The sequence below is a fragment of the Diorhabda sublineata genome, chromosome 2 (assembly GCF_026230105.1).
Source record: "Diorhabda sublineata isolate icDioSubl1.1 chromosome 2, icDioSubl1.1, whole genome shotgun sequence".
Lineage (NCBI taxonomy): Eukaryota > Metazoa > Arthropoda > Insecta > Coleoptera > Chrysomelidae > Diorhabda > Diorhabda sublineata.
In genome coordinates this window covers 19,250,362-19,496,981 of record NC_079475.1, presented here as the reverse complement: position 1 = coordinate 19,496,981, position 246,620 = coordinate 19,250,362, and the positions used below count along the sequence as shown (strand labels likewise).

Sequence of the window (246,620 nt, the reverse complement as noted above, 5' to 3'; positions counted from 1 at the left end):
TGCAAATAGCTATGTATAAAAACACCAACCCTAGACATAAATATATACAGTAGAGATAAGATAAAGGAATTTATCTTATAAAGGCTAAGATGTCACAGCTCTCACCAATGGCCTAGTAGAGAATATAATAATTTATTTAATTAGATTCATCAAAGTAAAAGAATATTTGTTAATGAATGATATCAAAATTATTCGTACAAGCAGATTTGAAATGAATCGTGTAACATTTATAATCATTAGGCTTTAAGGAAGTTTTCCAAAAACCATCTTCTAACAGGACAAGGTTTTTCCACTTAAATATGCAATGAAACCAATGTAACTGAAATCTAATCGCCTCGAGGAAATAAACATTAAACGAAGTTTTTTTTTGTTTGAAATTCGGACATTTAAAAAATAGTTATTTGACTCCAATGTTGATGCGGTGCGAAAACAAATTAATTTCTTAACTGGTGACTTCGCGACAGGAATAACTACTTATCCACAATAATTAACAAAATAAAATAGATTCTTGTTTACTTTTGCCTAAATTTTTGCCAACTACTAGATTTCTTTTTACGTTGACAGAGACATCTAGGGTATTTAACGAAATATAAAAATAATTACATCTTTATAAACCGTCTATATAAATATATTTTTTTGTGAATTCCATAATTAACGCGGGTAAATGTATTTTTATCATGGAAGTATGAAAGAAAGAAACATTTGAACCATAGAGAGTATGATTTCAACTGCCAAAGAAAATTATAAAATTTAAAAATGCTAAAAAATAAACACTTTCCTTGTATTATGTTTTGATTCATGCAATTTTTTTGTAAGTAATATATTTTCTTGAATCTATAAGTTCTATTATTTGAGTACCTAAACCATGAATAAAGTTTATTAGATGCCTCCTAACTTTTTTGGTGTTTTTTTAACATTTATCATCTCTTTTTTATTTGAAATCTTACTGCGCTACAGGCTTCACTTGCACGCGCCCATTAGCTCACTTATGCTCGTTCCCCATTTCTTCTATTTTTATGATTTTCATTTAATTTTATACATTTAGAAGAGATGGTTGGGTCAGTATGTGTTGCCAGATTAGGTTAAGACTAGAAATTTTTTATCTATATTAACCCGATTTACGGAATGAAACTCGGTTTTTGAAACAAACGATATATATTTAAGAATATAGGTATAACAAAATTATTTTAAAAATGTATAACTAGTCAAATATTTGAAACAATTTAAGGTTTTCAGTCAGATTGTAACATTTTCAATTTAGCTTTATAACAAAGTTTTAAAAAATGTGATTAGATCTATTCAACTTTTAGCATAAACTATATTAGCTACTTTCCATTTACATTAACACTCAGATTATTCTCACTTTTGACATCATAACTTGGTTCAATGCACGTTCCTTTTCAGTATTACCTAAGACTAAGACCAAACTGAGTTTTTACCACTTTACTGCATAAGCGTGAGACCATGTGCTTTAGTGAGTTTTGTGAACTCAGATTGAAATTGATGTTGTCAGATCTGGTCATCCAAACAGTCATTGTAATACAGTCAGTGAAGCTGAAAATCAGGTGTAACTTCTGAATTTTTTAAACTGAATGGATTTGCATGAAAATTTATAAAAAGTTTCGTCTTAGGCTATCTAATATCAAAAGTGACATAAGTCCGATTGACGGTTTTAATGTTTTGGCGGTAAAAACTACCCCTTAGTGAAAAAAATTAAGTTTCAATCATTTTAGTGACAAAAATCTTGTTTAAGCACAAAAATTAAATAGCGATTCATGTTTTCGAACGTATTTTATCGTATATTTGATGTTTACAACGCCCTATGTAACCGTTAAAAACAACCGTAATGCAAAAAATGATTTACTAAATTATTTTCTAAAGATATGATATAATTAAATCGTGGAATTATTCAAAATTAAAGGGACTTTGAAGGTAATAAAAAAATTTTTTCATTCAACATCTAAAAACCACCCCTGTAGTATTGAGAAAAATGAAAAAAGAACGCTTTCTAAAAGATTGCAATGCTTCAACAGTGTTATTTGAAATACACATACAATTTTAAAGCTGTATTATCCTTTAAAAAAGCATTTTGAAGGAAATTTCAAAAGCTCTAAGCATGTTCATGTATATGAAAAATCTTCTAAGCCCTTCATTTTTCAACGAGAAAGGATTGAAGGGCTCGAGACAGGTCATTTTTCTCCTAAAGTGGATACTTTAAACGACAATATCTTCATTTTCCAAGTTACAAAAATAAAAAAAACGTAGAAAAAAAATGATTTTTTTCTACGTTAGTTCATAATATTCACGTTTTTTTCATTCATTTGCATTCATAAAGAATGTAATTTCTGAATCGGTCAAAAAGTGTGAAAAATAAACAACTAGCTCCACTTTGACCTCAAGCAACATTCTAAATGTTCACGATCCTACCAACAATCCAATAAGTACTAATACAACTATAGACGATGTTAATTCTTTGAACTCGTTAAATGCTGCAATTCAAGTACCAATAGTAATGTAACTTCTTTTTCACTTCAAATTAATAATGCTCACAGTTTACTTTTAATATTACTATTACAAAATAAAAATTGATAAAAGTATTGTCGAAATTTTTTAAGTCTACGAACGTTGAAATAATTTTGTATGAAACTCGTGATTAAAGTAATTTACACTCGTAGAAATCCGTTCTACTCATGAAAAAAAGTAATACTTCACTCACTTGTTGCATAAATAACTATTCTTTGTTTTTTCCTAAGCTATAACTTTATTTATTACCCTTTTTTAAATAAAATGCGTAGTTTTGGAGTTATTCGCGAAAAAAAAACTTTGAAAAGTTATGGAGAGAAAATTCTAGAAGGTCATTTTATTAAAACGTAGTAGTATCAAATATTGTAAACACATTGTCAGCAATAATTTTATTATATAAACGAAAGATTGTAAACACCTTGGTAATGTATTATAGTTAGTTCGCTTAAGATATTAATTGTAATCATTCAATAACATAAAATTAATTGTAATTTTGTGTTAAGTAAATTCTTAAAAATAATTTCCGAGCACCGAAAATTATATTTGGCGCAGTCATTCGGATTAGTGCGGTCGCGATTTTTCACGTATAGTGCGGTAGTTTCGACTACGTATTTTAATACAGAAGTACTAAACCCACGTTCTACGAGGGACAGGACTTCAAATAATTGTAAGTGCCAAGTTCCCTTATTTTTACTCCCTTTTTTATCTATCCTTATCAACTTCTGAGTAAGGAAGAGATAATTTATAAATTTTTTTTAATCAATCATATAAACGATTTTGATACGTTGTTAAATATATTTGATAATTTAAACTTGATAGATAGTTCCGATTACGATAAAATGGCAACGGCTTATCGAAAAACACTTAATTGGGAATTATTTAAACTAAAACTGGAAAATATAAAACTATACGACAGTAACAGAAATATTTTAAACAAATTTATCAATAGATGTGAAAAATTAATAGAGACGTACTCGATTTAACACCGAAAATTATATTTGAAAACGTGTTTTTGTTTCACTCAATCGTAACTAAACAACTATTGATTTCTCGAAAAAATTCTTTAAATATTTTTTATTCAGAATTTAATTGTCTATCGATTTCGTTATTTTTTAAAAATGATTTTTCGTCCCCGAGAAAGGGGAAACGTCAATCGGCGCTATGTCACTAATTATTATTGACCTCTAACTATGTACCAAATTTCAAGTACATCGATTCTGTTACAAAATATTCGGAGGTGAAAAGCTTCACTGACTGCACTATTGATGTAAATGATCTTATAAATAATATTATTTTAGTAATATTGTTGCGAGTAACAGACGGTTGAATCACCATTGATAATGGCGAATTTTATGTGGTTATTAAGAATATTAACTCACATTACGTGTTTCTTTTATCCACAGACCACTGACCATGAGTATCTTGGTTCAGTTGAATGTAAATGGAAAACAGCTATTATGTATAACAAGTGATGTGAAAGAAACGATTTCAAATAACAAACACAAAATACTTGATAGCTCCACGAACTAGCGCGATTTCCACCAGTTCGGAATGAAATTTTGCTCCTTGATAAGCTCTAATCAGGGAAAAGGACTTCGTTTGGACCTAGCACAGAATGCAAATTATACTCCAGTGAGTATTTGTTGAGAATTGATCAAATTAACAGTTGACCCGACCTATCCCAACCTTGACCCTATCCTTACCTCACACTATTTTGTTTTATATAGAGTCAACGTTGGTAACCATGTTCATGTTAAGTTTTAATTTAGTTAAGTTGGCAGGCGATGAGCACTTTTGATTTGTTCACGCAACAGCGAAATATATATATATATATATATATATATATATATAAAATGGCGACAGGCAAACGTCCTCCAATTTGTAATTTCAAGAATTGTTAAGTATTGAGCAACAATCCGACGATTGTTTAGTAAGAGTTTTGTTAATCAAAACAAGTATTGTCAAACGATTCAAAAGGTGTGTTCATTTCGAATCAAATTAAGCTTTATTTTTGAATTCAAATCTTGTCGCCACATGCCAAAACTTTGTTCATTAATTTTCTTTCACAGAATTGTAAACCATCAAATAGACCTGAATATTTTTCTTATTAAAATTGTAAAAGTTAGATTTTTGTGTACATTGACAGGTACCTTTTGAAACTGTTCAATAAACTGAACATTTTGTCAACTTTGGACTTCATCATTTCTCAACAAAGAACCCAAACCCACTGAAAATAACAACAGTATTTCGAGTGAATTGTCAGAAAAGTCTAGTGTGAAAATCTGGCGTTTCGACACTTCTTGATCAATATAATATTTGTGTGTACAGGCCACTTTACAATATTGGCATAAAGATTCTTTAGCACGTCATAGTAGGAAAGACCGAGGTGAGTTGTGACATGACGATTTGTTGGAACCTATGTACGTTAGCGAGTTGACACCATCGCACAATTGTTTCTTTAGTGACGCGCTAGTTGACGCAGTACGCGCCAGAGACGTACGGCAAGCGGTTGTGACAGTACGACGTCTACATGAAAAAAAAAAACGAAAAGCAAGTTTTTTATCGAAATTTTGATCCTTTCTATATTCTAACGTATCGAATTAATATGATTAGACTTTTTTTTCTTATATTGAATGGTTTTTAAAATTCCCAAGTGTGGCATTGTCTTCCTGTTTGCATCTTGTTTTGAATTTACGAATTATTATTCTGACCAAGTCGCGATTTTTAGCACCTATGAGAGTTGTGCAACGCTCTTACAACTCTATCTATTTAAGTTTATTTTAATTTGGTTTTTTCTATTTATATAATATGTACGTTCGTTTTTATCTTACAACCTAAGAGATAAATGTTTTCGGCATTAAAATTAATCTTAAAAATTTAATGTTTGTCATCAACTTATTTGGGTATGTGGTTTTATAATGCTAATACTAATAACTACAAACGAAAGACTGATAGAGGCATGGCTAGTGACGCCATTTAAGAAACTGGCCTTAAAGAAGTTACGTTAAGAGGTGTAAGTCTACGAAATGAAGCTTCCTTTTACAAACTCGACTACATTTCTTTGTCTAGATACCTATATCAAGAAGAAACAAAAATTTCAAGACAATTCAACTGATGTAGCTCCATCTATGGGTTATGCTAGTCAAACGGTATTTACCAAAGAGGAAGAAAATATATTATACGAGTATTTGTTGATGTGTGCAGCATCTAATTACGAACTGACAACAAAAGAAACAAAAAGTTTTGCCTATAAAAAATTCCGGCGTCATGGGAAAAAAATGAGGAAGCAGTGTGGTTTAAGCTGTTTATGCCACGACATCCCAATTTATCTTTAAGATTACCACAACCCACGAGCATAGATCGCGTAACGAGCTTCAATAAAACAAATGTGACTGCTTCTTTGAGAACTACACAGGCGTTTTAAGAAAATCTAATCTTAAGGCAAAAAATATTTGGAACGTCGATGAGACTCCGTTCAAAAGCCTGACTAAGTAAAAGCACTGCATGAAGATAAAAAAGTCAGTGCGATGACATCGGTGGAAAGAGGAACCTTGGTTACTCCGGCTTTCGCTGGAAATATACCACATATGTTTATATTTCCACGAAAGAGATTCCAAGAAAATTTCATTCGTGATGGCCCAGATGGTGAAGACAAATCAAACGGATCGGAAGATGATTTCCATTTTTTCCTTGAACATTTAATAAAATTACGTCAGGCCATTAAAAGATCCAAGAGCACTGTTGCTTCTAGATAATCACGCTTTACATATAACCTAGAAAAATATTGAATTCTGCAGAGATAATGGAATTTTGTTGTCGACATTCCCTTCACATTGCACACATAAGCTACAACCGTTAGATATTGCTATATTTGGGATTGTAAAGAAAGCAATCAAAACAGCTTACGATGATTGGATGAGATATAATGCTGGGAAAATCATTAGTATCTATGATATTCCATCTGTAACATAATCAACAGTTTATGAGGTGGTCATTGCCCGGAATATAAGTGCTAGTTTTGCTGCAACTGGAACTTGGCCTATTAATACAGATCTCTTTGAAGGATGCGATTTTCTGTCTAGTGACATCACTGATTATTATTTGACCAATTCTGAACTAGAGCAATCGTCAAGTGTTGAAGAAACTACGGTCAATGTAGAAAATAAATCCCTTACTCCAAATCGTAATATTGCGTTTGCGTTTAAAATAATGAAGCAACAGCCCTTACTTCAGTTAAGCCCACAGATCAAGCCACGATATCTACCAATCGAAATTTCCCAACCCCTTGCCTTCATTTCTCCAGTTCTTTCTCCTCTTGTCACTACTAATGTGTTCTCGCCAGAATCAGTAAAGCCGTTGCCAAAAGATCCACCAAGATCCAACCTAATATACGTAAGATCTAAACAGCTATTCTTACCGACACACGTACAAATAACGAAATAGCTGCCTTAGGAGCCAGTAGAAAGTTAAAAAATATGTTTTAAATGAAGAGAAGAAGAAATCGAAAAAAGTTATAAAGAAGACTTACAAGAAAAGTACAGAATATGCTGAAGAAGGTGCAGAAAATGGTTATTATTGCTTGTTCTGCCTTGCATTCTACAGCAGACATATCCCATAACTGTTTGTCAGATTAGATTATGATTTTTGATTGATCTCGTTATGACCTAACCCAACCATAAATACTGATAAAAGAATTAATACTTGTTATTTTGATATTTAATATTATTTTAAATGATAATTAAAGTATTTTTATGCAAAAAACTTGTTTTGTTTATAATAAATTACAAAAATATATTTATCTGTCAAATAAAGTCACAGAACACAACTGTCACAACTAATCTTGGTACCTGTCACAACTTGACTCGGTGACAATGGGAGTAGCTTTAGTTTTGGTGGATTTTCACAGCCAGGATATAATTTTAAATTACTTTGATGACTATTTTCAAAAGATAATAATAATTAAGCTACATTACGACATAACGTTTGTAATTGTGGTATGTTTCTTAATTGAGATATGTTGCTCTAAATAAAAACTGTCACGACCCACCTCAATCTCCCCTATTCTTCTTCAACATAGTAACATAAAATATTCAAAACTTAACTCACATTAACATCAATATCAAAAATAGTAACAATTATTGTGTAAATATATTCACACAGAAGTTAAAAAAGACTAATTTTAGGAATGTATTAACAATTTAAAAAAATGAATCAGTTTGATTCCACATGATAATCAGTATTTACAAAAATTGGCTTCTTCGAAGCAAAGGCACTGTCATTCGATAAAATTTATATCTAAATAGATTCAAACTTCAATAATTATCTTGTTATATGGTGGATATAAACTCGGAATTCGGCGAATGGGTCGACATATATATGCTGATTCTAATTCAGGTGGAAAAAATCAGGAAGAAATTACGTATTAATGATGTGTGTTTCTGTTAACACAAAAGCTCCGCGGGTTATTTTAGTATCGACTAATCAATAAAATGAATTTGATCTTTCATCTAAAAAATTATGGAAATAAAATTATTGTTCAAGCCCATTCAGACCTCCGGTAACGCACAGTGAATACGCTTGTGTTATTACAAGCTATAGTTAAAAAAATTGTGATGATGATTTTCATTCTTTATTAAATTAGGATGAAAGTGTGGCGAAAAAAATTGAAAATACAATGACCACAAATTGGGAAAAGAATCAAACATGGGAGGATAATCGAGATGGAGTGGACAGAGATTGAGAAAACAATGAAGGATGTGACACAGTAATAACTAGGAAGAGTAGGGCAAAAGATAAAGGAATAATGGTTTGATGAAAACTGCAAACAGGTATTAGAAGGAAGAAACCAAGCAACAAGACAGAGAATGTTGGAAGACACAAAGGACAAATTAAAACAGAATTACGCACAGGAAAGAAAGAAAGCAAAGAAACGAAAGCATATTACAAATACAAGGGCATTAGAAATTTTTATCAAGAGACAAAAAGAAGATACCAAACAAGACCGGCTTATAGGGGCAGAAAAAAGAAAAATTGGGCAGGTGGAGGGAATATTTCAATGAACTGCTTAACGATGAAAAAAGAGGGAACAAGGAAAACGAGTTTGAAGAAGTGGAAACAGTGAATGAACCAGTTTTGGTGGAGGATTCCAATAATATATTATTATAAAGTATGGTGGTGAACACTTAAGGGAGCGAATATATGAATTGATTAAAAACATATGGGAACAAGAGCAGATGCCAAGTCAATGGGATAAGGCAATTATTTACCCAGTACATAAGAAGGGGGATCTGACAGACTGCGCGAATTATAGGGGTATCACTCTGTTGGATGTCGTATACAAAGTCCTAGCCAGAATTATAAGAAATAGATTAGGCAATCCGGAACAATAGCTATGACCAAGGATTAAACCTGAAGTTCCTCTTTGTGGATTTTGAGGCGTATGTTAAAATAAGTAGTAAACATTTATTCCAGGCGCTAGCAGCACTCAGAATACCTAAGAAAATATTAAATATGGTAAAAATGTACCAACAGTGCTGTTTAACCTTGTATTAGAAATGATTCTGAGAAGTAGTGGAATCCGAACCCAGGGGACGATTTACAATAACAAAACACAAATTCTTGCCTACGCAGATAATGTGGTTTTATAAGTAGAACGAAAAAGGATCTAGAAAAAATGTTAATATTTGAAAAAAAGCAAAAGAATGTGGACTATTAATGAACATAAATGAACAAAAGACCAAATATATGGAGATGGGAAGGGATTTGAATAACTGGAAGCAATTGAAAGTGACGACAGAACAAAACAAGGAGTATAAATTTGATAAATTCCAGGAGTTCGAATACCTGGAAGTGACATTGACTAACGAAGGAGGTGAAACCAGGGAAATCGACAAAAAACTTACGAGAGGGAACAAAACGTTTGGAGCCCTAGGAGGACTACTAAGATCAAAAAATATTTCAAGAGCCGCCAGGTTACTAAGGTACCAAGGACGATTTTCTGAGGAGTACGAGAGCAAAACGAGTGGAGGAGAAGAACGAACGCAGAGCGCTGTATGGTCCAGCTGAGATGGGATATGCGATCAGAGCAAAAAGACTCCGTTGGATGGGGCATATAACAAGAATGGACGAAGACAGTTGGATGAAAATATCCTTGTTAAGGGGAGAAGGACCGAAAAGAAAAAGAAGGCGTCCACGTAGAAATAAAGAACTGGCGTGAAGCAGCCATGAACAAAAATATAACGCCTGTTGAGCTTTTTGTTCCAGGAGAGGAACTTTGAGAATGAGAAATGTTTTAAAATTTACAGGGATTCAAAGATACATGTTTATTTCTAAAATTGAATAATATTTAGTATTAAATGTGGTAGGGGATGCTAATTTTGGGATTACTTTGTCCTTTACAAGTACAAAAGTTTTCACTTTTAGGCACATAAATTAAAACTTACTTTTTAACATCACTCTTCAGAGGTGGGCAAAGGAAAGTTTGTTATAGGAAATATCCACAACAACAAGTTGGAATTTTTGGAACCGTTAGTGTTATTCATATTGAACACACTGTTTACACTAATACTACTCCAACACTCACAATTACACTGTCTGACGCGAAGGTAAACTTACCTTATCGGGGGTCACAATAGATCCTTTGGGTCGCAGTATATACGAGACCCCAAATCTATGTATACATGTACATACCTTATCGTCTCTGAAGACGATAACTTGGTTATCGAAACGAGAGTCAGTGCAATTGTGAGTTTAGGTGTAAACAGTGTGCTCAGTATAGGAAAGATCTATTATAATTTCAAACTGGCAATCACCTCCGGAATTTATTCACCTGTTTTTAGAAACTGCATATACTATGTTTTCAGTCTAAGAGCCAGCAACGTTTTTGAGAGAGAATTTCATGTAGGCCAGTTTTTAGCCGGCAGTAGTGGTTGCGTTTTGCAAATCATTTTAAGAAGTTTCTTTTCTTTTTTATTATTATCCACGAACTTTTTGCTACATGAATCTATTTTTGCCAGATATTTTTATTATTGTTTAAAATGTGTCAGACGTTTATTTAAGTATATAAAAACCTAAAGTTAATTTTTCAAACAATAATTCGTTTGTTAATCCTGTTTGTTAAAAGTCATCCAGACCGATCTAAAAGTGAATGGGCATGTTGGAAGAATACGGGGTCTGGCTATTAAATAACGAGACTACGTTGGGTATCTTGATATCTTGTCTATGCACGTCCCAAAACACATTTCCGTCACTATTATAGGATTTGTGCAGTAGCGGTTTGAAACGAACGTGTTTTTTTTTTCTAGTGCCGAAAACTATGTGTGACGGAACACAGGAGTAACGTCTCAATTTCAAATTTCTCGTTAAATTGAAAAAAACCTCGACTGAGTGCTATAAATTGTTACAAGAGGCCTATGGGGATAATTCTTTATCACGTGCGCGTGTTTTTGAATGGTGTAAACGATTTAGTGAGGGCCTAGAAAGCAAATAAAAATTGGCGGTATCGAGATGACTGAATGGGTTCCACAGGGTCAGATTGTTAACCAGACTAACTATTTGTCAGGTTTGGCAACACTACGAGAACGAGTTCGTAAAAAACGGTCCGATTTTATCAGGACAACGCACCTGCCCATAACGCGCTATCTGTGAAGCAGTAATTGGCCATTAAGCGCAATCTAGTGCTCGAACACCCGCCGTACTCACCAGATTTGGCACCGTGGGACTTTTTTTGTTTCCGAAGATACACTCTGCTTTGGAAGGGATCCGATTTGAGTCGATGGAAGCTGTAAAGCAAAAAACGGCAGAGCTCCTAAATGCCGTAACCAAAGAAGACTTCCAGCACTGCTCGATCAATGGACAAAACGTATGGAAAGGTGGGTGGCGAGGAGAGTATATTGAAGGGGAGCATTCGAATGTAGAATGATTTTTATAATAAAACCCTTTTTCGTAACCAGTCTCGTTATTTAATAGCCAGACTTCGTACAGACAATCACGTGGTAGTGATGCAAGCGAGATAGACGACAGCAGCAGTTTATAGTCAGGATGGCGTTAGTTTTTTATTGTTTTTGAAAAAATTGTGTTAGAATGGCTAGTGAAAAGTTGAAATGTTTTTCGTAAATACAGAAATGGAAAAATAATTTTGTAGAGTATAAATTAAAAAATTGCAAGTTAATGACACTGTTGGATATTACAGAAATTGTTATAGCAGATTTACAGCTCTAATGAAAAAATATCGTCATTTATGTGAAATTAATTTGTCGTAAAGATGTTAGCAAAACCCTGCCAGTTAATACGTCTCAACATTCACATTCAGAAGTTAATATCCAAAAAATTGACACTTTTAATACAATTTTTCGGTCTGGCTAAAGATTTAATAATTGATTTATTGTTTGGCAAGTTAATTTTAGGTTTTTTGATACTTATATAACATAATTTCAACCATACTAAAATATCTATTTTGGAAAAAAATTTTTTTAATCAAAATTAGCGTCTGACAGAGTTTAAGCAACAAAAAAAATATCTGGCAGTGATAGATTTATGTTGCAAAAAGTTCAATAAAAATAATAAAAAAACAAAAAGGAAGATAGCTTGTATGACATCCGGGAGAGTGAGAGAAATAGCATATGTAAAAACTGGCCTAACTGAAATTCTTGTTACTAGTCGTTTAGAAGGAAAATTATATTATTTTCAGTTATACAAGTCAATCACAATGTCAATTTGAGCATTTTAAATCGAAATCAAGTAATAAATGTAAATAAAAAATTAACTCATTACGTCACTTTTCAAATTTTAACCTACAGGTAACTTCCACATTTGAACAAGTTAAATTTAAGGTAAGCAATATTTTTTTATCTCTATGTATATAAAATAACAAAAATAACGACTTTCATGAAATTATATGTCAATGGCATGGTGCGTGTACTGTTATTCCATCGTCGTCAGTATGAATTTTGTGTGAATATTCTAAACAGTCGTTTGAAGTTGATGGTGTCGTTGCCGCCGGTGTAGATTCTCCTTCTTTTGGTATAATTGCATCTAGAAAAGTTTTCGATTTGCTAATAAAATCTAAAAATATCTAAAAATTTTAATTTGTGTTAGTAATATTTATAACGATATTACTACTTTCAAACTGTTCCAGAGAACACCTACATAATAATAAGTCAAGAATGACCAGTTATGTCCGGTAAACCATATACCCTTAAACAGACCATTTATATCCGGCAAACCGTATGCCACTAGACAGACCAGTCGTATACGACAAACCTTATACCACTAGCCCCTAGATATACCAGTTGTATACGTCAAACCAGTTACATCCGGCAAACCATATGCTCTTAGACATACCAGTTGTATACGACAAACCAGTTATATCCGGTAAACCATATGTCCCTAAACAGACCGTTATATCCGGCACACTATATGTCCTTATTCCGACCAGTTATATCAGGCAAACCATAAGTCACTAGACAGACCAGACGTATAGGAAAAACCTTATGCCCCTAGCCGCCTCTAGACATACCAGTTTTATATGACAAACCAGTTATATTCGGCAAACCATATGCTCTTAGACATACCAGTTGTATACGACAAACCAGTTATATCCGGCAAACCATATGACCCTAAACAGACCATTTATATCCGGCAAACCATATGCCACTAGACAGACCAGTCGTATACGATACAAACCTGATGCCCCTAGAGGGACCACTTATATCCGGCAAACCATATGCTCTTAGACAAACTAGTTATATCCGGCAAACCATATGTCCCTAGACAAACCAGTGTACACGACAAACCGTATGTTCTTATACAGACCAATTATATCTTATAACAATATCCTGCTTCAAAATGACCCAATTTGTTATTTACAAGATACAATAGTATTTTTCAGATTAATTAAAGTTAATACGAAATATTGGTGTTCAGTATGGTTTTATGCAAATATCATTATTAGAAATTACTAATTCATTCTCTACCCCCATCTACCCCCGATGTTTTAAGTCGTCCATAAGTCTCAAATTCAATTCTTTTACAAATTTCTTGATGTGGGTATCAGGCATATAGAAAAGAATTCGCTAAATGTATATTTGTTAAAGGCTAAGATCACCTACATTTAGATGGATCACTGGCAAATTTGAATTTGGCACGTGATTCAAATTATCTTAAAAATAGCACAAAAGTTCGCATAATACTCTTCGTTGAGAATTTTGCTTTTTTCAAGATAGTCAATGGAAAGTCTTTGCGTTTTTTGGAGCCGATTTTCCTTTTTCAATCCATTGTTTTTATTGTTTTTTTTTTCGGGTGTAAAGCGATGAACCCACGTTTCATCCATGGTTATGAAACAATGCCAAACACTCGATGGAAACATCTTCACGACGCTGTTTTTGTTCAATTGTGAGCAAACGCGACATCCATCTTACGAACAGCTTTCTCATCTCAAAATTTTCAGTTAATATGCGATATATCACATTTTTTGAAATGCCTACTATGTCTGTTAGATCGACCACTTTCAGTCAACGAGCATCCAGTACCGCTTTGTGGATTTTCTTCAATATTTCTGGAGTCGTCACCTCATTTGGTCGACCACTACGATGCTGGTCTTCGTAGGTCGTACGACCTCATTTAAACTCTGCTACCAAATACTTCACTGTTGATAACGAAGGAGCAGTCTCGCCAAGATAGAGATTGGTTGAGCTAATGCCTTTCAGGTAAAAGTATTGTATCACAACGATGACCAATTTTTTCAATGTCTATGTTTATTATTGATGGCTGCCAAACAAATACTAAGCAACATGGCGGCTTCAAACTTGAAACATATACTGTAAAGATTGTATATTTTTTAGTACAGTGATAATTCTCTAGGTCAGTCCAGGTATTTCCTCGAAATCGTTTAAAAAATAACAGAAGAGTTTTTCGAAATACCCTAATATACTTCAAGTCCAAGAAAGCGGAAAATAAATAAAAGTTAGTTGAAAAAGAAGATTGTCACGAAAAACCGGTACAAGTGTACGTCAAGGAAAGAACCACGTGTATTTTTTCTCACATGATGGTAAAGTATGTAAAGCAACACAATCAATAGCTGCTAATACACGTGCTTTCCATGATAATTTCTGAAAACATGATACTGTAAAAAAAAAACTTCATAAGTGCGTACATCACATTAGAAACACCGAAAAGGCTCAGGTATCAAGGTAAATCTGAAGGACGTGCAAAATCTATAATCGTGCAATATTCGGTTCAATCATCATTAATTTTGATAAATTTTGAATATTGGTCACAGAATTTGGAACATATATATCTAAAATAATCCCCATCTTTTTGCAATGACTTTAAACGTGGCAATAAATCTTTTTCTGGCGGAACCAAAATGGTATTGATAACGTTTTTCTCACTAGGAGTTAAATCGTGTCGTGTCGTTGTTACCCAGTATAATTCTCTGGCTCTACTATCCCACAAACATAGGGAACAAGGGAATTTTGTATAACTTGACTATTGACCCAACAACACTAGTATTTCAAACTCTCCATATGAAATGAGTGTCCAATTGGAAGAGATGCACAAACATTTCCATTATGCAGCAAGACTGCTTTGAGGCTAGTTTTGGATAAATCAATGAATAAACGCCATTCTGATGAATCATATTATATTTTAAAGCATTTCGTGAGCTCACGAACATCATTACAATAAGCCATATTGCACTCTTTAGTGAAATACTGAGTACATTCTCTCTCTTGACATCTGTACAGGAAAATGAGATACCAGATGATAAAAAGTTTTTCTTTTTAAGCCTTGATCCTAACAATTCGGCTGTATCTTTTGAAAGATCCAGGTCATTGAGTTCAATCTAAGAAAAAAAATGAGGTTCCTCGTCAACTGAAAAAGCTAAACTAGATTCGTTCTTGGGAGCGCAAACGTTTCTGAGTCCTATGCATCACTCACGATGTCATCTAAAATAGGAGGTGGGTGTGGAACTAGTATTTCAGGGCTATGGGACACTGGCCGAATAGCCGAATCAAGGTTAGGATCGATTGTGTGATTTTTCTATTCACGCCATATCATTGGAATTCCAAAATGAAATGCAGTTTCCTTACCCTTAAATCTCCAGCACAGATATTCCTTACATGTTCTGAACCGTAACACATATATAAAAACAAGAGCACAGTAGAAAACATGAAATCGTATCAAGGCGACACGCTACAGGGCCCCCTGGAAAGGTATTGAAGAGAAAGACGTTTATTTGCCGATCAGTATTCTCAATGAGCTCTGGAGCAATGGGGAACTGTTTTATTCCTAGATGAGTCTCGATTAGGTCTAAACCACTTAGACGATAGAGATAGAGTGTGGACACGACCAGGTAGAGATTTGCTAAATGTGAATCACGGCCTTCTGACAAGAGATCAGTTATAGTTTGGGGCGGAATTAATTTCCACACCGTACTGAACTGATTTTCATAAATAATGGGGCTGTGACTGCTCGGTGGTACATCTAGGAAGAGCTCCTAGAGGTTATGATCCCATTTGCTCCATTTATTGGTGAACAATTTATTTTAATGCAAGATCATGCTCGTCCACATACCGCCAGAATTGCTACTGAATACTTGGAGCAAGTGGGAAAACAAATTGTTCTTCGATGCTTGACAGGGTTAGAGCCCCTCACCGTAGCAGAGGGAGTAATACCGGCCATTAGAATCACATAAATTGTTAGAAAACCTATAAATTAACCAATTCTTACCAAAAATTAAAAAGATTGATATATTTAACAAAATTATAAGACCAAATCTAAGTTTTCGGTTTTTTTGCTGTTGCGTTTATGTCCCTTAATAATTCTCAAAAGATCTAGAAAAGTTAAGAAACGAAGCAAATAAATAAATAGACCTTACTAGAAATTATTAAAAAAAATGTAAATAAACCACTTGCTATAAAAAATTTGTTAAAAACAAATTCCGGGTAATTCATCGCCGCCTTCGCCGAATTTTAGAATTCTACTATATCCAATCAGGACCGGTTCCAAAATCAGTGGATATCAAATCAAGTACAGTAGAAAAAATGAACAAATAGAAAATTTATTTTCAACATTGTTATACTTAATTTAAATAATCACACTTAACTAAAAATTGGTTTGCATTTCCAACAAATCAAAATATATACTTACCACTAAAGGACGGGAATAGGGGAGGGTTAAACTAGGATTTATTTATTCTCATGTCTAAAATGCTGGGCTGCAAATAATTAGTTATTTATGAGTGAATTGTATCTCGTTTTAAAATTCAGAAATTATATCAATTGTATATTTGTGTCATTAAAATCCGTCCTAACCCAAATTTAAATATCCATTTTAAAATAAATCCTTTATTAGTTGAATTGGGTAACTATTAAAAAATGATTTATAACAATAATATGAAAATGATTGTCATTCATAGAGGTAAAGTTGTTGATACCCGAATTTATCATACTAAGGGGTAAGGTCAGTGGCCGCGCCAGGCATGTGCGAACTATGGGACACCTCAGGGCCCCGGACTATTAATATGTCAGTATTTTTAAAAAAACTGTGGAGGTTTAATGTAATGTTGCCCCAAGTATGAGGGTATTGTAATGTTATACTTAAAGATAAATTATATAAATAAAAAAATATGTATAAAAATATTGTCTACACAGGTTATAATGAGCTCCGTCTTACCACCAAAGCAAAGTTGGGAAATTGTATTTAGAAAATGACAAAATTATTTGCTTTTTAGGTGCCAAGTTCAAAAATTAGATGCTATGTAATTTTCACAGCAACAGAATACTCAAAGTTGCGGTGTTAGGAAAACGTGATGCTAGCAACGCAAAGAAAATAATTATAAAACATTAATTGTTGAGGTATTGAATTGAGAAGTGGTGTTATGAAAGTAGAAGTCGTACGAGAAATAACATTAACGAAAAAGTGGTAGGTTAGGTTAGGTTACGTTAGGTGTTATAAAAGTAGAAACCGTCAGGGGTGTAACATACAAGATATATATTACATATATTAAAAATAAAAAAAAATCAGCTCGTTTATTAAGTATTTGGGCACGAAATTGACTCTTCAGCACCTAATAAACACCTTATTTTATTACCTCAACAATCAATGTATTGTAATTATTTTCATTGCGTTGATAGCATCATGTTTTCCAAGCACCGCAACTTTGAGTTTCCCTTAATGTGAAAATTACAGAGCACCTAATTTTTGAAGTTGGCATCTGATTTTGGCATTTTCTAAATACAATTTCTCAACTTTGCATTGCTGGCGAGACGGAACTGTTGTAACGACTTAAGAATTGTCCGGGACCCAGCAAGTTTTGAAGAATAAAATCAAACTTTTAAAATCGCGAAACTGCTATGCTATTGCTATTCATCAGACAACAAATCCAGAAATAATTTAGGGCCTCTCAAGAAATATCTACGAGTCCACATTTTAAGCATTTGTATTATTAGTTAAGTATTTGATAATTACACCAGTATACAGTGCATACATGCCACAAAAGGGAATTTTTGAAGACTGGTCATGGAAGGTACACCGCTCATCTTGCCAAGCTGGGTATTATACAATCATCAGCCTGTACCTGCGATGATAATTCATATACTGATCTCAATCAAATTATTTTCGGATGCAGCAATCACATTCATAAAACAAAAAATTTGTTACAGTCACTTGTTAAAAAAATCTACTCTCTACCTCCAAACCTTTTTGAGCACTGTACACTCATTTCAAACAGCAGCCATTATAGCCCAAATTGACCTATCGGAACTAATTTTTTTTAAAATGTGCGTTATGTACTTTACTTTCAGCTGGTGTTCTCATAATTAACATTGAATCAAAAATTTTCCGGAAAATCCTGAAAAACGAAAAAATGACTTTTTTGCAAAAATCAATTTTTCAAAAACCCCACCCTTAATTTGCGCAAATTATGGATATGTTTTTCTGACCTACCTTTATGCCAAACAGCAGTTAACCAAAATGCCCCGTTCGGTAAATACGGCTCTGCAACGAAAATGTCGGTTTTCACCTATCCAAGCCTCACATATGTTATGTACTTCACTCCTATAATGTAGGTTTTATCGTAAAACTAACAACTCAATCATATTCTACGTGAAAAAATACATGGAAAACATATAACACTATTTAGAAACATTTTTAGTGGCACCCAGCTTATTCGTCAAATAAAAATCGTCAGACGGTACTCATTTACAAATCCTTGGAAAAATCCAACATTATTTCCAAAGCTTATAATAATATATATTTTAGATCATTTATTTTGTAAAGAATTAATAGAAAGAAATAAATAATATTAATGGAGTTGTTAGTTTTATGATAAAACCTACTTTATAAGCGCTGGGTGTAAAATACATAACATATGTGAGGCTTGGATAGGTCAAAACCGACATTTTCGTTGCAAGGCTGAATTTTCTGAACGTGCAATTTTGGTAAACTGCCTTTTGCCAAAATGGTAGGTCAGGAGTTCCTGAAAAACATATCCAAAATTCGCGCAAATTAAGGCTGGGGTTTTTGAGCAATCCTTGCAAAAAGTAATTTTTTAGTTTTCCTGATCTCCCGGAAAATTTTTAATTTAATGTTAATTCTGTGAGCACCAGCTGAAATTAGAGTAAATAATGCATACTTGAAACGTTTAAATAGCGTATTCACAACGTAGACTTCAACATGGCGCTACAGTGCTAAAAAAACATTTTTCGGAAATATGAAAGTGGCTATATTTCTTCAAATTGAATATAGAATGATATCCCAAAGTTTGCTGCTATTTAGAATATTTAGAATTTAGTCTTTTAATTTAATAATAATAATAAATCGGCTTTATTGATCTGATATGTGAAAACAATACAATTAACAAAGTATACAATATACACACATCCTGCAACAGGAGTGGTAAGATTTAACATATATGTTATTATTCCACCTAACCTCTTCCAGCTGCTTAACTATACAAAAGAACTTTATACAGTCTCAACTATAAGGTTATTAAATGATAACAAAAAGCAAAAAAAAAAATTAGTTACATATTTGCTTACTAAACAAAATATCTCTGTACTTAGATTTAAAAGAATTTATGCCACAAAATTTAAGTTCCTCATGGAGAGCATTATAACCTTTAACAGCTAAATATGTGAAACTTCTTTGAAGAAGCGCATATTTCTGCTGAGGCATAGTTAACATATATAGTTAAAAACAAGTTTTGCCCTCAAATAAACAGGTTTCGAACTTTCTTAACAAGAAACATAAAATGAAATCTCCTGACACACACAGGCCTTGAATACATTCAACAATGCCCCTGTAGAAAATAAATTTCCATTCTATTAAATAAATATCATTTAAAAGGAATTCAAATAGCAAATGTATTAATTTTATTTGTAAGCTTCTCTTCCTCTTATCTCCAAAAGGAATTTCAGGCGACCAAAACATAAACACACACATAAACACAAGAATAAGTGCTTTCAAGCATGAGCAGAACTTATGAGAGTTGGTATGTTATGCTCTGATAAATCATATAGAAATATAACACTAATAAAAAGTACTCTAGGGAGACTTAGAATGCATAATTTTAACACCCAAATTTTCCCTCTAATATCACATCACATAAAGCTCAGCGGTTAGCGCGGCCACTGGGTATGATAAGTAACATTTGTACATAAAGATATTCATTAGTCATCTATAAGCTCATTGTTATCTACTTCAAATTCATACCAAACACATTTCAAGGTTAGTGATTTGTTTACATGTAAAGAATTTAATTTCAATTTGTTTTTGATGGAATGGATAGATAAAACCAAGAAAAGTTATTGAATAAGGATAGGAGGGATCGATTCACATTTAACACTTGCCAGTAAATTTATGTTGATGCTATTTGCTAACTTTTCTGAGGAAAATTTTTAAAACTGATTTGATATCTGAAGTAATATTTGCAACATTATAAAGTTCCATAATAAATATTATTTTTTTTATCATGTTTTTACCTGGCAGATCTCCACATATCTGACTGCAATAAGTAGTTCTCATTAATTGACAATTCTGGAGATTTATTTTCATAAACATTTGTCCAAAAATAAAATATCCCAATGCTCCGCCGATAACAGCAGATACAAGAAACCAAGCATTATAAACCATCACAGCCAGCATTATGAAATATCCCAAATTTTGTAATAACAACCATAGAGAGATTTCTGTTCCAAATAACAAGGCTCTGAAATAAGATGAGAATAAGTGACATTCATATTATTATATATATATATACAACTTGACAAACTTGCAAAAAACATTGTAATGCTTTTACTAAATATATTTAACATAATTTTCATTAGGGTATGGAGTAACATTTTTGTGATGAAATACCTGTCAAATAAAGTTATATTTAGAGGATTCTCTGGGTTCGTCACTGTTTGAGCTATTAATGCCGCACTTTCAGTGGTACATACTAATTTTAGCTGTTTTACTCTCAATATCAATTCTTTTTGTTTTTGTTTGGTTTGGAGGTATCTCAAATACTCAAAGAGGAACGCTAGCGAACCTACAAAAAAGCACTGGCCTATGAGTCCACCAACTGTCTTGGATGAGAATCCTTTAAAGAGAAGATTCTCAACTGTTACACCCCAATAAAAACAATCCTTCATTTTTATTCCTCTACTCTTTTAACCAAGTTTTTCACTTTCTTTTCTTTGCACAACTGATAGTACAACTTTTGACATTTCAAAATTTGTTGCTAAATAAATCTGGACTTATAACAGGTTTATATACATCCACTTTCATACTTCAAACAATATAATTTATGAAATGAAAACGAAGAGTGACAATCCGGTGTTTGCGATTGTCTACTTGTCAATTACGTGGTTTTTACACCGAGGGTATATTTGAACATGCAGTGTTTGTATTTCTAAGATTTTAATTAATATTTGAATTACGAAATCAACATGGTATATTACTATATTTTACTAACATTTTATAGTATTTTTCTGCTCTCTGTTAGTGCTCAAGTGGCTCCTGGAGTACCACCTCAACGATATCAGGTATTTATTCCATATGTATTCAATTATATCTTAACCAATATTGGACACTGTGTTTTTATTTTCTATTACAAGTATTATTTTCAATGTAATTAATAATACGAACTATTTTTTAAGGACTGTAGAATCTACATATAATTATTTGTTTACTTTTCACCACTTGAATCAGTTTATTCAAATTGTAAGTTTTTCAAAAAACGATGTAGATTATTTGAATTATTTTTATTTTAAATTTGTTTTTTCAAGCAACCACCTCAACAGTATCAACAAGTACCACAACAACAGTATCAACAGCAAATACCACAGCAACAGTATCAACAAGTACCCCAACAACAGTATCAACAGCAAGTACCACAGCAACAATACCAACAAGTACATCAACAAGAAAATCGTCAAATACCCCAACAACAGTTTCAACAAGTACCTCAACAACATCAGGTTCCTGCTCACCAGGGAGGCACTGACAATCAAAGAGGTCATCATCATAATTCGGGTCCCAAAAAAGTGCTAAATGCAGCTAATGTTGCCCAAGAAGCTCAGTAAGTATCAGTATTGATTGAAATGAAACAAAAACCAATATAATACTCTATTTGACAGAAGCGATCATAGGAGTAAGTATGAAAAACATTCTGTGGGGATATCAAACATAGATAATTTTAAAAAAAAATGACATACAAGGGTTACTACTCAAATCTTGAGAGAGACAAATAAAAACAAATATTTATAATTGTATATGACTTTTGTATTTTTCAAAATATTTTCCATTAAAATGAATACACAATGGTCAAAGCATTTTTACCACTCCGATTGATGTACCTCCTAAAAATTGATTTGAATGCATCAACTGCTTCTTCAGGTGTAAAAAAACGTTGACCTTGCAATTTATTATTGATTTGCGGGAATAAGAAGACAATTGGGTCCCAAATAAGGACTTTATGGCAAATGACACATCAATTTGATGTTTTGACTGTTCAAAAACGTTTTTGTTTAACTGATGTGTGAAAGCTCGCATAGACGTGGTGGAGACTGATTCGTCTTCTGGATTGGTTTCGCTGGCTTTTTGCAAACACTTCTGGAATCAAAATACTCTTGTATCATTCATACTTGACGTTTTACATTGCTCTAATGGAACAGTGGTGACATGTCCAGTTATTCTGAAAAAACAGGCAACTATATGCTTCTAAGTGCTTCGTTTGTTAACAAATTACAAATTTTTTCATCAGTTGTTTGCACCAATCGACACGAGCTTCTTTTGACTAATAATGAAATTATGCAATATCTAATGTGAAAAAAATTTTTTACAGTCAAATGTTTATGCAATATTGAATCTATGCAAGTGTAGCTAATGTCCAAGTATGCCTCAATCTTACGGTATGTCACAGGACGATCTTGCAATTTCAGTTTACGCACAGCATCGATGTTTTTGGCATAACAGTCTATTTTTAAATTAATTCTGTATAGATATATGTTAGCTCTATATAGAATAATTGGAAACGTTTCTAAAAATCTAACAAAAGTGATCTGTTTCTCATGAATTTTCCCTCTCTTATTATTATACATACATCACTAGTTACAACCTTTTGTTCTCTTAATAATCACATTTGATTAAAAACTTTTAAATATTCATTCAATTGTGAAATCTATACTTAATATGATGTAAAACTTTTCTTATCAGGCATATACAAGAACATATGGATGTGCCAATTGATACGAGTAAAATGACTGAACAAGAATTACAATTTCACTATTTCAAAATGCACGACGCTGATAACAATAACAAGTTGGATGGTTGTGAACTGATCAAATCACTGATACATTGGCACGGTAAGTCATATTTTAAGTAATATTCAATTGTTGCTTCTTGGTAATTTGTTTATAATTTGGAGTTCATTTTGGGTCAATATCTAAAAAATTGAAATTATGAAGCAAATGTGCTACAATTATTGTCATGTATCATGTAATATCAATTATTTCATTTCATGAAAAAAAAATCAGTTACTTCTGATAATGTATAAAATTTTCATTGCTCGAGTTGATAAAGATGGAAGTTAAAAATGGAACTGAAGAAACTATTCACAATTGAAAAACATTGAGAACTCATATGGATGTATGTACATATGTATATAAATATTAATAGTTCAGACCCCATAAAAAACTTATGATTTGCAATATAGTAGTAAAAGTGAAATTGAACTAGATAATATCAAGTAATAAATAAAATGTAATATATGTATCTCTGGATTGATATATTTTGTTCCACTTAGTAGATTTATGAACAACATTTAACAGTCCCATCATATTAAAATTTCAAACCCAATAATGATACAACAATGTAAACCAAATATACTGATATTCATACTGAACACACTGCTCCGATAACAAAAATCTAATGACTTGACTTACCTGTTTTATACTAAATTTTCCCACCTTTAAACCTTCTCTGAAAATTAATTTCAGCGGGAAAACCTCCTTGGCGGGAATCTTCACATTTATTCCTTAACTACCAAACTATAGAGTGAGCTGTAAGAACAGTTTAACTCTATAGTTTAGTACAAAGAACATACCCGATGTATACCCCTTGGGATGGTTTAGTAGTTAAGGAATATATTCGAAGAATCCCACGAAAATTAATTCCAGCGGGAAAACCTCCTTGGTAGGAATCTTCACGTTTATTCTTTGACTATAAACTATAGAATGGATACATTAATAATAATAAATTGTTGGATGCATTTGAAAATATTGAAATTGCTAACTGTAATAAAAGTTTAAATAGGGACAAAGGGTCAATTCCTTACAGCCCACTATAGTTTAGTAGTCGAGGAATAAATGTGAAGATTACCGCCAAGCAGGTTTCCCTTATGGAATTAATTTTCATGGGAAAAGGTTTATTGCTGGTATAAAACAGGTAAGTCAAGTCATTAGGTTTTAGTTTACCCTCAGTCTCTGAGGTTGTTGAGATTATTGGTGTAGTGGTGGTGTAAACAGTGTGCTCACTATAAATACCTGGATTAAAATCAAATAATTTCATAAAATCCAAATTTCTCTTTGAACTATAAGAAAAATGCCAGGTATTACAAATATTAGTGCGGCTTTGCATAATGAATAGCCATAAATTTACAACTTTTGGGTCTTATCCAATTTTATATAGTTTTCTGTAATAAAGGCACTTCAATAAATTTTTCATTTTATATCTTATTATTCCAATATTAATACTTTTCAGCCTAAATCAATGTTTTTTCAAATATTTAAAATTTAGAAAACACTTCATTGTAACATGTATATTTAAATATTTTTAGATTCAAAATGTGCTCCAATTGAAAACTCTTATCGTTTTTTTTTATTTAATGCAGTAATAGATATTTAGTGGCATTTTTGTTATAATAAAAATTAAAAAGCAGTTGCTTTGAAAAATTAATTATGTTCTGATAAACCATAATAATGTAGACTTAATAGAATTGTTTCAATTTTCCAGAAATAGAAAATAGTTTTCACACTCATATAATTTTTACAATATTCTAACGATAACCAAAATTTTGGTGATCAACTAGTGCTACTTATCAATTTTTTGTAAAAAAAGCAACATATTCTTAAAACATTAAATTAGAAATCTGGCTTGACATTTAAAATGTTGCATATTGAATATATTTCGTAACATCATGTTGAATTGTCATCTATCCCGGGGGTACTTGTTGTTTTTCAGCTTTATGATGTCGCCAAAGATTTCCTCTCTTGTCGGAGGGTCCATTTGATCACTGCTCTGGTTGTCCCAATTGAAATGGGGGTGTTCTGATTCAGCAGCTGGTCCATCTTTCAGTTATCTTTTGAGAGTCAGTTATCAGATTCAATAGTATATCAAATATTCAAGTGTGAAAACGTTCTAATTCATTTTACACAAAATCTATTTGGTTGTGAAATTGGAGATCAAGATAATTGCTGAGTAGTAGCTATAAGTTGTTCATCATTCAGTAGAAATGATTCTTAATCAATAAAATTAGGAAGCAGATGAAGATGTCTGTGTACAATAAGGCAAGAAGATTTAATACATTGAGAATTAACTTGCCTTTTGAATTGAGTATACAGACTGTTTAATAGATGCTCATAATTGAGTTTAAAATATGTACTGCCTCAGAATGGTAATTATCTTGTCTTCTTCTGGTACGATAAAATTGTATGGTATGCTTTTAAATGAGGACATAGAATTAGAGTCATTCCATACAAAATCGTCTGAAAATAAAAAAATTGTTGCTGACTCATTTTAGATTTCGGTGTAACTTTGAAAAAGTCGTCTTTAGGGTCCCAAAAAATTAAATTTACACGAATTTGATTGTTTCAGGCTATTTAAATGAAGACTTAAAAATCAATCGATATTTTCAAGCTATTTCATCTTTTGCTGTAAAATTTTTCAGCTAGAAGATATATGTAATGATGAAGACATAATTCACAGTAGTTTAAGTACAAATGAAGATAATTGGCTCGGAGATCCCTTTTGAATAATAGCAGCGTGCTGAAAATGAGGGTTTTTAAGTCATTTTTCGTGAATTTCAATCGACTCTAGCGTCTTAAGTGTTGAGAATTAAAAACTCAATTAAGTATACATATCACAGAGAAAATCCAGCCACAAGTTGACTTAAAACAGCCCACGTTTCATAGCAAAAAAATCTCAAATTTCAGGTTATGAAACGAACGTGTTGACTGTGAGATAAAAATCTGATACTCACAGAATCTACTGTTCTTACCTTCAACTAAATGACTATATCACTTGTTTTGTTATTTTCCTGTTTAGTACATGTACGAGCCTTTTTCTACAGCAAAGTTTTTACAAATTCTATCGATAAGATGGAATTTTCATAGACAAAAATTGAGATAAAAACTACTAGTTATTTAGGGAAAAAAATGAGTTGATGTTTGCTGTTTGTTTGTTTCATAACCTGAAATTTGAGATTTTTTTTAATTTCAAAACTTCAAGCAAAGTTTTCTTCTTTGAAGCTTGAATCGTCCCCATTGTGAATTCCGTCTTGATCATACAGATATCTTCTAATAGACAAATTTTACAGCAAAAGTTGATAAATCTTGAAAATATCGATTTTTAAATGTTTTCATTTAAATAGGTGGAAACAAGCGCTTGTAAAAATAAACTCCTGTAAATTTTGTTCTTTGAGACTCTAGAGAAAAATTTCTCAGAGTTACACCAAATTATAAATGGGTCGGCTTTGCTAATTACACATTTTAGTTGAAATGACTCATTTTGGTTTCTGCAGATTGAGACAAAAGTGCATCTATTAGTGTTTTATCATTATAATCTTTTTAAGGTACCTTTCTCGTTAAAGGTCATTAATATTGAATTATGGAAAAGTAATTAGTCCCAAGTGTTATCAATTTCGATAGAAACAATTATTTTCTCATTTATTAACTATGAAAACATTTTTAACGTCATTAAGTTTCCCAAAACATCAATATCCATAATAAAATGTTCAAGCCATATTCTATATATATATATATATATATATATATATATATATATATATATATATTTATATATGATCACTTATATTTTGATGAGAGTACTATATAAATTCGCTATTCAGAACAAGGCAACAAAGACCACGATGATCACGAGGCGAAAATATTCCAAGACGACGAACTGGTCAATTTAATAGACCCAATATTAAACGTTGATGACGCCAACAAAGATGGTTACATCGATTATCCGGAATTCATTAGAGCCCAACAAAAAGCTGCCGGTGGTCAGGCTAAGCCGCAAGCTTAATGTATGTCATTTGTTTGCTTAAATTTTTATTTAATGGCAAGCTCAGCATTACATTTTTAAGTAGTTTATACAGTGGAATCAATTTATTTTGATATCGCATTCATTAGATATTATTAGCAATTAAAAAGATTGATAACAATATCTTAAAATAACAGTTGATTATATTGTTTGCGATAATATATAATACTATTAGAATTCTACTGTATTGGGGTTTTTCATGGAATTTTTACCTTTAATAATAACCAGTTTTATTTATTCAATTGATAATATTTACTAGTTATTTATGCAACAAATGAGTAGAGTACTCTTAGAAATTGCTATCAAACTGTCCTTCTCGTAAAAAAAGTTACTTTACTCACCAGTTTCATACAAAAATTTTTCTACGTCCGTAGACTTGAAAAATATTGACAAAACTTTTATCAATTTTCATTTTTTAATAGTAATATTAAAAGTACAACTTTGATCATTATTAATTTGAAGTGAAGAAGAAACATTACTATTGGTACTTGAATTGGCAACATTTGACGAGTTCAAAGAAATAACATTTCTATTGAGTTGTCTACGTAACCCTCCGCAACTGTGTTGGATTCCACCCACCATGTTTCTTTAGTTGAATCCACTAATAGAGGCGCTGAAGAGCGTCGAAATGTATGGCCAGTGTAGTTTTTTGGATTAGGTATATTCAAATATATTTGAAATGCTATGTATACAGCACCTTATTATACGGAACGGAGGTTTGGACTCAAGGCGCTTAGAGAGTTTCGAAATGTGGATCTTTCGGAGGATGATAAGAATTCCCCGGACCGCTCATATCAGTAACGAAGAAGTAACGCAAAGAATAGGCAACATCAGGGACTTATAGAAATAATAAAAACTCGAAAAAACTCGTATCTGGGACACATATACATATAGAAATGACAAATAAAAACTTTTGCAACTTCTGATCGAAGGGAAAATCAAGGGAAAACGTGGTCCTGGCAGTCGACAGGCTTCATGGCTAAAGAATAATCGCGAGTAAACCGGCTTAGACTCTCAGACACTGATAAGAAGGGCTAGAGAAAGAAATTACTTTGCTGGGGTTATCGCCAATCCTCGTTAGAAGAGAGCACCCAAAGAAGATTTCTATACAGCTAGAAGAAATGATCCGTTTTGACATTTGTGGGTCATTAGTCTTTACATTTTTTTATAAATCTTTTTACCTTTTGTCAGATATTTCACCAATAACAGTAAATCGACGTTGAACATGAGTTTTTGTATCAGGTACTGTGATAATTAAAACATTTCCGGTATTATTAATATCGTTATATTGAAGCAACCTGAAAGATGTTACAAATAATATCTAAGCTTACATTAAAATTTTTTGCTGTACTAACTTATGCATGAGATAATGATTGTCTGGAGCTTGCAACAACAGAAAGTTATTAATTTCTTCACGGGCAAATATTTTAGATTTTTTCGATCTATAGCCAACCGATTTATTTTTCAAATCTGCAATGAGTTTCGAGTATTTACTGATGTCTACGTCGTTATTTATTATTAGGGTGCCTTTCAGTTTTGAATAAGTCAACTAAAGTGTTGAAAACTTCCACATTTTGGATTTAGTTTCAAAGTAAGCTAGTAACGCTCTTTCTGTGAAGGTGTTTATGCCTTTTTTTAGTACGCCACTCAATAAAAGAAATATATTTCTGATGTGCAGTTTAACCTTTCTTCACTATTACTCTCTATCGCTAATAATAACACTACACTCCTTTTAATTAGACACATAACAGATTTTCTTGAATGAATATAAACAATTTTATAATTGCGTTAAAAAATGACACGTTACGGCACTTTTTTAACGCAAAAGCGTGAAAAAATGAACTGCTACGGTTCTTTTTATCACGCTTTTTGACCGATTCATAAATTACATATTTTTTATTGCAAATGAATGAAAAAAAAACGTGATTATAACGGACGTAGAAAAATGTTATTTATCCCCATTACTACTACTACTAATGTAATGAGATATTGCTGTTCTATTTCAATTGATATACAGTGTCATTACCAACTTGGTGTTAGCTCTTAAAAACTGTTATATTATTTCCACATTGTTTTGATTGAAAAATTGTCATTAGTAATAAAATTTGATTTTCAGTGGGCTGATTGAAGACTTTTCATTAACCACTTTTGGTGATGACACTTAATAGTAATATAGGCAAGGAACCAACGTTAAAACTGTGGAATTTTGTTAATCAACGTCGATTTTAGCTCTACTTACAACCTTATTCATAATAAACCCTATGCCAAAGGGTGCCTTTTATTTTTAAGTGGTGAAAACTTATCGTAAAAAACTTATCTTATATATCTTATATCTTATCTTCGAGCTTAGCATGTATTTGAGTAAAATACAGTTTAAATGAATTATTCGTAGAACTATTGATATTCTCAAACAAGACACTTATTATAATCTCGATTTTCAGGAAAATTTGAATTTAAGCTCTACTTATCCATACAAAATATTCCCTGTGTCGAACCGGGCTTTTTATATTTTGGAGGGTGTAAACTACTTCTTATTGCAATTTAAAATCTCAGATTTTAGGCGTGTTTGAGTAAAATGAAGTTTAAATATATTATTCGTAAAACTGTTGACATTCTATGATCAATCAGATTCATGCAACAACTCAAAATCATCCCCTAATCATATGAAAAGTTGAAAAATAACCTCAACGATTCTTTTATCGTTAAAAATTAGTAAAAAGTGTATTTATATTGAATTCAAAATATTCCGTCAGTATTTTTCAATATATCAACCCTTATGAATTTTTCTGAATATTTTTAAAATCAATAAAAAAAATTTATTTAGTAAATAATATAAAAAACAATTTTGAATAATTATATTTCATCATCACGAGTATCTTCTTCCCCTTCTCTTCTCTTTTTCCAATGCTCCAAAATTTTAAAAAGAGCAGTTGGTTTTTCCAAAATAACTCGTTCAATTTTCAAGCTAGAATTTTTTTTAATAAACATTTTGTAGGGGATTTCAAGTAATTCAACTTCATATCAATTAAAACTTTTTTCAAACCCCGGCTTCGAAAAAGATGCAGCTCAAAGGGGTTACATAAGCCACATTTAGTACGCGAATGCAAACTAATGTATCTCCTTCAATTTTTATGATACATAGATTTTCAAAAGCTCAAAATTTTGGGCAAGAAAAACCCTACAATTAATATTTGAAACATTTTCTCATGACTTGAATAGTTTATACAAGAAATATTCATTTTTTCTTTCAAGATTACGGAAATGCAGTGTTCAATTTAATCTATTCTTTTTTCTAAAATAAACATCTAAAACCGGTCAAAGCACATGATTCATATCAATAATACATAAATAAAGTTGATTGCAAGTGGAATACGATTAATTACAACTAGGGTGGTAAAGCGAGAGTATAGTTACTAAATTTTTCCAAAAAAGAAAAAATAAGAAAACTTTTTTGTTATAATTCAGTCAACTCTTATGCAAAAGACTTTTGAGTAATTTTAAAGATTTTTCTATGTACTTTGAAAAAGATCTCTAGAGCTTTTTCCAAAAATTGCATCAATTTCAAGTTATTTGAGGTTAAAGGTTTTCAATTTCGGGGTTCCCCAAAAATAGCCATCCTTCAAGAGTAATAACAATATTGAATTTACAGAAGACCTAGAAAAAGGAATTTCTTTGTTTTTTTATTAGCTATATTTTGGTTCTCAATGATTTTGCTGAGAAAATGAAAACTTTTTAAGGTTATTCATGATAAACGGTAAAAAATATGAACAGTTTTAATCGTTAATAACTCTAAAAGTACCAACTTTAGAAAAAAGCTTTGTAGAGTAAGAATTAGTCAATCTATCTACCTACAAGATCATTTTGATAAAATAAATTTTTATCTCCAAGGGCAAAAGAACCCTTTGGCGCAGGGTAGATTTTGAAGAAGGTTATAAATACTACCTCCATATCAGTTTTCAAGAACATCGACCTTGGTTATCAAAATTCCACGGGAAATCGGCTGGTATCTGGCCTAATAAGTTTCGTCTGTATACAGATTGCAAAAATATTTTAACTTCTTATGTAAATCAATAAATTTCATTATTCTTACAATGAAATAATAGGTCGTGTATCGCCAGATAGTGTTAGCATCCTTAAATTACGTGCAGTTTTATTTTCCCCAATACAAGCATCATAAAAAGTGCAAGTTCAAATTTGGTTTTTAATTTTGTAATAACCTTTTATTCAACTGTAGTATCTACTTCAAAATAAGAGTTTCATGTTTTATGAAATTAAAGCTTGGATCTTATAAAATCGCCCAAGAGCAAATTGCAGGAAACGGAGATGAAATATTTAAAGTAAAAGGATACAATGAGAAATGTAATCATAAGCATGGAGTTGAAAGTAGAACTGATAGTAAAGAATATACAGAGGGAACAGTTTGAGTAGTTCGTATACGTCACAAGAATGGAAAATGATATGCCCATTTAGAAGATCTGATATTCCTGGACAACCAAGAGAAGACAGAAGAGGTTAACGAATGCAAACTAGTTATAATACAGTTGCAGAACTAGTAAAGAGAAGTATTACGTGGAATGAAGTATGTGCAAAGGTTCAAATAAAGAGGAAAGTTTCAAATGTATTCATAAAAATTAAAAAACCACCCTTGATACCCATAGGATGAACAGCAATAAAAAAAATTGTCACTATTCCAAAACCGAGCTAATTACACGAATTTTCCACATTTTTGAAATTTTAATCATACTCCAATGGAAAAAATAGACACCCTAAATGAGCAATGCTAAATTAGAACTGGAACATGAAAAATATTTTACAAACCAAAACGAAACTATAATTATCCATATCTGAGAACGTGCATACAGGCATATTGGGCTGAATTATTATGTGTTGGTGACTAAAATCTGAAGTTATGAGATGAGACATGCTCAATGTATCACTGTATAGACGAGGATGATCCCAGAAGTATCTGGCCTGACGTAGAGATAGCGGGAGTTGCTTGAAAAATACCACTGTATTAGAAAGTATACAATTGATACAGCATATGTTCCAAGTTTGAAAACACCACTTTGTTAAGTATTAAATTATTATATAAAATCCACAAAGCGGTACTGGATGATCATCGACTGAAAGTCATATTAGGCATTTAAAAAAGTGAGCTACATCCCATATTAACTGAAAATTTGGACATGAGAAAGCTGTGCTCACAATGGAAAAAAAACAGCGCGGTGAAGATGTTTCCATGGAGTGTTTGGCAAAGCCGAATTTTTACGCCGTTTCATAACCATGGATGAAATGTAGGTCCATCCCTTCACATCCGAAACAATCAAAAGAATGGAGGGAAAAGGGAGAATCGGCTTCAAAGAAGACAAACACCGTTCCATCTCCAGGCCTTGGCGTCGGTTTTATGAGGATAAGCGTGGGATAAGTTTCATTGTCTATCTTGAAATAGAAAAAAACTATCAACGGCGAGTATTATTGCAACGTTTGAGCGAAGAAATCAAGCGAAAACGGCCACATTTGGCTAAGAAGAAAGTGTAATTTCATCAAGACAATACACCAGCTCACACATCCGTTGTTGCATTGGCCAAAATCAATGAATTAAAGTTTGAATTGCTACCTCATGCACCCTTTCACCAGATTTAGTCCCCTTGAATTATTTCCTGTTCCCAGACTTGAAAAAATGGCTCGGTGGTCAAATATTTTCCCCGTGCTTTTAAAAAACATTAGATTCATCAACTTGAAAATTCAATATTCAAATTGACGCTCGATAGAGAGAGAATCAATACGTTTAATATTTGTACCAAGCGTCCTTTTGAATATTGAAGTTGATGAATCTAATGTTTTTAAAAGATTTACAAAATTTAACGCACCGCAATTTTTAACTAATTAATTCGCTGAGGATGAATACATACATAAGTATTCGAAAGCTCGGAAATATATTAGAGTTAGTACACTTTAGTGTTTAATTTTGCCACAGTAACACTACGAAAGCGCTCATAAATTAGCTGGCAAAGACTTGGTTCCAATTCATGTATAGATTCTCTGGTTAACTAATGTCTTCTTTGGTTTATTCTAAATAATTGTAGAATTTCTTGCAATCTGTATACGCTTTACACTATGTGCCGTTAATAGAAACAAAGAAATAATTCATAGAAATCATAACATGCTGTTATCTAATTTGATAGGTATATTTATAATTTTTTTACTATATATGTAACAATAATTGAGAAAAAGACGAATGTTTGCTATTCATAAATTGGAGGAAAACTATTGAAACTAATTCATGTATAAGAAAATTACTTCTTTGTTTTATTGGTGGATAGAATAAATTTCCATGTGTATTTATTATGTTGAAATGGGGAACGTGAATGTTTTGAAAAAACAGGTTTGCTTTTTGGGGGTTAAACAGTGCGCAATTCTGCAATCTGCTTTATTTTCTTAGTTTCCATATTTATGACAGATCCTTTAATTTGTTGTTTATCGTTTTTTAGGTATTTCTGATATTTCTCTTTAAAAAAAATCTATGTTTTTATGGTTACCCTGTAATTATAATAGTTATGATATTGAAAGAATTTTCAACTTTCAACATCAAAAATAAACAGTTTAAAATTTTACTCGACCCAAATATTTAAAAAATTTTTCTAGTGCTATAAATCTAGAAATTAGGAATTTTATCAAAATTCTTGGAGGTTGAGGCTTTGGTTAGTGTTAGCTATCAAGTGGCTCTTTTCTATTGAATGTACAATCTACCATTTGGGAGGGGTACAACAACTTTGTTCCTCATATACAATATTACTACCAAAAACTTCGGCTATCTCCGAAGATCATTGTTTCAAAAATGAGACAGGCTAGGAGACTACAACGCATTAATTTGTCATTATTCATCTCAAAAAATGTTTTTAGTAGATATAAACAAACTAAAAACCACGCTTTTAAAGCACATGAAACCATAAAATTGAAAATAAATTGTAAAATAAGCTTAAAACTATAATGAATGGAAAAGTCTAATGAAAAAAGCGTTCAGCGCTTGATTTACTAGAAATTTGGAACAAACCGCCCCACCCTATTTTCCCAATAATACTAGAATTTTTCATTCATTATTGTTTTGAGCTTATCTTGAAAATTATTCGAATGCTTTTCAGTTTCATGTGCTTCGAAAGTATGCTTTTTTGGTTTATTTAACTATATTTTTTTAAATGAAACCACCCTCGTATAATGGCTGCGTTGTATATATACCTACATCTCGTTGAAACTTGTATCGAGCCATAACGGTTTAGTTGGTAAGGTTGTCAAAGTGCTAAATTTCCAACATACTTTTAATGGTTTTTTTAGCAAAACCGTCAACAGTTTCATTTGCTACTAAAATATTAAGTGACTGATACATCTTTACTTGGTATTGAATATCATTTGAATGTTCTATCTGCTGATTCAAAATATTTTCTTATTTGAAAATATATTGACTTTCCATTATGAGACAGCTAATGTTCGTGAATTTTGTTTGATATATCAAATATGCAGTATCAAGAAAAACTCTTGCAAAATGAAGAGTTCGTTAGAACTTTATTTAATATAAAATCACTCAATAAGTCGTGTGACTGACACACTGATGGCGCTGTATTGTCAAATCCATATGACGTTTATGAAGTACCAACTTTCAAAATATAAAAAGTGACAGTTATTAAGTGAAGCTACTTATGTTATTTTCAAAACAATTTCATGTGTTAATTTATCGTTGCTTCTTGATGAAAAAAAATACTGTACAAGCTCAGCAATGTGTGTTATCCGGACTTGGTTCTATCTATTCAGAGCAGTGTTGGTCCATGTTTACACGTAATAAATAAAAATTTTTGCGTCCATATGTGACAAAGAATAAAACATAAAACATCATATTAGTGGACTACGGCTGGTGAACCACATCTGAACCGTACAAAGGTACAAAAGTCAGCTGGGAAGGTTATATCTTCAGTATATTGGGATGGAAGATTGTTTATCGACTAACTTCAAAAGGGAGAGACGATTAAGAGCGAATACTACATAGATTTGTTGGATCGTTTGAATACAAAAATCAACGAAAAACGGCTTCATATGTCGAAGAAAAAACCACTGGTCCACCAATACAGTGCGCTGATGCACAAATCAATGGCAACGATGGTTAAATTGAACGAATTACATTTCGAATTGCTTCCTCATCCACCATATAGTCCAGATCTGGCCCGACAAATCCTTCAACAACCACGATATCGAGAGGTTAGAGAAGCATTGGAATGAATTTTTTGCTCCTAAAGAAGATTACACTGATGAATAAAATGGATTTTTGGCAAAAAAATACGTTCTTCTTAGTAAAGTCACATGACTTATTGAGTTATTGATTATAAAAGGAGTATGGCTTTGTGAAGAAATACAAATCACATACCCAAATTGTATGTGCATATCCAAATGTGTAAGAAAATTGTTGCCACTTATCATTTAAGTTTCATGAGTGAACAAAGCAATTCTTTTATATTAAAAATTGTGTATGATACATAAGAAAGGCATAAGAATTTTAGAAGGGCTAAGGTTGGAAAACACTGGTCTATAGTTATTGTAATGATGTTAGATAAGTTGTTCAGTTAGTTAGGTTATTACTTTTCCCCTATAACTTGCTTTTTGCTTATACTTCTAACTACGTTTGAATAAAATACGAAAATATTCGGGAAAATTCGTTTGATTATTGAAGAAGAAAGTTTGCAGAGTTGTTTGAAAATCAGAATTTAAGAGTAAAGTTTTTAACTGAACCGAAATCTAAAATTTAATATATACTTTTTAATAATATATTCTAATGGCCTTAATAAAATGTACTATTTATATTTTTAGCTGGTGATGATAAGGTGAAATCCCTGACTGATAAAGAAATTTCCAATTTCGTCGATGACGTTTTAACAGATATGGATAAAAATAAAGACGGTTTCATAAGTTATGTGGAATATCGGCGCCATGAATCTAAGCCGTTAAATCCAAAGTAAATTCAACAATAGGGGAAAATTATTTTATATTTTGTAGTGGTTTTTCGTTCAATTTATATTTCATATAACTGGAATTTCTTTCAACAGATATCTAAGTTGAACTTATTTATGTGGTTTAGTCTCACACGTCTTTTAGTAATATCAACTATTGAAACTTTCTTGCAGTAGAAAACGAAATTTCTTCCAATTTGCATTGGATGAATAATCACTATTTTTTTATAAAAAAAAACAATTAATCATATGACAGTCTAGTATTAAATATTTTAAAACCCGCTCTTCTATAAATATGACATTTTTTGTGCAATAAGACATTTTTTTTTTCTAATATTTGATTGTTTTAGGTCGACCGCCCATGATGCAACTGATTTGAAACAAAGGTTGCAAACAAGTTGATCTTGCAACAGTTTGGCAACGTATAACAGCACGGAGCTGGTGACTCTAATGAAACTAGTTTGCAATCGGCTGTACGTAACCATGATTCCGCGGTCGTAGTTGCATTGCAGTTGTTGTTTGATTGTATGTTTATTTTTAATTTTTTTCAATATGAGTAATCAAGAACTGAACCTCAAAATTGTGGAAAAAGTGGACAAACAGCTTTTTATCGACAATCCATATAAACCTATAAATGTTCTATCTGTCTGAGACAGTTTTTGTGCTGCTATGAACAGTCTAGAGTTCTAAATGGATCCAATATTCTCTGTATCCTGCGGTATTGATAATAATTGATGACGTCTTCCTTATCTGAGTCTCAATACATTGAGAAATTACCTTTCACTGCTGCACCAACTGATTACTGAATACTGATTACAAGTCGTATCCGTGTACGCTCAAAAGTTTTATTTTGATTGGAAAACTTTTGCAAGATTAACTGGTTTGCAACCTCTGTTTCACAACAGTTGCATCGTAGACGGTAAATTAAATGAAAATGTGCATTATAACTTACAAAAATTATACAATTACCAACCACAAACCATCTGATTAATTTTATTGAATCATTATTTCCATCACCATTCAATCTAACAAGTTTTGTAAGATATAATGCATCTTTATAAAGGCTGTAAAAATCCGGCCATTTTAAGTGAATTTAAAAATTTATTATTTAAGTTGAAAATGTTGTTAATTTTATTTTAGATTTCATTTTTAGTTATTTCAAAAAGGGGCAAAGTATTTTGTATATATTTGATCTGGGTTTTTGTATACTTTTAAAAGAAAAAAAAACGTATTTTTTCCATTACTTGTTTTTTTGTATAATACCTCGAAACCTTCAAGTTATTTTCCAGTGATTACTCAATAATCTTTATCAATCTCAAGTCAACACGAAAATAATATGTTATCTATTTTTTTTTCTCTTGTCAATTTTTAAAGAACACTAACTTACCTATATTTTTCTCACATTTTAATCATATCTAAAATGACATTGGTCGTATTCAGCGGACGAAACTGTTGTAAAACCCTAGCGAAATAGTTAGCTGGCGTATACACTACAAACCATAGAAGAACCACATTCTATAGATACCCAACTGGAGCTCTCGTTCAGCGCCATCTCTTAGCTCATCAAACAACAGTTTCCTTTCTGCTTTTGGTGGCATACTTAAAATTCAAATCTTTCATCCAGTTATTTTTCGAAATAGTTCCATGGAATTGTATTAACAAAAATGATCACAATCATTTTGGTTTATAAAACTCCATTGAATTGTTTCGATAAAGAACTGGACGAAAGAAATATACTCCCATTTTTAATTATGGGGAGGATGGGGCTTCAGAAATGGAATAAAAAAAATTAGACAAACGACAGTTTTTTATTACATTTTAAAAAGTGCAAAATTTACATATAGATAAATACATGTACGTACGTATATATAAGAGCATTTCATATAGTCACACTTCTAGAGAATGTGGATAGAGGTTTCGTTCTCTGCGCAACAGAATCTACAGGCTGTATTATCTGCTAAGTCTATCATCTTCAGGTGCCCATTGAGGCGACAGCGCCCTAAATAAATACATAATCATTTTAAAACTACTACTATATCTTTTTTCTTGAGTTTTTGTATGCCATTATAAACAAGAAAGCGCCATCTTTTGTTGAAGACAAAGACAAATGCAGTTTCTGTAACACAAAGAAAAATTCAGTATGCTTCTCACACAACAGTTACATGTGTAGAAATTTAAAGGTTAAAGTGTTTGAAGAAATGTCTTCTTAGCAAGTATGTCTACAAATATTATTAAAGATAGTTATTTTGACACTTATTACGAACATCTTGTAAGTACACCTATTAAACCCACCTTCAATGTTTTCTGGTGTTTGAATGTATTGTTGAAGGGGTGCTTGTGGTGGAAACAAAAAATTTTCAGAGGAGTCTCCAGCAACTGCGAAGTCTATAAATCGTGGTTTTGTATTTTTGAACATGAAAAAAAAATACCTACTAGGAAAATTTAAGGATGAGACCGAACCATTTACCAATCCAAAACCTTTGCCACCTTGTTTTAAACACAAAGAGCTGACATTTTTTAGATATACTTTCAAATTTCCTATAATGTTGCCCTTAAATCGAACCGGGTTAGACAGACAGTCTTTAACTGGGCATCAGAAAGAAGTGCAAACCTAAAATAAGAACAACTTTAATATAATTATCCAACACTTTCCTGGTATATACAAGGATATATTGAAAAAATTCTTAGCCTACTATAGAACCAAACAAAATTTCAATGTCAAAATATTTTATTACTCAACATATTCTCCTCTTAATTGGATAATTTATTACATCGAACCTGCAACGTCTCTAGACCTTTAAAAAAAATGTTTCTTCTTGTTCTGCAAACCAGACCTCCACAGCTTTTATTACCTCCTCGTTGGAAGAAAATTTACGACCTTTTGAACTTTTTTTCAGTTGAGGAAACATAATGTCAGACGGAGCCAGATCTGGTGAATAAGGGGGGCGTTCTAGTAATTCAAACCCTAAATCACAAATTTTTTGCATGGCAACACGACAATTGTGTGCAGAGGCGTTGTCCTGCAAAAACAAAACACCTTTGGATAGCTTTCCGCGTCTTTTCTCTTTAATGTTTTTTCCGTAGAGTGGTCAGTAATGTCGAATAGTAATCTCCAGTTATTGTTCTACCTTTATCCAAAAAATCAATCATGATTACTCCATGGCAATCCGAAAAAACTGAAGCAAGAACTTTTCCAGTAAATTTTTGCACACGAAACTTCTTAGGTCTTGGAGAACCAGAGTGTCGCCATTCCATCAATTGTTGCTTTGTTTCTCATCAAGTCTCATCCATAGTAACAATTCGGTTTAAAAAGCCTACAACGTTCAAACATTTGGGGATACATTTTGCAGCAATTTTTCTCATGTCCAAATTGACGTGAACTAATATAATAAACGCGTTCGTATGAAATATTCAGTGCTTCAGATATCCGTTTAGCCCAATTCGACGGTCTGATAAAATAATGTCATGAACTGCATCGATATTTTAGGTGACTGATACAGAAACTGGCCTACCCAATAGGTCATCATCTTTAATGGAAAATTTACCTCTGTTGAACCTTGCAGTCCAATTTTTCAAGGTCGCATACGAAGGATATTGATCACCAAGGGTATTAAGCATATCTTCGTAAATCCGCTTACCTCTTAACTCTTTTAAATACAGGTACTTGATGATGGCTCGATACTCCAATTTTTCGATTTTCACAATTTCGGTGGACATCTTTTTTCTTTTAATTTATTGCGTAACTCTAGTTTACTTTTTTGACGTCAAACTTTACACTGACACTTCTAATAAGTTATTGTTCGTTGATATGGTAACGCAATATTTTGTTTATGCATGGAACTGGTCTAGGTTTACTAGATATCAATACATCCTCGTATAACATAGAAATATGGTTTAGTAAAAATTTATATCCTTACTTTTTAGTTGTGTGACCACAATTTGAGATTTAAAACTTTTACACACCCATTTCAGGTATCAACTACGCGAATAGAACAAAAATGCTTCTTTTCGACTGAACACGTGCTATAATTAAATTAACAAGCTGTTGTTAGTAGACATCCACCCTAGATCAACAACGCATGTGATTGGCTCGACATTATAGCCCCTATTGTTACCTATAGTCAAATCTATAAACATATTAGCTATGCTCATGAACTCAGAGAGGACGCTACGTTTCATTTACCCCTCCCGCACCACTAAGTAACTGTAACAGTAACCTTATAGTGATAGAGGTGGTCTAGCATTTATCCAGTGGCACAGAGCATGACCATAGTAGAATTTAATGTAGAAAGTAGTAGATATTTCAAGTATATATAAAGTATAAGTGAAGTGGGGAATTAATAATTCAACTTTTTATTTTTGGGATTATAAGACAGACTAAATCACAATACGTTTATTTTCTAAAATATAACAAATCTATACAAAAATTATTAATATTTGGGTATTTTTCATATAATAAGATTGCATAAATATAAGTATTAATACTGTTCTTTGTTATAAAAACTACATATACATAATAACAATCACTTAACAATATGAAAACTTTTCTTTTTTTGTAACTTTTTTCCTTTATTTGCTAAATATTCTTCTCTTATATAACTAGACTTTAATTCTAGAATCAAATTTATTTTTTGTACCAAATCCATTGCGGTTGAAGTATTACCTTCAAAATCGTAATTTTTGTAAGTCATATTTGAAGAAAGCGAATAACTTGAAACTAAAACAAAATTAATTATGTTTCTTTAAGAGTAATTCAGAATCAGAAGTGCCTGTAAAATATAATATGGTTTTACCAATGCAACATGGCAAATATGAGAATATAACATATACACAACTGCTCAAAGCTATTTGGCCCTCCAGTAGAAGTTTCAATGAAGTAATGTCAACTATAAAGTTTGCTTTATTAATATGAATTGTATTGGAAATGAGTTCCAAATCTAGGAAGCAATCTTGTTACTTTTATTAACAACATTACATCAACAGATTTATTGGAGAACTTCTGTAATATAAACTTTTTCGCACGTCTAACCTTGTTAGTTCAGGATTGTCTTGCTGTAATTTATTTACATTGCTATTAATTTTTGAGTGGTAGCACTTTAAAAACCACATGTAAGCGTTGGTTTTGGTTAATGGCAGCGATGATTCTGTAACAAGTTCCTTGCATTGTGTGAAACAGTATGCAAGATTCATCGTATGTACTGTTTTGACATTGTAAAAAATTACATGCAATTTCGATTTGCACCAGATTCCCTCAACCTAACAATATTGGGTTTGTATTCTTTCCATTAATGAAACCTCTTGTTTTGTGAAGCCTATAAATATACTTGATGATAATCTCTCAAATATTCCCCATAATCTATAAATTTCATTAAAAGGCAAAAAAACTGGAATTCAGATACTGAATCACACAGAACATACCAAAAATAAGGTCAATCGTGACGGTAATGTAATAAAAATGTGTCATTACTGTCAATATGTCATTCGTCATCAATTTCTGAATTCCCACGCAATGTTCTTCAGATTTCGGTACACAGGTAGGTGATACTATCAGAATTTATAATTATGATTTCTTGTTGAAATCGGTTAAATGGACAATATATATTTCTCAACATACAAATAGATTGTAATTTTATAATTTATATATATAATAAATTAACAGCTAAGTATTATTTTCTGTAATTTTCCATGAATATTTCAGGATGTACTTGATGGTATGTGACAGAGTAAAGTATAGATATAAATCTTCAGAATGCGTAAATATGTGGAAGGAAACAAAAATAAATATTTTTTTCGATTTCTCAAACCCTCTCCTGGTCTGTTTTCTAAATGGAAAAAATTTTGTAAAATTCAATGCTCAACATCAAATTATCGCTTGTGTGAAAATCATTATCTGGAAAGTGATTTTACAAATAGCAATAGAAAATATTTGAAGTATAAAACTATCCCACCTATTCCTACCTTTCATCTGCCCTGACTTGTCTTCTTACATTTATGAAGATCAAAGTTAATGACCATATTGTAAACCAAGGGCATTCATATGCTGTAAGTACAGGTATAGTAGATACTAATATGATTGTCTAGGAGCATCAAGTTGATAGTTCAAATGTTCATACCATAATATTTGAAAATTTACCTATAGAAGAGCTATTGAAGTTTTCAAGTGAATTTTCAGATTCTTTTGTTACAGAGGAAATTAGTAGTTTTGACAAAAAAATCGGGTTTTTTATTGGAGCTGGAAGTAGCAAGAAAATTTAATGAATAGGGAAATGGTTATGTGTTCATCGGAATGCAATAGCCAAAATATCAAAATTGAAAAATAGTCTAAAGAATACCAAAGAGCAGTTAAAGACATTGGAAAAGTGATTTTATATTCATCGTCACTATTGAATCTAGGTAGAAAAAAAGAGACAAGACAGATTAATATAGGTACACAGAAAGTGGAAGAAGATGAGAAGTTAAACATTGACGAGGGAAAAACTAAGGATCGAACAAGATAGAAAATTATTGTTGAAAGCAAAATCTTATTAACCAAGACTGATACATCCAAAAATATAGAATCTGTAGAGCTTGAAGAGGCTTAGTGTTCTACTTTAGGTATAAATCCATTATGTACAAGGTGACAAATGGAATCTTGCCCTTACTCTACCCTATAAGGCTGGGCCCACGTAGGTATATTCTAGAATGTTGTCAGTTTCTATTGAGACGACATGAAGAGCAGTAAGTGTACTTTACAACGAATAACCTCACAACCGAAGAAACGGTGTATATCTCATTGTGTGCTTTTATTCTAGAGGTAAAAACTGTAATCATATAGAGGTTTTCGGATCAAGTTTGAAAGTAAAAGAGTAGTCAGTAAAAATACACTTAGAACGTAAGAATAAAAAAAATTATATTTGAATTTGTTAACAGGAAGTTTATGGTAAACGCGTCATCGGTTTAGGATATCAAAGTTTGCACACGCAGGTATAGAATGGCCCCCATAATCACCGAACTTAGACCTATATGATTTCTTCTTATGGGGCTCCTGAAAGATTACTGTTATGCAGAAATACCCAAGTCCAAAGATGATTTGAGAGAAGCTTTTAGAAAAGGAATATCTAATATTTCTTCATCTACAATTGAACAAATTTTTCATAGTTTTCAAAAACAACTTAATAATCGATCCTTAGCCAGGTTTTGTCATTTTTTTAAAAAAACTTGAAAATTAACCCTTTTAGACCTATAGTACACTATGGTGTACATACTATTAATTGATTATCATTATTATTTTGTTCGCAATTTACATTTTGGGACCATGTGGCATTTCTCATGTACATGTGTTTTAAAATACTGAGACTAGTGGCGACATCTAGTAGGTAAGAACACAACTAATTAGTCACTTGTTAAACATGGTCGACGAGACATTGTATTTGCCTGGTGAGTGATCATTTATTGTATTTTTTTGCTAAAATTTAAAGCAATTTCATTAGAGTTTTTGTATAAGTTACTGATTGATGAATATGTACTCTCAGATAAGTCTACAAAGCATGAAATACTATATTTGATGCTCAAATCGACGTTTTGAATTAATGTACATTATACTGCACATTAGGTCTTAAACGAACGCTATGTTGACTTTGGAATTTTATATATTCAAGGTGTATCAAGTGATACAGATATTCAAGATCTTTTAGAATTTATTCAAGATGACACTTCAGATATAGATATTTGGTGGGATTATAGCAGCGATGATGACTATGTTCCACAACAAACCAAGAGAATTGGAAAAAAAGAAATCGCTAAATTCTTCTGATCAGAATCTTCCAGCGAGTCTGAATCTGAAGAAAATCAACCAGAACTTGAAGAAACCATGAATAAGTCATAACTCAAGTATTATGAAGAAAAAAAACCAAAGTCAACAATTTTTTAGATGCGAGAGGCGATTTTTTGGGAGATTCAAATAATTGCAGCCCACCACAAAGTTTAGATTCATCGTTGCAATATTTTTTTGTGTGATGTATTTAATAAATGGCTCAGTATACCAATATTTATGCGCTGCAAAGAGGAATACCTAAGCTAACTAATCAACATAAAATTAAAACTGTTTAGCACAAGTTTCCGTCCAAAACTTTTATTATATTGGGATATGACTCTTGGTATCAGTTTATTTCTAGAATATTGTCAGGGGACAGGTTTTTTCAGCTTCGAACATGTTTACATTTTGTTGATCTCTTTCGCCATCCTGAAAATTGCAAAGACAAGTTTAATAGACTTTGTCCTTTTTTAAATAGTGTTAGGAAAAGATGTTCCCAACTGATTTTAGAGGAAAACCTCTGCATCGAGGAGCAAATGGTTCCTTTTACTGGTAATCTTGATATCAAACCATATACTTGGGGCATAAAAAATTGTTGTTTGTATGGAAAAATTGGAATCACCTATGATTTCCTATTCTACAAAGGAAAAGAAATGAGATGAGCAAAATTTGAACCAATATGGACTAGGAGGCTTCTTACATTTTGCAAACAGAATTTCTCCAAATAATCATAAACTACAATTACTTTTCATCCTATGATGTTCTGAAGGCTCTGTGCCTGTGCTGTATGACAAAAAGGAGTTTTTCAGACGGAAATAGGAGTGCAGATAATATTTCACTGGTAAAATGGTTACACAATTAAACTGTTTGCATGACTTCCAACTTCATTGGAAAAGGACAGTAAGATATTGCTAGAAGATGAGAGAAGAAATCTAATAAATATTTGAATATACTGAGGTCTGAAGTAATTCCAAAATCTAATCACTCAATGGGAGATGTTGACTTATTAGATCAAATGATTAACACCTATAGAATTATCATAAAATCACGAAATTGGATTTTGTGATTGGTAATTAATAATGCAATGTTTGTTCCAGCTAATTCATGGCTGGAATATAAGGGAGAATATAAGAGACTGTCCCAAAAATAATTTCACTTTGATGTAACTAATGGTCTTATAATGGCAGGTAGGCCTATTGAGAATGCAAGAAAAGCTCAGCTTGTGATTATTCACCAACATCATCAAAAACTGTCAGAAGAGGTGAGAAAAGACACATTGCCGATGTACAGTTTGATAATGTTGACCATATGCTCTCTATGACAATAACAAGGAACCCGCTAGATACAAAATGGCACTTTGCAAACAGTGTAGTCATATTTATTGTCAATAATGTAAAGTCCACTTTTGTCTTGTAAAAATCGCAACAGTTTCGTAAATTTGCATAGAAAATAAAGTCTTATTATAACTCGTAAAAAATTGTTTGCTGACCTTTTGTACATATAGAAATCTACAACGCAATTGTCGAGTCCGAATGGACTGTATAATTTACACACTATAATATTTTGATTGATAAAAAAATGTTTTGTCACAGTGGGGTTAAAAAACACTTTGTAACAAGGAGAACATTTCTAAAAAAATTAAAATCTGGAGAGTTAAGCTGAAGCCTATTTCAAATAAAAATGACTACTTCAGTGACTCAATGTATGTTTTTATTATTTTTTTTCCCTACTCCCATCTCAAAATTATAAGTGATTACTTTCAGCAACTTCCCATTTTTCACCTGTTACATTTACTATTTTAATTTAATAGTCAAACACAGTCAAAATCTTTGTATTCGTCATTACCTCCAGAAACTGATGTGTCTGCTGCTCCACTAAAGCTACTACCTGTATTTGTTTTATATGTTATCCTAAAAGTAACTCTTCCATTTTTATCATCTATGATTTCACAACAAGCGATACTATCAATTGGATGGCTGATGGCTTTTGCTTTAAAAGGTAATAACTTAGAACCCTTTTGAGGTACTGGATCGATTTCTATTCTCTCCCCACTCACTCCTATATTTACCTCTATTTTTGGTTTTACTTTACTCAACATATAAACTCTAAAAGAACGGTACAGCGGAGCCTCCATTAATTTATTATGATCTTCTACCTGAAACAAAAATATATAGAGTAATTAAAACTTGAAAAAAAAATATAAACAAGGTAAGTAAAATGATTTCCAAACCCAATAAACTTACTGCCTGTATAACATTTTCCATCTGTTTATTCTCATCAGCTTTTTTGTCTGATATTGTTGTAAGCCTTGTTCCAACTCCTTCGATGGTAAATAATGTATCATCTGGAAATGATACTGTTTTAATACTTTCTTTATGTTCAACTAAACCAAGACAACCAAAGCCAAATTTTGAAATTGGTTCCTTGGAATCCAAACATGGAAAATCACTATCGACCTCTCCATCCTCTTCTGTTATATAAAGTCCATAATGATTTACATTTTTAAGATTTGATGTACCATAATTATAACTGAAATTTCAATTAAAAACTAATACCTTTATAGTCTCAAAATATAAATGCAAATCTAAATAAGAGGATGGTCCCAGAAGTACTTGGCCTAACTTAGAGATGGCGTTTAATAGAGATTAATTATCAAATTTTCCTAGTTGAAATTTTCTGAATTTACTACACATTTAAGATGATGAATATTTATTTTAGAAAATACAAAAATATTTTTCCAATTTAACTAATTCTTGCTCCATTGCTTTTTTTCAACAGCCTTCAAGAATTTTTTATTTTTTGTTTCCAGTCTTTCTAGTTCTCTTTGTTCAGTTTTCAGCAAATCTTGTGATTTTTTGTCTTTTTGTGCTGCGCCATACCTTGAGTAGACAGTATCATACATTTTGAAATATCTACATTTTTTAGTCTACCAATTTTTTGTTGAGAATAGTACATTAATCTTTGGCCTATGAGTGATTCTTCTTTTAAATTTTTTACCAAAATCTCTTTATTGACAGAAAATCCTCTCTCTGCTGTCACATTGCCATGTGAAGAAGTAAGATTGATTGTAATGTTATGTATGTTATATTTTTGAGGTTTTCATATATTATTATAACAATGAAGAAATGTAAATGGGAATAGTACTCACCTAAATTTGAGAAGTATCAATCCAATCAAATCTTGTACTTTCGCATTAGCAACACAACAAACCGGCATTGGATAATTTCTCTGTTGTGGTGGTAACATGGTTAAAAATATTTTATACTTTTTAGTGGGTATATTAACTTGTCCCGTACCATCAAATTTCGCATATTCTATGAATGGATTTTTTGGTACATCTGCATGCTTTTGTATTAAAGCTGATAATTTGGAAACAGGTTTCTCAGATTTACACGCCACGTTAATATCTTTCTTTGCAAACAATTCATCTATATCCATGTCCTTATTCAGTCCTTTATTAGTTTCCCATTTAATATGCCTCATTTTCGCTGCTTTCTTGCGAATTAATTCTAATTTTTCTATTTGAGTGGCAGTATTTGATCGTTCCCTAATATTAAAATCCATATCCAGTTGGAAATCAAATGATTCGAACTCATCTTCTTCGTCATCACTTGATTCCGGATCTGGGTAAGGTTCTGTACTTTTTATATGATCTTTTATGTCTTTAGCTTCTCCAGACATTACTAGCTCGCACATTCCTAAAATATATTATTCGAAACTTACATTTCAAACGATTTTCAGTTACCTGTATCATCAGTAGACATAAATGAATTTCTTATATGGGATAATAACCAATATTTATTATCGTAAAGAGCCATTTTAAAAGTTTGGTATATTTTTCACTTATGAACAAACCCCATTGGACAAATAATATAATAATAATAAAATATCAACATAAAAAAATCTTCAATGGCCTTTTCTCTGGTCTTCTTCAATGATTTTATCCTAATAATAATAATAATGATCGTTTACCCCAAATTTACCTAGCTTTAAGTGAAAGAAGAAGAGTTTTTGGCAAGTTGTGAGAGGCGACTTCAGGCTGCAGAAGTTCATTTGTTGTAAAAGTTTGGTTACCTATAATTATGTTTTCATCGGATGAAAATTAATTAAAGCAGATACTGACTAATAAAATTCGGCTGTGCTTCCAATTTTTGGAAAAGTAAGATTTGTTCTACATTTTTTATATCTAATCTAAGTAATTTTTTATATGGACAATTTTTTTGTCTTATTTCAAAAAATGCTTCTTTTTCATGATAACTATGTTGTTAAAATTACAAATCAATAACAAAGTTATGGTAATAAAACAAAACAATATACTATCAGATGTCAAAAATATTTAGATTTGACACTTTTTTATATTTTCCTATATATAGTTATAAATTTATTTTATTTTATTGTATCAGTCATGTGCTCACTTTGATTAATGTGACAATATATTATTCATAGTGTATATTGAAGGTTATTATTCCAAAGTTGAAGTTTACTGCTACGAGTGCTAGCGATTGGAATAAATCTCCGAGTGAATAATTACTCATAATATGCGAGTGGAATACTATACTTTATCCACGACTACTAAATATTTTTCTTGAAATTTTTTGTTGGAAAATTGTGTTACATTATTAGAAACACTAGAAACAAATATTTCATACATATTATTGTTCATTTATACACATTACATAGTTATTGAACATTATGATAATCATATAATATCTCATGTATTTATTTAGCTTAACAAATATTAAGTATTTAATCTTACCAGATGATGAAATCTATTTATAATTATCAATAATTCCTTTTGTCAGTTTAAAAAAGATACACACACAGTTCATACTTTTCTTGATTTTTCCTGCAATAAATTTATTGAGTTAACTTCAGCAGCTTTTCTAATTTCTGGTGGTGTTAAATAAAAGTCATTTTCTATGCCCATTTTCAGTTCTTTATTCTAACACAAAATATCAAAGCCCCGAGGTATCTACATATACAAACATTCATGTTGACAGGTTTGAGTCAAATTTCTTTTGTTTCAAAAGCTACTTCAAGTAATAAATTGTTCAAAAAACCAAGGTACATTAAGAAACTGATATACAACAATCACATTTATGTCGCCCTGTGTTAATGCTCCATGCCTTCAAACTGGAGGAATCTGGTCTAAGAAAGTATTTAGTAGTATATAACATGATATAATTTCAAAAACCGATTTTTTGTGGCAAAAAAATATAGCTAAATCATGGATCTGACAGCAGTGATTAATGGGTATTATTAAGGTGGAGCAAACAGACGTATAAAAGGTACATTAAACAACAGTCTCGAATAAAGACCTTTTAACAATAATATCATTGCACACCAATTTAATGGTACAAAGGATTTTGTTTAATTAAGTGTCAAGTGTCTGGCATAAAATTGCATTCATTGTTTACATTAATTATATAAATTACTTAACATTAATAGCTTAAATGTCTATTGGACATTGCATGTATCCCTAACTTTATAAATGTATAAACAGTTTACACTAAAGTGTATTTTTCTAGTGTGTCTCTTTAGGTTCTCATAAAATGAAAATGTGAAAAAAAAATGTGCAACCATTTTCGTAATCTCATTCAGTGCCTCTCGTTACTTCACTCTTCAATATCTCACAGTTCAATTTCATTTTTAAACGATTCTTTTTTTTACTCATTTTTAAAGTATCATTATATCAATTGTTCGACACTTTTACAAAAGGACTAGTCATCTAATGCAATTTATTTCAGGTGAGACCGAACTTGCAGAAGCTGTAGTCTATTAAACATATAGATATGTAGACATATTTCACCTAACACCAATATATATATCTCATACATACTTTTTTTGACTGTTTACATTAACAAAAATCACTTGACACAAATATTATACAATAAAAGTCAGATGTAGTGTACTTTAAAAAAAATGGAGATATAACTGCTGCTGTTTAATTCTTTTTATTTTTTAGGAAAAATAGAAGTAGTTAAATAAAAATGGAGATATATTTAAAGTAAGTTCATTTTACATAGCTATTTTTCATATATTAATTTTATTGGAAACATTGCAATCGATTTTGTTTTCCTTTCCAGTATAATTATGATAAATCAATTCTTTCTCAATAATTTATGGAAATATTCTTTTAGTCCAGAAGAACAAATCATGTGCCCTTATAACAGTGCTCATTTTATAAGGAGGAAAGTCATGAACACTCATCTCGTAAAATGCAAAAAAAATTACCCTGAAGCTAAATTAGTTGAATGTGATTTTAATGTTACTCACAAAATACCAGAACCTGAATTGCAGGTATGCATACAATCCTTTAATATTTGTTATATAAGAAATAAGATATGTTGAGTTATTAAGAAATAAGATATGTTGAGTTATTAGAAAAGTATCAATAATGCTTTATAGGTATTCGATATAAAAAATTGGAAACAGATATGAATATATTAGAAATATAAGTAGCAGAACTTATAAGAATTGATGATATTCAGAAAATAGAATGTATATATACCCAGTATGAAATGTATTTTATGCTGCCTTCTATGGAACATTCTATTTTCTGAATATCATCTTGTTGATGCAAAAGTGAAGATGTTTGGTTTTATTACTTTTATTGAGTTGAACAGTTTTTTGGCTCCAAAAATGTGAAGTGGCTCATACCCCTTTACTTAGCATTGTCAATCATTTTAATATTCTATCTGCTGATTTAAAAGGAAGATTTTCTGAATTAGGTCAAATTGTTTTATCAACATGAATGATGCAAGTAATGTTAGAGGATTTGTCAGATATATCAAATATGCAGTATCAAGAAGAACTCACAGAATAGCAAAATCATGAGCCAGTTAAAACTTTATTTAATATAAAATGAAGGATGGTATGGCTTTGTGAGGAAATATAAATTAAATACCCAAATTTAACAGCATAAGTTGTGTCTAACAGGGCACAATATTATTTCATTTGCATTTTCGGTGATCAGAGTAATCATTTATTCGAGTCATTGATACAATGTTCTTTATTCATTTTATTTCTGGCTATATTGAATTACTTTTTGATATTACAAAACTAAATAATACTCCACTCGACTTATTTAACACTATTTCGTTTGATGGATATTTTCCAGTTCCTTATTTAGTATTCAATCTTTAATTACAACTTTGAAAAGGTCCATCATAACCTAAAATGAAATTAGCTATCAATTTTCACTCACGGTATATTTTAACTATCACCTGTTTTGCTCAGCGATCCAAGTTTTTCGTTAAACCTATTCCATTCTGAAGGATACACATATGTGTTGAAACGTATCATAGTACTGAACGGAACAACAAAGTATAGGGTAACTTGGCGAATGGTTGGTGACACTATCGGCTGTTTCTAGCGAATATAGCGCCGTTTCTAAAGCTAGATTCGTTTTGTTTTCTGTCAGGTTATTTGGATTGAAGTCAGGATTTTTTAATATTTATTGTTGTACCGCACCTGTCTCACTCTTTCCTCGTGTGAATGAGTGAAACATTTAAATTTTTCGACTATTCACAACACTGATTGTCACTTCCCCTTGCTACAAAAATTTGGTGGGTTGAAACAGTTTTCAGAAAAATGTAGTAAATTCTTCTTCAAAAAAGATCAATGAGACGCCCTCATAGTATTTTCATATGGATATGCCCCCATTTAGTGATTCGAAATAAACAATTCCGTCACTTATTGTGGCTAACCTAACCCAGCCCTCTGGAGTAAATAGGGTCTTGCTGGATAGTTTGTTTCACCCTTACCAGAAAGTTTGTTACAATATCTGCATCTATTCACTAAATTTTACTAGAAATATATCTTATTTTTGTATATTCTTTTTTAAGTATCATCATGATAACTGTCCAGATAGAAAGAAAATAGAAGTTACCATTTACCAAGAAGATAAAACCAATTTGAATAAGTTTCCAATTCATAACATACATATATCACCAGAAGATAATTGGGACACTGTAAGTATTGTTTTATTTATGAAGAAAGTAAGATTACCAATATATTATTAAAATAAAACATTTCATTTTCTGCAAAAAAATGAGTTCAGTTCTCTACTAAAAATTCATACACTTTATTAGATTTCATCCTATAACTCACACAATAAGATATGGAAGTTGATGTGTTTAAGATTCAATTTATTTTTTAGGAAAATGTAGATACCTATAAACCTGATATATATTGCGAGACTAGGGAAGTTTTGCGTCATATAGATGTACAATCAGCTGCAAAGAGACGTAATTTTCGTTTAGGAGAGAGGCAAAGGGTTTCTGAAGTACAAAAAGAGAGGGCAAACAAAAAAGTTGTTAATCAATCTCGACCTATAAGGAATGCAGCTTTAAGTTCTTTTTCAGGAAAGGCAAGTACTTGTCATTCAGTCAAGTGTCTTCTAGTTTACTATAATCTACACAAATGAGACAATGTAGTAAATGACCATAGAAATACTTTGGTATCATCATTAGCTTTGTTTCACTTTTTCCAGTAATCTTTGGTCTGTTTTTTATTTTATTGTCTAAAATAATTAACATTGCAAATTTCAAATAATTGAATCATTACAAAAAAATATTGAGCCCCATAAATAGTCGAATGAATCTAACAGACCGCAACTTAGATTTGATCAGCATTTAGATTATTGCTCCAAAATTGAAACGTACTAGCAAGAGCTGAAACCTGCATTATCCCTCGTAGGGGAGAAGTTCCTGTATCAACTAATCCTGCAATTATTAATGAGCTCATTAATGACTTTGATCAATTTTTGAATGTATGCTCTTACAAATAAATTTGCTTTCACTAAATGTTCTTGATGATTTGGTACAAGATTCAAATTTATCTATCCCATAAGCCAAACTTCAAAAGTTCCAGATAGAAGGATTAGAATCATCCTTCTAATCCTTCTAAAAATACGAAAGAGAATGTCTATTTAGAAAATTATTTTTTCTTAACAGAAAGTAAACATCAAAAATTAAAACATTTTTCCTTACCATATGTACAGGGATTTTCCCAACAACTGTCGAATTATTTCAATAAATACACTGCCGAGCATAAACTTATGGTCCCCCGTTACTCTAGAAATTTTTTGAACCATAGCTTCCTAACGGATTGCTTGAATAAATAAAAAGCTTTTGTTGTTTTGATAACAGATTGACAAAAGAGGACCCCTCACCTCAATTCCTAAAAATCATCACTACTGTACTCTTTATTTTCTCAGTCACTAACTTGCGACTTTTGTTTACTATAAATAAATAATAATATAAAATGACTTTCTCAACAATTATCAAATTATTTTAATTAATATATTAGAATAAATCATAAAGATTGTAATATATCATGAAAATACTTCACCAAACTATAATCTGAATCTGCAAAACATAATAGAAGTAATATTATATTTGAGTTTCCTTGTCACAATTGTATCACTTTGTACATAGGACATACATCTCAATATCAAAAAAATAGATTAAATAGTCAGCAATACTGGTAAAAGGAGAATATCATAACGTGTATTAATGGTTGCATATAAGTAGTTCTCTCAGATAATCTATAATACCGATGTTTTATTAGTAACTTTTAAGTTTTGAATGTTCGTTCAGTTTTTTGTCAAGAAATAGGAAAGAAAAATATAAAAAAAAAATTCGTGCATTCTCTTTGGATAAAGTTTATTATTAAAAACATTTTCCGTGTTAATTAAGTTTTTTTTCGACGAAACTCACTATATAAATAACAGAAATTCACTTGCTACATAACTAATTAAAGGTATATGCTCAGTGATATTTGAAAATTGAGCAAGGGCCGATCCAGGATCTTGACAAAGGGGGGTACATTAGTATTAGGACGAGTCCTCCCCCAAAGACATGGCATAATATTTATATATTTGTTATAATATTGTTTTTGACAGCATAATGACGAATTTAACGCAATTATACAAGTTTCAATGTCAAAGTATATTTTGAAAAAGACTAGGTCAAAACGTCAAAAGTAATTTCTATTAAAAATTAATTTTTATTTACTGATTTTTAGGAGTTACCAGCAACCGAACGTACTAGAACATTGGAAGAAGCTACTCCAGATTCGATTGGAGAGATTGTTCAAAGAATTCGAATAGGGGCAAACCAGTCATTTATTCCCAAAAATAAATAATTCATATTCATTTTTGTAACGCTATTTTTAATTTTATAACTTTACTTTAGGTATTAACTACTTATACCAAATCAGAGGATATTTGAATTTCAGTTTTATGTTAATTCAGGATTTTGTTATGGAATATATGTTTTCTGTTTGAAACTAATTTGGTAACATTCACTTACATTTAAATTTTTAATCATAATTTTTTAAATTAGTATACTTTTATATAAGATAAAAATGTTTTAAGACAATTAAACAGTTTTTTTATTGAGAATTCAAAATGTTGCCTGTCTATCAGAAACTCGATTTTCAGTCCTCACAATAAAATCGTTCTTATAATTTTGTATCTCCTCCATCTACTGATACGATTTGAGCTCCTGACAATAGTTCCCAGTTTCAGAAATAACAACACTTTTGATACAAAAAACTGAAGCAAGAAATTTTCCATCTGATTTTTGGACATGAAACACCCTTGAAGAACCAGAGTGTCGCCATTCCATCGACTGTTGCTTTGTTTCTGGATCGTAGAAATGTCTCATCCATAGTAACAATTCGGTTTAACAAGTCTACATCATTTTCAAATCGAGCACAGATCGAACGCGATGCTTCTAGACGGAGAGGCAGAGCCAAAAAAAGTATCTGAATTTATTAACCTGTTTTTTTCTCATGTGATTATAATCTTCTTTCTTCATCTTTTTTCTTTTAATTTATTGCGTAACTCTGGTTTATTTTTTTGACGTCAAAATTTACACTGACACTTCTAATAAGTTATTGTTCTTTGCTATGGTAACGCAATATTTTGTTTATGCATGGAAGTGGTCTAGGCTAACTAGATATCAATACATCATCGTAAATCGATTTCTTGTATCATCAATAGTCTATGTATAGATTTTCATGATGATCGTCGTACGGTGACTTATCATACTTATGCCTTTTTTAGTCCAGAAATTATTTTAGAGTATCATACAATAATATTTGGCCTATAAGTGATTTTTTTAAATTTTCAATCAAAATCTCCTTCTTGACAGAGAATCCTCTCTCTACTGTCGCAATGCCGTGAGAATTCTTAGAAATTGCACTACCTTTTTTAAACTACTGTTTTCGATTTTTTTCATCCAAAAATCATCCACTCTATCACATCTTTAATAGTTATTCAACTTATTTAGAATGATCTGATTCGTCAGAATAATATCTCTAAAAGCCCTGTCTGCTTCTTCCAATGGAGTGGCTTTGCATATGTTTGCAGTCAACAAAATGTAAAATGCTTCAGACACCTCTTGCACGGATTGTTCAGTTAGTTATTGGGATTAAGGAAACGTACTGCTTTTGTCAATTTGAATGCTAAGTGACATTTTTCCAAAATTTAAGAAACCATATACATCAAACACTTTCTACAATCCCTAAATCATTATCTTGTACCTTTCTGAAGTTGCACAATAAACCATTGGTACCTGTTTGTTTTGAAAATGTCTATTTTAAATTTAATTGAATGGATTTGAAGAATTTCACCAGTAACGAACCGCCTCATTCAATTCTTCAGAACCAAAATCAGGTCTTTTCGAAGAAATAGAGTTAAAGGCCAATCACTTTGAAAATTTTTAAGGAATGGCTCTAGTTATTCGGATAAGGACTGAAAAGATGCCAGTTCACCCAATAGAAGTTTATTATACAGACTTTGGTACAGTTTTAAAACTTCCACATGATGACTTCTACCTGTAACGAACCGCCTCATTCAGTTATTCAAAACCAAAATCAGGTCTTTATGAAGAAATGGAGTTAGAAGCCAATCACTTTGAAAATTTTTAAGGAATGGCTCTAGTTTTTCGGATAAGGACTGGAAGGATGCTAGTTCATCCAATATTAATTTATTATCCAAAAACTTTTGCACGGTTTCTTTCACATGATGGCTTCTGCCTGTAATAAACCTCCTCATTCAGTTATTCAAAACCGAAAGTATGAAGTTAGTAACTCAGACAGGCCATACAATCTATTTTCCAATACTCTTGCCAGCAGCATATACATAGTGAGTATATATATTTGCATCCTTAGCCAGTCCGGTCCTGCAGTTTGTTTACGCGTTACCCTAACGAATTCATTCATTTACATTACCTATATAAACAATGTAGGCAAAAATTTAGTAAATTTTTAAATGTTAAAATATTAGAATAACCACACCTAAACTGGAAATATATTTATTATATAATCGGATTAAATACATACCTGAAAACAATGTTGGGTTCATTAATAATATTATTACTAACCGATCGCTGGCCGCAGACGTTATTTCCGATACTTTTCGAAGCGTTTTGGAGTACTAACGAATGCGCCGAACGATCAGACTGAGTTTGTAAAATAACGTTCTGCCCTTGTATATTATGAATGGTACGACCCTTACTACTGGCCAATAGAATCGGTTCACCACCCAAATATCCCAAAGTGAGGTTAGTCCCGTTCACCATCCTAATAGTGTTGGTATTCCCAGTAACGTTCAAGGTTAAAGATTTCGGGGAATTCTTTCCTGGTTGGTATTCGTATTTGATTCGATTGCACCACCAATAGTTTCGGGTGTACGGTCTTTTGACCGTCGATTCCTTGTTAACATATTAATTCAATTTATGTTTATATCTTACTTAAAAAAATTTTGATAATATAAACTTTTATTATAAATTTCTGGTTATAAAAATTGTTAATAAAACTAAATTAACTAATACGATTCAAAATAACAAGGAATGGAAAATTGAAGAACACACAAATTTAAAATAAAAATAATATATTTAAAATTATTTTTTCTTAACCTTAGGTAGAAATCTATCAAGTACATGAATCGGTTTTGAAGCAGATTCCACTTTATCGGAATCATCTGAAATAAATTGTTTTCTCTGATTTTTAACAAAATCTTTTGTTGCTTTCTCTTGTAGTATTTTCTTATTTCGTGCAATATTAACTGATCCTCCTTTTCCTTTTGCTTTCTTTTTTGGGTTATAATTAATTTTAGGAGCTTTCAATGCTGAAACTGAAATGTAAATATATATACAGCTGCAAAGTTGGGGGTACACAGAAAGAAAAAAAACAATCCACGAATAGTTACGCTACATCATCAACGATATGAGGGCTGCAACCACCTCATATAATAGTCCGAGAGCTGGGACTAATTTTTGGGTAGGTATTTGAGGCAAGCTGAAAACTTTCTCCGCACCTCTCCTATTATACCCCATCTCGGAACTGAACACCTGGCTGGTGAGTAGTGGGTTAAATGAATCCCTAAATTTTTAAAAATATTATTTTTTCTAAAAATATGTTTGAGGCAATATGCAATTTTTATGTCGTAGTTTTATGTGTGAAAAATTAATCAAATGTAATCAAAGACAACTTGAAATTTTTATAACGTATTATTTATGGCTAAGAAAATAACATTCTCAAAAAGGCAAATTATTTTGGTGGGGCTTTCTACCTGTTAGATGATCTAACAAATTATGTATAGGTGCGAGTAACTAGCGCTATAGGAAAGCCGTAGTGTGACAGAGAGCAATTCTGGGCAGCTGCCTACCTTCTTGCTAGCCGCGTTACTATTGTTCTGGCGATATCACGTGAGCCATGAGGTTTCTAGTTGAAATTTCGGAATAAAACATGGAAAATTTTGTGCGTTTGTGCTAAATGATTGTGATGATTTGTGTGTTTTAAATGGACATATTTTTTTGTGTTATTCTTTTATCATAAAAAACTTGTTATTTAGTCAATTTCAATACAATTCTAAATGTAATAAAATTCTTTAAATATTTGTCTATACTGTAAGAATATTGGATTTTTAAGAAATCAGAAGAGACATTTTTTTAAGTTAATTTTTCAACAAATTTATTTTTTTAACATTTTTTATAGGATTCCTATTTTGCCGTTACAAACAAAATTTGAAAAAATTAATTTTTTGTCACAGTATTCTAACTCAAAATTAATACAGAAATTCATATTTTATTCATGTTCAAGTTAATAAATGCTAATATATTTAAGAACACAATGATTACATAAAATCTCAAAATCAGATCAGAAGAATTATTATAAGTATGAAAATATAAATTTGGTTTATTACACGTCAGGAATAAAGTGAAATTTTTGTGGATTCTCTTTCATCAGAGCCTTCGGATTCATATGCGTTTGCTACCTTGCATCATCTGCGAAAACTAATATATATTTATTTATTTAGTTAATCAAATAAATTTGAATGCAGTAGTTATTAACGAAAAACTATTTATATTCACCTGCAGTAACATTTCCAATATAATTTTCATGAAGAATAGCGTCGATACAGTCTTAGTCAAACCAGTGAAAATCTAGTGTATCCTCATTAAGTGTCCATCCTGTTCAGTGTCAAAGGCTGGGGAATCGCAAATATGCATTTATCCAAATACTCGTTGTATATTGCGTTCTTAAAAGATGTTGTAATTCAGCTTGTATGGAGGTAAAATAGAGGGATCACAATGTTTTTTGAAAAGGTTCATCTTATATACTCGCACCTATACATAATTTGTTAGAACACCTAACAGGTAGAAAGCCCCACAAAAATGATCTATCTTTTTGAGAATGTTATTATCTTGTCATATATAATACGTTATAAAAATTTCAAGTTTTCTAAAATACATTTTTTATATTTTTTGAAAAATATTTTTACAGGCGTGTGGCAATGTAAAAACTCCGACTAAATCGTCTGGCTTAATTTTTCAATCATAAAACTACGACATATAAAAATTGCATATTGCCTCAAACATATTTTTGGGTAAAAATAATATTTTTAAAAATTTAAGAATTCAATAACACGCTACTCACCAGCCAGGTCTGCAGTTCTGAGTTAAGGTATGGACAAAGTTTTCAGCTTGCCTCAAATACCTACCCAAAAATTGGTGCCAGCTCTCCCTCTATAAATTCCAGTTCTTATATCTGATATAGTCTAGTTATTTTTAATTTATAACCTCATGAATAAGTTAATAAATATATCATTGCTGAAACTTTTTGATTGTTTACAACGATTTTAATAAATTTACAAATTTTGTTTGGAGATAGGTTTATTTGTTTTAGTCATTTTAATTATTTCAAAGGCGTTCTCAGCTTTTCACCTTTCTCATTATTTTCGTTTCGTTTAAAACCTGGTGTTGTCCAATTTTATATCAATTGTCCATCCCATCTGAGTACCAATTACATTTACTTTAACTGGGCCAAATACCACCCGAGGAAGGTTACTACTGACACATCAATATGCAATTTGTTTAAAGGTTCCTTCATATTTCATTTGTGATGTCTCATGTATTATTAACTATACTTGAATCTGTGCCATCTTGGGTTTTTTTTTTTAATTACGCAGTTAATACGAACTTTTCTTCAACATTTTATTGCAGAAACTTTTTAATTTTCATCAATTTATCTCAATTTGCAGGAGTGTGTCCAGAAATATTTGAAATATGTTATTTCCAATTTTTTTTATTTGTAAATTTTATTTTTTTGAAACGCTAATGTGTTCAATCCAATTTTTTATTTTCATCCCATCCCAATATTATCTTCATGTACTTCAACTGAAACCAAATAGCAATGATCGTAGAAAAATTTCCAGTCAGAGACTTAGATTGCAAATTGTTGCTCAACGTCAGGCTAACGACTTTTATTGAATTAAATATGGACACTTCCTGAACATATTTCAGTATCATAGTTCTTATCTCAACTTTACATCAAAAACGGATGGAAAAATTCATTAACCTTTTATTCTTCTTTGTTTTAGTTCAATTCAGTATGCAAATTTTTTCGAATTTCCAAAAAAATTAAAAAATAAAATGTACAGGTGTGGTATTTGGGTTTTAGGTTAGATAGAGATGCTCCTAAATATAAAAATTGTTATTAACTAGTTCAAACATAATTACCATTATTTATCGTCGGTAAATCAACACCAGCAATTACTGTTGGATCCAATGTTATCATTTCTGGTTGTATCTGAAAAAAATACATCCACATTTACCTATTTACAAGCAACAACCTTTCAAAAATTTTAACAAAATAATAAATGTAATATAATATTACGAACAAGTTTAAGCGAAAGCACATATTTTTTATTCATTGCGGAATTAGTTTGATCTCAAGTTTTTTTATAACAAGCGGTTTATTTGCATTTTTTCTTTTGAATAATTTCAATAATTTTATTTGTTTGTTTTGTTTTTGTTCTACAAGTTTGGAGAATTCTTTTGAGATATTATTTATTCATATATAAGGACTTTTGTAGCGCAATTTAGTTCAGTTTATAATAAATAGTTGTAGTGAACAGAACGAATTTGCAAACTACTTGAAGAATATAAATAAATTATTCAAGTTAGTTAAGTGATAGTGATAAGTGAATTATTATAAGTTAGTGTGTTATATAGTGTTTGAATAAATTAAGAACGTAAGATACAGTGTCTATAGAATAGAAAGAGTAAATAATACGAAAATCATTACAATAATGATAATTATATGTATTCATTGAAATATAGCAAGTAATCACCAAAGTTTTATGAAAAATCCGTAATTGTATCTAAGTGAAGAGTAAGAGTAGATAATTTCTACTTGTTGGCTAACTAAGGAGTGGATTTTAAATGACCTATTCGAGCTATCGACTTTAATAGCAATTGATTCTATTATTTCTTGTATAAGAGAAATCGCCATACACCAGTTGTTCATAGTGTTCCGAGGAGTCTCCAGATTGCTTTTGGAAAATATCTTTGCATTACACAAGGAAAATAATTTAATATCATATGTTTTTTGAAAAATTCGCCAATTAGCACATTGTAAACTTGATTAATCGATTTTGAAGAAACCAAAGTATGAGGTTTGTTTGCACCCCAAACATATATGTACATTAAATCTGTAGGTACAAACAGAATGGTGATATCCATTTCCATTTGTTTCAAAGACAGATAGGCCACTACTAGGAGGTTAATCTTTATCAATATTTAACAAAAATTTCTGAATTTTTGTTAAATTTTTGAATTATACTTAAACATGAATTTAAAAACTCTAGTCCATGAAAAATATATGTTGCACTTAAATTATGATTTTAATAATCTTTGAACTTCTATCGCATTTTGAAATTTAATGCATAATATTGAATTTTGTTTCTACTTATTAATATTCTTCAACTTTCTACTTCTTAGACCTTTATATATATTTTTCTTGATGAATCTTCTTAATTTTAGGTCTCTTTTGATAGAAAATTAGTTTAAAATAATGTTGATCATTCAGCCTATTTCGGATTTTATCAAAATAGGTCGAAACGTCAATTTTTACTTGATTTTCAAATCAGACCTAAAATTAAGATAATTCATGATGAAAAAAATAAAAATTAATTTAATACGGACCTTTTCTAAAAGTGCTTTCACTTCAGCTTCTCTTCTTTGTGATTTAGATTGGAATGGATTTGCTTCCAAAGAGTCAAAGTTTGCTTCGCCTGCACCGGGTACTAAGAGACTAGTGAATCCTTTAGCTGTACCAACACCTAATACATCTTCATATGGACAAAAACTAAGGTTACTAATTGGTGTTACAAATCGATGTCTTAAATATGCTCGTTTTGCAGGAGTTTCACAACAATCCCTAAAAAATATATTAATTTATTCATAATATAATGATGTTGCCAATAATAAAAATTGATTATTCGGGAATCAGGATAAGATTGGGTGAAAAACAATGAAAAAGAAACGTTTGAGGATGATGAAGAATCAGGAATCAATATTAATAAACAGAAAACTGCAACACATACCAAGTAATAGAAAAAAAAACAATAAAAGTGATATAATTGTATCTGAAATAATCTCCAGATGATAAAACTAAGTTTTTAACTATCTTACTTTTCAAATTTTAGAACTTGCTATTCCTAAAACTTATTTAAATTATGATATTACACACTACCTAAGGTAGATACAAATGCCAGTTATACATTTGTTTCTGAGAAAATAATAGTTTACATTTACCCTGTAGTGTACATACTCCCTCAGAGTATGGAGTAAATATTTCTGAATTTTAGGGGAAAATATAAACAAAGATATTATTTAGCATTCTAAGTATATATGAGGATAGTTCTTATCTGTTCACATTTACACCAATAATAAAAACACAAAATTTCACTAAAGAAAATGTAGTATTTCAAAAAGGTTAAAGGCTACAAAATTCTTCTAATAGTAAGTAGTGATAATAAAAGTATGACTTTAGTGTTACTATTTCATTATAGGCTCGTACAATGCACTAAAATTAAAGTTTGTAGATAGACTTTTTATGAGATTCGCTTAAAAAACTGACTTAGCTGTGTCGTCTTCAAATGACACTAGTACTTTTTGGATTAAGATAGATTAGACGGAAATAAAATCATATCTAGGATCTACAGTTTACAATTGGCAGGAGTTTCTGAATACTCCATGTAAATAGGAAAGAAATTATCGTTTGTAGAACTTATCACAATAAAGTTTGATTTAAATTATATGTTATATAGGTTACTGACATACTGATTATTAAAAAAAATAGAATCAATAAAAGATTAGAATAAGATTACGAAAATTTTTTTACTTTTAATATATTTACCTATAGACTTCTACCACATTTCCCATACCTATGGATAATAATCTCTTTTGAGAAAAATTTAAATTATTGGCAGATTGTATAAGTTTATATTGTTGAACAGGTCCTTCCAACTTCCTAACATCCCAAATCTTAAGTTCTCTATCTGTTGCCGATGTAGCCATGTACCTAAATAAATTTGAGTTAAGCGATGACTCAGTTTAATCACAATTACCATATTAACAATATTGAAAACTTACTTTCCAGAAGGATCTATATGCAACCCAATAATAGGAGCTTTATGACAAAGCATTTTAGCCAAGGGATCCCTTGAAGTTGGAGACCAAAATGACACTACACCCTTTGCATGACCTAAACACAAAGTAGCATTCCATGGATTTTGTGTCAAAATGGAAAGTCTACCCAGTCCTGTATTATATTGACCCACGATTTGTCCTATGGAAATATCTAACCAGCTCATAAAGCCCTCATCACTCTGAAAACATTTTATTTTTTAAGATGAAAATAAAAAAGTACACTTCTGTTTACTGAAAAAGTATACACATACATTTTGCGAAAATCAGAGTTTCTACCTAATGCCACTGTCATTGTCAGTGACAGATAATTATTACCAAATTGAAAGATGGCTGGTTCATCAGAAGACTGACAACTCATCTAAGTCTTGATGCGAGAATCAGAGCCAGAGTAAAAAAGCAATGGGAATAAGATGAGACCTTGCATCAAAATATTGAGTCTGGAGAAAGGAAAGGAAAAGCTCAAATGATGCATAAATGTTGCATTGATTCATTTTTAAAAAAAAGATTCCTTTGAATCGACTGCTTGTGCTGCACATGCAACAAACTTTTCAGGATCCTGTCCTATAGCTAGGAAAGCATTGCTTTCAAAAGAGTGCAAGCAATCCATAGTTCTGATTTAGACTTGTCTTCACAGATGAAAAAACATTCAAGTCGTGCAATGTCGGACATATTTGCATTTACAGACCACCAAATTCAAGATTTGTAAAAATTTACACAGCTAAAAAATTGCAAAAATCTATCCCAAGACATGTATGCTATTTCAATGAACAGAAGTATACAAAAATTAGAGGTGTATCATAATTTTTGTACAATACAAAACATTTTGCATAAAAAAATTTTAAGCATATCATAATTTATTTTAAAACTTACACAGCTTGCCAATAGAAAGTGATAAGGTAAAAACTCCATCCTTGAAACTTTATTGAGTCTTTTGACACAGTGCAACTCAATACCTTGATTATCATATATATAAACCCAATTTTTCTGTGCAACTGCAAACATAGTTTCTATATGTAACCATGAAATATCATGTACTGATTCCATAACATTCATTTCACAATGTAATTTCTTTGTTACCCAATCAAAAGCAGCAACATGACCCATTTTACCACCTATCAGTAAATGTCTACCATTTTTAGTGTATTTTGCTCTATAAGGACCAAAATCTAGTCTTAAATCAAAATGTTTAGCTGCTGATGCTATGTCTACTGCTTGTACTATCTGTTTTTGGGTAAATTGTGTAGTTGTTTCACCACTGTCCGCTTCTAAATAACTGTAAATTTGAAGAAAAAAATTTATCATGACCTCCTAATTACAACTAAATATTCACTCTCATCTTACCCTGTGTCCTCAGTCAGCAACACTTCAGTTTTAGCAGCTTGTTCAATGGCAAACTGAATTTTTTTTTCTTTTGTTAAAATTTTGCTCTTGTGTATAGAAGTTCTTACCCCTTCTACATTAACTTTTGCACCTTTACTATATTTTTTTATTAATTCTTTCGAAGGTCTTACCTTACCCTTAAATTTTGGATTGGGGTTTGACTTTTGCAGAACTTTTTTAGCCTTTTCAATTTTTCTATCAGCAAACCTTCTACCCCATGGCGTTTTTTTGATATTGGTTACATTATAGATTTTTATTTTTTCATTGGAAGTTTCTTGTGATACTTCATTTTCATCTTTGGTTGAAAAATAACGAACAGCCGGCTAAAAATATAAATTAGTGGATTGTAAGAGAGAAAAAAAATAGTTACCTTCCCCATTTTTTATTTTGTTTAGCAATTGGATTTGTATATCACCTCGTTGGTAATATATCAAATCAAATTGGTGTTAAGCTACTCTTCTTTTTTAGTACTACTACATTACAATACCTAATTCTTCTGCTGGCCTTCAGCCTAGCAGGCACCATAACTTTAAGAATGATCATATTACAGTAGAGCGTCGATTATCCGAACTATAATATAATTGGGGGACATGGGTGTTGGGAAAACCGGTATTTTCGGATAATCGAACTAATGTACATATGTATGTATGTATATTGATTCAGCCATACAAATTTACGTACAAGTAAATGAAAACCATATTATTTACATTTATGAATATCTTTAATGACAAATAGGATATAAAGAAAAAAAGTGCAGACAATTTGTAGTAAAACAAGTTAGTCTTTACTAATTACAATTAACACTTGAAAAAATCTTGAATCTTCGTCTGCCGAAGCAAGCCTACCCGCTTACGAGCGGCTAGATCACGTACTTTTTTGAGAACAGATATTTGATACTGGTCGCTCTCGGCCTGTGTTTCAAACCAGCGTAAGGCAATATCTAACCAAGTAAACGCTTCAGAAGCACTAACTATGTTTTCTTCTTCATTATCTGAACTTGCAGGTAATGCAGTGCTAGTGGTGGCGTCAGCCTTATTAGTCATGAGGTCTAAAATTTTGCTATCCTGTATAATTTGGTACCTGGGATCTTCATCGTCGATATCCATCCATTCTTGAACCTATTCTTCATCACATTCGTGGCAATCGAGATTTTTTAGCATATATCTATTATTTTATATACATCTTCGTGTTTTTCATTTAGGTACACATCCAATTTGAGGATCTTCCCCTATACCCAAAATTTTATTCCACGCTTTTTTCAAGCTCTGTTCTTTTACATTGTCCCATGCTGCTCCGATCATATAGGACGTCTTTTAAATCAATCTTTTTATGATTTCTTATCAGGCTATCTTCTCAATACTCTTCTTTTTCTAAAAGCTACTTACGTAACAATTCTTTTCTATAATACCGTTTGAAAGTCTCAATAACGCCTTGATCCATGGGCTGTAATAATGAAGTCACGTTAGGTGGAAAAAACATGACTTTTATAAACTCGTCTTTTTCATTTAGGATCTCACATGATGGATGAGTTGGGTCGTTATCAAGAGACAATAATGTTTTCTTTCTTTTACCATTTTTCGATTGGTGGGCTTTTACAGAGGATATAAAAGTTTCTGTAAACCATTCCACGAAAATTGTACTATCCATCCAAGCACTCTTTTGCGAAGTATAAATGATAGGCATGGCAGACATATTAACGTGCTTGAAACAACGTGGTTTCTTACTTTTACCACTTACAAGCGTGGGCAATCGGTGACTGCCAGTAGCATTAACGCATGCTAAAGCGGTGATACGATCCTTGCTTATTTTAGGACCAGGTGCTGCTAATTCACGACGTGAAGCAAGAGTTCTTCGCGGCAAAGCTTTCCAATTAAGCCAGGTTTCGTCTGCATTGTAAACGTTTTCCAGAGCGTAATTTTCTTGGTTCAATATATCCCTTAGTTTGATTTTGAATGATTCAGCTGCTAATGAATCAGCAGATAGTTTTTCTCCTTGTATTTGAAGCTCACGAATGCCATGTCTTGACTTAAATCGTTTTAACCAGCCTGTGCTTGCTTCAAAATTAGACGGCCCTTCTAGTTTTTCGTTAAATTGAACTGCTTTTTCACACAGAATTGGGCCAGAAATAGGTTCTCCTTGGCATCTTTTTGAGTAAACCACTAATATGCAGTATCTAAATTCGTGTTTGAGGCAAGTTTCATCGTTTTACAACTTGATATTCAATGGATAACTTGGTTGCAGATTCGCTTTCCTCTAACCGTTTATTAATCTCGTATTTATCTTTCATAGAAAGGACAACATGTTTACATTTAGACATTTTAAAGAGTTTACTTTCACGCGACAAAATTTAGCTCTAGCTATTCGACTAGCGGTTACTAGGAAGTGACACACGAGTACAATAACAAGTGAACGAGTCGCGACAAGGGGCTAAAACTGAAGCGTGGGAGGCGCGCGCGAGACCCGCGTGGTCGGAGGTAGGGGCGAGCATTGATATTTTTAATACTTAATTTTAGATTTTTGGGACAATCTGTATATGTATGAACTTAATAGATATTTCTGGTTTCTTATCATGGGCAAAAAATATCACAATTTGTTACAAATTTTTTTGGAAGCAAAAATGCTCGAGTAAATAATTTCTGGATTGGAGAATGCATTGAGATCGAGAACTTACTAAGCAAATTTTGTTATTGTATAGTGAAAATTTAAATTTATTTTGTTAATAATGGATGTGCCTCAACGTTTAACAAGACATGTGAAGAATGAAGAAGCCGCTAGAATCATCGCGCTCATACAAGATGGCTGCCGTCAAAGATACGTCGCCGGGATAATTGGAGTTCAGCAAAGTACCATATCCAGAGCTGTTATTCGCTACCAAGAAACAGGGCAGCTAGCCAGAAGACCCGAACAAGGCCGCGGAAGGGTAAATTCGGTAGTAGATGATCATTATTTGAGGTTAATGGCGTTAAGAATTACGCATACTACCGCTCGAAGGCTGCAAACAGATCTGTTGGCTGCTTGTAATTGTCCGAATAAGCCTACAAACAGTTCGAAATAGGCTGAGAGAAGCAGGTATACGAGCCAGATTGCCAGCTAGAGGTCCACGTCTTACCAGAGAACATCGAGTAGCAAGATTGGAATTTGCTCGAGAACACGCAAATTGGAATATTCAAGATTGGTCCAATATTTTATTCACAGATGAATCAAGATTTTGTCTGTATTTATCGGATGGGTATAGGAAAGAATCAAAATAAAACAACAATAAACAAATTTAAGATTTTTTTTCAATTTATAACATTCATGTATTAAGATGGAAAATAAAAAATATATATACACTATTTTACTTTAAGAGATATTTTGTACAATTGAAAAACACACTATAAGGATGGTACTGATAAAACTTAGTTCTTTTTATTACAGATTGGAGATAGCTGGAAATAATTCTAATTTATTGAGAACGAAATTTTACAAGTATTTGACTCTTTTTAATTTTATTGGAACTCAAATGCTACTTTAAAAATTTGATCAAATTATCGGCTCTATTTATAATGCTTAAATAAACCATCAAATCCGTCTTAAGATGGCATTAGTTGATATAAAGAAGTATACGAGATACTTTTTCAGATTAGAAAAAGATATAACTATTTGTAAATATGGTGGTCTTTAGAAGTCAGACCTCTTCATTGAAAAAAGTCTCATGCTGAAAATGAGAACACATAAATACGTTTTTTAGTTATTAAAAAATATTCTTATGGTATTGGGTGTTTTGGGGAAGTTGTTGGTTCGATTACCACTACCATAGAAATATTTCCCGATTATTATTTAATTAGGATTTATTTTCAGACACACAGATGTTTTAGTACCCACGATTCTGTTTACACAGAATACATAGAGTATAAGTAGAATTAATCCACAATCATTTTATTACTCCAATACAAAATATACTCAAAGTAAGAAAACTCAAGTTTAAAATATGGGAATGTATTGATAGCAAAATACAAATATATGTTGCTCTTTCCAAATTCAACAGTACTCGATCCAAGTTGTTTTTAGTACATTTAAATGTTCCTTAAAGTAATTTAATATAAATTGATCAAAGATTATAATTATTAAAAATATATATTTACATATTTAATACTTTGGTTTAGCTTAATGAAAATAGTATTATGCCAGTAAGGCTTAAGTACATTGTAAAACGTTTCCAAACATGTATCACAATTTTATATCATGGACGGTTTATCAGTTATTGCTTAAAGACTATGAGCTAAATATTTAATTTTGAAATACATTGTAGTCCAAATAATTACAAGTACTTATAGATGAAGAATAATCTGTTTATAAAATCCAATAACTTTTTCAAGCTATTAAATCATTTTTTACTATACACACGTTTTCTCAAATTTGGGAATGTACTAAACTTTAAAAAAATTGTACTGATCACACTGTTTACGCTACTACTACAACACTCACAGTTACAATATCTATGAAGACAATAATAAGAGAATCGAATCGCGGATCAGACAGTGTTAACTATGAGTTTTGATGTAGTAGTAGCGTAAACAGTTTGTTCAGTATGAATATCACCAACGGTTCCAAAAATTCCAATTTGTTCAAAAAACTGGATTAATGAATTAATTGCAACTTTCATAAATTCAAAATAACCTCAATCATTCCTTCATTTCGATAACAATATTTTATATCATCTGTCAATGGTAATACTTATCAGCTGAAGTCTGAAATGAATAGGAAAGTAAATTTGAAGATATCCACAACAATGCCTTATGTTTACGTCGTGTGTGAAGGAATCTGTACAAAATGAAATGTATTATGAATGTAGCGATTATTTTAGAGAAACTAAATATAAGTACCTCCAGGTCGGGTCACTTGAGACCACTTGGTGACTGGTGACAAAACTTCACGACACGCGGCCCCTCAGATATATCATCCGACAATCGCGCAGGACAGGCTTCGAATAGGTTTTTACTCAAATTTAGTAGCGGTACAGACCTGGTTTGGGATATTTTTTTGTGGATATTTTAACAACATAAGATTTGCTTCATTTAACATTATTCTGTTTATTTAGCGTAACTTAAGTTCAATATGGCAATTCTTTTACATTTATTTAATGCTTCTATATATGGCTCACATTGAGGCATTAGTGAGTGGCATTTCTGTAATAGAAATGGACGTATTTTTTTCACAAAAAATCCAAATAGGTCGTATAAGATGTCTCAAGTCACTCAGTATAAAAAAAGATATTTTGCAGGTGCTGAAAATGGGCCGATATAGTTGGGAAATTGGGACCAATTCCAGAAGATATGATATTGGAAATTTAGAAAAAGCAGTGGACTAATAAAGGCAAAAAGGAGTTTCATTAAGCAAACTACAAAAAAAATACCGAATACCAAAGGACGCTATAGACCGTAGGCTGAAAAATCATTATTCGTTGAGGCCAGGTGAACAAACTGTTTTAACTGCAGCTGAAGAGGCTAAATTAGTGGAAAATATCCAGCTGAGCAGTGAATGGGGGTGTCCCCTAACTTCAGTAGATGTGAGGTATTTAATTAAGGCATATCTTGATAGTTCTGGGAGAAATGTGGTAAAATTTACAAATAAGATGCCAGGCAGAGAATTTATGAGAGCTTTTTTAAAAGACACTGCGAAATACTTTCTAACCGATGGTGTGAAAATATTAAGAGAGTTCGGGAAAGTGACACAAGGGAGATTATAAACAAGTATTTTGCCATCGTGAACTATGATAAAACAAATATTTCGGATGATCCGGGAAGGAGCAGGGTTCTCATGAAAAGAGATTCCAAGCATTGGCACAGGATAATGAATAGTTTGAAAACTAGCCATTCAAATAATATATAGCGGTTCTACAACAGGTGTCCTTTTATCGCCCTATATTGTTTATTAGAAAAAAATTCAAGTAGAACCAGGAAAAAGCATTGAAAATGTTAATATTAGCGGTACAATCCAAGAAAATTAAGTCAGAATGTAAACCCAGCACCATCAACTTCCAAATAGAAAAAAAAGACTTCTAAAAGAGTCAGGACCTACAAAGATTCTGATCATTCGTCTCATGAAAGAGATGTTCATGAGGTATATTCAGCAGAACTAAAGACTGTAGACTTTGTTTTGGTGGAATTTTTATACCAAACTCCACACATGCCAACATTTTAAAGAAGTTTATAGGAAAAATAACTGCAACAAAGCCAACTTTTGTATTCACGTGCAGCTTTATGCGTCAGTCAGCAAATTACAAAAAAATATTTTTGAAACATTGCAAGAAGTCCTTGTTAAGTGCGTAAGCATTACAACTACTTTAAAAGACTGCGAAAATCGAAAGAAACCTTGCTTGTATAACTTTGAACATAAACATATTAGTCAACGCAGTGACTCTTTCATGCTTAAAATAATTTTCACAACGTCCTGGGAAAAATTAGGCACACGATAAAAAAGAAATAGAATTAGTCCAACTGATGCTTCAGAAGATGATATAAAACATAAGATGTCTTATTTGAAGAAATCTCTAATGGATGAAGCCTAACACATTCTTTGAAAAGACAGTCATGTATATTTGAAAAAACGTGCAAAGTGGATGTACTTGTATAAATTACTCTAAAATGGTTAAATTAATTTGATAATATGGGAAGGTACCTTAATTTTCAATTAAAAAATACAATTAAATATAAAGTATAAATTAGTAAAATTATAATTCAGCGACATTAGATAAATAACAGATCCATTAAAAAAATAATTTTAAATATTTGTTCAATATTTTATTTAGGGTAAATCAGCTTTCTTTCAGCGCGTATATATTTTCTAAACGATTAATTACATATTCGAAGAATCGGATTCCAGGGTAGTTCAATGAAAAACATAATATTTATCTCAATTTCTATAAATCAAATAACACAGGTCTGTAACAAAAATACTGTCTAGGTGTTTTTAACTGGTTTCTATGTTGTGAAAACTAAAGAAATACTCAAAAAATTCCAGAACCTCAGTTTATTTTTAAAAACACACAATTTTCTTAAAAAAAGAAATTTTTGGGCTAACTTGAAGTCATGAATAAATAAGCACAATTTTATTTTGATTATTGTTTTCAAATGTATACAGGCCATAACGTCTAATTACTTTCTAAATAGAGAACGCCTTGTATGAGCTAAATTAACAAACATAAACATGTAACCTGAACGTGCGAGCTCATATAGTGTAACAAGTGGCGCGATACCATTACGTGTTTACTCTTCATTGTTTTTTAGATCTTGGTTGAGTATAGTGCAGTGTCATCTGTTCGACATCGACAATCTTATATTTGTGGCGAATATATGATATTAAAGCAACAACTTAATATTACGGACTTTGTAAAAAAAGTATACTTCGCGTATTTTGGCTTAAAACTCAGAGATCAGGATAAAGTTTGGGCACCTCATGAAGTCTGCAAACGGTGTTGAAGACCTTCGAAGTTGGTTTAACGGTAAGAAAAAAGCTATGCGGTTCCTATGGTATAGCGCGAGCAAAATAATAATAGTGATTATTGTTAGTTTTGTTCGTGTAATGTAAAAGGGTATACATTAAAACGGAAGCAGTCAATTTCATACCCCAATCGGAAATCAGCTATTTGTCCCATCCCTTATGGGACCGAAATGCCATTCCAAGGCCCCTACTACCTTGGAAGAGATTCCAAGTTCTGACGAAGATGGTGCTGTACCTGAACGAGCTAAATGATTTAGTAAGTGACTTGAATCTTGCCAAAACACTGCTGAGTTCTTGGATCAAGACTCAGAAGCAAGAACTTACTTTTTGCTCGTGGTTTAGATATCGTGGGAAGCAGTTCACTTCCTGTTTTGCCACAGAGGACGAGTTGGTTTATTGTGCCAATATTGAAGGCTTGATGAATACATTTAAGATCTTATACAACTCAGCACATTGGCGTATTTTCTTCAAAAAGTAGCCTTAAAGCAGTTCTGCTTCACAATGGCGGTTTATATGCTTCCATTCCTGTCGGTCATTCCGTACATCTTAAGGAAACCTACAAGAACATGGAATTGGTTATTTGCAAATTGAAATATAAAGACCACCGTTGGCAAGTGTGCGACAATTTTAAATTCTTGAGTATGTTCTTCAGACAACAATCTGGTTTTACCAAATTCCCTTGCTCTTTGTGTCCGAGCAAATCACTGGACTAAAAAGTATTGGCCTCCAAGGAAGCTTAATGTTGGCGAAAATAACGACCTAGATGAAACTTTGGTGCCTTCTTTTACCACCGCTTTACAAAAAGCTGGAATTGATGAAGTCACTTCCAAGAGATGTAAATTGCTTCAAATACTCAATACCAAAGTTTTCAGACCTCTCAGCGGCAACGTTGAAAGAAGAGAATTTTTTTAGTATTTTATCTTTTATTATAAGATGATAACTTGTTTAACATAAATACCTATATTGTCAGAAAACGTGACGTTCTACGAGCAAATGAATGTCAATTAGGGATTCAGCACACCCAAAAACAGAAATATTATGCAAATAAACCCCTCTCAACTTTTTTGCAGATTTGAGTAATCTTTGCAGACAAATTCTAATGAACAAACTTTTTTATTAAAGATATTATAATATAAAAGCAAAGTCAGTATATAATTTGATTGGCACTAATACAAATACAAAAAAATTGGCGCGTCATTCAGACAGTTATGTTTCAATGGACATCTAGTGATCTAGATCAAAAGATGAAATTATGCACATTTCAGTGCCTTAAAACAGTAAGGAACGTGTCTTTCCAGTTTAGACCTATTTCAGATCTGATGGTCTGTCTTTGTTTAACCATAATGAAGTCAAACATACACTACTATGTTGACAAATCTTCAAGAAATGAATAAAACCACCTTTGTATTCACATTTGTTTCACAATATGGAATTATTGGTACCTGTTTCTTTGAAGAAAATGAAGTCACAGTGGCAGGAAGGCTTGATGGCTTGGACTAGGGGTTTACTTGATTCCAACATGAGGGTGCAAGTGAACATACACTGCAAAAGCAATGATAGCTGTTTTCACTTCCCGGAGTGTCCCATTTCAATTTTGAGCAATTTAAAGAGATCTGGGTGTTTTAATATATGATCAATGTAATTTGCTGAGAAATTTGAAAATCAAGATTCAAAAAAAATCATAAATATAACAACCGATATGCTGGCATTATTAGCTGTTCTGAGGTTAACACTCCTAAGAGTTTCTCATCTAAATTGAAAGCGTTTAAGAGTTTTTTAAAATCCCGTCATTGTGAACTTTTTGAAAATCCTGTCATTGTAAATGATCGAGAAGAAATTGCCAGCATGACGCCCCATAACACTGGTAAAAGTCACAACAAATGGCAGAAATCAGTTAACTAGATATATGGAGAATGGGGGCGTCACCCTAATTTGGTATTCAAAAATAAGATGAATTCTGATTCTACATACTGTATATTTTTCCTTTGGAAATTTCTTTCAGATATAGGACGGCCTCTTTTAAAATGATTAATTATTTAGTATTTTAGATTAAACTAACTCTGTATTTGCGCTGATAATTTATAAATAAATTATATAAATATTATATTTGATAAAAATTATGATTAGATTATCAAATTGAAGTCCCGAACTCTTCATATATGGCTGAATACGATGGTGTAATATTTGCCTATAATGCAAATCATTCCAATACATTTAATGACGCACCGAAGGAAGGCTGTTATAATTTTATTCGTTGTTTTATCAATACCTTAAATCTAAATTTAATTACATTCAAAATATTAACGAATGCTTAAGCGAAATCCATTTTTGAATTAGATGAAAGTATAAAAAATAATCATATTCCAGCCACGATAAACCAATATCAGAAAATATACTTTTGTCATGGGAAAGTTACCTTGCAGAAACTGATTAATATATAATAATAAATCATACATCATACCGAGTGTGTCATAATGTTAAGTGTAAGATAATTTGACTTTATATAGCAGACAATGGCTGTAATATCTAGAATCATTCGAAAACGGGTACCTGATTTTATGATAACTATTAAACACAGTGCAAGCCTATGTGTTTAGAGATTTGTCTACATCTTTAATAAGAAGTAAATGTTTAATGAACCAATGGAGCTTAGTTTCAATTTTTTTTTGTGTCTGACAAAAGCTATATACAAATTTATTTCATTTTAGTAATCGAAACTTTGTCAGATAATAAAAATGTTCAGTATTTGTAATTATATGACACACCATATATATATATGTATTGATGCATATTTATCGATAGATAATAAACGAAATCAATGCGGAAAATACGGAAGAAAGTCAATTTAAATACCTAATATACAACTAAGTAGAAGTGCCCCTTAAGTACAGTATTAAATACGATAAATGATCCAAGTGTGTAAAAATATTAATATAAATATTTTTATAAACTGTTCTATGTCAAAGGTATAATATATGGAGTAACAATAAATCCGACTATAAGTTAATTTTTACATAAGTGATCATTTAACGTTGTCAAAAATTAATTTCAAATAAATTAATAGTCTAAATTAACCTTTCTTCAGGTGGTGGTTTCAACACGTGGTCAAGTTCTACTCGTGGATTACAGAATTCTTGTGCACTCGGACTATAAGTACCTCTGGTAGCTCTTTTACTACGAGCCACATTCACTAAAATTACTAAACCAGCTACCAAAGCCAGTATTAGGGCCAGAATAATAGGAATTACTATGTACAAAATATTGATTCCACCTTCTGCTTGGCTAGCGGATACCTAAAACAATAATTTCTTAAATTGTAATTACAGTAATACATATTGTTTAAATTTCTGTTGTATTAACCCACCACTTTAATTCGTACAAGATCTCAGAACTTGGGATGCCTTGAGATTTACAAGTATTTTATATAAAATTTGTATGTTATCATTACAAGATTAATGTCCGTCTAAAATTTTTAATTTGAAAGCACAGGTACAAATAGTTTTCTTTCAATATTTAATTTATTAATTTCAGAGGGGGTGGTCTAGGTATGTTGATAATATTTCTACTATATTAGATAGACAGAAAATTTAATTTTCCAGTTAAATGTTTCATGCGTTTCGAGCAATTTTTTTTATTTTCACTAAACTGAGGTAGTGGTATAAATATTCCAATGTCGCAACATTAATGGAATTTAAATTTGTTGGAAAATACTTGTTAAAATCTAAAAGTTTCATAACATAATGCTAAAATTTGGGATCACATTGTGTATCTGAACACGACATTTTTACAAAAAACGCTGTTCACATAGTGAAAAATTTAAAATATTCCTATAGTGACCTTGTAGAGTGAGGCAGGAATATAACAATAGCAATTACTCATCTATGGTATTTAACTGAAATGCTAGCTATAATTCCCTTGTTTGATGATGAAGTAGAAGTTGAAGTGAAAAAAAAAAATGATTGTAAATATTAACTGTCGTAAAGGAAAGAAAGTTAAGGCAAGGAAATTTTAAGTGAAAAAAGACAATTTAAATGCAATATTAGACAAAGATATGAGTGATTTTGTGTCGATAGATTGAGAAAGAGTAAATTTTTAGGCAAGTGATGGAAGTTTTAAAGAGTGTGCGTTTTTTTATTGAATTAACAGTCGAAAATGATGTAACAGTAATATTAATTGAACAATACAATACAGTGATTCACTAAAAATAAAGAGCGATTATAATACTTATTACTAGTTATAAATGAAAACAGAAAAAACGTGGCCAATTATAATAGAAATTTTTTAGTGTAACGATATAAATTGCTTTAATTTTGATAAACATTTAATTTTTAGGTTGAAAATTTATATGATAATTCATTTTAAGCATTAAAATGACAACTTTATAAAAAAATGTTTACTTTAGTTTGCAAATCACTTACGATATGTAAAAAATATCAAAATTTTTTGAGAGATAAGTTATAAGAAATTAAATGTTCTACTAGTCCCATTAAATTTTATCATACAGTTGATGATGGCGTCGGAAAATTAGAAAAATGTAAAAATTTTAAATCAATCCATCTTTAGCGTTAAATAATTTTTGAAAAAGTGAATACATCAAAAAATTGTATAATTTTTTGTGGAGCGTTCAATTCTCTACAAAAATATGTTCTGACTCAACTAAGCACCTCTTAATATTAATATAAAGAGCTCTAAATATTTCAGGATTTTTTATCCGTTATTTCAAACAATATTTTCAACATTTTAAATAGTCTAATGTTTATATTTCTTATTCTATTTCTATACATCCAATTAACCATAATTAGCAGTTCTTGTTAAGCAATTAATAAAATAAAACAAATTACCTTCAATTCCGTACAATTTTTTCCTACATAGTCCCCTTCACACTCACAAAAGTAGTCAGGTTTATCAGTACATTGAGACTGGCAAGTACCGTGTTCACAGGGATGATCATTTTCGCAAGGATCGTCGAGATTACATTGACGGCCACATTTTCCTTTAATACTGTCACAAATACAACGATAAAATCCAGGCATATTTTCGCAAGTACCGTCACGACCGCACGTCATCGGTTCATTTTCACATTCGTTGATATCTATTTCACACAGTAGTCCCGTATAACCTATAAAAATAAATATAAGTAAACAAAGTACAGTTGATAATAAAATGGTTGCAAATTCTAACCACCCTAACAAGACTTATTGGCACTGTATGCGAAAAAGAATATTGAGGATGACCTGTGCCGAGTGGAAGAAAAACCATTGTATATTAACTCTATTACAATTTTACTTTTTATTGTAACTGTATATGTATAACATAAATGTGTCACCATTGATTAAGTATTTATGTCAGTCTTTATTAATGATTCAAAATTAGGTATTGATATCAATCTACAGTGTGGAATAACCAAATGGGAGAGAAATTCATCAATAAATAAATAGGGGCGTATAGGGAAAAACGCTTGGACACGTCGATTTGTATTTTTAAATCCGCATTTCCTTCAAAAATTACATTAACTTTCTTATTATATTACGGTCTCGTCTTGTAAATAATAAATATGTAGTACCTCCGCTTCGGCGCTCCGGGACCACAATATTCAAAGAAATCATTTTTTATCTATTATAACCCGAACCCTCGCCCCGTGCCTCCCACTTACTTCAGTCTTCGTTTTTGTGCTCTGTAGACCACACGGATTTTTCAATTAAGCTTATAAATTGTAGTGCAAAAATGAATATCTCTACGGATTTGTTACCTGAATTTTCGTCGTGGTTAAAAAACATAATGGTTTCAAGTAATAGTATTCAGAATGATAAATTCGCTATAGATTTTCTCTGACGCTTTAAAATCTGGTTGGGGTGGCCATTGTGAGAACAAAACTACTTTTGGGTTCTAGTTGAATCAGGAAAAACATCGACACATCAACGAATTAGAACTATTAGCAGTGTTTTTTGCGTTGAAATGTTTTACACGAGATTTATGCGGTTGTAATGTTCTATGTAGAGTTGATAACACAACTGCAATCTCCACCATTAACAAATTCGAAAGCGTTCGTTTCCCAAATTTAAATAATTTATTTCATTTTGCTGTTGGATTATCTCATCATTCTAAAACTCGTTAAATGTCTGTAGCGTGTAAATATTGTAATTAAATCTTCTCAGTTTAGTGTTAATAGACACATTAGAGAAATTCATATGTAACAGATTGAACCTGTTTCATATGCTAAAGAAGTGTGCGGCTTGAAGTGTTTAGAACCTAATTGTGATACATCTTTTAGCAAGGATCATTTTTAATCAATCATTGCCCTTACCCTTGTAAACACAAAATTTTTTTTATGATTGTAAATTGTAATGGTTAGGTTAACGAGAAGTGTCAACAATTGTCATAGTTATTGTAAATAGTAGGCGGTGCCGTGTCGAGAAATTACAGCCTCTTGTTGGTAGTGGCCACTGTCACATGGCACGCCCTGTATAATTTCGTGTTTTCGAAATAAAAGCGCATTTAAAAATAAAAATCGACGTGTCCTAGCCCTCATTTGTGTATATACACCTTGTGTATGCAAAATGAATAACCTTCTGTTATATAATTCAACATGTAATATTTGTTATATTAACTATATTTTATTTGCACAATGTATACCAACTGGTAGTTAACGTATAAACTATATGAAAAGATATTTCAATGGATCTCTCTCACCTGTATTTTCACAATTACAAGTATATCGATTTACTTGATCTATACATATTCCTTTATTTTGACAAGGACTGCCACCGTTAGGTAATACACATTCATTAATATCGATATCGCAGAGTCTTCCTTCATAACCCCTTTCACATTCACAAAAAGGCACTGCAAAACTATCGTTACATTTACCATGTAGACAGTGATCAATTTGGCAAAATGGTGTATCGCACAAAGGTCCTTCCATGCCTTAAACAGATAGTTTTATCAAGTTAAATTTGTTAATGAAACCAATATCTATAAAAATATGCTAAAGCTAGGACCATAGAACATACAGCATACAGTCAGATTGAAATTTTATATTGATAAGAATTTGTTTTAGAGCTAACAGCTAACTATTCTTTTCTGTAATTTTGAAGTTAGATGACAGAGTAAAATATAGATGTAAATTTCCAGGCTGCAATAGTAACTATATGGAAGGAACAATAAATAAACATTTTTTTTGATTTCCCAAATGCTCTCCTGGTCTGTTTTCTAAATGGGAAAAATTTTGTAAAATTCAATGCTCAACATCAAATTATCGCTTGTGTGAAAATCATTATCTGGAAAGTGATTTTACAAATTGCAATAGAATGCATTTGAAGTATGAAGCGATCCCATCTATTTCTACCTCTCATCTGCCTTCATTGTCAACTTCCATTTATGAAGATCACAGATATGCCAAAGTTTATGACTGTATAGTAAACCAAGAACATTCATATGCTATAAATACAGATATAGTAGACACTGATATGATTGTCAAGGAGCATCAAGTTGATAGTTCGAGTGTTTATACGATAACATCCAACAATTTACCTAAAGAAGAGCCATTGGCGTTTTAAAAAAGAAGGTTTCTTGAATAGAAAGGTTTTGAATGTAACCTAGTTGAGTTGTTCAAGCAGCAAAATGCCATTTACATTGCTTGGGACAGATTTTCTTCGGAACATAATATTCTGGGACCTTCATTGGATAGAGCAGAATTATTTGCAAATATATTAGAGACAAACAAATTGGATATTCACTTCTGAGGGATGAAAAAAAAATATCAATGTCCTTTACATTGATTGGCTTTGTTCGTTATACAACCAAAGTGCTGTGATATTTTTTGTAAAAGGTCCTCTACAACCTTTTATTTTAACTGTGATAAATTGATATAGTTTATTCATTTTACTACTAAATTACTGTGATATTTTATGTATCTATGGTATCAATATTGCCCATTTTTGACTTATGTTGGTGCACAGATCGACCTTTCAACTTGATATATATGTTCATGAACAGACTTTCATGTTCTTTGCCTCACTTGTATTAATATCAATTAAAATAAAAAAAATATTTGGCTGCTGTATCTTTTATTTTACCCCCGACGAGGGAAGCATCATTTAAGAGAAGTGAGAATATTTATTCTTGTTCATCAAAATAATTATCTTTATTTTTCTTTAAAAGGCAGTATTATGCGTAATTGGTTTATTTTCTTATTTTTTTTTTGTTAAATCTCAAAATGATAGTACTATATCATTGTAATGATATTATTCTACTTTTTTATTTCTGGTTAATATTTATTTACATTTTAATCATGTCTACTAATTTTCCTTGGTTTGGTTTGGTTGAAAATATATGTGAGTATTATTAGGAAACTACGCAATCTGAACCGCGAAAATAGATTAGTTCTGTCACCTATCATCGAGGGTACTGGCATCGAAAACCCAACTAAGTTTGCATATCTTCTTAGGGTATGATCTGTAGCTAGGACTATTATTTCCAAAACCTTTTAATCATAAGTTCGACTACTGCAGTGAGTACACTTGTTTTTTGAATTAGTTTTATTTAATCTTTGCACCTGACACGTTATTTAAAAAAAATTTAATAAACAGAAACAGGATAGAAGTTTTAAAATTTCATGTTTTTATATTAAAAAGCTTGAATCAATATTTCCTTACCTTCTGTACAAATACAAGTGAAATTATTGCCAGTTATTTCATTGGAACCCGTTTTACATGTAGATCCTTCTTTACAAGGTTTGTTCTCACAAGTAATCAGTAATGGAGCCTCACACTGTTTACCTAAAAGCATTTTTGGTCTTAAAAATGGAGTCATATTGTAACAAACCTATTTATTCCAGAAATAAAAGTTTATAGGCATAAATAATGTCCTATACCTATCTTCAACTGTTTTGAAAATATCAAATGATTTCAGATTTATTACAAATATTAATATTAAAAGTTATTTCATTTCACTAATTCACTACATTACATTAAAAAGCTAACAAGTAATAATGATTATTGAAACGGATTCATATTGTAACAAACTTATTTATTTCAGAAACAAACATTTCCAACTTTCTACTTCAAATTTTGATGTTTTCTTGGATTGGATTTTCTTGGGTGTCTAGAGTACTTGAGAAAACAGCAGAATATTCGATAATTGCATAAAAATATAATCTGAGTATAATTTGAGAACACTTGTTAAGCTACATCTCATGTCTGTGAACATGAGAAGACAAGATGGTACAGAGTTCAAAGAAACTATGGTCAAAACCATGTGGAACCTAAGAAGTAAGCTGTTACACAATAAATATTATAAAGAAATGAAAGTTATTATTGACACATTCAAAAGTGTTGTATTTCAGTAGGCGCGATCGGCCCACTATTCTATACGACGAAAACTGCAATCAGATCCCTGAAGAAGGGAAGTTTGACAGCATTAAGTTGTAGTCAGCAGAAACTTGCTAAGGTGATTCAAGAATGTATATTGAAGGTAAATTTTTAATAGAAAATAACGACAGCAACGTTTTTCTGTCAGAATGTTTGAAAAATTGATGTCAAGAAGGTGCCCAAATATCAAAATCGACAGATTATTCCAAAAAATAAATTGTCACTGTAAATCCGAAAATGATCTCTGGTATGATAATAGGCCCATTGGTAGAAATTCCATTGGCTTGAATACTAAGGAAAAAAAATTACTGATCACTCCAATCGATTAACCTCGGTCGACGATGTATACAAGAGCAAGAGCTTATAAAAATTACGATGCCAACTCAATGAAACCCTACTTAAATATTGACAAAGAACATCATATCATAATCAAATTATTAACAGACTGCATAATGGAAATCTTCATCAGTTATAGAAACTAACACGTCTAGTTCTTTGATGAAGGAATGTTTTATTGCACACCCTGCTATTTGGAACCGATCTTAAAATCTCAACAGTTGTTTTCAGGACCGGTAGTGTCCTGTAAGGAAGCTAGAGAACAGATGTAGCTTAGTTTAACTGAGATCAAAATACTATGTATCATAGTTTAGAGAGAGTCAAAGTGCTTCCCTATTGGTTTCCTTCTTAATCCAAAAATATTTTTTATAAGAGTATTTTCCTACAGTGCAGAACCCATAAAAATAGATAAAGTAAGAACATAAAAAATGAAAGTATGGAATTGTTGACAGAATATGTAATCGAAAATACATTTTGGATGTGCACTAACACAATCGTTATGATACAAAAGCATGTGTTGAGTCCATTTACTAGATGTCTAAGGGGGCGGGGTGTGAAAAAACCAATGCAACATTTAGAATCATAATCTGCACGCTATAAGTAATGTCACAGCGCGATCCATCAATAAATGATTGTGAGTTGAACAAAGATTTACTTTCTACTTTCGCAATAAATGCTGAAAGCACTATTGCTCGTTTAATACATTGCTGATTAAATTAAATCAACTACTGTATTTCTTTAATGATCATGTAGATGTGTTAACTTACCTACAAATCCCTCTGGACAGTCGCATTTAAACGTACCAATCAAATCGTTACATGTACCACCATGCCTGCAGGGGTTACTAAGACATTCGTCAATATCGATCTCACAATATTCCCCAGTATAACCGGCTAAACATTCACATTTATATTCGTTGATTAGATTAACACAAGTTGCGTTATTTAGGCACATGTTATTTTCACATTCATCTATATCAAACGAACAATCTACACCGGTGAAACCGGGTTGGCAATGACATTTGTAAGTTTCTGTAGTATTCATACAGACACCCTTATTCAGACAATCTGTTGGATAGCATAAGATACAACCATGTTCTATTGTCGAATCGGTACTTAATTCATATAATTTCTTGAGATTCGTTTTATTCGGATAAATTTCTTGTGTATGAAAATATGGAAGAAGTAAGCCTCCTATTCTTATTTCACCTAAACAACCCTAAAATAACAATTATGAAAATAAATTAATAAGCAAACATCAAATATCGCTAAAAAATTGTAGAAGCGATAATTCACTTTATAGAATTATTTAAATATGTTTTTTAAGGGAACTTGTATCAATCTGAAATAAAATTCGAATATAAAGGATTTTTTCTAATCTTTTAACAAATTATTTATTTAAAAATTACTAAGTTGGAATTTCTGGAACCGTTGGTGAGCACACTGTTTACGCCACCACTGCAATAAATAAGAGACCATAGCTAGCGCGATAGTGTCAACTGCGTATGTTGTGTATGGGAATATCAGCAGTGTACATAAGATAGAGGATCGGGCCAAGTACAATTCCCTGTGGAATTCCTGATATAATTGGATGTAGAATGGTGAGGTAATCTTGGATGTTGACTTGAAAGTGTCTGTTCTGCAGACAGGATTTTAGGATATGGAGAAGGTTGTGCGGGAGATTTTTCCTGATTTTGTATAGTAGTCCACCGTGCCAGACCTTGTCGAATGCCTGAGCGATATCTAAAAAGGCCGCTGAGCAGTATAGTAAAAAGATTGGTACACTTTTTTTGAGACTCTTCTATTGGAGCAAATGCTTTCTAAATCCAAATAGGTGGTTAGGGATTAGTCCGCTGGTTTTTAGGATAGGCTGAAGGCCATAGTGCTGCAGTAATCCATCGGAGAATGAGCCGTGTGTATGGAAAAAACTTCATGAGTGAATAGTGTCGAAAGTTTAAAGATGGCCGTAATAATGTGCATGATGAAGGGGGGCAAGGTCGCAAATCTGTCGTTTCATATGACTTGGTTCAACGAATTGATAAAATGATTAAAGAAAATCGCAGAATCAACATTACTGCTTTGTCTGCGGAATTTCCAGAAGTTTCTAGATCTGTTTTGTACTCTATTGTTACTGAAGGGTTAGGCTACATTGGCGGCAACTTTCTTTGAAGAGGGTATTGGAAAGCTTGTCCACAGATACGACAAATGTCTCAATCTTTTCGGTGATTATATCGAAAACTAACCGTAAGTGTACCAATCTTTTGGTAATAAAACTGTTGTTTTATATGAACTTGTCTTTTATTTATAGCCTATCAGAGGTTGAAAAAAAAACGGCCTTCGTATATAATTGCTAATATCCTGTTGATACAATGACACAAAATTGTTGAAGTGAAGTAGATACAAAAAACCATTGTTTAACGAAAATCGGACCTGATTTGCATAATTTACACAGTCTCTTAGAACATTCTCAATGTTATCAAAATCGAGAATAGTGTCACATGGAATCTTTTAGACACTTCTAGTGAGAAGCCTTCCAATATGTGCAATAGCTGTAGTATACTCTTCGTGTGTAAGATTGTAATTTTGGAGAGTTGTTTTAAGTTGTAAAAATGTTACGGACTTATTCCACTTCAAAAAGTAGTGGCATTGAAATGCCACAATTTTTATTTAATTAATATAAGTGATTTTTCATCTCTCATTTATATTATTCGAGTGACAGAAACTTGTGGCTATTCAGCTAGTACATTAGGTATAAGAGGAAGGAGTTTCATCGCGATTTTTAGTAATAGATAAAATGATTCATGGGGAAGATTTAAGTAAAATAGTTTGTCGAAGTATTGTGTAAATTAGTTAAATGATCCATTTTGTAATATTTTTGATATCACCCAGTATAATTAGAGTACGTTCAAAAAATCTTACCTTAAAATTATCAGTCTTTTTATCTTGATCCACTTTGTACAATAATACATCTTCAGAAAGTTCACTACTTTCTAAAGAATTACTAATAAGCGATTCTACAGTAGTAGTATCCGTAACAGGTATATAACCTGCCAAATTCGTATCTGTATTGTTGATAATTGTTTGATAATCGAATAAATTATCACTACCAGCTATATATATTTCACCATTTTGAAATATTTCACTAAATGCGTAAATATCGAATTGCTTTACTTCAAAGTCCGAAGACTCGTCCATTACGTGCTCCTTGAATCCACCTCTTAGTTTCGAATTTTTATATAAAAACAATAGAGAAATCCACTGACCCTTGAATCTATCTATTCTGAACCTCTTTATCTCAGGCATTCCGTTAAAATTCCATTCAATAACTACTTCATTGTGATAAACGAAAACTTCAAAATAGTTTTCTTTGTATTTAGCAAAAAGGATAGTACCCCATGATCGCGTTCTATAATTCAATTCTAAAGAATCGAAAATGAAATTATCGGAAATTACATCTGCTGTTAGTTGATACTGCAAAGGTTTTTGCAAGCCATCGAAAGTACTGTTTGATATACATTCGTAACCATCTTCTAAATTCTTACATTCCGATCCAGTTGGACAACCTCTCAATTTACAGAATTCTAGTTCATTACAATCTTTCCCTTTGAAGCCAATAGGACAAATACACCTAAAAATCAAAATAAAATTTATAGCATGAGAGTTTTTAAATACATGTACCTTTTTGAAATACACTAGACACTGGATAATATTTTCTCGACGAAAAATTATCCCGAAATTGTATAATATTTTGCTGACATGAACAGTTCAATATCAGTTTTTTTTATATTTCCCATATTTAATAAGACATGGTTTAGTTACTATGACAACAGCAATAGTCCCTTTATTTTTTAAAATGCCAACGTACCGATCTTTTATTTGATCTTTATCAAGGCTAAAAATATATACATACTAGGAAGGACAATAAAATCAACATTGATATGAAATTAATTTTACAACAGAGTATCTGTCTCAAAAAGATATTTGTACGTCTCGCGTTCGTAAATTTTTGTTTTGCAGGTCTCTAAAACGCCTTTGGAATCTTCATGAAAAATACTGTTTTCTAGTCTTGTAACTTTTAAATTACTATATTTTGAAGCATAACTTACATATAGTCATTCCAAGTGATAGAACATTCTCCTCTGTGACAGGGATCTAGTCTGCACAAATCATCAGAATGGACGCCTTTTAATACTGTTGATCTATCAAAGGTAACGTTACCAAATGAAGCAGGTATACGTAAATCTGGAGCTTGGAGTGGGTAAAATTCAACGATCATTACAGCTGATCCATTACTTATCTAAAATAAAAGTTATAGAAAAACTAATGTGGCATAATATGAGAATAGTCTTTTCGGCTGCCAAAGTTTACTCTGTAGTTGACGTAGTGCGTAGGGTTCAAACCCGAGACCAGATAACATTTAAACTTACAAATTGTTGTTCCTTGTTGGAAGGAAATAACAAACTACATATAGTATACTACAATGCATAGATAGTCTCTTAATATAGACGTTCGTGTCAGTCGTTAAATTGTCCGATCTATATGTGATAAATGTCTACTAACTAAATAGTCCCGGGTTCAAATGTTCTACATTTGAATGCAATGAAAAATGCAGAGCACAACACAGGTAGAAATGGGAGATCGCCTGTGTTCGATCATAAACATGGCACATTAAGTAGTTACCTCTGTTATTTGCAATATAACGAAAGAAAAACTGTTCTGGGAAAATCTAGCATTTTGAAATGAGGAAAATCTGTTAGGTGAGATCCGACGTTTCATCCAGCCAGATGTAAAAACGAAACTAACTGTGAGTGAGTGGGTTTAAATGTCACTGTGACATAGAGCAGCTACTATATTTGGAAACATCAATATTATAGGTAGTATTCAATGCAAAATTTTTGTTATCACTATCTGAATCACTTGACCACGTATCGATAGAGAACTGAAATGTTCACAATACAAAACTCCACTGCAATCAATCTATCCTGCTCTAAAGATATATGGATATTTGTTTACATAACATAACTGAGAAGGTTTGGTTTTGAGTTATGAAAATAAACTACAATTGTATAACAAGTTCAGTAATTACTAGTGTCATGCTTGCAATCACAATTTAGAGTATGTTACAGAATTTCTATATTTGTATAATTTATTTGCACAATTTTTGAGCTTGTAGTGTTACTAATTACATTGAAGGAAGATTGATTCAATTTGAAATTGATAATAAACTTATTCTGAAAAATAAATAGGTGGATTAATATGCAAAAAATTTTAGACTGATATGACTTTATTCAATGTAATAGCAATCAACAGAAATTTAGAATTAATAAACAATAACAAGCAAAAATTTTATAACGAATCTACGTCAATCGACACCATTGACGTCAATAGACATCAGAAGAGATCTATCAACATTAAATGACAATCGACAACAATCGGCTTTAATAGACAACAATCGACATAAATCACAATAATAGACGCTAAATACACACAAAAAAATTAGCTCTTAACAAATTAAGTTATCTCTTTGGTTGACTATAAAAACCCATTACTCACATTTCAGCTCAAAAATTGATTTATAATTAAGAATTTTGTGCTCATAGTTCTCACAAAAGCTTTCAAAATTGAAATGATTTCTGAGAGTCGAAAGTTGTAGTGCTACAGATCTAATCTTATATTTTTTGAATTGATACCATTATTTTGTACTGGATTTTGTTGCACACAAGCTTAAAGAATAACAACAAGCAAGTATTATACTGAATCAATAAAAGTACAAGGGAAAATTTTTCTATCAAAGTTTTCAAGCTTCTACAAATTCCTAAACCTTAGTATAGTATAAAGTAGTATAGAGAATTTTTCTATTGAAATTTTCTTAATCATTTTCAACTTTTAACAAATTCCTAAAGCAAAAATATTAGTCTGATAAATTCAAATGAACGAATAATGATCATTTTTTACACACAAAATTTTTTACCTGGACATCCTGTATAATTCCTTTGAAATGTACACTGCTAAGAGCAGATGTTATAGCAGCCGGGGATGTTGGAGATATGTCAATTTTTGTAACTGACAAATTTTCATTGGTCTGTCTGATTGATCTAGATTGGGGTTGTCCACCCAAATAAAGAACTCGGACGTCTAACGGACCAGAGGCTGATATCGTTTTACGGAAATATTCTGTGTTGTTCAGTTTTACTTGCACCAATGTCACATTACGAATTACCTATAAAAGAATGTATGTAATATTTAGACATTTCAATTCGAAGCCTATGCAAGTCGTTGTATAAATACTGAATAATATTTAAATATTTTTTGTCATAGACACGATCGATGTAATGAAGCTAGATGGGTTACACTTCTTTCCCCTGTAACTTGACCTTTGACTATATTATCATCCTTCATTTATGCTGAAGCCCTCGTGTGTTGGAAATTAGTGTCGGTAGTGGGCTTATTTAAAAAAAAAATCAAGTATATTCGACAAGAAAGCAAGTTAAGTGTTAATGCTGCATTTCCGGAAAAAGCTAGAAGAGATAGGAGCAGATTGAAAGTATCAATGGACATTGAGAATGGCTGTCGTATTGATAATGGCAAAATTCAAAATATGACATGATACTATTTGAGATTGATTGACAATATTGCTACTTCATACCGATTTCGAAGTGATTAGAGCGCAATAGACAGAACCGTCCAGAAAGGGTAGCAGTAACAACTTCTCCAGAAAGAATATAGAATGGGCAAGTGGTGATTACTTTCCAAGAAGGAAAGGTGGAAGATTCATAATTAATAGACGCCGGACTTCATCGACAATAATTGGCAAAGATTTCATGATTTCAGAAAAATTAACTATAGTTATTACGCTTGTATGGATCACAATAGCGGCGACAGGTTCTGAAGGAATGAGTCTAACGAGGGAGAGTGAAAAGAAGTTATACACAATGCGGTCCATATGTATGGAATAAATTCAATTTTAACGTTATTGTGTCATCAGGATCATCTTCATTTAACTCCTAAACCTATTTACTTAGATCATTGGCGGCGGCAAGTTCTCGAGTTTTCTTTTGCGAATTTTCCTCAATCTTTGGAAGTACATTAACTTTTTTCATCAGTAAATTAAACATTTCTACTTAGTTTTTCGATATTTGTTACATGTGCAGTTTCATGAAACTTTATCAAAAGTTTACATCTTAATAATTAATATTCTTAGTTATAATTGCCCAGATTTAAAAAACGTTATGTTCCTGAACAGAGGACAAACGTGCCAAACGACCCCCTTATTTACAGTTTTCTAGGGGATGCTTCTAATTTACAGGAGTTGCTAGAGGGGGATAATATTTGCACACTGTAAATTGTCAATTTAAGATTAAAAACCGATCTATTTCAGGTTTTTTTCACATCATAACGCTAAAAATGAATTTATTCCATACATATGGACCGCATTGTAGATTGAGCTTCTTTCTCCTGGTAACTTGGTCTTTCTCAGTTATCGACAAGGCCGGATTAAGGCTTGGGGGTCTATAACCCCGGGCCCCATCATTTGGAAATCATTCTGTATTTTTTGATATATTGATACCACAAATCTAACGTATTGATATTATTTTGTGATTTTTCCGGGTTTCCGAATTCCTTAAGGGGGCCCCGTTATTATTTTAGGCCCGTGCCTTACAAATCTTAATCCGGCCCTGGTTATCGAGTATATTTTATAATTATCAAGTGTTCTAAAATGGTCTGCATCTGTTTCAAGAGCTTATTAGATTAATTAAGGACCTCGGATTCCCCATAAAAATATTGCACAATAGAAGGGAATGGAGTCGATAGAAAAAAGTATACCTTAATTTGTGTAAATAAACAATATAAATATAACTTTTTATTACATAAATATCAAAAGATAAGTTACAAGTATTTCTTCTAGAAGAAATATTAATATGTTGATTTATAATATATAAAGTGTTTAATTAATGATAAGAATTTTTAAATCCCTGCTTACTTTGATCAGATGATTCCATCCATTATCCAACTTCACTCCTCCAACTGTGTAGCTCTCTAGATTTCCTTCAAATTGAATTCTGACTAATAACTCACCACTTTCAAGTTGAGCAGCTATATAAGTTTCGTCGTTTGGATTTGGAAGTAAACCAGAACCTGCATATAACCAAATAATTAAAATGCCTACTGCTATACTAATGGCTCATCCATAAAGCACGTCACACGTTAAGGAGATGGAAGGGGGTCGACGAAGTGTGACAAGTGGGCGGGAGTGGTCCTAATTTTCGTGATGTTACATTTTGAAATCTGTTATAATTTGAATGTAAAAACAGGAACATTAAACTATTACTTTACGAAAACCTCAAAAGCATACAGCTATAGCTGTGTAAATATAAGATACCAATTGTTTGGTCAACCACTCGCTCTACTAGTGTTACGCTTCGACCTCCCAGGCGCCCTTTGATAAATACCGCAAAAAGGAATTGCGCCTCGCAGTGATTCCTTTGTTTCTATTTAATTTGACCACTGACTTTTGCCTAGGAAACAATGTCGTTCTTAGTTTTACTATTTTGTGATTTTCAATTTACGAAAAAAATTAAAAATGTTATCATTCAATAATTTCTACATGTAATTTGCAAAATATGTGAAGTTATACTGAGGAGGGATGGAGTCTCACAACTGTGACTAGCTGTGACAAAGACGAGGGAAGTGGCAAAAAATCATGAAATTCGTGTGACGTAATTTAAAGATGACCCCTAAGACAAGAGATCGAAAAAGAAAAAATACATAATACTAATTACATAATGTTTATGCAGTTATATTTTTCATACGACTAGTTTTCTGTTTTTAAATTGTTTTATTTTTGTATTCTTGAGATTTCTATATCAGTTATTAGTATTCAATCAACAGCTATTTAAAGTTTAGATTTTTTTAAAAAATATCTAGTATGCATGGTGATAGGAGCTTTGCTTTTCAATAATTGATGCTAAAGAAAAGTATATTTCTTATTAATTCATATGATTATTGTTTAAAACTGCAAATGTATTGCACAAAAGGATATAAAAATAAAAATAAGTGGTGATAGAAAAACATTATCTATATAACTTTATGAAGCAGCTTAGTTATCACAAATACAAAAATTAGAGCAATCATTATAGTACATTGACAACTGTCCATCATAATTACCTAAATAAAATATCTGCCCCCTGGATTGTCTTGTTCTTATAAACATGCTTATATCAACTATGGAACGCACCGCTCTTCTTGCAGTATCAGCGACATCTACCGTAACTAATGAATCCGTGATATTTTCATATCCGAATGTAGCTGCGGTGTAATTATACTGACATGTATGACCTAAATAAGGACGCTCGCAGGTACAGCTAAATTCCCTCCACCTATAAAAATTTTATCAGTTAATAAGATATTTCAAACATTTTTGATTTTGTTATCATTTGTTCTAGGGTATGTAGAATAATGTTGGAAAAATCAATTCGTCTTATATTTTTATACTACCATTAAAGCAATTGGGTCTGAAAATCATGTCGGGTTTAAATGTTTGAATGATCGGGTACGCCGTAACATAAATTGTGCAATTTACCGCACTCATAATAGCGCTGATATACATTTTTAAACGTGTAATATTTTTCTCCGCCCTTATTTCTTTTTGCAACGCACCAATAACTTGCTTACGTCACCAGCGCTGATCGAGTTTTGCCCGCCAAGCTACAGCAGCATTTTACAGCACGTTATTTTGTTTTACCATCGTTGTCAGGATATTAAAGCCTGTATCGACAAAGGTTTTTAATTTTTTTAATTGTATTATCAAAACTTAAGACACAGGGAAGCTATTACTTTATTAATAATGTAGTAATTTTAAGGTGTTATTTGTGATTTGATTTTTCAATTTTTTTGCATTGGCTTGGCATCTAGACGATATCTAAGCTGAATATTATTAAAGAAAAACAGGGACGCTACCGGTTTTTAGAACTAATAGTTTTTAAAATTTGTGTTTAACGTGGACTGTTTCGACTACTTTCAGTCTTTATAAAAATATGAATAAAGTAGTCGAAACTTCAAAATTTTTATCTCTTTTAAAGACTATTGAAAAAACTAATTTTTTAATTGGCATCCGTAATGGCTCGCAATTAAAAGGAAAGGGTCTTAACCACTGAATAGTTTCGATGTTGTTGTGTCTCTTCGGAATGACGTAACGACCTCTCGTTCGGAGTCTCTAATCCTAACTAAAGACAAAGCCAACTGGCGTTGCTACTTGATTCATGCAGTTAAACATTTCTCAATATACCTCTTGAGGAGACATCTTCACTTCCAACTACGAACCTTAGCCAAGTGAATCTCTAGCTGTAGACGACGATATGTTAATTAAATTATTATGTGATATATGAGGTAATTAAAGTAATTAAACTAAGTAATTAAAAAAATTTCAGCGAATTGTCGATGACATCACGATCTTTGGAAGAGATCTAAATGAATATTCTTCGAGGTATTAACCAGGAAAGCAGTTGTTTTCTCTTTTGAGGAAAGGCAAGCCAACATTTCGAAATAATAGGTGTAAATAGATATTATATTTTTATATATACATATGTAGTGATGTTTAATGATGATTAATTAGTGTCTATAACTTACCTATCAGTACAGCGTCCTCCGGATTCACATGGGTTTGGCTCACATTGAGGTTCCCTTATACATTTCTCTTCGACGTGCTGAAAATTTAACCAAGGGGTATTTTTAAGTTGAGGCAAAACCCACTGTCCGTTCACCAAAACGTCTTCAGTGCATCCTACTAAAAACGGTTGGCCGTGCGTCAATTTCCTAAGGTTATTTGGAATACCTCCAATATACGTTACAGGAAAACTAGTACTAGTCACATTATTGTTTTCGTTGTAGCTTATTGGATAAATAGTTTGTTCTTCATTAGAAGATAATACAAAGTGTGAGGAATTTATCGCAACAAATACTTTTTGCCACGTACTATCATTCAAATTTGAACCTATAAAAACTCCTTCCCATTTGTTCAGCAAGCTTGAATGCAAATTTAATCTCCCTTTCGATAATTCCAATATATAAAACGTTAATCCTTTACCTAGTGCTAATAAACCGTCACCTAAAGTAGTTTTGAATCGAAACTGTATATCATAACCTTCTTCTCTAACAGTATTAACAGTTACTGATGATATGTCGCGGAATGACATTGTGGTTATTTGTTCGCACGTTTGGCCGTGAAAACCATTGGGACAAGTACAGTTGAATTTGTGTTCGGTTTCATGAACCAAATATGGACGACACTGACCATCGTTTAAACAAGGATTATCTTTACATCTGAAACAATAACATATAAATTTTATTATGAGTGAGAAGTGGAATATTAACAAAATATTTTGAAATTGATTCTACAATTTTTAATTATATAAAATTTTATTCTCACCCTGCAAGTTCAACAGAACAGTTTTTGCCACCATATCCGTTCGTACATTGACAAAAATAGTTTGCGATTTTATCAATACAAGTACCATTAACGCACGGATTGTACTTTTTACACTCGTCTATATCTAATTCGCAATGTATTCCTTCGTATCCATCTTCGCATTCACAAATGTAACCTCCAATTTTATCGATACAGGCACCATAGACACAAGGATTACTCTCGCATTCGTTAATGTTAGTTTCACAATTATGACCTGTTACTCCAAGAACACAAAGGCACTCGTAACCAGCGGCTTCCGAATAGTTGAACGGTTTAGAAAAAATTTCAGGAAGATTCAAATTATAAGAATATACGGGAGAATAGAGAGTGATGTTAGATCGTTCTATGCAAGTACCGTTGTATTGGCATGGATTACTTTCGCATTCGTTGATATCTATCTCACAGTTTTTACCTAAAAAAATCAAGAATTGAAAATTACCATTTTTATATTTTACATATATAACTAGTTTTGATTTTATTAATGTTTAATCTTATTGCTATTATTTAAAACGTACCACAGTTTATTTTATAAAATTGAACGTTTCAGATTCAGTACTATATTCCCAATCCAAGACAGTAAATGTCATAAATAAATAAATTGAAGGAAAGAAAGTTTAAATCAAAAACGTACCTTTATATCCTGGATAACATTTACAAGAATAATCTTTGACTAAGTCGATACAAGGGGCTTCATTTTGACAGGGATCGCCTTCACAGTCATCTATATTATTTTCACAATGATAGCCCTCATAACCTGTATCGGTACAATTGCATGAATAACTATTCAACCCATCTATACATTGAGATCCATGTAAGCAAGGAGAAGATTCACAATCATCAATATTTATTTCACATCTTTTACCGGTCAAACCTTCCGGACAAACGCAAGTAAATTCATTAATACCATCTATGCAAGTCGCTCCGTGCATACACGGTTGCGGTTCGCATTCGTCGATATTCACAGAACAATCCTTTCCATCGTAACCTAGAAAATATCATTATTTTTAGAAAACTATTCTATTTTTGTAATCTTAGAATTCTATTTTTTTACTCATAAATAACCATTACTGCACTTTTCGAATATTAATATGTGGAGCCTTCTCTTGTTCCCTTCGAAACATATTGTTACGCACTTATCTCCGCCCTGAAGCCGGTCCTGCTTGGATATAGTAGAATTCTAAAATTTGACGAAGCCGTCGCCTTTGATGAAACAACCGGAACAATTCGTTTGATATTTGTTTTTATGTCAGTTTTTAAAGCAACCGGTGTATTTACATTTTTTCATTTGAATAATTTCTAGGAAGTTATATTTATTTATTTGTTTCGTTTTATAATTTTTTTAGATCTCTGGAGAATTATTTTTGGATATATAAGGAGTTTATATAGCGCAGTTTAGTTTAGTTCATAATAAATACTCGGAGTGAACAGAACGAATTACCAATTTAATAAGAATTTAAATATATTATTCAAGTTAGTAAAGTAATAAGTGAATTATTATAAGTTAGTTAAGTGTAGTGTATAGTATTTGAATAAATTAAGAACGTAAGAGACAGTATTTATTAATTAACTCCACGAATAGAAATCGTATAAATAAATACGATAAACATTACAATATATTTTTATTAATGTTTATATAATGGTAATAAGGCCTAATTCTATTTTAATAAAATATAAATTGGAAAGTTATAATAATAGTTGAAAATGAGTTTATACTTAGTAGATTCTATTTTAGTGTTTTTCTTTTGACGTTATTTGTTTCTTTAGAATTCCAAAAATTATATTGGAACCAGTACTGCCGGTAAAGTAATGGCCGTTGTTGTCAACAAGTGTTGATTTATATCACATTAAAAACTACTACGATCTAGACACAAATAAAACCAAAACAAAAAATGAACGGATGGTGAAAGAAAGGAAGTCGGCTTTGTTCTTAACCCTACTCCGCGATGTTTGCTGGTTGAGAGTAACACAAGACATCTGGCGGTGATAATTGATTGATTAATAGACCTATACATGAATTATCCTATTCGATTACCTACTTGCGGATTGTGAAACCTTTGGAATTGTAAATATTTTCCAATGCTGCATCATGAAAAAATAAAAATGTTTAAGACATTGTAGGGTAACATAAAATCAGAATTAATATTCTTCAAAATAGGTTTTCATCAACGTCGTAGTCTTCTCGAGGATAGAAATGGTGTCAAAATGTTTTTCATTGTAGCCAAAAATAGCATTGTGTTAAATCATTTGAGTAATACTGATGTAAACAGATAGGGAGATTTTTAGAGGCCAAAATCCTTTCAAATTTAAAATGACTTTTGGCTCGTCGCGTCCTACAAAAAATTTTAGAATAAAATGGCGTTCTTTCGAGTTTGTGATTAATTGGAGATGAATTTATTTTCCAACAAAACAAAGATCCCAAGCATAGATACAAATTCTGAATAGTTGGAAGAGAAAGAGGTACAAGAGGTGTAAGTAAAAATGGTTCGGCCTCCTGAAAGCTCGAATCTCAATCCCATTGTTTTTTGTGGGAAGATCTTGTCAGGAAAGTCCGTAATTGTGGTACAACCTCGTAAGAAGAAATGTGAAGTGCTTTATGCGAGAAATATATCACAAAACTCTATCAACAAAAATGAATTGCCAGTATGCCGAGACTTGTGAAAAAGTCATACAATGTTAAATAGGATTTTTTGATGAAAAATCAGTTTGGCTAACTTTAGCCTTTTATAGCATGGTCTGAATATTTCTTTACCGACTTTTCAAGTGTATTGAATGTCAAAAAGTGTTTTATTAGATGATTTAACAGTTTAATTGAACAATTAATATTTAATTGGAGTTTTTTAAAATCTCTTTATTTTAATTAAGGTGGTCTTATCTTTTGGCCTGTAGTGTCTTAATTATTCTTAGTTGGAATGCACAATTTATAAAATAAGTAGCTAGCTTTTCTCCAATTGAACCAATAGACTCGTAGTGTTTTGATACAATGGTTAAAAAAAGAATAGAAAAGGTAATTATGAATATTAGATTTACTATTATTTAATTTCACTTCAAGGGTTGCTCTAAAAATTATAAGCCCTAGCAATATAGGAGTATTAGATATATTATAGACACTCTATAAATAGTTGTACTGCTATAACTATGCCAATTACCTTTTATGTAGCATTTGTTTTCTAATTCAGATGATTATTTGAGTTGTACTATTATATATCTCAAATACTAAAAAGCTCATAGCAAAAATAAGAAATAACGTATTAGAACTATTATAAAATTTCAAATGTTATCATTCATATACTATCCTCAGTATTTTTGAAGAAATTAATTGCCAATAACAAAAAATACTGTAGAGTTAATAGCAAACCAATGAACAGAAATTTTATAATACTAGATATATTATGTTCATATGTCAACAAAGTTAATCAATACGCAATGATTTCAGTGCAACTGGATACACTATAAATCAGAGAAACATTTATTAAATCAAATAAGATTGATAATTAGTTTTAACTACTAGTAAATGGAGCAATGTTGAACTGGGATTGCCGCTATTTATTGCTAGATTCCTCTATACTGAAATACCTAGTATTCTCTGTATAAATCAAAAGAATAATCATATTTTGAACAATAATAATATTTGGTGTAAAACTAACCTGGAGGGCAGTGGCATTCAAAATTATTCACAAGATTAATGCAAGTAGCGTTGTTCTTACAAGGCATCGATAGACATTCATCAAAATCTAAGTTACACCGTTCTCCAGTATAACCAGGTTTACAATAACACTGAAAGCTGCCTTCGAAATTAACGCAAATTCCATGGTTACATATTTTATTATCGGATTGTTTACATTCATCTATATCTTCGTTGCATAAAGTACCTAAAAATCAAATTCGAATATTTAGCAAAAGCATGCGCGAGACTCCACGAAAACACCACTTAGTCCCTTCAGATTATCCAACGACATTGTACTTATAGCAAACCATGTTGACGATGTCAAAAGAATGCTTGACAATTTAAATAAAGCCCCTGAAAAGATAGTGTTGAATATAAATAAAACAAAAAAAGAATACATGTGCTAAGTGAAACCCTACGTATAGAAGGTGATAGTTTGAGCAAGTAAGCTCTTGTAAATACCTGTGACACGAAATCCGTATCGGTAGAGATAACTATAAGCAAATATAAGCAGAAGGATGGGTTTAACATGGACTACCTTTGATAAGTTTAATCGTGTCTTCTGATCCGAAATATCTGGTTCTTTGAAGAGAAAGGTGTTCGAACAATGCAATCTACCGGTGCTGAAACTCTAATCTTAAAACCCACCATGAACTAAATCGAGGTAGTTCAGCAAAGAATGGAACGATAGATGCTAGATAGAGTGACAAATATAACATCACGCAAGATAACAGGTTTAACGAAAGCAATAGTAAAGCTTGAAACGTAGCTGAGCGGGTCATGAATGACCAGAAGAATAGAAAATCAGTGGACCAAAAGAATTATTGAGTGAAGATGGAGAGAAAAATACCTCTAGAAGTAGAGGAAGCCAATCGACACGCTTGTGTGTGTCCCCAGATGAGGAGGACGATAAAAAGATTTGCCGATGTAATGTTAACACGATAGTAGTTAAATCTATAATCAGTTATTAGTACAAAATATGATTCCTTTATATTAATTATTTACTTAATTCATTATATACAAGCTTCTACACAGAAATTCGTAGCTTGCGGTTCGGTGCTAAGACTTTTAAAACACAGATTATAGAGTACGGCTTCATTCACACAATGTGAAATATGGTTCTGGTAGTGGACAACAATCAGTTACAGCAACAGAATATGTAGAAACGAAAAAAAATTAATTTGCATTCACACCCCTTTACGAGTCCCTTGAGTGGTAACCAAGAAATCAGTTGTTATAGAAATGATGGGGAAAAAGACACTGGAGATAATTGGATAGTTATTTTTTCAGATGAGAATTGGCGAAGAGACGACAGTGTATTGTTTAAACATGTCGATACAGATGCTTATTTGTCCGTATTAGGAAAAGTGCAAGGCCGATAAATGGTCAAATAGAAGTAGTTGGAATATGGTCGTCTTCGGGGCCAGTCCATTGGCAAACTGTAGAAGGGGCGTTTTTACACGCCCCTGATGTGACTACCAAACATATGTATACAGAACTTTTAATTTATTTATATTTTCGTAAGTCTGAGGCTGAATTATAGTGTTTTTTTTATAAAAATCCATTTGATATTTTTACAATATTAAAAGGTTGATTAACAGTTGGATGACAGTTGCTGGGGACCTTAGACAGTGGCAAAGATTAAGGGAGGTTTATCTCCAGCAGTGGACGTTACTGGCTGTTTGATGATGATGATGATGATAATATTTAGACTATAAAAGTGAAAATGACATTGTTATCATCATTTTATGGTATCAAATAATAACGAGTTTAAATTTGACACTACCTTGGTGTAGAATGAGTTGAAATGACACAGTTTGGTTGGGGACTATAATCGATCTCAACAAATTCATAAATTTTTTGAAGGGATATCGTTGTCCTTGCGAATCATTACTAGCCCCTGCTACAATTTTGTGTATCAGAAACTTCTGTACTTTCTTTTGAACAAAACAGAACCATACAATGCTACTTGATATATTCTTCAATCGCACTTCTACATTACTAGGAAATGATTTATATTAATCTCCGCTTTCAAAACAAATCTTCTGAACTGGTAAACATAAAACGGTAGCATTACTTGATCTCAGCTTCCTACTTTGATTGAGGATTCAAATATTAGCCAAGTGACCTAATAGTTTATTATAATTTCATATTTGTACATTCGCTCTATATTATTGCTATAATATGAATTAATTAACAGCAAGTTTGAATAAGAATACACTGTATAAGGCAATAGATTAAGAAGGAGAAAATTACTTATAGTTAGATACGTTGTCAATTTGAAAAAAAAAGTGTTCAAATAACTCACCTGTATACCCTGGATTGCAATTACAACTGAATTGGTATGTACTTTTATCAACAATGCAAGTGCCATTTAAGCATGGTTTTTTTGCACATGGGTCAATATCAACACTGCAATCAGCACCAGCGAAACCTGGAGGACATCTGCATTCATAGTTATTAATTAAATCAATACATATTTGATCAGGTGGACACTGAAATATGAAAAGTTTCTAATTAATTTTACAATATTTGATAGACCAGAACCAGTAAAGTTCATTTCAATACATTTTGTAATGTATCTTCGATATCTTATGTTGTGAAACTTGTAGAAGACCTCTGGGTATTTATTAATTTATACAGTGTCTTTTGAATGTTTCTGTTTCAACTAGAATTAAATGAGCCAAAGTTAAGAGAGATTCTCATTAAAATGAGTCGTAGTATTATTAAAATTTGTTTGACTACCGTAAAAGATTTTGCTGAAATTGACTTCGAATTATTTGACCATCTCTCCTGTTTCCTAACCTCAAATTTTCCTCCCACATTTATTAATACCGAATACATTGTTTACACCACCACTACACCAGCACTGACAATTACACTATCTGACCCACGTTTCGATAACCAAGTTATCTTCTTCAGGGACTAAAGATAAACTGTATATCCTCAATGTAATTGTGAGTGTATTCATAATGACTATCGCTAACGGTTCCAGAAATCCCAACTTAAATTTCTTAATGTTACACAATTGGGCAAAGTTATTAACTCTCACAATCGTACTCTTGATTTAGTTTTTAGTCGGAATCAAATTTCAGTAAGTAGATGCGTTGATATGTTAACTCATGAGGATGGATTTCACCCTTCCCTTAAAATCATTATCATGCTAAAAAATACAAATGTGTCATTAGCAGAGAATCGCAGATACAACTTTCGAAGGGCTAATTTCCCTTAACTCTACAGCGATTTGCTCAATATCAACTGGAATCAATTATTGTTTGAAAACAACGTTGTCAGAGCTTGTGAATATTTTTACAATCAAATTAAAGATTCAAGATTCATAGGGAAAAATTCATACATATGAAATTGATGAAATAGCAGAAAATCTTAGAATGGTGAAGATATATGGTGGAGTGATGTCAAGCAGTTGTTTTTAGAGGATATAAATAATATGAAGCCTGTAAACTGAGAAAAGGCAGTAAATTATACAATTAAAGAAGTGAAAATATGGAAATTGGATAATATACTGATGAAATTATCTAGTTACTCATTGTAAATATAAATGCTTTCCCAAAACAATTCCCAGATTATTCAAAAAATACCCTTTAAGGCTTAACAATTCGAAACCTTAAAGTGAAACATCGTTTGTTACAAAAATTTAAGAATACCAATAAATGACTACATTGAATTTAGTAATTTGAGAGCCAAAATTAAGAGACATATAAGTTGGAGTTATTATAACTACATGAGAACTGTAAAATAACAGCTAACAAGTGATCCTAAGATGTTTTGGTCCTTTTTAAAAACAATAGGAAAACTATTAGCACATCTAATTACATATTCTTTATAAATGACCCTCTTAACCAACCACATGGCATTGTAAATGCTTTTGCTGATTATTTTCAATCAGGATATATTATCTCATCTGCACCTAATTTTGACCTAGTTGATTCAAATATGAATTTTACTGGGTCTGAAGTTTTAACTAGTCTCAAAAAAATTAAAATCCAACTCTTTATCTGGTCCCGATAGGTTCACAGCTTTTCAATTACGAGACTGTGCGACTGCTCTTGCAAAACCATTGTACCATACCATATATAGTGTTACCTGTAATATCTTGTTGAAATGTGGTAAATTTCTTGTGATATGGAAATCTGGACGAATTTAGTTGGTTTTAAGGACTATCGATCCATCACGATTATTTCTAAGGTATTTGAAACTCTGATTACGAAGTTTTATACTGGTAGATTTACGGTCTTGAATTTAATATAGTATTCGCACGACACAATTAGATAGCGGTGGTAAGGCTAATGTTATCTAAACAGATTTTTCCAAAGCTTTGATCGCTTGGATCATGGCATTCTTCTTATTGAGCTATCCAACATTGGTTTAACTGATTCATTTACAAATTTTTTTTATATCATACCTCTTGGATAGAAAACTTACAGTTATAGTTCTTCCAATATCAATTGCAGATTCAATTGATTAATAATTACCGATTAATAATTTTGTCTCTTGAACATTGGTCACTAAGCTGGAATTAAAGGAAATTTAAAATAAGTTCTAAGCTATTACCTTTGATCCCAGGCAATCGTCTATGTTAGTATCACAGGTTTCGCCCTCGAATCCCATTGGGCAAAGGCAAGTGAAGTCTCTTTTGTTTGGAGAAGATATGCACGTTCCATTGTGTTTACATGGGTTCAACTCACAAATGTCATATGGCTTCTCGCAAATTGGCCCCATCCAGTGTTCAGTACAGTTGCAGTAAAAGCCATTCACTTTGTCGTAGCACGTTCCACCATTTTGACAAGGAGAATTAGCACAATCATCTATGTTGTTTTGACAAATTTTACCTTTATAAAATAAGAATATTATTAAAATGGATAAAAGTATTGTGGAATGTAGTAAAATAAACCAATTATTATATATTTCCACTGCTGGATAAGCGAAGATAAGGCAATTTTTAACATTTTTGAATTTATAGAGTTATTAGGTCATTCAGCCAATGCATTTTTTAATTTTAAATCATAGGTGGTATTAATATAAGCCTCTAGTTTTTACTAAATTTTTATATGAAAAGATGAGGTTTTTTGATCAAATGCTTATTCAATTCTCATGTCCAAATAATAGTACACATCAGAATTATACGTAGTGAAGTTTCATAAAGTTCTTTTTCTCTGGAATGAAGTTAACCAATCAATATAAAACCTTCACCAACGTCATAATTATCCTATCAATGAACAGGTTTTTGGTCCAAAGAAAGCCAGAGCCGATATCTACTACAATAGAAATAAGAAAATTAATAATAGTAGGTAATTTCTAAAGACAATTTCAACAACCAAATTTCACATCAGAAGAATTATAAATAATGATTATGATGATGAAAATGAGAATAAGGTAGTTAATTTTGAAAATTTTCTCGAATTAAAAGAAAACAACAGTAACACAGGTCTGCAACAAAAATGCTGTCTAGATGGTTTTAAATGATTTCTATGTATTTAGGTGTTTTGAAAATTAAGAAAAAAAAACATTCTGCCAGGTTAATTTGCAAAACGCAAAATTTTATTGAAAAAAAGGGAATTTTTGGCTAACTTGAGTCGTGAATAACTAAGTACAATTAGTCCCTGCTACCTTGGAAGAGATTCCAAATTCTGACGAAGATGACCCGATGACAATTCAAGTTTTGAATTTTAAGATGACAGCAGTCCGAAATTGTTTTCCCAGGACGAACTAAATGGTTTAGTAAGGGACTTGAATATTCCCAAAAACGCTGCTGAGTTGCTTGGATCAAGGATCAAAATTAGCGTATTTTCATAGATTCTTCAAAAAGAATCTTAAAGCAGTTCTGTTTCACAATGGCGATTTCTATGCTTCCACTCCTGTCGGTCAGTCCGTACACCTCAAGGAAACATACAAGAACTTGGAATTGGTTCTTTGCAAATTAAAATATGAAGACCACGGTTGGCAAGCGTGGAGTGATTTTAAAATCTTGAGCATGTTCGTCGGACAACAATCTGGGTTTACCAAATTCCCTTGCTTTTTGTATCTATGGTTCTTCTACTAACGCTTCACTTAAAGCTGGATGAAGCAATTTGAAAAGTCACTTCCAAGAGATGGAAATTACTTCAAATACTTAATATCAAAGTTTCCGGGCTTCTCGGTGGCAAAGTTGAAGGAAGCTCTTTTTATTGGACCAGATATTAGACGACTTATGGCTGATCCACAATTCGTCACAACCATGACGGATCCTCAAAGAGAATAGTGGATTGCCTTTGAATAGGTCATAGAGAAACTTTTAGGCAATAACAAAGATCTTAATTATAAACAAATCGCCACAAAAGAATGTTTAAAGAATTTTAAGCTTTAGGTCGCCTAATAAGTTTAGAAGTTCATTGTCTTTATTCCTACCTCGACTACTTTCCAGATTATTTAAGAGATGTGAGTGAAGAGCAAGGTGAACGATTTCATCAAGATATTAAGGAGATAGTAAAAAGATACCAGGAAAGATGAGGCGACTCAATAATGGTAGACAACTGTTGGACTTTTCGGATGCTTCCTACATATAGCAGAAAATGTACCAAAAGGAGACTCACTGGGAAAAATAAATGTGTATTGCTTACTAATGAATGAATTTTAGACAAAAAAATAAGTTTTGTTACGCAATTATGAATAAAATTTTTTTAGTATTTTATCTTTTATTCTAAGATGATAACTTGCTTAACAAAAATATTGTCAGAAAATGTTCTACGAGCAAATGAAAGTCAGCTTCGGATTCAGCAAAACAAAAAGTAAGAATTACGCCAAAAAAACCAAAACAGCTCCCAACTTTTTTATGCTTGTGTGATCAAACCGTAAATTTTCGAAAAGAGTCTTTGAAAAAGAATTAAGATCAGTAGAAATCAAAATTACTGCTGAATAAGTGTTTACAAAATATAATATCTCTACGTTTCAATTTTAAAAGTACTGGATTTTTCTAGATATAACTGGAACATAGTAATAATTATTGAATCATTTTATTAGTTTCAACATCAATTGTTTGAGATATAAGAATTATAGATACTGATTAATTGAATATTCAACCATCTGTGTTAGTATTAAAATACCTTTTTATGAGTTTGTTAATTTTACAAAAAAAACTACTACAATTAGTCACACTAATAAAAAATTATCACTAAAATGCAAACTAAATCTACTACCTTGAAACCCAGAAGTACAAAGACAAGTGAAATGGGTCCCATTTTCAATGCAACACCCTGAATTTAGACAGGGCTCGCTTGAACAAAGTCCCAACTTGAGGTCGCAATTTTTACCAGTCCAACCAGGTGAGCAAGTGCAGAGGTAGCCACCCAACTGTGAATATATCAAATTAAGTGGATTTAAAGGTGTTTCTGTAAGTGCTACCTAAACCATGAAAGGAATGCAATGGAAGGTACTAATTGTAACAATATACCTTAACTAGAACAAATAATATGACCTTGAAAGTTATTTTAAGTAAATGCAAAATTTTGTGAAAAATACAACATATAACACGAATTAATCTTCTGCAAAATACTGCCCTTCGCTAGTAACACAATAAATTTCTGGAAGTCTTCTTCCGGAATAGCTTTGTCCTGCTCTGTCCCATTTTTTTATGTATGAGGAGAGCCAGAAATCACTTTATTGTTAAATCTGAAACAGTTGCTCTAAAGTATATCATATGAACCTTTTATTAATAATTTTTTTTATATAGCGATTTGTGATATACTAATGTTGCCAATTCCGATATAAGTTGTGAATTTCCACTTACAGCAAATTATGCATTTGCTTGAAGCAAACTAGTAAATTTATTTTACTGAAAGAACAGCAGTATATAACAAATTAGTACCCCATTACTATAATTTATGGGAGAGCGGTTAAGATGTTACTCCATACATATGCACAAAAGGATAATTTTTAAAGTTGGAGTGAAAATATAATAATAAGATGGAGGAATGGTCTTAACGGCATTTTTACTTGTGTGAATACCATACTCACATAATCTTGACAAGCAATGGCATGCTGACAGGGATCTTTGCTGCACAGAGATTCGATGTCACATAATGTGCCTACCCAACCTTTAGCACAAACGCACACAAACTGAGTTAATAAATCAATGCATAAGCCCCCGTTTTTACACATTCCAGGCTTACAACTATCGACCCTTTCACATGCAGGGCCTTGAGTTGATATTAAGCAGCATGCAAAAAGAAATAACAACTTAAGAAATAATATGAAAAATACAAAGAAACAAGTTATTCTTTATAAAGTTTATGATTTTTCTCATCTATATATGAGATACGTGAAGGATATAAATCAGTGATGGCGAACCTATGACCCGTGGGTCAGACACTAACTCGCCTTAAGTTTTTTAGCTGACCCACACTATGATTTTTATAAATTTATTTTTTATGTCAAAAAAGAGGATAAATACTGGAAGAAAATGAAATATTTATATCAATAATCGAATTTATAAAAGAACATTTCTAGCTGGATAATGGCTAACTAATTTTATATTTCTATCGTAACTATACCTGCGTAACTTTATGAGTTCTGGCGTTTTTTGCTTTATCGCTACCCGTTGGCGCAAGAGCTTTTCGTCAAGAGTGAGATTTCTTAGCACCAACATCGCATAGACTTTTGTCAAGTGTTATTTCTCATGTAAAATTTTTCTAAATCCAGAAACAAAGCAAAAATCGATGGAATGGCGATCTGGTTCTCCAAGTCCTAAGAAGTTTCGTGTCAAAAAATCTGCTGGAAAAGTTCTTGCTTCAGTTTTTTGGGATTGCCATGAAGTAATCATGATTGATTTTTTGGATAAGGGTAGAACAATAACTGGAGATTACTATTCGACATTACTAACCACTCTACGGGAAAAAATTGAAGAGAAAAAGCGCGGAAAGCTATCCAAAGGTGTTTTGTTTTTGCAAAACAACACCCCTACAAACCAATCTCATGTTGCCATGCAAAAAATTCGTGATTTGGGGTTCGAATTACTAGAGCACCCCCCTTATTCACTAGATTTGGCTCTGCCCGACTATCATCTCTTTCCTCAACTTGAGAAAAAGTTTAGAAGGTCGTAAATTTTCTTTCACGGGGAGTTTCGCTGTAATAAATGTATCCAATTAAGAGGAAAATATGTTGAGTAATAAAATATTTTGATATTGATTGGTTCTATAGTAGGCTAAGAATTTTTCAATATATCCTCATATATATATATATATATATATATATATATATATAGCTATTAATAGCTAGATCTAAAAAAATAATGATCAAAACTTGACCCACTTCTCCTAAAGGTTCGCCATCGCATCACTGATATAAATGATGCTTGTGAGAAATATAACATCATCTTTTTTATTTTGCAATGCAATAACAAAAAATTAGTTCCTTACACATATTTAAGTTAAAACATATAATCATACAGACATAGATAACACCATTTTCGATTGATATAAATTGGTTTTTTTATTGTAATTGTTACATTTTTGTAATACAAAAAATACATGTATTCATATGTGATGAGATAGGTGTTGATGTGAAATTAATTACCTCTATATCTTATAATAAATACTAGAATATGAACTTTATTTCCATTTCAAAATATTCCATCTCTAGAATAGAAAGAAAACTGAAAAATATTTGGTGTATACAATAAGAAATTTTCGTAACGAAATTATACATATTTTTTAGAGTTTTGCCGCAGCTATTGGCAAAAATGTATTGCAATTTTATACAAATTTCTTTTGGAAGCTGATACATCTAATGAAATTGTTTTATCTCTTACTCTCATAGCAGGCGCTAGTTACACGGTTCGTATCAACTAATATTGTACATTAGATTTATTGAGCAAAATGTCATCACCCAATTTTACAACAAAACGGTACTCTTGATAAAACACGATACTGTCTACCATTTCCGGAATATGTTGATTTGAAAATTATGAAGTAATAACCGATACTGCTATGAAGGAAGTAATGATAAATGTATTAATTAAACAAAAAATCACCAGATGAAAACTTACAAAAAGACTAATAGAAAAATTCAATTAGAGTAGGTGTTCAAAATGTCCTTCGTTTTGAAGAATAGACAAGTCTATCCTTTTTTTCTAAAAAATCCATTAATCTTCTAAACGGTTGGGAGTCAGCTATGAAGTCATTAAAGTGACGTTGAATTCTGTCTTTCAATTCTTGAGGCGAATTTACCTCTGTAGCATAAACTTTTTCTTTAAGACACGACCAAACTGTGTTAGCCAAGGAATTAAAATCACATGACTGAGGAGTCCAATAAATCGTAGCTTTTGCACCTCTACCAATCCATCCATACGGAAAATGGTTACTCAACCAATTACAACACCTTCTATCAAAGTGCGATGAAGCTCCATCGTGCATAAAAAATTGAGATCTTCGCTCATTTAGGATCTAGTATCTCGAATAAGTGATTGCTTTAAATGAGTGTTGGTAATGTGATACCCTTTTGACATGTGGATTCTTATATATCAGTGGTGTGCATTATTGGAGTTAAACATACCTTGCCGCGTAAAAGTGGCCTTATCCGTAAAAAGAATACATTTTTAAAAATTTGGATTGAGAGTTGTTCTTTCTTGTAATATTTGCCAAAAGTCCACTCTAACTGGTAGATCGTCAGGCAAAAGCTCTTGGTCTTGTCTGTAATGATAAGGATGTAGTTGCTGCTCTTTAAGTATCCTCCAAATACTTGAAAAGACGTATTTGTTTGTCTTGTCACATTCCTTACTCTAATTGTTGGATTTTGATCCACTAAATTTGAAATCATATTCTCTTAGACCGGTAGCCGGCATTCTCAAAAGACCCGTGATCTCGGAATTGCTAAATTTTTATATAAATCGACAGTTATTAACTGGAGGAACAAAAGGCAATCGGTACGCGTCGATTTATTTGGCCGCAAGTATGAAAAAAAAAGCAAAAATTTCGATAGGAAATTTTGTGAATTAATGAAAAAAAATCGGCTTACCAATTCTTCCCACCGGAAAGGCCCGGCTTACTTTTTTTTAATTTGCTTATTTTTATGTAAATTTTAAAAATATCGTGGGATGCGTTCCTAAAAACGGCCGGAAATATCACGCATACTAGTTATATTGTATACGGACTCGATTCTCATCAATGGCAATAAGCCTTCAATTACATAATTTCACTCTGCAATAAGCGTCCATATAACAATAAAAAAGTTTTTTAAATCTTAAATTTGAAGTTGTAGAAGAGTAAATAGAACTGAAGGAAATATAAGAAATTTTCTTTCGAGTTAATTTTTATTTCATTTTTTATAAAATATCGTAATCAATTTATTAATTTAAGATAATACAATAAACAATTGTTTATAGCAGAACATAATTAGTATCATTCATCTAAACTATCAAATTTTTACTTGGTAAGTTTGTTCGAGGAAATTTTTCCGCATAACAGCTGCACTAGAGTTTCCTAAACACAAGCCTAAAGTTTATTCAAAATTTGAGTACATTTTGATTAACAATATCCAGATTAATAAATAACAAGGTTTCAGAAATGTAATTATTATTGATTCAACGTCATAACTATCAACTAATAGCAGTTTTTCATGGCAAACTGAGAGAAAATGCTATTGCCGTTTAAAATTGAAAGTTAAATAATTATGTATACTTTAATGACCTCATAGCTGACTCCACACCTTTTATAAAATCAACGAATTCTTAACTACACCTAATTGAATTCTATTTTTTTTATTAGCCTTTTTGTAAATTTTCATCTTGTGATTGTTTGTTTAATTAATACATTTATCATTACTTCATACCAGCATCGGTTATTACTTCATAAATCAAAATATTCCAAAAACAGTTTTTTTGTAAAATTAAATGATGTTTAAGTTCACTCGAAATTTTTCTTAATAAATCTAATATTGAAAAAGTTATGTTGAATAATACTTGGTACGAACCGTGTAACTAGCACCCTCTATGAGAGTCGGACATAAAAACAAATTCATTGGATGTATCAGCTTCCAAAACATATTCGTAAGTAAAAAATTTCAATACAACGTTGCCAGTAGTTGCGGCAAAACCGTAAAAAATGTGTATTAGTGAAAATTGTTACTGAGCGAACTCCAAATATTTTTCAGTTTTCTATCTATTCTAGAGACGAGATCATGTTTTTTTGAAACATCCTGTAGAGAAACCACTTTCATAACAATTATTTACATTTAGTACGTACAAGCATCTTGAAAAGTGGAGTATCAATTTTGGAAACAAAAATCTAAAGAACAATTGAAGGAATTAGAAGAGACAATAACAATGTAGATATACAAGAATCACAGTTAGGTACAAAAAAGGTAAATTATTGGTTTAAACAAACAAAAGCACATGAAGTATAAAGAGTACTATGTACAAGCAATAAACAAAATGTAGAGGAAATTATTTGTCACAGCGATAGAAATATATGTACAAGAGCTACATCTTTAAATAATCTTTGAGAAGTAGATAAAAAAAAGTCCATGTCTTATTTTATCCTCAAAATTAGATAAAGTAAAACATTGTAAATCAATTATTTATTTCAAAAATCAATGATTCTAACTTTGTACTTAATTTTCTAAATACTTCTTTCCTCAACATCTTACAGAATATTCAATAATTGTAACCATACAGGCATATACCGAGTTAAAGTGGAAAGAAAAATAACCAATTCTAGCATTGGTAAAAAATATGAGAAAATGCTACATAACAATAAAGTAGGAGAGAAAAAATAATTGAGAAAGTTGCTGAGATCATATATGTAGAAATTAGGTAAAAGTTTACTGTTGCTAGTCCTTTTCTTTAAATATTTTTAGGCAAACATATCGATTTCTTTTGAATTGTGAAAAGAAGCATTGTATATTTGAAGTAAAAGATTCAAATGCAATTGATCAGATAGGAAACACATATACAGTAGAACCTCGATAAGATAAAAACCAAAGGAAACGTTAAATAATTTGAGTTATAGCGCGTTTTCCGCCGTAACAGATCCACTGTTGATAACATATTTACGCTCTATCAGACCCTAGAGAAAACCTACGAGTACAATGTCGATCTTCACAACCTCATCATTGAGTTCCGCCAGGTGTACGACAGTATTTTCAGACACCAGCTGTATGAGGACCGGGTGGGGTTTGGCAACCCAAAGAAGCTGATGCGTATGGTTAGAATAATAATGAGGAACGCCTCTGACAGAGTGAAGATATCGGGGTCTCTAGCAACAGTTTTTACTGTGAACTCGAGCTTGCGTCAGGAAGACCCACTTGCGACAACACTGTTTAATTTTTCACTGGAAGATGCCGCAAGGAGCACCTCGCCTATGCGGATGATGTTTGACATGAACCACTTTGGCTCTTCCAGGAGCGGTTGAGCAGTTTGAGCGACCAACTGAAACAAGAGGACTCAAAATCAATGAACAGAAAACCATGTACATGAGAACCTCAAGTAAAACCCCAAACTCCCAAGCCACGTTCCAAGTCAGAAAACATCGCTTCTCTATGTGCCACCAATTCAAATATCGTGGGGCCTTGATAACTGAAGATAATGACGTGACAATCGAGATCAAGGAAAGGGTTGCTGCGGGGAACAGATGGTTCTGGGTAGTCCAGAGAGCGTTCAAGTTTAGAGAGCTCTCAAGAAGGTTAAAGATTTCAATCTATAAGACAATAATCCGTCTCGTAGTCACATACAGATGCGAGACATGGACTATGACGACAAGTGAGCTGCTCGGAACGTAAGATCCTACGATTTTTGATCCTGTTTGAGAGAACGGCGCGAGAAGGATTCGGAGGAATGCTGAGCTGAGACAGATGTACGGCGACCCACATTTGATGGCGTTCATCCAGGGGCGCGCATATAAGTTGGCCGGAACACGTGGCGAAGATACCTTCTTATCGATACCAGTTCAGATCCATGTATGGAGTTCTTGGAGGACGGCGACTGAGGGAAACCACGGCTTCGCTGGTTGGAGGACGTTGAAGTGGCTCTAATCCCGCTAGGAGTTAGACGTTGAAGGCACCAATGCTCAGGACAGAAAAAATTGGCAGTCGATTGTTGAGAAGGCTCTGATTTTCAAAGGATCGTATTGCCGGTTAAAGAAAGAAGAAGAAAAAGGTGTTTACTCACTAGGACTTATATAGACATGCTTCGTTTAATGCAAATGAAACTTTGAAATCTCAAAATGTGCGAGTACATCATACTTTATTTTACATTTAAAGGTACATTTATTGAAGTTTATTTTATTCTACATTAGAAAGTCAGTATTTTTTTTTTTGTTTCAAACAAACTTTTTACATCAATTTTATCTTCATTCTTAAATAAAGAGACAACGTCATCCTGTCATCCTCTGTATTACTACATTTAGCAATTCTTCGTCTTCTACATAGAAGACTTTTTTCCGATTCTTGCTTCTTCAATAATTCAGCTTCATTTTTTAATATGAATACCACTTTTCACAGAGTTGTTTCCGGAACCAAGTCTAAAAGCTACTGATACTTACCAGGAGATCTTTTTGGTTGCAAATTCATTCAAAATCATGATAGATGATTGAAGTTTCAAAGGTCATCGTCGTTACAACTTTGTCTTACTGCGAAGTTATGGGGGGTTCGTATTTCAAGTAAAAGAGGTTTTGGACTCCGTTGAGAAGGAAGCACAACATTTTATGAATTTATATAGATTATTACGAGGTTTAAGTTATCAAGGTTCTACTGACTATCGACATTAAATGTAATTCATTTGTACCCAAAGGTATTTACAACAAATATTGATTGATTTTTTCATAATAACTTACCAGTGAAGCCATTGGGACATGTACAATTGAAAGATCCTTTATAAGGTGTACAAGTACCTCCATTCAAACATGGGTTTCTGGAGCATGCGGAAGATGTATTGCAATCTGGATATTCTCCAGGGTTTTCTGGTTTGCAAACACACATTGAAGCACTGCCTATTTCTCTACATTCTGCATAATAGGGACAAGTATTTTGTTCGCATTGACGTAGATTTCCGCCTGGTTCGATCTCACAGTTATCTCCCAAGTAACCATTAACGCAACGACATTCGTATTTACCCCCATGGCTGATACACAATCCGTTATTTAAGCACGGCTTTGAAAGACACTCATCGACTGCCTTCAAAAAATTAAAAGAGTAATTAATAACAATTATAAATCAAATGAAATATTAGCACTACAACTATTACATCATAGATTGAAGACTCCCTAGTATATACCGTTCATATATTTTTAAGTAACGCCTATTTGTTTCTCCTTGTAAAGTTCCATGAAGGAGACTAAAGGAAAGTTCTTGAAGATGTTTTATTCAAAAAATACTAGAAATGATTGGACCAATAACTGTTTGCTGTTAAATTGTAGTTAGGGCTTGGGTATGAATTACAAAGTAATTGATAAATAATCTAATTAAACTGACTTTGGAAGAACAACATCTTTAAAAAAAATCATATTCCAATAATTTTGCGTGGTATAGTTTATTATTTTTATCTGTGTCTATTTTAGTTTCTGAAATGTGAAAGTTAGATAGATTTACAAGAATAAATTTATAAAAAATATTTATGTATAATATAATGTAAATAATATAATATAAATGTTTTGAAAGAATATATACTCGTAGATACTCATAAGGACATACAATGGTGGAAAATTAAATCGAATGGGAGACCCCTGAACTATATAGAAAAGGAGAAACTGGTTAGAAACTAGAATAAAATATCAACATCACTGATGCTAGAGACATCTGGGGATTTATTTATTGGCTAGAACTATTCTCCACTAACGGTGTATATCTAGGCACTTAATCTATGCAATGATTACATTAAGTTTTGGTTTGGTATAATTTGAGGGATGGAGATGGATTTCGGTTGCGGCGCCAAAGAATGCGAAACTGAGTACAAACCCCTCCGATACTAAACCCAAAATCTTGGTGATAACGAGGAAAATAATTATATTTCTTAGTGAACAACCATATCCGACGATCCGAGTGTGAACACAGGTACGAACAAAGAACTGGACCGGATTAGGTAGAAAATTGTTGTAGTTCCTAGGTATGTCAGACTCAGAAGCCTAACCTAACCAACGATAACAAAAGAAAAAAAAAAGGTTAATGATATTGTTGGCTTCACTAAAAAGACACCAAGAACCCCAAAAAAGAAGTCGGTACAAATGCAGTAACAGAAATGATGAAGAATATGATGGAAATGTTGACCCAATTGGCAGCGAATTTGAAAGATATCAAAGAAAAACAAAATAAAAATGACATGATAGCATTGAAACAAGAAATCATAGAGCTAAGAGCCGAACAGAAACGCTGTAGAGATGAAATAAAAAAATACAAAAGAAGAAAATGAAAAAACAAAAAAGTATTAGAAGAGCTGAAAAATCAATTGAAAATAACTTGTATGAAAATTAATCTAACCTTAGAAAAATTACTGAATTTTCATTTTATCTATTGATTTTTCCTGAAAATAATGCATTTGCATACTTTTCCCACAGAAACTCTTCTGCGCATGCGTCAATAATCATGACTTTTCACACACAGATAGATCTTGATGAGATCTATTGAACTAAGTTATCCATGGTTCGATATCTGTTAGCCGCATAAAATTGATATGATAAATCGATTTCTCGTAATATCAATAGTCTATATATAGAGTTTCATGATGATCGTTGTGGGGTGGCTTATCATATTTGTACCAAAACATTACATATTATGAAAGTAGTGTCGAAAATAGTATTTCAACAACCTACATGAAATATTCAGCTCAATGAACTAATGAAAAAGTTATTTGTTTCGCACTACTAGGAAATGAAAGCATGTTCACTGATTATATTACTTAATAGTTCATCCAATCAGGATGGATTTTATTACACAAACATGTGAAATTCGCAACTCTCTGCACAAGTTCATAGAGAGAACTATCAATTATTTCATGTTGACTATTGGGAAATACTTTTTTAATTATCAATGATTTTTTAGACAAAACATGTAAACGCACCATTCTACAATTTTTTCCTGCAAATCCTGGTATACACTGGCACAAATATGAGCCATATGTGTTGAAACAAATCCCTTGGTTGAAACAAGGATTGTTTAAACATTCATTCACATCTTCGTCGCAAATTTTTCCTTCATATCCTGTTTGACTACAATTGCATTTGAAATTATTATATCCATCGATGCAAAGACCACCGTTACGACAAGGGTTGGATAAGCATTCATCTTCATTGATTTCACAATTTTCTCCTTTAAAACCCGGTTTGCATCGGCAAAACAATTCTTGAGTAACGGGATGGACGTCACATATACCGCCATTCAAACAAGTTTTATCTTTGCACATAGGGTGCATCTTCAGTTTGGTTTCACAACGTTTTCCTGTGTAACCAGGATTACAAATACACGTAAAATCCCCGGAAGGATCAGACGTACAGTTGGCGTTATTTTTGCATATCGGCGGTATTCTGTCACAGGGATTACCCAAATCAATTTCACAATTTTTTCCCGAATATCGAGGATTACAATTGCAAGTGTAAGTATCTTGTTTATTCAGGCAGGTTCCATGTCGCATGCAAGGCTCCGTTCCACAATAATCCGAGCCTATTGGCACACCTACAAAAACAAAAGACATTATTTGTTATTAGATAATACAGAAAATTAAATAACATAGAAGAAAATGAGAAAAAAAGGAAAAAACCTGTTTTTTACTTTATTGAAAAACCACAAACAGTACATATGAGTCTAATTTAATCAATTATACATATCGACAACGAAGTATCAATGTCTCCTAACTACCATTTTTGAGAGTATGGGGTTTTAATGTAGTTAGATGTAAATCAAACTTTTCGCTTGTGTTGGGAAATGGAAATATTTTCTAATATAGGGACTATTTACTACAAAAAATTTTCTGCCAATATATTCTATCTAAACAGTAGAAATAATACCAAAGTTGATTTTTCACCAATCTTCTTGTCAACTTTTCCTCATTACATGTAAGATTTAACTGTAAACCTTTTTGCATCATTGTTTTTCCTCAGGGAAAAAGAGAAACTCATTGTAATTATTTCAGATGGTTGTACATGTTAAAACCTCTAGTGCCTTCTAAAATTATCCAAAAAATATGGAATTATCAAAATATCTAAAGCTAGGGCACATTTAGATGGAGTGAATCTGTTTACAGTGTAGAAGTTTGAAAACTAAAAAATAGGGAGATACATCCGCCAATTAATTATATAGTTGCTACAAAGGATACTTGCACGAATCCTTATCGAGGCAGAAAACATTCAAATAAAGCATGTCATAGTGCTAGTCTACTATTAAGTTCGAGACAAACTTACATGAGGAATGGGGATTTTCCACAAAGACCCAATTCTGAAGGGGTTGTCTACAACCAATTTAATTCAATATCAATTACAAGATTTGAAAATTTACATGAATTGAAACTGGTATTACTAGCAGACTGCCATTCATTTTATAATAATTTACTCCATGATGAATAAATGTATTTTTTTACAGTGTGATTCCTGATTACCCATTTGTTTTTTCGTTATTGTTTGTTGGTTTATTATTTAAAAACGGAAATGAAAATTTTATAAATTGTAACCCGAAGAAGAATTTGAGTAACTCGGCAAGTTTTAAGAAAAATCATTTTTGTAAATTCTACTGTAACTATGTTAAGTTTAACAATCATAAACAGAGGAAGATTTATCTATAACCTTATATCCAACTATAAGACTTTTCAGAAACTATAATAGAGTTGATCTTATCTCGATCTTAATTTTTGGAAACTGATCAAGGTAAATGGGTCAAAGTCATATGATATGATCTTTTTTACCCAGTGGGTAAATTCGATAAGCTGACGGATAGTTTTATTTATTTATGGTTTTTTAAACTTAAAAACTATTGATTCGTGATACAAAATCCGTGTGAATGGATAAATCATTAATAACTGCTCAATAACAATTATTAAGCATCTAGAATCTATTATATAACTAAATGATTATCATGAAAGAATTACGACACAAAAAAATAATAAAAATTAGAAGTTCTTGTAGATCATGTTGATAATTTGAAATTTGTACAGAAATTTGAACGATAGGTTCTGTTGAGATCAGGATCATAGTTTCCGAAAAGCCCTTATAAATACAAGTTTTAATGCAATGCATATTGATTTCTTTAAATAAGATCTGTCTTATACTGCAGAATATGAGGATTAGAGGTTACTTTGTCTCCTGTAAAATTGAAAGATTCATTTATTTAATGGGCTGTTTACATTTTGATCATGCATTCTTTTAAGTAAAGTGAGAAAAACAAAAGGTTATTTCATTGAAATCGTCGTACTTTTAATAAGTAAGCAGCAATGGTATGATTTAATTATTACTCAATTACTTTCTCTGTTTTTTGTCAGTTCCTTACTTTTATCACTCTACTTTAAACAATTAATAAATTCCTCACTAAATGAAGTACCAGTACACTGAAGAGATAATTGTTTTTGTTCTATAACTTTCTAGAATTTTACTAAGTATATAAATAAACGCAGTTAGTTTAGTTTCTAATAAATAGTCATAGTGAACAGACCGAAATAGAAAGTAATCGAAGAATTTAAATAAATTATTTAAATTAGTTAAGTGATACGCGAATTATTATAAGTTAGTTAAGTGTAGTGTATCGTATTTAAATAAATCAAGAACGTAAGAGACATATTTAATAATAAATCTCACGAATAGAAATCGTACAAATAAATAAGAAAAACATTACAATACTTTGATGGGGTGAAATAAGAGAATTATTTTTCCAAACATCTGCCAAACCGTTTTGTTTTGAAGTTTATACTGACCTTGAGATGGCGGTATTTGCTTGAAAAATACCACTCTATTAGAACAGTAATGCCAACTTGAAGATTTTTCCCCAAATTTAGAGATAAATATTTAAATGAGAGGATTTTTTGAGGGAGTAAAAAGTTTTAGGGAGAAAATAAATAACTTCTTTAAGGAGGTATTCTGATCTAGAAATTTGAAAAAAATCGTTTCATATTTTCAAAGCTTAGACCCTTAAGAATCTGTCCTTAAATGGATTTATAAAAATTCGCATTATTTCCGAAGATACAGTCGATTTTGTGACGTAGGTCGAGTGGAACGAGTTACTCTACTGGTATTGTTTCTCTATTCTAGTTCTACCCGACCGATTCCTTCCAAATTTGGTGGAAATCTCTTTTATATATCTCTCTCTATCGCGCCTGCCTTGGATTTTACAAAATTTCAAATGGATATTTCATGTCGACGCCATATTGTGATTTTTTTGCCAAGGTCAATACTATAGCGACATCTTTACAGATTAGGAATTTTTCAATTTTTTTGTTTCAGATCACTACAAGGACTCGAATCATGCCAACCAGGGTGAACCGTTTTTTGTAGCCTCAACTTTACCAGCCTGTTAGTTATTGAAATTCTGATTTTTTTACCATTTTTTTTATTTCTCAAAAACTCAATAAACATCATTTAAAAAAATCGATAATAAAAATGTTTTTTATTTTTTTTACGTTAGTTTCAAAGATGCCTAAAATTTAGTCTTTTAGACCAGAATACACAAGTTAGACAACAGAAAAACAAACTTAGAGTAGATTGTCGCCCTCTATCGTTTGTTTTATTAACTTGGTGGTATTATACTAATAGTTATACATGTATTCATTTTATGTATTTATTTCTTCAAAGATTTCACTAACTTATGGCAATGAACAAGTTAACTTTTTCTATCATCCTATGTGACATTTTAATAGAACTTTGTTATTTAAACCTATTTCATTATAATTAAAATAAACAAGTAAGTTAATTTATTAAAAATATTCAATTAGACTTTTCATTTATTAAAGTTATTACTTTGAACAATAGAATATTACAAAAGAAAACTTAGGGTACCTTAGTGTAAATTTAGGAGATTTTAAAATGGTTGGAGGAAGAAATATTAACCGGTTGGCATCACTGATTAGAAAATACACAATCACAGCATAAGTTTCAAGTTCCACGAATAAACCAAATGAGGTGACGAGTCCAGAAATGTGAAGAAAGTCAACCGCGTTTGCTCATAATGGAGCAAATAGAGTGTTTGACAATGTTTCACAGAAATAAAGCCAAATTTTTGCGCCGTTTCATAACAATGGATGAAACGTAGTTAATCACTTCACACCCGAAACAAAAGAACAATCAAAACAATGGACTGAAAAAGGAGAACCGGCTCGAAAGAAGACAAAGATCGTTCCATCAGCAAACAAGGTCACGGCGTTGCGTCGGTTTTTTTGGGATGCGTGTGGGATTATTTTCATTGACTATTTTGAAAAAGGAAAAACTATCAATGGCGAGTATTATGCGACATTATTGCAACGTTTAAGCGAGGAAATCAAGCAAAAACGGCCGCATTTGGATAAGAAGAAAGTGTCGTTTCATCAAGACAATGCATTAGTTCACACATCAGTTATTGCAATGGAGAAAACTAATGAATTAAGGTTTGAATTGCTACCTCATTCACCCTATTCGCCAGATTTAGCCCCAAAAAATGGCTTAGTAATCAAAGATTTTCCAATTATGAAGAGGAGATGACGACAGTTAATGGCTATGGCCATGTATTTTCGGGACTATCCTCGCACATAGAAATACTTAAAATGGTTTAGTCATTGGAAACATAAGAAACATTTGGTATAAAGCTGATGAAGTCTGGAGGCATAGTGTGGACACTCAGAGTAATTTATGTGTTATTGTGAGTATGTTGGGCCAGGTACTTCTGGAACTATCCTTGTATTTTGAGATTTAATTTAATGTTACCATCTATCCTATCCCATATACAGTTAACGAAAGTTAATTATGTATTCAATAAAAGAAAGGACATGTTGAAAACTTGTTCTGACATATTTTTCCATTAATTTATATTATTATCTAGGTACTTCATGAACTATAGAAATGTGTCGATCACCCTAAACCATGTTTACCTTGGATTTTAATTGGAGAAAAATATAATAAACAAGTTATGAAACGATTTCTTCAAATAATTGACGAAAACAATGTCTTAATTACCCTCACTCGGCCCCTAAAAGTACTCTGTATTCACATGATATGGGGAGAGTCGTAAAATTTAATAAATCATTTTTTCTACGACCACTTATGAAAATGATTGATGGCGCACTCATTTTTACCTGAGAAAGTAGCTTATTTCACACATGTTGTTGTTCTCGAACGATAGAAGGAATACGCGAATATAATATGAATCTGGCTGGGTGCCGAAAAGCAAAAAGCCAAATTTAAGAAGACTGAAGAAGTAGACAATATGATTTACAAAAAAAAGTTCTTATTAGGTATCTAATATGGTTATAAAAAAATTATTGTTCTATTGGTTATTATTTTGTTCTTTAGTTATAAAATATTTCATAACCATTCTTTTCGTTTTTGTCATCTCTACTATTATTAAAGTAAAAAATATTTTGTATGAAATACTTTTCAACACATGTGTGATATTGTTTAAATGAGTTTCTTATTTAAAAAATATGTTTTTCCGAGAATTTAGTGACTTCTGTTATTTTTTTTTTTTTTAAATAATAAGAGAATAATCAAATCTCCACTATTATTTAGTATAGAGCAGTTCTATACTTGTTTCTATACATGTTTTTGAACGCCTTGTAAGTATGTAAGAGTGTGAGATAGTTGAGAATTCTAAAATAACTCAATCTACCCTTACCACAATAAACATTTTTTATAATTAACTAACCTAACCAAAAAAAAATCAAAATAAACATATCCCTGTACCAATTATAAAAATATGTTCGATACTTACAAGAATCATGCGGTATGGGGCATGTTTTAAAAGCGACATTATGATTAGATTTCACGAGAGAAGGATCAAAAACGACTGTTGGTCCTTCTAGAAGGCAACCATTGAACTGTTTCCCTATGAGAAGTACTGCAGCGCCTTCGTTGTAGAGACCAGGACTTACCAAAAGTTCATTTTGGTAACTTGAATTCGCAATTAGCTAAAAGTATAAAATAATATTATAGCCCAATTGCTGGACTTATTTAAATAAAAAATAAAAAAATACATTTGATAATTTTTCGGAAAATTCGATTTTCGTCCCAAATTTAAAATTTTTTGCTTAAACAAACAGAAATATTCATTTCTACGAAAGTAATTTTATGAATGATTCAATTGACACTGATAATTTTGGTGTCAATAGGAGGTTTTTACGAGGTCTGGCTTTTAAATAACGAGACTGCGCACCTACATGTGGGGTAAAAAACGAGTAGTTCGTTGGGTATCTAGATATCTTGTTTATGCACGCCCTAAAACAAATTTCCGTATTTGTGCAGTAGCGGTTTGAAACTAACGTGTTTTTTTCTCGTGCCGAAAACCATGTGTGACAAAAAACAGGAGCAACGTATCGAATTTCTCGTTAACTTGAAATAAACTCCGACCGAGTGCTATAAATTGTTACAAGGGGCCTATGGGCACAATTCTCTATCTCGAACGCGTGTTTTTGAGTGGTGTAAGCGCTTTAGTGAGGGACGAGAGAGCAAATAAAAATTCAAGGCAATTTGATCGTTTTTTTCAACATTAATGGTATCGTGATGACTGAACGGGTTCCAAACGGTCAGACTGTAAACCAGTCTTACTATGTGTCAGTTTTGGCAACACTGCGAGAACGAGTTGGTAAAAAACGGCCCGAGTGGAAGAACAACTCGTGGATTTTGCACCAGGACAACGCACCTGCCCATAACACGCTATCTTTGAAGCAGTATTTGGCCAGTAGGCGCACTCCAGTGCTCGAACATCCGCCGTCCTCACCAGATTTGGCACCGTACAACTTTTTTTGTTTCCGAAGATTAAATCTGCTTTGAAAGAGACACAATTTGAGTCGATGGAAGCGGTAAAGCAAAAAACGGAAGAACTCCTAAAGGCACTCACCAAAGAAGACTTCCAGCACTGCTTCGATCAATGGGAAAAACGTATGGAAAGGCGTGTGGCGAGGAGAAAGGAGTATATTGAAGGGGAGCATTCGAATGTAGATTAATTTTCATAATAAAACCCCTTTTCGTATCAGTCTCGTTTTTAATAGCTAAACCTCGTATAAGCTTGTTTGCCTTAGAAAGACGACGATAGGTTTACGATTTTTTCCAAGAAAACTATAGCTTTTACATAAAATGAGCTAGGTACCTTTTTTATCGAAAAAAAGTTACCCTACAAGGTTTTTTTTTTATTTTCTTCTACCTTCATCACAGACTGAAATAATGAGAAATTTATAGCTTATTCTTTGGGTGAAAAATAGCCTTCACCGACTGGTCTATTATCAATATAGGTCATCAAATTAGTAAACAGTGACTGTCTACCAAAGCTGATTAGTGGCTTTGGCTTGAAACCTCTGCGAAACGGAATATAATTTCTATCCAACCGAAAAGGGGAAACTGCGGTGGCTGAATGGATGAAATCTAGCAGATATTCTTCCACAAAGCCGATATCAGGTAGTCCCGATCGACTCACAGTTAGCTGCAGTTACGATCATCTCTTCAAATTCGCGTAGCTAGCAACGGGCCATACTGTGAGTAGTTTTAATTATTCTGGAGCAATTCGTTGTTCGATGAGCGTAAAACCAGCGGATTCAAAACCCTGATTGGAGGAGATTTGGAGGTCCTTCTTGTGGTATTTGAGCCGGGCCGTGTCACAAGCACCAGAGCCCTCTAGGGGAATAGGAAGATTTGTCATGGTTCCTGCTCTTGGAATTTCCTGATTAGGACACAAGTACCACTAATTCCTCTGCACGATTGCTTCCGTCTTGGATTAAGCCAATAAAAATGAGCTGCCTTTGGCACCGACCCTCCTCCTCATGCCCACGTGGACACGCCGGAGAAGAGCAGCCGGTAGGCCTATTCACCAACGTCAATGACCTATGATGCAGACGCTCAAAACTTGGCATGTCTTTCCCGAACAATACAATCTACAGAAGTTCAAAATCAATATCCACAGGCATCTCCACACGGCAGGTACCGCTCGAATTACTCACATAATTACATACAAAAAAATTCAAGAGGAATTTTGAAGGTTAGCAGCTCTTATGGTCGGTAATAAACTCAAATAAGTAGTTGTTGAACATTCAGAACAGCCTCATTACAGTGTTTAGCTGCTAGACTTGATATAGGTTATTCTGTACAAGCATTGATTGGAGCCAATACTTTTAAGAAAGACACCTTATTTTTCGCTATGAATTCAGTTAATTCATAGTAGTGTAATTCAAAGAATAATTACTCCTTGAGGACCTACAGGAGATGACTGATATCCCAATGCCAATTTTTATCATCTAGAGAGTCGCAACACTTGAGCACAACAACTTGTTGATTATACATAAGTTGAGATAGAAGCTCTAGAATTAATTCGACTTACTTGTGATTCCCCGTCTACATCAATAGTTAAATTACCAGATATATATTGTAGATAAACTGTATGCCATTTATTGTCTAAAAAATGTCCACTGATTTTATGTTCGTATTTCTTGCCTCCAGTTTTGGCTATAAATTCAATTTCCTCTGAATTTACTGAAAGTTCGATCAGATCATCGTTTAGTTGTTGTGAGAATAAATTTCCTCCTAGAAATAAAAATAATGAAACAATATATTGATTATAAGTTACAATTTGAATCTGAAATATAATTATAGTTATTATGAGAAAAAATAACTTCTTTCTGGGCTATGTGCTCTGACAAATATTGACTTACATCTCTTTCGTTACTGTAAGAAAAAAAAAACATAATCTATTAATCGAATTTGGGTCTATTCATAAATATATTCGTGGTGTATGTTTCTTTTTTTCATTCAATTGAGTTCATGGATTAATAATTCTAAATTCTAAAAGGGGGACTGAAGTATAAAGTCGTTATATTATATTGAATTCGAATAGTTAAATTTTAACATGGTTTCATTATTAATCAATAATGTTATAACATTCGTTATCAACATTTTGCTATTTCGTGTGCAAATTTTCAATACCTGGCCGATAACGATTAATAAAGTAAGGTAATTGAGTAAATCTAATTCATTAATTTTTTCCAAAGTTTGTCTCGCGCAGTGCAGTATTGCATTGTTGTGTTGCAAATAAACGTCTTTTTTGTTGTTGTTCACACTAAAGATCTGCAGTTTGTCCAGGTTACAAAAATTCAAAATAAACAATTCCGAGTATACGCCACCAAACATACAGAAGCGCCTTTCTGGGATGTAAACTTCGCGTGCTTCTTGGTGGTTCGGTGACAGGCAGCCTCTGACTTTGGCGTTTTGGATTGTCATATTGAACAAAAAACCATATTAAGGGGATACAAGCACCTGATCTGCTTATTTTCCCAATCTGCTGAAATGTTCTTGGATGGTCGAATCGATAGTTCCTTGACTGTCCAATATGGATTTGCGTCCACTTCTACCCTCAGCATGTCGTTGTCTTCTATTTCGCGAAATACTGTTGGATATGCTCTTCTGGTAAATGGCTGGTTATTTCACCCCAATTGCACAAAAGGTCTAGTATTCAATTATTTAGAAGTAAACATGTCACAATTACCTCATAATGTATTTGACACTTGCACAGACAATACATTACTTTACTGTTCCCCTAATATTTTTTGGTATTGACAATAACTTCTATCAATTATAACCGCCTTACCTGAAACTTTTCACCGACATCATCTACTCCTCGTTCCAGAAAATCTAGATAAAACGTATAATTTTCTTAGAGGCGTAGCAAAGGGATCAGCCCTTGTATTTTCCAACGTTAAAGAATTTTGTCCCTTTATTTTTCAATTACAAAAATTGTTAATGTTTCAAGGAAAATTTTAGAAGGTGTGTCACTAGTTCAAGTATACAAAAGCGTTATCTATACATACAATTGTGAAGAAAAAGATCTGGTGTGTTAGCGATAAAACGTAAAATGTAATTTCATAAATTACTACATTGTAGAATCTATCGTACCTGTTTTGAAAATTGAAAATTTTTTGTACAAAATTTAAAAATTTGTGGAGCTTACCGTAACAAGTTCGAAAACTTAGACCAGTCTGTTTCTTTAACGAAATAATAGTTTGCAGTCTTAAGTAGGAAGATCCGTTAAAATATGCTTCAGGTTGATGCGAGGGTCCAAAACTTAGAGCTTCATGACTATTTAATAAAATCACAAGTACTGAAAAAAATTTAAAAAAAATTAATTAAATTATATCATAAAAGAAGACAAAGAACATTACAGTCCAAAGTGATCGAATGTTCTAAAATGGAACTGTAGGTATAAAGGAAAAATATATTAGGTATACTGTTTACCATCAGTCTCTGAAGACGATAACTTGGTTATCGAAACGCGCATCAGACAGTGTAATCGTGAGTCTTGGTATAAACAGTGTATTCAGTATAATTTACCTAAGTTGCAATTTCTGGAACCGTTTGCGATATTCATACTGAAAACACTGTTTACAGCACCACTACACCAACACTCACACACTGTCTGACGCGCGTTTCGACCTAACCTAACCTAACCAATTTATCGTCTTCAGAGACTGAAGGTAAATAGTATACCTTTTTTATGGCAAATTGACCCTTATAAACTCGTCAAATTGCATACAAATATATTTGAAATGCATCAGCAAACTCACCTCAGAATGAAGGTGAAATTTTTGGAAAGTGACCTTATTTTACGGTATTACTAGATCATTCTCCTGTTTCTTCTAATAAGCTTTCGAAGGTATAAACGGATACTTTTTCAAATACCTGATACGGTGTATTATGTAACACCAAGACGCTGATATATTTAACTAAGGACAAAGTTTAAAAAATCTCCATTTCTTTCTTCATGGTAATTACCTGACATTTTTAATCAAAACATCAAAAGGCGTCTTTAACGAAAACATCTACACTACCAATATGGCAGATTATGATCCTTTTCGCGGATATATAATAAGATATCACCAAGATAATGATTATTAAAGCAAATTGTCTGCAGGGCAATAAATACTCTTTGTGATGATGCCATCCACACATTTTTTGAACAAATTCAAATATTCTGAAAGTTTCTAGAAAGTTAATCTTTTATTGTTAACTACTCTGAGAACCTTGTCTAAAATTCTTACTGCGTTCGTAAAGGAAAACTCATGGGAGTCGTGGGCTTTTTTTAGTATTTTCAATTCCGCGGCGTTTAAATAATACTATCTTGATCGATTTTCGTCTTAAAAACGAAGTGATTACTATTCTCTAGGTAATCCTATCCTTTGAACCCGTTAACGTACTCTGAACGTGTTGTCATACGAGTGCCATTTGAGTTATTTACAAATACTTGAAACATTCATCTTGGTCAAAAAATAGAATTAAATTATTATTGAATAAAAATTTTCGTACAACTAAAATGTTGTACGAAAATTTTTATAACTTTCAACGTCGATTGAACCAACAGCAGTGTAGCAATCAACTCGCTTCGACTTTTGGTGATGAAGTCTTGGTCGTACTTCGCTACAGGATGAATTTCGCGAAGGTCGTCCAAAATCGGCTGTTGTGCCAGAGATCATCGATGTGTGCGTAAACTAATATTGCAAGATCGTCATTTGACATACCGTGAGATTGAGGTATACTTAGTTTTATTCTCATGCATTGAATATTGCATGAATATCTGACTGTCAAAAAGATTTGTTGGCGTTTCCGCATGAATTGACAATCGCTCAAAAAAAGCTGGTGCCGTTTGGTGCAAAGAAATGCTGAAATATTTTTCTTAATACTTTTAATTAATATAATCAATTAAAAATAAAAAATAAACTAGCAAGCCATTATATATGTGGAGGATTTGTTGTTTATGTAATAAGTGATGTATTTATATATGAGGTTATCAATGTCGAATGAAATTGGATTCAAAATTGAACAACTTTCTTTGCAAACAAACAAGTTAACAAATTCAAGACGACAAATCAGAAAGATTTTTTCAGGAAAATATTATTAAATTTAAGAATTGAAAAAATATACAAACGAAATGTCCTCCCATTTAACACATAAATGTTTAAATCTTTTTAATTGATTAAGTAAAAAAAAACGTTTGGCATATTCTAAAAATCTAAAACACAATCATATATCAAATTATTTCAGTTACACACGAAGTTTTCCAAAAAATACCAATTTTACTCAAACAGTGAAATGTCTACGTTAAAATATGAAGTTGGATACATTGCCACTGAATAAATACATTGTCTGAGCAAATCAAATCGGTAATATCTTGTCTTTAACAGACACAATCTTCTTTGATGTTTTTGTGAAGCTTGAGCGCCATATCTCAAATAGTATGTGTTGGTCAGGTGTTTGTGAAGCTTGAGCGCCATATTCCAACTAGTATGTGTTGGCCAGGTGTTTGCTGAATGCATTGCCACATATTTTAAGGTTTTTATGGCATTGAAAGGTTGGAAAAAAGTTGAACTGATGTTATTACTCTTATAGAAAACTATCTTGGCTAAAAAACAAAATTTGACTCAAAAACTCGTTTGGGTAGAAGAACCGTGACCTAGTCATTTATTTTACATGGTTATAGTTTAAGTACCACTTGAACTTAGTCCAATGGAACATGTTGATACTTATTTTTCAACGATATTATCTTTATTTATATTATTCGCTATTTTAAATATTTTGTTTTAGAATTTTTATATATCATTTGATATTACTATTGAGTAAGCAACTTCAATGACAGATGATAATGTTTTATCTTTGGTATTCTGATTAAAAAAAAAAGTATTCATTATATTTCAATTTATTTTTTTTGGCATTATTGCAATTGCCACATTTATTTGCAAAATTATTAAATAATCACAAATAGCATTGCAATATTTTTTGGGTTAAAGTCAATTGAATGGTTTTGTGAAATGAATATTGTTTTTCGGCTGAAATTACAACAACTTCATTCATTAATTTTTGACTGATATTGGATTTGGTACTTTCATTCAAAATTGTTCGCCAAAGAAACGTACTTCTCACTTTCTCTTAAGTTTATTTTGTTTTGTTTGATTGCATATACACTCAACGGCAAAAAAACAGTACACTTCATATTTTTCTTATTAAAAGGTAATTTTCAGCAATGTGTTTGTTTTTGTGCGTATTCTAGTCCCTTCAGGATTAGTAAACAATTAGATAAAACTCAGATTTGATTCATTTGTCTTGAAATTGATTTACCTGTCGGACCCATTCTAAACTATAAGTGGTTTATCGCACATTTAAACATCTTTAATTTATTAACCAAGCCTTTTCTGTGATTAAGACAGACATGTTTTGTTTATTTTGATCCAGGATAATGGTTCATTCAAATGTTGACATAGCCGGAGCTGATTCCTTAGCCAGAGAAGGCCGGAGCTTACGGTACATTGTCGAAACGCTTGGGGTATCGAAGTCTACCATTCACGATGCACTCCGGTGTCTCCGGAAGAGTGGTAGCTGCGATGGAGGGCTGACAGTGAGCGACCAAGGGCAACAACGGCAGTAAACGATCGATTTATTACGCTGTCGGTATTTTACACCTCGTGAGGTTCGGAAAAGATTTGATGTGGCTCGAAATACACGTGTAAGAGCAGACAAAGTGCGGCGGAAGCTGAGGGAACATGAAATGGTATTAAAGCGACCCGCGACAGGGCCCCAACTCCTGGAAAGGCATCAAAGAGAAAGGCGATTATTTGCCGATCAGTATTCTCATTGGACTCTGGAGCAATGAGGAACTGTTTTATTTACGGATGAGTCTCGATTTGGTCTATACAACTCAGACTATCTAGACAGAATGTCGAGATGCCCAGGATTTGCTCAGTGTACCATTCGTGAATCACTGCCTTTTGAAAGATCAATTATGGTTTGGGGTAGAGTTAATTTCCACGCCCGGACTGAACTGATTTTCATAATTAATAGGGCTCTGATTACTCGGAGGTACATAGAGGAAGTCCTCCTAGAGTGTTAAGGGGTAAGAGGTAAGCAGATTTACAAAGATATGCTTAATACATTTGGTGATCAATGTCCTTCATATGCGACCATGAAAAATTGGACTGCAAGCTTCAAAAGAGGTAAATTTTCCAATTAAGACATTGAAATTTTGTTTGGTTCTATAGTAGGTTAAGAATTTTTCAATATATCCTCGTACAAATTGTTCTTCAAGAAGAATGGGATGCTATGCCGGTGGAGTACGTACAGAATTTAATTTATACCATGCCTGACAGGGTTAGTGCCCTTCGCCATAGCAGAGGGAGAAATACCCACTATTAGAATTACATAAATAAAAACAGTCCTATTCTATTTTATATAATGGTAAGAATTTTCATGTTTTTCTTCCATCTTCATTGAAATCCAGCTGATGAAAGAGGCGTCATTAAAGTTTGATTAATTTCTAAAGAATTTTACCTCAACACCGTTATAACATTCAATATTACAATGCAAAATTCATTTTCTTTTACTTATAATCAAGATATAGAACTCATTTGATAATCTTGCTATATCTAAATAAAAAAAAATACCCCTAAGTATCTCAGATGATTTTTTTCTATATCTCGTTTGTGTGGGTGGGTTTTTATATTTTTCTAATCATTTTGTTCCTGTTATAGAATAATTATTATCAGTAAATTTTTAATTTAGATTCATGATTACATTTGTAGTTCCAAAAGATTTAAGTACTGTATGATACATATTCACAAGTTCAATAAATTATATTTCACATTTACCTTCTATACTAGAAAATTGCAAATATTGAAAAACAATAATTAACGAAAAAATGAATTTATTAGAATAATATAACATTTATAACAATATCCATAAAAAGTGTATAATTCATAAAACCCTTATCCTTAATTTATTTAAATATAATATATAAACATATCATAAATAAAGTGGTAGATATATCCATAACCACTTCAGTTTAAGAAAATTCCATCTATGATTAATAAGTCCCATACAAAGTATCATGAAATTTCAAACTGTTAAAAAATTGAATCAAAGTTGTTGAAAATTAATTCACTTATAATTTGAAAATTAAAGAGCATACATTTTTTTAAATTTAAATTGAATAAATTTATACTAAATGATTATTGAACATAACTGATTCCAAAATGATTGTTCATTTACAAAGGATTAATTGTTTACACATAATAAAATATGAACAACTGTACAAATTTGACACTCCACTTTTAAATGTAATTTATGAAGAAATAATATTGTAATTGTTAAACAACAAAGATTTAAAAATGAATTCAATTTCATTTTTACTAAAGAATATATCAGAAAACTTTTAATATATTACCCAGTTTATGCACAACATTAATCCACTAGCCTTTAGACACCATCACTTGCACTCAAAGGAATTACTAATAGCTAGCTAGCCATCCACCGATAAATATTTTATAGCTTAGCCCTAAGGGCTTCAATTTTAGCAGCTGCAGTTTTTTGCAGCTCAATCAACTTCATAGCGACACCCAGATTGCCTTGAATTTTAACTTTTCCTTGGAAAAATGCTCGTTGTGGCTGTATTTTTCCTGACAAAAGATCCAATACATCTTCTTCTTTTACTATGAAAGTAACATCTGGCTTATCTTTTCCATTAAAAATAATTTTTCCTTTGCCTACTTTAGCATTAATAACCCAATATCCTACTTCTCCAGTTTTTTTCACCACTTTCAGCCCATATATACCTCTATGTTTTTCTATAAGATTATCTTCATCTTCATCCATAGCAATTTGAAGCATCTTTAAATATTGTGAGGCTTGGAAGTTTTCACCTCCTATTAAATCATTATTTTGAGCAGCAGTTGCACCTGTAGTTTTATTTTGAGGGAAACCTAATTGATAAAGCGCTACCACAACTGCTCCTCCTAAACCAATATTATGCTGTAATGCAAGTTTAGCTCCTTGAACTTGTCTGGGCCCAGCTTCATTTCTCAACTGCCAAGTGAGTTCAGCACATTGAGCTAAGCCTGTAGCTCCAAGTGGATGGCCTTTGGAAATCAAACCCCCACTAGGGTTCACTACATATTTCCCTCCATATGTATTATCCCCTCGGTCTATCAGTTCTGCGGCTTTACCAGGAGGACAAAGCCCAAGGGCTTCATATGTAATAAGTTCATTAGCTGAAAAACAATCATGGAGTTCAACAACTTGAACATCAGTAGGCCTCTTATTTGTCTTTTGGAATAAACGTTCAGCTGCTAATTTCGTCATATCATAACCAACCACTTTCATTAAGCTTTTATCTCCAAATGTGGAAGGTAAGTCTGTAGCCATTTCCATACCCAAAATTTCAACTGCTTTTGATTCCAATCCATGGGTTTTAACAAATTTCTCGGATGCTAGAATGGCAGCTGCTGCACCATCGCTAGTTGGACAACACTGTAATTTAGTTAATGGACCATAAACTTTGGGAGATTGTAAAATTTGTTCCAACGTATATAAATCTCGGAATTGACTTTTTGGATTGTTTACAGAATGCTTATGGTTCTTGTAAGCAATTTTAGCTAAGTGCTCTGGTTTCGTACCATATTTCTTCATGTGTTCTATGGCTGCATTACCAAACATTTGGGCAGCCATTGGAGCATTGACGATATCTGCCATTTCAGACATAGCTTCAACATGTTTATCTAAGGGATTTGTTCTATCATTGAATTTAGAAGTAAGACTACCTCTTTCCATTTTCTCAAAACCAACAGCTAGCGCACAATCACATTTACCAGATTCTACCAATTCTTTCGCCAACATTAAAGCACTAGCACCAGTAGAACAATTATTATTAACATTGAAAATAGGAATACCATTCATGCCTACTTCATAAACTACTCTTTGTCCACAAGTGGAATCACCATATACATATCCTGCGGTTGCAAGTTGCACTTCTTTCATATTAACCTTGGCATCATCAAGTGCCGATATAATGGCTTCTTTACCCCATTCTGGATAATCGTCATTTCTTCTCCCAGGCTTTTCGAATTTCGTCATACCAACACCAATTACAAATACACGACCCATTTTTACTGTGTTTTTCTAGAAAAATATCCGATTATATCGCAAATTTGTATCGAGAATAGCCGTTCGCGTAAATTACCGCAACGTAACTGTATATTATACTAAAATGAAAGTTGTACTAACACACTTAAAAACGAATATTGAAATTTCGACTTTGGACGATCTCTGACAAAGCTAATCTAACCTGTCCTATAACCCCAAACTAGTTTGTTGACGTGTAGCGATTACTTCACTCATAAAAAAACGATGTTGCCACTTCTTCTAAATATACTTCGTAAAAAATAATTTATACCTTATGAGGTCAGTGATTAAGACGAATTAAAATTGTAAACCAAAAATATAATATCAGTTATACGTTGAGTTAAGTCTTTTATTGGCATACATTTCAGCTTCAACGATTGATTTGAGTTATTTAACAAATCATATACATTCAATAAGTATGAGATAAAAAATTTATAACTATATTTATATTTGAATTAGTTATATAAATAGATAAATCAAAGTTAGTTATGTATTTACAAAAATTGATTATATATAAGGAAATCAATTAACCAAATATTATTAATGCTGACAATAATATAAAGAGTTTGGCAACGCTGCGATTTATAAACCAATGATGCTATTTAGAAGATTCATTATTCTTAAAAGATGTAATCGATTGTTAATGTTGTATATTCATTAAAATGATTTTAATTAATGAAGAGACTAAAATAATCAAGATGTTTCTATCTATTATATAATTAAAATAGTTACTCAAGACCAGAATTTAAGGTAGGCAAGACATTATACATGCATTTTAAATTTACAGGATTGTACTGAAAATTTTTGGCGATCCAGTGCTTAACTATATATCTAGATAAAAGAATCATTCACTCGCTTTATACGTACGTTGTACGTACGATTTAAATCATTTAAAGCTGATTAAAATATAGGTTTACGTTAATGATCTACGCTGTATGGGTTTTTAGAGATAGTTACTTTCTAATTACCAGAGCGTCATTAAAATACCAGAGCAGTGATTATATTTAAAAGTAGTCGAAAACTTTTGATTTACATTGAAAAATGGATTTGAATATAACCAAGTGAAGAAGTCGTCGCACTCTCGGCGCGAGACGTTATAACGCTTTTTTTTACCGTTAGCAATTAGCGAATATTATCTTAGGATTTAAAACCTCGCCGGAAGATGAGGATAGAAATTTGTACAAGAGAAAAAACTTTGTAATGAAAAAAATACATTTTGGTTGATTTGATCAATTTTTTCGTTATAACGCCCCAAATTCCTTTCGTTTAGACACATCTACAGCTTTACAGGAGTTAAATGCAAAGAAACCGAGTTCGCTACATGCTTCCCGTGAGGAGAAATCGCTTATACACAATTTTCTCTAAATACAAGTGGATAAAATCTTTATTTTCGAATTTTGAATAGTTTTCCGAAAGCCTTGGAGAGATATTGATGCATTTCTCAAATATCTAGACTAATTTATATACATTATTTTCACAGCTCGTTGGCGTTGTCTTGTAATAAGAACGGTTCTAATATCAATATCAATGTATGAAACTTCATAAGCCCTCGACAGCACAATAATTAATAAAACACAGTAATAATTATTTATATTAACAAAAATAATATTTGATTAAAACATAAGCTGCGTAGATTTTTAGCAAAACTTTCAATCACTTTCTATTTATTATAACTCTGTATATACTCATCATGGCCAGATCATTGAGGAGATCTTGTGCCACGGTGCTTCTTAGCCATGCTTTTAGTCTTCTAAGGATGCTAAAGGATCGCTCTACTGTTCAGGTCGTGCATGGTAAAGCGATCAAAATTTTTAATGCTTTTTTCGTTTCAGGAAAGAAGGAATTTGTTTCTTTTAGGACTTCAACAACTGTTAGATTTGTTAGATTAAGCCTATCGGGCCACAATTTCTGCCAAAGTTCGATTTCATTCTTTATATTCGGTAAATCATGAAACTGGGTAATAGATTATCAAGATTGTTTCAGATTTTCAGTTGTCATCTTTTGCATCTGCGCCGGGTATAACATAATCCAAATGATGGCGTATTTTCTTCAGCAAAACGTACTTCAAGGGAGGTGATAATTGAATCCAAGTATGGTATTACTAAAGAACTCTTCCAGTATTCTGAAGGGCTTTCTGCTGGATGATTGCTTCTATGACTTTCTCTGCAACAACAGCAGCTTCCTTTATAATTTCGTCTACAAATTTTTCCGGATTTTTTCCGGATTCCGGACATATTTTTACAAATCTGATATAGTTGTGATAAAAATGACGGCGATTTTAAAAACGGATGTCAAAATCTAAATGCTATTCTGAATATTTCAATACTTTCTACAATATCCATTAAACCTTAGTTTGTCATGCGATGCGGAATTTATTAATACTCGTAGGTAAGGAAGTCAATTGCTCGCACGGCCTTAGAACTTTGGTCGCTTTGCGGCTAGTTACATTTGATTTCTAGGGAGGGGAGGCAACTGCAAACTGCAAACGACGAAAACGGATTGCGAATAAAGACATTGAATTTGAAGTGATGCTTTCTGTCCTAGAAGAAGACACTAAAATGTCATTAAGAAAAAGGGCCTCTGCAATCCAAACTACTTCAGTAAGTAAAGATACAGTGGTAAATATTTTGAAAGGTAATAAATATCATGCATACAAACCGCAAATTGTACACACGTTACTACCAAGGGATTACGATATTCGTGTGGAATTTTGCGCTCTGATCCAAGGAAAGTTGGATAAAGACCCGTTTTTTACAAGAACTATAATATTTTCCGATGAGGCGACATTTGCTTCAAACGGAACGATTTCATCACAAAATTGTCCCTGGTGGTCTAACAGTAATCCAAACTTTGTAATAAAAACTCGGAACCAATATTATTTTAAAACGAACGTATGGTGTGGTGTGTATAAAAATAAATTGGTTGGCCCTTTTTTTCTCGACATTCCTTAAATGCCGCACAATACTTACAATTGTTAGAAAAGCAAGTGTAAGTGATTCACGACATTCTGCACAAGAACGTATGCCAATTTGGTTCCAACAAGACGGTGCTTCCATCCATAGTACATTAAACGTTAGAGTACTGTTTGAAAATATGTTTAATGGGAAGCCGTGTAGAACTTTTTGTCAAGAATAACTTTTTTTCATAAAACCACTAATAAAAAAGTTTTCCATATGCTTCCAACTTAAGTAGACACACTGTATATTTTCTTTTACTAGGTTAGGTCAGTACTAGAATTTTATAATTAGCAAAAAAACGATAATATAAATTCTTCATTTATTCCCTATACTTCACTTTCTCGCTGAAGTAGGTTTTCTAGTTGAAAATCTTCTTTGCTGGAGGAGATCCATTGATAGGAAAATTTAGGATGTATAAGAAGGTTAACTTAGTTTTGGTCTCTGAAGACGATAACTTTATTACAGAAACCGCGTCAGACGATGTAATTATGAATGTAGTAGTAGTGAATAGTGTGTTCAGTATTTTCAATGTATATATTTTTTCAGAGCCCAATTTTTGATGAAATTTCGTAACAAAAAAAACATATCTAGAAAATTTTAATTTATTCTATTAAGGTGAAATGGGATCGACCATCTACAGAATGTTCCGGGAGCAAAAAATTAGGGAGTGAGTAGATGGCGTGATAATAATTTATTTTTTAACAAAAAGATATTTGTTCAACTCGCTAAAATTTATGGTTAAGTAGATTTTTATATCGTTGTACATACCAAGGAAACCGTTCGCCAAATTCTGAAGAAAATTATCATAAAGTGTAAATTTTGATTGAAAATACTTAGAGTAGATATTAAAACACAATCAAGCATTTCTTGGAGAACTAATAAAAATTTGTATTACATACTATCGAAGATCATATTACTGGCTCAAGGAAAAAAATTAATAATAATTTCCTAATAATAAATTATTATAGACAGAAGGACCGAAATGATCGATAGAATAAACTTCCATTGTGAGGCTATAAGGCATAATCTTGGAATGCTCTTCTAAATTCAAAAAAATATCCTCCGTATACGACGGAAGAGTGTAGAAGTTCAAGGTGTACACTTCGAAGATGTATTATAGTTTTTTTTTGCTTTTATTTGATAGGTTCTAGACTAACCAGCTAAATTTTTCTACACTCCAATTTTTTCCTTATGTAAGTAACACGATGTTCGACAATGTGCAGTTTCCTTGGCATGTACAATGACCTAAAAATCTACATATTTCCATAAATTTTATCGAGTTGAACAAAGAGTAACTTTTTGTGGAAAAATCGATTTAAAAATTCATTTTTGCTATTTTTCGATTGTACAGGTTGTCCCTGAAAAAGTTACAGATTGTTAACCATTAGGGATGAGCCGCCCCTGGCCTTCAGGACACACGTAATCATCCATTAAAAATTCATAATGTTCGAATGGATAATTTGGAAAATACAGGGTGTCCGCCGGGAAAATATACTACTTGTTTATAATTGTTGATTAAATGAAAGAGATGGATCTTATATTGATAAATGTTTTAATTAATGTTGGCAATTATATATGGTATACAATATCCCCCTCTGTTAGCCTCACAAATATGAGCCCTTTTTTCATTACATTCTTACACATTTTACGCGGTTTTTAATTAGTTTCATCACGAACATTTTGTTTGAGTTGCTATAGCGTTTCTAGTTTGTTTGCATAAGCCTTGCTTTTTAGATATCCTCACAAAAAGAAGTCCGAAGCAATCAAATCAGGTGACTGTGGAGGCCAATCAACATCATTTGTTGAAATAACTTGTTGTGGATAGAGGTCTCGCAGTAATTCCATTGTAATCCTAGCTTTATGCGATGTGGCGCCGTCTTGTTGATACCACATGTTAAAAAAGCCCAAAGCATTCTGTCGTAGCGTTAAAAAGTTTCATATCATGATATCGCTCCCCATTGACAGTTACCGTTACGCCTTTTTCAGTTTGAAAGAAGTAATGTCCAATAATTCTACTTAACCAAATTGCATACCAGACTTTTAATGGATGCAAAGGTGTCGAATTGAGGTTGATGGATTGTTTTGAACACTTTCTTGAGCAGCAGTAATGTTTTCAACCGATCTTGTTTACGTTTACGTTGTGGCCCATGCTTGCACCTATCAGCTACAGTTCGTCTTTCCTCGAAATAATTCACTACACGATAAATAGTGCGTCTTGTTAGCACGTTGTTTATCCCAAAAATGTCACGTAACTTTCTCATCGTCACAGTAATCGATGATTGATTTTGATAAATTGTTTTAACGATTAAAACACGTTGGTTTGCCGAATATTCTCCCATAATAAATTTGTTATATCTCTACTTCACAACTGCCAAATATGAACACTAATGTTTACCAAAATGGCGGTAAAACAAAGTAGTATACCTTCTCGGCGGACACCCGGTATATTTAAATGAGTTCTCATTTCGGAACGTTAAATGCATTTAACTCAGAAACGAGAGATGTGAGAATTTTTTTATGTCACAGAATTATTAACTTCCGAACTTTTTGCATTAAGTCCTGGAACACCATGTATATACTATTTACTTTTTTATAAGCTGTAGTTGACTAAGAATGATAAAATTTAACAATTATCATTTCAATGATTTAAATTCTAAAAGCAATCGTGTATCACGTTAAAGCATTGCTAAAATATGTTTGATTTTTAATGCGATTAACGGCTTTCTAAACTTGGACGAGAAAAAGAGTTCAGCAGAAATAAAGATCGTAATTTCAAGGTGTGGACTATATTAATTTGGGCACTTTTAAATCGAGAAAGTTACATTTATACATTTGCATTGCATATAAAAAGGTGAAACATACCGTAAATTATGCCGTTCATGAAAATTAGAACAAACTAAAATTGCAATTAGTATTAATGAAGATTAATTAAACCAACTCATTTTATTTCTGAAATTCCAAAATCGATTAGAACGGATGGTAAAGAAGGACATTGGAGAACGACTTATGAAAATTATTACTCGTGAACTTGATAGAAAAACAGGTTTCGATAGGTTTGTTCCAACCTGCTAGTCGGGACCGTTCTTGAACAGTTATCGGAAGCGTTTATAGATATTTTCTGCACAATCTCCGGCTATGCACGGTTCTTGTAACTGTACTTACCATCAACCAAGTATCGAAAAGACCGTCCTGGAAACTGTTCACAAACAATCCAAGTCGGTTGGAACATGCAATCTCTATTGCACAGAATCGTTACCGTACCGAGGACGGTTTGTTGATGGGTTGGAACGAACCTAATGCAAATTTAAAAGAGTATTAGTGTGCGTTCACATTGGCGACGCTCAAGAGGTGACCGTCTGCGATGCCGCACGTTGTCCTGTTCAAATTGGTAAAGCGTCGTTTTAGTTATTTTCTAGCTTTCGAACCAAAAGGACGTAATGAATTTGGTATCCAAACGATTATTACTTATAGAAAGTACACGACTGCGAAGGCTAATTTTAAAGAAAAGCAAAAAAAAATACAAGGCGTTCATGAACTTAATAGAAATAGACTTGCTTATGGCGAATTCCATCACCTGTATCATGAACTTCGCACTGATCCAATAAGACTTTTTCATTTTTTAAGAATGTCAGTGGAAACGTTTGATTACATTCTGGTAAAAATCAAGCATCGATTTTGGGATGAAAATATGTTAGAGGATTACTGTTGGTCTATTATAACAGAAATTAATTCAAATTTTTTTATTATTAATATCAACATAGAACGTAGAAAAAACAAAGAAAGCTATAACACTACTTAAAAATGGGCGCGCTCCTGGTCCAGAGGGAATACCTGCAGAATTAATAAAAGCAGGAACAAATAGGCTGTTTAATATCCTAACAGAAATTATCAATAGACATCTAAATGGAGAACCAATACCGCAAACGTGGAAAGAAGGATGGATCACGTCCATATACAAGAAAGGAAATAAGGAAGACTGCAATAATTATAGGGGCATTACAGTGACTAGTACGCTCAGTAGGTTATACGGAAAAATAATAAAGGAGATCATTTGTGAAGAATATCACCCATACGAATCCGAGGAACAAAACGGCTTCAGAGCAGGTCGATCGACGATAGATAGTATTTTCTGTCTATCACAAATAATCGAAAAGAGAACCGTAAGATCACAAGAAGTGCACCTACTATTGGTAGACTTGAAGAAAGCGTATGACACAGTACCTGTCTCAAAATTATGGGAGGTTCTGGAAAGAACGAGCATAAATACCACTCTAATAAAGGCTATAAGAGAACTATACAGAGACACAACAGCAAAAATAAAAATAGGTAACAAGGTGACAGACGGCTTCAAAACAACCAAAGGCTTGCGACAAGGGTGTTGTTTATCCCCAACTCTGTTCAACATATACATAGATGAAGCCCTAAGAGTTTGGAAAAAAAAAATGTAAAGGAATGGGACTAACTATTGGGGAGAGCACCTTGTATACACTGCACTATGCCGATGACCAGGTAGTGGTAGCACAGGAAAAAGAAGATCTGGAGTACATGTCTAGAAAACTTATAGAAGAATACCAAAAGTGGGGTCTACAGGTTAGCACGGAGAAGACACAATACATATGTATAGGATCAGAAGATTCACCTGGGAATTTAGATCTAGAGGGAAAAATAATTAAAAACTGTAAGGAATGCATATACCTAGGTGTAAAACTAACAACAACAGGACGAAACGAGGAAACAATTAGGGACAGAATAACCAAAGGAAGAATAGTAATAAGAGCCCTGAACTCAGTGCTGTGGCAAAAGAATATTAGACCAGAAACAAAAAAGAGAATATACAACGCCATTTTACAACCAATAATTACATATAGCTCCGAGGTTTGGCAACTTACAGAAAAGCAAAAAAATAACTTAAATGCAGTGGAAATGGATTTCTGGAGGAGAGCAGCAAGAATATCTAGAACGGAACATATAAGAAACGAGGAAATAAGAAGACAATTGAAAGTAGAAAGAACTTTAGTAGAAGATATAGAAAAGAAATAGTTGATTTGGTACGGACACGTTAAGAGAATGGGAAGAGAACGACTACCAAGAATAATATTAGAATGGACCCCCAAAGAAAAAAGAAAGAGGGGAAGACCACCTAGAACATGGCTACAAGGAATCACTAGAGCAATGTCCGAAAGGAACCTAGCAGTCGACGACTGGCAAGATAGACAGGCCTGGAGATCAGGAACCCAAAGGCGTATAACGCTATAAAAGGGGATATATATATATAATATCAACATTATGTTAAATAAAAAAAAGTTCCTAACCAGACGTGACAGAATTTTTTTATTATTTTTTTCTGAATAATTCTACCTAAATGAATAACACGCACATGATACTTTTAATGCAAAGAGCAACCCCGTTGACGATCCGCAAATGACTTTCTTACTTTCTTAAATTAATGAGGTGCGCTGATCGTGAACGATTTTAATAAAAAATATTTGATTAAAACAACTTATGAATGATTTGAGGTGTGCGTAAGTTTAAAACACCTTGTATACATTAATGAACAAAATAAGTCGTTTATTGTTGACAGCTGTAAGTCCACCTGCTCCGCTATTTATAAAAATATCGTTAATCATTCTATTGTTCTTTTAAATTCGAAATATGTCGAAAATACTTTATCAAACAATCCGAGAATGAAACTTGGTGAATAACTGAAAATGCTTCACGTGTATTACAGGTATATTTCCGGAATAAACCAGAAGATGTCAACACTTACGCAGCCATTTTGAACGCTCAGTTTCTGTGTGATTGGTATAAGTGAGTAGTATAAGTTTTTTTTTAAACTGAAAAGCATTAAGTATTTGTCATTAAATATTCAATTTTTGGGGTCATATATTAAATTTTCAATTCGTAGGTGGGCCAGATTGAAAATAAAAAAAAATAAACTGAATTATTATAACATTTTATTTATTAAATTATATAAGTATATAATATTCGATTATTAAAAATCGTATCAAAGCTGACTTCTCTTGTTTTTTGGTAAGCTCATTGGTCAGGTATCATATTCGTTATAGTTATTTTAAGAATTGATTGAAGATGTTCATTCGTAAGTCTTGTGCGATGTTTGTTCTTATTTTGTTTCAAAATACTGTCCGATTGAAGATCTAACAACTCCATTTGCAAATGAACTGATGCCTGTGAAGCTTTAAAATTGAATAGATTGTTGAAAATTGGGAATTTCATTTAATTCATTTTGTGAAAGTTTTCAAAACGATTGTTGAATTCCGTAATCAAATTTTGAAGAAGTTGAAAATATTCATCCAATTTTTTTTTGGTTCCCTGTACGAAATGATTTTAAATGAGGAAATGGCCAAAAGTTTGATTTTTTACCTGATTTTCCCTCAGATTCAGCTTTGTTTCAAAGGCTTCAATATATGAATACCTTTGAGTGACAATCAGTCAAGTGTTTATTCATATCTACCAAAAAAGCACAATCAATCCACCAGTCTTTTTTATAATTAATTGGTTTGCCTTTTCCTAAAATGAAACCTTGAATAGGGTCACGTAATGCAAAAAAATTTTTCTAAAACTACTCCTCGACCGAGACAACGAACTTCGGTGAAATAAGGGAACTCAGAGACCTTTTCGTTCAAATCTTGTAAAAATTGGCTGAACTGTCGGTGATTTAAACCTCTGCTCCTTATAAAATTTTCTATTTTAATTATAGGTTGCATGGCATGGTCCATTTTTAAATATTTGGATGCCAATTGTTCCTGATGAATTAAACAGTGAAATCCCACAAAATTCCTTGATGTTTTCTGTTTTTATTTAGTTACAACGCCCGAATGTTTGCCAGCGATGGCAGGAGCGCCATCCGTAGTTGTGCTGCTAAGTATATTCCAGTCGAGTTCATATTCTGCTATCAAATGCCCAGTTGCACAATAAATATCATTTGCTGTTGTAGTATCTTTTAAGGGAACGCACTTTAATAGTTCTTCAATTTTTTTCAAAGTTACTATTAATATCTCGTATAAAAACAGCAAGTTGAGTTGTATCAACAGTATCAGTGCTCTCGTCAACAGCCAGTATAAAGTTTGTAAATTCCTTAATTCTCTCCTTCAGATAAAGAACCAAATTTTGAGATAAATCGATTCTTCTTGAAGCAACAGTGTTTCTTGAGAGTGGCTACTTTCAACATACAGTCTTTAATAAAATTACCGTCAGTGAAAGATTTTGATCTATTCGTGATTTCTAATGCAATAATAAAACTTCACTTCAGGGCATCTTTGCTCTCTGTGTTAGCATTGAAGTTTAGATTTTAAAGATGACAATGTGTCGATTCTTATTTTTTCAGTTTAACAATTGAATTTTGACTAGCAACTGGTCGATTACAAATCAAACACAGTGGTGTACCTTTCTATTCTATGAAAAAATATGCAATTTCCCATTTAGACCAGAAAACTCTGCACTTATCATCAACTCATCAACTTTTTTACGTTTTTGTGACATTATGCCATAATCGTAACAATTATGGAGCCCACACCAAACAAATACATCTAATGCTTTCACAATCACTACTTCGCAGTACAATTAAAATCCTTCTCCAACCGAATCACTTGTTTTATATGGTTAAGGAAGGTTCTAATCTAGACTCGAAGCGCGTGGACGATATTCTCGACAAAATTAATAGGATATTTCCGCTTGCTGACAAGAGATGGCGATATTGTTTTTCTCTATAGCTTGTCTAGGCACGCGCTGTCCTTCAAATTACTTAACAATCCATAGTCTCGAGAGTACGAGTATTTAAAACATCCGTAGAGGAATCGAATGAAGTCTAAAAGCTCTAACAAGCAAGATTCTTCTTTCTGTAACTTATTTTGATCGCGGGCCTTATTGATACGGCCCAGGGGCCGGAAGCGACCCGCGGGTCTTATCTTTGACATGACTGCTCTGCACCATCACTGTAAGATTTTGGGCAGCTGAAATCAAACGTGGCCGTATCAGCTTGTTTGACGAGTATTCAAGACGGCCAAAAACTTCGACAATCAGTGAAAGAGTTCATCTAATGATACTGAAGATCGTCGAATTGAAGTTAGATGCTATAAGGCTGAGGAAAACGAATAATGAATAAGGAATCTATTTGGAGAAGAAGAACTAAGCAAAATAATAAGATCCAAAAGAATAGAGTGGCTGGGCGTATTTACAGAGAATACCAGATTTTACGGCAACAAAAAAATTATGGACATAGAACAAGGGAGAATCAGAAAAAAAGGAGGACCAAGAAAAAGATGGTACGCGGAGGTGATGGAAGACCTAAGTGAGAGAAATTCGGGACTGGAAAACAAAAGCAAAAAATAGGAAAGAATGTAAGAGCATCACTTCCAACTCTGGGCCTAAAAAGCCTGCGTGAAGCACCTATATTGATGCAATTAAGGCAAAATGAGTCCGATTTTTGGGTCAATTTATAACTGTATTGAAACCTAGATTCACCATTACACTTCTGAAACGAAAAAGCAATCAATACAGTGCATTGCGAAAGGCAAACCTTTGGGAAAAGGAGATGGTTTCATCGACCGTGAAAAGTGATGGCAATGTTTTTTTTTGTATAACAATGGCATTTTGTCAAAGACTATCTCCCAAAAATTGAAACACCCGCGTGAAGTTATCCACGGATTTCCGACACGAATATTTCTTCACAACATAACTGCACTTTGGCGAAAAAATATGAATATAATGACAAAGCAGGTTAAATAATTTTACTACAAAAAATTGAAGTAGATTAAACATTTTTGTGCACACGTTTTTGTACATAGTTCACGATTCCAAGCCGAAGATCCAAAAAATATGAAGAAATTAGTCAACTATTACAAAGTTCACCAAATTGAAAAAAATTGTATTTTTTATAAGACCAAAAAAGTTCATAAACCTGGAACAAATTTATATTTAGATTCTATCTTCCGCACCACTAAAAAAAAAGATAATTTATTTGTCATACGAAAATGTTTTCATTCGTTTTTGGCGTATTTTTTAAAATGTCGAGGCGCCTCTTTCAACAGTTAAAGAAAATTTTGGGTCAATGATTTCAAAATGGACGAAGCGCGTCAGCACTAAAGCGTAAATTTTATGAATTTTTTTGGCGTTATAAAAAATACTATCATCACAATTTTTGGTTCTTTGGTTTTTAATTAGATGGACCTTATCAGAGTTGGATATTTTTTTTTATTATTTGGTTCTTCGATTTAGAATCGTGAAATGTGTACAAAAACACGTGTTTAATCTTTAATTTTTGGTAGTAAAATTATGTAACCTGCTATAATGCCATTATATGTCTCGTTTATTTACATTTTTTCGTGGAAGTTTAGTTTTTCTGTAAAAAAAAAATGTTTGGTCTATGTTGGCGGTATTATTTTTAAAAGCATTGGAAGTTATTGAAACCAAGCTCAGTAGCTCCAAGCAGAGCCATAAAACTGGTTTCGCTTGATAAAGCTTCAAAAACAGTAAAACGTTTTCATTTGAACATATCTCCTGAGGTGACATTATTTACTTAAAAAAATAATTCGCAGACTAAACAAGTTAAGACAATTTATTATTATTTGACGAGCGTAGTTGGCGCCAACATTGGCCCCAATGTGCGGTGCCGGCCTAATGGATAGATTTTGATCAGAGCTAAGAGCACCGCTGGAAAAAGTGTATAGACTTAAAAAGTCTTATTGAAAAATGAAAAAGATTATTAAAAAAATGTTCGTGGTAGAAATCCGTTGAAAACTTCTCACGGATAACAATAAGAGAGAGTAAAAGAAAACACCACATTTGAAAGAAAACCAAGTACTTTTCTATCAGAGCAGCGTATCTTCTTACATTTCGGTAAACCCTATAGTTACAATTCTTGAATTTCATTCCGAATTGATTACCAACCACCGTATTAGCTGGATCTGGTTTGCATCTAAAACATTACTGAAAAGAGTGTATAGACTTATAAAGAGACTATATTGAAAAATGATTAGGAAAAAAAATGACGTGTTTCTTGGTAATTTTATATTTGAACCCACCGTCCTTTAAGACGTACAACTTAATACTTTCAGATTGCTAAGACAACTCTATTACTTTTTTATAAAAACTTTTCGCGCCACGCTCTGTATAATTGATTAATTAGATCCGAAAACCGTTTATTGTTAAGCTTATACGATTAGAATCCTTCATGTAACCAGTAAGGATGAACCGATTAGCGAATTAATTGGATTAGGTATTTAATTAGATTATTTCGGGTTTAGAAATGTCTGTAAAAGTGTTTGAAACAATGATCATTCAGGTCTTCCCGATTTCTTCGTTCTTTATAACCTCCTTATCCTTAAACCGATGGTGATAATCACACTATACATTACTACCACTTCACCTACACAATTATACTGATCGGCGTTTCAAAAAACAAATTTTCGTCTTCAGAGACCAAATCATATGTGAATAATATATCAAAATGAATAGCTACTAATTCATAGATCATGTAAAAAGTTATATGCCTACTGTTCAATGTGTGATGAAATCAAATGGAACAAATTAATTCATTGGTGCCAAAAAACACACAATAAACGGAAAATTAAGTGTCATATCACGAAATTTTATTCTGTGAAAGTTTTTGAGAAATTGGCTATTCTACTAACTTTAGAAAAAATTATAGACGCTTTTGGCTCCGTAAGAGCGTGTATAATTCGCCAATAATAGTAAACTGCCGAGATAATTCGGAAAAATTATTCTTTTCGAGACATCTCCGAAAAATTCAGTTATTTCGCAGCATTTGATTAGCATTTAATTACACAGGCCCTTACGAAGCCACACGAGTTTATAAATCTTCGCCAATGATAGTGCACTGATGAGAAAATTCGGAAAAATAATTTTTTTCGAGACGTCTCCGAAAAATTCATTCTCTCGGTAGCGTTTAATTAGCATTAGTCGAGTAGGGACTGACCAATAACATTTTAGTTAGCATAATACAAATTCTGAGCAGAGTGCAGATGAGGAGGAGAAAGAGATGGCCTAAAATCAGGAAGTAGAATTTTTTTATTCGAGAAAAAATAAAATTAAATGGGTAAGCGAATGAAGGGCAAAAAAATATATTAACCATTTAGTCATCACAAACGCCCGCAAGATTGCAGAAAAACAGATGGGGACGATATCTTTTTGGCCTACTTATGTTAGCTGGAGTTTATAGAGGAGCTCACACTAATTTAAAAGATCTAGGAGGCCGCGATGGACCAGAAGTTTCCAGATTAGCAATGTCTCTCCAGAGGTTCAGTTTCCTATTGAGAGGCATCTAAGGTTTGATGATATTAGCGATTGGTCAAACAGAGCCACATCAGACAAATTAGCACATGCGAGGGAGATTTCCGAGGTCCTCTGTACAAAATTTCAAGAAGTATACTCTCTCTCTCTTTGAGTATGTGGCCATTGATAAACAACTCATACCTTTTAGAGGTCGAGTTGGCTTTAGGCAATATATTCCCAACAATCCGAAATCTTATGAGATCGAAGTTTTTGCCCTTGTTGATGCCCGGACTTTTTATTTACATAAATATGAAATGTGTGCTGAGACTCAAAAACCAGAACAGTACATCCTCGCAAATTCCCCCACAGACATAGTTTTAAGACTTGTTGAACCAATTTGGCAATTCTGGTCGTAATATTACCAAACACAATTGTTACTCAAGTTACAATTTGGCTGAAAAATTGTCGGAACATTGCGAAAAAATGAGGAAGAGATTCCATTTTTGGCCAACAAACCCGTTGAAGCCTCCATTTTTTGTTTCACCCCAAATTTTACATTAGATTTTTATGAACCAAAAAAAAATATATCGGTAATAGTAATCTTTATATTTATTTTAAAAACATTTTTGTAATGAATCACACACGACCCGAGATAACCAAGTAAATTTTCTGTACATATATTTTACATATTTTAGTATTGTTTTGTATGAAAATTTGTAGATCAGATTGTACGAAAATTGTATTAGAAATTTCTAGACATACTAGAACACTGCCTCCTAAAACAGTTTCGATGGAATGCTTGGGATTTGTTGATTTTATAACCGGAATGAGGGCTGAATCCGTTCAGTTGAAGCTTCGCTACGGTCGGGGCACTACAGATTAAATGAGTGTAAAATTTTGCACTGCAACGAAATTTGATCGTCGTGATTTGAACCCTAATATACATTTTAAAAAAGGCCCACTAGAAGAATGTCATCAATCTTTAGTGAAATGATTTGTCCAGTCCTTACTTTAGCAAGCAATAGTGTTTACTTAGTATCCTGAAATTGAGAAGGAGGAGAGATGAACCTTGTCCTCGCCCACTATCGTTAACTCAGAAATCTTTGAAGCTGTGACCTATGACAAAGTCGAGAAGACCTTTGGATTGGAACGACCACAATTGTCAAAAATCACCTACGCTTAACTGCATCACCAAGTGATGGACAAAAAGTGGCCAGAATGATGATAACGGATGTAGAAAAAGCATTGAGGGTGATGCAATCGATGGTTTAGTACTTAGAAGGGTAACTGCTTCCTACAAAATTCGACGTTCGACGTTTAGAAAAAAAAAACCGGTGGTTGCGCTCTGCTAGAAAAGAAATTATTTAAGGGTGAATACACGTTATTTGAATTCCATCGAAAAAAAGTGAAGATATATGGAAATTTGCGTTATAGCTGAGTTTTAACGACGAATTAATAGTTTTGGATGAAAAAAGTTAGAATCTATTGTGTGATAGGTTAAATTATTTCTTTTTCAATTCTACAAAAATAATCTGAAGATTTGGCATTATGTTTGATGCGAGCACACTGTAGATTGTTTCGCATATTGGAGTTAACCTATCAGGTTTTATTATTAAAAAAATTCCAGAAACATCTCTTTTTCGTCCAATTGTCACACCCTGCTTTGCAATATTGTACAGTGTAGTCTGGGAAGTATTTGTCAAAAACATTTTTCCAAAATAGCTTCTTTCTGGACATTTTTCGACTACAAAGTCGGTTATAACAGTTAAAATCACTTTTTGAGCATCTGTTGATAGATGTTGCCTTCTCTTTTCAACTGTTTTCCCTTTCCCTGTGCTAAGCTCTAGTAGAACGTTTACCGAATCTGCAAATCGACTTGTTGACGTTTAATCTTGAGGCCACGGTTGCCACATAAGTTCTTTATTATTCACAAAAGAACGTTTACCGAATCTGCAGATCGACTTTTTGACGGTTAATCTTGAAGCTACGATTGCCACATACTTTATTGTTCACAACACGTTTATCCAAGAATAATTTGAACTTTTATACATCAGCTTACAACTAATTACTGACTGTGAATCTAAAGCCCTTCTAAAAGTACCTATTTAATGATCATAGAAAAAATATTTCGAATTATGTATTGTGTAATATTGTTTATCTATACTTTGAAATGATTCACTGATTCTGAAAAGTGAATATTGTGATGCGGCCCTGGACAAGTTGTTTACTATTTAGTTCGTACTGAGGCGTCTCTTTTCGTATAGATAAGATTTTTGATATTTGAAGACCAATATTATACCAAATCAATTATTTAATTATTATGAATAAATATAATGTTTTAATGATCAGTAGCATTGTTTGCTTCTTCCTTTACAGGTAAATTATGTTCTCTAGATATCTCTTAACACCTACATAGTACAATAATAAACAGTATAAGTTTCCTCACTTTACTTATTAGTGTCTCTTTGTATCGTCCATTTTAAATAATTGATTTAGAAGGAACAAGTTACTTTACTTAGGGGAACATTGTTAATGCATATCTCTCCTAAATTATTCCATTATTGTATTATTTTTGGAGTTTAGAATGATGTGTCCAAGAATGTGGTAAGTTAGCTTACACCATTATTTTGCAAGTGCTTAACGGTTTTTAGTAATTTTACATAGTAAACATCATCAACTAACCTTTTGATAAAGAACAATAACCTTCTAAAGAAAGAATATACTTTTACGGTATTTTAATTCACTTAAAGGAAACACGGTTATTATAGAAAAATTGTCAGTGTTCTCAAATCTATTACATTGTTTGTCAATGGCAAGTTTAAGGTATACAACCTTGGAAAAAACGGTAATTAAGTAAAGATGACAATGCGAACCTAATTTTTAAAATATTTAGAAGCATCTTCAATATATAAATATATATTACTATAACTATTATTTGTGATATCTATATATATCTATATATATCTATATATCTATATATCTATATATATATATATATATATATATATAAATGAATTACTGTTCGTTAGTTTCGCTAAAACTCGAACCGGCTGGACCGATTTGGCTAATTTTGGTCTTGAATTATTTGTGGAAGTCCAGAGAAGGTTTGAAAGGCGAAAAAATATGAAAACGAAATTAAATAAAAACAATTTTATTTTTCTTTGATGTTTTGTTAAAATTAAATTTCTGAACGCAACTCTAATATTTGACATTTGACAACCAACTAATAAGTCGATCCATCTTCTATGTCGATCGATACCTAAGACACAGAGGGCATCCTTCTATGTTTGTGGGTGAAGATCGCCGCGATGATCCTATGTGATAGTGACAGTTTACTGCTAACATGCGAGTATTTTTGGGACAAGCTGAAACTGCAATGTGTTTACGAAGCAGTTGTTACACATTGGAAATAATAAAGTCACAGTGGATACCTCGCCCGAATTCATAACATTACCCACAGATTTCTGTCAGATCACAGACTCAAAAGAGAAGCTGATTCAGCGTGTTTTCTCGGATATAGCGCAACAATTCAATAACCATAATTGGCTGGGTGAACGAGAAATATTGGCGGCGGAAAATAAAGTATCGAGAATCTCAATGCGACCATTCAGAATTTTCTTCCGGGACAGTTGGTTTTCTTCGAATCGGTGCAAACCGTTATGAACCGGGATAACATAGTCAAATATCCCACTGAGTTTTTAAATACACTGGAATTGCCTGGATTACCACCTCACATTTGCAGTTAAAAGTAAGATCAGTTGTCATCACGCTGCGTAACATTCATCAACTGTGCAATGGAACAAGACTGGCTGTGGAAAAGGTACAATTTCCGGTATGTCTGGCCTTTGTGATGACCATAAATAAATCGCAAGGCCAATTGGAAGCTTCCGGAATCAACTTGGAGTTTCCTTAATTCGCGTGCATGGACAAAATTATACGTCGCGTGTTCGAACGTTGGAAAACCGTCATCTTTGTTTATTTACTGAGCATTTTTTTTTATTTGTTTTAATAAAAAAAGTATTCCTTTTGTATGTTTTAAGTTTATTTTATACAAAAGATTAGGTCTTCTATTATTGATTGAGGCAGTACGAAGTCTGCCGGGTCAGCTAGTAAAAAAATAAAATCAACAAACTTTTACTACTTTGAGCTTACTAATATCAATAAAGACTTATTTTTTGCATATTTGTATATGAAGGTACTTAATAAGTTCCACTAATACAATTGACAATATGTTAAACTTGTATTTGACAAAGAAAGGTTATTTGGATTATTCTTCTGCACCAAACACCATTTTGGTTACAAAACCTATATGTCTATTGCATGTGGAATTTGCAGCCACAAGTATCTTTTTTGACCTATGAACTATGATATTGGTATCCCTCACCACTCATCATACGGCTCAAGTTCAGTATGACTATTTTGTCTTTAATCTACAATTTATATCTGTGAGTACAAGTTATACTGAATAACTTAAGGGAGTAAAAAAATCTGACATCCACACTTAAATGAGTAGGTGATGATTTATTTCACAATTGTTAATTAACACAACACTATATACCACAACCATACATACAGGTCTGGAAACGAGGATAGTGGAGTGGGTTCATTCCATGGGCGCTAAATTAGCTCACTCTGTGGCCGCCAGGTCGGCGTTGTAATCAGGAGACAGTGTCAAATTGTGTTAACCTAATAATAATTATTTCTATAAGCAACGTATTGTTATAAATAAAAGTAACAGTGCCCTATCCACGTCCATCTCTAGCAACTCTAGATAGCAGCGCTGCACTATGGCTATTAGAAATACTTAGAATCTGACAATAAGAGAACCAAGTCGCTTTATAGAAATAAAGACCTGTGTGTAAGACCATACTATGGTGCTATGTCAGTTGACATATCTAGACCAGCTCAGTTGGGAGTAATTGTTAAATATTATATTGTCTATTCAGGTTTTTCAGTGGCTCATAAATCTCACTTTTTCCATGTGAGGATTTCCAAGGTAATTGTATACTCTGCTTTGTGGATTTATTGATGTTAACTACATGTTTCTTTGGCATGTAAGGTGGGTGGTTTTCGTTTCATTGACTTTTATTTTCCAGTATCTCTACCACCATTGAATTTTATTCGAGTTGTATAAATTGTAGAGACTTTTATATTTACATATGAAATAAACAAATTGGCATATTAACATCAGATTTCATATGTCCTAAGATATAGGTTTAACTAAATTTAATCTATTTATTCAATTTAAACTATACAGCTGATACAAACTAATGTAAAATGTAAACTAAAAATAAGATTATAGAAACATTTTTTTGTCAATGATTTTTTGTGTAATACCTACACACACACAACAGTCTCTTTAAATTTTCACCACTTCTATACCCAATAGTAAGCAAGGAGTCGAATTTATGACAATATTAATATCAGACATAAATGAAAGGTTAGAGGTTGACAAACTGCAAGATCCCCTCAACAACTTTAACGAGGGTGAGCATAGAAAATTAAGCAGCAAACCATCTAAAACCAAAATAAAGCAGATAATCATTCTAGCCTAAGATTATCCAAATGTATGCAAATCACCTCAGAAATAATCTCTTCAAATCCCATTGATGGAAAATAGTTTTTGGCTAGGTCACCAAAGGAGATACCTACCTCACTCAAGCCTTTTATACTTAACAAAAAATAGTCTCTAACCTGATTGTTCAAATAAAATTTATTTCTGATTTAAAGATCATCCGATTTTATATATTAAAATTAGTCAGTTATATAATTTGCAAAATATGTAACAATGAGAATACCTAAAGAGGAAGTAATTATTCACTTCATATCTATTGCATGCAAGTCACATATTACTTTTACTACCATTCTTACTTGTTTCAAAGTCTCACATAACAATGCTCGTTCAAACTCTAGACAAATTAATTTCTAATATAATTTGATGCGCTCTTCACTTATCAGAACTTGCAAAATGTAGATATTCTTTTCTCATTATTTTCATTTGTAGAACTTGAAAAATAGTGTATTGGTTCATGTTTAGAGCAACATAGCTATTTTCCTGGTTAAATTAGACAAAATTTATTTAGTTTGCACTTATTGTTATTGAAGTATAAAATTATCTGGATCAATCACAATTTAATTATTCTTCTAATTATTAAAAAGTTCAATCTAATGAAGTTGTTTTCTATTATTTCACATTATAAATGTTGAAAAATATATAATGGTTACAGTAAGATATTCAACTTTTTGGTAAATACTTACTGATTTAACACATTTTCTATATATGAAATAAATAATATATGAAATATGTGCAAGTATTTATAAATATTTTTTTTGACAAAATACATTTTTTTCAATGAATTTTATCTCGAGTTTTAGTGTTCCAACTGTATTCAACAAGAAAAATGCAAAGTGGTTAACCTCCTTACGTACAAGAACTATGAGTCATCAACTACTTCGAGCTTACCTTTGTTAAAAGATAAATAATTAATAATGAAAGACACGTTTATTGTTTTTCAACTTTACTTACCTGTGATTATATAAAAAAACGTTTTTGAATAATCCACGAACTCCATTGTGTCCGTCCACTTTAATGTTTAAATGAAAATTTGTAGATGGAAGTTATAAAGCTTATTGGCATTGTTTATTAAATTTCAGCCACTAGTACACATATTTTAAATAAACGGAAAATAAACATCAAAACAAAACGACAAAACGAGCCACTATACAACACCGTCTAACTACCACCTGTAAATTGTCCAAAAATGTATTTGCTTTGGTCTGTCAAAAATTTCAATTATGCGCATGAAACTTTTGCGCAGTCTTGCCCTTCAGCGTCAAGAGATGCAACACAAATTACAGCAACTTGTTTAAATAATTTATTTGTTTTTAATTTTCAGTTGTCGGAAATTGATAATAATGCTTGACTATTACATTATTCCTGAAAATAATTTCAATTATTGGTGTACCAATGTTTTTATGAATATCGTCACATTTCACTCGCAAAACTTGAAGTTAAACAAATACTTTGATTTTGTTTAAAATTTTCAACAGTTTCACTAAAACATTTATATTTCTTTATTAGTATTATAAAGCCAAAGTTTCTTGATTTATTTGAATACACCACTTTTTATACATTGTTGGTTTGAAATGTAAAATTATTTTCTTTTTATATAGGCCATCAACAGAGATATTTCAGAAACTATGAACTGAGGTCAGGCAGATCATCTCGCAGTTGATTGTGGGTCCTAGATCTGGTTGATCTATAGATCCTAACCACGATCAGACAACGAAGGTAGCGGTGTGGGTTCAAGTCACGGGTACTAAATAACCTTACTCTGTGGCCGCCAGGCCAGCGTTGTGATCAAAAGATGGTGTCAAATTGTTTTAACCTAATAATTATTTCTATGAGCAATTAATTGTTATAAATAAAATTAGTTAATTTGTAACGTAATTACATAAAAGTGCTTAATTAAGAACAAATAATAATAGTTGCAAAAATGCTGTCACAATTTTCATGTCTACCCTACCCCACGTCTTACATGTAACCATGATTTACTGTTACCAATGTTTCTGCTGGTCTATGATGATTTGGATAATTTTTACAGGCTATACCCAATTCAGATGACCTCAGTTTTGATTCAAGTGTATAATGATAAATCCATGTTAAGCATCACAAACTATGCTCTGAACCATCAATTCATTATTAAGGATTGCGACACTATTTTTTAAAATGATTTAACACTATATACTGCAGTATTCTTAATGATTTTCATGACTTATTTGTTCTCTGCGAGACTGCTTTTTAGAATATCTTTATCTTAAGCATAATCAGTACTCGTTTGCTCATTTCGAAATTCCATATACCAGTCAATGGTGGTCAATTTCTTAGGGAAAGTCTAATTACAAGAATACTTTACAGTATTTTTCAATGAATGCATTTATGGAAATAACAAAAGTTTAGTCCATACTAAAGTAATCTTGCCAGACTGAGAATTTTCACTGTCTCCAATGTTACGAAATTTAATTTTGAATTAAAAATTCTACAAATGGAGTGAACTTTGTATAAAGTTTTTATATTTTTTATTCCATATTTTCAAATTCAATATGTCAGATAGGAGTGTACTTTGAATTATATCATATTACTAGTAGATTTAATATTAATTAGAAGAAAACTACATTTTGTAAAATTGTTTACTGAATAGCTTGAATTACCAATAAAATTAGTTAAATACTTTCAAATTATTACTGCTAAAAATAGGAGTGAAAAAAATTGAGTCCCTCTCATAAATTGTTTATTGTTAACCTACATAATAACAAAAAATAATTTATTTGAGAGGAATAAACCTAGAACTGTGGGTAGCACCAATACCTGGTCTACCATGTTTAACAGGTTTGTAAGTTAAAGAGAATTCACCAAGATAATGTCCAATCATTTCAGGTTTAATTTCAACCTGTGTAAAGGCTTTACCATTGTAAACACCTACAATCGAGCCAACCATTTCTGGGACGATGATCATGTTGCGTAAATGAGTTTTAACAATTTCTGGCTTTTCTAATGGAGGAGCTTCCTTCTTGGCTTTGCGCAATTTTTTAACCAAAGCCATTGGTTTGCGCTTCAAACCTCTCGTGAAACGCCTTCTAGCACGACAATGCATCAATTCCATTAATTGTTCGCTAGAAAGAAATATTTAAATTTTTATCTAGTTTAGAAATATTTTATTTTCTACTTACTTTGGCATATCTAATAATTGGTCCAAATCTACACCACGGAAGGTGAACTTTTTGAAAGTTCTCTTCTTTTTAACTTGCTCTTCAACCTAAAATAATTAAATACATTTATAAATATGTATATATACCGTAATGTTAATATTCCATTAAAAACTTTAATATGCCCGAAAATTGAATACATACTTTGTCAGCCATGATGTAAGATTAACAAATTTATATATTTAATAGTAAAAAGTTCGGAGATGGGCTAAAACCCTGTGGATTTTTAAAAATTTTACGAACTAACAGCAATTGCCATTAAGTTGGTGATAGAAAGATTGTTGCATCAAAGCTACCAACTACTCTGAAACTTTTTGTTAACTGTTGGATGGGGATATTTAAGTTTAGGCAATTTGTTATACAAGTGAATGGATTTGATAGAAAATTATTACGAATTAATTGTCTTTAGATACCAATGATTTGAAAAATTTAGGTAGTATATTTTTAAACGCATAATTATATCATTAAAAGATAATTATGGTAACTATTTTGATTTTTTGTGATGAGAATCGTTTCATAGTGAAAGTATTATGGAACTGTTGGCAATAGTGGCAAATGCCAGGATATAAACTTAGAGGTTACACATCTTTGTATTGTTTATTACACATTATCGTAAACAATAATGTACATAATTCACCCGTTTACAATTAGTTTATGAGTTTTTTTTAAAATGTCGTGTAATTATGCAGACGGTCTGTCAGAATATGAAAATAAAGGTATATTGGGTACACCGGAGGTAAGATTTTTATAATTAACAATATTTATATTTTATTACCGCATTCTTCTATTAGAAATTCGATTCTGAAGAAAAAGTCAATGAAAAATGTGAGCTTTTGGTACAGTGGATGAAAGACTCAAAACATATAGTTGTACATACTGGTGCAGGTATTAGTACTTCTGCTGGCATTCCAGATTTTCGGTGAGTGCAACTTTTTTTATATGGTATTTTTAATTTCGTGTCACCATAATAACACATTTTTAAAGAGGTCCAAGTGGGGTATGGACATTGGAAAAGCAAGGAAAAAAACCAAATATTAATATCTCTTTTAATGATGCAAAACCTACCAAAACTCATATGGCTATTAAATCTTTAATAGAGAAGAACATTGTGCAGTATGTTATAAGTCAGAATATTGATGGACTTCATTTAAGGAGTGGTTTATCTAGGCAGAATATTGCAGAATTACATGGAAATATGTTTGTTGGACAATGTAATACTTGTGAAAGGTAAAACATTGAATTTTCTGAACTATAGTTTATTACAGGCTCGTGCTGGGTACGTGGAAAGGGCGGGGGACTGGAGTGATGGGAGCGGGGGGCGCCAGCTATACAGAGGAGAGAACTGGATAATCCCTGGCATTAGTAGATTACTACTTGTTACATACTATTTGAGTTATGGTAATTTAAAGTTTTATCATTTCTCATATTTCGAAAAAACATTTCAATCACTTATTTAACACTCAATCTTGGTGGAATTTTCAAGGTAGGTTCTTATAAGTATAAGGAATTGAAAAAATATACAACAGAACCCTAAATTAAACATAAAATTATGCAAAAAAATTATATTTTGGACTTTTTAAAATATTGAAAATGTAAACATGGCTCAGCATAAAATTAAATATCTCAAAAAGAGGATGAGATAATCAAGAATTTTTTTCCCCAAAATTATCTGCATGAAATTGGTTTTAATTCAATAAAATAAAATTCTTGTGTATTTTCTTCTATTTTTTAAGGCCATTGCAAGTTACAATATATTAATTACGAGCAATGCGAAAGTTCTCTTGGTTTCAATAAATGGGTACAGTTTGTTAAAGAAGAATAAATTATATTTTAATGTTTGGAGATCATATTTCACTATTTGCTGTATTTGAAGGCTGTCCATTCCAAATTCTTGATTATTCCATCCTCTTTTTGATATATTTAATTTTAAATTATTTCATGTTTAACTTACGATTCTGTTATATGTTTTTTTTCAATTTCTTATACTTATAAGAACCTACCTTGAAAATTTCACCAAGGTAGGGTGTCAAATAAGTAAATGAGAATTTTTTTCGTATTCTAATAAAAGATTTACTTGGTACTATCAAAGGTTTGGAATATGAGAAACAACAAAACTTAAAAGTGCCATAACTCAAAAAGTATGTGAGATAAAAATTCAAAATTTGGTGTTGTTATTCATCTTTAAATATAGAACAAATGTAACAAATTTCATAAAAATGTAAAGTGTTTGGTGAAAAAATTATTATTTTTTGGTTGAATTGATGTGGACTGACCCTCAATTGATTGCCTGATTATACTGAGCCAAATATTCGTAAATGATATGATTTTTCTCTGAGCTTATCTTTGTCAACACATGCAATCAATACACTTAGTTTCTCCAAGTCATTTTCCGGCAATTTTTTCTTCATTTGATTAAATCTTCTATGGTCGAAGTCAGCCAATTCCAAATACAGCAGTTTATAAATGGCATGATAGTTTTCCATTGTTTGATTTATTGTGTTTATAATCCAGTTAAAGACATTGTATGTATGTATACAATGTGGGATTGTATATAGGTTTTTTTTCAATTATTTACTGTTCAATATAATATTTTTTCAGGCAATTTGTTAGATCTGAAGCTACAACAACTGTTGGCAAAAAATGTTTAAATGAAGACTGCAAAAGATCATCAATGTTAAGGGGACGTACATGTAGAGGTAAATTGTATGACACTATTTTGGACTGGGAAGATAATTTACCTGAAAATGATCTTGAAATGTCAGATTATCACTCCAGGTAAATAATTGTTACACTTTAGTAGTCATATAAAATATAAAATCTTCAAAATATGAACAGCAAAACCTGGTGTTATCTTAAATACATGAATCATTTTTTATTTTTAATCTGACCATGATCTTTCCTCCCAATCTCCTACACAGGATAAATTATTTCTTAGTGAAATTTTACATTTAATTTGTTGGTTCAGGCCCACCAATGCTAAGTCTGCAAGAACTGATACTTCTGATGGTGTCTCGTCCATGCCCTTGACACCCATCGACTTCAACCTCAGGAATTCTATTAAAAAAGTAGAATGAGTTTAGATCAAATTATTATTAATATTATTATTATTGTAAATATATACCTCTCATGGTGTCCCTTAACCAGACTTAAATGAAAATTACTTCAATGACTTTGATCTACGTATACACTTACTCTAAAGCACAAATGCGATGTTTTTAACCTATTCAGAAAATCGGTTTCCCGAGCTTTTGGAAAATATTTTCGATTGCCCGTGTTGAATATAATCATGTACAAAATATGAAAATATAGATAAGGAAGCATGGTATTAATATAATATTATTAATATTATCTGTAAGAAATGTCGCAGATGATCTCCTGAAGTAATGACCTGTGTATAGGTCAGAATTCTCCAAATTCAGAAATGTTGCAATTTCATACGAGATTTTAGCAAACGTATTTGACAAAAAACACATTGAATTGTTTGAAATACGTAGAAGTCGTTGATGCTTGTTTAAAAGTGGAATTAGTGAGATCACACATAGTTCTCCAGCTTTCAAGGGAAATTCATGCAAAGTGTTGTTTAATAAAATAGAAATCTTAAGAAGAGACTCATTTATTTGTTCTAAGTATTTCAAAGGTTCAATAAAGTCGTTGACGCTTGTTTCAAAGTGAAATTATGAGAAGTACAAAGAATATATTGAAGAATGCAAAAAAAAATATTTAAACTTGGAAATCCCTCTTAAACTGTTGTTGCCTCATGACTCCAATATCACAAATCAAAAATATAAAGAAATTTTGGGAAAAACAATTCAAACCTCTATTATTTTCCACAAATTCAGGAAACCGATTTTCTGATTATGCTTAAAATGTTGCATTAGTGCTCTAGTTCATACGTAGATCGAAGATTTTCAAGTAATTTTCATTCAAATCTGGTTAAGGAACACCGTGCTCTGCTAATCTACAGTCATTTTTTATAAAACTAATACTTAAAATTTGAAAAAATAAGCGTATTTAAAACTAAATATTCCTTATTTACCTACTGCTAATAACCATATTTATAATATATTATATTTTGATATTTTTTGACATTTACTCGCAATTATTGATATTTTTTAATTGAATAATTTTACTTCCAAATGGAGACCACTTTATGAGAGTTTTGACCTCACTGAAGGGATTCTTAAGACAAGAAAACTTTGTATCTGTTTGTTTCTCTGAACTGCGTGCGTCAATGGCGTAGTAGATGAGGCATATTACCTCGTCCATAATTGGGAAAAGACAGCTAGGAGGTATAATACCTCTTCTACAACGAAAGTGTTAAGCAAATGGAAGGTAATTGTATATTGTGATTTTCAGTCTTGCTGATCTCAATATATGCTTGGGAACTACGCTACAGATAGTTCCTAGTGGTAACCTGCCTTTAAGATGCCAAAAATATGGTGGGAAAGTGGTTATTGTCAACCTCCAACCTACGAAACATGTACGTAATTATTATATTATATTATGTGTATTAATTTTTGTGATTTTTTTTTCAAATAAATCAAAATTAATGATTCAATAAACAATATTTAAATTTTGTAGAAATAACTTACACTAGAACAACTTTTACTCATTGTAAAACACATAGTTGCATGCACGGTGACCAGAAGTCCAGTTTTAGGAGGACATGCCCTCTTTTTTGTAGTTTGTCCTCCCAGCTTCTAAAAAAATTGTCAAACGTCCAGATTTCCTCTAAAACTAGCATACATAATTAACAATGTGGTACTGAAGTTTTCCATCGCCTCCATCCCCTGTTTTTCGTCACCCGAGCCGACGCCGACAGCAACAAAAATGTTCTTTGTTTTGTGTAATATAGTGTTGTGAAAGATGTCAGAAAAACGCAAATGCAAATGCATCTTCCTGACCGAAATACCCAAACTTTGGAACTTTGCTTGTGGAAAAAATAGACATGAAACAAAATATAATATTTGAGGCGCCTAGAATCAAAATCCGCCAAGATCATCTCAAGAAATTTTCGGAAAAGTGGAGAAAATAGACCAATCATAAGAAATTATTATTTTTTTTTACCAAAAAATCGATAATTTTTTCTTTATAACAGAGACAATGCATGATTGAGATTCCCAAAATAGTTTCATAAATATTTAGAAAAATTTAAAATCAATATTTGGACATGTCGGATTTTGATACGAAGATTAGAGTTTGGCGGGATTTGAAACAAAAATAAGCTTAGGCGTCAAAGGGATTGAGTTATTGACTAATTAAATTTTTACTTTAATTACGTATAGGCGTAGTAAAAACAAATATTGAGTAAAAAATATTGACTTTGATTATTACAAAAAGTATTCTAAAGTATCATAAAATAAAATTCAATGTTTTGTAAAAAGTAAACAAAGTCTTTATTGTTATACTATAATACACAATATCTGTCAATTTCCTCATCAACAATAATGTTTTCATCTTCTTCGTAGTTGAGATCTTTGCCTTCTTGGTTTTCCAAATCTCGATAATATTTTTGGGTCTCGTGATTTCTCCATCCTTGTCCAAAGTGCTTTGTTATCAGTTTCGCAATAACATTAATTTTTGCAGCTTTGTGGCTAACCCCCTAATTATAGTGAAAATACAGTGCGTCTAATAATTTGTCCCAGGACTGTTTGAATGCACTGTTTACACCACTACTGGTGGTGGTGTAAATAGAGTGTTCAGTATGTCATATATAATTATTGATATTTCATTATTAATGTAGAAAAGAGGAATTCATTTATATAATAATTATCAAATCAAAAATATGAGATGTATTGACCGCTGAAGCTCTGCATGGCGTTCAGACGTCGATCGGAACGTTTACGTATAAGTCGGACGCCGCATACAGCATTTAATAGGAGACCGAGGCCTAATTATTTACACAGCATATGCAACAGAAGCTCCCATTGATACTCCACTATTGTTAATCATAGCTTGATGTTTTGTAGCATTCTTCGACGAACAGGTTGTCCAAAACTATTTTTTTTCCATTCAACCTAATTGAATTGAATTGAAATTGTCATGAATTAATTCAATCATTTTATAATTTACATTGAGGGGTAAATTGTAAATTGTAAATTAATTTTTGTTTACGGGGATAAATTGAAATTGTCTTAAATTAACTTAATCATTTTGTAATTTACATTGAGGGGTGTAAATTAATTTTGGTTAATGTGGACAAATTGAAATTGTCTCAAATTAACTCAATAATTTTATAATTTGCATTGAGGGGTGAAAATTAATTTTGGTTTATGCGGATAAATTGAAATTGTTTCAAATTAACTCAATCATTTTATAATTTGCACTGTTAGTGTCCTCAACTGAATAAACTCGCCAGCTTTATGATATTAGTATAATATGTAGTATATTTTCTTAAAATGTTAGATATGATTCTATATGCTTTGAATTATAGCATTAGTTTTGTCATAGCTGAGAGACTATGTGCACACATTATATGTGATGAATTTTGATGCCAAGTAATTCATTTTATTGTTTTAGGATAAGAAAGCGGATCTAATAATTAACACCTATGTCGATGACGTGTTAACAAAAGTGATGAAAAAGCTTAATTTAGAAATACCAGATTATTCGTTTGATATAGATCCCACCAAAAATCAACTGCCAAATTCTGTGATAGAATGGAACATTTCAAAGCCAGATATAAACACAATTAAATTAGAATATGATAAATTGGTGAAATATTACAAAAAACGAAAATCAGAAGAAAAACTTTTGAATAATTCAAAGATTAAACCAAAAATTAAAAAATTATCTAAAGGGAGTCATGTAAATAGAGAAAATATCATTAAATCTGAAATTAAAATTAGAAAAAAAGCGGACAACACTAAAAATGAAAATTCTATTGAACAAGAGAAAAAGATAATTATTGCAAAATCTGATTTAGATCATTCAGTTGACAAAGAATTCCTAAATTTAAGGAATACAAAGAACTCAGATCAACAGCACATTGTTGAATAAACTTGATGATAAGTGATATATTTAGGTTTATATTCTTACAAATAAAATATTCTTAAAATAGGTAATTTTATTTTCTTAACTCTTCTACCAACATCAAACTCATACAGAGGAACCACAAATGTTGACTGGTACTGTTTTTCATTGCCTTATATCCATTTTTATTCATGACTAGACAATGAATTTACAGATATAAGCACATAAACAAGTAAACTTGAAATAAGCAATTTTTAAGTGCAACATGCTCAATTTTTCTGTTTTCAGACAATATAGTTATAACAGTACTACTATAGCGGTTAGACTATAAATCAACCCTTTGCAATCCATTGTCGCCGTATTTGCGACGTTAAAATGCTAACATTAACCGATTTATCTCAAAATGTTTATGATAAGTTTACATTATTTTAAGTAACTTACTTTATTTTCTTTATAACGTTACAACCCTGAGTGTATTGATGATGCAAAGGCGAAAATTTTTATGTTAATTGTGAATTAAGATGATTTCAATTTTGCGTTACTTGGTGACGATTTAAATGAAATACTATTAGAAGATCATTTGGGAACAGATAGTGACGTGATAGTAGTTAGAAGAGAAAAAAAAAAGAATTGAAAGTATGAATCTAATTCAGAGGATGAAAATACACCAAATGTAGACAGCAATGCACGGAGTGATATCACTGGAAATGACATTCCCCTACAAAAAATAAATTCTTCAACAGGAAATAAAGTATCAGGCCTACAAGTTCTCGACATCGAAGAACCACTACAATTTTTTAAGCTGTATTTCACAGAAGGAACCATAAAGTGAAAATGAGGGAGTAGGATTCTACATAAGGAAGGAAATGGAAAATAGCATAGTAGATTTTACATTAGTAAATGGAAGAATAGCAACTTTGAGACTAAAAATAAAGAACAAATATGTTACAGTTATCAATATATATGCACCAACAGAGGTGACACAAGAAAAATTAAAAATTACTTCTATTAAGAGTTAAGTCAAGTAGGAGAGGAAATACCAAAGAGAGACGAGATAATATTACTTGGAGACGCAAACGCACAACCAGGGAAAGAAAATTACCTACGAAGTGTGATAATACATGAAAAAGGCTATGTGTAAAATTTCATAATATTTTGATTAGTCACAAAAGTGACAGCCATTTGAGTGAAGCTACTTATATTATTTTCAAAACAATTTCGTGTGTTAATTTAAGCCCAGTAATTGCTTCAAAGTGTTATCCGAACTCTGCTCCATCGATAAGAACTATTTGTTATTCGTTTTCTGAATTTAAACGTGATTGTACAGACACCGATGATTGTGAACGTTTTGGACATCCAATTGAGGTGGTTACTCAAGCAAACATCAATAGAGTCCACAAATTGGTTATATCTAATCGTAAATTGAAATTGCATGGGATACCTGAGGCCGTGAAGAAATCAGAATGCAGTGTATTTACAATTAGGCACGAACATTTGACCATGAGAAAGTCGATCAAAAACAACAACGTGTTGATGACTCGGAGCAGTATTTGGCCAAATTTACACGTAATAAATCAGATTTTTTGCGTCGATATATGACAATGGATGAAACATGTATCCATCACTTTAATCCGGAATCAAAACGATCATCATCTGAGTGGACTGCAGTCGGTGAACCACATCCGAAGCGTCTAAGAACAGTCAGCTGGAAAGGTTATGGCTTTAGTATTTTAAGATTCGCATGGAATATTGTTCACCGACTATTTCCAAAAGGGAGTGACAAGCAATAGCGAATACTACATAGAGTTGTTGGATCATTGAATGCAAAAATCAAGGAAAATGGTCATTATTTCACCAAGACTGTAAAGTATGAACACCTGGTGTAAAACTTGTATATCAATTAAAACATTAATAAATAATATAGTTTTTGTATGTCATGTCAGGAGCTTCATTATTTCCTTTAAAAATCGTAATTTAAACAATAATTACAACGTTACATGTTGTCAGAAGTGGGATTCTTCTTGACGGTTTAATTTCAAGTTTTGGGTTTTCGATTAGGTCAATATCATACTCTAATCTTTATAACAGCCTAAGCATTCGAAGATGTTATCTTTACATTCACTTTCCTTCAATGTTTTTACTTGTTCAATAAGTTCTAACTTTTCGCAGGTATCAAGTACCTAGCATCGGTGTAACTTTTCCTTCAACTACCTTGAATATAATGTTGTTTTTTTCATTTTTTATTTTACAAAGTAACTCTGCTTCACCTAGAACTACCATTTTATCTTCTGTATAGCTAATTAATATTTTGTTCGGCTTGGTTTCAGAATTGCCCGTGTTTTGTTCAAGCGTTTCGGTAATACGTTGCATTGTGTTCCGGTATCTAGTTTGGCAATGAATTTCACTTTACCAACTTTTTCTCTCCAGTCTTTCTTTTCTCCGGCACTTGTACCTGATTTGTATACTTCATCTTCAGAACTATCCGAGATTTCTTCTAACATATTCACTCTATATTTCTTTTTGGGATGTTTCTTCTTAGTGCGGCACATATCGGTTTTGTTCTACATCTTTTACAGTCAAAATATTAATTTTGTTTATTTTTGAAACCTTTAATTCTCATTGCTAATACTTTATCTTTTTTATTTGTACCTTCGAACTCGTATAGTTGTTTGGAAGCTTGTTGACTAATTTTACAGATTGTTATAGCTTTAATCAGGTTAGGTTAGTTAGGTGAGAAATTACTCTCTTACTTGATTCGATCGGATTTCAAATACTATCTTGTCTTTTAGCATTTCTTCGAGTAAATTGTCAAATTCCCATTTGCTAGCTTGAGTTTTTATTCTAGTTTCTAGTTTTTTCTGCGAAGAACTCTTTAAGCTTGTCTTAATGGTTCGCAAGTTGTTTTTGTCTGCGTCGCTAAGGATAAAACAAAACTGTTGTATATATCGATTTCTTCAGAGCCTATCACTGCTATAAATGTTGCTGCCTGGACTTCAGCTAGCTTTTTATTTAATTGAACAGCAATAGTATACCAGTCAAACTGTTGTAACCACTTTTTCTGGCATGTTGATTTGTCCGAGTAAATTTGTAGGTTAGCTGGAGGCTTTATTACAGATACTGTATCGTTTGTAGCCATTTTACAACTTTCTCACGTATTTTTTTCATTTTATACGTTTTTCTATAATGCTGACATCAATTCACAGTTTGATGGCAATGATGGTTAAATTGCATGAATTATACTTCGAATTGTTTCTTCCCAAATGAAAAAGCAACTATCGAAATTGAAGACTATTTTGAAGAAAAGTCAAATCCTTCTACAAGCACTGCATCTAGAAGCGTTGGAATGATTGTATTGCTTATGAAGGAGATTATAATGATGAATATAACCGATTTTTGGCAAAAAAAGTGTTTTTCTTAGTTACTCATACGACTTATTGAGTGATGTGATACATGTAGCTTTTTCTATCGTTAATTTTAAATCTATGGTAAATGTACTTTTACTGACGCTGTCCATAGCAACGAGAAGTCGTCATAAAAATCAAACTTTTCAATTGACAAACTGATGTTCAAAGATAAACAGCTATACAGAGCACAAAACACGTAAATATCGTGAAAAGGAGATTTGGTAGTAATCTAAAATGAAAAAATTAGTTGATCATTTCAGTTCTTTCTCATTCTATTGTATCGGAATGTTTGATAGAATAGAAATAGGAAATTTAGTGGGTCATCTTAATAGCACTTAATAGTCTTCAAAATTTTGAAAACGTCAAAAATATACATGGTGAAATGTCACTATGTGATCGCGTAATGAAATAAAGGCTAAGTGAAATTGAGTGAATTTTTGGATTCTTAGAGTCGCTCGTAGAAGTAATTATATTAACTATATTAAGGACAAGCCGGAAGCTAACTTCTATCACAATTTCTAAATATTTCCTATATTTAAAAAAAAATAGATTCCTTCATAAAAGCAAATCAATATGGAAAACACGATACGTTCAAGAGTAACAGGTTAGTTCATGAATACGTGACATTTTTTTATTATTAACTTTTATTTTTGTTCAAAATAAATCTATTACTATTGTTACGAAATGAAATATGTAGTAGCAAACAAAAAAGTGTGAATGCTTGGATGACTTATTGAAGTTCGTTTTCCATATTTTTTATGAGCTACAAATACTTCATCACTAGTATACCATTTAGAGTTATTTGAAATAGTGTTCACGCAGTTGTCAAGCTTAAAATAACTTAGAAAATTTACCTATTTCAAGACGAAATGGAGTAGAATTTCAAGTAATTTCCCGATAGAAAGTCGTATTTTAGTTCGTTACAAGCCAAGGAAAGCCATTGAATTAGGCTCTCCATTTTCGCATTTGGGACTGTTTCATACAAATGACGTTATGGACCTTCTGACAGATTATTTTTTGGATATTTTGAAAAATTTGAAAATTCGCTGGACTACCAATACTGAAATGAGTAAATTTTTCATTGGAAGTTACTCTTCCGCAAATCCATCCTCTTGTTATGTAAACATAAGAGCTTAGAGATTTTACGCAGAATGTTAAAAACACAAATATTTTCAAATTAGTGCTTATATTCAAGAGCATAACTTTTTTTCTGGATCTTTCACTGATAAGAGGGCTGCTACTTAAGTTTTGAAATGTAAATGACATTCCCATTATAAAGTTTGACATTTTTAATGGTGAACGTACTCAGAACGTGTTGCTATACGAGTGCTATTTGAATTGTTTACAGATACTTGAAATATTCATCTTGATCAAAAAAAGAAATTAAATCGCGATTATTTTCATATGATAATTTTCTATGACTTTAGAGATGGATGTAACCAATAGAGGTGTGCCGATCAGCTCGCTTCGACTTTTGGTTGTCGAAGCGTCATCTCGCGCCACCGTCTTTCGTGAAGTTCGTCCAAAATCGGCTGTTGTGCCAGAAAACATCAATGCTGTACGTAAACTGATATTGCCAGATCGTCATATGACATACCGTGAGATTGTGGCATACTTGGACATTAGTTCTACTTGTAAACGTTCAATATTGCAGGAACACTTGGCTGTTAAAAATAATTGTTCGAATTGGATACAGCATAAATTGACAATAGCTCAAAAAAACTCGTGTCGATAGGTGCAAAGAAATGTTGAAAAAATTCAATTGCGGAGCTTCAAAAGATTATAACAAGTAAATAATCAGGATCTATGCATATGAATCTGAAACCAAACAACAATTGATTGTATGGGTCTTTCTAGATGAGCCAAATCCAACAAAAGTTGTACAGTTCGTGTAAGAAGCACTTCCAAGTAAATGGTCGCCTGTTTTTTCGGAATAACAGGACATGTCGCCATCGTTCCATCAGAGCAACGTAGAATGGCCAATTCTGAATGGTATTTTCTTGCCAAAAGTGTCTGAAAAATTCAGGGAAACCAATCGCAGACGAATAATTCTCCACCAGGATAATGCGACCTCTCACACATCAGTTTCAACAAAAACGTTTTTGATCAGTCATAACATGGAACTGATGGGTTACTTGCCGTACAGTCCTTGTTTGGCACCCAATGATTTCTTCTTATTCGCGCAGATCAAAAATAATTTGCAAGGTGAACGTGTCTCTATACCCGAGGAAGCGGTTGATGCGTTCACATGTTTTGGAGGTAACTCAATTGGAATGGAAAAAATGCTTCTACAATTGGTTCAAAGGCATGCAAAAGTATATTGATCTTAATGGAGAATATGAATGGAAAACAAGAAAGCCATGTCTAATTACTTATTTTTATCCATATTTAGCAACTAACCCAAAATCACCATGCATGTTATCAGTATCATATTGGATTAGGGTATATGCTTCACCCTCAGTGGTCGTTTAGGGTGACTAAGTCACAGGTAAACTAGAACACGGTACAGATAGGAAAATGTTTCTTAGGTTGAGTAACAGAGGAGATGAAACTACTAATTAAAGTTTTAACTTGCACTTAATCAATTTTAATAAAATGTTAAAAGTCAGACGACTTGTTTAATGCCAGTAAGCTCATCAAGTTGAATGGAGGTAAGATATTGATTTTTACTAGACTCTCATACATTTCTTCTTTATGCTGTATATATTTATTACTTGAAAAAAAAAGTGTTCCAAATCGCACTTATGTTACAACTATCGCACAAGTATGAATCTAATACATTTTTTTATAAAGATGTACTGGACAGCATGCATGTCCAAACTTGAGTCTTCTTTTAGTGACTATGTTATTTCGAGGTAATTGCAGGCTCCTGTACCAATACTGACTGGGAATTTCTGGATGTAATTGTGTATATCTAGTTGGTTTGTTGCTGCAAGATTCGTTCCAAAACTACTTTCATTCTTCTTTCAACCTAATTTTAGTTTGATTTCTTCCACAGTTATTTTGTTATTTATTGTATAACATACCATTCTGTTTGTTACGTCTTCTTCAAATATTTTGAATATTTCTTTGTTCAAGTATTCAGTAGCACATCCGAGACTTGAAGAAATTAATTTGTTATCGACCACTCTATACGAAGAATTCAATAAAATCTCGCTATATATTCTAAATCGTTCTCTCTCTCTCTCTCTTTATATATATATATATATATATATATATATATATATATATATATATATATATATACATTCTACAGCAAATACGAGTATAAGTAAATTTAGTAAAATTTGTGGTCATATTATTCTTAAATTAGCTGGTAAGTTTTTCTCAAATCTTTTCAACGTTGCGTTTTATATAGTGCTCACAACATTCCAGTTATCTTTATTAATTTCCTTTTGTTTTAAGCAAATTTTCTAGTTTTCGTGTAAATTCGTATTTTCTATTTATTTCATGAAGAGGACGAATAGAATAGAACATTTCCCAATTTGGTTCTATTTTAAAAAAAGATAAATTCATTTTTTTCATTTGTTAGAGTTTAAGCTCCTTTTTATTTAAATATGTTCTACCTACTCGTTCTTTCTTTAGTAATTTCCATCTGTGTTCCCGTTTCCTTTCACATTTTTGTTTCCGCAGTTCTACAGCCGCCAGGTTGGAGTTTAATCACACAAAGGACTCAACCGGTACACCACCATCTCATTAAATTCAACACCATCAACTGAGAATTCAGCTGCAACCATCCCGGCTTGCCATAGATAAGTCCCAGTATTATCTTTGATATATAGAAATCGGAGTTGTTTTTTTAATTTAAAACTGGTTTTATTTGTTGTGCTCTTTTGGATACAAAGTTCACAATTTAATAATAAATATTAATTTGAAGAATCGTGTCCGGGGATAGTTGGTGTTTAATTTTTATTATTAATTTAATTCTTGAGGTGTTCCCAGCTTTTCTGACTTTTTATTCATTTTTAACGTTGTTTGTTAAAAAGCCGGTGGAATCCCTGCTGCTTATATACTTCTGATGCCGATTACCACTCCCTGAGAAAGAGTCTTCAGCCAGGAAAATTAGGTTGCAAATGGGATTCCGTTTCTGATAGCTTTCTTTTGCTACAGTGTCTACATACTTCTAATAACTGAGTCTTATATGTGCTTTCATCCACAAATATTTTATATCATATTCTTTTATGTGTAGTTCATTGGCTTTTAGTTTAATTTTTAGAATAGTTTGATTTTCAAAAGTGCCGTTTATATCAAGAGGTTGATTATTGCTTGTAAGAGCTGATAAGGAGTGCAATATTAAAATGGATTTTTTATAACCATGTCGTTTTATTTTGAACTCGTCCACGACATGGGCCGTGAAATTGGGTCTGCCCCGTTATAATAAAACTCTAAAATTTGGTGAAAGCGGCGGCGCTTTTGACGCTGGTTCATAAATAGTGGTGAATTGTTTATGTTATTTTTTTAGAACTAATTTCTAGGAAGGTCTTTTTATTTATTTGTTTATTTTCTAGAATTTTTGAAAAATTCGTTTTGGATATATAAAGGAGTTTGTTTAATGGAGTTAGTTAGCTTCTAATAAATATTCATAGTGAAATTATATGAGTTAGTTTAGTATTAGTGAATAATTAATTAGTGTATAAATAAGTTGAGTCTAGTTTAAGTGTTTAAATAAATTGAATAAGTAGAAGACAGTGTATATAAATTCACATCTCTGATAGAAATGGTATAAATGAATAAGACAACCATTACATTTCTATTAATTCAAGAGCTATGATAATTCGATCGCTTCTGCAGAGAAAATAGATGTCAGATAATTAAGTTTAAATTTCATTAGTAACTTCCTTGATAATACATAAATTCCGCTACCAACACGAATTATTTATTATTTATTTGTCTATCTCAAAACTTATGTAGCAACCCTCGTAATTTCATTAATGAGGAAACATGGTAAATAGTGTTCATCTTATCAAGTACCATAATATGTTAAGTATATTGTGATGAAAAGGTTCGGGATATAATTACTGTTCCATAAACGAATTTAGTAGGATTATTCGTTTATGATATTCATTACATCATTTTTAAGATTAGCTTTAACAATAATAATTTCAAATCTAAAAGTGGGCTTATGTACTATAAATATGTAGGAATTAAATTGCCATTTTACAAAATTATAGAATCATCTTCTTACAACGGGTTAAAAAATAAGTTTTACTGGAAGAAATTCTGTAACTTTATCAAGCTAGTCGTAAAATTACGAAAAATTTATATGGGGTGATATATAAAGACGTTGCAGTTTGAACGCGAGCTGTTTGCCTACTTGGATTAAAAGGTTTTTCTTGAACTTCCAAAAAAAAAAATGCTCCACCGTGTACGAGGACTGTCTGTATATTTCGAGATGCCACAAAACTAGAGGAGCTAGAGTTGACAACACTGCATTTTTATATACCACCATCCTCAAGTAGTAAGCTCTGATTGCAGTTAAGTGGTTGCTATTACATAATAAATAGTGGTACATACGATTGGGAATAGAAAGATGAATTTCTTAAAGGAGCATGTGCGCGCTATGATGTACTATAAGTTCAAAATCTTCTATTCAAAGTCTTCTATTTCAAGCCATCTCAAATGTAGTGCTCTTGAGTTCCTTAGTGTTTCCCACTTCGAGAGAATGTAGATAGAGGTTTCGTCCTCCTTGTCACAAAATCTGCACGCCGGATTATCTGCTAAGTCTAGCGTCTTCAGATGTTTGTTGAGACTACAGTGCCCCGAAGAACTTCTGTTGGAATTCGTAAATTGTTCCTACTTAGGTTGATACATTCAGAAAGAGTCTTTGCCCGTCTCAGCCCCTGTAGGTTGTCCCAATAATTGGTTTTTCTCCTATCTACGTTCTTTTCCAGTGAGTTTATTTATATCATAAAATGTTTACCTGCAGTTGTTGAGTCAGTCAATAATCACGGGACATGCTGCATCACGATAATGCATCGTCAGTCACTATATAGCAGACTGTTTAATTTAACAGTCTGCTGAACATCTACTCTATTCACCTGAATAGTCCGTTTGAAATTTCTGTTTATCCTATAACCAAAAGAAATATTCAGGTGGTAGACGTTCAACCAATTTTTTGATAGCATTCCAAAAGACTCAAGATTTAAGATTTCAAATTGAGGAAGCTCTGTTAAAAAAGTGCATTGATGTAGATTTAGCGATTCCACTTTTTCTCCTTGAAATTTGGATAAATCTTCAAAAATCGACTCCATCTAGAAAAAGGTTGGGGGTGGCGGTATGAGAGGTCAGTGCATATTCAAATTGTCACGTAATTCTTGAGGATTTATCGCTGTTCAACATTGGCTCATTTGCTAAAACAGAAAGAAGTACTTGTTAAATTGAATCAAATAACTGAAACTATTGACAAAGGTGAATATATAGCACATTTGGAATTGGAATTGAGCAATATGTATGTTTGTTTACTACTCTTACCTTTTTATCATTATTCATGAGATAAGAAGGCTGTCTATGCTCTGTGCCCAATGGAAACAATTTTTCAAAGTCACTACCAGGACTGGAAAAGTATTCGCATTGTTCAACTTTTCTAAAATTATTTAAATTGATCATACATAACCAACCAGCAAATCTTATTGTTCTGATTCTTTTTAAATTGAAGAATTATACGGCAAAGTTGTTTGCTATGAATTTTTACTTGTACTCTCATGTACCACGAAATAATTTGAACGCTCTCTCTCTCTCCCTGTGTGTGTGTCTTCTTCTTGCTGTTCAGCTACTCTAATGGCTGCTTCAAAAATTTTTAACCCTTCTTTATGTGTTACTTTATGGGGCTCAACAGTTTAAGGTTCTTCAACATCTTCAGCTGCATCACTGTTAACAAGTGTTATAATTTCTTCGTCGGTAATTTTATACTGGTCATCTTTAGAAAGCCACTCTTCCACTTCAACCAAAGATGCTTACTCATGTCCACGGATACGTTGCATTAAGGGTAAAATATTTTCTTGGATTTCACCTGGTATGCTTTCATCTGTTTTTTCGTCCTCACCCAACAGCTTAATCCAAGACCTCGCAATAGTTTGTGCCCCGACATTGTCGAAGGCACTTGCATTCGAATAGGCCACATGTTTCAAATTTATGGTTTTCAACTTCTTGCTTAAGTATTGGCCATCTTCAATTTCTTTATGAGGGACGAGAGAAGCATTTTCCGATAATTTCTTTTAAGTGTTATTTCTACGATCCAGAAACAAAGCAACAATCGATGGAATGGCAACACTCTGGTGTTTTGTTTTTGCCGGACAACGCCCCCGCACACAAATCTCTTGTTGCCATTCAAAAAATTCGTGATAGAGGGTTTGAATTACTAGAACACCCTCTTTATTCACCAGATTTGGCTCCGTTCGACTATCATCTCTTTCCTCAACTGAAAAAAAGTTTAAGAGATCGTAAATTCTCTTCCAACGAGGAGGTAATAATAGCCGTGGAGGTTTGGTTTGCATAGCAAGAAGAAATATTTTTTTTTGAAAGATCTAGAGACGTTGCAGGTTCGCTGTAATAAATGTATCCGATTAAGAGGAGAATATGTTGAGTAAATAAAATATTCTGACATTGAAATTTTGTTTATCGATATGTTTTAGGTAACACATTCCATATATTTTCTACATGAATATCTCTGTATAATGCCACATACAACATAAAATAGATTCCAGACATTTGTAGCAAATCTGTGTTTATTAAATTACAATTTGTTTCACTTACACTTTCCATTCTGTATAAGAGATCGCAATACAAATAAAAACTTTCTCCTCACTCTTATCTATTATTGTGGAATAATTCCAAGCTGACGCCAGTACTATATCAAAGGTCAACTGTAGTTATATTTTTAAACCTCAGTTACTAAATGTGTTTCATAATCTGGTAGTGTTTTGTTCGGTATTAACCCATTTTTTGAGTGAAATTATTTAAGTACGTCCTGTGAGCGGGTATTTCGTTAATTTTCATCGCAGTTCCAGACAAAATGGATTCGAATACCATAACTTTAACTAGATTTTTTCTACACGAACAACAGAAATTTCCTGAAGCGACGGGTGAACTAACTCAACTTCTGGCGTCAATTCAAACAGCTGTAAAAGTTATTAGCAGTGCTGTACGTCGAGCAGGTATAACTAAACTGTAAGTAACTAATTGAAATTATTTAAAAATTATTGAGATAGATCATGTTTGCGTGTAAATTCGAAATATTGATATGTTCTTAAACTATTGTCGTTACGTGTTCGTATTTTTTTATAGAAACATTATAATCAACAAGAGTTAAGTTAATGATAGGTGACCAAGAAAAATTTTATTCAACACGGTGACCATAACCAGGCCAAAGCGAATAACACGATTTTCCAATTCAAAAATTGTTTTGTTGTCGAAAATAGCTGTATCCTTATCGAAAGTAAACAATGATAACAGTATTTTTTAGTACTTAATGTCAATATCATTAGAAACCTCCATTATATAATAGAAGTTATATATTTGATTCGCTTTATAAGGTTAGTTTAGGGGTTAGTTAAGGATATAGATACAAGTTTTTGAAAATGAATTCTTTTTCGTTTTTATCTCCGATAATGTCACTGTATAAGTTGTGGTTAACAAATATCAGAGTGAATTATTTTATTGAAATCAAAGTAATGAGGTAAAATGAAATGCCCTTACTTGACTTGCAATGCATGCAATGCATTTATTCCAACGTTGATTCCATGATACGAGGGTTGCTATTGAAGTTTTAAGATAGACGATTAAAAACAAACATTTATAATTGGATATGGCTTTATTGTTTTTCAAAATATTCTCCATTAAGATCAATACAACACCTTTGCAGAAGCATTTTTCCTATTCTGATTAAGGTACCTTCAAACAAGTGATTTGAACGAATCAACTGCTTCCTCGGGTGTAGAAAAACGTTCATCAATCAAGAAGTCATTGGGTGCCAAATAAGGACTGTACGACAGGTAACCCATCAGTTTCATGTTCTGACTGTTCAAAAACTTTTTTCTTCAAACTGATGTGTGAGAGCTCGCATTGCCCTGGTGGAGAATTATTTGTCTTCTGCGATTGGTTTCCCTGATTTTTTCAGACATGTTTGGCAAGCAAATGCTGATGTACCATTCAGAATTAGCCATTCTACGTTGCTCTAATGGAACGATGGCGACATGTCCTGTTATTCCGAAAAAACAGGCGACCATTTACTTGGAAGTGCTTCTAGCACGAACTGTACAACTTTTGTTGGATTTGGCTCATCTAGAAAGACCCATACAATCAATTGTTGTTTGGTTTCAGATTCATATGCATAGATCCTGATTATTTGCCTGCTATAATCTTTTGAAGCTCCGCAATTGAATGTTTTCAACATTTCTTTGCACCTATCGACACGAGTTTTTTTGAGCGATTGTCAATTTATGCTGTATCCAATTCGAACAATTATTTTTAACAGCCAAGTGTTCCTGCAATATTGAACGTTTACAAGTAGAACTAATGTCCAAGTATGCCACAATCTCACGGTATGTCATATGACGATCTTGCAATATCAGTTTACGTACAGCATTGATGTTTTCTGGCAGAACAGTCGATTTTGGACGACCTTCACGAAATTCATCCTATAGCATAGCTCGATCACGATTGAATTCGGGAAATCAACGAAACACCGTGGCTCGAGATAATGTTTCGACAAACAAAAGTCGAAGCGAGTTGATCGGCACACCGCTGTTGGTTACATCCACCTCTAGAGTCATAGAGGTGGATGTAACCAATCATTTGATTTGAACGCATCAACATCTTCAGGTGTAGAAAAACTTTGATCTCGCAATTTATTTTTGATTTGCGAGATTAAGAAGAAATCATTTATCAACAATTCGATGTTTTGACTGTTCAATAACGTTTTTGTTAAAACAGATGTGTGAGGGCTCGCATTATCTTGTAGGAAAATGATTCGTGTTCTGCAAATGGTTTCTCTGATTTTTCCGAACACTACTGGCAAACAAATGTTGGTGTACCATTTGGAATTGACCGTTCTACGTTGTTCTAATGGAACGGTAGTGACACGTCCAGTTATTCTCAAAAAACAGACGACCATTTGCTTAGTAGTGCTTCGTGAGCGAACAACAATTGTTGGATTTGGCTTGTCTTCAAAGACGTATACAGTCGATTATTCTTTAGTTTCGGGTTCATATGCATACAACCATGATTTGTCGTCTGTCACGATATTATAGACGTTTTTTGAAATACCGAAATAAATCAAGTTTTGTCAGAATTTCTTTGCAATTATCGACTTGTTCTTTTTTTGTAAAACTGCGGTAAGTTTACGCTCAGCATCATGTTTTCTGGCACAACAGCCGATTTTGGACGACCTTTACGAAATTCATCCTGTAGCAAAGTAAGACACGTCTGCGTGCAAATACCTTAATAGGAGGTATTACACTAGACAGCTCGGAAGAGCTTCTGCCGAAGTAGTATCGATAAAACAGAGTCAGGTAATTCTAATGATGAACACAACACGACAGAATGCAGAGAAAATTGGATATTTTTAATAAACTGATTTTTGAATGTCTTTTGAAGTTATTCACACATTGACAATATTTGTAATGCTAAAATATACAAGAATTTAGCTAATCCCATTAGAATCCGAGGTTGACTCCTTTTTTGTTCTAAGTCGTATGTACTATATGGATTGAAAAAGTTTATAAGTTCTACTTAACCCTGTAATGTCAGACTTTATGAATTATCTTAATTTTTTTACTTAGTATTTTTTTAACAAGTTATTATTACTTTAATTTTGTATAGATTTGGAACAGTCGGAGAACAAAATGTGCAAGGGGAAGAAGTTAAAAAACTGGATGTGTTGGCAAATGAATTATTTATTAATTTACTAAAATCATCATATACGGTAGCTTTACTAATATCTGAAGAAAATGAAACTATTATGGAGGTGAGAAAGTAACTAGAAAGTGTATATATATTTGATTCAATTTCGTTACATACATAAAATTATTTTCTAATATCTAACGATTTTAAAACCGAAGTTAAACAAAATAAGTTTTAGGTAGAGACTGATAAAAAAGGGAAATATATAGTAGCATTCGATCCATTAGATGGTTCTTCAAATATAGATTGTCTTGTTTCAATCGGTTCCATTTTTGCTATCTATAAGAAGCCTGATAACACATTCCCAACAATCGACGAAGCTCTGATGAGCGGTAAACATGTTGTAGCCGCTGGTTATGCTCTGTACGGAAGTGCTACTATGTTAGTTATATCTTCAGGAAGCGGTGTACATGGATTTATGCTTGATGCAACAATTGGGGAGTTCGTTTTGACAGACCAAAACATGACTATTCCCAAAAGAGGAAAAATTTATTCCATAAATGAAGGTGAGTTTTCTCGAACAAACTAATACGGCATTAGAAAAATTTGAAGAAAATAGGGCAACTCAAATGTTTTAGATTCTCTTTCCATTCTTTGCGTACCTTATTTATTAGAATATAACTCGATAAGTACCAATCAATCTTGTCAAATTTCATTTTATGTCTTTTGTTTTGACTGCACGTTGTTCACGTGTACCTTGTAGTATCTACCATTCGGAAATAGAACGCCGTAGAGTGAACATTGTTTTTAACAACAGTGGTATAATAAGTGAAATAATTTCTAATATGGAAATTAAATCACTTATTAAACATAAGGCACAATAGTGAAACGTCACAATTTATTTGAGTTTATAGAATTGGAGGTAAAACGTGATTAGAAATAGAATTTTTCTATGTAAAAAACAAACACAATAGGGTAAACCCTTTTACACTAATCCGAGTCATGTGGGCTGTGGAGATGCAATGAAACAGCTGCATATCCAGTTGGTATTAATTAGGGCATAGTGAATAAAGGGCATATTATCCAGCAAGGCACATATATTGAAAAGGTCGCCTACCCAACATATAATAAAGGTGAAACGTCTTAAAAAGTCGACTTTGATGTTGGTGTTTTCCGAAGAATTATTATGCTTCTCTTAGTAATGACCACCAAAAAGTTAGAAGAGATTTGGGGTTCAGAGGTGGTAAAATCAGTTTGCGTAAAATCAAACGTAAAATAGTTTTTCATAGGGCAAATTAGAAATTAATCGCAAGCTACTGATCGAGCGCCATAGCTTTAGAAAACTAAGAAAAATTTTACCACGATTAATATACTAATACCTTAAATAGAATCGACTTATAATGTAGACGGATGAAACTTAATCTATTTTTCTTAAAATATTTAGAGAGCTTGGTCTAATAAAAGTGACCAAGAACTACGAGAACTGCTTAGAAATATTTTTTATTGATCTTAGTTTTTGTGAGCCTAAGCCTTAGATTCAGGGTAATAAAATGTTATATTTGGCAAATCCTTGTGTGGTGTGGAGACGTGGTCTCTGAAAGTGAGATCCTTAACCCGGCAACAGATAGGTCAAAAATAGTTGCGAGTTGGGACACGTGGGGTGTAGCCTAAATTGATTCGATCAGCGATGCCTTCCTGATATCAATTTTGCTTATCTGGGCCTTCTTAGAAGGTAATATTGAAATCTTTGTATAAAAATATTATTTTTGTTTTTATTGGATATTGCACGAAAGTGGATTCTTTTAGAGTAAAAAATAAGATGCTCTTTTTATTTATTTGCTGAAAATTTTTCCGAATAAAATAAAATAACAAAACAAGTTATTGTTTATTCAATTAGTACAATTTTTGCAATAGATAACTGTATGCTCGAGGCATAAAAACACGGAACACGCTTCACAAACATATCTAGTTTTTCTGTCACGTGAACGTGGGCATTCAAAGCATCTTCCCTGTTGATTGGGCTTTGTCTTTTTGGTAAGTAACTCCGGATGTTCACCCAAAATTTTTCTGATATTTCCGCGTAAATTGAGAGCAAGCCTGGGGTTAGATAGCCTTTGTCTCTGGTAGTCTTCGAATCAATACGTAATGTTTTTAAAAAAATTCTTGGTATTTTCTGTCCATTGTTATTCTCCCTGTGTATAATTATGCTGTTAATCGCCGCAGTGTTCAGTAATGAAAAAAAAATTGTTAATGGCCATCTACGGCTATTGCGAGATTCATTATAAGATGCCGACAATTCGTCCACGACATCCACTCCACATTTATTGAAATTATAAAAAGACATTATTTTTGGAAGTTTCTTTTCAAAATTATTGTCTACTAAATTGTCATGATGAGGTTTGATATTAGTAACACGATCTTGCCCTTTTTAGGGATATACGACACAACAGTATATCCCTTCTGGAAACCAATTATACTGAAGTGTATTTCTCTGCCTTTTGCTTGCACGAACTGGGCGGGCAGATCTTGCTTATTTCTTCTTATGGTTCCTACAGCAGTTAACTTGTGAAATTCACGTAGATTGACCAAGAGATCATAACTGGTGTATCAATTATCGAACGTGATGTTGCGTTTTGTTCCTGACACTGGAGCAACCAGTCTATCTACTATGTTTCTCGGACGATTGCTTATATTGAAGGGGTCATCAGGCTGCTTCCCTACATAAACCTCCATCTTCAAAACATGGTATGTGCGCGCATCCACCAGGGCATGTACCTTGATGCCATATTTTGCCGACTTGTTTGGAATATACTGCCGGAAGGAGCACCTATCGCGAAATGATTTTAATTTTTGGTCAATAGTTAGATACTCAGAAGGTGAATAAGCAGCCTGATAGTTTTCGACAAATTTTTCAAAAACAGCTCTGATTTGAGCCAGCTTATCAATTTTGACTCGTGCTTGTCGATTGGCTTTATTATCAAAAATGAGAATCGTCGCTGGCTCATCGTACATCTGAACACGTCCATGCCTATCCCGTCAGTGGCCCATTCATCAGACAAATTCCTATGATTATTTCTGAAAGTTACTGCTAAATTAAGAAGCACAAATACAGCTTTCATTTCCATGTGGTAGGTGGGTAATAATATTTTCTAACGTTATATTCCTTACACCATGTCATTCCATTTTTTCCACAGAAATTATAGATTTCAACCGGGTCTGCGCCATTTTGTTGGCCGTCGACCTCCTGCATTTCTGGATTTTCTTCTTTGGCATCCTGTTCCAAGTCAGGGTCCTCGTCTTCTTCGGAATCATCATCATCCGTCATTTTCTGCATCTTGCTATAGTGGAGATGTCTCTGCTCTTCTTCGAAATATCCTATCAATACAGGAGCTAATACAAGCAATAATTCACAAATAATAACCATAGTTGATGAAAATAAAGAACCTACCTGTACCAACGATGTTATAAAAACAAAATAAATCTGTTCAAAAAAAGTTCCGAGTTTAGACAGGTGGGGTGTGAGAAACCCCAAGCAACTTTGAAATGGTCTATGCTGGAACTATGCTTTCAACAACCACGTGTGGAGAAATACTTAGTTTGAAGGTAGTGAAGCGCTAGCGTAATTTGGCGGTCAATTTGAATATTTTTTCTGCATTCTTTAAGCGCTGAGGTTTTTCATATCCCACCGGTCTAATGCCGGGCTAAACAGAATAGAGGCAATGGAAATGTGGCTGTTGCGCAGACTTCTGCGGATCCCATGGACCAAGCACATGACGAATGAAGAAGTACTGAAGAGAGCGAGTGTGGAGAGAGCACAGATCGCAGTAATTGAACAACAAGTATCTGGGACACAACCTGCGAGGACCGAGATATTCAACTCCCAAGCTCATATTGGTGTGGCATTCAGGGTGCGGAAATAATTTTTCGTCGTGCAGAAGATAATAGATTAGATAATAGATTAGAAATTTTGGACAAGAGAACACCTACACGCTGCAAAGGGTATGGTACTTGAAGAAGAAGAAGTTTTTGTGACTTTAAAACTACTCCCTCCCTATTATTTTCCAGCTCTCAACTCCAACAAAGCAAGATACACAACAATCTGTGATCTAAGGTGGAAAATTGCAAATGCTGATCGAATGCATTTAAAAAATTCACTGAATATTAGATAACTCAGCTATAATCTTTTTAAAATATCGAAGAATTGATTGTAGCATTCAGTAAATGTGTAATACTAGGTGCAGAAACATAAGATGGAAAATCGATAGTCCCAACATCCCAAAAACTCTTTCCCTGGAGGAATGAAAAATGTGCAATTGTAGTTCGCGAATGTGAAACTGCTCAATAAATTTGGGAAGACTGAAACCGATAATTATGTAGATTTAAGAAAAACTGAAAGCAAAAGCAAGATGAGTGAAAAAACAGAGTAAAAAAGCATCTTGAAAAAAATATGTTTCCATACTTAACTCTAACACACCTGCAGGACAAGTCTGGATAAAAATACGACAAATAAAAACATTAGGACCCAAAATAAAATTCCAGGACTTATACTTAATGGTAACATTGTTACTGACAATCAGAAAATAGCAATAGCTACTCAACTGAAAAAGACCCCACTCCCCATCTCTCCAACTATCATATCTGATCTTGAATTCCTGAATCTTCCATGCTCTTTCTATCTTAATCTAAAAATTCTGCCTGTGCGGTCGATAATATACCATTCAGCTGAATTACATAACACCATCTGGGGTAAACATCATAGTAGATGCAGCGCTTAGCCATCGTAGGATAAGAAAATGGTTACAATAATTTGATATTGTCACTATATGATCCCGATATGAATCACATTGAATTTTTTTGTGCAAGACTCGCTAATAGTGATTTAAAGAAATTGAATATTCATGACACTTTGCAGTTCAGTATACCTGAACTGTAGCTCAGCATCCAGCCGTTGCGCTGTTTAAGTCATGGTAAACAGTCTGAAAAAACCCTTATTCATTTAGGGAAGGACAAAACTTTCCCAAAAACTTCTAGTTAAGCTTTAATTCCTTTTTATATCTGGAAACTTTCTTAGCTACAAATGTTTTCTTATCTTCCAACCTTTTACATTTTATAAAATAATTAGAATGATTTATTGAGCACGTTAAATGATATTGTGAAAATTGTATATCATTGTATATCAGATTCTTTATTTTGGGATGAGGTTGTGCTAAATTCCTCCTGTATCATACAGAGGTTCGCTGGCATGTGAAAGGGAAAAGTGTTAAACAGAGCTTTGAGTTTCGAGAAGAAATAAGATTTTTTTGAAAATTCAAAGATCAAAAAAAGAGTTTTACGGCCTTCAGGAAGTTGAAATATATAAAACCAGTAGCGATTATATTAAATGTTAATATATGGAAGTTAAATTAGGGATTAGGAAAATATTATTCCTCATTGAAATGAACATAGTCTAAAATGATTTAACGTATTAATATCTTATGATATTTTTTGTTCAATTTTGACAAACAGTTCATACATATTATAAAACTACAAAAATTGTAGAAATATAGTTTTCCTCTATTAGTAAATATGTGCTCTCGCGATAGACCTAGATAGATTGTACCTCTTACAATCTACATCACAATATATCGGTTTATAATCGTTTATCAATCACTTTTTTTGATGAAACCTCGTATAAATAAAGTATTTGATATATTTCCAGGCTATTACCATGATTGGGAAGATTCCATACGAGAATATGTAGATACTAAGAAAGATCCTGCGAAAGGGAAACCTTATGGTGCTAGATATGTGGGATCTATGGTGTCAGATGTTCACAGGACTATTAAGTATGGAGGAATTTTCTTATATCCTGCTACTAAAGCTGCTCCTAAGGGAAAGGTATGTATTATATTATATTTTTATGCAATTACTTCATACCAACGGCACGAGATAACACGAGAGTGGCTGTTTATAAGAATAATTCATGCTTGGATTCCGCAGATCAATTAAATGTAATAATAGGTAGTCCTTATAACAAATTAGCTGAATTCCCAATGATATTTTGTTTAGACAATTTTTATCGATAACAAAATAGTCATCCTAAAACTGCTGTTGACCTTCGATACACCTTTCGATAATTTTCTTACACCAATTTATAAGATAAGTTTGTTTTAAGAAGATTACATCTTATGTGGCTGCTTAATTGGTTAGATGTTTCTCCTGTGAATTGTCCTTCACCTATGTGATTATGAACTTATCAAATGTATTATAGACAGTGCCGACTAAAGGAATGTCAAAGTTTAAACAGATAGTTTATGAATCTTTATTTCTCTAGAGTTTGATTGCCTATAAAAAGAGGTAATCAAATTTCTATTCGAATTAGCAGATGTGTGAAGCAAGAAGGCACTGAATCTAATTCTCCTCAACTTGATCTTAGACAAAATAAAGTCAAAACTGCAGGCTGTAAAATTATCTGGTTGTCGACAACGTTATTGTTAAAGCTGAAAATGACGATGAACTACAGAGAATGCTACAAAATTTGCGCAAGTAGCAAGTACATTTAATATATCTTCCCAAAACAATATATGATAACCGAAGCGTTGCAAATTAGCTGTATGATCAGAACGTGGTATGTACTTCAAGACCTCGGCGTCAACAATATCAGTAACAAGAACTTTACAGAAGACAAAACAACTATGATATGGGGTATTTTGGAGAACATTATCTGGAAAAATATTAATAAGTCAATTTTGAGCATAGCAAGAATGTACTAAATTATGAGATTTTTCATGACATGCTAGAGAAGAAAGAGTCGAATTAGCAGTTACATTTCAAAAATGTTTCGACCTACTTAGGTCTTTATTAAAATTTTCACTCGTTATTTTAAGCTGATTTTTCTAGAAAAGAAACTTAAAATCTCAATAAATCATCATGAAAAATAAATTGTGGTCTTATAACTTAATTCGTGCGGGTTTTTTCAAAATTTGAACGTTTATTTAAGAAAAACATGTACAATAGTATTATTCAAAGTATTGCCCATCTGAAACTATGACCTTTTACCATCTTTCTGGCAATTTGCGGATCCCATCCTAAAAGAACTGTGCCGGCTTGGCAGCCAAGAATGAATCAAACCAATTTTTGATATTTTGCTCTGATGTTAACTCTTGGCTATAAGGCAGGTGAGGTAAAATTTTCCATCCACTGTTTTCCAAATAGTTCTTAACGGAATAGCAACGTGGGGCCGAGCGTTGTCACGATGGAATATTATTGCCACGTGACTGGTCGCATACTCCGGTCGTTTTTGACTACTGCTCTCTTCAAACGGATTAATTATGTTCGGCAGCGTTCTCCATTGATGGTTTTACTCGGATTTAGCAGCTCATAGTACAGCAGTCCCTTTTGATCCCACCAAATAGACAGCACTTGGGGTTGTCGTAATGGATCCATTTTTAATCACCAGTAACAATTTCAAATTTCAATATGTGTAATTTTTTTTCTTCAACGCTTTTTATCTGGCGTTGAAGAAAATTTGTTACTGGGCAAACCCCAAATATTTTTCAGTTTTATATCTATTCTAGGGACAGGTCCACCTTTTTTTGAAACAGCCTGTATAATTACGTTACATATTAACTGCTTTTATTCATAACAATTCTTCACAATAAAACTATTATTATATGGTTGATACAATTTGACAACATCTCTTGATTACAACGCCGACCTGGCGGCCACAAAGTGATGTAATTTAGCGCCCATGAAATGAACCCACCCTGCTACCCTCGTTTTCAGACCGGTATGTAAGACTGTAACTACCATATATTTGACGTACATTTCCATAAAAAATTGACAATGACTCATATTTCCAGAATGTGCTAGCACTTGTGGCAATGTTTTTTTTAGATATTTTCACAATTATATATCGGTTGTTTGCGACATTATTTAAATATATAACTGCTTGTACTAATTTGAGGTCTATCTTTATTCACAAATTGTTTACATTATTAATATAAGCTCGTTTTTTTTTCAATCATATAATGGAAGTATTTTTAAAATTTTTCCATACATTCCAAATTGAATAGTTTCTAGAGTTTTGGATTTTTTTTTTAGTTGCGACTACTATACGAATGTGTTCCAATGGCGTTTATTGTTACCCAAGCTGGTGGTTTGGCTTCAAACGGGAAAATTCCAATACTGGATATTGTACCAACAAATCATCATCAACGTACTCCCATTTTCTTAGGATCTGAAGAAGATGTGAAAGAAGTTCAAGATATCATAGCCAAACACGAAAAATGTTCGTGTGTATCAAAATAAACATTTAAAAAGATGAATTTTATTAAAAATATGTATAATGTACAAAATATATCATCAAATTGTTTATAGAATCTTTCTTTCATTCATATTTCTGTGAAATAATTTAGGTTTCGAACTGACATGTGTTTTTTGAATTGAATACATACATACTTACATAACCAGAAAGTTAAACTAAGGCAAATTTTTGAATGATTATTAATCAGTACAGTTAGTATTTTACTGGGAGATCACCTAAGGACCTAACAAACCAAATTGCAAAGCACTTTGGCATTATGTCCGATAGCTAAGAGGCTTGAAGTTCCTGAAGGCTATCGAGTGATCGTCTCAGATAGCGTGGGAGTGAAAACAAACTCTGAAAGTATTAGCTAACAGAAACAATGTAACTCTAATGTGGCTATCAGGCACTCCAGACAATGCGGAAGCGGACATATTTGGAAAAACGGGTTGACGACTTTATATGTTGAGCCAGAGCCTTAGTGTGACATATTAATAACGAGCTGAAAGAATAGCTGATAGATCAGAGGGAATCTTACTGGAGAAATACTCCAAGACAATCAAAAATATTTATAACCATATAAGCTAAGAAGACTCAACAACTTCTCGTGATGCCCAGAACTGTTATTGAAGTTGTAGTCGGTCTTTTAACAGGTCACTGCCCGATGGAATATCATCTTAGACGATAGGATAGAGGACGACAAATAGGGATTCTGTGAATAAGCTATAGAGACAAATACTCTGGCGATTTCAGTAAAAAGATTTCCTGGGGGAGCGGTACAATAAACCTTCATAAAAAATAGTCTCCTTGGGGGGGAATCTACGTATTTTTGAAGTAGATCAATGAGATGCAGTATCACGCACATAATATCCTTTTAGATACAGGTGTAGAGCGGCTGAAAAGCTAAAACGATTACCCAAACAATCTTCAGTCTAGCATTTTGCTATTACCGCAGAAACAGTAGTCACAAGGATTAATACGTATGAGGAATCTTACATTCCCGCTGTTAAAGAAAACGTAAAATCATTATAAAAGGGAACATGCAAAGTTTTACCCTGTAGAAATGAAGGGAAGGTACTTATTTTCCAGCAAAGTATGAAAAAAAATTATATTAATTTAATTCTATTTCGACATATGAGAGAGTTGTAACTCAAGTTTTGAGATATGACAACACTGATGTTAATATGTCACATTTGACATTGCCATCATAAAGTTTGAAATTTTTACTGGTGAATGCATATAATATGTAATACTCCTATAAAGATAGTTGGTAAGGGAAAAAACGACAATATCTATTTTCTCTTTCGTTCGAGACACTTTATCTATGCTACGCATGCTTGAGAATGCGCAGTACCGAGCTGGAACCTCGGAGAATAGAAAAATTGTTATCATTCTGTCTTCCTTAGTCGAAACATTTATAGAAACTGTCCATATAGAAGTATTACATATATGGGCGAACGTACTCAGAACGTGTTGTCATACGAGTGCTATTTGAGTTGACTACAGATACTTGACACATTGAAACAAAATCGCTTGCTGTGACATAACTGTGAGCTTGAGGCATATTTGGGCATTAATTCCACTGGGATGCATTCAATATTGCGTGAAATGTCAAATATTTTTGTTCGCGTTGGATACCCCATAATTTGACAATCGTTCAAAAGGCTCATATAGATTGGAGCAAAGAGCAAAAGACGTCTATAAGATCATAAGATCGTGACGAATCATGGATCTACGCATATGAACCCGAATTTAAATAAAAATGTGTTTTTTAAGACGAGCCAAAAGCTACAAAAGTTGTTCGTATACGAAACACTTTGTAGCAAGTAATCGCCTGTTTTTTCGGAATAGTTAGACGTGTCTTCACCGTTCCATTAGAGCAACGTAGAACGGTCAATTTTGAATGGTACACCAGTATTCGTTTGAAAAAAGCAGGAGAACCAATTGCAGACGACGAAACACTTTCCACAAAACATTGATTTGATCGGTCATTCGCCATAAAGTCCTTGTTTGGCTTTCAATGATTTGTTACTATTCTCACAGATCAAAAATAAATTGCGAGTTCAACGTTTTTCTACACCCGAAGAAGTTGTTAATGGAAATATTTTGAAAAACAATATCCAATTATAAATATTTGTTTTTATTCATCTCTATTTAAAAACTTGAGTAACAGCCCTCGTATAATTAAATTCACTACATGGTAGGAAACTGCTCATTGCAAGTTGAAAATCTTTTTAGTTCTCCACTTTCCAAAAGAAAAACAAATTGGTGATAATTGACAGTTTTATTATAATCATCAAAAATTTATTGAATATAAACATTATTATTTTTGGTATTAATAATCACAATATTGTGCCATAGTTTCTACTGTACAAGGTTTCTCACAGCATTCTTTCACAATTTGCCTCTTGTTGGGTATTACAGTAAGGAAATCTTTTTGTAGTAGTGAATATACGGAATCTGAGTCGTAGTCTGTACTAATATCAATAGGATAATCGTTGTCGAGACTGGAATAACCTGTAAAAACATTTTATCAATGAAAAGTTGTTTCAATTATTGTATTAATCAAATTTAATCGTTTGATTTTTGGCAATCTTTGGTAAGATTATATTTAATTATTATTAGGCTGCTAACGGGATCATTTTCAAATAGACTAAACTTGACTGTACATAAAAGACATAAAAGTAACAAAATTTGTCACTACAACCATTTCAGGTGTCTAAGTATTACATTTTTATCAAAAAAATTCTTAGGATCTGCAAATAGAGCTTAGATACAAACAAAGTGCATATATAATTTTTAGGTCTTTGTGTTTATACTAAGAAGGATTTTTTTAGTGTCACGTAGATGGCATGGCATCGTTTTTTTTACAGGATGATATATCATGGACACAATAGGTTTTACTTATCCTATTATAATGAGGTTACATTTAGAAATATGATTATTTTATACATATACATAAACTACGCTATGGCACATGAATATTTCTGTAAGCAGTTACTTTAGTATTACAAAGATCAATTTGAAATTGAAGAAAAATAACTTTTTGTTTTCCCTAGTTCTCTGAACAAAAGTGAGTCGATTAATTAAATCAAAGTTGCCTATATTGTTAGAAACTAATTTTTACTACCGGTATACTGATATTTACCTCTCCTTCTTAATTTAACTATAAATTGAATAGCTATACGATAGCTGATTTAGTTGACTATACTTTTGTGGTTAAACGTAATTAATTGAACTTTTGAAGAAAGAAATCTAGAATGTTTTAACTGATGATTAGTTGTTGACTTGATATTAAGCAACAAAAGTATGTATTCAATTCCACGTGAAAATTACAGAGATGATTTTAATTGTGTACCGTGGCTAAAATGAGTTTTTTAATCAGTATAGAACATTACGAACAAAAATGCACCCATTTCAAATTAAGTTTTTAAATTTGAAATGGATTTGATTTGTTTAAGTACCTCAAATATCAAATTAAAAGTTTGTCGCGAGAATGGGACAGCTTTAATACTTACTTGCAGATCTTCTATTTCTGGGATTGTAAAATTTTCCTTTGCATACAATAAAAAGCATGTTAGTCAATCGCTTTCCGCAGTACTTGTCTCTTTTTGTTACGTAATTCAAGCGATAGGGGGAACAGTCGAAGCAGCAGATGTTTAAAATTACGAGCAGCAGAATACAATAGAAATTCATCTGAAATAAATATTCCATTAATGAGATACAAAAAATACATCAGTTTTGTGATTATATATTTTTAATGTTTTTGTTCGCATAGAATATTCGAATATTGCCTATAGGGACCGAGCACTAACTGTAGAGGCAGCACCTTTGTTGGAAGTGGCGCGTACACTGGTGTTAATAATATATTGTTAATGTTAATAATGATATCGATTTGATCTTAGTTGGCAAATGGATCTGCATTTTTTTGTATTGTAAAATATTGAGCCCTTAACTGGTTTTGCACGTGTTGTAGGTAGGTAAAGGTCCTGCTCCTAAGTGGATAGCCGTGTAACGACCTTTCTGAAATTGGAGAAGCGTGCTTCCGAATTAGGCAAACGGATTAGAAGATGAATGAGGAAGGAACAGTCAGAATTTTTAATCTTTTAAAAAAGTCCCTGCAGTGAGCCCTTTTGTTTAGTCCTAGTAAATATCTAGCAGCTCTCTTTTGTATTTTGAAGATTCGATCAAATTGAGTCGCACCACACGTACCCCAGAAGGGAAGAGCATATCGGGGGGATGCGACTCAATAAGAGCATAATAGACTGTTAAAGAGATGGATAAGTTCAGTTCTATGGATACTGATCTCAGCGCAAAACAGGAGGAGCTTAATTTTTTAGATAAGGCGGCAATATGTAACTCCCATTTCAAGGAATTGTTCACAATAAGCCCTAAGAATTTTACGGATTCAACGACGTGTTTAGCTCACTAGATATTGTTCTATTAAGTGCCGTGAGATAAGGCCTGTTCGATGAGAAACTAAAGTCGTCTGCAAATAGACATATTTTATCACTGATGACTATATGGGCGATGACGTTTATAAACAGAAGAAACAAAATAGGGCCTAGTACTGAGCCTTGGGGCACTCCACATTCTATTGACTTGCAATTTCTGTTGATAAGGTATGACTTATTTATTTGTTGACCAAAATATTATGATTAACACAATCGAAAGCTATAGAAAAATCAAAAAAAGTTGTTGCAGTGGAGTTATGGCTGTTTAGGCTAGAGTACACATTATTAAGGAGGGAGATGCCCATAGAGGAAAGTTCCAAGGACACAAGCTTGGCCCAACTATGTAGAACTCTGGGCCAAGCTTGTAAGCCAGGCTTGACCCAGTCTTGGTAAAACTCTGGAGTGATAACGATGGGCCCAGCTTGGTCGCCAAGACTGGGCCAAGCTTGGTCACCAAGATTAGGCCAAGCTTGGTTACCAAGATTAGGCCAAGCTTGGTCACTAAGACTAGGCCATGCTTTAATGCCAGGGCTGAGCCAAGTTTAAATGCCAGGGTTGGGCCAACCTTAGCTGGCTGGACTGGGTCAAGCTTAACTGCCAAGACCGGGCCAAGGTTAAATACCAAGATTTATTCATTACATAACTTTTTCTTCTTTGGCTTTATTTCATTTCTTTATTTATTTTTCATTCAATATAATTTTTTTGATTTTAAAAATAAGCAAACATAAATTTTTATATTTAATCTTTCTCTTACTGTAATTAACATCTTAATAATATCAGTTAATTAGTTACATAAAAATAATCACTAACTCAACCACTTAAATAATGATTATTAAACGCATGTAGATTGCACAAGTCTGTACCACTATCGTTAACCTCACTCACAGAGCTGATGCTCACAATTAAATTATTTAAGCTTTGCCCGTTCACAATTGAATTAGTTTTATTTCTCTATTCAATGCACGTTCAAAGACTTTGAACTCGAAGATACACATCAGACATGGTTACTTTTAGTAGTAATAAATAATAAAAAATGTGATAAGAAACACACACTGAATAAACTGGAGATCGGATTGATCAGACCCATAATAAAAAAATTATGGCTGCCGACGGGGTGTTGGGGAAAATACTCGAAACACGCCGTATGTGACCGAACAGCCGAAGCTTGGGTCCCCAATGAATGGCTAAGGCTGGGCTAACCAGGATTGGCCCAAGCTTGGGTTGTCAAAGTATGGCCAATGCTGGGTCAATCTACCTTGGCCCGAGCATGGGTTGACAATAAATGGCCAAGGCTGGGATACTGGGATATTGTTTTTTGTAAAAAGTAAGTACTAGAGTAAGTACTAGAGGGTAAACCCCTTTACACTCTAGTAATTCGAGTCGTGTCTGTTATGTGTAGATGCCTTTAGATATTGATCTTGAACTTCTGTAGGCTACAGTGCTCGGAAGAGACGTGCCTTGGGAGCTGATTCCACAGGCTCGCACTTCTCCGAAGAATTCAGCCCCGATAAATTGAAGTTCTGGGCGTCTGCAGGCGAACTCAGGGTTGTAGAGGATTAGAAACTGTTGCGAGGATAAAGCTTTTTGGTTTTAAAGAGGGCTCTAAGTTTTTGTGAAGCTTCCTTAGCTAAATAGGTCACGTGACTTTGCCAAGACATATTGCTTCCAACCTCAACACGCAACAAGTGAATTTGCGGTGTTGGTGATATTTTATGGCCACACAGGACTAATTCCTGAGCTGCAGTGTAAGCCTTCCATGCAAAAATAGCAACCTGGGTCTTTGCTGCATTAAATTCAATCAGATTGCTCGCATGTTTTTTCAGGTATCCATTTTGTACATTCATAATCGTAGACAAAAGAGATGGGAACGAAATTATTGCAGCTGAATCACTTGTCAATTTAGAAAGAAAATAATAAGGAGGATATAGTCGTTTATACTAAGACTACATACTAGGATACCCGGTGACCATGCTGAGCATGGTTTGCACAGTGAGACGTTGGTTTCTCGACAATTTAGCAGTTAAGTCGTATTATTGAAACTACGTAAGTTAACATAAACTCAAGATCAATTACAAAAATTATATATTGTAATCCTTACCTTTATAGTGTTTCTGTGTGTGCTTATACTGTTTTTGTGTCGGTTATTTACTGGGTAAGAATCACAAGTGCTTTCCTTTTATACTCTCTTATTTCTGTTTACACCTCCAGAAAATGTAACTTGTCTTATTAACTTCAAAACAATCACTTATTACATTCTATATTTATGAAAATGTCGATAATTTACACTTGACTTAATTTTGGAAGTTTTGTTTATGGAAGTCCGAAGGTTATATATCCTTTGATATGCAGTTGTTTGGACATATGCAAAATTTAGGTTACTTTTAATAGGTTCGATGCATATTTACCTCATAATGTTAAGTTTTTTGGATTCTATATATCACCACTACGGATCTTCTTCAGCAAGATTATTTATAGTTTTGTCATATAGATCTTGTTCTATATCTATTCTTGATTTTTCTGAATACTATTATTATTTCTATAATCTAATTTAAATGATTATTTTGTCATTTCACTCTTTTGATCAGTTTTCGCAAAATAACTAATTTTCTCTTCATTTTGCTTATATAATTAATTACAATTGCTCTGATGTTTTAGCTTCTGAATGTTATTTCTCTGGTTCGATTATTATTATTATTATTATTGATACTTCTATCGCTTTTCATCTTTCTCCTAATTTTTGTTGCGTTATCTGTAATTTTCGTTTTTGTTTTCCATATAAGAGGATGTATTGATATCTAGTTAGCCTAAACCAGTTCTATGCATAAACAAAATATTGCGTTACCATAGCAACGAACAATAACTTATTAGAAGTGTCAGTGTAAAGTTTGACGCCAAAAAAGTAAACCAGAGTTACGCAATAAATTAAAAGAAAAAAGATGTTCACTGAAATTGTGAAAATCGAAAAATCGGAATATCACGCCATCAATAAGCACCTGTATTTAAAAGGGTTAAGAGGTAAGCATATTTACGAAGATATGCTTAATATCCTTGGTAATCAATGTCCTTCGTAAGCGACCGTGAGAAATTGGACTGCAAGCTTCAAAAGAGGTAAATTTTGCATTGAGGATAATGACCGATCGGGGCCAGTTTCTATGTCAGTTCCCAAAAATATTGATTCAGTTCATGACATGATTTTATCAGACCGTCGAATTTAACTAAAACGGGTATCTGAAGCACTGAATATTTCATACGAACGTGTTTATCATATAGTTCACGTCAATTTGAACATGAGAAAAATTGCTGCAAAATGGATGTTTGAATGTTGAGCAAAAGTGTGCAAGGGCAGAAGCATCGCGTTCGATATGTGCTCGATTTGAAAACTTCTTCGTTTTCGTAGACTTCTTAAGCCGAATTGTTACTATGGATGAGACTTGGGTACATTTCTAAGATCCAGAAACAAAGCAAAAATCGATGGAATGGCGACACTCTGGTTCTCCAAGACCTAAGAAGTTTCGTGTCAAAAAATCTTCTGGAAAAGTTGCTTGCTTCAGTTTTATGGGATTGCCATGGATTTGGATAAGGGTAGAACAATAACTGGAGGTTACTATTCGACATTACTGACTACTTACGGGAAAAAATTAAAGAAAAAAGATGCGGAAAGCTATCCAAAGGTGTTTTGTTTTTGCAGGACAACGCACCTGTAAACCAATTTCATGTTGCCAAGCAAAATTTTCGTGATTTGGGGTTTGAATTACTGGATACTCCTTATTCACCAGATTTTACTCTGTCCGTCTATCATCTCTTTCCTCAACTTGAGAAAAAGTTTAAAGGGTCGTAAATTTTTTTCCAACGAGGAGGTAATGAAAGCTGTGGAGGTCTGGTTTGCAGAGCAAGAAGAAATATTTTTTTAAAAGGTCTTGGGACGTTGCAGGTTCGCTGTAATAAATGTATCCAATTAAGAGGAGAATATGTTGAGTAATAAAATATTTTGACATTAAAATTTTATTTGATTCTATAGTAGGCTAATATATCCTCGTATTAGTGAATGAAATTTTTATATGCATGTTTGCTATTTTGATTGTTGTACTTTATTTAACTATTGTCTTATTTATATCAATTTTTCACATATCACTAGTCGTTCTTATATATACTTTCCCGTGATTCTACTTTCGTTATTCCATCTGATTTTTGATAACAGTTATTATTTTGTCAAAGAGAATTTACTTTTCACCTTCCAGATCTCACAAGCTGTAGTATCCAGATTAGAATCACATCCTAGTGATCTGGAGTTTTTTCTCTTGGAACTCGTAGGTTCAATTTCGTATACCATAGGCCTCTTCAAATAGCTGTCACTTGAAAACAAAAATGGCTCCGGACAAAGATGAATTTATCTGCCCAAAAAGTACTTTTTACACAAGATAAAACTTTTACAATGGTTACACTTCAATTAATTCAAATTTTTCAAGTGTTTTTCTTTTTACACGACAAAATTATATTTTTTGAATTTAAAAATATATATAAAATAAATTGAATTTCCATTTGCAGTCACTTTTATTTTACTTTTAACCTAAACAAATACCAAACGTGTTTTTTTGTATTGGCCTTATTTAGAATATCTGGCCTAAATGAGGCCAATATACAAAAAAGTAAAAAATCACGAAAAATCAATTTTACAATTTTTTTGTTTGTAATGGGTCACCTACCATATTAAATACAATCTGATCATTGAGTGATAATATGTATGTACTGTATAATTTGAACTAAGGCTTTACTTGTCTATTAGTATACATTGAATTCTAGCTTATAGAACTACATTTTACATTTTACCCTATTTAATTACAGTTTATCACATATTTTTGCAGCTTCGACTATTGTTCTCCATTTTTCTCTGACCTGCATCTGTTTGTTCCAGTCACGTACTCCCAAATTTTCCATATCTTGCACAATCTGATCTTTCCATCTATTTTTTGTTCTGCAATCTTTTCTCGCTCGGTCTCCATTCTGTAATTCTCCTTGTACCTTGCCGTTTTTCTATTCTTTTAATGTGCCCGTACCATTGTATTCTTTTTGTTGTAATGATATTCATTTTCTAATATATTCTTAATTTCATAGTTCATTAGTCTTTTATAATCATTATTTCCAACTTTTACTAGTCCATCAATTTTCCTATTTCAAATTCTCCTCTCATATATCCTTAGTTGTTCTTTGTCTATATTTGTTAGCGTCATTGTTTCGGCGGCGTATGTAACTACTGGTCTTATTGCAGTCTTGTATACTCTTAATTTGGTTGCTCTGTTAATTCTTTTGCTCTGCATTACAGATTTGTACTTATTACATGGCATATCCCGCAAGAATTCTTTGTTTATGTATATATGTATAACTTAAATATTAACGTAAACCAGCACTATACTCTGCTTTCACACTAACGTAATGTTAAATCAACTCTAAAGGTTTAGTTCTTTTGAGTCATGCTTACATAGTCTGGGCATCTCCCTGTGGAGTTAAATCACTATTTATGTGATGCAGAGGAGAATTGTCTTCTTAGTATTTTGTTTTGCTATCGCTGCATCATTGGTTATTATTTTTGGCACAAACCCACAGCTGGATTCCATACGTCCTTACGGGCCCAAAAACTTGTTTGGAAAGAAGTATTTTGTTGTAAATTGACATGGTGGAGTGTCATCCTAGCAGCCAGTATATTTGATGCATAACTTTTTTATATGATTTGAGGTCTCTAGCGTAGCTTAGCATCCATTGACATACCCAAATATTTTTAGGCCTATTTTTATTTTTTTGTTGGCAAAATTAAAATGGACTGATTTAGTTCCATTTAATTTGATTCGCCATATTAACTGAAGCTGCAAATTTTCTTCTATGTCTTATATATCAGGATAAGTCTTCTTTTCGATTATTAAAGTTCTATTCAAACTAGGGGACTTCAATAGTTCTCCAAATTCCTCGAGCAACATTTTGTTCAATTTTTAGTATAGATTCTCATGCCATACCGTATAAATTGCCTTTGTTTTTTCTATTACATCTGTAATTATATGGGTCTGGTTAACAGTGGAGTGACTCTCTGAGGATCTGGAATTAAGTTTATGTCTTCAATATTTGGTTTAACTCTTCTAAGTAATAATTCATAAATTACAAGGAGTAGTGATGTAGGACTATATGTGGAAACTACATTCATTGGCTTTGCTGGTTATAGAATTATTATCATCCCTGCTTTTTCATATCTCTGAATTATATTCAAGTCTATAACATGCAATAATAAGAAAATAATGTTTCAGAATTGCTTTACCAGGAAGTTCTTTGATTAGTTTCTCTGTTATAAAATCATATAATATTTTATTTAATTTCTTCGTCTCCTTTTTATAAAATATTATTCCATGTGGTTTGTTATATTTGTTGAATAGTCATTAATATCATTGTTTATTTTGTATCTCGATTTTAAGTTTCTGTGTAGCGTATTTAATCTTATTTAAAAATACGAGAGTGTCTACTTAAGTTTTGAGATAGACGAATAAAAACAAATATTTATAATTGGATATGGTTTTATTGTTTTTCAAAATAATCTCCAATATATTTTTGCATTCTATAAACCTCCAAAACAAGTGATTTGAAAAGCGTTTATCCCACAATTTATTTTTGATCTGCGATAGATATCATTGAGTGCCAAACAATAACTTTACGGCGAATGACCCATCAATTCCATGTTTTATCTGTTCAAAAACTTGTCTGCATTGTCGTGATGGAGAATAATTCGTCATATGCGATTGTTTTCCTTGATTTTTTCGAGCACTGGTGTACCATTCTCAGAATTGACCGTTCTACGTTGCTCTAGTGCAACGGTGGTCACATGTCCTGTTATTCCGAAAAAAGAGGCGACCATTTGCTTCGAAGTACTTCGTGCGCGCACAACTTTTGTTAGATCTGACTCGTTTTGAAAAACCCATACAGTCGATTGTTGCTTAGCTTCGGGTTCACATGCATAGATTCATGATTTTTCGCCTTTCACGATCTTAAGACGTATCCAATGCGAACAAATCTTTTTGACAACTAAATAATCATGCATTATTGAATATATGCGGGTGGAAAAAATGCCCAAGAATGCCTCAATCTCAGTGTTTATCACATGACGATCTTGCATTATTAGTTTACGCACAGCATTGATGCTTTCTGGTACAACAGCCGAGTTGGGACGATCTTTACGAAATTCATCTTATAGCGAAGTGCAACCACAATTTAATTCGGGAAACCAGCGAAACACTGTGGCTCGAGGTCGTGCTTCATGATCAAAAGTCGAAGCTAGTTGATCCTCACACTGCTGTTTGATAAATTCACGTCGGCAATCATAGAAAATCATTGCACGAAAATATTCAAATTAATTCTTTTTTTGAGCCAGATGAATGTTTCAAGTATCTGTGAATAACTCAAAGAGAGCTCGTATGACAACACATTCTGATTACGTTCATCATTAAAAATGTCAAAATTTATGATGACAATATCAGACATATTCACATCAATGTTGCCACATCTCAAAACGAAAGTAGCAATTCTCATATTCATTATCATATAATCTATTAAAAACCCAATAATGTTTCAACCTACGAATTATTTGTGAGTACGCGGCAACTATGTCAAAACTCTCGCTTTTTCGCCGCCGACATTATTGTAAATATACGAGAATTATCCCCTACAGTTTATTGTACTTCATTAACAATGTTTCCGTTGGTCTATCTAGCTATTCTTCATTTTTAGTGGAATTGAAAGTTTGATGGATTTTTCAGGCTGGAGTTTGAAGTTCTGCCAATCGGTTAGTTTACTTGTTAAATCTAAATGAGGTTTTCTTTTGTCCTCTATCGATAAGTGTAAAAAGAATTCGGAAATAATCAGAAGTCATACCTCAAGTCAAGAAATTTCCACTTTTGGTAATCTTTTTTACAGTACAATTTACCACTAGTGAACGTGTTAGTATCCACGGTGTATTCGATGGTAAGCACATATTTCATTACTTTAATTTTAATAATTATTTTATTGCAGCTTACCAATCTTTGTAATACATATACTTAAACATATAATAACTTATTACACCTCTGATACCACTCCGAAATTCAATAATTCATAAACATCAAAATTATATTTACTGCAGAGCATTTTATTTTATTTTATTTTATTTTGATCATTAATTTTTGGCAGCTTACCTTACGCAGATTGATTTCCACGGAAATAGATTACTACGATGGATTTTTTAATTCTTAGATATTTTTATATGCTTTCTCTGATTTTACTGATTCATGTTTTTTTATTATTAATAATGGTTTTTCTTATGCACAATATTTTTAAAGTTTTTGCCCTATCAATATTTTTATCAGAATATAATATTTCATTGACAAACATGTAAAATTAAATAAATCAATAAATCCCATACCATATGAATATCAAAATGGATCTGTTTTAAATATAGAAAAATTTGTTATTCCTAGTTGTCCCTTCACGAATAAGATGCAAACCACAATAAAAATTATTCATGGAAACATTCGAATTCAATAAATAGAATTATAAACTTTATCGCAATTATTTAGGTGACAATTTCTCGTTTCTACCCCCGTGAACCAAATATTGTTGAAATTTCATTATCAAAACTTTTATTGCTATTTCATGGTTATTTTGAATTTTTTCCCATCATATTGATGACTACTTAATCTATTTTTTAAATATTGAGATATCTGTCATATGTAAACAACATCTCAATTATTACGAGGAAACTCATCATGAAAGTACTAATATAAATTTTGTAATTATGTCTGTGTGTCTGTACTTTTCATTTTTAATTGATTTGATATAAATTGAAGTAAATAAACAATTTTGCATCACAAAACGTTAATTTTTCGAATTATAGTTCGAATAATTGTACTAAATATGAGGATAAGATACAAAAACTCGAAAAATAGAAATCCACCAAATTTTATTTAAAAAGTCAATCTTCAACAAACTTTAATAATACACGTGATAGCTCCTCTATATCTTTCAACCCTTTCAATTCGTCGGTATGCACTTGTTCTTAAGTTTATTTTTTCATTTAATATATTAAAGGTGCTAGAATAGATTACAGTTACTACTCTAGAACTTGTATTTTCATTTATTTCAAACAAATCAAAAGAGTTTTTGTAATGTGATACTTTACACGAGCACGAAAATAAAGGTGTTATACTTTATCATAATCATCCGAAGTTTCATCTATGATCAAAACTTTCCACAAGTCATCGATAACTCACTCTAGATCAAATATATCTAAATATGTGATAATTTTTTTTACCTCTGATGCCACTCCGAAATCAAATAATTTAAAAAAATTGTCCGCCATTCTTTCTTGGCTAATGCCACCACGAATAATATAACATTCACTGCAAAACCCTTCACATTACTTAACATTATGGCACCTCAACTAGGAGTTACTAAAGGAAGTTTGAGAACTTAAAACTGTTTGGGAAGTGGTGGAAAATATTTAGAAAATTCATAAAATAAGCTATTCTCTTCAGGTATTATTCCGAACACTTGCTGTATAATAGTAAAATAGTTATTTATTATACAAGAGAAAAAGTATTAGATTATAGCTTGACTATGTACTGTCTCCCGACACGCAGAAAAGAATACTCATTTTACCCGGATATTGTATAAACACATAAGCAAAGATTGATATTTAATTTCAGAATAATTTATCATACAATGAAGTTACATTTTCTTCATATTAAAAATACAATTATTAAATATGTAAAGCATGGATAATACGTTCTTAAACTATTGGATACAACACTAGAATTTTCTTGTTTTGAAATTATATTTCGTCCCGCCATCACAACTCGCGTTGATGTACTTGGTAGGAGATCTGGTATTATTTCAGCAGTACCACACGTTTTAAACACTTTATTATCTACTTCTGTACTGTGTGCTGGCGATTCAGCAACATACTTTTTACCAACCGCAGATGACTTCCAACCGCAATGTTTCTTTAGTGTCATTAAGTTTCCCCCACTGTTTCGGGAACCGTATAAAATTGGTTTTTACCCATAACCTGATTGATACATTTTCCATTGTGGTTTGCATAAAACAGTCGGCGATCCTTTGGTGCTGCTTGATGAAGGTAATATTCGGTAAAATTTTCAGTAACTACAACCATTCTTTATTTCACAATTAATAATGTTCCCGAATCTTCAATATCATTTAAAGCTACCTGGCTGATTTCAGATAATCAACAAGTTCCTGTAATCCCAAATACGTTTAGTGCGATTGAAAAATCGTGCTAACTGCCTTGCGAGACTTGGTTTTTCTTGTTTTGTTTTGTTTTGGATGGCATTGTGTTTTCATGCGATGGCTAAGTCAATCTTTTTATTTATTTAAACATAAAAAATTTTCAATATTAATGTGATCAATATAAGATGTTAGATTAGCGAATTACGTAATAACTTCAGACAGAAGGCCCCTTAAGTAGGGACCGCAACCGTCTTGGATTACATGGATCTCACAACTTTTTACGATAGAAAAACTGAGTTGCGAGACTTAATTTTTTTACAATTATTGTTTTTGATGGCATCTAATTTCTTTTTGTAGATAGACCTCCTTTTTCCCTTTCCAGAACGCTCTACTTCTTAAATACCAACAACGAATTTTCTTAAAGCACTATTCTTTGTCTTATGAGCTTTTCTTATTTTTGTAGGTAGTCTTCCTCTTCTTCTTTTCCGGTACTACTTCTTGAGCTCCAGCTACAGTTTTTCTCAAAGCTCACTTCCTGTCTCTATGGGTTTATCTCGGAGGCTTTGATGTTATGGTCTATTGTATTCACACCTTGAGGTTTACTGCAGTTTAATATTTCTAAAGTCGACATCAATTATTGATGTAACCCGCCCACACTTGTAACTCTCCAAAGTGCCATGTAAGCTTGACCGGATGTGAATACTGCAGAACCGATATCTATCAGCGTATTATTGGGAGTGAGGCCCTGACTTATGTGTATAGTTATAGTGTATGTGAGAAATTCTTCTATTTATAATTTCAAATTTAGTTTTGTCCGCATCAAGCTCGTAAACATGTTCTTTATTAAATGAAATGTATATTTCTTTAATTATTTTTATATTTCCCGAATCAACCTTTAATTTTGCACTATACCGATAGAACCATTAACATTTATTTAATTCTATTCTATCGTAATATATGGGATTACAAAGTTATTTATGTAGATGGGGTATCTAGAAAACTGGACTAAAATTGTGAAATATTTTAGTTTTTCCGTGATTTATGCACTAAACACTAATTGTATTGAAAATTTGAAGCTTCTATGTCTACTAGAAGTGCTTCGGAGTTTGGTGATCAGTCATAGTCAGAGAGCTGGCAGTAAATTTTGAGTAGGTATTTGAGGCAAGTGAAAACTTGTTATACAGCTTTCCAATTATATTCCATATGAAACTGCAGACCTGGCTGGTGAGTAAGTGGGGGCTAAATCAACCCCCAAATTTTTGAAAATATATTTTTTTTCTAAAAATATATTCGAGGCAACATGGAAGTTTAATATGTTGTAGTTTAATGTTAAAAAAATAAGCCAGGCGATTTAATCGGGATTTCAACATTAACGTACAATAAAATAAAAAAAAGTATTTAAGGCAACTTGAAATTTTAATACGGTATTATTTATCATTCAAAAATCAGATTCCTGAAAAGACATTTTGGCGGGGCTTTATACCTGCCAGGTGACTTAATAAATAATATATAGGAGTACGTAGCCCTATAAACAAGCTGTAGTATAAGAGAGAGCGTTAATCGGCAGCTGTCTGCGTTCTTGCTTGTCGCGTTACTATTGGCTCTGGCGAGGTCACGTGACTTCAGTATCCATGAGTTTTAATGTTGGAATTTCGGATTGAAAAATAGCAAATTTTGTGAATTTCTCTTTAAATGGTGTGCAATGGACATGTTTTTTGTGTTTTATTTTCATAAAAAAATTAAATATTTAGTTGATTTTTATACCAATCTAACGGTTTTGAATTTTTTTAATAATTGTCATTATTGAAAAATATTGGTTTTTACAATTACTATAACAGACATTTTTTCACTAGTCAAGTCTGCAGTTTCATATTAGGATATAATAGAAGAGCTTGCCTCAAATAGTACTCAACATTTGCCGCCAACTCCCCAACTATCACTTAGTTCTAGTTGATTAGTTCTAATTATCAAATAACTGGTTCAAATTGAATGAAATTTGAAACATACTGTGTTTATACAATGCTTGCTTGATTACTAGAAATACAGGCTTCTAGTTCAATCCACAACAAATAAGTTATAGCAGGCTGAACTTCTTTGAGAAAAGGATGGTGCGACCGTGCCGCTATTTTTTGCACTACCGTGTCCCCAAATTTTTCGATATTAAATAATCGTTTTTCCTGTCATTGAAATAAATTGTGTATTATACACGAGAAAAATACTAGAAGTATTATGATCATGTCCACAAACAACAACTTTTCCGAAATAACACAATTCAATGATTTAATATCTGAGAAAGTATTCGAATTTTCTATCGTCTACCACAAGATTTATGACCTCTATATTGTTTGTATTTATAGAATACCTGACACTGACGTGCATACTTTCTGTCACAAATTATAGACGTTACTGAAGTCCTCACCTCTAAAAAGCAAAACAATTCCATGTGCCGATCTCGATATTGATTATTCCAGTGTGTGTGCTGGTCAAGAATGACTTCAGTCAATTTTTGATTCTTTTGGTATGATCATCCATATGGCACCAACCAGATTAACTAAAACCGGTTCTAGTACTATAGACTATGTCGTATCACCGTATGATTCAGAATCCACCGGCAGCATGCAGCAGTATTTACAAAATGGAAGATGCTTTCTGGTGATGTGGACTGCGAATTTATTAGATTCATAAAAACACTAACTAGTCTGGTATCCAATTCTTTTCCCCTCAGGCGTATGAAAATAAGCCAAATCAACCCAGGTCTACCAAAGGTTTACTTATATCTGCAAATAATATGCGATCTTTGTTTCACCTAAGGAAATTCTTGGAATTACGTGAAACGATACAGAAAAATGATACAGAATGTAGCTAATTACTATTATATCTAATTTTGTTACTCATTGTGGTTTTCTTCTGTATATTGAAATTTTACTTCATTTGTATCTTTGTTTAGTTATTTTTATGTTTGTTTTTTAGTTTTTACAAGTTTTTGTCTACAAATTTTTAACAATAAAGCATCTCTCTTCCGGTTTTTTGTCTGATATAACCTGAAGCAAAAATCTAGTCCTTTTTTACTTCCATAATAAATAACTATTTTTCTTATTCACATAAATCTTCAAAAGTACTAAGTTTATAGTTGATAGTTAAAAAACATATATATAAAGGAATCAATCAAACTTCATTTCTATTTTTTTACCAGAGGGTTGATTTAATTTTGATGAGAACTAATCTTAAAATTCTGATCCTTGTAAAATTTTTCACAAAATTTAGGGACAGATGATCAAATCCTATAATATTAACGTACAACCGACTCTTTGCAAATTTTCTCAATTTTCATTAAAACAATATTTTGATAATGAAATTTTTATTATAATAATCAAAAAAGCATTAAATATGGAAACAAAATTCTTATATTGTGAATCCACAAAATTCTAACATCGTATCTTCTGAACATGGTTCATCACAGCATTTCTTCGAAAGTTGCCTCTTGTGAAGATTGTTGGGCGTAGGAAAATGAAAATCTTTTTGTAGAAGTGAATATATGAAATTTGAGTCGTAGTCTGAACTAATATCAATTGGAAAATCGGTGTCCAGATTGGAAGAACCTGTGAAAACATTTAGTTAATAAAGTCTTTTGAATTATTGTTATAATCGAATTTCATCTATTCAAAGGGAGCAAAATTCCATAAGAAGGTGAGAAGGTAAGAATATGTATTGAACAAATATGATTTGATAATATTGGAAACATGATTTCTAGTTCTTTGAACGTGAGTGAAGGAGAGGTGCAATACATCGCTTACATCTCAGAATTAGTTCACTTTGAAATATTTTTCTTAGCTTTGAAGAAAAGGCTTTTTGCTAGAATTTGTTCATCTTTTAGTTCTCTATGCACAGACCCTTTTCAATGTCGAGTATAGCGATGAAACATTTCGGAGTTTCTAGTTGTTCCACCTGGAACGAGCTCTGTTCGCGTTGTGCTCTCACAATCTACAATTGGAAGCAAACTGAATAGAGCTGAACTAATGCTCTGAAATTGATTAAGATTTGAATAAAAGAGCTACTAGTCCACTAAAATTACAGTTTGCTATCCAATCAAGTCTTTACATTTAGACCAGTGTGTTTCCAATGTTTTCAAATCATCTAAAAACGTATTTCGGAAAGTCGATCGTAATAAGCGTTTGTAGAAGGCATTTACGCTTTCTAAGAAGAAATTTTTTCTCAAGTATGGAAACAGAAAGTGAGCGGAGCGAATAAACTTAGAATCCAGTCATTTTAGGTTTTATCTGCGGAAAAAATCCTAGTGAGCTTATTTCTTTTATACACATTTATTAAGATATTGTAATGAAGATGTGAGAAATCGACATCTATATCGTATCACCTAAAAAAGTAATAAAGGTCAAAAGGTCCCGAAAATCAGCTTTTCGCAAATATGCCGCGATCTATTGTTCGGAGGTCAATGGCGATTATCATAAAATTGTTCCTAGTAAAATTATCTACAAAAAATGTATCTTGCATTTTTCTGTAAATATCGTTTTTGGCTGAGAAATAATCTAAATCATGACGTTTTCTCACCACCTACGATGTAGAATTCAAGGCGCATTTTTTTTAGATGGTACACATAATCCATGATTTTCAATAAAAGGTTTTCTTATTCAAGAATAAATAATTTGTTATTGGAATTCAGTAGAATACAAAAAAACAAATGAAGTTTAGTATATATTTTTTTCTTATTCATTGTCGATATGATAAAACGTCGAGTGGACTCATTTCTAGATTTACATATACATCTTCATCATTTCCATCATTGTTGACCCCGCGTTTAAGCATGACTGGCCACGTCAAAGTCCATAAAGTTTTGAACATTTCAATCCAATTTTTTTGACAAACAACAACCTTTCGTACAATTAGAAAAGATGATGTTCAATAGATCATAGGATGGTAATAAAGACTTTATTGGTTGTAGTACACCCAACCCCATTGTTTTGGATCAATTTCTCTTCCTAGCCAGGTTTGTATTTGATAGTATACTGTTTAGCTCCTGAAGAAGTAAGTAGTAATACATTTCATAGCTGCACTTACTTTGTTTTGTTACAAAATCTGTAATTATCTATCGATTGTTCTGAATTTGGAGCACCGTAAATTGCTAGTATACAATGTATTCTAGCATTGACAATAACATCCCGAGAACAATTTTCTCGTTGGAATATTTCTGCCAAATTGTTTATATCAGGTCTTTTCTCAAACATGACTTTCAATTTTCCTCCTCCAAAAAATTGTATTACATCCGGTCATGGCATGTAGAAACAGAATATTTTTCTAGAAATGTGGATACTTGTTGAGGCAATCAGTCAAGTATATTTTTTTACATTATTTTTTCTGGTTAAAAAATAAATTTTGTAGGTTGATCAAGTATTTAAGTGCATGTATCACTTATTATAAAATTTGTTTGAGAGCAGAAAGCAATTGAGGTAAGTTTAACACTCTCGTTCAGTTGAGAATTATTTTAGATTGACGGTCCGAAATAATTACTAAGTATAAAGGGACCATGTTATAGTCCTCAACAAGGTCCAGATTCGTCGGATCCCAAGAATACCTTGAAGAATGTCGACTCAATACAGAAGAGAGCAGTTCGACTTATAGGCATGATCCTGCGAAGAACAATTTTTGCAAGACCTACACGATAGGCAGACGTGGACTATGAACATCAATTTCACCTGTAGACACATCAATTTATCGGGACTCATTTCTTTGGAGAAGTGCAAGCCTGTGGTATCCATTACCAAGGTATCTCTTTCTCGAGCCCTACAATCTAGCATCTCCACATGACAGGCACTACTGGAACTACTTGAGTGTAAGAGGGTTTATCTCTACTCTGAAGACGGTTGATTTTACAGAAAAATGCACAAGACATTTTTTGTAGATAATTCTACTAGAAACAATTTTCATTAGACCTCTGAGCAATAGATTTCGAGATATTCTCGAAAAATTGATTTTAGTCAGTTTTTTTTAGCCAGTACATCTTCATTACCACACCGTAATAAAGGTGTATACAAATACCCAACCAGGAGTTTTACCTCCGCAGATTGAGGTTTAGAAGACCTAAAATGACTGGACTATAAGGTGAATATGGTGAATAAGACGGTAGATCATACCAATCGAACTCCAAACCATTCACCGATAAAACGGCTTTTGCTATTGTTGGAAACATATTCCTCGATTTAAGTAAGTACATTATTTCGACAGTATTTTTGTTTCTATGTTATAAAGGTGTATCAAAGTTTCATCTACTTGACATATCGTCGGAAGAGTTTATTTGTATCACATTTGGCGATATCCAGATTTTTATTGAAAGCAGGCTTTTCATCAGAATCACAAAATTACGGTACCCACCTTGAAGATAATTTTTTATATGTAAATTTAAATGTAAAATATTTCATATCGATTTCATATTGATGATTGTTTGAACTTGTCCAGACACTAATAAAGGACGCACAAATATCAAATAAACAAATTACTTTTTAGAGACTTCACTGCTTGAAATGATTGAAAATACTCTAATGAGCAGTATTTGTAGAGAGTGATATGACGAGATCAATGTATATACTTGGAAATACATCATCGAGATACTTACGGACAAGTCTTACGAAATGTCAGATGTCTCTAGCCTGGATATAGCATCAATAGTATTGGAAGAAATTAGCTAATAAGTCACTAATTCTTCGTACAAGAATTACAAATGACGATAAAAATAATTTTATCAAAGTGCCTATGACAAGTAGGCCGCTCTTGAATATTCCACGTCTGTTTCTATAATATTTTGAAATTTCAAATTGTCGGTGTAGAATTTGAAAACTTATATCCAGTTCGTTAACTGTAGTGCATCCCATATGAGGAGCTAATAGCCATTTCTACATATACCAATCATATTGAGTCAAATAAAACCCATTCAGATATTAATTAATTCCCTCAATAATAAAATAGTTTTTGCTGATATTCACAGATAATATACGAATTAGTAACAATGATTGATATGGATAAGCCTCCCAAATTACTGATTCAATGAACTTTTCTACTTACTTGCCGATCTTTTGTTATTATATTCAACATTGGGATCGTAAACTTTTCCATGACATAGTTTTAAAACCATGTTAGTCAAAGCCTTTCCGCAGTACCTTCGTTTTGGGATTATGTAATTTGAGTTATACGGGGAACATTTTAAGCAGTAGATGTTTAAAATTACTAGCAGCAGAATGCAGTAGAAATTCATCTGAAACAAATATTTCACGAATTAGATAGAACAAATACGGTAATTTTATAAATATATTTGACCCTGGTCACTTGCTTCTGGACATTTAAGCCGTAATATTGAAACTTAGCATATTTGGATTGAGTTAAGAGTTGAATTCTTGAACTTTTATATCAATTTAAAAAATCATACAAAATTGTAGTATTTATTACCTTTATGGTGTTCTATGTGTTCTATTATTTAATGGATAAGAATCGTTAGGATTTTCCTTTTATATTCTCTTATTTCTGTTTACACCTCCAGAAAAGTCAACTAGTCTTCGAAACTTCGAAACAATTACTCATTATGTCAATATTTATGAGAAAGCCGATAATTTACACTTGACTTGATTTTGAAAGTTCTGTTTTATGAAAGTCCCGTGGGCGCTTTTCGTTTAATATACGGTTGTTTTAACATACATATATGCACAATTAATGCTATTTTAAAAAAGTATGATGCAGATTAAGTTCATAATGATAAATATTTTGGATTCTATGTGTCACCTGCCTTGATCTTCAACAATACTATTATTTGATAATATAGATCTTTTTCTATATCTATTTATAATTTCACTTATTTCCATCAATTATCTCAAGATAAATAATTCGAAATTCATTCATCTTTGCAACACCAGATGTTTGTTTTGTTTTGATATCGTCTTATTGCTTTCATGTTTTGCCCCCCTTTTCTCATTTATCACCAATTCCACTGTTGATGTTATTCTCATTGATACTTTTATTATGTTATGTATTTTCGTTCTAATTTTGTTGATTTATTTGTGATTTTTGTTTTACTTTGGTATTATAAAATTTGTATCTGTACTTGATCTGTTTGAAATTGAGATTGTTTTCATTTTATTTATTTATATCTTAAATCTCTAGTCTTTTTCTTGAGTTCCTTTCGAATTCTTACTATTCTGATTCTTACAATTTATTTTTAAGAAAAATTTTTTTTTCTCTCACACTTCACCCAGTGTTATGTAGGAATCTCTGGTTATATCGTAACCCCTTATTACATCTACTTTTGCTTTAAGCAATTTACAACTCGCTTTCCTGTCCTTACAAGCTGAAGTGCCTGGAACGACTTCTATCCGTGCTTCTATAAATTTCTGGCTTAAAGCATTTTCTGCATTGTCTTGTAATGATAGAGCATTAATAGAAACTGGTTCTGCTAGAACCAGTTTCATCGGAGCTTTCTATTAATAAATATAGTTTAAAAAAATAAAAAAACCCGCTTCTAAAGCACATCAAACTAAAAAGTTTGATAAAATAAGCTTAAAATAATAATGAATGAAAAATAATAGTATTATTGTGAAAAAAGCGTGGGGCGCTTTGTTCCATATATCTCGAACGTCGAGCGCCTTTCGCCTTTTTTCACAATAATATTAGTATTTCTCATTCATTATTGTTTCAAGTTTATTTTAAAAATTATTCTCAACTTTTTAATATCATTTGATTTAACAGCCTTTTTCAGTTATTTTTAAAACTATATTTATTTTCTACTTTTCAGATGAATTTATTGTCGAAAATAAAATTATACTAAGATCTTCTCGAACAACAGAATAAAATTTGAGGTGTTAAATTCTAAAGTAATATTGATTCAGGTAGAAGAGTAGATCTCCAACAGAGGGTTGACAATTATAAAATTTGTTTGGGTATAAAGATAAAAATTACAATGAACATTGAGGCCTTAGCCTGGTTGGCTAACGCAATAAAAGTGGTGGGATATACTAACACTAAAAAGCCACGATGGAGAGTTACAAATAAATCTACACATAGTTGAATAAAAGCGTCTAGAGTTATAATCTCTCAGATTCTTCTCTTTTCCTATAATTCGTATGTTATGACGGCTCAAAATTTAATAGCATGTATAAACCAGGGGTCAGCAAACTTTACATTTACTTGTAAGGTAGTCGATGAATACTATCCCATGACTGTCTAAGAAAATGGTCGCCATTTGGCTGATAGCAGTTTCGCCGTTTGCAAACCCTTGTCCTTCCTGTTTTTCGTTTCAGAATTGTTATGAATCGATGTGAAAATCGAACTCATTTTGCTTTAATTGTATCACTAATGCCTTTTGGTTCATAGTGAGCTAACGCGGCACCTAACGCGCGGATAGCACATGTAAGCATAATTATTCAGTCAGTATGTGGCAAATGGGTTCTTTTGATATGCCGATACCTTCAGCTATCTCTTTAATTTTAACCCGACGCTGGTCCAGAACCATTTGGTGATTTTTTTTATTCCAATCTGTGGGAACGTAATAAAACCATATCTTCAAAATCACTGGTATATTTATAACTTACACGTTTAATAACAACTAAAAGATTCTAGCACGTGTACTGATAACAGTCAACATGTTAATAGTACACGTGTGCTTGCGCAATGATAACAACTACATATTTCCTCACATTCACAACTTTACCCATGTTCGTCCGTTCTTTCATTTTCTTCCTGCATCTCTAAAAATTTACAGAAACCATTTAATATTTGGATAACGGTAAGGTTTAGGTATAGGAAAGTATACATGAATTTGCCTATATACATAGATTCAAATATGTTTGACCTTGCTAAGAGCAACCGAACAGAAACCATTTCCATATCTTTAAGGGTATTTTCGTTAAAAAATAATGTATAAGGGTCTGCAACGGTCAAACTTTTTACAAAAAAATCAATAACTCAAATAGTATACATTTTTCGAAAAAAAGCATACTAAAATTTTATGTAGATTTTAAAAATGTATTAATATGCAGGGTGCTCTATTCAAAAAAACAAAGTTACAGTCGACTTCAGTTAGAACCGAAAGTCGCACATCTTTGAAAATATTTTAGTTAAAAAGATCGTATTCGAAAACCCATACGTAGAAATCTTCATGATTTTACTATAAGTATTTTGCCATATAGAGATAGTTTTAACTCGTCATGGGATACCCTGTATATTTGTGCGCTTTTTAATACTCTATTACCTTTTCTATAAACTATTTTATTATCTACTTTTTGAAAATACAATCATTAACATATATTTTCATTTTCTTCATCTTAAATTTTCTTGATAGCTTAGTCGAAGTTGTATTTTTCGGTAGGTAAGGCTTCGTTAAATAGCAACCTGTTTTTGATCCGTTCGCTTATCCGGTGTGAGACACGGTTATCTTCAAAATGTAACTCTATATTTGGCTGATATTCTTTGTCTACCTCCTGGCTTATTTTTAAACTCAATTCCTTATACCTTTAACGTCCAAAATTATCCATTGAAAGATCTTATATGGAAAGTTGTTCAGTAACACATAGTTTTGATGTTACTTCCATTGTATATACGAAAACCTATTTTGACTATTTGTAATGACCCTGTTTTTTGACAAATGCGCATGTTTTTAGATCTGGATTAAACATGTCAGTAAATCATTGTAACACTTAACCATTTCCATTTTTCTAAATAAATAATCAATGTTAAACTTTTGGAACCCAAAAGCATTGTGGCCATGACTTCATTTGCCGTTTTTGCTTTTTTGAAAACACATCATATGTACAAATATTTTAATAAAAGTTTTGTCAAAATTTATATATATCTTAATATATAAAAATTCAGTGTCCGTGTGTATGTTACGTATGAACTCAAAAACGAGTCAACTGATATTCATGAAAGTTGGCATTAATATGTAATTTGGTACAACTTAAATGATAGGATAGTTATTATTTAAATTAATGGTCTCAATAATTGATAATTAATAATAAACTGATCATCAACGTTGATTGTTGTTATTAATCGTAGTTTCCATAAGTCTGGAACAGATGGCGTCTTAAGCGAATTTCTTTACAAAGAACTGTAAAATTTCATCCTTCGCACCTCATAGATTGCGCCACATTTTAATGTGATATATTTTCTTAGACTACACACTATAGATGTCTTATTTTGCCTATTTTGCCTCACTTCGAATATTTTTTTTATTATTGTGTATTTATATTTAGTATTGTGTATTGTGCGTATTATTGTGTATTATTATTCGTGGGTTGGACAAAATATGCAATTATTGTCAATCGTTAAAATTTCGCAATGAAACACCCGGCATGTCTTGCGCATCAGGAAAAGTTCTATTGTCACCATTCCCTACTCCACCTGAACCTTTGAAATCCCTTCTTTCTGGGATTTCAAATGTTCAAATCCAGATTTGTCATCTGATGGTCGTAATTTTGTGACAACAAAATTCAAGGCCAGGTATATCATAAAATTGGACCATTGATGCCAATGCCAAATGAAGATCCAAAATTTCTTCAGATCTATTTTATGGGCAATTGTGAAGAACGTGTAAAATGTGAAAAAACTCATATGTTCTTATCCGTTATAGCATATTAACAAATAAACGAATTTTCACATAAAAATTTTCTTAATCATAGCTTTCTTTCAATAAATATTCAAAAATACTGCCATTGACTGCTTCGTCTACGATGAGCGTTTGCTGCTCTCCCAATTGATTCATTTCTTTCTTCTTTAATATGGGCTGCAGTATTTACAATTAGTCTAATTAGTGCATCCCGTGTGTCCACTCTCATTTTGTAGACTTCTTTTCTCATCCAGCCCCATAAACAAAAATTTAGTGGTGTGAGATCTTGCAGGTCAAATAATGGGACCTACACCACGACCAATCCAACGCACTGGAAAACGTTCGTCCAAATGTTGCTTGACCTGACGAACGACATGTGCAGGAGCTCCGTCGTGCTACTAGTACATCTGCATTCTAATATATTTTGAGCGGTTTCTATTAGGAACGTAGCAAGGAGCATTAGTAGTCTTGAAAGGAATAAAACTATTTAATAAAAATAAATATATAATCATTATAAATATTATTGTATAAATTTGGTATAGTCTAGATTCTTAAAAAATACTGGAGCTTTTTTGAACGACATGGATATAAAAGTTGGGTACATCAATTTCATCCAGTTGTTTGAAATCCCCAAAAATCTGATATTCCGAGTTTTCTCCAAAACTTTTTTGTAACATTTCTTTGAAAACTTTCAATCGGTGTGGATAGTAGGAAAGACGGAATTCACTGAAAACAGATTAATACATTATTAAATCACAAGACAGAGAGATATATTGAATTGATATTTATGCTTTCATAATACTCGTAAATTTCAAATTCAATACAGAGTTCATGCGATTTTTCAAGTAGAAATATTTAAAAGTTTTACCTGATAGAGTCTCCTATTACGTAGTCTTTTTTTTCATCCTCTAGCAATGATGTGTCAATTAAATAGTCCAATGTTACGAGGGCCGGTTTTCCCGCAACGTATAACACGGAGGTCTTAATATCAGTTGTGTGAGGAGACTGAAATAATAAAGAATAATTTCATCAAACACTCTCTTATTACAATTTACGACATAAATTTCTAATTAGAGATGATTAAATTTGCTTTTGAATAATGTTTTAATACATAAAGCTTCACATACTCATATCGAGTCGAAAATAAGACCGCAAGCTGAAGCTTGTAGGACCAACACAAAATCAAATTTGCGTATGACTTGAAGTTGGTTCGCAAAGGAAAAAATCATCTTCTTTGATAGAATTTGATTTTATTATTTAATATAGTTGCCGTTGAGGGTGATACAATGATTATACTGGTCATCAAATTTTTCGATACCATTTTTCGAGTCTCAAAGTAGGCTCCAGATTCAGCAATAACCTTTTTATTGGCGTTAAATTTCTATCCTTTCAGGTCGAGAACAGGAAATAGTCGTGTTAGTCACAGTTGGAGAATAATGTGGATGCGGTAGCAGGTTCAAACTCAATTTTTGCCATTGTTTTCATTGATTTGTGACACATTGCATTGCCTTGATGGAAGGGCACTTTTTTCGTCTTCCAATGGGTTTTTCTTCACAATTTATCCCTTTAAAGGCTCCGATAATTTTACTTAATAGTTACTGTCAATAGTAGATGATTATTTACCGTACGCAACCCAAAACCAAAAAACTGATGAATGTCGACTGAGGTGTGAAATGATAGACCCATGTTTCATCCATTGTCATATATTGATGCAAAAATTCACGTTTATTACCATTGAACAGCTCGAAACACTGCTCAGTATCATCAATTCATTGTTGTTTTTGGTAGATTGTGAGTCACCTACTTTGAACAGAGCATACGCATATTCAAATACTCATTCACGATATGTCCAAGACGTTCGTTTGATATCTTTAGTCTCAGCTTTCTCAATCAGCTTCACTTTACGGATATCTGAAATTATTTTGTGGACTTTTCTGATTTTTCGAGGGTGATAGCCTCTTTGTGGCTACCATTACGTGTGTGGACCTCGGTGCTCATTTCAGATCGCTTAAGTTTAGCCAACCATTTATCAACGTTTGTAGCAAATTCCGAATCATGTTTAATTGTATATCAGATGACAAAATTCTAGGAATTTAGCAATAAAATACAGGAAAATTGAATTTAAAAATCCATGGTATCGACTCATTTTAATTTTAGTCAATTATTCACGATACAACTAAAATAGTTTCTTTAGAAAAATACGCACCAAGCAAAGAAAGGGGAAGCTTTTTTACTATGTATATATAGACGAACTAACAAAGTGCTGCCAGTTTCCTAGTTATGAACGAAGCTCCATGCAAGTTATTCTCCAGACATAAGTTGTATAGAGCTATATTGTGATTGATATGTTTCAAATGTGATTTGAAAGGTTAGTAATCTTATAATATTTAACTATAGTTGCTACGAGGTGATATATAGGACTTTATATCGATCAAGAACTAGCATAACACTACAAGATGAAGACTAAAACAGCGCATGCAAGACAAATACTAATCCGATGTTGGCCTTATTTAGCTCGCAACTAATCTGATTCCATGCTCTTGTCAAAAACTACATAGTCCACTATCAAAGAATATCTCCACATATCTTTGTAGTTGAATTTTTTGGTCTGTTGCTTTGGTATAAATATGTCTATAATGAAATGTGAAACCAAACTAAACGAAAAGCAATTATCAGTTGTTAATTGGGTGGCTAAATAAAGCAGTGTTGCCCACTCCAAGTTGTGAAGATGTAAAAATCACCTTGTATATAAAGACACCTGGTTTCAACTCATTTCGTGTTAAACCGAAATGAAGCGAAATTCATCAGTGTTCGTAGGAAACGTATAAAATTCGATTGAACGTAACTCCCTTATGCTCTTGGCTCGCACTCATCATATACTATTTGATGATAAATTCAATTTAGACATGCTTTATTTGTTATAATAAAAATGATATATCTGTTTCTCAACATTAAATATTCCAATAGAATACTTACATTATAATATATACATTTCGATGCGGTTCTTCCGGTATCGATAATATCGTCGTAATTTCTGTGATCAATTAAAAGAAGACCTCCTGGTTTTACGCACTTCTCGAAATTTCTGAGAGCTTTCAGTTGTTCTCTTTGATCACCGTAATTATCTAATAGATGAGCAAATGAATTTCCCAAACAAATTACCGCGTCAAAGCCATTTCCTACCAAATCTTCGATATCATCATAGAGGGTCACCCAATTTGCTTCTTCGATGACTGAAAAAATAATCCGTCGAATTATTTTATTAGAGACAAAGTTGAAAGGTAACATATAAATTGAAGTATAATTTGAATTTATCTCAATCAAATTACTGCTATTGGATAGCAGTCCAAGGATAGCAATCCAAGGATAGCAATCCAAGCATAGCAATCCAAGGATAGCAATCCAAGAAAGAAATCCAAAGATAGCAATCCAAGGTTGAATCCATGACATGTTCTGTTAATATTTTTGGGAAGAGAAGTAGCAATCTGGTGGTCGGATAAGAAGACTTTTAACGTCCAGAAACATGTTTATCAACAGTCTGACAGTCCATTCCATGTTCCTGTGAACATCATAGTCTGCAGTTGTTCTCTTTGAAATGAATTCTGACCCCTAGGCACACTGGGCAAACACTGGTGTTCGACATTGATTTCGCATGAGACTTTTTACAGCTTAGTGAGTTATTGGTTTTTCATTGAGAACTTTTTTGAGGTTAACTTATTTACACTTTTGAATCTCTCATATAACTTTTGAAGTAACTACGATATCGACGCCATGGATATAATTGTGGAAAATTTTTTGTCCCCCACGTCACTATGGCGGCTGATTGTGACGTTATACTTAAGTGTCCTATTAGCACTAGGTTTATGATGTTATGTTGGTTAACATTGTGAATTTTTTCAAATTTATACTTCGTGAACCTCGTCATGTTAATATTCTTGAATGTAAACCATTCTAGAGCGTGTATATCCTAACCTAACCTTAACGGATGATTCAAAGTGCAGATAAATTGAAAAAATTGAAGTTACGAGTTTACGACTGTGCATTCAAATGCTCTCTCTGTTGGTCATCGCTCTCGCTCAGTATGCGATGAACAATTCATAATGCAATTTGTCCAAAATTAAAGATTTAGTGTATATTAATGTAATAGTATTCGATGAGATTGTGTCCACCCAGCAAAGGTGATCGAACGGTGAAATCATCCTGGAATAGTCCATTGTTGAATAGTAATAAAAAAAACCTTTGTTTACTTGAGATTCACAATTTCACTGTTTTCCAAGCTGCAATTTCTAGAACCACTTGCAATATTCATATTGAACACACTGTTTACTGCCACCACTACACACGAAGCCGTAATAATAGTAGCAGAGCACCATCAAATTTTTGTGTAAGTATGTTCACGGATTCAAATGCTTTGAATGACCTGCAGAAGACATTATCATTTTCAACGCTTGGAGTAGTATTTCTGACTTTTACGATCAGCTGAAAAAGCTCGCATTTGCATTTCCTTTTGGGTTCTCTATATATACTTCATATCAATCTTTTTCAAACATAAGCATGATCAAGAGTAAACTGATAAGTGGTCTTATTGGTGAGAATTTGGAATCGTACATAAAATTGAAAAGAACAACATACAAATCTGACTTACTCAAAATTTTCAAAGAGATGCAAACACATTGTTCTCATTAAAAATTATATATTTAATATGAAATTTAGTGTACTACTTTTTGATACAATAAGCTCTCTAAGCATACAGATTTGACTCCCAAAAATTCTTGTATAGTTCATATCTGGGTCTCTGGCTAATAAGTTTGTAGACCACTGCTTTAGAACGTTGCTTAAATTTTTCTTTTCGATTTTGTATTTTCTGTCCAATTTTCTCAAATCCCTAGTTTTCTGTGAGATGCTTTAACTAAAGCTTCTCTTCACTTTTTTGGCATTTTTGTTGCTTTTATGCCTAATTCTTATTTCAATCTGAATACGGATCTCAACGCGTCAACAGATATCTTAAATTGTTTGTCTGTTAATCACAAAGTGATTAACTGTTAACGATTTCTTCAGATCTTGTTCTTCAGAGATTGCCCATGAAACTTGTCAATAACTAAACTTCCAACAACTACGTTATGTTTATACTAGAGACATTTGACAAGTGCCAAACTACTAGAAGCATTAACATTCAGTTAATGCCTACTTAGTTGAAATTTATTAAAACGGTAAGTGGGTTTCCATTTTTTTTTAAAAACCAATTATAATATTATACCATGAGCAAAGTACTTACTCCATTTGTCGAAAGCCGATTCTTTTCTTCTGTTCCACCTGGACTTTAAAGCTTGTTTCAACATCTTATCCGACGCATCTACGGAAACGACCTCAAAGCCCTCTTCAAGTAACATTATTGAATCAATACTATAACAAAAAAATTGTTTTTGTAACTCACAAGGTGTTATAATATTCACTGACACAAAGTAAAGGATTACAGAAATTAAAGTTTATTACTTTCCATTAAAAATTCTGATGATTTCCTAATCATTAACAACATGTAGATCAATTACGAGGAAAAGGAAAATTACTCCACTATCTATCTAAATTCAATCGATTAGCAAGGGGATACATTGTTGTCTTTTTGATTTTTAAGATGCAAGACAATGAATTGGAGTGTTGCCAATAGTTTGATATAGAATAAATTCAAACTGTAGTTTTGAAATGTCGATGTGACTTTAATACGAATTATCAGACCTTTCTGATAAAAGGTGATTCAACCATAATGAACGATGTCAATTGTGAGTTATATCTAAACATGGAGTTTTTTGTTCAATTTCATTCCTTTGTTTTTGAGTCTGCATAGTCTACTACTAAGTGTATCCAAAATCTACAGAAAATATCGCGGCAGTTCTCGATAATATGGTGGAATAGCCCCAACTCCTTGTCGTCCTAAATAGTTGAAGATCTTACGGACATAGCGGATGCGAGTTTCAAATAAAGACTCAAATTTATGGGCTTTAAAAGTTCAATTGACTTAAGAGCTAAAGCCTATTGAACGTTTAGAGCGACATAAATACGCTGAATGGTTGCTGGAGCGGAATGAAGTGAATTGTGCCTTCACCAATAGAATCATCCTCAGCGATGATGCAAATTAATATCTGGATTCGTTTATACCAGAATTACTGCATTTGCTATCATGTGCGGCCATCATTTACTCTGGAATAGTGAGATGGGATTTTTGTGGGAAAATTGTCACAGGGTCAACGAAACAATGGCTTTTTTCTGTGACAAATTTAATGACCGTGTTATCGCAGTGACGATCCTAATTGGTCTGTTGGGTTTATTTGAAAGGAATCGGATAGGATTTGCCGGTATTTTATTTCGCACTAATAAATCATAAAGAAATAAATTAAATATTTTTGGTTTATTCACAATTAAGATTATGCTTTATTGTTGGACCATCATTTACTAGCAACGTATATTCAAAATTCAAAATAAAAATAACTGATAGTGGCTCATTACATTATATTCGATAAGACTAATCATGGAACATTATCAGTGATGTTATTAAAAAAATTCTATATTTTTGTTTACTGGCGTCATACGAATTACGAAATATTAAATATTAATGATGCCTCCGAAATTATTTACTAATAATAATTAACGGATATTTAGCAATAACATGGAATTTTTATTAACATTGACGTATATATTCGTGGATCCAATTGTGTTGGAGAATGATGAATAATTCCAAAAATAAATGATATAGGAAAGTTTTTAACAATTATAATGTATGACATGTACTAAAAGAAGTAAAAACTTGAGTCAAAAATTTAGTTCATTAAAGACGAAAAGTTGAAACAGAATATAACATTGAAGTAGATATCAAAACTAAAAACATAACTATTAACATAGAAAGATAGAAATATTCATAATGGGTCACAAAGGAGAAAACTTAAAAATTGAAATAATTGTAAAACAATCAGAACAAGTTATAAGTATTTAGTAGAGAACTGAAGTAGAAGACAATGGAGAGTGAAAGGCATACGTAAGAATCAGTGCAGCAGTTCACTAGTAAATATGATAATTGACTTCATAAAAAGTTTCACATTCAATACAATAATTCCATTTTTGCTCCCGCGATTCAAGGCATCCTTGATAAACACTCCTTGAGTCTTACGATTACAGGTTCTTAGGTTTCCTCATCGACACCACGATGATGAGTTCTCTTGAGGCGTAACTACACTTTAAAATAAAAGTAATTGGGGGCCATATCTTGAAATGCTTTTATTACTAAAAACTCTTACTAAATGTATGTTGCCGTGGTGAGAGATCCCACCTGTCTTGGCCAGTTGAAATCTGATATATGAAACGCGTGACCTTAGCAGCTCCATTAAGTATCATATGTTCAATTTTTGACTGATAGATTTATATTAACGATGAACAATGTCATGGATATCGATATATACGTTCAACATTGCATATAGTCATAACTTGTACAGCTTAGCTTCTGTTACACGTTCTCCACCCATCATCCATTTATACCCACTTCTGATTTTTTTACGAATCATACTCGTATTTCCAGGTCTTATTTCCAGTGATTACATGACTGATACAGGTTCTAAAATGCGGAATATCTAAAATCCGGACTGATTCGTTCGTATCATAATTTTTAGCTTCTGTATTTGACACAAGATGTCGACATCGTACATAACGATAACAAGAAGAATATGTTTATAGAGTATTTAATGTTTTGATTATTAATATTTTATAAAAAAATGATGATTTCCATTTCGAGTCCATTCAGGCGTTCTACCCAACCGATTTGATTAATTTTTTTTTCAATGAAAGGTATTGATGCACAGATCAGCCATCAACCATCGGATTTCATCTAATTTTCACCATTCTCAAGTTATACTCAAATGCGATTTCCCCCTGTACATTACTTATGGGAGTTTTTCACATACACACGTTCTATCCTCAATATCTCAGGTTCTATACAAGATAGAGACTTCGTTTTGGTTTGAGAACACTCGCTGAAACACCTTCTTTCTTTTGAGTTTTTGAACACTTAAATCGGTTGAGTTGGAGAGGAGCTAGGCGCCGACATTCAATGTGGAGTGATGGAGTTTTGTAGGTTTTTGGTAATTTTTCTATGCGAGCGAAGCCGCGGGTAAAAGCTAGTATTTTATAAATGTGTTCTTGTGCAGTATTAAACGACGCGATTTTATTTTATTATAATTTATGCATATGTTAACATAATTATGAAATGCGATATGATTTCTCTACCATAAATGCATTGCAATGTTCGTATGATGTAAAAGACGGAAAAATCTAAAATTCGGAATCAATCCTTTCCCATCGATTCCGGATTTACGATGTTGTACTATTTAATCCATCAGAGACCGCATGAAAAGTTAGACTTTGGTTGACATTCGTGTCGCTACTAATAGAAGCAGGAGCTCTTTTAAGTGAACCGTCGTATTGCGTCACTCATTTTCACTACTATAAAATAGTTTCTCAGGAAAATACGCACAGAACACAAAGCTAAAAGGGCAAGCGACTTTAGGGTTGAAGTAAAAACAAAAGAGAGAATTCTCTGTCCCTGTAGAACATAGAGCAGCAGATCGGGAAAAAAATTTAGCCAACCTGAGTAATAGAAGAAAAAAGTCCAAAGAAAATATAGGAAAATACAATTGCTGAAATTTTGAGATAAAAAAGTAGAAAACTACGATTAAAGCTGGAAAGCTTGGATTGTGTTGAATTGGATGGTATGATATAGGACCACAAAAATTTGCAACACAAACGACATCTGTATTAAAGTAGTGTTTTTATCTAATATAAGTAAAAAAGATTCCACAAAATGATGAAATGATAAATTCAAATCAATATATATTAAAATTTATCCACAACTTCAAAAGTCGATAATCTTTTATAAAAAACTTTCAAGGCATACAGAATTCCATGAAGAAAAACTATGATTAGAGCTTGGAAAATCCATAATTTATAATTATAATGAAAACAGAAAATTCATCTCACCTGACAACATTAATCAAAAACTTTTAAAACATAATCATATGAAAATTATATCCTCCTATGCTTCTCTGTTGACAAATTACTTGAATCAAAGTCTTTATTTCGATCGTCGACAAAATATTTGTTTATATTCACTCACCCTGTTCCGCAGGCAACATCCAATATTCTCTTGCATCCTCTTCTTTTCAAAAGACCCACTAAAAAGTTTTTGTAATTTTGAGTCCTTGATTTCTTATCGCCAATAAATATTTCCCAAACTTTTGCAGCCTTTCCATCAGCATATTGATCTTTAATACCTTCTGAAGCGGTACCAAGAGATCTTGTAGTAAAAACATTTGATTCTGCCATATCTAGAAAATTTTTAAAAATCATAATAAATTCCAGTGGACACGCTATTTTTTCTATGACGATTCCATGGAAAAGTTATTAAGCGTTCTTGTGTTTCACAAAAAAAGAGGACTGCTATATTGCTACCAAATGCCGTAATTAACAAAGAAGAAAAAAAGTAACCAAATTCGTCGAATGTATTTACAAAAGAAAAATTCGGGATGATTCAATTGATCAGATGTTGGGTTGTTGTATAACCCACAGTACGACTAATCGATGGGAACTTCTTTTCTATGTTTTAAATATTTTACAAGTTGCGAGTCTTAATTAATAATTAAAATAAGAAAATCATATTGAAGACCATAATTAACAGGAATTACGTATGCAAGCAATTGATATACGACATCAAAATATTCAAATTATGTGATCAAAATATGAAAAATCGGGGAGAGTACGATTTCCATGACGCCGGTATTTAAGAGCGGATTTGGCTTAATTACGCCAAAATAAATTGAAAATATGGAATTAATTTTTTTGATATCTCGCTTCGTTTTCGAGATATCGATACTTAAAGTTATTATCAAACGTTACTTCAAAATTCCCTTTATTGACCAGATGGCGTTCAATACGTCGTTTAAAATGAATATTTTATCACTTCAAATTCAATATGAATCTTGTAAGTCTATATAAAAAAAGATTTTTTTTTAATTATATATAATACCACAGCAATTAAATGAATTGTAATTTTTTTTGGGTTCAGTGAGACTTACTCAATTTGACCTTGAAAAATGTGATAAATGATGGAAATTCCGAAATACTCGCGAAAATTACGCTGACAAAAACAAACTGATATCATATTTCGAAAAAAATTGTATTGATACCGAAATAACGTGAACATATGAACAATTAATAAATTATACACAAGGTCTTACATATTTACATCAGAACGATGTGATACGCTTACGATAGCAGATCGAGATGTTCGTGATTTTGTAGATGAAAATCTCATTTTATTATTGAACGGTTACTTGAGATTTTTTTCAACTTTTCCATATTTTTTTATATCCTGAAAAGCAACATTTCCGTAGAGTCATATTTTCAGGTTTCGAAACAGAAGAAATATTCACTGAATTCGGAGGATAGGGAAGACATTTGGGTCATTTTTTACTTTCGCGGTCCCCCTGTTTTTTGGCTGTAGAAAATCGAAAAGTCATCCGATTTCAATGAATTTTTTTTAAATCTTCATTTTTACGGTGGATTTACGGAAAATTATGGGAAAAGAAAAACTTATATTGGTTTCAGGGCTTTAAGTGTTCATGAAAATGTACTCATTCACGTATAGTTATTGATAACTTTTTTCCAAATAATCAAATGAAGTTGTTAGGTTAGGTTACGTTTATAACCACATTTAAAGTCATAAAACCATATAAAATCTTCAAGTGAGTTATTTCCTACATTTCCTCACATAAACTCGTCGTAAAAATGAAGATTTTAAGAAAAAATTCATGGAAATCGATTTTTTGATTTTCTAGAGCGTTTATGATAACATTTATAGTCAGAAAACCATATGAAATCTTTAATGAGATACAAAATGAACAAACATTTTTCAATTTTTTTTTCCAAAATGTTCGTTTTTTTGTGTAGATCAGAAAAATATATATGAACTGCTTTCTGCTTTTGCGTTTAATGCTTCGTAAAAAAGTTATGAACGATTATATGTGAAGAAGTGCGTTTATGATCACATTTAAAGTCATAAAACTATATGAACATTCCAGGTGAGAAATTTTCCATATTTTTTTTTCATAAATCCGTCGTAAAAACGAAAATTTTAAAAAAATCATCGGGATCGGATGATTTTTGATTTTCTAGAGACATAAATAGAGGACCGTGAAAATATCAAATTACCGAAATTTTTAGCCAACTTCATAGATTTTTGTCATGTTTTTCAGCCAAATGCGATTGTTTGATTTTTTTACGGTCGTTATTACTTTATTGGTTGACAAACCCTCCTGGGTCTTTTTTGGCTCCGCTTTACTCCGTGAAAGATACGAGTATGTTTGGGCTACTGTTTGGTCTATGGCCACACAATGGGTATAGACTTGTCCAGATTGCGATTAAACAAATGTAAACACTATTACAAGGTTGTCAGATGATTAGGATTATGACGGATGGTGAGGAAATGCGTCCAAATTTCACACCTGCGAGGTGGTAAAATCTCTCGTATCCTCAATCTTTGATTGATCAACACCATATCATATACAGAACTTTCGGCATTACCAATGAAATTGACGCTGCAGAATTCCCATAATATTTAGAAAGTTACTTTTTTTCTTTTACGATTTATGAGGTGATTTGGTATGATTAAAACAGAGATGTTTGAAAAGATAAAATAAAAAATTATAGACTTTATATAGTAAAGGAAATAATGATAGGAATTGGCAATAAATAATATGCAAAAAGAAATTATATTAGCTGGAAATTGAAAATTGAATTTGAAGATTCATGTAAGATTGATTAAAGCTTAAACTTTTATTAAATGAAAAGAAAATTAAAACATAAAAATTGAGGAAATTATAATTTTACTTCATCATTCTTCTGATAAACGTAGAGACGTCTATTGGATCCGAATGAAATATGATTTATTATTGTTCTTATAATTGGGATTTGTGAACCAGAGGCCCTCGTTATTGTCGGAATCTTAAGATATGTGAGATCGTGTCGATGAGATGCGTGACTCGACCATAATTAATTCGCTAGTAGCGGCTTAAGACAGTCACTTCAAGTGAAATTCAGGACTTTCATCGTCGACCGTTTATTTTTTAAGGTACTCGAGAACTAAAGAGTTTTTACTTCACCTTAAATTACTAGTTAGGTTAGGTGGTTTTTTTCTATTCAAATTTTCACTTCATATCAATCTAATAATTTGACTTTTTTTAGCTCTTGATGACTCAACATGTTTGAAGAAAAAAATTGGTGACATATTTGAAAGTAATAAAAATTTTTATAAATAGAGAGCGATAAAAGAAATAGAGGAAATTTATAACTCATAACCAAAAAAATAGCTTGAATAGCTCAATGGTTCATGAACGCTTTTTATAATTCTATGATTGTTAGATCGAATCTTATTAGAGATGTGAGTGAAGATATCAGTTTTTCTTGAAAACTCGTTAATTTTTAATCAAACTGTTTTTAATCTCACGAAACCGGAAAAAATTGAATAAAATTTTATTCAAACCATACAAAAAAAAAAAAATGAAAATTAAAATTGTTGCACAAATCTTATTTAAAATTGTCTTTAGGAATAATTTGAATGATAGAAGCTACTAAGTAACAAAGTTGATTACATAAGAACTATTACTTTCTAATCATTAGTTGGCAAATTGAGTAAATTTAAAATTCATTGTCGAGGATACCAACTGATTAAACTGATTAAAAAATCGACTATTTTTTCCTCTGATATTTCGAAAATATTGTGGGCAATGCTGAAAAAAATCCTATGAATGCCTGATATTGATACTAAGATATCCCGTATGATAAATTTCCTGTGTGATTAATATAGGAAAGCTTGTTTTTTTGAGTTTAGAATTTTATATAAAATGCTCCACAAAAAAGATTTCTTTTGATAAACTGGCGTCTTTTGAAGTTATTCCACTTTAAAATATAATTCATATTTTCTAATTTTTTCTCAAATTTTTTGACAAAACTATCAAGTTTATCGGAAAATTTACTAAAATTTTTCACATTTTTTGTACTCTAATTTTTCTTGGTTTAACAGATGCTTTTATTAAGCTAATGTCATAAAGTTGAGAGAAAAAATTAATAAAAATAATTTCAAGTAGAAAAAATAGTTTTAATTTATTTTGCAATTTCAGATACGATAGAATTTGAAACATCTGTGAAACCAAAAAATATTTAGAATTTGAATAATTTTAAGAATTCCACAATATTATTTTACAAACCTTTCCTAAAAAACTGGAAAAAAATGAGAAAATATAAAATATATTTTCAGTTGAATGAATTCGAAATGCGTCAGTTTATCGAAAAATTAAGGGAGAGCTTTTTTTTGTAGAACGTTCAATTTTATATAATAGAATGATTTTTGATGAACCATTGAAATTTTATGAAATTCTATACTAAACAAACCTAACCAATTCTAATCATACGGGAAATTGAAATTCATTATGCGGGATATCTTAATATTAATATTAAAACTGTGGATATTACAGGATTTTTTTTTCATCATTTTCAAAAAGATAATTTTAATTTATTTTAAAAATTTTGATACGATTAGAAACTTCATAGTGAAATAAAAGTATCTGTGAAACCAAAAAACATCAGGATACAGAAAATTATAAAAATTTTACAAAATTGTTTGACAAACTTCATAGTTTCCTAAAAAATTTGAAAAAAATGCGAAAATATTATTAAATATTTTTTAAAGTTGAATAACTTCGAAACGCATCAGCATATCGAAAAATTAGAGGACAGCTTTTTTCAATACGTTCAATTTTATATAAGAGAATGATTTTTGATGACCATTGAAAAGTTATAAAATTCTAAACTAAAAAAAAACAAGCTTTCCCATGTTTATTACATGGAAAATTGAAATTTATCATCTGTGATATCTTAATATTAATATTAAGGGCTAAGGCTTTCACAGGATTTTTTTCTAATCATTTCCAGCAATATTTTTGATATATTTAAAGAACTAAAAAATAGTCAATTTATTTGAATCATATGCTTTAAATATTTTCGCTATTCCTGAATTCACTAATTGTATCAAACACCCACACTTTATAATATTACTATGTTCTATTACTTTTTAACTATTTTCTCACATACAGTTATAATTTTTACATATTGCAATTACACATTATACGATAGTATCCATGACAATGATTGATTACATATTTGTACCATACTGTACTGTAAAGTCGACTTTACAATTTGAGTCTCGAAAATGGCCTCTAAGAAATGTTTTTGAAGGATTTTGGTGTAGGTAAAAAATTTCAATTGTTATTAATAAAACAAAATGAAAAAAAAGGTATTAAGTTTTACGTTAATGACTGGAATAATATTTATATTTTAGAAATTTTGAAAATAGCTCGATAAAGAGGAGGAAATTTCCGATTGAGAAGTCCCAACTCCCGGAGCTCCATCCCCATTATTTATAATTTAAATTTGACGTTGAAAATGGGGCTCCGCGCGGCTGTTAATTTTTATTATCAATTTTTTAATTGTTTATAAGTTTAATAGTTTGCTATAGACAAATATTGATCAACGTTATATTTTTATCTGAAGCAGGAAAAAATATAAAACAGCTATATATAAAAGAGTGCAAAGTTTTTTTATTTATTAAAAAACTTTCCAATATCATATTATAAGTTGCAATCAAAATTCGAAAGTAACTGTGAAGTAATTGTGAAAATTTTGATATAAGTCCTAAAGATAAGAGAGCTGATAGTACGCCTCAAAGGGTGATTTGTATCTCAAAGTGATTTGGAGGTATTAGGATAATTAATTTCATGCAATGTCACCACTCACACGAATACAGGATATTTCACTAAATAAAATAAATAAATAATGTATTTAACGAAAGAACGAAAGAAAAAATATCTTGGGCTATTGAATCTATCCAATGATCATTCATACTGTGAAAACGTAAATTCCCACTTGAGCTTGAGCCTTGTTATTTTACCAGCAACGTGAAGCTGACAGTTTATTATGAAAAATTGAGAGAAATTATCGATTTGTTCAATAGTCAAAGGGATATAGAAGATTCAGCAAATATTGCTTGTCAGTCTCTAATGCCAGAAAAATCGAGAAAGAGTTTGAATCTACTTAAATTTTGTTAATAATGTTCATAATTCTAATAATTGTACTATCAATATTCATGGCACTTAATATTAGTTAACTTTCATAAATCATTATCTGTTTAATGTTGTTGATGGAATAAAAAATTAAAGGTATTTTCTTTGTTTGTAGTCGAAACTTAAAGAATATTGGGTGATTTATAAGTAAATAAGATACATGTTTTATATGGAAAGTTGACTTACAGTCCGTCGTCAAGGGCAATCGATACCTTTTTGGTGACATGTTAACATGTGTTGTTTACAATATAGGGAGATCAAAAAAAATTTTTCATTGATTTGTATAACCTGTTTGAACTATTGCAAATATGTTAAGATTGCAGTCAAATACTAGTAATGAGTAAAAAAAACGGTGATTTTAGCGATTTATTACAAGATACCTAGAAAAACAAGCATTTTTAAAATATTTCCTTATGAATATGAACTTACTCGTAGTATCTCCGAATTATTTAGTTTCATAAAAATGTACACAAAGCAGTACCTTTATTTTTGGATGTACTATCAGCTTTAGAAATTAACATATCACCTTCCAAGTAATGAACAAAACTAACAAAAATTATGTTTTTGCAAATAGATCAGTCGTTGTAACGCCTATGAAAATTAATCTAAATAACATATTAGCTCACCCGAATTTGAATTCTTGCAACTACTTACTGTAAACTCTGACTGATGAAAGTGACGCTGTCAGTCTCCTAACTTATATGCTTTCGCGTGATGACGAAACTGTGAAAATATATCAGTTTACTCAGTAGATTTAAAAACAATGATGAAATACTTATTAGTTTTTTATTAAGTTCGTAACTGTTGAATGTTATCTCGGAAAAAAAATTACATCATAATTTATATCATAACAAAATTAATTTATATTATAAATTCATAGTTGTAGCTTCGTCATTGTTTTGAAAAAAACTATTTGAACTTGAGACTTCTGGTGATATTGTTAATAAAAAGGTTAGTATCATGGTTATTACGTTAATAAATATATTCTGTAACGGTTGTTAGAATAATTGATACTTGCATTCCTAAAATAAACGTTTACTGATATATGTACGAGATCTGTCTGGAAAGTTTTCTAACTCAACATGAAGATGTCAGCACTTATCAGTATGAGTTGAGAAATATATTTGCGCATGCAAATTATGTTTTCTGATGAGGCTACATTTTCCCTAAATGATTCATTCAATCGTGAAAATGAAGGAGACTGTAATAAAGATATTTTTCCTTGGATGATAAGATCATCATAAAAACCATCAGAAAATGTATAAGCGGGTTATACCAGTCCTTGCCAATACGTTTCTAAACGCCAACAATCCTAACTTAACACATGATAGTATCTAGTTATGACAAGACAGAGCATTTCCTCATTATGCACGTGATTTTGTGAGAAGTGGATTGGAGGACGAGGAGCAATAGATTCCCAAATCTCACACATTGAACTTTATTCTATGGTGTCATAGCAATCAAAGCTTTATGTAGATAAAGTACAAAGTCAACAGGAGTTACTCGAATTTGAGAATTACTTCTGAAGTTATTGTTATGTGTAGAAGATTGTGTTCATCTATTTACTTCGTCAAGAGACGGGTGTATGGCATTTTGAGTAATATGTACCAATTTATTCAATACTGCAGTTCTTTGATTTCAAAATTATTAAATTGAATTATGAATGACCTTTAAATTGAGGTATTCGAAGATAAAAACTGTAGACGTCATCATTTTCGTAAATCATTACAAAAATAGATATTTAATATAAAAAATGAACCTATTTCAAAATTATTATCCAAAATAATTTATCGGAAATATATTTGTTCCACAATTATCAAATTAAGATTTAAATTGAATGTCATTAAAGTCCATAAAAATCGGGACTTGTAACGTGAATAACATTAATGCTCTATTAATTGATACACAAATATATTTTATGGTTCTATTGCCATATTTCATTTCAAATAACCTGCCCCATAGCATATGTCCCAATAGCTATAATTTATTATTATTATTGATATTATTGAGTGTAATTTTGTTGTTTTGTTTCTTAAATAATCTCAATGTGTTATGTTGCAAGAGAAAATATTTTTGTTTGGCAATAAAATCAAATGATAATTTGTTGAAAGTTTCAAAAGTGCCACTAATATTCCTTATTGTTATTTTTTTATTATTTTGCTGGTTAGCTCAAATCTTTCGGGCTTTATCTACGTTATTTAGTACATTATGCTATTTGTGCTATTTGAAACGAAAAAATCCGTAGGTGATGAAAGTTCTTCAATATCAGTGTTAATGATCGATCGATGTATGGAGCGGTATCTTAGATGGTCAGATTATTAAAGTGAGAATGTTTGTTAGTGTTACTCGAAGATAACATTTAAAGTATTTAAGAGCAGAAATTGATACTGATGTTCAATTTGCTCTTTAAAGAATAAGCGCTCATGTCAAAAATAATGGATGTGCATTTTTTATTTTAGCTATTTTTCATTAATGTTCAAATTTAGTGTAAAAAGATATTCTTGGAAAGGTTTCTGCGGTCAAAATTATGAACAAAAGAACTAGGTTCACGGGTTCAACCACGTTAGAATTGTGAAAATTTTCAACGTTTAGGCTCCCGCTTTGGAACCACTATCAAGAGAAGGGTGAGGATACGATAATTATTCTTTCATTGATAAGGAGTGATTAGATTCCGTGGTCCCAATCTGCCTACTTCACGCAAAGAATCACCCCTTTTTCCTGGTTGATTATAAGGCCTCAATCTACTTACTTTTTGGAATTTTACCGAGGAAATGAAAAGCTGAAATAAAAATATTCAAAATAGGAAATAAAAATAATATTTTCACCACCGAGAACACCGTAGACATTAATATAATTGAGTTAGCTCAAGACCAGCAATGATTCCAAGGAGTAGGCAGATTGAGACCTTGGAATCAACCAAGATAAAGGGTTGATTCGTTGCGTGGAGTAGGTAGATTGAGTCCACAGAATCGGATCATTTCTTATCAATAAATACATAACTACCCTATCCTCATCTTTCTCTCTATAATGACTCGAAAGTGGGAGCCGAAACATGGAAAGAGAGAGAGTTTTCATAGTGGGATTGTGGCAAAATTAGATACTAATTTTAATATACTTCTGAGCTTAGAGAATTGCGTTTTAATTTTCGATGATTCTTTTCAAAAACCTTAAATTCATCGATTTGATTCATAATAATTTCGATTATAATAATGATATAATCGACAACCTTAATATATCTATCAATTTGAATATTGCTTTTTGAAATTGATGAATTTAATGCTTTTTAAAAGAATCAACGATATTTAAAACGCCGCAATTCTTTACTAATCAAGTACCAGAAGATTAATACTCAAATATTCGAAAGTTCGGAAATATATTAGAGTTAGTACACTTTGGTGTTTAAATTTGCCACAATTCTACTACGGTAACTCTCATAATCTAGCTGGCAAAGACTTCGTTCAACGTTTTCTGACGTCATCCGAATTCTAGCCTCCATTTACGCCATTCTTATCTAAGTCCTTTATGCGTCATGTCTGACATTCTTTGTATATGACCATTACATACCAGATTATGTACTATTAAACTATTAAACACAAATATTAAAAGTACCAAGATCAATTTAGTATTTAGTGTTGAAATTTTTGAGGTAACTTTTCGAATTCAATAATTATTCTCTTCTACAATTATTATCAGCAGCCATAACACAGAATTCTTTTAGAGCTTTAATCACATCCGGGATGTACTGCGTTGTTAATAACATGAACAGAGAATCCCACGCTACCCATGTTTGGATATAGACTTTCTTGCAGCTTTCACAAAAAAAATTGTTGGTTTAATTTTTTCAAAATTTTTAAACCCGGACCACAAATAAAGCGCCGCCCAGACGCTCCTCGGATGTTCTCTAGGCTAGGACAAATACGGGGAAACTCGGATGGATGGCAACGAAGACAATTCAACGAAGAGTGCGTTCTCATTTAAAAAGCTTATTTATTGTAAAGAAGATATTTCATTTTTCTGACATAATTTCTACAAATAATCTCACAAAAAAATCTCTGGAAATTTCGTAAAATACGTCTTTCCCTTGGCATCATTATTTATTTATCTGAGATCCTTAATTGCAGTTCGTCTAAGTTTCCTGCAACAATAATGACAATTCGACATCAAAATGTCAACAAATCAGGACAATATACTTTTTTTCTAAATAATTTATCAATCAATAACCTTTGGAATTCCGAAGTACTGTGACTACAACTTTATTGGCCAAAAAATTGGTTGTAACAATTAAAGTTTGTTCGAAAATTTTCCTATTTACTCATTTTTAGAAACACTTTTTTGTTATTTGAAGTTAGTTAGTCCCTACTCTATTTTTCTTGAAACACATCGAAGTATTTTCACTACCCACTACAACCCAAATATTTTTTAAATGAATCTCACAATACAATTTACACACCATGAACAACATAAAATACTTTTATTAGGTCAAATTACTGGCTAACTGCTGTGATATTACCATTTTTTTGTATTATTTATCAGTATTAATCAAAATTGGACGTAATTAATACTAATTGAAAAATGATTATACCGTAGGAGCGCCCGTTAGTTAGTGGGAGTCTTCTTTAACTTTAATGGGCGGTAAACTAGTACCTAAAGAGTTGAGCATGGTTTAGTGGACACGCAGAGACCTAAGAGTAACAACTAACCAATTATTTTTATAATATTCACGTGAATACTGCTATGGATATTTTCAGAAATATGTAAAAAGTGTTGTTACTCGCGATAGTTGTTTAGCTATTAAAGATTTTTGGTAAGTTTTAAATAATATTTTTAGTCCGTTCTAGATTTTTCAATGAAATTATTGTTTTTCCAACGAGCTAGAATAGAAATACAACAATTTTATATTGTTTTAAATTACGAAAATACTTGAAGTTGCTTTGCAAAAAAAAGGGTCACTCTTTCATTTTAATTTTATGCTAATATTAACACATTATTCAGACAAGTTGTAAAAAAACTATATTGTTTTTATTTCACATTAACAATTAATCAGGTACAATTAACTAATTATGCTGTAATTCATAATCGATATACATTTATCAAATAATACAAAAGAATTTTTGAACAATCCACATGAGTTGAGCAGTAAATTTTTTCTACAACTTGCTAAGAAAAAATTTAAAATATACGTTTCATTAAACTATAATTTAAGTTTCAATGAATAGTTTAAATGTATTTCTTTCTATTTAAAATTCATATTTTTGATGTTCCTTGTGACAAGCATACACTTCTTGAAAGTACCTTTGTGATATACGAGGTATATCATAAAGTAAGTTCTGTTTCTATTTCTATCAGCTACAGCGCTACGATCGCAGTTCCAAGCACGCGCTGCAATTACTCTGATTCAAGCCGAAGAAATGAACGCCATATTCAGATCGCGGCCGTCGATGTGTTCTTTGTAGTGCTTCTTTATGATATGAGCCTTAATTGAAAGTGACAACATTTTTAATTCCTTTTCTACATGCATGAAAGTTAATCCCAGTGGAATTTATCGGCAAATCTGCGAAGTTTTTGAAATGGGTGATTTAATGATTAGAAAATAGGTGAGACAGTTCAAGTACACCCGTCTTTGATTACTGATGAACTGGTTCATGCAATTGAAAATGAGCTTAAGCAAGTACGTAAGTGTACAATTCGTGCTGTTGTTATGGAATCTTCGCAAATCTCACAATCATTATTTCATAACATTCATGAAAAACAAAAATTTCTAAAGCTTTGCTCATGTTGGGTATCTAAAATTCTTACTGAATTGGTTATCTTACGACACCCCCGAAACTAAATAGCAATTGATGGAACTTTGTTCCCAACGTAAGTTGTCTAAATAAACATGATTCGTGAAAATTCCATTTTTATCACGAGACTATTGGGAGACCATTAAGAAATACGGAACAAACGCTGAGGTTAACTGTCAAAACTTGTGGTTTTTTTCCATAATGGCCGACCTTTCACTGTAAACATGACAAAAAAACTTTCACAGGAATTTAGCTGAGTTGTATTTGATCATTCTTCGCACAGCCCGGACCTCGCTTCTAGTGGCTTTCATCTCTTTTTACATCTAAAATCTTTCCTTGGTAGTCAATATTTTAATGATTATGATGAGCTTAAATAACAAGTTACCATACTGTTGAAATCAAAGGCGGCAGTCTTCTATGAAGAAGACATACAAAAACTTGGGACACGCTATGACAAATGCCTACAAAATTTCGTTGTGTAGACAATGAGTTTAACAATTGTAGATTTTTGTACAATAAATATTTTTCGGTATCTGCACACGTCTTTTATATAATCAAACGGAATTTACTTTGTGTATATACCTCATATTTGATGAAGTTTTTTTTTCTTGTATCTGGTAAGATATTATTCACGATGTTGTTATAAGTAGATGTTGATTTCATCAAATTTGTTCTAATATCTTGGTGGAAACTTTCACCCTGCTCATCACTGACAGCTTCCAAATTTTCGAGAAAAAATGTCAGATGGGAATGGAGTAAATGAATTTTCAATGACATTCGAGCACCAAGGGCGGATTTGTAGGCGTCTAGAAATTCATAAACTAACTGTTGGTAGTTTGGACTTTGTTGCTAAAAAATCCTCTCAAATATCTTCCATGTTCCAAGTTCCTGTCTAGTGAGTTTTCTGGCAAAATTGTCCAGCAATTTTCTTATTTGTGGTCCAATAAAAATACCTTCTTTTAATTTGGCATAACTCAACTGGGGAAAGACATGTCTAAGGTATTTGAATTCATCAACGTCTTTATCCATACCATGGGTATAAAATCAACATTTTGAGATCCCAGCTGACACTCACTTCTTGCTTACCAATTTTTTTTACATAGTGTTGATCTAATTCCCGACTGTTTCATAGACAAAGAAAACAGCAATGTTTCGTAAACCCTCCCTGGAGTACCATTGAAATTCCAATCACCCTCGGGTCCCCATATATCTGCCACTTATACTTGTTGTAGTTAATTTTGTGTAAAAGCAAGTGAATATTTTCTTTCATCTTCACAGAATAAGCAACTGGTATAGACGGTTTTAAATTTCCATTGTGTAATAACACTGCTTTTACATTGTATTTAGATGAGTCAATAAATAGACACTACTCACTGGGATAATGCTCAATATCAAGTTCCTTCATTAGACTATCAATATCCGTACACGCACACAACGAATTTTCCATACTGTAGAATGCAGAAACTGTAGCAATTTCTTTTTTTAAAGTTGTATTTTTTGTCTCTTCGGCTCACAAGTTCCATTACTTAAGACGGGAAGCAAAAAGTTCAGACTGTCGCTTTGATAACCCCAAATCACGCCCTAAATCATTCAACTCACTTTGAAAAATCAAATGTGACTCGCCTGAACTGGTACTTGGAGTAAAAACAGGGTTGGAGCATTGTTCTTCGGAGCTTCCTGATGATACGTTGTCTCCAGTATCTTTTAAAACAATATTTTGCGGATATAGAGGCGCAATCGACACTGGTAAATTTATTATGGGGAACAGGTCGTATAACAGACCGCAAATTTGGATAATCGATGTTGTGCTTGGTTAGTAGGTTTCCGCCGTACCACTGGAATTGCAAAAGGCTTGCTTTTTTCTTCCCATTTATCCACTGCATCATAGACACGCTACAACTAACAGAGCACGCGTGCGGGGCTCACTGCTTGTCTTGGTCTCCAATTGAAGTATCAAAATATTTGAAATAGGCTTTTTCCACATTTTCGGATAATGGCCTGGCTTACGATTTCACCATAAATTCTCCACTTATCAGCAAAATTTGTCGGGAGAATTACTGAAAATTCGGCGCGTTAGACTCGACATTTTCGTCTTTATTATCACTTTTTGCATTATAAACTTAATATGAAACCAACAGAATACTAATTTATGTTTATTATTCTGAATAATACAGTTCAGGTATTTTTTCGGTCATTAAATTTACCGGTATTAACCCTTTACAAAATTACCTACCCACTAATGTAAACAGGGATAATTAAGCTATTGAAAAGTGATATGTGTTAGTGCTTAATAAATATTTTTTCTATTATTGGACGGGTATTTCCATTTTAATAATAAAGGTCTCGCCTGTGTTACGAAAATCTTGTTGGCCAGTGAATTATTAGCTTCATTGATTCCGATTACTTTCTTCTTACATTTCGCGTTTTGGTAATTGATAAAAATAGTCCTACTGTACTATTTATATATCTTCTTTCTCTTATTATAAGAAACTAAATATATACTACCTTACTAGTCTTTATGAGAAAACTATCTGTCAAAAATACGTTACAAGGTCTGACCAACACTTTTTCCAAAATATTGAGAAAACCTATTCAATTATTCTAATCTTATTTGTGTTTATTCATACTGAATTAAAGTCAAATTTCAATGTACAATTCTCATTACAGATTGAAGAATTTGCTGCAATAATTGCTCAAATTGACTCACATCCTGTTAGCGAATTATCCTATATATTAAGTTTTAGTCTTAGGAAGAATCGGCGCATGAATACCGACAACTATTCCAGTCTATTTTTTTATACGATCGTCTTCAAATTGTTCCACTGATGACATGATTGCATGTTGCCAAGGGGCAACACTGTGCCATATTGTTTAAGCCGAAATTGTTGTATAAGATTTCAGGGCAGGGTTAATATTTTTAGAGATACGAATTTTTAAATATTCGGATACTTTTATATATTAAATAATATAAATATATCAAAAAATATATAAACTTCATTGATTATACTTGTTTTCATATTTTTAATTTCGTGCCCCCACAAGTATGCATCGTTTACCTTTAAGTATGGCCATTTCTCTCTGACTCTTGGGCTGCATCGGCCTCTTTGAGTCTTGAAACATTTTTTATCATTCACCTTAACACATTGACTGCCACTGCAAGGTTCAGAATTCCATTTAAAATGACAATTTGATTTAATTACATTATATTATTAAAAACTCAAATTCTACTGCATAGTTATCATAAAAAGTATAAAAAATGTATTTTTTTAAGAAAAAGGTGTTACGAATGTTAAGAATTATCTCATAGTTGGCTTCTGTAACATAAATCTCTTCGCGGAAGCCAACTACAAGTTAATTCGTACGCAGACACGCACATACACGATTCGATCTGTCGCTAAAGCCAAATCATATATACGCGTCCATATTCGTCAGTAGTATCTTAGATATTGTAGAGTACGTCTTTCTTGAGTGTTTTGTTTTATAATTATTATTATAATTAAATTATCAAGAATCCAATATAGATAAGAAAAGACCACTGACTCAAAATGAAATTGAGTACTACGCAAAACTAAGAAAGACTATTAGATGGCCGATAAAATTTTTCAAAAAGTAACTTCTTCTGAAATAAAACTGATCAAGTTTAGAGAAGAATTCGTCGTCGCGTTGATTGAAGAGATTCAACCAGATTGGAAAAAAATTAAATTGCAAGAGTTTCATTATTTAGAGAGTCTAGCACCTACCAAGAAAAAAACAGCGTCCGACAAAGCCATGTCGTATATGTACTGAAGCAAAAAAGACGTAGAGAAACGCGTTGTTTCTATCCAGCATGTAAATAGAAGCCAGCCCTTTGTGTGGAACATTTGAACTAATTTTTATAATTATATTTTTTGTTCGTTTTATAATAAATTTTCTGTTCATGCAAGTCAGCGTTGATTTTTTGTTCTTTTCCCAGAAGCCATCTATCGATATTAGTATTTATATATTCCGAGTTTAATCGTAGCCGCACAAATTTGGCAAGTAAACACCAGACGGATAACTCGTAGTTGGCGTCCTAGAAAAGAAAGCAATCTACTAGTTATCTCGTAGTTGGCAGTCAACGTGTTAAAAAACCTCCAGCTTCATCAATATTAGGATTAAAGAGAGCAATGTTATTGATAATTGAATTGTCTATAATTTGATTTCAATAAATTGTATTATTGATTCAATTTAAGAAAAGATATTCAAGCAGAATCGGTATATGTAATTGAAATAACTTTTTTATCATTTTATATTATTTTTTGTTATTATTATATTAATTGTTGCTTTTTTATTAACAATAATAAGATAAAATGGCATATGAAAATTTTTTGGAATCATAATTATATATAAATAGTCAATAAAAGATATTAGTACGCACTGAAATATTCGAATTGAAAAATAATTAATAAATTGTGTCTGAGTGAGGAAAATATTCTTTTATTTCGTTTATTATGTTTTCAAAGTTAGTCTTTGTATAAAATCTCAAGATCTTTGTTTGTCCTTGTGATAAAATTGTTGATTATTTAGAGCATTTATACATTCAAGTCATAGTTAAACAGTATTTTTTATTTCATTGTAACATGGTTAAGCATTGTTGCACCGATTTCAGTAATTTCGTATATTACTTTAACATTTTTATATGGCTATATTTTCAGTTTTTTCGATTTTTCGTTATATGTGTCATGTCATTTTTGGTAGTTTTCAAGAAAAGAAAATATTTTGAAACCTCTCTAGCATATATTTTTTCCAAATTGCAAACAATGTAGTGAAGAATCCGAAGCCTGATACATATAATATAACTGTACAACGTGCTTGTCGACGAAAAGATGATGCCGCTATCCGGTTTGAAAATTTGTATATTTCTTCTCTTGATAAATCAACATTTTCGTAGCACAGAACGTGTTATGCAAGTTACACAAGTAAAGAAAAAATTTAAAAAAGTGAAATTCTACTACACAAACGAGATCAAAATCTTCAGGATGTCCAGTCGACAGAATTGTCAACTTCAAGAACAATTTATACTCCTAGTAGGTCCACCAGAAATCCTGAACACGAGTAATCTGTGCATAATATGCGGCCAGTTAAAAAAAATCTGCAGAACGTCTAAAAATTGATGATTTTTTTAAAAAAATATGTACATTTCATTCAGTTGACATTCTTCTTGCTCAGCAAGTTAAATATCACAAACTGTTATTTATATATTTCTCAAAATTTTTGTAAAATTGATTCTAGAAAAAAATTTATAGAAAACAAATTGTGGATAAAATTTAATTATTATTAATATTGCTGTCTTTAACAAACTTGATATCTTGATGAAGTTAATAGTTTTTAAGATAAATGATAAATAATGATTCTGGACACAGAGAGGTCGATGCAGCGCATGAGTCAGAGAGAAACCGCGATACTTGTGAGCGCGAGAAATTACAATTAAAAAAGAGGTATAACCAATGAAATCTCTCTTAAGAATATAATTAACTACTGTATAGATAATCTCAAAAAAATTCGTTCAAAAATTCATATCTCTGAAAATATTAACCCTATGGCGAGAAGTCACAGGAATCTTTTTTATTTTTATTAAGTATACAAAAAAAATCATATGGTTGAAAAATAACAATTCCTTGCAAATGTTTGAAAAATCTCGGCTTAAACAATATAGCATGGGATGTCTCCAAGACACCATACATTTATATTATCAGTAGGGCAATTTGAAGAAGATCATATGAAAAAAATGGAGTTGAATAGCTTTTGAAACTCATGCGCCGATTTCTCATGGACTATATTTTTGTAGTTTTTAAAAAAGGCCTAAAGAAATAGCCTCTTATTTTGCAACAATAAATTGTTTTTTAGAAAATCAATATAGTTAGTTTCAGTGCCATAGAAAAAAGTTAAAGGTGTGAAGTCCGGTGATAAAGCTGACAATTCCATCGAACCTCGTCAATTAATTCCTCTACCACCAAAGTCCTCATCCAAATACTGTTTTATTTCACTATAATAATATGAAGGAGCAACATACTATTGTCTTCTAAATTATCAGGTATTACTCACCAATTTGTTTATCCAGGTTCTCATTAAAAATTTCAAGAATTGACGGTTCTCTAGCATTTTGCAACATATCATGATAAATCCACTAGTTAAATTAGAATTTTAAAAATGAAAAGATATGATGAACATTATTTTTCATTCACATTTCCATTTAGATAAAGGCGGAAATACTTTTTTAATGAAATAAATTGTTTTGACATAGTTTAACTTCAGTATTAATATTTTTAGTCAATCTCCACTCACGGATCTCGTTTGTAAGGATAAATTAAAGATACTTACATAAACGTTAGGCTTCTCAAAAAAGCAGAGCTGTCATGAATCGGTCCACTCAAGATCAGCTTGTATAAAATATGTTGGGTAGATATTTAACAATCGATGACAATTTTAAGAAATTATAAAAATATTTTTGGTTTTAAATGTTAACTATAGTAGTTTTCTTTTTTCATTAATTTTTTTCGCGTCCTACGCTAATGTCGAAGTAATATAGAGTTCTCCTAGTTTATGTCTTTACACAGATGTTGTTCATTATCAATAAAATTCGATATTCAATTATTTTTATTCCAAATTGACTTTCACTGTTCATTCATATTTATATCACTTATTTGATTCTTCTTCGTACAGTTCTTTCACGTTATATATTTGCGTAGCCTAGTAGTTAATCACTACATGCTGTCTTTCCTTTTTCCATCATATTGAATGATTTTGGAATAACTAAATCCGTGACCGCTGTGGCGTTTCTTATTAATAGCTTTATAGTAGGATTAAACTTCAAATCTTAAATAAGTGCTACAAATGGTTTTTTTGTTTTAATGGCTTCATTTCTACCCCAATATCATAGAATTTTCCCTCTTATCAGAGTTGTTTTAAAGTGGCGGGGATTTACCTCCAAAGGAGGTATCTCTATGGTATTATCGAAAACATTGTTATAAAAATTCTGCATTGAATGAGATTGGTCGTAAATTTTTCTGACCACTCGTTCCCATATCATTGCACATCAAAGTTGGACATATTCTTGTTTTAACTCCAGGTTTTCCGTAATATCATCTAAACCAAACCGATTATCAATAAAGTGGTTATTATAAAAGTACAGAGAAATCAATTTTGCGTAGATTGAAATGAAAAGTGAACTTTTTCGATCAACCGTCTCCGTAAAGTGTCATGTCAAATTTAGATCATTTTTTATCATAGTTATCATCAATGATGACAGTTCATTTGACTGATTTTGATCAATAAGTGCTTTGAACATAATACCTAATAAAAATAATATTAAATAACTGATTTAAAGATGATAGTGACAAATTAAAAAATACAATGCTTGTTTTCAATTAATGATGATTATATTTTACAATAAGGAAAATTGGTGAAAGTGAATGGAAAAATATGAGAAAGTTATGAGAAATTGTTGGGAAGTAAAGACGTCGAGTTGCAGTTGGCACAAATCAACGATTATGCAGAAAATTATAGAGAACGTCGACGTTTGACTGTTGCTGGACTACTCGACTTCTTAAAGTCTTTAAAATTCTCTTGTGAGTCCGAAGCTCAGTTCAGAACATCTAGCTCATCAATCTTTTTAGGTGGGAAGGAGTTGACACAAATCAACAATTACTTAATCCCAGCCTCACATCTACCTGTACACCCCTTGTTACATTTGCAGGAAATTATAGAGTGAAGTGATTGGAGAGCTGTTTCTCTCGATATAGTAACAGAATCACGACCAAACTTTGAAGCCTACCAGCTCCAGTGGAGCGGATCAATCTGATGACCTAACTACAGTTGTACTTGTAGGTACGTTCTCAAGCAATGTTGATGGGAAGTTGGTGGTAGGGGTGCCTGGTTGAATTTTTACTTCACAAGGGCTTTGGAAAATTGTATAAATCGCAATTTATCCAGAGTATCTCATTTCTAACCCCCATAAAGTGTTAAAAAGTGAAGGCCAGATTCGGCAATGTTAAGTGTTATGCGCGAAGAAAGGTTTGATTTCTTTGCGGAGAGAATCTTTTTTTTCCAACAGCTTCACCACTTTTATCTTACTCTGCTTGAATAGTGCAAGCGTTGTGTCATATTATTATCTTTGACTGGGAATAACAATATTATATAAAAAATTGAAGAACAAAATTCTCATGTTTGTAGAAGAAATCTCAGTCAGAAACGTTCTAGCGTTTTTCTGCTAATAATTATTTCGCCGATATATTCTCTTCAACATTATACTTCAAAAAGACATACACTGTATTTGTTTCCAAGAGCTTTATTTAATAAAATCTCGAGAAGGAAGGTGTCAAAGAACTTTTTTGGTAGCTTTACTTACCAGTGCGCCTTAAAGGGCCAAAGGGGAAACTGTACGGAGACGGTTGGTCGAAAAAGCTAATTTGAGTTTAATTCTACGCCAAATATCCTCTTTAACTCTATTATTAACCACTTTATTGATAAATAGCTTGATGGTTAGCCTAACTCCGGCGAGGAAGAAAATCTAGCATAGTCATATTAGGGTTGAAATGAAGCTATTAAAATAATAAAACCTTTTGTAGGAATTATTTCTGCCTCGTCCAATTTTTATGTTTGACGCTATTGGGCTATTAGTAGTTTATTGTTTCCTGGAACTTTTACAGGGTGTTTCAATAAAAGGTGATCCCGTCTCTAGGATATATAGAAAATTGAAAAATATTTGGGGTTTGGTTAGTAAGAAATTTTCGTAACGCCATCCGTATTCAAGATAAAGGGCGTTTAAGAAAAAAAATATTGTTTAAGATTTTACAGCAACTACTGGCAACATTGAAATGAAATTTTATACGAATGTGTTTTAGAAGCTGATACATCCAATGAATTTGTTTTTATGTTTGACTCTCATAGAGGACGCAAGTTATACGGTACTATTGACACTACGTGACAAAAAATTTTCAATTCACATAATTCGTACTAATTAATAATAATAATAATAATAACTTTTTTATACCAGCATTAACGCCCTCTATGAGAGTCAGACATAAAAAATGGATAAAATTTCATTACAACGTTGCCAGTAGTTGCGGCAAAATCGTAAAAAATTTTTTCAACGCCCTTTATCTTGAATACGGATGGCGTTACGAAAATTTCTCACTAATTTATAGTGTTAAAATCGTTTGTAATATCAATGGAAATTGCTTTAGTTCTTTGTTATATCCAGATCTTCAAAAGAAAATTATGTGTAGAATATGAGTTTCATGTACATTTGCTGGATTAATATAATTACAACAATCCTTTTTTCGGAGGTTTTGCTTATTATCAACAGGATTTGTCAGTATTTCAAATGCTGTGTTTACTTCGTTCTGTTGATATATCTTTTCACTTCCACATTTTGGAAGATACTATATTGAAGATGAACCGAAAATCAAATTATCAAATAATTTTCTCCATTAGATTTGCTCTTTATAAAATATAATAGTCATATTTTACGAGGCAAATAAAATGTTCCATGTTATTTCCAATAATATAAATTAATTAAATTTATTTTTATTTCAGATGTACACAAGAAATGAAAAAATGATTCAATTTGATGATGAAATATGCCATCGATTGGGACTGCTCACAAAGACAGAAATAAAATATTCAGATCAAAATAATAATAACCAATACATACAAAAACATCATACATCCGAAAAATATTTACTGAGGCCCCGAATATTCCTAAGAAAGCATAACTCTAATTCTGAAGACGAGGAAAGAGATTATGAAAGAAACAAGAAACTTAAACGAAAAGCCGCACCTTTAAGCAAATACCGTCGAAGAAACGCTAATGCTAGGGAAAGAACAAGGATGAAGGAAATAAATAGAGCATTTGAAACATTGCGAAAAGTGGTACCACAAATGGCATACCAACACCAACAAAATGAAAAGTTAACTAAAATAACTACGTTGAGATTGGCCATGAAATACATTTCAACACTGTCAGAAGTTTTATCTAATCAAAGAAGTCTATCAGATGAAAACCATTTTGAGAGATTTTTATTGGAATCAGATGAAGAATCTTCAATTTTTAAAAGTGACACATCGGATCATTCAATTTTGTCAACAGGCTACACTGTCGAGTTTGATAATGAATCGATCGATCAGATTGATTTAAATTCACTTTCATGTGATACTTCCCATCAATTAACGCAATTTGATTCATTATTATTTGATACTTTTTAATAATGACTGGATCATAATTAAGAAGCAAATTGTGATGTGGTGATGTAGATATTCCCGAGTTCCAAAAATAACGACCCATATTTCATATTTTATTCTTTGTTTATTGATGAAAAATATGTAATACATTCTATTGATTATGTAACAATCTGACAGAATAAAATAATTTGAATGTAAACTGGTACAATAATCATTTTAAACTATTTATATAAGTACTGGGATTATTACTATAATTTGACCACACCGTATATAACATAACGTAACAAATAGATAAGAATAAAAGATGAAGTACAAAATATAAAAATGAACACGGAAGACGGAGTTTTTCGAAAAAAATTCAGACTCAGAGACGAAAACGTAACAAGAAGAGAAGACTTGGAGTATGAACAGAAAGTATACGATATTAGGAAGACAACAGCGGAAATCATGGAAGAGAAAAAGCGATAAGGAAAATTGAAATCTGAAACGCTTATAGAGGTGGCAATAAAGAAGCAGAAATGATAAAATATTTAGAGCAAACCTTCATAGATATTTTATTTAGCATGTAATATAAGTAAAATACCCTTAGACTGGGAAAAAAACAAATAATACATAATAGAAGACATGACCTGATGTGTAAAAACGACGGACTCAATATGCTTATCATAAGTTGGTTTGAAAGGATATGAGAATCATAGAGACACAGATAAGGAGATGGAGGAGAAGCAAAGTGAATATAAAGTAGGAAAACGAACGATAACAGAACAGAACAGGGGATGATCTATTTGAAAGCTGCGTTGGAATCAATAAAGAGAACAATGGTAAGGAAGAGTTTGAGCAACATAGAAATCCCTGTAAAAATGTTATAACTAAATGTTATGAAAACGTTAAAGGCTTCAAATATACGAAACAACAGAGTTTAGTCTGGAGATGGGGTAGAATAAGCAGACAGCGTTAGTCCTCAACAACACGACTATTGACGTCATCGAATCTGTTAAATGTTTAGGGCTTGTTGGGGACAATTCCTTAAAATGGGGGTTACATATTGCCGCCTTATCTAAAAAATTAAGTTCCTCCTGTTTTGCGTTGAGATGAGAGCTGAATTTATCCATCTCCTTATTGAGCCGAATCTCAGATATGCCCTTCCCCTTCTCGTGTACGTGTGGTACGACTCAATTTGAGCGATTCTTCAAACTAAAAAAGAGAGCTGATAGATATTTACTTGGACTAAACAGCAGAGCTCACTGCAGAGACTTCTACTAAAAGATTAAAAATTCTGACTTCTACTTCCTTATTCATCTTTGAATTTGCCTAATTCGTAAGCACGCTTCTCCAGTTTCAGATCGTTGCACGGCTATCCACTTAGAAACACGGAGCACGACCTTTACCTACCTACTCCACGTTTAGAACTACTTAAGGGCTCAATATTTTACAATGCAAAAAATGCACAATCACTTGCCAATTGAAATAAAACCGATATTATCTTTTCCCGTATTCTGCAAATTTGGGGGCATATTTACAGGAAAGTGCCTTCTACTCTGTAAACGACTTCTATTCTAATGATAATATTTAATTCCAGACATGCTATACTGATTTAATTTTTGCTATGGTCTATACGACTTATACACTAATTATTATCTATTACTATTACCTATAATTTTGTTACTCATTGTGGTTTTATTCTGTATATTGTAATATTATCTCAATTTTATCTTTATTTAGTTATTTTTTAGTTTTTACAAGCTTTTGTCCACAAATTGTAACAATTTTTTGACAATAAAAAATTTCGCTCTCTCTCTCTTCTGTTTATACTAGTCTACTAGGAAACAAAATTGGGAGATAACTAAAACCGATGATGAACATTTTATATGGATTAGAATATGCAGACAATAAAGTGAAGACAATAGAAGATCTGATAATGGAAAATAATATCAAAATATTAGGGAAAATAATAGGAGGAGATGGATAATAGATATAGAGATAGCGAAAAAAGTAAGAAAAGATAATTGAATATACTTTGCTTTAAATGTGTCCAAATATGGGAAGAAATAAGACGAAGGAATAAAATTCAATAATAGTAACTGCCTTTGAGAAGAAGTAGAACCTTAGTAAGGAACAGATAAAGCAATTGAGAAAAATAGTAGCAAAAACAAGGATGGAGGGGATAAGAAATACAATAAATCTAGAAAAGCTCAACTAAGAACCAATAATAACCGAAATAGCTGGTAGGGTCACAGAGTAGAATACCATAAAGCCTAAGTTTCTCAAGCAAAGAGACACAATAAAACAAGGAGAGGAAGAAAAGAATAAGTAGCATGGGAAGGAGAAAGAGAGAAAAGAAAAAAATACAACAAATGAATGAAGTAGCAAATAACCGGAAAGAATGGAAAATAGATAAAAGAAGAGTGAAAATTGAAACTCCAATAATCTGATGATGCTCAAAAGGGCATAACGAATTCTAGATAAGAGAAAGAAAATATTTACAGAAAATGAAATATTCACAAATGATTGACAGCTAATGTTCATGGTTCTTTCTATATCCATGGCATCGTTCATCGTTAATATTTTCTAGTCTTCTAAATAGTAACTAGACTAATTTATGCAAGGGTCTTGGAGCAGTTAAAGACTCGTGTTTGTCATGTACGACTCGCAATAACCAAATTGGATGGATCTTAGACCACGGCAACCCACCCGTCCATTCTTCATTGCGTATAGACAAGACAATTTCAACAAGCATGGAAGTAATGTTGAAATTGTTATGCAGAGTCGAAAAAAGACTATTCTGATGTTGATCTTAGGATAATAGGAGCTTTTTTGATACATCTTCGAAACAGGATGGCCACACTTCCTTTTTATTTTTTTCTACAACTATTTCTTCGACTTCTGTAACTATTGCTAACGTTTGAATAAGTATTGTCAAATTATTTGTACAGAAAATTTGATGTAAAAAATCTTATATTGAGCATGGTGGTAAATTATTACACTTTCCTGATATTGATATATTCCTTTTTAATTATCTTTATTTTACAATGTATTTTACTCAAGCCTAAGTAAAATATTGCAGTCTTGCGGGACACAGAGTAATTTATATAGATAATTATTGCAAGATTTTCAGATCTCCTCAGAAAGAATTTGGTACATATCAAGTATAAAATGGAAGCATCAATGGAATGGAGGAGCACGGTACTTCTTCGATCGGACGAATTTGAATTTTAGTGATTATCTCCGTGAGAAAAATCAAAAGCTGATTCAGAAGACATTTGGAATAAGAATTAATTGTGAATGTATGTACATTAGTTCGTATTAGGGCAGTTCGGTGTTTAAAATAAAAATATAAATAAAGAAATTAATATTTAAAGCTGGTATCATTCCATTTGTTATACCTTCATTGTATAAGTGTTTGCGAAATAGTAATAAATAAAACTACATGGGTTATAACATCATGTTTTTAAATGGAATTATGTCGCATTCTTATTTGGTAGTGAGTTCACGTTTTCGCGATTGCAAGTATTACAAATAATCAACTTCTTTGATGATGTATCATCAATAAAATTACGTCAATTGCCATTTTTGTTTTCACAAAAACATTTGTTATCTTAAAAATCTACTGTCCTTCATAGTAAAATACTCATTGCGTTATTGTACCAATTGTCTTCGTAAAATTGTAAATCCTCAAACGTACGTAGATACCAATCCACAGTAGGAAGGGTAGCCGATTTCCCGTGGATTTTTGATAATCAAGTCGATTTTCTTGAAAATTGGTAAAAAGCTAGTATTTATAACATTCTTCAAAATCTATCCTGTACCGAAGAGTGCTTTTCCCCTGGGAGTAAAAACCACCTCTTCTTGAAAATGAAAATTTATGTAAGTAGGTCGATAGATTTATTGATTCTAAACAACTTTTATTCTATAAAGTTGATATTTCTAGAGTTATCAACGGTTGAAACTGCTTATTGGAAATTGGAAAAACGCATATTTTTTACTGTTTTTCATGAATATCTTTTATCAGCAAAATAGTTAAGAGCAAAACTTTAGCTAATAAAAAAACAAAGAGATTCGTTTTTACGGACCTCTGTAAATTCAAAAATAATTGAATTATTATTCGTTGAAGGATGGCTATTTTTGGGAAGCCCCGAAATTCAAAACCTTTAACCTCAAATAACTTGAAATTGATGACATTTTTGGAAAAAACTCGAGAGATCTTTTAAAGCACATAGAAAATCCTGTCGAAAGTCTGTTGTATAAGAGTTGTGTGATTTAGAATGAAAATGAGGATCCTTCTTTTTTTCGTTTTTGAAAAAATGTTATAATTATACTCCTCGTTATTACCACCCTAATCGAAATTGATCATAATCCACTCGCAATTAACTTTATTTTATGTATATACTTATTTTAGAAACAAATAATTGATTAAATTGAACACTCCATTTGCGTAATCTTGAAAAATTATGAATTTTTGTTTGAATAAACTATTCAAGTCACGAGAAAATGTTTCAAATATTAATTGTAGGGTTTTTCTTGCCAAAAATTTTAAGCAAATTAATACAAATTGAAGGAGATACATTAGTTCAAAGTTTGCATTCGGGGACCAGATGTGGCTTATGCAACCCCTATGAGCTGCACCCTTCTAGAAATTGGAAGTTGAAAAAGTTTTGTTTCACATAACGTGGAAGTGCTCGAAATTTCCCAACAAAATGAGTTTTTAAAAAGATTCTAGCTTGGAAATTGAACGAGTTATTGCTGAAAAACCAACTGCTTTTTTTTTCAAAAGCACGAATTTTGGATCATTGGAAAAAGTGAAAAGGAAGATATATTAGTGATGATGAAATATAATTATTCAAAATTGTTTTTCATTATTTTCTAAATAAAAAATTCATTATTTTCAAAAATCTTTCAATTTTTATATACTACTATACTGCTGCTACTTAAGTTTTGTGATAGATAGATAAACAAATATTTATAATTGTTTATGGTTTTATTGTTTTTTGGGTACCAAACAAGGACTGTACGTCGGATGACCCACCAATTCGTTGTTTGACCGTTCTAAAACGTTTCTGGTTGAACTGATGTGTATGAGAGCTCGCATTGCCGTGGTGGAGAATGAATCGTCTTCTGCGATTCGTATCTCCGATTTTTTCGGATACTTCTGGCAAATCATTGCTGGTGTACCATTCAGAATTGACGTTGCTCTAATGAAACGGTGTCGACATGTCCAGTCCTAAAAAAACTTGACCATTTGTCTCGTGCTTCTTGTGCGAATAATATTGAATATATGCGAGTGGAATTATGTTCAAGTTTGCATCCATCTCACGGTATGTCATATGACGATCTTTCAATATCAGTTTACGCACAGCATCGATATTATCTGACACAACAGCCGATTTCGGACGACCTTCACGAAATTCGTCCTGTATCGACGTGAGGGCACGAATGAATCTGGGTACGTACACCATTAAAAATTTCAAACTTTATAATGGTAACGTCAGATTTGACATATTCACATTATTGTCACTGTATCTCAAAATTTAAGCAGCAACCCTCGTAAGAGTACTTACGGTAAAATTAACATCTCTAAATAGATCGAAAAGTGCGCGAAATATACCAACCATTTTTCGTGATATTTTTTGACTAGAAAAAGGCATTTGACGCTATACAACAAATGAAAATGACGTTAGCCTTGCCGGAGTGCCGTATAATCTATAGTATAATTAAAAATATAGATGGTTAGGCAACAGCACGGGTAGAAATACATTAAAACTGGTAAGAT

The 246,620-nt window shown here is 32.1% G+C and overlaps 14 protein-coding genes and 1 long non-coding RNA gene across 21 annotated transcripts; 5 read left to right on the top strand and 10 right to left on the bottom strand.

Moving 5' to 3' along the window:
* Positions 1 to 12,421: 12,421 nt before the first annotated feature.
* Positions 12,422 to 21,225, bottom strand: LOC130440619 (uncharacterized). The gene is made up of 3 exons (XM_056773879.1): positions 20,881 to 21,225; positions 20,404 to 20,731; positions 12,422 to 12,595 (listed from the first exon to the last, which is right to left on the bottom strand). Exons 1-3 carry the CDS (start codon positions 21,156 to 21,158, stop codon positions 12,422 to 12,424), a joined length of 780 nt encoding a protein of 259 aa, XP_056629857.1. The 5' UTR covers positions 21,159 to 21,225.
* Positions 21,226 to 21,320: 95 nt separating this feature from the next.
* Positions 21,321 to 37,566, top strand: LOC130453290 (cAMP-dependent protein kinase catalytic subunit-like). 2 transcript variants are annotated; one of them, XM_056792945.1, is made up of 4 exons: positions 21,321 to 21,551; positions 21,795 to 22,087; positions 23,224 to 23,372; positions 36,187 to 37,566. In XM_056792945.1, the coding sequence occupies exons 1-4, from the start codon at positions 21,456 to 21,458 to the stop codon at positions 36,333 to 36,335; spliced, it is 687 nt and encodes a 228-aa protein (XP_056648923.1). In that variant the 5' UTR covers positions 21,321 to 21,455; the 3' UTR covers positions 36,336 to 37,566. The 2 variants fall into 2 exon arrangements, with proteins under 2 accessions (XP_056648923.1, XP_056648922.1); XM_056792944.1 differs by lacking the exon at positions 36,187 to 37,566 and adding an exon at positions 27,134 to 27,315 and having other exon boundaries at positions 21,355 to 21,551.
* Positions 37,567 to 38,118: 552 nt separating this feature from the next.
* Positions 38,119 to 48,122, bottom strand: LOC130453289 (stress-activated map kinase-interacting protein 1). Of its 3 annotated transcripts, XR_008911032.1 has the most exons (6): positions 47,864 to 48,087; positions 47,267 to 47,816; positions 46,362 to 46,647; positions 45,964 to 46,273; positions 38,619 to 38,937; positions 38,119 to 38,442 (listed from the first exon to the last, which is right to left on the bottom strand). XR_008911032.1 is itself a non-coding variant. In XM_056792943.1 (5 exons), the coding sequence occupies exons 1-5, from the start codon at positions 47,934 to 47,936 to the stop codon at positions 38,909 to 38,911; spliced, it is 1,248 nt and encodes a 415-aa protein (XP_056648921.1). In that variant the 5' UTR covers positions 47,937 to 48,087; the 3' UTR covers positions 38,119 to 38,908. The 3 variants fall into 3 exon arrangements, 2 of the variants coding, with proteins under 2 accessions (XP_056648921.1, XP_056648920.1); XM_056792943.1 differs by having other exon boundaries at positions 38,119 to 38,937; XM_056792942.1 differs by lacking the exons at positions 38,119 to 38,442; positions 38,619 to 38,937 and adding an exon at positions 40,705 to 41,043 and having other exon boundaries at positions 47,864 to 48,122.
* An 18-nt stretch (positions 48,123 to 48,140) lies between these two features.
* On the top strand, positions 48,141 to 55,714 carry LOC130453291 (gametocyte-specific factor 1 homolog). The gene is made up of 6 exons (XM_056792946.1): positions 48,141 to 48,277; positions 50,084 to 50,125; positions 50,259 to 50,418; positions 51,966 to 52,091; positions 52,280 to 52,489; positions 54,148 to 55,714. The coding sequence occupies exons 2-6, from the start codon at positions 50,109 to 50,111 to the stop codon at positions 54,265 to 54,267; spliced, it is 633 nt and encodes a 210-aa protein (XP_056648924.1). The 5' UTR covers positions 48,141 to 48,277; positions 50,084 to 50,108; the 3' UTR covers positions 54,268 to 55,714.
* Positions 55,715 to 57,005: 1,291 nt separating this feature from the next.
* Positions 57,006 to 65,045, bottom strand: LOC130453288 (WD repeat-containing protein 46). The gene is made up of 8 exons (XM_056792940.1): positions 64,879 to 65,045; positions 64,470 to 64,831; positions 63,999 to 64,401; positions 63,072 to 63,307; positions 62,836 to 63,000; positions 61,620 to 61,854; positions 60,153 to 60,222; positions 57,006 to 57,265 (listed from the first exon to the last, which is right to left on the bottom strand). Exons 1-8 carry the CDS (start codon positions 64,885 to 64,887, stop codon positions 57,033 to 57,035), a joined length of 1,713 nt encoding a protein of 570 aa, XP_056648918.1. The 5' UTR covers positions 64,888 to 65,045; the 3' UTR covers positions 57,006 to 57,032.
* An 840-nt stretch (positions 65,046 to 65,885) lies between these two features.
* On the bottom strand, positions 65,886 to 66,825 carry LOC130440617 (jerky protein homolog-like). The gene is made up of 2 exons (XM_056773877.1): positions 66,767 to 66,825; positions 65,886 to 66,681 (listed from the first exon to the last, which is right to left on the bottom strand). The coding sequence occupies exons 1-2, from the start codon at positions 66,823 to 66,825 to the stop codon at positions 65,886 to 65,888; spliced, it is 855 nt and encodes a 284-aa protein (XP_056629855.1).
* A 946-nt stretch (positions 66,826 to 67,771) lies between these two features.
* LOC130440685 (protein crumbs) lies at positions 67,772 to 151,846 on the bottom strand. Its single transcript, XM_056773958.1, has 22 exons — positions 151,616 to 151,846; positions 123,894 to 124,043; positions 122,271 to 122,473; positions 119,676 to 119,871; positions 113,860 to 114,470; positions 111,641 to 111,980; positions 101,394 to 101,671; positions 99,130 to 99,316; positions 96,802 to 97,026; positions 93,789 to 94,142; positions 93,119 to 93,569; positions 92,320 to 93,012; positions 90,859 to 91,070; positions 89,675 to 89,829; positions 87,665 to 87,913; positions 85,800 to 85,990; positions 84,613 to 85,321; positions 82,462 to 82,912; positions 80,645 to 80,767; positions 78,681 to 78,914; positions 76,832 to 77,109; positions 67,772 to 75,283 (listed from the first exon to the last, which is right to left on the bottom strand). The coding sequence occupies exons 1-22, from the start codon at positions 151,659 to 151,661 to the stop codon at positions 75,056 to 75,058; spliced, it is 6,564 nt and encodes a 2,187-aa protein (XP_056629936.1). The 5' UTR covers positions 151,662 to 151,846; the 3' UTR covers positions 67,772 to 75,055.
* On the bottom strand, positions 128,614 to 131,092 carry LOC130440686 (sterol carrier protein 2). The gene has a single exon (XM_056773959.1). It carries the CDS (start codon positions 130,862 to 130,864, stop codon positions 129,248 to 129,250), a length of 1,617 nt encoding a protein of 538 aa, XP_056629937.1. The 5' UTR covers positions 130,865 to 131,092; the 3' UTR covers positions 128,614 to 129,247.
* Positions 151,847 to 153,363: 1,517 nt separating the features above from the next.
* On the bottom strand, positions 153,364 to 154,181 carry LOC130453394 (40S ribosomal protein S15). The gene is made up of 3 exons (XM_056793108.1): positions 154,000 to 154,181; positions 153,820 to 153,905; positions 153,364 to 153,762 (listed from the first exon to the last, which is right to left on the bottom strand). The coding sequence occupies exons 1-3, from the start codon at positions 154,009 to 154,011 to the stop codon at positions 153,414 to 153,416; spliced, it is 447 nt and encodes a 148-aa protein (XP_056649086.1). The 5' UTR covers positions 154,012 to 154,181; the 3' UTR covers positions 153,364 to 153,413.
* A 227-nt stretch (positions 154,182 to 154,408) lies between these two features.
* Positions 154,409 to 160,919, top strand: LOC130452866 (NAD-dependent protein deacetylase Sirt6). The gene is made up of 6 exons (XM_056792347.1): positions 154,409 to 154,591; positions 154,647 to 154,774; positions 154,840 to 155,082; positions 156,454 to 156,630; positions 158,212 to 158,335; positions 160,375 to 160,919. The coding sequence occupies exons 1-6, from the start codon at positions 154,526 to 154,528 to the stop codon at positions 160,852 to 160,854; spliced, it is 1,218 nt and encodes a 405-aa protein (XP_056648325.1). The 5' UTR covers positions 154,409 to 154,525; the 3' UTR covers positions 160,855 to 160,919.
* Positions 160,920 to 172,051: 11,132 nt separating this feature from the next.
* On the top strand, positions 172,052 to 183,509 carry LOC130453219 (fructose-1,6-bisphosphatase 1). The gene is made up of 5 exons (XM_056792846.1): positions 172,052 to 172,397; positions 175,050 to 175,194; positions 175,309 to 175,636; positions 180,769 to 180,947; positions 183,153 to 183,509. The coding sequence occupies exons 1-5, from the start codon at positions 172,243 to 172,245 to the stop codon at positions 183,357 to 183,359; spliced, it is 1,014 nt and encodes a 337-aa protein (XP_056648824.1). The 5' UTR covers positions 172,052 to 172,242; the 3' UTR covers positions 183,360 to 183,509.
* A 2,110-nt stretch (positions 183,510 to 185,619) lies between these two features.
* Positions 185,620 to 189,952, bottom strand: LOC130453220 (insulin-like). The gene is made up of 3 exons (XM_056792847.1): positions 189,907 to 189,952; positions 186,873 to 187,050; positions 185,620 to 185,871 (listed from the first exon to the last, which is right to left on the bottom strand). Exons 2-3 carry the CDS (start codon positions 187,048 to 187,050, stop codon positions 185,690 to 185,692), a joined length of 360 nt encoding a protein of 119 aa, XP_056648825.1. The 5' UTR covers positions 189,907 to 189,952; the 3' UTR covers positions 185,620 to 185,689.
* A 5,771-nt stretch (positions 189,953 to 195,723) lies between these two features.
* Positions 195,724 to 241,052, top strand: LOC130453286 (neurogenic differentiation factor 6-like). Of its 2 annotated transcripts, none has more exons than XM_056792939.1 (3): positions 195,724 to 195,803; positions 229,458 to 229,674; positions 240,209 to 241,052. In XM_056792939.1, exon 3 carries the CDS (start codon positions 240,209 to 240,211, stop codon positions 240,875 to 240,877), a length of 669 nt encoding a protein of 222 aa, XP_056648917.1. In that variant the 5' UTR covers positions 195,724 to 195,803; positions 229,458 to 229,674; the 3' UTR covers positions 240,878 to 241,052. The 2 variants fall into 2 exon arrangements, with proteins under 2 accessions (XP_056648917.1, XP_056648916.1); XM_056792938.1 differs by lacking the exon at positions 195,724 to 195,803 and adding an exon at positions 212,906 to 214,868 and having other exon boundaries at positions 240,209 to 241,020.
* On the bottom strand, positions 201,407 to 205,535 carry LOC130453287 (uncharacterized). The gene is made up of 3 exons (XR_008911031.1): positions 205,515 to 205,535; positions 205,134 to 205,323; positions 201,407 to 201,661 (listed from the first exon to the last, which is right to left on the bottom strand). It is a non-coding gene; the product is annotated as an uncharacterized LOC130453287 (long non-coding RNA).
* On the bottom strand, positions 210,150 to 225,879 carry LOC130453284 (glycine N-methyltransferase). Of its 3 annotated transcripts, none has more exons than XM_056792937.1 (6): positions 225,525 to 225,879; positions 218,813 to 219,023; positions 214,934 to 215,061; positions 212,635 to 212,891; positions 210,527 to 210,663; positions 210,150 to 210,384 (listed from the first exon to the last, which is right to left on the bottom strand). In XM_056792937.1, exons 2-6 carry the CDS (start codon positions 219,019 to 219,021, stop codon positions 210,210 to 210,212), a joined length of 906 nt encoding a protein of 301 aa, XP_056648915.1. In that variant the 5' UTR covers positions 219,022 to 219,023; positions 225,525 to 225,879; the 3' UTR covers positions 210,150 to 210,209. The 3 variants fall into 3 exon arrangements, with proteins under 3 accessions (XP_056648915.1, XP_056648913.1, XP_056648914.1); XM_056792935.1 differs by having other exon boundaries at positions 225,497 to 225,549; XM_056792936.1 differs by having other exon boundaries at positions 225,300 to 225,542.
* Positions 241,053 to 246,620: the final 5,568 nt, after the last annotated feature.

What these genes read in the sequence shown, in the direction of transcription:
- LOC130440619 (XM_056773879.1), bottom strand. Translation starts at nt 21,158, where the DNA reads ATGAAGGATTGTTTTTATTGGGGTGTAACAGTTGAGAATCTTCTCTTT. An exon ending in AATATAACTTTATTTGACAG is followed by an intron (nt 20,732 to 20,880) that starts GTATTTCATCAC and finishes ATCTTATTTCAG; the next exon opens with AGCCTTGTTATTTGGAACAG. An exon ending in TAAAAATTTTCCTCAGAAAA is followed by an intron (nt 12,596 to 20,403) that starts GTTAGCAAATAG and finishes TAAAATTTTTAG; the next exon opens with ATATTTTTAGATTTTATTAG.
- LOC130453290 (XM_056792944.1), top strand. Translation starts at nt 21,456, where the DNA reads ATGGTATATTACTATATTTTACTAACATTTTATAGTATTTTTCTGCTC. An exon ending in TACCACCTCAACGATATCAG is followed by an intron (nt 21,552 to 21,794) that starts GTATTTATTCCA and finishes TGTTTTTTCAAG; the next exon opens with CAACCACCTCAACAGTATCA. An exon ending in ATCACTGATACATTGGCACG is followed by an intron (nt 23,373 to 27,133) that starts GTAAGTCATATT and finishes TTCGCTATTCAG; the next exon opens with AACAAGGCAACAAAGACCAC.
- LOC130453289 (XM_056792942.1), bottom strand. Translation starts at nt 47,936, where the DNA reads ATGGCTCTTTACGATAATAAATATTGGTTATTATCCCATATAAGAAAT. An exon ending in TTGATACTTCTCAAATTTAG is followed by an intron (nt 46,648 to 47,266) that starts GTGAGTACTATT and finishes TTGAAATTTCAG; the next exon opens with TTATAATTATGGTACATCAA. An exon ending in AGACACATCAGTTTCTGGAG is followed by an intron (nt 41,044 to 45,963) that starts GTAATGACGAAT and finishes ATTTTGTTTTAG; the next exon opens with TTTCAAGTTATTCGCTTTCT.
- LOC130453291 (XM_056792946.1), top strand. An exon ending in TACCAGAACCTGAATTGCAG is followed by an intron (nt 50,419 to 51,965) that starts GTATGCATACAA and finishes TTCTTTTTTAAG; the next exon opens with TATCATCATGATAACTGTCC. An exon ending in TAAGTTCTTTTTCAGGAAAG is followed by an intron (nt 52,490 to 54,147) that starts GCAAGTACTTGT and finishes ACTGATTTTTAG; the next exon opens with GAGTTACCAGCAACCGAACG.
- LOC130453288 (XM_056792940.1), bottom strand. An exon ending in TGAAAGCACTTTTAGAAAAG is followed by an intron (nt 60,223 to 61,619) that starts GTCCGTATTAAA and finishes TATTTTTTTCAG; the next exon opens with ATACAACCAGAAATGATAAC. An exon ending in TTTACCGACGATAAATAATG is followed by an intron (nt 57,266 to 60,152) that starts GTAATTATGTTT and finishes TTTACATTTCAG; the next exon opens with TTTCAGCATTGAAAGCTCCT.
- LOC130440617 (XM_056773877.1), bottom strand. Translation starts at nt 66,825, where the DNA reads ATGTCTAAATGTAAACATGTTGTCCTTTCTATGAAAGATAAATACGAG. An exon ending in AAATACGAGATTAATAAACG is followed by an intron (nt 66,682 to 66,766) that starts GTTAGAGGAAAG and finishes ACACGAATTTAG; the next exon opens with ATACTGCATATTAGTGGTTT.
- LOC130440686 (XM_056773959.1), bottom strand. Translation starts at nt 130,864, where the DNA reads ATGGGTCGTGTATTTGTAATTGGTGTTGGTATGACGAAATTCGAAAAG.
- LOC130440685 (XM_056773958.1), bottom strand. Translation starts at nt 151,661, where the DNA reads ATGGAGTTCGTGGATTATTCAAAAACGTTTTTTTATATAATCACAG. An exon ending in ATCACTTGGAATGACTATAT is followed by an intron (nt 85,322 to 85,799) that starts GTAAGTTATGCT and finishes TTTGATTTTTAG; the next exon opens with GTGTATTTGTCCTATTGGCT. An exon ending in CACTTGTATTTGTACAGAAG is followed by an intron (nt 78,915 to 80,644) that starts GTAAGGAAATAT and finishes TATCTGTTTAAG; the next exon opens with GCATGGAAGGACCTTTGTGC.
- LOC130453394 (XM_056793108.1), bottom strand. An exon ending in CAATTATTAGATATGCCAAA is followed by an intron (nt 153,763 to 153,819) that starts GTAAGTAGAAAA and finishes ATTTCTTTCTAG; the next exon opens with CGAACAATTAATGGAATTGA.
- LOC130452866 (XM_056792347.1), top strand. Translation starts at nt 154,526, where the DNA reads ATGTCGTGTAATTATGCAGACGGTCTGTCAGAATATGAAAATAAAGGT. An exon ending in GTATATTGGGTACACCGGAG is followed by an intron (nt 154,592 to 154,646) that starts GTAAGATTTTTA and finishes TTCTTCTATTAG; the next exon opens with AAATTCGATTCTGAAGAAAA. An exon ending in GCTGGCATTCCAGATTTTCG is followed by an intron (nt 154,775 to 154,839) that starts GTGAGTGCAACT and finishes ACATTTTTAAAG; the next exon opens with AGGTCCAAGTGGGGTATGGA.
- LOC130453219 (XM_056792846.1), top strand. Translation starts at nt 172,243, where the DNA reads ATGGATTCGAATACCATAACTTTAACTAGATTTTTTCTACACGAACAA. An exon ending in AAAATGAAACTATTATGGAG is followed by an intron (nt 175,195 to 175,308) that starts GTGAGAAAGTAA and finishes AATAAGTTTTAG; the next exon opens with GTAGAGACTGATAAAAAAGG. An exon ending in AATTTATTCCATAAATGAAG is followed by an intron (nt 175,637 to 180,768) that starts GTGAGTTTTCTC and finishes ATATATTTCCAG; the next exon opens with GCTATTACCATGATTGGGAA.
- LOC130453220 (XM_056792847.1), bottom strand. Translation starts at nt 187,050, where the DNA reads ATGAATTTCTATTGTATTCTGCTGCTCGTAATTTTAAACATCTGCTGC. An exon ending in CAGAAATAGAAGATCTGCAA is followed by an intron (nt 185,872 to 186,872) that starts GTAAGTATTAAA and finishes ATGTTTTTACAG; the next exon opens with GTTATTCCAGTCTCGACAAC.
- LOC130453284 (XM_056792937.1), bottom strand. Translation starts at nt 219,021, where the DNA reads ATGGCAGAATCAAATGTTTTTACTACAAGATCTCTTGGTACCGCTTCA. An exon ending in GATGTTGCCTGCGGAACAGG is followed by an intron (nt 215,062 to 218,812) that starts GTGAGTGAATAT and finishes TTTTTGTTATAG; the next exon opens with TATTGATTCAATAATGTTAC. An exon ending in CGAAATGTATATATTATAAT is followed by an intron (nt 210,664 to 212,634) that starts GTAAGTATTCTA and finishes TTATTATTTCAG; the next exon opens with TCTCCTCACACAACTGATAT.
- LOC130453286 (XM_056792939.1), top strand. Translation starts at nt 240,209, where the DNA reads ATGTACACAAGAAATGAAAAAATGATTCAATTTGATGATGAAATATGC.